This window comes from Lissotriton helveticus, chromosome 8 (assembly GCF_964261635.1).
Source record: "Lissotriton helveticus chromosome 8, aLisHel1.1, whole genome shotgun sequence".
NCBI lineage: Eukaryota > Metazoa > Chordata > Amphibia > Caudata > Salamandridae > Lissotriton > Lissotriton helveticus.
In genome coordinates this window covers 1,729,417,202-1,729,660,994 of record NC_136069.1, presented here as the reverse complement: position 1 = coordinate 1,729,660,994, position 243,793 = coordinate 1,729,417,202, and the positions used below count along the sequence as shown (strand labels likewise).

Genomic DNA, 243,793 nt, shown 5'->3' with positions numbered 1-243,793 from the left:
CTGGTTCCGTCCTGGTTCCACCCTGGTCACTGCTGAGTGACCCAGACTCTGTCCCCTCTGCTTTCAGGTACTTTTCGACTTGAGTCCACCCTTGGACTCCACCGGACACTTCTCTTTCACCCCGCCTGCAGCCCTTTCAGCTTCAAGCACCAAGAGCCTGCGTGACGAAACCCGATTCAACTTCGACCCTGTGCACCCGCTTCCTGTGGGTGAGGTAACTTTGCTCCGCCGGTGTTCCCACACTGGTACACATCTCTAGGGTCTGTGTCTTAAGTTTTGTTCCTCTAGGTTCAGCGGAAGTGTCCTTAAACTTTAACTTTACAACTTTTATGCACCATTGGTTAACATTGGTGCATGCGTGCGCTTTCCGCACTGCACCCGAATCCCGTGGGCCTCTCCCGACTTCAGCATTGCTTGTCCCGACTGCTCCCAGCGATTCCCTAGGCCCTAGGCCTAACCACTGTTCAATTGGTATCTCTTATACCACTTGTTTAGTATATGGTCTGAGTGGCCCCTCGCCCTCAGCCATATTTGTGCAACTTTGTATGTTTAAACTGTGCTTTTGATTTAACGCTTGTGCCCCTTTATTCATAAAGAATACTGGGGATTGTTTTAGTAATAAATACATATATTTTTATAATATATACTTGTGTGGTGTCCTTTCATTTGGTATTACAGGATTGTATGTGGTAAAACAGCTCGCTTAACACGGCCTCTTAAGTTAAGCCTCTAGGCTGCTTAGTCCATGCTACCCCTAGGATAGCTTGTCTAACAAGGTTGACTTACAACCAGACACCATAAGGGATTGTTTGGTCTGATATCAGGTGGTTCCAGAATTGGAAACATCACCTATCAGGCCAACTTCTCACAACCAAATAAGCCAATCATGGAAACCAATCACATATAGCAATATACAGTAGGGAGAGCATATGCACTTTATGTAAATGTAAATGTATTTCGACTTATATAGCGCACGAATCACCCAGAGGTCTCAAGGCGCTTGCTTAGGGGACCCGTCCTGGTATTCCCCTGTGAGATACCCCGGCAGGGTATCCACAAGGTGAAAGCCAGGCATCCCGCCGCGAGGGGCCGTAGTGGAGATTAAGCAAGCTATTGCCCAGAGTCGCAGAGTGTGACCCCGTGAGTCGAGTGGGCACCAGAGCGAGAATTGTCGAGTTCGTGGAATTTTGAGCCCGAGACCCGCCGAGGCGGGGGATCGAACCCTGGTCCACGGCCGATCTCAGCTTCCGGGTCTGCCGCCTCTAACCACTGAGCCACGCTTCTCCACCACTGAGCCACTTTAGAGCTGGTCAGCAGTGGTAAAGTGCCCAGAGTCATTAATCCAACAAAAACAAGTCAGAGAGACTATTGGAGGAAGGCAAAAAGTTCAGGGATGACCCTGCCAAGAGGGCCAAGTCCAACACCCGGCTTTTTTTTTTCATTAAATGGAGGGGGGCCACAAGGCCCCCCTCCTGGGCCAGTTCTGTCCCCGGGGACCACCTCCCCCAGGGCCTTGGATCTTTGATGGGGACCTTGGGGGGTGCCCCAATGCTCCCATGGTCCCTGCCGGCTCCCCGCCTCCTGCGGGAGCCGGCATTGCTTTTGTACAAGGGGAGCTGCTAACATGCAGCTCCCCTTGTACAACAGCAATTCTGCTTTGCTTCCGTGAAGCGAGAGCACATTTCCTGCTCTCGCTTCAACGAAGCAAAGCAGAGTTTGCTATGGCAGGGCGGGAACCGTGCTCCTGCCCTGCCATAGCAAACAGCAATGTCCCGTCGGGGGGCACCTTGGGACATTGCAGGAGCTGGCCCTGGGGGGTGGCGGTAAACAGGCCATCAATGGCTCCAGGAGGTTGGCCACACGGCCCCCCTCGCTACATTTCCAAAGATCCGGAGGTGGTGGTCCCCGGGGCTGGGGCGCCGCTACGGACGCCCACATTTAAATTAGTGTATGAGGGATGTTGCCTTACACTTGCTGGACTCCTTTCTTACCAATAGGTCCCTGATAGTCCGCTGCGGGGATTCTAGCGCTAAACCGTTTCAGCTTCCCCCTTAGTCCTACCTTATTTAACCTGCATGCCGCCTCTTTGGCAAAACCGGTGAATTTCTTCGGTTTCCAGGAGTCGTACCATGCGGATGTCACCCAAATCATCATCTCCAAAGATTGGGAAGAGTTGCCAGACAGATTTAGGTCCTGTATGCCCGAAGTGAGTATTTGGATGAGGGAGAAATGGCTGAAAATGGACATGGAGAGGACAGAAATTATGGCTTTTGGGGCAAAGAACTCAATCTGGACCGATCATTGGTGGCCGGTAACCTGCAGGACGCTCCCTGTCCCGGGGACCACTTCAAAATATCTGGGGGTCGTCTTTGACATTATGTTGACGTCTGACTCCCAGGTCAAAAGAACTGTGAGCTCTTGGTTCTGGATTATTAAGATGTTGAAGGAAATTCTCCCCATCCTTCATGGGGGGCTGAGGGTGTCGGTGGTCATTGCGCTCCTCACATCTCACCTTGACTACTGCAATTCCCTGTATCTAAATGCAACCAGTATTCACTGAACAAACTTCAGCTCATCCAAAATGCAGCAGTTTGTGGATTTTAAACTCGTATTATGTTTTTCGCAGACAGGTGAAAACCGTGCTATTCTTGTGACAAAGTGACGCTGACACATTGATGTCAATATGTAGGAGGTCTTTAACCGCATGCGTGCGGCGGCTTTTCCCGCTGTATGCGGCATTTTTAAAATTACCGCGATACATGACGAGCTCAGCTCGTCATCCGCGTACGGCAGGTAACGCTGATGACGAGCTGAGCTCGTCACCAGCAGGGAATGGGTTAATAAACAACTTTAGCCATCGACCAAGCAGCAGCAACTGCCACAGTACAAGACATGGAACCCAGATACATCACAATTCTCATAATGTCCGAGGGACCTCCTGGTTTACTCCATCAATTTTACTTGAGCTTTTCCCCTTTTTCCTCTGGCGGCTGACCTGGCGACAGCGCTTTCATGCCATTCCGTTTTATGTGCTTTACCAATTAAAACGTTACAAAATTACAATTATGGCTTTGGAATAAAGGGGCTCCTTGTTGCGGTGTTTGGGACCGCCCGTCAGACATGCGGCGGTCCCACCACTGCAATTACGATGCGCCTGCCAAACTGGCGGGCGCATCCAGGGCATTTAACATGGCTGCAGCACCGTACGCAATGTCAAATAGCAATGCTGTGCATTTCCCTGCACTATGTGGCAGGCACCACATGGTGCCTGCCACGCAGTACAGGGACATATAGGGGGTACCATGGCCGTCTCCCCCCCCCCCAGTGCACAGCTACCACACTCCAACACAATTGGGGCCTGCTACAGGCCCCCAAATCCGTTCCCGCTTGTCTTTTTGCGGTGGGATGACCGCTGCGAAAAGACAGGCGGGAAGGGATATCGTAATTCCTACGGCGCTGCCTGCAAGGCACCGCCGCAGTGCTGCCCTGAGTTTTGGTTCCGCAAGGTGGATGGAAAAGGACCGCCTTGCGGATTTGTGGCGGATGGTCTTTGCGTCCGCCACGCTTCCCTCAGGATTCTCCCCGCCATCATAATCTGGAGGGGGTAAACTGCTGTCAGATGGCGGAGGGCCCGCCACCGCATGGCTGGCGGTGGCGGTCCCTCCACCAACGTAATGAACCCAAAAGTCACCAGGGAAAGGGGTCCTCTTCCTTCCACCATGGCTGTTGTGGCATCTGATAGACAGTGGTGTCTGCTTAGTCTGGGGGTCAGGAAATTGCTGTCCTTGTTCAAACACATTGAAAGAAAAAGTTTTAACACAAAGTTAAAATGCCAGTGTCATTAAAGTATTGTGCTTTATCCCTGCAGCAAGGAGCATCTGTACGAGATCAGCCGAGGATCACACACTGCTTCTGTGAACCACGATGAAGAAGATACTCACGGTGGGAGTGATCATTACTACGCTCATTCTTCTTACTTACTACATGCTCCAAACGAGTCCTTTAATCGCACAGGTGTGTACCTTTCCTCATCTTACACTGGGCATTTTTTTTTATCTTTCATTATCTTTTTCAAACTCTGTCAGGTGCAGGCCCTCTTCAGTCTGTTTTCTTGCTTTGTGATTGCTTCAAGCCCCCTGTTTGGGTCTCAGTTGGCCCCCCTTGTGTGTTCCTAGCGTGGCCCCCCTCTCGGATGACCCCCGACTGGATCCGCCTCTGGCCTCCCTTCTGGTCCCTGTGAAGCCCTCTCTTTCTGGGACCCTCCCAGGCTGCTCTCGTATGGTCACCTTCTGCCGGGGCGAATGGGCCACCTACTTGGCCTCCTCCTGGCTCCATTCGAGGTTGTCTCGTTATCGTCCTCCTTCGGAGTCCTCTCCTGTGTCTCCTGAATCAGAGTTTCCTTCTAGATCATCTTCTGGGTTCCCTTCTAGGCCTCCTTGTCAGCCTCTTTCCCAGCTTCTCTCTAGGTGTGTGTGCATGGATGTATCGGTAATCTCTAGCTGTGGGGTATTGGTAAGCCTCCTTTGTGGCCTCTGTTTGGGTTCAATCTCACAGGACGCCTCCTGGACCCCTTTCCCCTCTCTCTCTAAGCCTCCTTCTGGCCTCTGTTTGGGTTTCAATCTCACAGGACTCCTCCTGGACCCCTTTCCCCTCTCTCTCTAAGCCTCCTTCTGGCCTCCTCCAGTGACCTGAATCCCATCCACCGGGCCCAGGGGTATGGAGGCAGCTGTTCCAACCACTGCCCCCTCTGGCCGAGGTCCTTCCTTCTCTGCACACCACAGCCTGATCTGCACCAGACCAGGAAAGGAGGAGAAACTCCTTAAAAAGGAGCACCGGCCATCACCCAGCTGGCTGAGTTCTATCTCTCTCTGTCTGAAGCACATGTTGGTTCCTCCCACTGGTGTCTCCAAAGATGACACTGGAATATACATATTCTTATTTCTAAACATTTCTAGTAGTGGACAGCTCTAAGAAAGTTTCATTTTGTTACCAGAGAGTGAGTGACTCTTGATGAAACCAGTGACATTGAGCCTGCTTGTCTTAGAAGATTGTCTTGGAGTTTGAATCCATCAAATGTTTCAGGACGAGCCTTGACATGTGACCATAATATCCTCCTTTTTTCTCTTCAGATTCCCAGTTTTAGGTATTTGTACGAAAGCTGCAAGGATGCCCCAGAGGAGAAGGTGGAGACCGAAGCCCGCCCGACTGAGACAGACTTGAAAACCATTGAAATCTTCAGCAGAGTCGATGCCGGCATGCCCAAGGCCCTTTTCATTGGGAAGAACCAGACCACCAGTGCCAGCCACAGCCGGGCCACGATACTGAACCCCCAAAACTCATACTGCGTCGGTGACAACCTGACGGTCCAGGTCCAGGTCTACGATTTCTCCGGCAACCAAAAGGAACATGGGGGCGACTATTTAAGAGCCCGGATTTACTCTCCGGAGCTCAAAGCAGGAGCTTCGGGGGCGATTGAGGACTTGAACAACGGCACCTACCATATCCACTTCACGCTCTTTTGGGAAGGCAAAGTGCGGGTCTCCATCCTGCTGATGCACTCCAGCGAGGCGGTCTCTGCCCTCTGGAGAGCCCGAAACAAAGGCTACGAGAAGCTTTACTGGATTGGCAAGTTTGTCAACGGGACGAAAGAGGTCCAAGCCGAATGTGGATTAAAACTGAACTCGACAGAGGAGTTGTGTGAATACAAAAACCACTGCCACGGTGAGGTCTTCTACTGCCTCAGGCCTTCACGTGTACCATGCGAAGAGTTAAAAGCCATGGTCGCCAGATATCGAAAGCATTCCTACCTGAGCGACTCGGAAAAGAGTCTTTTTGACAAGTAAGGAGTCAATGAGTTGGGCTTCTATTTGTGCAGTGGATACAAGTGAAGCGGAAGTGTACCACGTGGCTGGGAGGGTTTCTTTGTAATATTTGATTGTGAACCAAGCTCATTGAAAGAAATATACCCAATTTAGGGTGGAGTGATAACAGTACCACCACACATTATTGTGCACAAATTGATGGAAAATCCCTTGTGCTGAGGATCTTATCGTGTGCTTTCCTGCTCTTTTTGCTTTTGGTGTCCATCTGCTTGTGCCACCCCTGGGGCAGAAGGATATTTTCCAGTCCATGGAAGAGCCCGTGGGAGAGTCCTCCGAGTCTAGGTGTTTGGAAGAATGTAGATGCGGGGAGTATCTGCAATTGACAGGGAGGCAGATTGTAGTTGTCAGGCCGAGTGGTGGAAGCTCAGGGGTGGGTGATGTAAGCAGGTCCCAGATTGTGAAGGGCTTTGTACGCGTCAGTCAGTATTTTGATTTGGCATCTCTACTTTAAAGGGAGCCAATCGAGCTCCTTGATGTAGGGGGGTGGGTCTTGTGGGAGAGGTCGGGGATGAGTCTGGCTGTTGCGTTCTGGATGGTTCGTAGTCTCTTGAGGTGTGTGTATGTCCGGTACTACAGGGCGATGCTGCAGTTGAGTCGTCTCATGGCGAGGGCTTGTGTGATGGTGTGTCTGATGTTGGTGGGGAGCCGATTGAAGATCTTCCGTAGTATGCCCACGTTGAAGAGCAGCTGATTAGACTGCTCATGGTAAGTTTGCGGTCGAGGATGATGCAGAGGTACCTGGTGGTTATGGAGGGTGCTAGTCCTCTTTCATCTGCGTATGAGATGATGCTGAGTCTGTGGAATGTGGTGTTGTTGGCCAGGCGTGTCATGTAGGCGTTAAAGAGGGTGAGGCCGAGGGATGAGCCCTGAGGGACCCCGAGGATGATGTCCTTGGGTCTGGAGTTGAATGGGAGTAGGCGGGCAGTCTGGGTTCTTCCAGTGAGGAACGAGGTGATCCATCTGAGGACAGTCCCTTGGATACTGGTGCTGTGTAGTCTGGTGATCAGCTTGTGGTTGATTATCACGTCAAACGTTTCAGAGAGTTTGAGGAGGATCAGGTCCGCCATTTCTCCTTGACTGAGGAGGGCTCAGATGTTGTCTGTAGCTGTCATGTGAGTGGCCTCAGAGCTTTGGTTACTGCGGAATCCGGACTGGGAGGAGTCGAGGAGGTGGTGTAGCTCGAGGTGGGTGGTGAGTCTTTTGTTGTTAGCCTATTCTAGTACCTTGGCCGGGAAGGATATCAAGGAGCTGGGTCGGTAATTCTAGAGTTCGTTGGGGTCGACTTATGCTTTTTTGAGTAAGGTTTTGACTGTGTACCGTTTCGACTGGTGATGCTAAAGCAGTGCTGCTGTTGTAACCTCAGGTATGGCCGTCTCCGCCTTTCTTCTGCCTAAAGCCATCACATTCAGCCTCTGTGCATCCCCGCCTGCTGCTCTTCCTGACGCCTCCTAAGGCCACGGGCACATGCCACATCCCACTCACTCTTCAGCAGGCTTGCAGCAAGTTTTTTGGGTGTAAGCTACACTATTGATGTAGCACTTTTCCCCGTATGTCAAGTAAGGGCTACTGGTGAACTGGGAGCTGTGTGAATCCATGCAAGGATTTTGTTGCTCCTTTCTGGACCCGATCACCCAAAAACAGAACAATATCAAATATAATTTCAGATTTAAATGCAAAGCTCAATATGCTTCACAATACAAAACAACCATATATTAGAGTCAACGGCATGAACGTTTGTTAATGACTTAAATCATTACAGAATTCAAAATCAACAGTTCGGCTCAAACAGTCATTGAAGTAAATAATGTGGGATCCAGCCCAAGTTAAGCGCAATAGTGACACAGCAGAGCAGAGGGTCATTCAGCTCAGTAAATATGTCATAAATTGAGGATCAGCCAGACAGAGTGTGATCGTCTAAGAATCCAGGGAGACGGAACCCATGGCCACCTGGATGAGGCTAATTTTATTGAGTTAAATATAAGAAGATCCTTGCAATTTAATGTGATCGTACAAAGGCCGAGGTGAATCAAGTATGGTGTACGCTCCCTGTTGTTCCGAAACACCTTATAGTTAGTACAACTCTTATGACAACACTGGACTGGACTGTTCCCATTGGGCGCAGGGTCAAGTCTGATTTGCATACAGCTGGGTCCATACTTGAATAGCATGGTGAGCAAAAAAATTATGGATTTAGGCCCAGATCTCTGTACTGGGGTGAATGTATGACATTGCTGTGCATTCTGTCCATCAATTGTTCTTTTTGCATTTGTCAACCCCAGTGGGCTGGGTATGCTCAGACGTGAGTCTCGTGCTCTCCATGCCACTGGAGTCAAGCTATCCTGGCTGAAGAGGGGTAAAACCCCAAAACTGGTCCTAGGATGCTTGTTTCCAGTCCAGGGAGGCCCTGGCCTGGCAGTTCGGGCTGGACTGTTCCCATGAGGCACAGGCTTGTGCCCCACTACGTTGAATTGTTGAAGGAATTCTCTTCTCTCATTCTTGATTAAGTAAAGATTGAGACCTCTGTCCGGCTGGACATGTCAAATTAATATAGATCGACTGTGACTATATTTATTGTTCTTTGAAAATGTCTTTGTGCATGGGACCACTGTTGTTTTCAATAGGACTGTTCCCATTGGGCAAAGGGTCAAGACTGAAGATGGCTGCTGGCAGTGATGACCATTCTGAAACCGCGGTCTCGGCAGGCGGGCCGATATCAACATTCAGAAATGTCTGTCGGGCCAGCGGGCATTTCAAGCATTGACAGGAACCGCTGTCATATTGATTCCTGCCAGCGTTCTGTAACAAGACAGAGCCATGCAGCAAAATTGTTTTTTTTATTTTTAAAAACAAAACCCCAAAGTGGGACTTTGTTTTTGAGAAAATCAAACTATGCCCCACTCGCCATGGGAGTTCCCCTTTGGCGAGGGAGGCATTTTGTAGTAGAACACACAGTAACATTTGTTAGAGAACTGTACAGAGTGCGGCAGTGTATACCATAACCGTTCTTTCTTTTCTAATGATTAATGATGGATCGAATGCTTGAATTAATCTCAACCGCTTGGGTCGCATCACAATCCTTTGTTTTTCACCCACCACGCCACCTCAGTGTGGACCCAGCCATATGCTATCAGCCATGACCCTGCTCATCATGGGAACAGTCCAGCCGAACTGACGAGCCGGGTCCTGAAGTGGAATACCAGCAGCATCCTGGGACCGGTTTCGCTCTGATAAGGGATCATCAGCCAGGTACAGCTTGATTCACTAAGTGTGCCAGGCACGCCCAGGCATGGATACCGTGCACACTATGCCACTGGAACCAAGCTGTACCTGGCTGAAGAGCCCGAAACCGGTCCTGGGTTGCTTCTGTTCCAGTTCAAGGAAGACCTGGCCTGGCAGTTCGGGCTGGACTCTTCTCTATGGGCGCAGGGTCAAGACTGATTTGCATATGGCTGGGTCCAAACTGAGGTGGCGTGGTGGGCGAAAAACTATGGATTGGAAATGCAGCTCGGGCGCTTGTCAGTGGCTGAGATTCATTCAATCATTCCGTCCATTGCGTTGTTTTTTGCATTTGAGGTCTAACGCCTGGCACGTGTTCAAACCAGCCCAGCAGTGCCGAAAGCCCGTATGGTGGTCTAGGGGTTTTATGGTTAAGTCATGGCAGTCCATGAATCTCTGAAAGCAGCCCCAATCCTGCAGCCTACTGGGAAAATGCGAGAGTTAGAGGATGGACAAACAGGCCCCGACGTTGTGTCCCGTGTGCACCTTCGCCATGCCCACTCCTTGTGTCATGAAGCTGTCCTATGAGGACCACCCTGCCCCTCTGAGATTGACAGATGTTTCGCCCATGCTCGGTTCCTCTATCCAGCCTTCCCCCTCAGGTCCTATCTGCCAGCGGTGATTGTATCTCTGCCTGTCTACAAGTTTCTCCAACCCTTCTTCTCAGGCCTGCCATCCTGCAGCTGGTCATCAGATGCCTGTCGGCCTTCAGATACCCTCTTTTGATAGCACGTAGGGCCCCCTGCCAATGCACCGACCACCTGCTCCAACGTCTGCTCTCAGCGCCACCTCTGCTGACCATGTGTCAATCGTCTCTGGACCCTCCTGCTCGCAGAGCCCCAGACTCCACTTTCACATTTAGTTCCATTTTATTAAGCGGACCTCAGCTCTCAGAGCTTTCTTCAGCCCTTCTGCCAGTCCTCAGCGCTGCAAGACTCTGCCATCTTGACTCTCTCCTTTGCCAGCCTTGAACCCCTACTCCTCCAGGCCCTTTGGCCTGTGCTCACAGATCTCAGATCCCTTCAGGGAGCCCTTGCTGATGTCAGAACAGCTCTGGTGCCCAGAGACGTGTTAAGGCATGGGCAAAGTGGGCTCTGGCCCAGGGCCCCAACCTTTCAGGGTGGCCCCTGATAGAGCCAGCTCTTTTGTTCAGTCTTGCCCTGATTACCCTAAATAATTCATACACGGATAGTTTTGAATACGGTTTTCCTTTATTTTAATGTGGGTGTGGAGTCTATTCCAGAGATTTTGAGGAAATGTTGGGCCCGATTCACAGAACTACCTTAAGACAAAATCCTAAACTTACTACCATTTCAGTATTCACAGAAGGCACCTCCTCATGTTGGTATTGACAGAAGGCCCTAACTCATCAATGTAAGTGCCTTCTGTGAACACCAAAATGGTAGTAAGTTTAGGATTTTGTCTTAAGTTAGTTCTGTGAATTGGGCCCTTTGTGTTTGTGTTTCATGCAATGTCCTTAAAAAAAGTTTCTATTAGATCAAAACAGGACCTCACAAATGAGAAAAGGGGGGGGGGGTCATAGAGATTATTTGCATTAATATTAATGAGCTGCTGCTGTGTTACAATATTGAAAACACAGGCCACTGTCCCTGAATCATTTGATGTAAACACATTTAGAATGGGGATGAGTGTGCCTGTCAGTGGATGAGTGTGCCTGTCAATGACCTGGTCAACTGGGCATGAAAGGGCTGAAATTGGATCATGAATTCAAAGCTGGACTGAAGAGGGGTCCCCAAAGTATCTTTGCCCCAGGACCCCCAAAATCCTTAAGATGTTCCTACTAGTGCCACTCGGCAACCCCACGGCAAACTTAAAAACCCCTTTCGGCCATGACCCCTGTCTCCTGTCCTTGGGCCCCTCTCTCCGCCCTGGCTGTGCCTGTTACTTTCCTGTCAGGAGTACAATCATTGCCCTCCATTCTTCACACATACAACTCCACCCGTCCAAGGATCCCCCTTTAGGGAGGATGAATGAATGAGTTAATGAAGTCATTAATACATGTGTATTGCACACACTGTGCAGTGTCACTGAACTGACTACCAGGCCCAGTGTAGGGCTGCAGTGTCCACCCGACTAATACATGCTCACTGTAATTATAAATTGTATTTATATAGCACTTAATGTCCCTGGCAAGACTGTGAGGCACTTTGTGGCGAGTAGTATGGTGCTCCGGAATCCAAGTTTAGAGTTTAATAGTTAGTAGCTCTGTTGCATGTGCTTTCTTTTTCCTTATGCATCAGTTGTGGTAACTTTGTGCTCTTGAGTTCTTGTGTGTTTAGTAGTGTATTGAGTAGAGATAGCATAATAGGAAATGGATCAGAGTAGGAGGAATTGTAAGTTGTCAGTGTGTGTAGTGGTCGTGTGCGCCTGCTCGTCGGCTGAGAATGAGAGGAAGGTTTGAGAAGGCTGTTTGGGAGTTCACAATAGTCAGAAAACCTTGGGATGAGTCCAATAGAAGGGTTGGGAGCTGTGATTAATTTGTGAAATAAAAAAAGAAGTGCCGGAGCTCTCCTCAGCAGGCAGCGCTAGCAGGAGCTGCCTCCTGACGAGAGCCCCGCCACTTATTTTGGCGATGGATGTGGCCTCATGGACAGAGCTGCTGATTTAGGAGCTGGGGAACCAGGTTCGAGTCTTGGCGTCGGCTCAACATCCTGTGATTCTGGGCAAATCATTTAACCTCCTCGTGCCTAGAAAATGACTATGTACTTAGCAGATGCTATAAGCGCCAGTGCTGAGCATCGGAAACCACTGCTCAAATTAAGCACTGGTTGGGGGCAAACATTGAAGGTAGAATATTTGTTTTCAAACACCTAAATATAATGAACTTATGCACACAGTTAAGTTTTAGTAGCAGGCATAAACTCCACTACTCCGTTCACAATGCGGTAGCTTTGGGGCTGGACTGGCATGAAAAGGATCCTGGGGGTGATATAAGGGTGTGGGGTGGGCTCCTGCTAATTCTGGTTTGTGGGTTCAGTGCATTCTTGTAATTCTCTGCTCTTCTTTATCTTTTGTTTCACACGAACCGGAAGTTCCAATAATGGTGTTGAGATCAAACCCCTGTTTGACGCCATCACGGTTTCAAGTTGCAACCGTAAGTACCAGCCTTGCCTTGTTTACATTATTGTGTGTGTCCATGTCTATCCAGGCTCGTACTTGTCTTTTTTACATTGTGTGTGTGTGTCCTTGTGTATCCAGGCACTTGTCTTGTTTACCCCTCCCATGCTCGTGATGGAACCGCTCCATCACGAGCCTCGGGTGGGCTGTGCTGGTGACGAAGCGGTTCCGTCACGGCCCGCTCAGCGCACCTGCGCGGCGCTTATTACGCGCCTGAACGGAGCGTTCTATTGAGCGGGCGGGGCCGTGACGGAACCGCTCCATCACAAGCACAGCCCACCCGAGGCTCGTGACGTAGCGGTTCCGTCACGAGCATGTGAGCGCCGCACGGCCCCCCCACCCCCTAGCGCTGCGGCGGAATTGTCGCCGCAGCGAAGGGGTTAAATTATTGTGTTTGTCCGTGTGTATCCAGGCTCTTGTCTTGTTTAACCCCTCCCATGCTCGTGACAGAACCGCTCCGTCGCGAGCCTCGGGTGGGCTGTGCTGGTAACAGGGCGCTTCCGTCACGGCCCGCTCGGCGCGCCTGCGCGGCGCGTTCTATTGAGCAGGCGGGGCCATTACGGAACCGCTCCGCCACAAGCACAGCCCACCCGAGGCTCGTGACAGAGCAGTTCCGTCACGAGCATGTGAGCGCCGCTCGGCCCCCCCTCCCACCTAGCGCTGCGGCGGAATTGCCGCCACAGCGAAGGGGTTAAATTATTGTGTTTGTCCGTGTTTATCCAGGCTCTTGTCTTGTTTACATTATTGTGTGTGGTCGTGTGTGTCCAGGCTCTTACTTGTCTTGTTTACATTGTGTGTGTGTGTCCTTGTGTATCCAGGCTCTTATCTTGTTTAAATTATTATGTTTATCAGTGTGCATCCAGGCTCTTGTCTTGTTTACATTATTGTGTGTGTCCGTGTGTGTCCAGGCTCTTTCTTGTCTTGTTTACATTGTATGTGTGTGTCCTTGTGTATTCAGGCTCTTGTCTTGTTTAAATTATTGTGTTTGTCCATGTGTGTCCAGGCTCTTGTCTTGTTTACATTGTGTGTGTGTCCAGGCTCTTACTTGTCTTGTTAACATTGTGTGTGTGTGTCCGTAGGTGTCCAGGCTCTTACTTCTCTTGTTTACATTGTGTGTGTGTCCGTGTGTGTCCAGGCTCTTACTTGTCTTGTTTACATTGTGTGTGTTTGTCCGTGTGTATCCAGGCTCTTGTCTTGTTTAACCCCTCCCATGCTCGTGACGGAACCGCTCCGTCACGTGCCTCGGGTGGGCTGTGCTGGTGACGGAGCAGTTCCGTCACGTCGCGCTCGGCGCGCCTGCGCGGCGCGTTCTATTGAGCAGGCGGGGCCGTGATGGAACCACTCCGTCACAAGCACAGCCCACCCGAGGCTTGTGACGGAGCGGTTCAGTCACGAGCATGTGAGCGCCGCTCGCCCCCCCTCTCCCCCCGAGCGCTGCGGCGGAATTGCCGCCGCAGCAAAGGGGTTAAATTATTGTGTTTGTCCGTGTGTTTCCAGGCTCTTGTCTTGTTTACATTATTGTGTGTGGTCGTGTGTGTTCAGGCTCTTACTTGTCTTGTTTACATTGTGTGTGTGTCCTTGTGTATCCAGGCTCTTGTCTTGTTTCAATTATTGTGTTTGTCCATGTGTATCCAGGCTCTTGTCTTGTTTACATTATTGTGTGTGTCCGTGTGTGTCCAGGCTATTACTTGTCTTGTTTACATTGTGTGTGTGTGTCCTTGTGTATCCAGGCTCTTGTCTTGTTTAAATTATTGTGTTTGTCCGTGTGTATCCCGGCTCTTGTCTTGTTTACATTATTGTGTGTGTCCGTGTGTGTCCAGGCTCTTACTTGTCTTGTTTACAATGTGTGTGTGAGTCCTTGTGTATCCAGGCTCATGTCTTGTTTACATTATTGTGTGTGGCCGTGTGTGTCCAGGCTCTTACTTGTCTTGTTTACATTGTGTGTGTGTGTCCTTTTGTATCCAGGCTCTTATCTTGTTTAAATTATTGTGTTTGTCCGTGTGCATCCAGGCTCTTACTTGTCTTGTTTACATTATTGTGTGTGTCCATGTGTGTCCAGGCTCTTACTTGTCTTGTTTACATTGTGTGTGTGTGTCCTTGTGTATCCAGACTCTTGTCTTGTTTAACCCCTCCCATGCTCATGACGGAACCGCTCCGTCACGAGCCTCGGGTGGGCTGTGCTGGTGACGGAGCGGTTCCGTCACGTCCCGCTCGGCGCGCCTGCGTGGCGCATTCTATTGAGCAGGCGGGGCCGTGATGGAACCGCTCCGTCACAAGCACAGCCCACCCGAGGCTCGTGACGGAGCGGTTCCGTCACGAGCATGTGAGCGCCGCTCGGCCCCCCTCCCCCCGAGCGCTGCGGCAGAATTACCGCCGCAGCGAAGGGGTTAAATTATTGTGTTTGTCCGTGTGTATCCAGGCTCTTGTCTTGTTTACATTATTGTGTGTGGTCGTGTGTGTCCAGGCTCTTACTTGTCTTGTTTACATTGTGTGTCCTTGTGTATCCAGGCTCTTGTCTTGTTCAAATTATTGTGATTGTCCATGTGTATCCCGGCTCTTGTCTTGTTTACATTATTGTGTGTGTCCAGGCTCTTACTTGTCTTGTTTACATTGTGTGTGTGTGTCCTTGTGTATCCAGGCTCTTGTCTTGTTTAAATTATTGTGTTTGCCCGTGTGTATCCAGGCTCTTGTCTTGTTTACATTATTGTGTGTGTCCGTGTGTTTCCAGGCTCTTACTTGTCTTGTTTACATTGTGTGTGTGTGTCCCTGTGTATCCAGGCTCTTATCTTGTTTAAATTATTGTGTTTGTCCATGTGTATCCAGGCTCTTGTCTTGTTTACATTATTGTGTGTGGCCGTGTGTGTCCAGGCTTTTACTTGTCTTGTTTACAATATGTGTGAGTCCTTGTGTATCCAGGCTCTTATCATGTTTAAATTATTGTGTTTGTCCGTGTGTATCCAGGCTCTTACTTGTCTTGTTTACATTATTGTGTGTGTCCGTGTGTGTTCAGGCTCTTATTTGTCTTGTTTACATTGTGTACGTGTACGTGTGTGTCCAGGCTCTTACTTGTCTTGTTTACATTGTGTGTGTGTCCGTGCGTGTCCAGGCTCTTACTTGTCTTGTTTACATTGCGTGTGTGTGTCCGTGTGTGTCCAGGCTCTTACTTGTCTTGTTAATATTGTGCGTGTGTCCGTGTGTATCCAGGTTCTTATTTGTCTTGTTTACTTTATTGTGTGTGTCCATGTGTGTCCAGGCTCCTGTCTTGTTTACATTATTGTATGTGTCAAGGCTCTTGTCTTGTTTACATTCTTGTGTGTGTCCATGTGTCCAGGCTCTTACTTGTCTTGTTTACATTATTGTGTGTGCACGTGTGTGTCCAGGGTCTTACTTGTTTTGTTTACATTGTGTTTGTGTGTCCGTGTGTGTCCAGGCTCTTACTTGTCTTTTTTACATTGTGTGCGTGTCCGTGCGTGTCCAGGCTCTTACTTGTCTTGTTTACATTGCGTGTGTATGTCCATGTGTGTCCAGGCTCTTACTTGTCTTGTTTATATTGTGTGTGTGTGTCCGTGTGTATCCAGGTTCTTACTTGTCTTGTTTACTTTATTGTGTGTGTCCAGGCTCCTGTCTTGTTTACATTATTGTATGTGTCCAGGCTCTTGTCTTGTTTACATTCTTGTGTGTGTCCATGTGTCCAGGCTCTTACTTGTCTTGTTTACTTTATTGTGTGTGTCCATGTGTATCCAGGCTCTTATTTGTCTTGTTTGCAATATTTTTTGTGTGTCCATGTGTGACCATGCTCTTGTCTTGTTTACATTATTGTGTGTGTCCGTGTATGTCCAATCTCTTACTTGTCTTGTTTACTTTATTGTGTGTGTCCATGTGTATCCAGGCTCTTAATTGTCTTGTTTACATTATTTTGTGTATCCGTGTGTGTCCAGACTCTTACTTGTCTTGTTTACATTGTGTGTGTGTCTGTGTGTATCCAGGCTCTTACTTGTCTTGTCTTCTTTATTTTGTGTGTCCGTGTCTGTCCTGGCTCTTATTTGTCTTGTTTACATTATTGTGTGTGTCTGTGTGTGTCCAGACTCTTACTTGTCTTGTTTACATTGTGTGTGTGTGTCCATGTGTGTCCAAGTTCTTACTTGTCTTGTTTACATTATTGTGTGTGTCCGTGTGTGTCCAGGCTCTTATTTGTCTTGTTTACATTGTGTACGTGTACGTGTGTGTCCAGGCTCTTACTTGTCTTGTTTACAGTGTGTGCGTGTCCGTGCGTGTCCAGGCTCTTACTTGTCTTGTTTACATTGCGTGTGTGTGTCCGTGTGTGTCCAGGCTCTTACTTGTCTTGTTAATATTGTGCGTGTGTCCGTGTGTATCCAGGTTCTTACTTGTCTTGTTTACTTTATTGTGTGTGTCCATGTGTGTCCAGGCTCCTGTCTTGTTTACATTATTGTATGTGTCAAGGCTCTTGTCTTGTTTACATTCTTGTGTGTGTCCATGTGTCCAGGCTCTTACTTGTCTTGTTTACATTATTGTGTGTGCACGTGTGTGTCCAGGGTCTTACTTGTTTTGTTTACATTGTGTTTGTGTGTCCATGTGTGTCCAGGCTCTTACTTGTCTTTTTTACATTGTGTGCGTGTCCGTGCGTGTCCAGGCTCTTACTTGTCTTGTTTACATTGCGTGTGTATGTCCATGTGTGTCCAGGCTCTTACATGTCTTGTTTATATTGTGTGTGTGTGTCCGTGTGTATCCAGGTTCTTACTTGTCTTGTTTACTTTATTGAGTGTGTCCATGTGTGTCCAGGCTCCTGTCTTGTTTACATTATTGTATGTGTCCAGGCTCTTGTCTTGTTTACATTCTTGTGTGTGTCCATGTGTCCAGGCTCTTACTTGTCTTGTTTACTTTATTGTGTGTGTCCATGTGTATCCAGGCTCTTATTTGTCTTGTTTGCAATATTTTTTGTGTGTCCATGTGTGACCATGCTCTTGTCTTGTTTACATTATTGTGTGTGTCCGTGTATGTCCAATCTCTTACTTGTCTTGTTTACTTTATTGTGTGTGTCCATGTGTATCCAGGCTCTTAATTGTCTTGTTTACATTATTTTGTGTATCCGTGTGTGTCCAGACTCTTACTTGTCTTGTTTACATTGTGTGTGTGTCTGTGTGTATCCAGGCTCTTACTTGCCTTGTCTTCTTTATTTTGTGTGTCCGTGTCTGTCCTGGCTCTTATTTGTCTTGTTTACATTATTGTGTGTGTCCGTGTGTATCCAGACTCTTACTTGTCTTGTTTACATTGTGTGTGTGTGTCCATGTGTGTCCAAGTTCTTACTTGTCTTGTTTTCTTTATTGTGTGTGTCGTGTGTGTAAAGGCTCTTATTTGTCTTCTTTACATTATTGTGTGTGTCCTTGTGTGTACAGGCTCTTATTTACGTCTTCTTTACATTATTGTGTGTGTCCTTGTGTGTACAGGCTCTTACTTATCTTGTTTACATTGCGTGTTTGTGTCCGTGTGTGTCCAGGCTCTTACTTGTCTTGTTAACATTATTGTGTGGGTCCGTGTGTGTCCAGGCTCTTACTTGTCTTGTTTACATTATTGTGTGGGTCCGTGTGTGTCCAGGCTCTTACTTGTCTTGTTTACATTATTGTGTGGGTCCGAATGTGTCCAGGCTCTTACTTGTCTTGTTTACATTGTGTGTGTGTCCGTGTGTGTCCAGGCTCTTACTTGTCTTGTTTACATTATTGTGTGTGTCTGTGTGTGTCCAGCCTCTTACTTGTCTTGTTTACATTGTGTGTCTGTGTCCAGGCTCTTACTTGTCTTATTTACATTGTGTTTGTGTGTTTGTGTGTGTTCAGGCTCTTACTTGTCTTGTTTACATTGTGTGTGTCCATGCTCTTACTTGTCTTGTTTCCATTGTGCGTGTGTCCATGTGTGTCCAGGCTCTTACTTGTCTTGTTTACATTGTGTGTGTGTGTCCGTGTGTGTCCAGGCTCTTACTTGTCTTGTTTACATTATTGTGTGGGTCCGTGTGTGTCCAGGCTCTTACTTGTCTTTTTACATTATTGTGTGGGTCCGTGTGTGTCCAGGCTCTTACTTGTATTTGTATTTGTATTTTCAACTTGTAGAGCGCCTTATCACCCCGGGGTCTCTAAGCGCTTGACAGGTGAGTGAGTACTGGCAGGGGGAAAGCAGACTAGATATTACCCCATGCCTCTTGGAAAAGCACGGTTTTTAGCTTTTTCCTGAAAGGCAGGAGTCTGGTTTCCTTGCGCAGATTTTCAGGCAGTTCGTTCCAGGCTTTGGGCATTGCGTGGGAGAATATCCGACCACCAATAGTGGATCGTTTGATCCTAGGGCAGATCAATAGGGCGGCGTTAGCTGAGCGTAGGTTCCTGTTAGGGGCATATGGGACAAGTCGTTTTTTAATATATTCCGGGGCTTGCCCATATAAGGCTTTCTGCGTGATGCATAGGCCCTTGAACTTAGCTCGTTGATTCACTGGCAACCAGTGTAGCTCCCGGAGGAGGGGGGTGGCCGGTGTCCTTCTCGGTTTATTAAAAATAAGTCTAGCCGCGTCATTCATGACGATCTGCAGTCTCCTGGAGAGTTTTTTCGTGATGCCGAAGTACATGGCATTACCATAATCCAGTCAGGCTAGAATTAAGGCTGACACTGCTCTTCTGAGAGTATCTGCCTTTAGAATAGAAGCTAGCTTGCGCAGTTGTCTCAGGAGACCTACACAGGTGCCCACCACCGTCGAGACCTGGGCTGACATCGTAAGATTTGTGTCTATGATTATGCCCAGGCTTTTCACTGCTGTTGCCGGTATTGGGGGGGTACCCAGCTCCAAAGGCCAAAGGAGGTCGCACCAGGGGCTGGATGAAGTGGTGATAGAAAGGACCTCCGTCTTGTCAGGGTTAATCTTTAAAAAGTTTGCCGTCATCCAGTTGACGGTAAATTTTAAAATATTCTTCAAGTTTTGATCAGTCAAAGGGGAGTCGCCTATCTGGATGATGATCTGGGTGTCGTCAGCATAATTATATATATTACAGTCCATCTGATTCAGAGATGCAATGAGGGGCTGCAGATAGGCGTTAAACATCACGGGGGACAGTGCGGAGCCCTGCGGGACACCGCATGTGATTTCAGCAGCCTCTGACACCATATCATCCAGTTGTACTTTCTGGACCCGTCCACCTAGGAACGAGGTCAGCCAGGCGTGGGCCGTGCCCTTGATGCCAAACTCCCCCAGCCGCGACAGAAGAAGTTCATGATTGACCGTATCGAATGCCGCGGAGAGGTCGAGAAGCACCAGGGCACAGGGATCTTTATTATCTGATTTAAGACGTAGGTCATCTAGCACTGATAACATGACTAGTTCTGTGCTGTTGTGAGCTATAAACCCAGCTTGGTTGGGTTGTAGTAGTGCGTTGCTCTCGAGATGGTGCGAGAGGGCAGACAGCACATGGTGTTCCAATATTTTTGCTAAAAAAGGCAATTGAGATATGGGCCTGTAATTCTTTAGAATCTTGGTGTCGGCACCGGCCTTTTTTAGCAGGGGTATCAGTCTCGCCTCTTTCAGAATAGAAGGGACTAGTCCCGAGGTTAGGGAGCTATTTAGGAGTGATAAAATATCCTCCTCCAGAACTGGCCAGGCTTGTTTAAATATCTGCGGGGGGCACGGGTCCGCCGGAGAACCTGATTTAATTTGGTTCATCACTTTTGTCAGGGAGTCCTTGGTAAGTAGGGGTAGGGAGGTTAAAGGCTCAGTGATTGTGGGAGGTGGAGTTAGCGGAGTAGTCGGGCAGTCAAGCCTAGGGGTGCTTTTGATTTCTCTCACAAGGTCGGATATCTTGGAGGTGAAGAAGGATTGGAATTTATGACAGTCCTCTTGCGTAAAGGAAGGCGGTTGGTCCTTCTTTTTCCTCAGTTCAGTGAGTACTTGGAAAACTTCCTTCTGGGGGTTAGATGCTGTGGCAATTCTGTTCTCGTAGAACTCACTTTTTCTGGTTATGATGGCTTGTTTATACAAGACAAGCTTTTCCTTATAACAAGTCTGGCAGTTAAGATGTAACATGTTTACATTATTGTGTGGGTTCGAATGTGTCCAGGCTCTTACTTGTCTTGTTTACATTGTGTGTGTGTCCGTGTGTGTCCAGGCTCTTACTTGTCTTGTTTACATTATTGTGTGTGTCTGTGTGTGTCCAGGCTCTTACTTGTCTTGTTTACACTGTGTGTCTGTGCCCAGGCTCTTACTTGTCTTGTTTACATTGTGTTTGTGTGTTTGTGTGTGTTCAGGCTCTTACTTGTCTTGTTTACATTGTGTGTGTCCATGCTCTTACTTGTCTTGTTTCCATTGCATTGTGTGTGTGTCCATGTGTGTCCAGGCTCTTACTTGTCTTGTTTACATTGTGTGTGTGTGTCCGTTTGTGTCCAGGCTCTTACTTGTCTTGTTTACATTATTGTGTGGGTCCGTGTGTGTCCAGGCTCTTACTTGTCTTTTTACATTATTGTGTGGGTCCGTGTGTGTCCAGGCTCTTACTTGTCTTGTTTACATTATTGTGTGGGTTCGAATGTGTCCAGGCTCTTACTTGTCTTGTTTACATTGTGTGTGTGTCCGTGTGTGTCCAGGCTCTTATTTGTCTTGTTTACATTATTGTGTGTGTCTGTGTGTGTCCAGGCTCTTACTTGTCTTGTTTACATTGTGTGTCTGTGTCCAGGCTCTTACTTGTCTTGTTTACATTGTGTGTCTGTGTCCAGGCTCTTACTTGTCTTGTTTACATTGTGTTTGTGTGTTTGTGTGTGTTCAGGCTCTTACTTGTCTTGTTTACATTGTGTGTCTGTGTCCAGGCTCTTACTTGTCTTGTTTACATTGTGTTTGTGTGTTTGTGTGTGTTCAGGCTCTTACTTGTCTTGTTTACATTGTGTGTGTCCATGCTCTTACTTGTCTTGTTTACATTGTGTGTGTGTCCGTGTGTGTCCAGACTCTTACTTGTCTTGTTTACATTGTGTGTGTGTCCATGTGTGTCCAGGCTCTTACTTGTCTTGTTTACATTGTGTGTGTGTGTCCGTGTGTGTCCAGGCTCTTACTTGTATTGTATTGTATTGTATCTATGCTTGTATAGCGCTACTGCCACCATACTGCTATCCTGGCGCTTCAGATATCGAACACTTGGTCAGCTGAATGGTGAAGAGAATGGATGGAACATGGATCAGAGTTTTGGGAATAACCACGTTTTCAGGCCTTTCCTAAATTCAGTTAGTGAGACACTCTGATCATTTGTGGCAGCGTGTTCCATAGCTGTGTCCCTACCACACTGAAAGCCCTCCCCCCATCCGAGAACGTTTACATTTCCCAACTGCCAGCAAACCGGTACCCGAGGACCGGATCTGTCTCTGGGGGAGGTACCAGGAGAATCTTGTTTACGTTGTGTGTGTGTCCGCGTGTGTCTAGGCTCTTACTCGTCTTGTTTACATTGTGTGTGTGTGTCCGTGTGTGTCCAGGCTCTTACTTGTCTTGTTTACATTGTGTGTGTGTGTCCGTGTGTGTCCAGGCTCTTACTTGTCTGGTTTACATTATTGTGCGTGTTCATGTGTATCCAGGCTCTTACTTGTCTTGTTTACATTGTGTGTGTGTGTCAGTGTGTGTCCAGGCTCTTATTTGTCTTTTTTACATTATTGTGGGTGCCTGTGTGGATCCAGGCTCTTACTTGTCTTGTTTACATTGTGTGTGTGTATCCGTGTGTGTCCAAGCCCTTCCTTGTCTTGTTTACATTGTGTGTATGTGTCCGTGTGTGTCCAGGCTCTTACTTGTCTTGTTTACATTGCGTGTGTGTGTCCGTGTGTGTCCAGGCTCTAACTTATTTTTGCTGACATTATTCGGTGTACGTTTTTGATGCTGCCCCAGGTTTGCATGACTTTGAAATTCTGAGCAGCATCCGAATCCATGGGTGCTGTGTGGGAACACCCACGCAACGCCCATGGAGCACTCATGCAACGCCCATGGAGCACCCACGCAACGTCCATGGAGCACCCACGCAACGCCCATGGAGCACCCATGCAACGTCCATGGAGCACCCATGCAAAGCTCATGGAGCACCCACGCAACGCCCATGGAGCACTCACGCAACGCCCATGGAGCACCCACGCAACGTCCATGGAGCACCCACGCAACGTCCATGGAGCACCCACGCAACGTCCATGCAGCACCCACGCAACGCCCATGGAGCACTCACGCAACGCCCATGGAGCACTCACGCAACGCCCATGGAGCACCCACGCAACGTCCATGGAGCACCCATGCAACGTCCATGGAGCACCCATGCAAAGCTCATGGAGCACCCACGCAACGCCCATGGAGCACCCATGCAACGCCCATCGAGGGCCCATGCAATGCCCATGGAGCGCCCATGCAACGCCCATCGAGGGCCCATGCAACGCCCATCGAGGGCCCATGCAACGCTCATGGAGGGCCTCCTTTACAAAGAGTAAGGCAGCGCAGCGATATGCGTTACCTTACTCCTTATCCATGAGGCCATACGAAGTCCCGCAGGGTGGCTTTGCATCGCCTCACAGGTACGATTGAGAGGCCTGCGCCACCGAAGCATCGAAAAAAGTGCCGCTCTGCGGCGCTAGACTCATGTAAATAAACGTGGCTGCAGCGCCGAGATCTTGTGCTGTTTCATGTATCTGCATTCATGTCTTTACGGTTTGCCATTTGTGTGTATATTTTTATATATGGCTTCGCGGCACTGTCTTCTTGCTTTACTCTCTCTGGAGAAACTCACCTCTTTAAATGGATAATTTAAATAGTCAACACCCTGACAGCTCATTAAATGGATATTTTCAGTAGTCAACACCCGAAGGCCACCACTTACCATTAGAAACATTCCTGGAGCTCAGAGCACCAGAGCCAGATTTACTAGTGTGGAGAAGTGTGGCTCAATGGTTAGAGCGGCAGACCCTGATGCAGAGGTCTAGCCCGGGACCAGGGTTCAATACAACGCCTCGGCGGGTCTTGGGCTCAAAAATTCCACGGACCTGATAATTCTCGCCTCGGTGCCTATTCCAATCATGGAGTCCCACTCTGCAACTCTGGGCAATAGCTTGCTTAATCTCCACAACGGCCCCCACAACGCCAAGGATGCCTGGCCTCCACCTTGGGGGTGCCCAGGAGTGGACACCTCACAGGGAAAGCCAGGATGGGTTCCACAGCGGTATTCGTACAAGCGCCTTGAGACCTTTGCGGGTGAGTAGTGCGCTATACAAGTATCAATTTACATTTTTACATTTACTAGTTTGTCACGAAAATAAAATGAAAGCCATTTTCCTTCATAGCTCATATCTGAAATGGACGCTATTTTCCGACGCTAAACCTTGTCTTTACTTTTTTAAATAAATAGGGCTCAGCGTCAGCAACCTTGGGTGGTTGCATGGGAACGCACGCACCACCCATGGTACGCCCCTTGGTGCTCAGTATTGAAAAGCAGCGCTAAGCGCCGCTTTGTGTTAATTCAAGTGGTTTTCCAGCATAAAACAGGTTTTACACTGGAAAGTAAATGGGTGAAAAAATTGTTTGCTTCACTTTTGTGATGCAAACATGGCATAAAATCCTAGAAACAGACCCCCTCGGTGCTGTTAGCATTTGACTAACTCTTAAAGCCCCGGCGCTGGAGAGATTGTCTGGGATCATTTGATGTGCATCACAAGTCCACCCTGAGCATCACCAGGAAAGGGACTCAGCGTGAGGGGGGCGGGGCTATATCAATTATCGAAGAATGTGCCAGAATGTGTGCATCCTCATGTGACGTCACGGCCGGAGCTGCCAACTTTAGAGCTGAATAACCAGATCTGAGCCTGGGCGGGGCCTCCACATCCAGGGATTTCTGGAAATACACCTGGTCTGCCAGCGCTGCACCCACAATGAGTGGAAGGGGTCAGGGAAAGCCCTGCGAGGCCTTCGGTTCCACCCGGCCCGGCTCCAGGAATTTTTGTTTGGGTGGGTCAAGGGTACATTCAGGAGGGCCCGATTTATTGCCTAATATACAGCCAGGCCTGCTCTGGGCCCACCTTTTATCTCTCCTTAGACTTACAAGGCCCAGTAAAACGCACTCTTTTCCAAGTCTCTTTCTAAATGTTATCACTCTCAAAAAGTGCTTTTCTTCCATGTAACGTAATGCACCTTTGATGGGAAGAGGAGGTTTCTGAGGTGGGAGTATCTGGCAAGTGACTCTCCTCGGGCTCCCTCTGTGCGAGCCTTCAGGGAGAATCCCTCTTCATACCTACCTCCACCTGACCCCGGACTCTGCAACGCACGCCCTTACAGGCCTGATTATCACTTTTCTACCCCCCCTCTCCATTACACTTTATCTCACAGCTGACCTTGGGCCCCTGCCCTATATCAGCCACCATTCAGTTCCACTGTTATTATTCCCAGTAAAAAACAATAGTAAAATCACCTTCAAACTTGAAGCATTGAATACAGCAGTAAATGTAATTAGCATGCATGTTATGTTATGTTATGTTAAATTTTATTTATTCAGCGCGCGTACGCCCGTGGGCTTCATGGCGCTATCGAAGTTTTTTGAGGGCACAGCATAACACTTAAGTACATTTAGCAAGGGTACATTTCGCGCTTATTTCAGGATAGGCCTGTCTAAAAAGCCATGTTTTAAAGGCCTGTCCGAAGGTAAGAGGAGTATCGCTCTGTCTTAAAGACAGTGGCAAGGAGTTCCATAAGGAGGCGGCAAGGAAATGAAAGCCACTGCCGCCCTGACGTTTTTTCTTAAATAAGGGGACCATTAACAGTTCTTGGTGGGCCGAGCGAAGGATACGTAAAGGGGTATATTTACATACCAAGTTCCTTATGAATTTGGGTCCCTTGCCCTGCAGGGCTTTAAAAATAATGCAGCCGGCTTTGAATGCAACTCTCTGGGCTACCGGCAGCCAGTGAAGATTTTCTAATCCTGGCCTAATGGATTGCCATTTAGATTGCTTACAGATAAGCCTGGCTGCCTGGTTCTGGACGTACTGTAATCTCTTTAACTGACCTACTGGGAGACCTAGATACAAACTATTTGAGAAGTCAAGCCGGGATAAAACTAAGGCAATAGTTACTTGAATCAATGCAGAATGAGTTAGAAAGTGAGCAATTTTCTTTATCTTTCTCAATTGAAAGAAACTGGATGAAACTACCGTCCCTATATGACCTTTAAGGGATAGATCCTCACTGAGAGTCACCCCTAAGCTCTTAACTGTGTGGGATTTAGTGGGTGGATTTCCCATGTTAGTTGGCCAGAAATGGGGACCCCAGCTAATTTCACTTTCACCGGGCAAGATAAGTTCTGTCTTGCCCGGGTTAAGTTTGAGGTGGTTCAGGTTCATCCATCTCTGGATATGGGACATAGTTTCCTGAAATTCCTCCACAGCGTCAGGGGAGTCCAGTGAAAAGACAAGTTGCAAGTCATCTGCATAGTTAAAAATTGTAACTTTATGATTTTTCAGAGAATACAATAGGGGACGTAAGTACAAATTAAAAAGTAACGGGGACAAAGATGATCCCTGAGGGACTCCACAGGTAGAAACAGTTTTTGGGGCTATAAATGTCCCCAATCTGACAGATTGAATACGTTCAGAGATGAAGGACTTCAGCCAGCCCAAAGCAGGGCCCCTGAGGCCGGCCTGCTCGACACGGTTGACAAGGATAGAATAGTCAACCGTGTCGAACGCAGCCGACAGATCAAGGAGCACCAATGCCTGGTGAATGTCTCTATCTGCGTTAGATCTCAGGGTATTCTGGACCGCAAGTATCACTGTCTCGGTCGAATGGCATGGGCGAAAGCCTGCCTGGTTCGGTTCCAGATATTCAGTTGATTCGATGAATTTTGAGAGACAGTTAGAGACATGGGCTTCCAGAATTTTTGATGGGTAGGGTAAAAGGGAAGTCGTAAGGTCGTATGGATCAATGCCGGATTTTTTAGTTAAAGGGATCAGCAGAGCACGCTTGAACCTACTGGGTACCTTGCCCTGTGCAATTGATTCATTTAATAAAGGGAGAATGCTTTGAGGGATGGCAAGTCCTATTTCTTTAAAAATGTGGGGCGGGCAAATATCATCAGGCGATCCAGATTTGACACGCATAAGGAGTTCAGAAAAGGTTTTAGGTTCAATGGGAGAAAAGGTATCTAGTGTAAGGGGATTGTAAAATATGTCGTCTAATGGGGTCAAAGTAGGAGAGCTGATTATATTCTGTTTTATGGTGATGATTTTTTCCCTAAAAAAACTCATTCAAAGAGTCACATAATTTTTGAGTAGGAATTGTAGGGGGAGCTATCCTGTCATCATTACAGAGGTCGATCACTATATTGAATATCTCCTTTGATTTATTCAAAGAGTTCATGATCTTTGCCGAAAAATAATCAGTTTTATGTTGTAAAAGAATTTTTTGATATGTTTTCCTAGCAGAGCAATAGATCTGTTTATCCTGTGATAAATAGTTAGCTCTCCATTTCCTTTCTTTTTGTCTGATTTTAAGTTTTAATTTCTTCAGTTCTGGAGTGAACCATTTGTGGGCATCCCTCCCCCGTGATCTGGGGAAGCTTACCAGGGGAGCGTGAAGACCTGCTGCTTGACACAGCCATTGCGAAAGTGCTTTTTCACTGGATTCTATATCCTCACATTGAGGGGGAAAGGGTAGTGGCCAGAGTGTTTAGAAATGCAGGTAAGTCCAGGGACTTCCATTTCCGGATTTCTCTGCCCGCCTGTGGCCTAGGTTTGGCAGTCCCATTGATTATAAATGAAAAATGTATAAAAAAGTGGTCTGACCAACTACAAGGACGTATGGAGGGCGGAGGTAGAGACAAATTGTATGACCAGATTTGATCCAGACTATGGCCCTTCTGATGAGTAGGAGAATGTATATGCTGTTTCAGGTTTAAGTCTGATAATAAGTCCCTGAGTTCTGCTGCTTGAGAGTCTAGTGCCACATTGTCAAACCAATAGTTCAAATCCCCGATTATGATAATTTTTGAGTAATTAATAACATATTAAGCCAGTTGTTCTGCTAAAAGTGAAGGAAACATGGCCATAAACTGAGGAGGACGGTATAGTAAAACTAGCAATAACGCCCCACTATCAGTATCTAACTTGATGACAATATTCTCCGTATCCGGGAGGGACAGAGGTGAAAGTTCTCTGAACTGATGGGTTTTAAGAATAATAGCAGCTACTCCTCCCCCTGTTTTCCCGGGTGGGCGGTTGGCTGAAAGAATATAATAATCAGAGGGGAGAGATACGAGTATGCCTGGTAGTGAGTCAGGGGTAAACCAAGTTTCTGTCAGAAGAAGAATGTCTGGTTTTTCATAGGTCAATAAAAGAAAGATGTCTACCTGGTGTTTGATCATCGACCGAGTATTGAGGTAGATGCAACGGAACTCTGGCATAGGTTTATTGGGGATACCATGATCTATGCATGGTAAGTTCATGAGCAGAGAGTCGACAGCTGGGATGACTTTAGAAATGCCAAGCTGAGAAGTGCGTTTTAATGTGTATGGAGATAATGGCTGCCACGAATTTCCAGTAGGTCTAAGTGCAACTAAATCAGAGGCAGAGTAGGTAAAATTTTGTCCAGAGTCTTTGGCCCTGGGTCCCGGACGCTCGCGGACGGGCGCAGACGGGCTTGCCTTAGGCGCGCCTTCGGCACGCTGACTGCGCGTCCGGGAGTTGCACATTTATAGGGAGAGAGGAGGGGCGTGGCCTCCTGTCAGTGGGCGTGGCCTGTGGGCTTGTCGGTGATGGCGGCGACTAATTAGCCGACCCACGGCAGTGCTAACCTCTGCTGCGCGGGAGTTTCCTATGTACTATTCCCAGGGGAAAGTGCCCAGCAAAGAGAGCAGTCAGGTAAGGTTAAAAATTAACACAACATACAATTTGTTAAAAAATACACAAGCAGGGGGAGACGGGGGAGGGGTTGGGAACAGTTGGGCACCAGAGAGTTCCATTCACGCTGTACTAATCGAAGATTGTATTAACATTGGATGTTGGGGGGATAGCGGGGAGGACGGGGGAGTTGGGGAAGTTTTACAGTCATGTGTAGTCAGCACTGTCAGAGTTGATCCGATCGCCAGAATGCAGAGTCTAGTCAGGTCACACAGCAACGGTTATGTCTAGGAAATGGGAAAAAAGCCTCAAGGTTCTGAGCTGGAACGTTAACGGGTTAGGAGACAGGCTCAAGCGCACCATAGTCCTGAGATTTATAAAAAGGTACCAGCCGGACGCAGTCATGTTACAGGAAACACAGCTCATGGGGAACGCATGTCAGGCCCTCAATAGGTGGGGGTACACCCTTGCAATACACTCCGGCTTCACTTCAGGCTCTAGGGGGGTCGGGATCCTGCTGCGTTGCTCACTACCCTTCCACATAGATCATACCGAATCGGACCCAGTGGTGTCCGGCAGATGGGAGGGCTATCACCTTAACCTACTCTCTGTATACATTCCACCTGGTCTACAGACTCAAGCATACACAGATTTGGGCGCACTGCTTCTCTCCCTCCCGGATGGTCAATTGGTAATGGGAGGGGACTACAATGCTGTGGTGTCAGGTACCCTAGACAGGCACCCCCCACGAGACATACCACAGGGGCAGAAGTGGTTGGTGGACTCCCTGGACGCCTTCGGGCTCACGGACGTGTGGCGGCTACTCCACCCCGCAGATACTCACTTCACCTTTTTTTCCGGGCCGCACAGATCGTTCTCTCGTCTTGATTATATCCTCACTGTGTTGCAACACGACACGGCGGTCCTTGAAGCCACACACCTTACTCGTAGCATATCTGACCACTCGCCAGTTAGTACCCACATAACGTTCGGTACTCGGCGTGAGGGCTGCATTGCACCGATCAGCGCCTGGCACTTGAAGAATGAGGAGACTAGTAGGAAGCTAGTATCTAAGTCCATTACCCAATACTTTGAGGATAACGTAGGATCGGTTGACTCCCCCGTAACCTTATGGGAGGCCTTCAAAACTGTGATCAGGGGGGAGGCGTTGTCAGCCATAGCAGGCAGGCGGAAATATAAAGAAAAGCAGGTTGTCGCAGTGGAAGCGGATCTGGCAGTTTTGGAGAGAGAAGCGCGTGAGACTGGGGCAACTGACGTACAACACCGCCTGCGGCTAAAGACGGCGGAATATAGGGACTTGGTTACTCAAGAAGCCAAGACGGCAGCCATGCATAAGATGGGGGGGCTATATGACCAAGGCGACAAAGCTGGGAAACTTGTAGCATGGCTCGATACAAAAACAACAGACCAGTAAAGTGGTGCCGGAAATACTAACGGCCACAGGCACTGTTGTAACTGAACCTCGGGAGATAGCGGCCGAATTCGCCCGGCACTACAAACAGGTATACAGCCGTGAGTCCGACCGCCCGGAGGAGGACTCGATGGCCCTCCTTGCGGATATCCGAATGCCCTGTCTGTCGGAGGAAGACCGGTCTATCCTTGAGAGCCCACTTGAGGCCGCTGAGCTTCAACGCGCTATAGCCGACCTTCGCCCGGGGGAAGCCCTGGGACCCAATGGCCTCCCAATAGAGCTCTACAAGCTGAAACCAGATGCCCTTAGCACCCACCTAAAACACATGTTTGATGTAAGTAGGGAGGCGGGAATGCTGCCTAGAGACCAACACCTAGCAACTATAGTGTCAGTCAAAGCACGCTTTATTCGATTTTCAAAGAAACCATAAAAAGCACATACAATACATATACATTAAAATCACATTTCATAATTAATACAACTGCAGGATAAACCCGAAATTTACTAAACTACATCGTGTCTAATACTAATAAAAGGTACCTTATTTACACTAAAATGTTCAGTGGAGCTCGTTTTTTCCTAAAACGGAAAGCTTCTGCTAGGAAACTGGCCACACTAAAAGTAATGTAAATATTGCCAAACATCTGGAGGTAAATTAAAGCAGGTCTAACTTGAATAAAACCCGCCTCCCTCAACACAGGTAATAGATGTTTTTTCCTAGCAGCAGTATAAAACCCACAAAACATCATAAAATGCATGGTATCCTGCTCAGAGAAATTATCACAGTCACAAGGGGGTGCATCTTTCGAATGATTCCATGAAGGGTAATAACCTAGAGTAAATTGGATCAAATTAAACCTGAATCTTGTTAATAAAAATCTGTGAAGGGGTCTTGTAACAACGTTCAAGTATGGTTCCAGGGTTGGGGTAGTGATTAACATGGCATGAGCTCTTATGGATGGTTTCATCATTTCCCTCCCCTCTCTACTAAGGCGGACCCTGTCTGTAAAATGGACTTTAATCCACTTTACGTCCTCTCTCTTAATGTTGCGAGGAGATAAGAAAAGTTCCACTCTACCCAAAGCTGAAAATGTGTTTTTTAAAAACTTCAACCAGGGTATTTTCATGGCATGGTCCAAAGACATGACGTCCTCCAGAATAAGATGGTTTAAGGTTAATTCTGGATTCAGCCATGTCCTTGCCCAAAGTCAAAGAGGTGCCAGATTCAGCTTGTCTGTAATATAACCCAGACCTACTTCCTCGTGAATAGAGAATGTGGGGGACGATTTTGGCACTGAGAGCAATGTTCTAAGTAGCCTGTTTTCTACCCTTTGGATTTTTTTCTTGATTAACATAACCCCACAGGGCAGCTCCATAGGAGGCAATGGGGATGCACTTGGTGTTATAAACCTTCAAAAGTGCTTCCATTGGCCTGGCCCCCAACCTTTTGGTGAAACCCAACAAGGCAGTTGTTGAGCGAGCCAAGGCTAAACTCTTTGCCTTTAGCTGTGGGGCCCAAGACCCCCTTTCATCAAAAAGGACCCCCAAATAGGGAAAAACCGGGACCCTGGAAACCACCTCCCCCTTACATTTGAAGGTTTTAGATCTTAATTTCCCTCTCTGCTTGCCCACTATCATAGTATGGGATTTTTTCGCGTTTACTTTCAGGTCAAGTTTTTCCATAAAGGAGCCAAAACAATCCAATAGTGTCTGCAGACCGATGCCTGTACGGGCAATCAGTACCGCATCATCTGCGTATAGGAGGGCCGGAATCGGCTGACCTCCCACACGCTGCACATCTGCACCCCCTTCCTCCAGCTGTTTTTCCAACCCATTTATATAAATGGTGAAAAGGAGGGGGGCCAGGATACACCCTTGGCGGACCCCTTTCTCTGACCTGAAAGTCCCCGTACATCTCCCCTCATTTGTGACCCTTACTTTGGCGAATAACTAATGGTGTAAAGAAGCTATAAAAGCAACCAGGGAAGAGTCTATCCCCATCTCAAGAAGGATTGACCATAATTTGGACCTATTTACCAAATCGAAGGCCGAGGAGAGGTCCATAAAGGCCAAATAAAGGGAACCCTCCCCGGCCACCACATATTTGGCAATTAGAAGGTGCAGATTCAAGCATTGGTCCAGGGTGCCTCGTTTCTCCCTAAACCCATATTGTATGTTTGATAGCCCTCCGCAGGCCTCCAAATTTTCCCTTAGTTTAGCCAATAAAACTCTGCCCAGGATCTTGATAGCCGAATCAAGAAGGGAAATGGGTCTATAACACCCCGGGTCATCGCGTTTTCCTTTTTTTAAAAATTGGCACTATGATGGAGATTGCCCAGGTATTTGGAAACACCTTATCATTTGCTGCCCTAAAGACTTTAGTTAATATCTGAGACCAAGTTTTCGGGGAGTATCTGTACAGGTCTGCAGGTACACCATCAGCCCCCGGGGCCTTATTTTTTTAGGTCTCCAAGATAGCCTTTAAAACTTCCTCCTCTGCAAAGACTATCGGGGGGAGGCCTGCGCTATCAATTGGCGGGGCTGGGCTATACCATTCTTATCGCCGTAGACATCTTTAAAATGATCCACCCACTTCTCGTCTGGGATAACACAGTCGGTGGCTACATTTAATTCATCTGCAAAAAAAGGATGATTAATGATTTCCCAGAATTTTTTGCTGTCACGCAAGACATCAACAGAAAGAAGTCTATCCCACGCTTCACTTTTGATTTCATCTTTCCTCCCCTTTAAAGTCTTTTTGTATTCCCTCCTCAAGCTGGCAATTAGCAACCTATCCCTTGGTATAGCTTTTAGTGCATGCATTAAACGGGTATGTATCCGTGAACAATCAACATCAAACCATTTTGACGTACTAAGAATTTTCTTAGTGGGCATAACAGTCAGATCCTTCATAACTTGGGCACATATGGATTCAAAAGCTCGAACAATTGAGCTGTTAGAGACCTCTTGATCCAAGCATAGCTCTATTTCTCCCGCAATTTTAGGCAATAAAAATGACATAAAGTCATCTGGGATCACCTTGCCCCACTTGAGCCTTCTCCCTTGGTCAGAGGGCACAGGTATTGCCTGCTCCTGTTGGCGGCCCGGCCCCACTCGTTTAAGGTCCCCCCAACTCGTCTCCATTACCACAGGGTCATGATCACTATAAGGTGACTGAATTGTTCTATAGGTTAGTACCTTTGATTGTAGCACCGGCGTGGCAAATATATAGTCGATTATAGACCCTTGCGGAGATCCTTTGTATGTAGGGACTCTTTCCGTCCCATCTGTGTTTAGGGGTTCATAAAGATTAAAACTGGCCATTAAAACTTCCAGGGCCTCACCAGTTTTTGTATGTTCAAAATGGGGTATAAATGTTCCAGCTGGTCCCAAATGTTCGCCCAAGTGACAGGGAAGATTGCATAAATGGGTATTAAAATCACCTAACACGATGAGCTCAAATACAGTGTGCTTATTGAGACTGAAATTATGTAAAAATGTCTCTAGGTGTGCAATGTGATCAATATCCATTGCCCTCTCCCAGGAATTATAAAAATTAAGTAATAAAATTGAATGGATCGGAGAAACAATCCATTCTACAATCAAAAGATTAGGGGAACCTGAGTCTAACTGTTTAAAAGACCCCGCAAGATTGAGGGAAAAAAGAAAAATTAAGCCCCCTTTAGCTCTCCCAGCTTGGCTGGGTATTGCTGGAACAAAGAAGGTAACAAAACCATCCAGCCAAATATCGCATGAGGTTTCCCAGGATTCTTGTAAAGCTATGACATCAAACGAGGTGATAAAATTAATCCATAGCGGATCATCCTTTTTGGCTCTTAGGCCAGCTATATTCCAACTAAGGAATTTACATAAGGCCGTGTCATTCTCCTGCATAGGCCCGGAAATAGAGGCAATTGGGGAGATCGGTCCAGTGCTAGACACTCGCCTCGATTCAGACCTATTAACAGGGGGCCCGACCGTCATTCACAATCATCTAGCCCAGAGAACGCTTCGAACCTATTCGAGGTTTCAAAAGGGGTGAAAGGCAACAAATGATTCATTCCACCTGCACTTTGTGATTGGTCCATGCCTCTATAGTTATTCCTATTCTCCCTATGTGGTACAATATTCCATCCAAATGTATTTTTTGGCATTTTGGGGTTTGGATCCTGCCACATATGTTGATTATTAAACATTCCGGGAGGGTTATTAAAAGGACCAAAAGGTACCCCAACGGATGTTATTGCAGACACCTGGGATCTAGGATAGAAGTCGGTTAAATCACAGGGGACAATAAGTGAACCAGTGGTCCTTGGCATCCAGTTAAGGATGTGTGTCACTGCCCCTGGGTCTCTGAAATTTATAATTATTAAATCCCCCTCTATATCCTTTACTCTGCTCCCCAACCAGGGGAGTCGCCTTACATGAACAATCTCATTGTTGATGAAACATGGGAGCGGTCTATGTTGCCCGAGCCAATGTATGGTTTTATTTTTTAATTGGCTAAACCCTTCCCTCTTATTGTCTGCCAACATGGGGACCCCCGTAAGTACCACCACGTAGGGGACTGCCTCTGGTGGTAGTTCAACATGGCGGACCCTCTGGTTCCCTACTTTACCGGGTATACTCTCCCCCCTACCTCCTGATTATTTCTAGCAACCACTGTGCTGACCCCTTTATTGGTGTCCTTCTTACTAATTTGGGTGGGCTGATGAACTGCCTTAGATGGATTTACCCCTTGGTCAGTACTGCTCGCAAGGTTACTTGGAGGATTTGAAGCCTTTTGTGTGATGACTGTGGGTGTAGGAACTACAGTTATAGGCATTAAAACTTGCTTTGCAGGTACTAGCAACTGTCCTGTTTTATTAGTGATCGCCGTTTCTATAACCCCCAATCGATCCTCTAACCTCTTCAACCTCTCTAATATGGGGGATGTGAATACCCTAAGTAGGTGTTCAATATTTTCGAGGGAGAGTGTTGACGAATTATCAGTACGGGGAAAGATGCTGCTAGGTGTTAAGTTTGGACCAATTGCAGTCGATATAGAAGTATTTGAGGAGGATGGTATTTCATGTGTAGCAACCTGGACCAAGTCAGAGGGTAGGATCACATTACTTATGGGTACGGGAGCAGCTGTAACTATTCTACCCTTTCCAAAATCAGTGTGACTGATTTTGGCACTTTGCTGAACCCCTCCCTTCCTCTGTCTCTTATTTGGTGGTGGTCCAACAATTTTGCCAACCCCCTGTTTCCCAGATTTCTTTTTCACAGGTGGTGGTATTCGTGTATTAGTAGGTATGGTTTCAATTGAAGTGATAATATCACTAGTACCCACAGTGTTACTTCCTTCTATACCACCAATGACTAATAATGAAGGGGTCATTTCTCGCAGGAGCATGGGATATCCCTGCGATAGTTGCGAGTCTTCATTTGCTTGTGACGAACCCTCTCCCGCGTGCACTTGACTGTTCTCTGGTGATACGCCACTGGTGGATCTGTTTTGAATGGATTCCATGGAGCGTCGGCGCTCTGCCCTTTGTTCCGCCAGATCACACTCCCTGTCTGTATCACCAGCGGGCTTTCTGAAGTACTTGTCCAAAGTCCCCTTGTTATTTCCCCCAGAGTCAGGTGGCGAACTTTTTCCATGCATAGCAGCCATTAAATGTAACGACCTCAATGTATAGGAATAAAATTTAGATATGAACAAACAACGAACTTACTTATGGATTGGAATGAGAAATGGTTGAACGGAAAAATAGATGTTGGAGGGCTGGCCCAGCCCGGCCTCCTTTGGCCCCCGAACGGCCACAAAACGGTCCCGCCCTTGTCCCGGGCTTCTCCCGGCACGCTCCCGCGCGCTCTCGCGCAGCGGGTTTGATGCTGTCCTTTAATAGGGGAATGATAGGTGGCTGGGGCGTGGCGATCAGGGAGAGCAGCCCAGGTGTTACTGGTTGGGCTCGCAGGGACTCCTGGACAATGGAGTCCCTGCTTTGCTCGCAGCCCCGATCAGAACCACGCTTGCCGATGAAAGGGAGCTGCCCCTCCGCTAGGAAGCCTCCCACAGGGACCGGTGCACTGCGGGACCCGCGCAGCGGGTCCGGGGAGTTGCTGAGGTAAATGAGGGTCGCTGGGTCGGTTCAAAATCAGTGGCTTCACAGAACCCGTCCACACGTTAGGGCTCTATCCAGGTTTTCCAAGAGGCGACTCCAGTCGTCTGCTTTTAGCTCCGTTGGCGGTGGGGCGTGGCGATCAGGGAGAGCAGCCCAGGTGTTACTGGTTGGGCTCGCAGGGACTCCTGGACAATGGAGTCCCTGCTTTGCTCGCAGCCCCGATCAGAACCACGCTTGCCGATGAAAGGGAGCTGCCCCTCCGCTAGGAAGCCTCCCACAGGGACCGGTGCGCTGCGGGACCCGCGCAGCGGGTCCGGCGAGTTGCTGAGGTAAATGAGGGTCACTGGGTCGGTTCAAAATCAGTGGCTTCACAGAACACGTCCACACGTTAGGGCTCTATCCAGGTTTCCCAAGAGGTGACTCCAGTCGTCTGCTTTTAGCTCCGTCGGCGGTGGGGCGTGGCGATCAGGGAGAGCAGCCCAGGTGTTACTGGTTGGGCTCGCAGGGACTCCTGGACAATGGAGTCCCTGCTTTGCTCGCAGCCCCGATCAGAACCACGCTTGCCGATGAAAGGGAGCTGCCCCTCCGCTAGGAAGCCTCCCACAGGGACCGGTGCGCTGCGGGACCCGCGCAGCTGGTCCGGCGAGTTGCTGAGGTAAATGAGGGTCGCTGGATCGATTCAAAATCAGTGGCTTCACAGAACCCGTCCACACGTTAGGGCTCTATCCAGGTTTCCCCTAGTGGCAATACCGAAAGAGGGTAAACCTAGAGACACCTGCAACTCGTACAGGCCAATCTCGCTGCTCAATGCGGAGCCAAAGATTCTGGCTAAAACATTGGCCAATCGACTTCAGCCGGTCCTCTCTGCCCTGGTCCATCCGGACCAATCAGGGTTCATGCCCCATCGCAACACCGCACTAAACATTAGACGCCTAAATGGGGTACTCGGGCAAAGACATAGGCTGCAGGAAGATGCAGTGGTGCTCTCCCTTGATGCCACTATGGCATTTGACACCTTAGAATGGCCATATATGATCGCGGTACTTCGTAAATTGGGCTTTGGGCTGAATTTTATATCCTGGATTCGTCTCCTCTACACTGAACCGCTGGCTCAGGTGGTAGTTAATGGTAAGGCATCCGAAGTCTTTACCCTAGAGAGAGGGACAAGACAGGGCTGCCCTCTCTCTCCCCTTCTATTCGCGCTTTCCCTCGAGCCGCTAGCGGCCTGGATAAGGCAGGACGTCTACCTTAAAGGGATAGCATGGACGGAGGGTTGGGAGGACAAAATCTCCCTGTACGCCGACGATATCCTCCTTTACCTCTCTAGACCACGTAGATCTATCGTGGCAGCACTCGATATTTTTACGAGCTTCGGGCGAAACTCCGGTTTCCGGATCAACTGGAGCAAATCCCACCTTTACGTACTCCGAGGGGACCCCCCGAGGCTCCCCGCTAATTGTCCCATTACAAGGGCGGAGGACGGATTCAGATCTGGGAGTCATTGACTCCACGGACAAGACTCTACTATACGAGAGGAACCTACTGCCACCTGTGAAACGGCTCCAACGTGATGTTAAATCATGGCGGCAACTCCCTCTGTCGTTGCTGGGCAGAGCAGCCCTCTTTAAAATGATGGCGCTGCCCAGATTTCTTTACGCATTACAGAACTATCCGGATCTGGTACCGAACACATACTTTGCAGCGGTTGAAGCGGCGCAGCGTGACCTCCTATGGGCAGGGACGCCTAGGACAGCGTTACACAAACTCACGTTGGGGTGGTATGACGGTGGAATTGCCCTTCCCGACATCCGCGAATATTACTGGGCGGCCCACCTCTCAGCGATTAACCACGGTACATACAGTGTTGGGAATGACCCTGGGTACGGGATGGACAGGTGGCTACTTCCTGGGGGGAACTATGAGATCGCACTCTACTCTAAACCGGGTAAACAACGACTCACGGGGCCGACCAAACACTCAGTACAGATATGGCACACTGCGCAGCGGAAAATGGGATGGTCGGGTGTCCTTACTATGTCAACCTGACTATGGGCGTCCGAAAAACTAGGCAACCTGGGACGCACCAAGGGGTTCCGTAACTGGGACCTGATAGGGATCTCATGAATCGGGGACATTTGGGGCCCTACGGGAATCCACACGTTTGCCCACATGCAGGACACTTATGAACTAGCCCCTACAGAACACTTTAGGTACTTGCAAGTGCGACATTCCTTGCAAGCGAACATTCCACCAGATACCACACTGCCTCAGGCCTCCCCACTCGAAGACAGACTACTTGATGGGCACATACCAGATCACGCCATCTCACTTACTTACAAAAAGCTAATTAATAACCCCCCTGATATGCTCCTTCCCCTAAAAGAGAAATGGGTCGCCGATGGGCTGGAGATAGACGAGGAAGAATGGATATATGCTCTTGCCTCCCCTAGGGAAGTGGCGATTTCGGCCAGACTGCGCTTAATCCAGCTAAAAATCTTGCATTTAGTGTATATTTCCTGCACTAGGATACAAGCTATGGGGAGGGGAGGAGAAGGACTCTGCAGGAGGGGATGTGGAGGGAGAGGCACCTTCTTCCATATACTGTGGGACTGCCCGAAGGTGCAACGATACTGGAGACAAGTGGTGCAGTGTATGCGGGAGGTATGGGAGGTGGAGATCCGTTTAGAGGCCAAGAGATGCCTCCTGAACATTTGGGAGCCCACTGACCTGCCTGCAAAAGGGAAGACATGGGTGACACTTGGGCAAATGGTGGCGCAAAGAAACATTGCTAGACTGTGGGGAGCCCCTAATCCACCGAAACTTGTAGACTGGCAAAGTGACATGAATTGGTGCATGCTGCAAGAAAAGACTGTATTTATAGCGAGAGGATGCCCCCGCAAATGGGGAGAGATCTGGTCCAGCTGGAACGACTTTAGGGGCAACTTGTGTGAGCCTCCTCATGTTCCGCGGCCCGGCTCAGAAGATATTGACTAAAATGTTTTTCCTATTGATACACGTGCAAAAATGTATAACTTTCTAATGTATTTCTGGTGCTGTAACGGACTCAAACTGACTGTAATTGATGACTGTGATTGTTTCTTTACTGAATAAAAAAAGAATAAAAAAAATAAAAATACACAAGCGTTGCTCCCGGCTTCCGCCTCAGGAGTGTCAGTTTCCTCAAAAACTGTTAGAGTATGCTCCACAGTTGTCCTAATCACTTGACTGATAATTAAATAAACAAAAACAGAAAGGCCATGACAGGGGCACTCTAGTGCTGGTGCAAAGGTTTTTTGACCGCTTTTTTGACCTCCTTCTCTGTAGAAAGCTTAACAACCACCCTCCACCAGCGCCCCTCATCTCTCCATAGCCACTCCCCCTCATGGCCTCCTCCTCAGACTCCCTCACTACCACCCTCCACCAGCGCCCCTAATCTCTCTGTAGTTCCCCCTCATGGCCTCCACCTCGGCTTCCCTCACTGCCACCCTCCACCAGCGCCCCTCATCTCTCTGTAGCCACTGCCCCTCAAGGCCTCCTCCTCAGACTCCCTAAAAACCACCCTCCACCAGCGCCCCTCATCTCTCTGTAGTTCCCCCCACCCTGTGACCTCCTCCTCGGACTCCCTCACTGCCACCCTCCACCAGCGCCCCTCATCTCGCCGTTGCATTCGTTGTACAGCGCTACTCATATCAGTGTAGGGTGTCACAGCACTTTACATCACAGCAGACATTATACAGAGACACTAAATCAGTCTACTGGGAATGTCGCATCAGCCAATGAGGATTACAAGGTGTAGAGATCACGTCATCCACACTGGTGGGCGGGATATTTTACGGGGGTTTGGTCTGGAGAAGCACAAACTCAGGATTGAAAGAGCACTCCAGTGGTTGGGGCTGGCTTTACTGGTAAAAATGTATATCTGCCCAAACAAACTCTTTTTAGTAACATTAGAATAATGAAAGAATAGAGAAGTTCTAACTATATCACAACACAAAAAAGCGAAGTTTGTGTGCAGCTCTTTGAAGACAGTTCAGAGGTCACTGTCCTATGTTAGGACAGTAACTTCTGAACTGCAAGTGACACAAGGATCTCTGTGACACAGGCAGTCACCCACTGAGCTATCCACATAACATCCAGTTTATCTGCATTTAAAAACTACCAACAGACAAATGGCTGCTCTGCAGCAGGATCGTAAATCACCAGTATTCAGAACAGTTTTCATTGTTGTACATCGGTGGCAGATTCACTGCGAGGGCTAAGGCTCATGTTTGCGTGGGCCACCCTCTAGAACCGGGCCTGGGTTCCACCCGGCGCTACACACATCCCAAGCCAAAAGGCGCCTCGGACCACGAGCAGCCACTGGAGCCCTGGGGCCAGTGGGGCCGGGGCAGTGCCAGTCTGAGGCTAGGCGGGCCAGGGCAGTGCCAATCTGAGGCCAGTGGGGCCAGGGCAGTGCCAGTCTGAGGTCATTGGGGACGGGTCAGTGCCAGTCTTAGGCCAGTGGGGCCGGGCCGGAGCAGTGCCAGTCTGAGGTCAGTGGGGCTGGGGCAGTGCCAGTCTGAGGTCATTGGGGCTGGGGCAGTGCCAGTCTGAGGCCAGTAGTACCAGGGCAGTGCCAGGCTAAGGCCAGTGTGGCCAGGGCAGTGCTAGTCTCAGGCCAGTGAGGCCAGGGCTGTGCTGTAGTGTAGTTCTTATATCCCCAATAGGCTCTGCGCATTGGAATAATATATCCTATAGATTTGCTGTAGGACTGAGGTCAGTATGTCTCTATTGAATATAGTAAACTTAATGACGAGTGCCAGCTAGCTCAGAGGTCACTAGAAACTTTCTCGAATACACAAGAAGGGATTAGTTTCTGACAACCGCATAAACATGGCAACTTTGTTTCCCAAGAATAAAACGTATCTTCAGAGTCGTGGAAACAATAGATAACTATTTTACTCAGTCAATCGTGCATACTTCGTTTCTACAGAGTTGCAGAGAAATAGAAACGGGCATTTAACTAAAAGGATTTATTGAACAGTCTTCTTTCTCATGCAAGAGAGGTGAACTGCTATAATTGTTAGACAGAATGCAAAGTATAATGCATACAGCGAGCATAGTATTATAAAATAACACTGTAATAGTATTGGTTTCTAAGCCATATATAAATACATACATAAATACACAGGCTAAAATAGTCAACTGGTGCTTCTAAAATACGCCTTCCCCAATGTACCTAACCTAGGTCTAGTACAAGGGAAGAAGTGAGTATTGTTTACGTTTTAGTTTTGCCAAGAATTGCCAAAGGTTTCCCTAGGTTCTAATCAGCTCCATACCTTAGAATGAAGGCGGTCTGCTATCTCTCTCTCGGACTCGATTTCCCAACACCCAGCAAGGGGAGTCAGAAACACTGGAGCTGGATTCTCGGCAGAGGAGGACAGCTTCTTGTCAGTGGGTCAGCTGGAGAGTCGGCTTCCTTCGGCACTTGCTTAGCGAGCTGCGTCGGGCAAGTAGGTCATCAAACTGCACCGAACCACACCGTGCTTTGCTATAGCAAGGAAAGGTATATTTATACCTTGAAGGTGTTTAGGAATGCCAGTTTTGACGTGAAATCGGGCATATGAACGTCATGGATGAACCCCTAAGGAATAGTTGTTCATGCATAATAATGAGTTCTTGGAGAAATCAATATCCATCGACATATGATAATGCTTCATCATCATACATTTATAGTAACTCTGTTACCCTCGCTGAGAGTAACCCAGGACTATTCTTGAATACCTGCGGGAGACAACAGAAGTGACGCTGTGTCCCATAATGGAGAAAGCGGTCAAATACCTACTTTCTGGTGCAATGTTTTGACAGAAGAAACCGTTAGAAATATCTAATGTGGTTTTATATTTTTTACGCACGATGCTATTCATTAGTGCTGCACTGTGTGCATTTTGTTCTGCAAATGTTTTGCAACAGGAGTTTAAGTGTCTGTAATCCAAAACTAGACAATATGCATTGTCTGGTTTGGAGACTGGAAACAAAGGATTGTTCATTTGTGAGGTGCATGTTTCAATCACCCCCTGGTATTCAAGTTGATCTAATATCTCCCTGACCTGTTTTTTAGCTTCTTGCTTAACTGGGTTCTGCCTTTGTGCTGTTGGTCGATTTTTTAACTGAATTTTGTGAGGAGGAGAGTCCTCCTCCCATCCTACATGATTTTTGTATAATGCTGGAGCCTGGGCTACTGCCCATTTCCTGGCATAGGTATATTTGAAATGAATTGGAATGTGGCTGGAGAAGGCTGGCATAATGATGTCTTTGCCATGTGGGCACTCCCTGACAAATTGTGGTGGCCAGTTTTTTTCAGCTAGAAGAATGACATAACCCTTAGAGAGTCACTCCCAAAAGAGTGCTCTCACTTTTCTTGGCATGTCTCCCTCTATCCGGAGTGTTACTTCATATAATTATGTGGACAACTAACCCTGGTATCTGCAGTTTCAACTTGAATAAATTCATTCAAGTCCACTGTCTCCAGATGATCCTTCAAGTTCTGGCGAGCTATGGTTACTTCTGCTGCCCTGTCCAACATTGTCTGGGCCCACTCCCCGTTCTTCAGTTGTGTCCTCAAGATCCTCGGCATGTCTGATTTTTAGACCGGCTACCTTCTTTTTGGTGAATTGAGTTTTCTTGTTTTTCTAAACGTGTTGATCGTCTTTGGACTTCACACGTTCTTCCTTGTGTTCTGACTGTCCTCTTCTTTCAGATTTCTGTGACGAAGTCTGAAAGGTACAAGAGGAACGTGTATCAGTGTCTTGATATCTATCAGGCTTTCTCAAATTATCCCTATTCCTGAGGTTATACCTCCTTTCAGAGGGCTCCTTTTGAGAAGACCTGCCTCAGGATTGAAAACTCTTCTCTATAGAAGTTTGTTTGCTATTTTTCCACTTCTTTTTAGAAGGAGTAGGAGTGTTTTTAGAAAAGAGCTTTTCAGGACTTACAGACAGTTGGGGTTTAACTGGTTTTCCACCCAAACTGTCTCTGCCTAATTCTTAATAGGATTTTTCAATTATTCTGGCCAGTTCATGTGATTGCTCAGTTACATCAAATTCCCTTAATTTTCTGGCGGATTTGCACCGATGGTGCTTCACCTTTAATATCAGCTAATATTATTGCTGAGACCTGTTTGAAATCTTTCAGTAGTTTCATACCCAAATTTAAAGCAAGCTCTGCCCCGTATTCGATTTGAATCTGTTTCAGGACGTCTGGTATTACCGCCATAGACAGAACACCATGTGTTTTGGTGTAGATTGTAGCAAAGACTGTACCCCAAGTGTCGCGGTCCTCCAGATGTGGTGCGATCCCCATTGGTAAACAGATCGTTAAAATTCTGTGTTTCTCATGAGGGGTAGTATTAGGAAATACTGCTTCGATGTGAGTAATTTTTTGAGCTATCCAGAATGAAATGTGTTCCCTTTTTGCAGGTAACTTACCAATGACAGAGTGTAAAGTCTGTGGTGTAGTTTTATTTGTATTCCCCTGGTTGAGGGGAGTGTTGTGGAATCATTATTGCAGGTTTGACTGTGAGAGTCCGCATGACATATCGAACCAATTGTCTATAGATTTTGATTAACTCTTTAAGTTGAGTTAGTAACTTGGGGCCCGATTCACAGAATGAATTTAAGACTCAATCCTAAACTTACTACTAGTTTGGTATTCACAGAATGCACTTACTACTTTTGGCATTCACAGAAAGAACTTACTACTTTTGGTATTCACAGAAGTTAGGATTTTGTCTTAAGTTTGTCTTAAGACAAACTTAAGACAGACTTAAGACAGACTTAAGACAGACTTAAGACAAAATCCTAACTTCTGTGAATACCAAAAGTAGTAAGTTCATTCTGTAAATACCAAAATAGTAGTAAGTTTAGGATTGAGTCTTAAGTTCATTCTGTGAATCGGGCCCACGGCATCTGACATTTCTTCAATGTCAGGGTGTGGTGTATAGCTAGACCAGCCATGTTGCTCCTGGTCTACCTAGTGGACCGTGTCTGGTAATATGATTTAAATGTTTTATGGCGCCTTTAAACCAGAGCGCATGCTCTTGGTATGTTAATGGAATTTCAATATCCTCGAAGGGAATGTATTCCTCTGGTTGTTCATCTTCTTTGTAGAAGTGAAACACATGGCTTTGCTTCAGGGAAGACTATCCATGAATAGAATAACTCTGTCTGGTAATATTCATGCGCCTCTATCACAAAAACTACCCTACCACCTGTGAGAAAGTGGCTCTATATACACTGGACTAGAATGAAGCACAGTGTGTATAGAGTCCACCAATCCCAGAGGTGTAACAGAGGTTAAAGTCAGAACTGACCTTACTCTCCAAAGTGGAAACTTGGTCGAGCAGTAAGGCAGTACCAGAGGACAGGGTAAAGCATTTGATGTACACACTCAGTCAGCAAAAGTTTTCACACACTCAAGGACTGAACTCCAGGCCAATGGTTGTTATATCCTCAGATATAGTTGTTTTACTCTTAGAACCAACAGTTATAAAAATATACTTTTCAAGTTATGAGTACTCTCATGTAAATACTTTGCAAAGGAGCAATAAAGTTTGTGCACACAATGATTACAGGATAGATAGTAAGCAACACAGTTCTGAAACACACTCTAGCATTGAGATCAATGGGTTTTTCACAGATAAGGACAGTTGATTACTTTATGGATTACTTTGGTAGTTCCAGGACCAGATCTCAGATTCAGTCCTGGGCTCTAAGCTGAAACCAGATTAGCAAAAACGTTTTAATTACTGTGATGAATTTTCATAAATATAAAGCTGTTTTAAAAGTTCACACTTAGAAACTTTTCAATGTAAATCTGACAATGTTATTCAATGGGAGAAAATTCAGGTTGCAGGTAAAGTACGATCGCGTTACTTTTGTAACACAGGACTGGTCTCCTAGGGCCAGCACTGGGGGCTTAACTCAAAACAGGTAGGTAGTTGCGTTTCAGTATTTCGTACGATTTTTAAAGAATATTTGCAGTTTTCAAAAGTAGACATAAGAAATTTCATAGAAAAGCACACAATGGGTTCCTATGGAGAAAATACAGATTACTAGTAAACCCGCTAGGGATTACTTTTGCGGTTCAGTACTGGGCTGAAAGGTACAGTACTGGCTTCTCCCCTGATCACAGGTGAGTACTTTGAAATTCAAACTTTGTCTGATTTTATAGGAATATTTTCAGTTTTCAAAACTTCACACTTAGAAAATCTTCGAGTCAAAAATGGGTCAATGTTATCCAATGGCAGGTAAGTGCGGTACCAGTTTCCGGGTGACTACTTGGTTGGTGAAGTTAAGGTTCTGGGTATAGACTCAGGGGTCCCCCAGGGTCAGGTGAGTACAGTTAGTTCAGTCCCAGCAGCACAGGGGCGGTCGGGTGTAGAGGTAGGTAGGCCCAATGATATCCAATGAGGGGCAGGGGGCCTCCGGCTGGTGGCTGCTGGCTAGCAGGCCACGCAGCTCTGGGAGCTGGGCTCCTTGTCACTTGCTCAGGGCAAGGGGGGAAGTAGGATAGGACAAAGGGGTCACAGTCAGAAGCACTCGGGGGGCTGGGTGCAGGGTGCTTTTGAGCCGTCGGGCGCTCAGTGTTATCCAATGAGGATCTTGAAGAGTGAACAAAGGCTGCAGGCTCGGGGACGGAGACTCTCCAGGGGCGACCAGCACTTCGAGAGGCAAGTTGGGATCTTTGAGAACAGGTAGGTACCCCAAAGGGAGGCACAGGGGGCTGTAGGCGCGGGTGCAGGGGTGTCTTTGGGTATCGGAAAAGCTTACCCTCGGCTGGTCGCGGAAGGGGTGGCCCCTGGTTCTGAGTCTGCAGGTGTCGGCTAGTTCGTCGAGGAGGGTCTTTGGGCACTGGACTTCAGGTCCCAGTCGCCGGGGGGGCGTCCTTGTGGTCTTGGATCACTCGGGCCGGCCCGGGCTCGGCTGGTGCAGAGTGGGCTGGTCCGGAGCTTCCTGGTGAGCACCAGGTGGGTTGTTGCAGCAGAGCCTCTGCTGATGGGAGTCCCAATCTTCAAGAGGGTCAAGGCAGGCAGGTCCTCTGTGGGTCCCAAGGTTTCTGTCCGCGGGGGTCGCCGGGTTTAGGCAGGAGCAGATTCCAGGATCAACAGGCCGGTAGGGCTGGGGTCAAGTCAGTTGATCAGTTGTTGGTAGCAGCTGCACGGCAGGTCTTCTTCTTCTTGATCTTCTTTCTTCTTTCGGGATCTGAGGAAGGAAGGTTCAGGGAGCCCCTAAATACTGAATTTAGGAGTGTTACAGGTAGGGCCAGGGCAGGGACCAATGGGTCCCTGCCCTGGGGTGAGTACACCCCCTAGCCTGCTCCTCTCCTGTGGGAGGGGGGCGGGAGCCTAGCTGTGATAGGGCAGGGCTCCCCATCTTCAAGATGGCCGGAGCCCGGGGTCGTGCTTCACCGTGTCTCCCCCACCTGAGAGGTGGGGTTGGCACAGGCTGGCATCCCCCCCTTCCTGACGTAGGTTTTCCCGCCAGTCTTCCCGCCAGAGTGGGGGCAGGACTTGTGGGGGCTGGTTGCTGGGTACAGCAAGTGGCCTGGGGAAGCTCTCAGAGGAGGCATGCCTTTGAAGCTTCCCCCTGCCCCAGTGGCGTCACTAGGGGGGTGCGGGGGGTGCGGCCCGCACCGGGTGACACCAACCCCAGTGACGCCACTGCTCTGCCCATCCTGGGGGAGGAGACCTAGCACCTCGCCCAGGATGTGCTTTGTTGCAGGCCCAGGAGAGCGGGGGCTCTCCACCCAGGGGTCCAGCAACATGTCTGATGTGTGGCAGTCTCTGCAGCCACTCAGCCCAGACGTGGATTGTAGGTTAGGGTTTCAGACGGCATCTCTGAGTTGCCCTCTGGTGCATTTTACATTATATCCCACATTGGTATCAGTGCAGGTTTAATGTGCTGAGAAGTTTGGTACAAACTTGTCAGTCTGCAGTGTAGTAATTATGGTGCGGTGGAGTTTGTAATGACAACCTCCCAGCACCATATACTCTTAATGGCATCACTGCACTTACAGTGCCCAGGAATGGCCCTGGGTGCAGTAGGGGCACAGGGCTCATGCACCTGTGCCCTCACCTCTGGCATAGGGCACCCAGCTAGAGGGGTGGCTGAAGTATGCCAGGGCAGTGGGTTCTGGGGGCATGGCACACAGGGATGTGTGCCATGTCGACTCTTGTTTTTGTTCTGTACTTAGGCACTCAGCCTGCAATGGCAGTGTGTGGGTGCCAGGGCACAGGGCCCCTTAGGGTGGCAGAATAAGTGCTGCAGCCCTCAGGGGTCACCATACCCTGGGTACCTTGGGTACCTTTTACTAGGGGCTGACAGGTGCCCAGAGATGCCAATTGGGTCTTTTGTTTCAGCATAGTTTTAGGGAAGTAACACAGGCCCTGGGTACCTGGTTGGCAGGAGCCCAGGGCACACTCAGTCAAAGCACATCAGCAGTTCAGAAAAAAGTGGGGGCAACCAATGCAAGAAAGATGGCACTTTCTCACACCTCCTCTCGGTGTTAGGCCATTTTTTATAAGATTTCTAGTGACGGGTGTCTAGGCGCATGGCCAAGTGTAGGCAACGTGGGACGCGCAGGTTTCTTGTTTGCACTTCTTATTCTTCCGGAAATGGTCCTGGCAGTGGGTTTGCCTGGAGACCCCAAGACACAGTAAGTTTGTCTACAGGTTGTATGATGGAGGCACCCATGGGTGAGTGTAGTATTCTCCTATTACTATCTATCCCTTATGTTAACCTGCTCCTGGCTGCTCAGCATGTGTGAGTGTTCTGAGTGGAAGGTTTGGTCTGTGGGATGAGTGTGGAAAGCTCGGGTGACTGGAGCAGAAGGACAGTTGATGGATGGGGGTGAGCCGCTAGCAGGCTGCTCCCGGTGGGACTGTTGACGGATTGATAACTCTATTCCCGTTTTGCCAACCACATTTCTGTCAGTTATAATGTTTTTAATAAAGTTAATTGAGGCATTTGCCTGTCAGGAAAGCCGTCGGGGGAGCTATAATTACACACTTTCTTTCTTTCTTTGCCTGTTTGTGGATTTTCATGAGGATTGCCTTCACTTGCACTTTGGACTCATAGGTAATTTACATTCTCGCTTTGAAAGGAATGTCTTCTTGTTTGTTGTTTATTCTTGTGAAACAACGTTCCACACCAGGATTTTTGAAAACTGCAACATGAAGAATTGTTTTTTTGTCTAATGGGCAAAACATACTTATCGGAGCACCTGTGCCTTTGAAAATACATCAGAGACTTGTTTTTTTTAAGGCATACTGGTCTGTCTTATGCTGCCATCTAGTGACAAATGTTCACATTTTTATTCAATGTCTTATGGATTTCACACTTTATTGTGTTCAGCTTCCACATTTCATAGCTTAGGTTTCCCTTACGTTTGGGACGCTTTAGTCTTCTTTACAGTGATTAGCTGCACTTTATTCTCCTTAAATGAGAGATAGTTTTGGGTTTAGGTACATGTTCCTTTTCCCATAAAGAGTTACAGAGAGGTGAACTCTTACACGGGGTTAGTTTTAGTCATGGATATGGTTCCCATTTACACTTGTTTGTTTGGTAACCCCTACGCGGGGTATGTTTTGGGGATTTCTCTAATCAACATTTCATGTTACCCTTACACCGAGTGTGTTTTGGGTTTATGGGTACAGATTGCCTACAAAGGGTGTTTTTACATATTTTATGTTTCATATTCATGTTCGGGGTGAGTGTTCCCTTACATGAGGGTTGACCCTACATCAGGGTAAGTTTTGGGATTTTTATGTCCAATTTTATAATATATTACATTTGTACCCTTACGCATGGATGGTCTTTTTGAGTTGTTACAGGGGTGAGTCCCTGCATGCTTAAGACGCCTTGCACCGCATGAGTTGTTGTTGCAGGGGTGAGTCCCTGCATGCTTAAGACGCCTTGCACCGCATGAGTTGTTGTTGCAGGGGTGGGTCCCTGCGTGCTTAAGACGCATTGCACTGCATGAGTTGTTGTTGCAGGGGTGAGTCCCTGCGTGCTTAAGACGCATTGCACCGCATGAGTTGTTGTTGCAGGGGTGGGTCCCTGCGTGCTTAAGACGCCTTGCACCGCATGAGTTGTTGTTGCAGGGGTGAGTCCCTGCATGCTTAAGACGCATTGCGCCGCATGAGTTGTTGTTGCAGGGGTGGGTCCCTGCGTGCTTAAGACGCCTTGCACCGCATGAGTTGTTGTTGCAGGGGTGGGTCCCTGCGTTCTTAAGATGCATTGCACCCCTTGAGTTGTTGTTGCAGGGGTGAGTCCCTGCGTGCTTAAGACGCATTGCACCCCATGAGTTGTTGTTGCAGGGGTGAGTCCCTGCGTGCTTAAGACGCCTTGCACCGCATGAGTTGTTGTTGCAGGGGTGAGTCCCTGCGTGCTTAAGACGCATTGCATCGCATGAGTTGTTGTTGCAGGGTTGAGTCCCTGCGTGCTTAAGACCCATTGCGCAGCACGAGTTTTGTTGCTGAGTCTTCACATTGCTTGCCTCCTCAGTTTGGAGAGCTTTCACATTTTATTCCACTGGTTGTCTCTTAGTTACTAGTGGGGCAGGACATTGGGTATTAGTCCCTCTTGTCCCCATCTACATACACGTTGTCCCCTGTTTAGGGTGGGAGGCAGGAATTTGGGTCCCATTCCCTCTTTCCACACCTTTACATGGAGTGTTCCCTACATGGGATTGTACACATTTTTGTAATTAATTTATTGCCTTTATTAAGAGGGTGCGATGGGTATTTGGTATTTTATATAATGTACCCTTTTCTCTTCTCTTTTGATCTTGCTTAGTCGCTATCTCTCTCGTGATGTTGTTTCTGTCATCCCTGGGTCACTGACTATTTTACTTATCTTTTGCTGTTTTTATTAGTCATAAGATGTTCGGTATATATGAATTTGTTTTATACATTTATGCCTGTAGTTTTATGAGGTTTTGATTATTTATCTTATCTTGTACTTTTAGGTTCATAGTTTCAAGATGTTTAGTTTCCTCTTTTGCTTATAAGGAAAGAAATATGTAGTATTCTCCTATTACTATCTATCTCTTATGTTAACCTGCTCCTGGCTGCTCAGCATGTGTGAGTGTTCTGTGTGGAAGGTTTGGTGTGTGGGCTGAGTGTGGAAAGCTTGGGTGACTGGAGCAGAGACACAGTTGGATAGATGGGGGGTGAGCCGCTAGCAGGCTGCTCCCGGTGGGACTGTTGACGGATTGTTAACTCTATTCCCGTTTTGCCAACCACATTTCTGTCAGTTATAATGTTTTTAATAAAGTTAATTGAGGCATTTGCCTGTCAGGAACGCCGTCGGGGGAGCTATAATTACACACTTTCTTTCTATCTTTGCCTGTTTGTGGATTTTCATGAGGATTGCCTTCACTTGCACTTTGGACTCATAGGTAATTTACATTCTCGCTTTGAAAGGAATGTCTTCTTGTTTGTTGTTTATTCTTGTGAAACAACGTTCCACACCAGGATTTTTGAAAACTGCAACATGAAGAATTGTTTTTTTGTCTAATGGGCAAAACATACTTATCGGAGCTCCTGTGCCTTTGAAAATACATCAGAGACTTGTTTTTTTAAAGGCATACTGTTCTGTCTTATGCTGCCATCTAGTGACAAATGTTCACATTTTTATTCAGTGTCTTATGGATTTCACACTTTATAGTGTTCAGCTTCCACATTTCATAGTTTAGGTTTCCCTTACGTTGGGGACGCTTTAGTCTTCTTTACAGTGATTAGCTGCACTTTATTCCCCTTAAATCAGAGATAGTTTTGGGTTTAGGTACATGTTCCTTTCCCCACAAAGAGTTAGAGAGAGGTGAACTCTTAAACTGGGTTAGTTTTAGTCATGGATATGGTTCCCATTTACACTTGTTTGTTTGGTAACCCCTACGCGGGGTATGTTTTGGGGATTTCTCTAATCAACATTTCATGTTACCCTTACACCGAGTGGGTTTTGGGTTTATGGGTACGGATTGCCTACAAAGGGTGTTTTTACATATTTTATGTTTCATATTCATGTTCGGGGTGAGTGTTCCCTTACATGAGGGTTGACCCTACATCAGGGTAAGTTTTGGGATTTTTATGTCCAATTTTATAATATATTACATTTGTACCCTTACGCATGGATGGTCTTTTTGAGTTGTTACAGGGGTGAGTCCCTGCATGCTTAAGACGCATTGCGCCGCATGAGTTGTTGTTGCAGGGGTGGGTCCCTGCGTGCTTAAGACGCCTTGCACCGCATGAGTTGTTGTTGCAGGGGTGAGTCCCTGCATGCTTAAGATGCCTTGCACCGCATGAGTTGTTGTTGCAGGGGTGGGTCCCTGCGTGCTTAAGACGCCTTGCACCGCATGAGTTGTTGTTGCAGGGGTGAGTCCCTGCATGCTTAAGATGCCTTGCGCCGCATGAGTTGTTGTTGCAGGGGTGGGTCCCTGCGTTCTTAAGATGCATTGCACCCCTTGAGTTGTTGTTGCAGGGGTGAGTCCCTGCGTGCTTAAGACGCATTGCACCCCATGAGTTGTTGTTGCAGAGGTGAGTCCCTGCGTGCTTAAGACGCCTTGCACCGTATGAGTTGTTGTTGCAGGGGTGAGTCCCTGCGTGCTTAAGACGCCTTGCACCGCATGAGTTGTTGTTGCAGGGGTGAGTCCCTGCGTGCTTAAGACGCATTGCATCGCATGAGTTGTTGTTGCAGGGGTGAGTCCCTGCGTGCTCAAGACCCATTGCGCAGCACGAGTTTTGGTTGCGGAGTCTTCACATTGCTTGCCTCCTCTGATTGGAGAGCTTTCACATTTTACTTCACAGCTTGTCCCTTAGTTACTAGTGGGGGAGGACATTGGGTGCAAGTCCCTATGTTCTCATGAGGCATTATAATTTTTACATAGTGTGATTTTTTTTCTAATCACAGGTTGTCCCTTTTGGTTGACGGGGGAAGGTCATTGGGTATCAGTCCCTCTTGTCCACATCTTCATACACGTTGTCCCCTGTTTAGGGTGGAGGCAGGAATTTGGGTCCCAGTCCCTCTTTCCACACCTTTACATGGAGTGTTCCCTACATGGGATTGTACACATTTTTGTTATTAATTTATTGCCTTTATTAAGAGGGGGCGATGGGTATTTGGTATTTTATATAATGTACCCTTTTCTCTTCTCTTTTGATCTTGCTTAGTCGCTATCCCTCTCGTGATGTTGTTTCTGTCATCCCGAAGTCACTGACTATTTTACTTATCTTTTGCTGTTTTTATTAGTCATAAGATGTTCTGTATATATGTATTTGTTTTATATATTTATTGTTGTAGTTTTATGAGGTTTTGATTATTTATCTTATCTTGTACTTTTAGGTTTATAGTTTCAAGATGTTTAGTTTCGTCTTTTGCTTATAAGGAAAGAAATATGTAGTATTCTCCTATTACTATCTATCTCTTATGTTAACCTGCTCCTGGCTGCACAGCCTGTGTGAGTGTTCTGAGTGGAAGGTTTGGTGTGTGGGCTGACTGTGGAAAGCTCGGGTGACTGGAGCAGAGACACAGTTGGATAGATGGGGGGTGAGCCACTAGCAGGCTGCTCCCGGTGGGACTGTTGACGGATTGTTAACTCTATTCCTTTTTTGCCAACCACATTTTTGTCAGTTATAATGTTTTTAATAAAGTTAATTGAGCCTTTTGCCTGTCAGGAACGCCGTCGTGGGAGCTATAATTACACACTTTCTTTCTTTCTTTGCCTGTTTGTGGATTTTCACGAGGATTGCCTTCACTTGCACTTTGGACTCATAGGTAATTTACATTCTCGCTTTGAAAGGAATGTCAACTGCTTTGTTGTTTATTCTTATGAAACAACGTTCAACACCAGGATTTTTGAAAACTGCAACATGAAGAATTATTTTTTTCTAATGGGCAAAACATACTTATCGGAGCACCTGTGCCTTTGAAAATACATCAGAGACTTGTTTTTTTTAAGGCATACTGTTCTGTCTTATGCTGCCATCTAGTGACAAATGTTCACATTTTTATTCAATATCTTATGGATTTCACACTATAGTGTTCAGCTTCCACATTTCATAGTTTAGGTTTCCCTTACGTTGGGGACGCTTTAGTCTTCTTTACAGTGATTAGCTGCACTTTATTCTCCTTAAATGGGAGGTAGTTTTGGGTTTAGGTACATGTTCCTTTTCCCACAAAGAGTTACAGAGAGGTGAACTCTTACACTGGGTTAGTTTTAGTCATGGATATGGTTCCCATTTACACTTGTTTGTTTGGTAACCCCTACGTAGGGTATGTTTTGGGGATTTCTCTAATCAACATTTCATGTTACCCTTACACCGAGTGGGTTTTGGGTGTATGGGTACCGTTTCCCTACACAGGGTGTTTTTACATATTTTATGTTCCATATTCATGTTCGGGGTGAGTGTTCCCTTACATGAGGGTTGACCCTACATCGGGGTAAGTTTTGGGATTTTTATGTCCAATTTTACAATATATTATGTTTGTACCCTTACGCATGGGTGGTCTTTTTGAGTTGTTGCAGGGGTGAGTCCCTGCATGCTTAAGACGCATTGCACTGCATGAGTTGTTGTTGCAAGGGTGAGTCCCTGCGTTCTTAAGACGCATTGCACCCCATGAGTTGTTGTTGCAGGGGTGAGTCCCTGCGTGCTTAAGATGCATTGCACCGCATGAGTTGTTGTTGCAGGGGTGGGTCCCTGCGTGCTTAAGACGCATTGCACTGCATGAGTTGTTGTTGCAGGGGTGAGTCCCTGCGTGCTTAAGACGCCTTGCACCGCATGAGTTGTTGTTGCAAGGGTGAGTCCTTGCGTGCTTAAGACGCCTTGCCCCCCATGAGTTGTTGTTGCAGGGGTGAGTCCCTGCGTACTTAAGACGCATTGCAGCGCATGAGTTGTTGTTGCAGGGGTGAGTCCCTGCGTTCTTAAGATGCATTGCACCCCATGAGTTGTTGTTGCAGGGGTGAGTCCCTGCGTGCTTAAGACGCATTGCACCGCATGAGTTGTTGTTGCAGGGGTGAGTCCCTGCGTGCTTAAGACGCATTGCACTGCATGAGTTGTTGTTGCAGGGGTGTGTCCCTGCGTGCTTAAGACGCCTTGCACCCCATGAGTTGTTGTTGCAAGGGTGAGTCCTTGCATGCTTAAGACGCCTTGCCCCCCATGAGTTGTTGTTGCAGGGGTGAGTCCCTGCGTGCTTAAGACGAATTGCACCGCATGAGTTGTTGTTGCAGGGGTGAGTCCCTGCGTGCTTAAGACGCATTGCACCGCATGAGTTGTTGTTGCAGGGGTGAGTCCCTGCGTGCTTAAGGCGCATTGCACCGCATGAGTTGTCATTGCAAGGGTGAGTCCCTGCGTGCTTAAGACGCCTTGCCCCCCATGAGTTGTTGTTGCAGGGGTGAGTCCCTGCGTGCTTAAGACGAATTGCACCGCATGAGTTGTTGTTGCAGGGGTGAGTCCCTGCGTGCTTAAGACGCATTGCACCGCATGAGTTGTTGTTGCAGGGGTGAGTCCCTGCGTGCTTAAGGCGCATTGCACCGCATGAGTTGTCATTGCAAGGGTGAGTCCCTGCGTGCTTAAGATGCCTTGCACCCCATGAGTTGTTGTTGCAGGGGTGAGTCCCTGCGTGCTTAAGACGCATTGCACTGCATGAGTTGTTGTTGCAAGGGTGAGTCCCTGCGTTCTTAAGACGCATTGCACCACATGAGTTGTTGTTGCAGGGGTGAGTCCCTGCGTGCTTAAGACGCATTGCGCCGCATGAGTTGTTGTTGCAAGGGTGAGTCCCTGCGTTCTTAAGACGCATTGCGCCGCATGCGTTGTTGTTGCAAGGGTGAGTCCTTGCGTGCTTAAGACGCATTGCACCGCATGAGTTGTTGCTGCAGGGGTGAGTCCCTGCATGCTTAAGACACATTGCACCTCATGAGTTGTTGTTGCAGGGGTGAGTCCCTGCGTGCTTAAGACGCATTGCGCCGCATGAGTTGTTGTTGCAGGGGTGAGTCCCTGCGTGCTTAAGACGCCTTGCACCCCATGAGTTGTTGTTGCAGGGGTGAGTCCCTGCGTGCTTAAGACGCATTGCACCGCATGAGTTGTTGTGGCAGGGTTGAGTCCCTGCGTGCTTAAGACGTCTTGCACAGCACGAGTTTTGTTGCTGAGTCTTCACATTGCTTGCCTCCTCAGTTTGGAGAGCTTTCACATTTTATTTCACTGGTTGTCTCTTAGATACTAGTGGGGCAGGACATTGGGTATTAGTCCCTCTTGTCCCCATCTACATACACGTTGTCCCCTGTTTAGGGTGGGAGGCAGGAATTTGGGTCCCATTCCCTCTTTCCACACCTTTACATGGAGTGTTCCCTACATGGGATTGTACACATTTTTGTAATTAATTTATTGCCTTTATTAAGAGGGGGCGATGGGTATTTGGTATTTTATATAATGTACCCTTTTCTCTTCTCTTTTGATCTTGCTTAGTCGCTATCTCTCTCATGATGTTGTTTCTGTCATCCCTGGGTCACTGACTATTTTACTTATCTTTTGCTGTTTTTATTAGTCATAAGATGTTCGGTATATATGAATTTGTTTTATACATTTATGCCTGTAGTTTTATGAGGTTTTGATTATTTATCTTATCTTGTACTTTTAGGTTTATAGTTTCAAGATGTTTAGTTTCCTCTTTTGCTTATAAGGAAAGAAATATGTAGTATTCTCCTATTACTATCGATCTCTTATGTTAACCTGCTCCTGGCTGCTCAGCCTGTGTGAGTGTTCTGAGTGGAAGGTTTGGTGTGTGGGCTGAGTGTGGAAAGCTCGGGTGACTGGAGCAGAGACACAGTTGGATAGATGGGGGGTGAGCCGCTAGCAGGCTGCTCCCGGTGGGACTGTTGACGGATTGTTAACTCTATTCCTTTTTTGCCAACCACATTTTTGTCAGTTATAATGTTTTTAATAAAGTTAATTGAGCCTTTTGCCTGTCAGGAACGCCGTCGTGGGAGCTATAATTACACACTTTCTTTCTTTCTTTGCCTGTTTGTGGATTTTCACGAGGATTGCCTTCACTTGCACTTTGGACTCATAGGTAATTTACATTCTCGCTTTGAAAGGAATGTAAACTGGTTTGTTGTTTATTCTTATGAAACAACGTTCAACACCAGGATTTTTGAAAGCTGCAACATGAAGAATTAGTTTTTTTCTAATGGGCGAAACATACTTATCGGAGCACCTGTGCCTTTGAAAATACATCAGAGACTTGTTTTTTTTAAGGCATACTGTTCTGTCTTATGCTGCCATCTAGTGACAAAAGTTCACATTTTTATTCAATGTCTTATGGATTTCACACTATAGTGTTCAGCTTCCACATTTCATAGTTTAGGTTTCCCTTACGTTGGGGACGCTTTAGTCTTCTTTACAATGATTATCTGCACTTTATTCTCCTTCAATGAGAGATAGTTTTGGGTTTAGGTACATGTTCCTTTTCCCACAAAGAGTTACAGAGAGGTGAACTCTTACACTGGGTTAGTTTTAGTCATGGATATGGTTCCCATTTACACTTGTTTGTTTGGTAACCCCTACGTAGGGTATGTTTTGGGGATTTCTCTAATCAACATTTCATGTTACCCTTACACCGAGTGGGTTTTGGGTTTATGGGTACAGATTGCCTACACAGGGTGTTTTTACATATTTTATGTTCCATATTCATGTTCGGGGTGAGTGTTCCCTTACATGAGGGTTGACCCTACATCGGGGTAAGTTTGGGGATTTTTAGGTCCAATTTTTCAATATATTATGTTTGTACCCTTACGCATGGGTGGTCTTTTTGAGTTGTTGCAGGGGTGAGTCCCTGCATGCTTAAGACGCATTGCACTGCATGAGTTGTTGTTGCAAGGGTGAGTCCCTGCGTTCTTAAGACGCATTGCACCCCATGAGTTGTTGTTGCAGGGGTGAGTCCCTGCGTGCTTAAGATGCATTGCACCGCATGAGTTGTTGTTGCAGGGGTGAGTCCCTGCGTGCTTAAGACGCATTGCACTGCATGAGTTGTTGTTGCAGGGGTGAGTCCCTGCGTGCTTAAGACGCCTTGCACCCCATGAGTTGTTGTTGCAAGGGTGAGTCCTTGCGTGCTTAAGACACCTTGCCCCCCATGAGTTGTTGTTGCAGGGGTGAGTCCCTGCGTGCTTAAGACGCATTGCAGCGCATGAGTTGTTGTTGCAGGGGTGAGTCCCTGCGTTCTTAAGATGCATTGCACCCCATGAGTTGTTGTTGCAGGGGTGAGTCCCTGCGTGCTTAAGACGCATTGCACCGCATGAGTTGTTGTTGCAGGGGTGAGTCCCTGCGTGCTTAAGACGCATTGCACTGCATGAGTTGTTGTTGCAGGGGTGAGTCCCTGCGTGCTTAAGACGCCTTGCACCCCATGAGTTGTTGTTGCAAGGGTGAGTCCTTGCGTGCCTAAGACGCCTTGCCCCCCATGAGTTGTTGTTGCAGGGGTGAGTCCCTGCGTGCTTAAGACGCATTGCACCGCATGAGTTGTGTTTGTAGGGGTGAGTCCCTGCGTGCTTAAGACGCATTGCACCGCATGAGTTGTTGTTGCAGGGGTGAGTCCCTGCGTGCTTAAGGCGCATTGCACCGCATGAGTTGTCATTGCAAGGGTGAGTCCCTGCGTGCTTAAGATGCCTTGCACCGCATGAGTTGTTGTTGCAGGGGTGAGTCCCTGCGTGCTTAAGACGCATTGCACTGCATGAGTTGTTGTTGCAAGGGTGAGTCCCTGCGTTCTTAAGACGCATTGCACCGCATGAGTTGTTGTTGCAGGGGTGAGTCCCTGCGTGCTTAAGACGCATTGCGCCGCATGAGTTGGTGTTGCAAGGGTGAGTCCCTGCGTTCTTAAGACGCATTGCGCCGCATGAGTTGTTGTTGCAAGGGTGAGTCCTTGCGTGCTTAAGACGCATTGCACCGCATGAGTTGTTGCTGCAGGGGTGAGTCCCTGCATGCTTAAGACACATTTCACCTCATGAGTTGTTGTTGCAGGGGTGAGTCCCTGCGTGCTTAAGACGCATTGCGCCGCATGAGTTGTTGTTGCAGGGGGGAGTCCCTGCGTGCTTAAGACGCCTTCTACCCCATGAGTTGTTGTTGCAGGGGTGAGTCCCTGCGTGCTTAAGACGCATTGCACCGCATGAGTTGTTGTTGCAGGGTTGAGTCCCTGCGTGCTTAAGACGTCTTGCACAGCACGAATTTTGTTGCTGAGTCTTCACATTGCTTGCCTCCTCAGTTTGGAGAGCTTTCACATTTTATTTCACTGGTTGTCTCTTAGTTACTAGTGGGGCAGGACATTGGGTATTAGACCCTCTTGTCCCCATCTACATACACGTTGTCCCCTGTTTAGGGTGGGAGGCAGGAATTTGGGTCCCATTCCCTATTTCCACACCTTTACATGAGTGTTCCCTACATGGGATTGTACACATTTTTGTAATTAATTTATTGCCTTTATTAAGAGGGGGCGATGGGTATTTGGTATTTTATATAATGTACCCTTTTCTCTTCTCTTTTGATCTTGCTTAGTCGCTACCCCTCTCGTGATGTTGTTTCTGTCATCCCCGGGTCACTGACTATTTTACTTATCTTTTGCTGTTTTTATTAGTCATAAGATGTTCGATATATATGAATTTGTTTTATACATTTATGCCTGTAGTTTTATGAGGTTTTGATTATTTATCTTATCTTGTACTTTTAGTTTTATAGTTTCAAGATGTTTAGTTTCGTCTTTTGCTTATAAGGAAAGAAATATGTAGTATTCTCCTATTACTATCTATCTCTTATGTTAACCTGCTCCTGGCTGCTCAGCATGTGTGAGTGTTCTGTGTGGAAGGTTTGGTGTGTGGGCTGAGTGTGGAATGCTTGGGTGACTGGAGCAGAGACACAGTTGGATAGATGGGGGGTGAGCCGCTAGCAGGCTGCTCCCGGTGGGACTGTTGACGGATTGTTAACTCTATTTCCGTTTTGCCAACCACATTTTTGTCAGTTATAATGTTTTTAATAAAGTTAATTGAGGCTTTTGCCAGTCAGGAACGCCGTCGTGGGAGCTAGAATTACACACTTTCTTTCTTTCTTTGCCTGTTTGTGGATTTTCACGAGGATTGCCTTCACTTGCACTTTGGACTCTTAGATAATTTACATTCTCGGTTTGAAAAGGAATGTCAATTGGTTTGTTATTAATTCTTGTGAAACAACGTTCCACACCAGGATTTTTGAAAACTGCAACATGAAGAATTATTTTTTTCTAATGGGCAAAACATACTTATCGGAGCAACTGTGCCTTTGAAAATACATCAGAGACTTGTTTTTTTAAAGGCATACTGTTCTGTCTTATGCTGCCATCTAGTGACAAATGTTCACATTTTTATTCAGTGTCTTATGGATTTCACACTATAGTGTTCAGCTTCCGCATTTCATAGTTTAGGTTTCCCTTACGTTGGGGACGCTTTAGTCTTCTTTACAGTGATTAGCTGCACTTTATTCTCCTTAAATGGGAGGTAGTTTTGGGTTTAGGTACATGTTCCTTTTCCCACAAAGAGTTACAGAGAGGTAAACTCTTACACTGGGTTAGTTTTAGTCATGGATATGGTTCCCATTTACACTTGTTTGTTTGGTAACCCCTACGTAGGGTATGTTTTGGGGATTTCTCTAATCAACATTTCATGTTACCCTTACACCGAGTGGGTTTTGGGTGTATGGGTACTGTTTCCCTACAAAGGGCGTTTTTACATATTTTATGTTCCATATTCATGTTCAGGGTGAGTGTTCCCTTACATGAGGGTTGACCCTATGTCGGGGTAAGTTTTGGGTTTTTAATGTCCAATTTTACGCTATATTACATTTTTACCCTTATGCATGGGTGGTCTTTTTGATGTGTTGCAAGGGTGAGTCCCTGCGTGCTTAAGACTCCTTGCACCTCATAAGTTGTTGTTGCAGGGGTGAGTCCCTGCGTGCTTAAGACGCCTTGCACCGCATGAGTTGTTGTTGTAGGGGTGAGTCCCTGCGTGCTTAAGACGCCTTGCACCGCATGAGTTGTTGTTGCAGGGTTGAGTCCCTGCGTGCTTAAGACGCCTTGCACCGCATGAGTTGTTGTTGCAGGGGTGAGTCCCTGCGTGCTTAAGACCCATTGCGCAGCACAAGTTTTGGTTGCGGAGTCTTCACATTGCTTGCCTCCTCAGATTGGAGAGCTTTCACATTTTACTTCACAGCTTGTCCCTTAGTTACTAGTGGGGCAGGACATTGGGTGCAAGCCCCTAAGTTCTCATGACACATTATAATTTTTACATAGTGTAATTTTTTTTCTAATCACAGGTTGTCCCTTTTGGTTGACGGAGGAAGGACATTGGGTATCAGTCCCTCTTGTCCACATCTTCATACACGTTGTCCCCTGTTTAGGGTGGGAGGCAGGAATTTTGGTCCCAGTCCCTCTTTCCACAACTTTACAGGGAGTGTTCCCTACATGGGAATGTACACTTTTTTTTATCAATTTATTGCCTTTATTAAGAGGGGGATGGGTATTTGATATTTTATATCATGTACCTTTTTCTCTTCTCTTTTGATCTTGCTTCGTCGCTATCCCTCTCGTGATGTTGTTTCTGTCATCCTGGGGTTACTGACTATTTTACTTATCTTTTGCTGTTTTTATTACAGTCATAAGGTGTTCGGTATATGTATTTGTGTTATACATTTATGCTTGTAGTTTTATGAGGTTTTGATTATTTATCTTATCTTGTACTTTTAGGTCTATAGTGTCAAGATGTTTCGTTTTGTATTTTGCTTATAAGGAAGGAGATATGTAGTATTCTCTTATCACTATCTATCTGTTATGTTAACCTCTTGCATGCTCATGACGGGCTCAGCTCGTTATGAGGCACGGTTGCGCTGTGCTGATGATGAGCTGAGCTCGTCATGACACGCTCGGCGTTCACCTGCGGGGCTAATTACCCCGCTCTGCTGAACGTTGCGAAAAACGGGCGTGGTCATGATGAGCTCAGCTCGTCATCAGCACAGCGCCACCGTCCTGCTTGATGAGCTGAGCTCGTCACGAGCACCGCGGCGCTGCGCACGGCCCCCCTCCCCCAGTGTCATGGCGGAATTAGCCCCGCGGCGATGGGGTTAACTTGCTCCTGGCTGCTCAGTCTGTGTGGGTGTTGTGAGTGGAATGTTTGGTGTGTGGGCCATGAGTGGAAAGCTTGGGTGACTGGAGCAGAGACACAGGTGGATGGATGGGGCTGAGCAGCCAGCAGGCTGCTCCCGGTGGGACTGTTGAGGGATACTTAGGACTACTGTTTTATACTTGTTTATCCGCCATTGGAATAAACCTACATTGACTTCATCACACCAGCGTTGTCCTGATTACTACAGTGAGCCACAAAGGCATCTTAACCACGCAAGCCTTTACCACGCATGCCTTTACCACGCAAGCCTTTACCACACATGCCTTTACCACGCATGCCTTTACCACACATGCCTTTACCACGCATGCCTTTACCATGCATGCCTTTACCACGCATGCCTTTAAGATGTATGCATTTACCACACATGCCTTTACCACACATGCCTTTACCACACATGCCTTTACCACGCATGCCTTTACCACACATGCCTTTACCACACATGCCTTTACCATGCATGGGTACGCCACAAATGTGTCTTAACCACGCAGGCCTTTACCACGCATGCCTTAACCGTGCATGCCTTTACCACACATGCCTTTGCCATGTAATTTCGTGGTAAAGGCATGAATGCCAAAGGTGGATGCTTGGCTACGGTCGTGACCCCCTCCCCCCAGCCTACGCTACACACTCCCCCCACCTGCCTCCCTGCTCCTAGGTCCAAATACCCCTCCACCTCCCACCCTCTTGCGCTGTGCCTAGATCTAACCAAACCCTTTCCACTGCCCTCAGGCCTAGTAACTTAACCCCTACTTTAAAAAAAATGACCCCACCCCCCCAGCCCTGATTATTAACCCTAACCCCCAAGCCTTGAATATTACCCCTGACCCCCAGCCCTGAGTATTACGCCTGAAACCCCAGCCCTGAATATTACCCTTGACCCCCAGCCCTGAATATTACCCCTGGCCCACCCAGCCCTGAATATTACCCCTGACACCCCAGTCCTGAATATTACCCCTGACTCCCCAGCCCTGAATACTACCCCTGACGCCCAGCCGTGAATACTACCCCTGACCCACAGCCCTGAATATTACCCCTGACCATAGCCCTAAATATTACTCCTGACCCCCAGCCCTGAATATTACCCCTGGCCCCCAGCCCTGAATATTACCCCTGACCCCCCAGCCTTGAATATGACCCCAGCCCTGAATACTACCCCTTACTCCCCAGTCCTGAATATTACCCCTGACTCCCCCAGCCCTGAATATTACTCCTGAACCCCCTGTTGTGTGCGATTTTAGATTCTGATTGAATTTCCCGATTCATGCCCTTATATAGGTACAATTCGCGTTTCCCTTATATAGGCATAGAAATCCAGTCCTTATTTAGGCATAGCCCAAGCAGCCCAGGCATGGCTACTTCCATCCGTTCATCTACGTCACAACGATTTCTTCAAAAGCCAGACTCTTAAGCCGTTAGAGACTTCCCCTTGCTTGAATATTGATTTCTCCAAGAAACTCATTATTATGCATGAACATCTATTCCTTAGGGGTTCATTCATGACGTTCATATGCCCGACTTTACGTCAAAGCAGGCATTCCTAAACACTTTCAAGGTATAAATATACCTTCACTTGCTATGGCAAAGCACGGTGTGGTTCGGTGCAGTTCGACTACCTACTTGCACGATGCAGCTCGCTACAGCAAGTGCCGAAGGAAGCTGACTCTCCAGCTGACGCCCTGATCAGAAGCTGTCCTCCTCTGCCAAGAAATCCGGCTCCAGTGTTTCTGACTCCCTTTGCGGGGTGTTCTGAAATCGAGTCCGTGAAAGAGATACCAAACCTCTCTCATTCTAAGATATGGAGCTGATTAGAACCTAGAGAAACCTTTGGCAATTCTTGGCAAAACTAAACCTATGCTAAAGACAACACTTACGTCTTCCCTTGTACTAGACCTAAGTTAGGTACATTGGGGTAGGCATATTTTAGAAGCAGCAGTTGAGTATTTTAGCCTGGGTAATTTATGTATGTATTTTTATATGTCATGGCACCAGACAATGATATTACTGTATCATTTTGTATTACTGTTTAAGCTGTACACATTATACTTTGCATTCAGTATAACGATTGTAGCAGTTCACCTCTCTTGCATGAGAAAGAAGACCGTTCAATAAACCCCTTTTATTGAAACGCCCATCTCTCTATTTTCTCTGCAACTCTGTAAAAATGAAGCATGCACGATTGAGTAAAATAGTTATCTATTGTTCCACGACTCTGAAGATACGTTTTATTCTTGGGAAACAAAGTTGTCATGTTTATGCGGTTGTCAGAAACGAATCCCTTCTTGTGTATTCTAGAAAGTTTCTAGTGACCTCTGAGCTAGCTGGCACTCACAATTAAGTTTAGTATACTCGATAGAGACCTACTGACCTCAGTCCTATGTCAAATCTATAGTGTATATTATTCCAATGCGCAGAGCCTATTGGGAATATATGAACTAGACTACATGGCGCCCAACGGTTTGGTAAGGCACCAATTATACGCTAGATACTAAAGTAACTCAGTCGTGCTTTTCTCAGAGAACTCCCTTTTTTCCGTAGTACTCCAATAGACGTCTGGAGTGGGTAAAGAGATAATATCCGCCATAGCTGAGTAGGACGAAAAATCCTATGTATTAGCTTTTTGGTTAGTTAAACGTTGAAGGATATCGTGTTGCAAAATATTGTGCAGCTTATCTTTGTTACCTTGAAACTGGCTCTGCAAACTTTCAGTCAACAAAGTGCCGGATAGTGACAACAGCACCGAGAACGGTGGAGCTGCGACTGATTCAGCAGCTTTTAACATAACGGGTTTCCAAGAAACTGACGAGGATGATATGTCCATTCCTGTAAACTTAAGGAAAGTCATCACTATAAAACTTATAAAACATGGCCTATCATCAAGAGGTGGTAGGGCAGTTTTTGTGATAGAAGCACATGAATATCACCAGACAGAGGTATTCTATTCATGGATCGTCTTCCCTGAAGCAAATCCAGTACACATGTGTTTCACTTCTACAAAGAAGATGAACCACCAGAGGAATACATTCCCTTCGAGGATATTGAAATTCCACTAATTTACCAGGAGCATGAGCTCTGGTTTAAAGGTGCTCTAAAACATTTAAAGCACATTACCAGGCTCGTTCCACTAGGTAGACCAGGAGCAATATGGTTGGCCCAAGCCAGCTACACACCTGACCCTGACATTGAAGCAATGTCGGACGAACAATTACTTAGTAATATACAAAATGTAATAGAAATATACAGTGAAACCCACATCTGTCTGAAAGTCCTGAAAAGGTCTTTACTAAAAACACTCCTACTCCTTCTAAGAAGTTGGAAAATAGCAAACAAACTTCTAAAGAGAAGCGCTCTCATTCCAGAGGTAGGTTTCCTCAAAAGGAGCCCTCTGAAAGGAGGTATAACCTCAGGAATAGGGATAATTTGAGAAAACCTGATAGATATCAAGATACTGATACACATTCCTCTTGAACCTTTCAGACATTGTCACAGAAATCCAAAAGAAGAGGACGGCCACAAAACAAGGAAGAACGTGTGAAGTCAAAGGACGATCAACACGTTTAGAAAAACAAGAAACCTCAATTCACCAAAAATTAGGTAGCAGGTGTAAAAATCAGACATGCCGAGGATCTTGAGGACACAACTCAAGAACTGAGAATGGGCTCAGACAATGTTGGACAGCGCAGCAGAGATCACCACAGCTCAGTGGTTCTCAAACTTTTTTGACCCGTGGCACCCTTGACCTAATTGGCAGTTGGCTGTGGCTCCTCACCATTTTTTTACCGGCGCACACTTTGGGAACCACTGCCACAAAGTGACGCACCGGCGGCGCAAGGGGCTTGTAAACAATGGGCTTGTAAATAAGACACACATGGTGCTTATTAACTGAACATCGACGTTTAGATTCTTAGCTTCGATATGACGCACTCATCTCATTTTTTTTGTGGAAAACGTCACGGTGTGCGTAAAAAGGAGAGACGTGCTCTTGAGTTTATTTGCGGAACATTGTTTTACGCGTATTTAAATTGCCTTCCGCTAGCAGAACCTGCCCTCTCTGCTTACTTTCACTTCTCTCAAATTAATGTGACACTCCCCAACCAACCAACCGCCCTCCCACGCTCCAGAAATGAGACACAAGAGTTGAGGAGTCTGTCTCAGCCACGATTATTTCTCCATTAATTAGAAAACGCCAGTGCTCCATGCAATATAACAACTGTCTAGAAAAGAAACGCCAAATATAATTGTGCAACTCCCCATTTGCCCCACCCCAAAACACATACCTTCCTAACCCGGCCGACACCTTATCTATCTGAAGCAGTATTGGCTGTGAAGGGTAGGTGTGTCGAGACGATAATGGCTTCCCCAAGCGCACTCTAAATATTGGAATTGTGCACTACAGGTCATTCAACAGCAGCTGTCTAAAGCTGTCCTCTAGACTAGATCTAAATATCATCCATGACCAAAAACTGTTCAATGTTGAATTAATGTCAGATCATGTGAAAGCCACACAGCACTGCGCACGAAAGAATAGGGGCTACAGATCAGGAGGTGTAAATTTAGTAGAATAGTGGACCACAGGGCATGCACTGTGAGCAGACCAGAGCCGTGTATCCCTTTAAGTTGTATTCCAGATTGCCAAGGATGCTCCTGTAGCAGTAAACATCCACAAATATTATCTATCTGAACCCACCACTGCATGCAAAAGGCAGAGGCAGCTAGACAATACTGATGAATACCACAGGGAAGCAAAACAAACGTATAACAATATATCACATAAATTGATGGAAAGTCTCGCTAAAGTAAAAACATTTGAAAACAATTAGTGAAAGGCCTAAACGTTGCACAGAGCTAATTTAATTACTAATCACCATTACTAACAAGACAATTATCAGATACAAAAGTCTGCAAGTAAAATTAGAAAGCTGGCATGAGGGATGCTTACCTTGTCTGCTGCAGCAAAGAAAGAGGGCTTACTGCAGAGGAAGCCTTTATTATTATACTCTCCTGCTGTGAATAGAATGGTTACACTTTCTTTGCCAAGGATGTTTTCCCTCTTCCTTTTGGTAAAATGTACTTTGTAAGCAGTAACACTCTGTTACTTCCCACTCCCCCCAGCAGCGCCTTGAGATCCTTACAGGTGAGTAGGTGCGCTATACACGTACCTGATTGATCGACTGAACTGTTTATGAAAGAAAAATAGGTGATGCCGCCAATCCTTACAATCTTACATTCATAAATAGTGAAATACCTATGCATAAAGTAAGGACTAAAATTGCCCTGCAGATTACTAAGGATAGAAAGAAACACATGGTAGACCAGTAAAGTTGTGCAGTTGTTGGTATAGAATTAGAGGACTGAATTTACAGATTGCTGATTGAAAAATACAGTATGTTTTAAATACACTGCGTAATTAAATAAGATGAAGATGAGCAACATACACCAGTTAGTAATGCAGTTTTCTTTTGAAGCGTCAGGAGTGAGTTATAGCATCAGATGCATTTTGATTTTCAGGCTAACATGCCGTTTAAAAATTGCTACATGTATTTTTTCTTATAGCATTTCTGTGTTTATATAAATAGTAATATACTCTCAGGGTTTTCATCCTCATGCCGGTATCCTAATCAGCGTGCTCGTCTTCATCTAATTTCCATTTCGAGCAGAAGCATGACACTGCTCTCCATGCGGTCAGTAAAAACTGATTAGAAACTGGGAACCACCGCCATAGCTCACTCAAGCCTGAAGGATCATCTGGACACAGTGGACTTGAACGAATTCATCCAAGTTGAAACTGCAGATACAAGCGTTAGGGAGACATACCAAGGAAAGTGAGAGCACTCTTTTGGGAGTGGCTTTCTAAGGGTTATGACATTATTCTAGCTGAACAAGACTGGCCACCAGAATTTGTCAGGGAGTGCCCACATGGTGAAGACATCATTATGCCAGCCTTCTCCAACCACATTCCGATTCATTTAAAAATACTTATGCCAGGAAATTGGCAGTTACCCAGGCTCCTGCATTATATAAAAATCATGTAGGATGGGATGAAGATTCTCCTCACCATAAAATCCAGCTAAAAAATCAACCAACTGCACAAAGGCAGTATCCAGTTAAGCAAGAAGCTAAAAAAACAGGGCAGATCAACTTGAATACCAGGGGGTGATTGAAACATGCACCTTGTCAATGAACAATCCTTTGTTTCCTGTCTCCAAACCAGACAATACATATCGTCTAGTTTTGGACTACAGACATTTAAACTCTTGTTACAAATCATTTGCAGTGAAAAATGCACACAGTGCAGCATTAATGAATAACATTGTGCGTAAAAAGTACAAAACCACATTAGATATTTCTAACGTTTTTTTCTGTCAAAACATTGCACCTGAAATTAGGTATTTGACCGCTTTCTCAATTATGGGGACACATCGTCACTTCTGTCGTCTCCCTCAGGGATTCAAGAATAGTCCTGCGTTATTTCCAGCGAGGGTAACAGAGTTACTACAAACGTATGATGACGAAGCGTTGTCATACGTCGATGACATCTATCTGAAAGACGATGACTTGGATAGGCACTTGAACAGGGTGAACACCTCTATATTGGGCTTCGCCTCAGAAGGGTACAAATTCAATTTCAAGAAATCAAGAATTGCCCATCCCATCGTCTTGTTTCTAGTCTATGAATTATCAAGTGAAGGCAAAAGCCTGGCAGCCAACTTTTTAAAAAAGTGTGCGCTGCTCCAACCTCCAAAAAATCAGAAAAACTTACAGTTGATTCTAGGTTTCCTGAACTTCGGCAGAAAATACATTCTAAACTACGCAGAAAGGGTTGAACCTCTTTACAAATTAATCAAACCTGATTTTAAAACAGTTGATTGGACACAAAAACACACAGAGATTTTGCGTTCATTGCAAACAGATATGTTGGCAACTAAACATTTGCAAACCTGCGTAAACGTACGCAACTTAGTGATCAGATCATTCCAGGACGATGTGGTTTCACGTACTTAACTTTTTTACGAAGGTGAAAAAGTACCAATAGCTTACAAATCATATTTGTACACACAAGCTAAAATGAAATTCCTTTCTACAGAAAAAAATCTGACAGCTGTTAAAACTGCTGTAGCAAAAGAGAGAGCCCTCACACAGGGTAAGCGCATTATGGTCATTACACCTTTACCTGCCTTAGAGGCAGTGACAAAAGCGAGCATTCCAAATGCTAAAGCTTTACATCCGAGATGGATACAATGGGTTAATTCTCTTGCTGCAACAAACGTTGAATACGTTTTTGATCCTTATTTGAAAACACAAGCATTTTTACAATACGAACAAGAATGTCCTCTGCCTACTGAAATTCTGCCTCTAGAGCAGTATGAATGCAAAATGTACACTGACGGATATGCTCAACCAGCTACGGAGTTAAACAAGCCTATAGTGCGGCGTGCGCGATCATTAAAGGTCATCGGCGCAATGGCAAATTCCGACCAATGTTCACCAAAACACAATCTCTAGGAGATTGTACAGCTCAGCAAGCTGAACTTCAAGCATTCAAGATGGCACTTGAAAATACGGACCGCGAATTCCCCACACTCATAGCTTGCGATTTGTATTATTGTGTTCAATCTTACAATGAATACTTGCAAAACTGGCTTCCAAACGGTTACAAAGATGCAAAAGGTGGCACAATTAAGCATAAAATGCTTTGGGAACAAGTAGTTCAGTTACGACAAAGACTACAAAACAATCATGTGATACATACGCTGAGTCATCAACGTGATGGCCTTCACGTAGAAGGGAATTCATTGGCTGGGCTATACTACACCCCAGCCCTGAAAATGACCCCAGACCCTCAGCCCTGACTACTACCCCTAACCCCCACCCCTGAATACTACCTCTGACCCCCTAGCCCTGAATATTACCCCTGACCCCCAGCCCTGAATATTACCCAATACCCCCAGCCCTGAATACTACCCCTGACTCTCAGCCCTGAATACTACCCCTGGCTCCCAGCCCTGAATCATACCCCTGAACCCCAGTCCTAAATATTACCCCTGACCTCCCAGCTCTTAATATAATCCCAGACCACCAGCCCTGAATACTACCCCTGACCCCCAGCCCTAAATATTACCCCTGACCCCCAGCCCTGAATATTACCCCTGACCCCCAGTCCTGAATATTACCCCTGATCCCCCAGTCCCAAAAACTACCCTGACACCACCAGCCCCGAAAACTACCCCGACACCACCAGCCCTGAAAACTGCCTCCAACCCCCAGCACTGAAAACTACCCCCAAACCACCAGCCCTGAAAACTACATCCAACCCCCAGCACTGAAAACTACCCCCAAACCCCAGCCCAGAAAACTACCCTGCACCCCACTGCCCAGAAACTACCCCCAAACATCCCATCCCAGAAACTTCTTGACCCCCCAGACAAGGAAACTCTACCACCCCAAACCAGAAAACTACCTCCGACCCCCCGCCCAGAAAAGTGCCCCTGACCCCAGCCCAGATAACTGCCCCTGACCCCCAGCCCAGAAAACTACCCCTGGCCCTCAGCCCAGAAAACTACCTCGCCCCAGCCCATAAAATTACCCCACCCCTGCCCAGAAAACTACCACTGACACCCCCAGCCCATAAAACTTCCACTGACCCCCAGCCTATAAAACTACCACTGACCCCAGCCCAGAAAACTGCCCCTGACCCCCAGCCCAGAAAACTACCCCGCCTCTGCCCAGAAAACTACTACTGACACCCCCCGGGCAGAAAACTACCCTGCCCAGACCCACTTACCTCACCGCAGTTCTCTTCCTGGTGAGGACTTACTGCTTCCGTCCCTGCTGCCTGCAGCTGACAGCAGCTAGACCGCGCACTGCCTTAGCCACGCATATGCATGGTTACGGCGTATTTGTGGTTAAGGCAAGTGTGGTTGAGCTTGTGTAGTCGGAACACGCATGGTTAAGACCGCGGTGTTATGACTGTTTCCCTTGTCTACAAGATAAGAGGGGTCCTGCAGGGCCGGTCTTGCACATGGGCGAGCTAGGCCCAGGCCCGGGGCGCCAGTATCCAGAGGGGCACAGCAGGCAGCTGCCTGACGTGATGCCATGCAAACACCTCACCCATCCCACTTGGTCTCAATTGGATCCATTAAACACTTTGTAATCAGCCTTTAAGGTACCTCAGTGTCATTGTTAGCACCACACCAGCCCCCTGTCCCCCCATCTTCCTCACACCTCCTGCCGTCACACCACAATGACCCTCCACCCCCAAAACAAACACTACATTTTCTTGCGGCCCAGGGAGCGTTCCTGGTCAATCCGCTTTAGGGCGGTCCCTGGAAATATCTGGACATTTGTAAATGATGTCGCTGGATTCGATAATGTCTTTACAGAAACTGGAAAGATACTGAATGTCAATGAAGAGGGTGGCAGAGTACAGAAACCAAGGCTAGCATATAGAAGAAACCATAATCTAAAGACAAGCTAGGACCCACCAGGCGTAGAATAAAAACAACTCCAACTCAAGGGTCCATCCCTGGCCTTTCACTCATGAAAGCCAGCCTCAGAGGTGGCACATGCCATGCACGTGACTCAGCCCTCGTTACACAAAGCTGCGAATACAACGACAGGAAAGTTCAATTGAAAGATATGACCAACTGTAAAAGCAAAAACATATAGCTCTTCATATACCCAGGTGAGCTAGGCTCTGTGGGCGAGACGGGCAGAGAGTTCAGAACCAGGTATAGTGAACACAAATCAGCAATACGAACTGGGAAGCCGACTGCCCCCTTAGATCAGCACGGCCAGGAGAAGAAGCATGTGAGAAGTTAGCCGGGCATATGATGTCCACTATTCTAGTGGGCACCTTGCACCAGTCTAATCGACCCTTAATGATGGTGGTTGTGAAGTCAACCTTATAGAGGGCTATCCTAGTGGTAGCATGGACCAGCAGTCATCAGGCTAAGACTTCGTAGGCGATGTTAAGCCAGTTGTTTTACCAATTATAATCCCCTGAGTACCAAATGAAAGCCCACCACACAAGTTATATATCAAATATATATGTATTTATTATAAACACAACCCCTCTACACTCTTTATGAGGTCAGAGGTAAAAGCACAATACAAGTTACTCAATTAGCAAACAATAATTTGCAGAGTATACGTTTTGCCCTAGGGGCCTCACAAACCATATACTAAAATAGTGGTATAGGAACCAGGTGAGAGTTAGAAAGCAGGCCTAGGGCCTAGTGAATCGCTGGGGCTACTCTAAACAACCAAAGGTTAGGAAGTAGGAGGCCCACGGCAGACGCGTGCAGTGTCTAAACACAGCCGCGAGCTACCATTGACTTTCTATGGGAAATGAAGAAGTTACCATTATACAGTTTAAGGATACTTCCGGATGGACTACGATGAAACCCTTTTAGACTTAGACACTAGGAGGGCCAATACCCTCGAGACTGCCAGAGTACTCGTGTTACCTCACCCACGGAAGCTGGGTGCATAGGTGTCTTTTGATGTCGGGTTTCGTCGTCGATTTCAATGGAGAGCTGCAAAGAAGTGCTGCAGGCAACCAGAGGAAAAGTGTCCAAGTGGATCCAAGGGTGGATCGAAGATGTGAAGAACCCGAAAGAAGAGGGGACAGAGTCTGGGTCACTTGCCAGTGACCAGGAAGGAACCAGGAAGGAACCAGGCGATGTTGGTTTATTTCAGGTGAAGAAGTGATGCTTGTCTCTTCAGCCACGAGGTCCAGGAGGTGTCGACGACAAGCCGGAGCTGGATTCGAGCTGTCCCACAAAGGATCTAGTTGACTGCAGTGTTGGTATCCGGATTGGACCCAACAAGTCTTGGCAAACGCAATCCATACAGGATGTCAAGATTGGCTTTAGTGCAGACCAGCATGGTCTGTGGCACTTCTCCTTTGCAGGGAAGCTGGAGCAAGCCTGGAGCAACCAGGAAAGTAAGTTAGATTCAAAACAGGGTATTCGGTTAATCATTTACCTGGACGATATACTGATAATCGCTCCCTCCGCTTCTCTAGCATCACAGCATTTGCAGATGACAATGACACTGTTAGAGAATCTGGGTTTTGTAATAAACAAGACAAAATCTGTTCTGGCCCCAGCGTAATCACTGGAGTTCTTAGGGTTTGTAATCAACTCTCAGACGGCCCAACTCCAGTTGCCCAAACTTTATTTGAGAGATCTGAAGAAGGAATTGAGGAAGACTCTCGACACACAAGTCATGTCTGGCGATTGCGCGCTTAGTCGGCCTTCTAGCCTCCTCCATACAGGCAATCTTTCTGGGGCCACTTTATTATCGGGCCCTTCAGTGTCTAACGATCCAACACCTTCAAAAGGGTCTTTCTTACTCGAACCAGGTTCCGCTCACAGACAAAGTCCGGGAGGAGGTCAGATGGGGTTTAGCCCACGTGGATGCCTGGAAGGGCCGAGCAATATTCGGCTCTCGCCCGGAGATAATCATAGAATCCGATGCCAGTTGATCGGGTTGGGGGGCGCATCCCATGTCGTTTTGCAAAGTTTTAAAGCTGCTCAGTGATAAGCTTGAGGGTGGCTGCAAGGGCCTTGTTGACTGTCTGTGGAACTGCCACCTCTACCACCTTACTGACGGACTGCTGCACTGATGCATCTAGGGCATCAACCAGGTTGTCTTTCAGGAGGAGACCATGTTCCTCCTCATAGTACGCGTACCCGTACTTCCATCGCTAGCTGCTATACTGCGAATTAGACATGTTTGTCAATGCCAAAATTCCAATGGAATTGGTCAAGGGGGAGCAACCCTTAGTGCAAAAGGAAAACATGTCCTGCTCCTCAGCAAAGCTGTAGTCACAATTATATCAGCCCATCAGATGGCGTCAAAGAGTCAATCTTACCAAAAAACCTGCACTCGGCTTGGGCCTTCCTTATTGTGCAGCCAAGGGCAGTCATCAGGTATGGCAAGGGAAGAAACAACCAGCGCTCCGATCCGCGTTTGAAATACGAGCAGAGAGAGAGGAGGAAACGAGATTGGGCATAGGGTAGCCCAAAAAGAGTCCAAAACCAGCCCAATTGGGCTATGCGATGTCTGGCTCACGAGTAACTTGGGCCCGAATGAGGGAAGGCACAGACGACCACTGTTCGAGCTTGCAGTAATCCTGGGCCGCCAAACAGGGGTCAAGGCACTCAGGTGGCTGCAAGTTGCGTCAATGAAGCACTTGCCTCCATCCGATCACCATGCGACACTCACACTGCCGCCGAGACCCGATTCAGAACGATAACTACATGCTCTTGCAACAAGTAGAGACTGCATCATACACATGGAAAACAATTAGAACATTTTAAAACAGTGATTAATGGGATATAAAATGGGACCACTTGACTCCGCTGTGAGCAGCAAAGAAAGAGGAAGTGTTCATGGGGAGAGAGTCATTTATAGGGCTAGTCTCTATGGTTGTTGTCATTATACTAAGCATTTTGGGAAATTTAGTTTTTCAATCTGTTAAAAGCATTTTGATTGGCTGCTGTTGTTTTGCAGTAAAGAAAGAGAAAGCATAATCCAAAGCCTCCGGTCCTGTAATAGAATTAGTAGCCACTTTGATGCCAGAACCCTGTCAGAAAGGTAAGCACACGTTGGAACTTTTTACGTGATTGCAACGAACGCCGAGGGGATTAGGGACAACTCTGAGTTTAAAGCAGTATTGGCAATAGGAGTCTCCGCTATTACGAGTTTAACCCAACCATACCAGTATATGAATGCAGAGACGCCCATGAGTGCGTCTAGCATGTAACGTATACGTGTGTCTCTCATTAGAGGGGTTAGGATATACCAGAGTGTCAGGTCCCAGATTCTTCGCAGAGGCAGAACTGATGCTGGCTCCCAATGCCCTGTCCCCAGTGACGCCGCTTCACGAGCAACGGCACCAAAGACGGGGAAAGGGGAAGTGGACAGAAAAGAGAGACACTCCAACGACAACTGGCACCCACTTGACCTTCTATGTTCTATTGGTGGTCAGGACTGCTTGTGGGTTCCTAATGCAAGAGGAAAGAGAGAAAGACAATGCAGAACTCCAACTACACTTCCAAGACATATAGTACTCAAATCCAGTTTATCCTACCAGTTGTCTTTAGAGCCTTGCCCCTCTCTGTATGTGGTTGCGAGTGGTTACCATGAAGGAGTGAACAATACTGAAAAAAGAAGGACACCCCGTTAGTAACTGAATTAGAGGAAATGCTCCTTAATCTTCAACCCAGTATTCCCTCGCCTACCTTCTTCTATGGTAACGTTGCCGTCAAATGGGAGTCTGTTCACAAGTATGTGAAGTTGGTCATGCAGTTCATGAAGACAGTCTTGAACTTTTGGAAGATGCGCGCAAAAAGGAACCAGGAAGGAAAAAATGGGGAAGGGAAGATATAGGGCAGCGCAATGGGGGAGCTCTGGGGAAAACTAGAAGATCTTCCTGACAATTGGAAAAGTCTTACTTGGTCCTTCAGGGGATGACGACTTGCCGTCCTCCGACGTTCGTAGACTTGTCCTCGCTGCGGGGTGGAATTGCAAGTTGAGAATAATTTTCCTCAGGAAGAGTTCAGAAGACTTTCTCACAAAAACTCCTCAGCCTCTTGCTAGAATAACTGTCAAAATGCAACCTGCTCTCGACGGACTTCTCTTCACTAACGCGTCGAAAGACGAGAACCGTTCACAGTCTTGGTTCTCTCAGCTAACCCAACTTCGACTCTGGACGAAGATATTTAGGAACAGGACTATGAATTATTCACTCAGAAACACTAAACTCGAAACTCCGGTGAGCGCCTTGGATTACGGCCACTCACGGTAAAGTCTATTTTGAAGTGCGCAGTTCTCAGCGCTCTCGCTCTTCAAGATAGCGGGAGACTAGAACGTCGCCGAAATGTCACCACGGCAATAGCGGCGACCATCTTGAATTCCCTAACTAATTCACATCTACCCAGAAGTTCACCATTCTAGGTTTCACCACAACCCTGAATGACTTCTTGGGGCGGAAATGTCCTGTGTTGTATATAGAGCTGACTGAATGATTCCTGACACAGAGCCACAGCGGGAAGTCCCCCTTAAAGATAACTCTTTGATATGAACGCTAGGAAGCCTATTGGCATGCACTACGCTTTAACGATATGAACTTTTGACCAAATAGACAGTACATTCGTGGAGACAGCTCCGGTGCTGTAAGGAAGGACTCATGACAATAAGGACAGGATAAAGCTGAAAAGCATAACCACATGTCTAAAACATCACTATTAGCAGATGGAGTAAAGCTTCCCCTACATGTAAACAGCAGCCTATAGGCATGAAAGTCTAAGCTGCTATCTACTACTGACATGACAAGACAGCGTTCGTGCAAGAGGTTTACCATCATACTCCGGAATTCCAACACAAGTAAAGAGCCTTCTAGTCAACAAGGAGCAAAAAAAGAAAGATTATGTTCTGCATATCAGTTGAATTGACAATAATCACAAAAGAGAATGGTAGGGTGACAGGGATATTTAGAGACCGGCCCTGGTTCCTATCCCCATTTACTATAATCCTAACAACAAATAGAACCGGGGGGTCTAAAATCGGCAATCTAGCCAGTGGGTAGTTATAGTTAGGACCTAGTTTCCATAGGAAATACGCAACATTCTATTGGGAATAACTTTGGCGTCGGTTGATGAATCTTCGCGAATTTCTCAAAGAAGATGGCCCGCTCCGCTCTGCTCCTTTCCTGAAAGTTTGGGGGGGATTTGTCAAGTGTGGGATGAGAAAAAAGGGGGTCCCAAAACGTGTTTTCCCCATGTTATTTTCCATAGGACGATTAGACACGGCTCCAGCCCGAACTGCTGAACGGAATTACAAGAAATTTGGCAAAATGGTAGAGTCTTATTCACAGATCACGCTTTTTCTCAAATTGGAGTTCTGGACTTTTTGGTTCCGTCCAGAGGTGTCAGGGACAACACCCGAAGACCCCGGAGTTCAACCTGTCTCGGTGAACAAACAAACAGAAACACGGGCTTCTCGATGGTGGCGTCAAAGACCAAAGGTTTATTACTGCAGGGACACAGAAGTCACAGAAACTACACATGGGCAGTATCTAGGAGCCTGTTCAATTTGTACAAAGAGGGTTACTCCTTAAATACTAAATATTCTGCTCGGGGCAAATTCTTTACATGTTACCACAGTTCTAAACATTCGTGTCTTGAACAATAAATATTTGGCGTTGCACAGGAATCGTCAACAGTATCTGATGTCAAAAAATTACGAATGAGGGGTTCCCACTATTCCATCATAATCCCATGTCCATTTCTCATTCAATACCCGGACCGCCTCATCGTAAATTTCGTTACCTCCCCCTAATAAAGGCCCAGAAGGAAAGGAGCAGAGCCAGGTGCAGAAGATAGAAAGACAGGATAAGAGATGTTTGTGGGTCGTAAATGGGCACGGTTACCAGCTTCGGCCGCCTAATCATGATCAGGCCAACGAACACAAGAACCAGTATAGCAGGACTGGCCTCAGGCTGGGGAGGCAGTTCTTGCCGAGTCATGCTGCCACAGCGTTGCTGGCCTAAGGTGCACGTGTCACTAGCAAGGTGAATCGCCGGTTAAAGCCTACGTGTCCTTAAATGAAAAAGAGGTCATTGCGCGTCCATTGACTATGTGAGGGCAAGGAATACAAAATGGCTTCCGTGTTCTAAGATGGATGCCACGGGTAGAACAGAAATGTGTTTGTAACTGGAGTGCTCTTGCTCGTAGCATAGCGAAAACACCAGGATATACTAAATGGATCATTTGCGGTTCACTGATACCAAAATTATGTATTTACGACAATGTTACAAACACGAGTAAAATCGTCACGGAACCTCAGACCCTCCTTTTGCCCTTACATAGGCAATTACTCAGTCTATGTCAGAGTCAGAGTCTAATTCTATGCTCATTAGGTCAGTGACATGTTGTTGCACCATCATCTTGTCTCGTACCTTTTCTCCAAATGCAGGTGGTTTTCTGAAACAGGTTGCAGCACAGAGATTACACAAAGCGGGACCACATTGGATGATAAGGCAGCACGAGAACAGAAATACTAGGATGGCACCAATGACCATCAGAACCTTCCATCCCCACGCTGATACCAGAGTCCAAAACCACTCCATGAAGGACCAGTTTCCCTTGTCTACGTGTATGGAGTCGGAAATCTTGTGTAGCTTAGAGATCGCTTCATAGACTGTTGGAGCATTATTTGAAATAAAGACACAGCAGCTCGATTGGATCATTCTGCATACCCCACCTCGATCTGCAAGTATTACGTCTAGAACCATTCGGTTCTGCAACGTCATGAGACGATCCGCCTGAAGCTCAGCTGTTAAGTTACTAAGGGCACCAGCCGTTTCTGTGATAGTAGATTCAACTACCCGTGTTAGTTGACGTAGATTTCTACTATTGGCCATAGGCCCCCAAAACGGAAGGAAACCTTTGAAGAAGTCTCCAGCTTCCTGACCAGCGGTATCTTCCTTGCTGAAGACACCTCTTGCTACTCTGGTCTTGTGATAATCTGAAGAAGCAGTGTATGTCGGAGGTAACAATCGAGCAATATAACATGAACCTGAGAAGTCAGCAGGCAGCCATGTATATGCTCTGTCCTGACAGATGAAGTAAGTACCCCTAGCAGTAAGGAAGGCAGGGGAGGAGTTAGACGGAAATACGTAAGTCTCAACGCACTCACTCCTCCCTAGCTGAGCTCTCAGATTTCTCCCATTTCCTTGCAAACAGACCTGACCTCGGTGAGGCACGACCCAAACTGAAGTGGAGCTTTTACGCTTGCTTTCTCCCAAACTAAGGCGATACTCTGTAGAGTTCCAACTCAAATACACCCGTAATTCATCTCTAGGGTAAGATGGAGTATTATTGACGTCTTTAATCATGTCAATAATTCCCTGGACTAAAGCTTTGTTGGCTGAGTTGTATTTAGTGGACCGTGGTGGACGCGGAGGATAGGTCTCAAGGGCATATGAAAAAATGGTCTGAAAGGCCTGAAATGATCCATTGTAGCTAAAAGGCAAGACTAGATAGGGAATGCCTTTATCCATAGTGTGAGGTATCAAGCCACACACCCAGCAGTCTGTAGTATTAACTACCAGTTGGTGTTGATGCAAGAGCTGTACAAATGTATTGTTAATAAATTCTGAGCGTCGAGCTTGTTCGTGTTCAGGAAATGAGTGAAAAGAATGCATAGAAGAAACCGTAGAAGTAGTAGGATCAAGGGGAGGTACTGTAGTTACTGGCATAAAAATCAAATGTACACCAAAGACGATTCCACCCACCAACGTTATCAAAACAATTAAAAATGTAACTGCACATTGCATTAGAAAGCATTTGCTGTGAAGTATTCTGTACAGTCTATTTCTGCGAACATAAATTACATTTTCTCGTTGCAGCTCAGGAAGCTCCATCTTCTACGACCGTTCGCGACCACTGATGATGTGTACGTAGATGAAAATGCCTCTATCAGCCCTGGGAGTTCCCAGAACTAACAGAAAGATCGACCTTGTGTCTGACCCCCGCAGATTCAACTAGGCACACAGCCACGACCCTACGGCTACCCAGACGGCAAGGCAATTTTAAAACAAAAAGAAACAATACAAAGTATTAGCAAACTTCCTGGCTGGAGGCAATGTATAGAAAATTCAAATCTGAAAATAGGCAGTTTCCTGCTTTATTTGTCCATATTGCGAGGTCGCAAGTTGTATCTCAGTTTTGCAGGAGCTGTCTGATCTGGAAACAATGTATTTTCAGCCGACGTTGCAATGTTCACGTTTTCAGATGACAAATGTTCTTTTGGTGCAGATGGCAAATGTTCGTTGGGTGTGGATGACAAATGTTCAGGGTTCAAAAGAGCAGTTTCAGGAGGAGAGTCAGAATTTGGTGAATCCGTGATCAGTTCTGCATCGCTGAAAGGTATGAACCTGGGGACTTGTTCCGTTTCAGAGGCACCGATTCCTTTCTTTACCCAGTTGTCGTAAGGAAGTGGCAGAGGCACACGTTTGACATGTGTCGTATGGATCCAGTTCTTCCTTCCGGCCACACGAATAGCAGTTCTCGTTGCTAGTAGGACTTGAAAAGGGCCAATGAATCTGGGCTGAAGATTTTTCGTTCTTGCAAAATTTCTAATGACCACCTGGTCACCCGGTTTCAGCTGATGGCCTGGACTCTCCGGTGGCTTTGGCAATGCATCGAAAACCTGTTGGTGAATAAGACTCAATTTAGCAGTCAAGTCGAAAAGGTAATCAATTAACATTGGGTATTCCAGCTGCTTAAATTCTTTCGGTCTAGGTACCCCCCAAACATTTGCAGGACGACCAAAAACTATTTCATATGGACTAAGCCCTACTCTAGAATGTACAGTTGCTCTTGTTGATAGCAAAGCCAAAGGCAATGCGTCTGGCCAGGACAGACCCGTGGATGCTTGTATCTTAGCAAGTTTCAGTTTAAGGGTGCCATTGTAACCCTCGACTAAACCCGCGGACTGGGGATGATTCGCACTATGAAACTTCTGTCTAATCCCTAGGCCGGCACACACACTCTGCATAACTTTCCCTACGAACTCACTACCGTTATCTGACCATACAATCCGTGGCATTCCGTATCTGGGGAAGTATTCTTTAAGAAGAATTTTGGCAGTGGATAAGGCAGTATTGTCCTTTAGCGGGTATGCTTCGATCCATCTGGAGAAAGCACAAACTACCACTAGGACGTATTTCAGATTATTACAACGATCCATGTGAATGAAGTCTAGCTGGATCACTTCGAAGGGGCAGGAGGGAGGAGCGAAATGACCTGCAGGTGTGGGGATTCCCTTGCCAGGATTATGCATCAAGCATACCATACAATTTCTCACCACTCTCTCTGCACACTTACTAATCCCATCATTCTTCCAGACCGGAGCCAACATCTTACAAATCCCTTTTGAACTGATGTGTGCTGTTCCATGTGCCATCGTTACTACTGCAAGCACATACGCATCAGGCAACATCCAACGCTGTTGTTCCGACAAGTCAATCCAACACCCACTCGAGTCCAATTTACCCGTGCTCTCTCTCCATGCAAGTTTTTCCTCCTCAGTCGCCTCTTTCTGAATTTCTTTCACGCTTTCCACTGTGTCTTCACACATTCCAGACTCAGGAATCCATCTTGCAGACGTTGCAACATACATTCTACTCATCATATTTCTAGCTGTCTGTTTTGCAGTCTCATCGGCAAAAGCATTCCCACGACCAACATCATCCGTGATTGCTTTATGAGCACTGCATTTCACAATCGCAACTTCAGTCGGCAAGGTTAGAGATTCCAACAAGTCATTAACTAGCTGACCATGTTGAATCTTAGTCCCATGGGACGTAATAAAACCTCTCTCTTTCCACAAACGGCCAAAACTATGGGCCACGCCGAACGCGTACTGACTATCTGTGAACACATTCACTCTCTTTCCCTTAGCTAAAACGCACGCTCTTGTCAGCGCGATCAATTCTGCAGCCTGGGCAGAATTCTGACTCACTCTTGCAGTCTCCACAATCGTACTCAAAGTCGTTACTGCATAAGCAGCAGTCACATCACCATTCTCTAATTTGAAGCAAGACCCGTCAACATACAACGTTCCATCTGGATCTGATAACGGAGTGTCTTTTAGATCAATTCGTCCTTTTGTTTCTTCCTCAGTTTTAAAACAACAGTCGTGTGGTTCGGAATCACTCGACTCTTGGCTAGTCGGCAACAATGTTGCTGGATTCAATACATTGCATCTTTTGATCTGAATGTGACTAGCTAACAGTGTCAGTTCATAACCTGATAATCTAGCACTGGTAAGGTGCTGCGTCTTGGTTCGGTTCATGAGTGTATCCACCGCATGAGGAACCATAACCACTAGCATGTTGTTCATTACTAAACCAGCAGATTGTCGAATGGAAGCTGCAGCTGCGGCTGTAGCTCTCAAGCAACTAGGCAATGCTCTGGCTACCGGATCTAACGTTGATGAAAAATACGCACAAGGGCGTTGTTTATCGCCAAATTTCTGTGTCAAAACACTCAATGCACAACCTTCTCTCTCGTGGACATAGAGCGTGAATGGCTTACTGTAGTCGGGTGTACCCAATACAGGTGCTGAACACAGTGCATTTCGTAACTCAGAAAAACTCTGCTGACATTCAGCAGACCATGGTACCGGACTCGGAACATCTTTCCCAGTCAAGGCTACCAATGGTTTTGCTAAAAGAGAAAAATTTGGGATCCATTGCCTACAATATGAGGTAATACCTAAAAAGGCACGTACTTCTCTCTGCGTGCTAGGAACATTCATCTGTGTAATTGCCTTTATTCTCTCTGGGGTCAACTTCCTTCCCTCCTTTGACAAGAGATGACCTAGGTAGGTCACTTCTAGCAGTATTGCATTTTTGAAGGTGACACCTTGTGATTCAAATTTGACAAATGATGCAATAAAGAAATCGTAGCTGTTTTGCAAGTTTCCTTGTCATCAGCAGCCACTAGAAGATCATCAACATATTGTATTAAAGCAGAACCAGGAGGAAGTACGAAGGAATCTAACTGGCTTTTTAATGCTTGACTGTAAATGGATGGGCTTTCACAATAGCCTTGTGGAGCGCGTTTAAACCTGAAGCTTCGTCCTCCTAGAGAGAAACCAAAGATATCTCTGCTTTCTTCGGCTATCGGAATGCTGAAAAAGGCATTTTTCAAGTCGACAACCGAAAACCATGCTGCTGTAGCAGGAATCAACGTTAACAATGCAGTAATGTCTGGAACCACAGGAAACTGTGGAATCACAATTTTATTAACCTCTCTGAGATCAATTACAAACCTATATACTGGAGGTTTTGTAGGGTCAGTTCGTTTCAAAATAGGCAGTACAGGACTATTACAGACATTACCTCTAGTTTCTTCTATAACGTCTTTCTCAATCAGATCATGCACTATCAGTAGGAGCGCACGCTCACCTTCACTAGAGATTCTGTATTGTGGAATTCGTGGAAGTTTGACATTTGCTTTCAAAGTTACTACATAGGGTGGAATTTCCAATAGACCTACATCATTAGGACCAGTCGCCCAAAGAGTATCAGGGAGTGAACGCAGCTCTGGTGGGAGCGCATCCATCGACAAGTACATCGGAGAGATTATTCTTTTACCCAACGTAAGCTGTACTCCTTCTGGAGAACAGTATAATGTCGCATATAGGCGTTTTAACAAGTCTAAACCAAGCAGATTTTCGTTACAACCTGTCGTCAAAATCAGGGGTGCTTTCAATTGACAGGGTCCAACAGAAATAGACAAAGGATTAGAAACAGGGTTATGAACAGGGGCGCCCGAAAAACCTACTGAAACGTTTGTTGAGCCAGACAAAGGTGCGCCAGGGAGTTTCGCATGTATGATAGAACTTTTTGCTGCACCAGTATCCAACAGAAACGGTTCGACTATACCTGATGTTGCTACTGCGACATAAGGCCCACTCTGATCTACTGGAACTGATACTACTCCCTCTCTTTGTCCATGGCTGTCCTAGTACTCACTTTGCTGAACTTCCTCACTAGCTTCATAATAGTCTTCAACATGATACTGTGGAGACCTATTCTGTTGGGCAGATTGTCCATTTCGCTGGTCGAAATAATTAGAAGGGCGATCACTCGTCTGCGGAGGCATAGCACCTCTTCCTCGACCTCTAGAATTTTGCATAGAACTACCACGACCTCTCTGAGCAGCCGCAGTATTATTTTGCGTTCGAACTGGACACTCATTTTTGTAATGACCTTCCATTTTGCAATAAGCACATTGATTCCATTGGTATTGTGGCCTTTGAAAATTATAATCCGTTCTTTGATATGGCCCTTGCTGTATATTAGTCTGATTCGTGCGAGGCGGATAAGCTTGCTGTAAAAGTACTTTAGTTTTTAAATCTTTCGTCTTTTTATCTGATTTTTCTTTCTCCTCTTTGTCCCTATTTTCATAGTACTGGGCAGTAGCAAGTATTTGCGCAGTCGTAGAGACAGCCCACGCACTTTCAGAATTCTTTAATTTACCACTAAGTTCTGGCAACAGATTGTGCACAAATTTATCAACAAATAATCTCTGGCCTCCTTCTGTGCTCATATCCTGACCACTATGATCCACGAAAGTCTCCTCGAATCTTGTGAAAAAGTCGGAGACGCTTTCGTCTTTCTTTTGTTTGCACGCGGACAATTTGTCCCAGTTAACGCGCAATGCTGGCATCAAGGTTTTCATTAAATCGATTATTCTACCAGGCAAATTAGCAATTAGGGGTTCTGGTTTGGAACCACCTATTTGTTGACCATCCGCTGCAATTATAGCTGCCCAGTCACCACCTAGGGCAACTGGATGATTCTCTTTACGAATTTTAGCCCAAATTGGTTGCGGTACTACATTACCAAATAGCAGATCTATGTCAGCAAGATTCAATACACAAGCGTCAACTGTTTGAGCCAACTCTTTGTAGTACCCTGCAGGATTTTTACGCGGATCTGGCAAGGCCTGTTTCACTGCTAATACTTCAGCTCGCTTCCATGGAATATGTATCCATACTCTCTGGAATTGGGCCGGAGCGGCTGCAATACCAAGGTTTACATTAGCTTGCACAGCTTCACGCCAAATTGGTGGAACCTCTCTCATTGGGTATTGACGATTTTGTTTCGTACTACGTTTCTCTAACTCTCTTGGTGAACGAAGGGATGAGTCGGTCCTATAACTTAGAACCAGTTCCATCGCTTCTTTTATATTTTGACCGACTATCATACCTGCAGCAAACTCTTTCTGAACATTAATTAATTCTTCTAGATTTGATTCAGGGTCATCCTCTTCCAATTCCTCACGTAGAAGGAAACACATTTCATCGAACACATATCGTTGTGTCGGTTCATTCCATTGCATAAATGTATCTAATACATCTTGTACATTATATCTTCCAACTTTTGAAACCCATCTAAGAGCAGTGGAATCTAATATTCCTCTTTCTTCAGTACTGGGAAGCTGGCTACGTCTCTGCACAGAGTCAGAGGTAGGAGTCTTAATCAGAGTTTTATAGAAGGGAGATAGAATATTAGAGACAGAATCAGTGATTCTCCGACGAACAGAAAGCGGAGTCATAATATTAGCAGAGGCAGTAAATAGAGTAGCAGTTGGAACAGATAGATTAGGAACAGTAGGAGTAGCAGGCAAAATAGCTTGTGAACTAGCAGGTGTGAGCGACACAGGCATAGGCAAAGAAGCCGGCAACCCTGGAAGAGGGGTTGTCGAAGGAACATGAATATTGACCACAGGAGGTACAGGAACTTGATTCAGGGGAGCGGGAACAGGGACACCAGGTTGTCCAGCAACCGGTAATTGAACATTCGGTATAGGTGGAGCCGTAGCACCCTGTGCATACGGTGGGGGTGATCGTAACAAGTAAGACAACAGGGGATCCTTTTCAGGGTCCTCTACTATCTTAGCCGTACTCGATGGCAAAGCAGGATAGCACTTGTCTATCGCTAAATTACGCTCTCTATTGGCCACCTCCATCGCTTTCTCAGACTCGTTGAGTTGCAGCTGCTTAGCAGACTGTTCTAAAGTCAACTCTTGCTCTTTCTGTTCTTTCTTCAACTTTTTAATTTCTCTCTGTTTAGATTCTTTTCGCCAATAACGGAAAGAATCAAACATTGCCGGCCGGGCTTTCTTCTTGAACAACCTTCTTTCTAGATTATCGAGAACTTCAGGTTCAAAACTACCATGTAGTGGCCAACTAAGGACACCATCTTTCTCTGTATAGTGGATCCATACCTCGTTATAAGAGATAGGGCCCACACCAAACTTGCAATATAGATCATAAAGGGGAGTTCCAATCGGAGGAACCAAACACGAGTCCTCCAACTGGGAATCACTGTTGCAACTGAAACAAGACAACATACAATTTTTCCGACTTACCATTTTATAATCCGGAACACAAAACAAACGAGACACAAACAGAAAAAATGCGCACTCGAACCAAGAACTTAGGCCTACCAGAACTGACAAATGTATCGATACCTGAACTGAACAGAATGATTATCGTAACCAGAATAACCAGTGATAATCTTACAGAACTGAACTGAACTGAGAACTAAAAGGATTATCCAAACAGGAGCAACCCTCACAAAATACTTAACTGAGGCACTGAAGACGTCACCAAGGAGAAACCCGTCACGTCTCGCCGTACTAAGGACTGCACCTCGGGTCCAAGACAGGGCGACGGTCAAGGCAACGGACCACTGCAGCCGTCTGAACGGGAACCCTCGTGGAAGAGAACGTCGGGCCACTTTTGCGATATGCCGGGATCGATGAAGTGGGGCGCCTCCCTCTGAAATCTTCACACGAAGCTCCTCGAACTCTTCAGGCTTTTGGACCGGTACCGAATGACGTCGCCCCACGTTGGGCGCCAATTGGAGTTCTGGACTTTTTGGTTCCGTCCAGAGGTGTCAGGGACAACACCCGAAGACCCCGGAGTTCAACCTGTCTCGGTGCACAAACAAACAGAAACACGGGCTTCTCGATGGTGGCGTCAAAGACCAAAGGTTTATTACTGCAGGGACACAGAAGTCACAGAAACTACACATGGGCAGTATCTAGGAGCCTGTTCAATTTGTACAAAGAGGGTTACTCCTTAAATACTAAATATTCTGCTCGGGGCAAATTCTTTACATGTTACCACAGTTCTAAACATTCGTGTCTTGAACAATAAATATTTGGCGTTGCACAGGAATCGTCAACAGTATCTGATGTCAAAACATTACGAATGAGGGGTTCCCACTATTCCATCATAATCCCATGTCCATTTCTCATTCAAGACCCGGACCGCCTCATCGTAAATTTCGTTACCTCCCCCTAATAAAGGCCCAGAAGGAAAGGAGCAGAGCCAGGTGCAGAAGATAGAAAGACAGGATAAGAGATGTTTGTGGGTCGTAAATGGGCACGGTTACCAGCTTCAGCCGCCTAATCATGATCAGGCCAACGAACACAAGAACCAGTATAGCAGGACTGGCCTCAGGCTGGGGAGGCAGTTCTTGCCGAGTCATGCTGCCACAGCGTTGCTGGCCTAAGGTGCACGTGTCACTAGCAAGGTGAATCGCCGGTTAAAGCCTACGTGTCCTTAAATGAAAAAGAGGTCATTGCGCGTCCATTGACTATGTGAGGGCAAGGAATACAAAATGGCTTCCGTGTTCTAAGATGGATGCCACGGGTAGAACAGAAATGTGTTTGTAACTGGAGTGCTCTTGCTCGTAGCATAGCGAAAACACCAGGATATACTAAATGGATCATTTGCGGTTCACTGATACCAAAATTATGTATTTACGACAATGTTACAAACACGAGTAAAATCGTCACGGAACCTCAAAATGGTGTAAATCCCTCCAGTAGTTCCTGAGAAAATCAAAAGAAAAAAAATAAATATATCTAGGCGCGCGTACGGTACGCGTACCGTACCACGGTACGCGTCCCTTCCCGAGCACGAGCTGTATGCTGATTGGCTGTCAACTGTCTGTCAACACTCCTACACAGAAATTGTTGGCAGCCATCTTGTGCCTCGGTAGACTGAGGCACAAGAAAGCAGAAAAACAAAGGTTTAGAACTCAAAAAGGGGGCAGGGTAGAAGCACCCTGACCCCCTAGGCCTGCTCAGGGGGTCCCACAAGGACCCCCAAGGCCCAACATTTTTTTTTTTTTAAATCGCAGGGTATGTGTACGGTACGCGTACGGTACGCGTACCTTTCCGAGCACAAGCTGCATGCTCATTGGCTTTCAACACTTCAAACCAGGAAGTGTTGGCAGCCATCTTGTGCTCGGTAGACCAAGGCACAAGAAAGCAGAAAAACAAACGTGTAGAACGCAAAAAGGGGGCAGGGTAGAAACACCCTGACCGCTTAGGCCTGCTCAGGTGGTCCCACACGGACCCCCAAGGCCCCCCCAAAAAATTAAAAAAACCCGGTCTGCTTTTTTTCAAATTACCCTCCGGGGGGACCAAATCCCTCGGCCATAGTGAAATAGAAGTGTAGGGGGGGCCCCAAACCCCCCCCACACACTGCCCCGGGGACCGCCACCCCCGAGGCAAAGCAACGCAGCCCCCTGGCGCATACTGGAGGTTCCAAGGGGAATTGGTTTCCCCTCTGCAAACGCGCCAGGGGGTCCGTTGCAGTGAGGTGTAAAAACGGGCATGGCCTCATTACACCTCTCTGCAATGCAGTCCCCTGGCGCATACTGGAGGTTCCTGGTAGGCTAGTTGGCCCCCAGGGACCCCCAGTATGTAAGGGGACTTAATCCCCCAACTTAGAACAATCTACAGGGCGCGTTAGCACAGTGGTGAATGTAGGGGGCGGGGCTTGAGGTGATGTGAGTGCAAACATGCCCTGAGGCGCGTTTTAAGTTGGGGAATTAATTCCTGTTCAATCCAGAGGTCCCCTAGGGGGCAACTAGTCCAACAGGTACCTTCAGTAAGCACCACGGATCTTCATTGCAGAGTGTTGTAAAAAGGGGGTGTGCCCTCTGAACACCTCTCTGTAACACAACTCCTTTGCGCATACTGGAGGTACCTGGTGGGCTAGTTGGCTCACAGGGGACCTAAGGATTGAAGAGGAATTATAATAATAAAATAATAAATGTTATAAAGCGCATGGTTACACTGGGAGCAGTGTGTCCCAGTGTATTAATTCCCCAATCTAGCTCACTACTATTCCTGAAAAGTAAATTTAACTGTACTTACCAGTAACTTGAATTTCCTTCCATAGAATATCATTGCCTGCTATATAAAATATATATAAATCTAAAAAAATATTACATTAAAAAATATATATTACAATTTAAATATTTTTAAAAACATTTTTTCAATATATATTAAAAATATGTAATGTACTTTAAAAAATAAAATATCTAAAAATAAATAGTTTAAAATAATGTAGTAAATCGGTATAAAAAATATAACAATTAATACATTTAATAATTATCATTTACAAAACCTTTGAAATTCACTGAAAAAACCATAGGTTTCACACACGTTATAGTTAGGAATTAGCATTTAAAAAAACCTTGCAAATTCATTGAAAAAACCATAGGTTTCACACATGTTATAGTTAGCTGGACATTTCACTCATACAAAACCTTTGAAATTCCCCAGTTATAGTTAGTTCAGCTAACTATAACTCGCGCGCCCGCAATGCAATGCTGATGACGTCACATATTACATCACTCATGACATGGTCAGTGACATCACTCATGACATCACTGATGACATCTCAAATGACCCCCTGGGCCTGTTCTGGGGGACCTACAGGAACCCTCAAGGCCCAAAAAAGCATTAAAAAAAAAATTCAACGCGAGGCTATGTGGATCATCAGTGATGCCATTTGAGATGTCGTCAGTGATGTCACTGACCATGTCATGAGTGATGTAATATGTGAGGTTATAAGCGGTGCATAGCAGAGGCACAAGTTATAGTTAACTCGGTTAACTGTAACGGCTGAGTTTCACTGGTTTTATTTGAGTGAAATGTCAGTCTAACTATAACCTTTGTTTTTTTGTGAGAATTTCTAAGGTTATTTAAATTCTATTTGGTAACTATAACATCCCTGTAACCTTTCTTTTTTGTGTGAATTTCTAAAGATTTTTTAAAATTCTGTTGCTAATTAGAAATTCCCTGTAACCTTTGTTTTTATTGTGAATTTCTAAGGTTTTTTTAAACTCTATCTGCTAACAATAACGTCTCTGTAACCTTTGTTTTTTTAGTGAAATATGTATATATATATATATATATTCACTGAAAAAACCATAGGTTATAGACCATATATAGTTAGGAATTAGCATTTACAAAACCTTGAAAATTCACTGAAAAAACCATAGGTTATAGACCATATATAGTTAGGAATTAGCATTTAGAAAACCTTATTTCACTCACACAAAACCATTGAAATTCCATATATAGTTAGTTGCACTAACTATATATCGCGCACCCGCAATCCACTGCTGATGATGTCACATATTACATCATTCATGACATGGTCAGTGACATCACTGATGACATCACTGATGACATCTCAAATGACATCACTGATGATATCTCTTTTGACATCAATGGTCACATCAATGATGATATCATTAATGTGACAATACAATGCATCTCCTCAACTTTAATATAACCTCTGTTACACCCAGTGTTAAATACAGAGTATAATTTTTGAAACCATTGACACACCAATACTAGTTACTACATACGCATTCACTGATTCCTACGTCTACACACACATTCACTCATTCACCCATACAATCATTCATACATACAATCACTCATCTTTACAACACTATCATATGCACTCATACACCTATACAGACACTCACACTCTGCCACTCATCCATGGAGTTACTCACACACCTAGTCAGTCCTGTAAAGAATCAATCACACTTCCATTTTCTAATCTACACAGTTAAACATAGAGTACCTTACATTTTCAAACATATACTAACACATACTTACTCTCTTATAGAATCACTGATACAAGTACACATTGATCTGCACAGAGTCACACACCTCCCAGCCAGCCATACACACACTCAGTCTCCCATACAAATACTTGTGCAACCAATCAATAACCCATATAGCTACTTATATAGCTACTGATCAACACATGCAGCAGCTTGCACAACAACAGACATACTGATGCACACTTTCAGACAGTTTAGTCACTAACCCGTGCATTTAGTAAGACGCATTTAATCACTCACTCATACAGTCAATCACGCACCTACTAAAACCTTCATTCAGACACTTATACATCCACTCATTCTTCAATATGTAAAACATATTTAAACTTTACAGAAACACATAATCACTGGATGTTGTCATCAGTGATGTCATCAGTGATGTCACTGACCATGTCATGAATGATGTAATATGTGACATCATCAGCAGTGGATTGCGGGTGCGCGATATATAGTTAGTGCAACTAACTATATATGGAATTTCAATGGTTTTGTGTGAGTGAAATAAGGTTTTCTAAATGCTAATTCCTAACTATATATGGTCTATAACCTATGGTTTTTTCAGTGAATTTTCAAGGTTTTGTAAATGCTAATTCCTAACTATATATGGTCTATAACCTATGGTTTTTTCAGTGAATTTCATTGGTTTTTTAAAAGCTAATATCTGTAGCTGTAAAATGTATTCTTCTTTAAATCCAAAAATATATTTTGTATGTTTATGAATAATTTTTTTTTAAAATATTTTTTTTTCTTCGTTCCCGCTTCGCGAATCGGGAAGCTTCCCGTTAGCTGACCTTGATGCCGCGAAATAGACCGCGAGCCGGTAAACGTTTCTTTACCGCAAGTGCCGCGTTAGAAAACAACATCGTGACGCCTCCCGTCCGCATGACGTTCCACGTTGTCGCGTGATACGTCATATGACGTGCTACGTTAGCGAACTGGTACGCGAAGCGAGTGCCAAAGCGCAGGTTTCTGGAAGCAAACCGGGAGGCCCTGCAAAGCGCTTAACGTAAACACAGCAAGTCATGTGACTTGGTAATAACACTTTTCATTGGTTCATTTCACTTTTGGTTTCCTAATGATGTAAGACTAGGTCATATAATCTAAAATGAACACTTTTGATTGGTTGAGAACTCTTGTTTTTCCCAAATGATGAAAATCCCTCCTTCTTTCCTCACTCTGACTTTCATCATTGTGAGAGAAAGACCCTTTGTGATCACTGAGCAATGGCTTCTTTAGTAGCTTCAGCTGGTGCTTCCCCACCACCTCCACCACATCCAAGGAAGAGTGGACCACCTGCTCAAGTTGTAATTCAACAAGAAGAAGAAGAAGAGGAACAGGAGGACGAGCACGAAGAGAGGCAGTTTTTGCCTGAGCAGCCCAAGACGTCTCACCGGAAAGAAAACTTCATTTGGCAATTTTTTAAAATTCCCAAAGGTCAGAAAAAAGTAAATGCAAGATACGTAACTTGCCTTATATGTCAAGATAGACTGTCCAGAGGGACCGACAAAAAATACAGTTTCGGAAACTACACAATGCATCGCCATATGACTAGGTGGCATCCTAACAACTACAGTGCTGCACAGTTTCGGAACGACCTAGATAATCTCCCTATTATGGCCAGAAGATCTGTTGTACCGGAAGTAACGGGACCAGAGGGCAGGGAGATGGTGCCAAATATACAAATGAGATTTGGTGAAGTAAAACACACCTGCGTATTTTGCGATGGATTCATTTCCTACGGAGAAAGAAGCATCACTCTGATCAACAGAGCTATTGACTATCATATGCAAGTTTGTCCGAAACGCCCAAAATAATAAATACTTCTTTTTTTTGTTTTGTTGCTCCTGTTGAGCCCTTTACAATGAATCGTTTTCATTGCCCCCTCCAAGAAAAACCCAAAAAAATATAAAACTGTTCCGAAAAATTCAAAAACATTAAAAAAATGTTCAGAAAAATAAAAAAAAAAGTTCTTTTCAGAACTACCTCCCCGTTATTAAAAAATTGGTACAATATTTGGAACTGTGCCAACCTCTATTTCTCTTAGTTCGCTTCCTAGTTCGCTCGCTGGTACGCGAACTGGAAGCGAACCAAAAACAGTAAGTATAAGGGAAGGAAACACACACTTATGTTAAAAGAAAGACAGCTATAGGGGAGTAAACTAGAGATACTATTACCCATAATCCACTACTGATGATGTCACATATTACATCATTCATGACATGCTCAGTGACATCATCAGCAGAGGATTGCGGGTTTTTTGGCAACATGCCTTATCCACGGTTTAATAACGCTGCCTTTTGCTTTATATAAGTTTTCAAATTGTATGAAATATATACCAATAGGTCTTTATGAACCTTTAGGTAGTGCTTTTGTTCATGAGGTCTGGTCGCTTCCATACACATACAGATGTTTCAAAGATGATCAAGAAGTTTATCTGAATGGAGAGGAATGCACTGAGACGCCAGATCATTCACTAATGTGTAGGCACATACAGTTACACGATTCATGCAACAAACACCGACCAAATATGGCTTGCGTGTTGCAAGGCACGCCAGTTCCTGCTATCATCCCCACGTTCAAGTTGTTGGAAAATGGTAGTTATTTGATGCTCAATAATGAAGATTGTTCTGAGTTAATTAAAAGTATTCCTTTTATCGTAACAGTAAGTGAACGGGTTATTTGCTGCAGAAATGTTCTATTTCCTCCCACACATGAACATAGGGAGTTTTCAATCTGGCCACAAATACCAACCTTGGGACACGTTTCAACGGCATGACAAGAATAAGAGCTCTTTTGTCTCAGAGAGAGGTGGCCTTGAGTTCGGCCCGTGAAACTTTCGTACTTCACATAGCGAACACCCGTACACAGGTTTGCCTTTCAATTTCAGCAACATGTTTCCGACTATCTTTAACGCATCCTCCACAAAATCCCTGGCACACTTTTTTAAAGTTGTTACCAGTGGTCTCGTGACTTCATTTGAGAAAATCTTTGGAGTCATCCCTGCTCCCTTTCATTCCATTTTCTCCACTCTGGTTCGTGGATTGCATTTTTACTTGCATTACCAGCGGACGCTCTTGTGCTTTTTTACATTTTTAAATATGGATGTCCCTCCTATGCAACCTCCGACCCTGCAGCTGCTGACACTGTTCCGCAATCGCATGCTAGAATATTATGGCACAATGCCGTTGGCGATATTAAGCACGGCATATGGATTATCTTTTCGGTTCTCCTACTTCACCTGTGTCCAGCCTGTATTTCACTGCCTGACCTGTGATTTCGATTGGGCCATTGATTTGTGTCTCTGCGGACCGGTTTCTCCTGACGTCGACTTTAATCAGCTGATGACTCCTATCATTACTCACGAGTTGATTTGTCCTGGCGAAAGGATTATGGCTGTGGCATTGATGCATGGACTACTTGGTCCCTGGAATTTACTGGCGGCAGCACAGTCTTTCTTGGAACACAGCTTTCTTGAAAACCCACCGAGCTGTCCTCTGATGGTGATAGAGGATCCGGTGCTGGGAGAGCACGTATGTTCTTTTCCGCTTTTAAATTGGATGGCTGAACTGTTTTCGGATGAAGACGGTGACTTCCTGTTGGAGGCTGTTGCAGCTTATTTTGCATACACAGTTATGTCATAGACCTTTTTCATGTTTCATATGCTGAGTACTAGCATTTCATTGACAATTCATTGACTTAATTGTCAAGTTTTTATTATTTACCTTGCCTATTGGCTTAAGACTCGATAAAGTACTTGGCTGTTTTATTTTTCTTTAGCATTGAATTTTCCTAGTTTTTAATGCTTTACCTTGCGGACCGTCCACATATAAACTTGCAATCTGCTCTCATGAGATGGCACTTCTATTATCTTATTCAGTTCGTTTCCGGATCATGAGGAGGTGTCATCTAGGTCCTGGATATCTTTACACCGTGTTAAGTTAGCATGGGCTCATTACCGGTTTAAACGCCATTTTTCCTTTTTTGCAACTTCTGCACACGACATTTAGTTGTTGCTTTAGCTTTCCACCTAGTAGTTCATCGTGGTTTACATGAGAATAATATGTTATTGGTCTACTATCTGCTTTACTTGTTAAACTATATCTGTACAGCGAGTGCTAAAGTTTCAAGAACAACACGATACAGAATTGTTATGAGGTCTGATCTCCACGACTTCATACTCATAACATAAGTGCAACTTCTGCCAATTCTGGGCATGAGGCGGGTTTTATATTGCTTTGCCGAACACACATACACAACAGTTGATGCGGTTCACATGAAGAGAGAGCTGGTGTATGCTGATGTGATTCCTTCAAATCTAAGACACTAAAGTATGGGCACGCCCTAAACCAACACAAAGAGACCTTCTTAGCAAATAATATAATATGTGTATTAGGGAGGGTGAGATATAAGCAGCCGCGGGCCGTGGAGGGAGTTACGGTGAGGCAGGGAGGCGGGGAGGGGGAGAAGCAGGGTGGAGCCCTCTCTACCTTGCCCCTCCCCCTCCCCGCCTCCCTGCCCCACCGTAACTCCCTCCACGGCCCGCGGCTGCTTATAAGTGTTGCTAACTCTTATTCATTTACAGCATGTTAACATACTGTCACCATTCGCTTTTTATGTACTAGTAACTATGCTGGTAATTTTGCTACTGATAATATGTGTACTTGTATTCTCCACCCTGCTTCTCCTCCTCCCCGCCTCCCTGCCTCACCGTAACTCCCTCCACGGCCCGCGGCTGCTTATAAGTGTTGCTAACTCTTATTCATTTACAGCATGTTAACATACTATCACCATTCACTTTTTATGTACTAGTAACTATGCTGGTAATTTTGCTACTGATAATATGTGTACTTTTATTATCTAAGGTACTACGCCTGAGAAGACGGCATTAGTAAATAAACATTTCAAATACACATGTGTTCTTCTTAACTCCATGTTCTGGTTTCTAAGAAATATATAACGACCGACTGTTCATGAGTTCCACGTATCCTGAGGTACTATAAGTTCATATTATGGATTGTCTAAACATTGAGAGTTTGTTATATCCAATGTGACACTGTACCTAGCTTGCTAAATAGTTTTTGATTACTAACGTGAGTTTTGGGACACCCTAATTCGCCGAGGTTCCAATCCTCTGTCCACAGTTCTGTGTGAGAACAGAAACCCTGCGACAGGGGCACCCCCGACCCTTGCTGGACCTTCATCACACTTGCGATACAACTCCAGCAATGCGCCACCTTTACGGCACAGATACATCACGCATCTGTGCTGTTTTTGCCCCATGATGCGCCGCATTGTAAATGCAGCACACCATAGGTGACGGAACAGCGGCACAGAATGACTAACACATCCCTGGTGATGCGCCAGTCATCATAAATCTATCCCTATGCTTCTTATCTTGTTAGAGATGAACCGCCATATGTATCATCAAAGTTATTTGCATTTCCTAAATAGCGAACTTTAAGGAATAAATAGCGATTCTTTACCATTCCTAGTTTGCGATGAGCTATTTGCTAATTAGCCGAATGTAGCCCAATGAAGCCCAATGTAGCCCAATGTAGCCCAAAGATGGCCGCCAGACACACAAAAAAACAAATGTAGCCCAAATATCAGCCAGATGTAGCCCAACTATAGCCCAGTGACAGAATGACCAATCAGCTTCGCAAACCTCCGTTACGCGAAGCGGAGCGCTGTTACAGATATATATCTTTTTTTGAACGTTAATTTCTCAAAATCCACTGGAGCACATATATTGAGACCTAGCAAAGGCACATCGGGCTACCAGTCCCTAATATTTTGCCAAGTTTCGTGCAAATCCATTCAGCCGTTCAATTATTATTTTTATTTTTTTTTTTTGCCCCGCGGGGCCCTTTTAAAACCTCCACATCAAACCTAGGGGGTCAGCGAGGATCTACTATGCCCCCTTATAGTTATTTCCCCCTTTGTTTTGACCTCCTCTTGTCTCTCGATCCTACCGAGAGACAAGATGGCGGCCGCTACGGACTGTTTGGAATGTTGACAGACGCCGGAGAACCAATCAGCTTCGCTTCACAAAGCTCCGTTGCGCGAAAAGTCCGCGAACCAGAGCGCTAACCGGTCCGCTGTTACAGATATATATCTTTTTTTAAACGTTAATTTCTCAAAATCCACTGGAGCACATATATTGAGACCTACAAAAGGCACATCGGGCTACCAGTCCCTACAATTTTGCCAAGTTTCGTGCAAATCCATTCAGCCGTTCGGGCTAAAAGTGAGGCCAACCGCCCTATGGAAAACTCAATGTTAAAAACACGTTTTGGGACCCCCCTTTTTTCTCGGCCCCCACTGGACGAACCCCCCCCAAATTTTCAAGGGCTGCTCAGAAACAAAATGTGCCATTTTCCTGAAAATTTCAGCCAATTCCGTCCACAAACGCCAAAGTTATTAGACATAGAATTTTCAAAAAACCCATAGAGAAAAAATCCTAACTATATATACCTACTGGCGACCGCCAGTAGGTAATATATATATATATATATATATAAGCTCTGTGGGGTGACCAAAATGAGCAGCACTCACACACGATACGCTTTTCCCCAGTAAAAGTGATTTACATCCATCACAGAGGTGACCACAGGAAACACTGTGACCTCTGCCATGCATGCCTCCTTCATCCTGTAAGAGGCTGTACACCTCCCAGAGGTGACCAGAGGAACACACTGTGACCTCTGCCATGCTTCCTTCATCCGGTGTGAGGCTGTACAGCTCTCAGAGGTGACCACAGGAACACACTGTGACCTCTGCCATGCTTCCTTCATCCTGTGAGAGGCTGTAGACCTCCCAGAGATGACCACAGAAAACACTGTGACCTCTGGCATGCACGCTTCCTTCATCCTGTGTGAGGCTGTACACCTCCCAGAGGGGACCACAGGAACACACTGTGAACACACTGTGACCTCTGCCATGCTTCCTTCATCCTGTGAGAGTCTGTACACCTCCCGGAGGTGACCACAGGAACACACTGTGACCTCTGCCATGCATGCTTCCTTCATCCTGTGAGAGTCTGTACACCTCCCAGAGGTGACCACAGGAACACACTGTGAACACACTATGACCTCTGCCATGCTTCCTTCATCCTGTGAGAGGCTGTACACCTCCCAGAGGTGACCACAGGAACACACTGATCTCTGCCAGGCTTCCTTCAACCTGTGAGAGGCTGTACACCTCCCAGAGGTGACCACAGAACACACTGTGACCTCTGCCATGCATGCCTCCTTCATCCTGTAAGAGGCTGTACACCTCCCAGAGGGGACCTCAGGAACATACTGTGACCTCTGCCATGCTTCCTTCATCCAGTGTGAGGCTGTACACCTCCCAGAGGTGAGCACAGGAACACACTGTGACCTCTGCCATGCACGCTTCCTTCATCCTGTGAGAGGCTGTACACCTCCCAGAGGTGACCACAGGAACACACTGTGAACACACTGTGACCTCTGCCATGCTTCCTTCATCCTGTGAGAGGCTGTACACCTCCCAGAGGTGACCACAGGAACACACTGTGACCTCTGCCATGCTTCCTTCATCCTGTGAGAGGCTGTACACCTCCCAGAGGTGACCACAGGAACACACTGTGACCTCTGCAATGCATGCTTCCTTCATCCTGTGTGAGGCTGTACACCTCCCAGAGGTGACCACAGGAACACACTGTGACCTCTGCCATGCTTCCTTCATCCTGTGAGAGGCTGTACACCTCCCAGAGGTGACCACAGAAACACACTGTGACCTCTGCCATGCTTCCTTCATCCTGTGGGAGGCTGTACACCTCCCAGAGGGGAACACAGGAACATACTGTGACCTCTGCCATGCTTCCTTCATCCTGTGAGAGGCTGTACACCTCCCAGAGGTGACCACAGGAACACACTGTGACCTCTGCCATGCATGCTTCCTTCACCCTGTGAGAGGATGTACACCTCCCAGAGGTGACCACAGGAACACACTGTGACCTCTGCCATGCTTCCTTCATCCTGTGAGAGGCTGTACACCTCCCAGAGGTGACCACAGGAACACACTGTGACCTCTGCCATGCATGCTTCCTTCATCCTGTAAGAGGCTGTACACCTCACAGAGGTGACCACAGGAACACACTGTGACCTCTGCCATGCTTCCTTCATCCTGTGAGAGGCTGTACACTTCCCAGAGGTGACCACAGGAACACACTGTGACCTCTGCCATGCTTCCTTCATCCGGTGTGAGGCTGAACACCTCCCAGAGGTGACCACAGGAACACACTGTGACCTCTGCCATGCTTCCTTCATCCTGTGAGAGGCTGTACACCTCCCAGAGGTGACCACAGGAACACAATGTGAACACACTGTGACCTCTGCCATGCATGCTTCCTTCATCCTGTGTGAGACTGTACACCTCCCAGAGGTGACCACAGGAACACACTGTGACCTCTGCCATACTTCCTTCATCCAGTGTGAGGCTGTACACCTCCCAGAGGTGACCACAGGAACACACTGTGAACACACTATGACCTCTGCCATGCTTCCTTCATCCTGTGAGAGGCTGTACACCTCCCAGAGGTGACCACAGGAACACACTGATCTCTGCCAGGCTTCCTTCAACCTGTGAGAGGCTGTACACCTCCCAGAGGTGACCACAGAACACACTGTGACCTCTGCCATGCATGCCTCCTTCATCCTGTAAGAGGCTGTACACCTCCCAGAGGGGACCACTGGAACATACTGTGACCTCTGCCATGCTTCCTTCATCCAGTGTGAGGCTGTACACCTCCCAGAGGTGAGCACAGGAACACACTGTGACCTCTGCCATGCACGCTTCCTTCATCCTGTGAGAGGCTGTACACCTCCCAGAGGTGACCACAGGAACACACTGTGAACACACTGTGACCTCTGCCATGCTTCCTTCATCCTGTGAGAGGCTGTACACCTCCCAGAGGTGACCACAGGAACACACTGTGACCTCTGCCATGCTTCCTTCATCCTGTGAGAGGCTGTACACCTCCCAAAGGTGACCACAGGAACACACTGTGACCTCTGCCATGCATGCCTCCTTCATGCTGTGAGAGGCTGTACACCTCCCAGAGGTGACCACAGGAACACACTGTGACCTCTGCCATGCTTCCTCCATCCTGTAAGAGGATGTACACCTCCCAGAGGTGACCACAGGAACACACTGTGACCTCTACCATGCTTCCTTCATCCTGTGTGAGGCTGTATACCTCCCAGAAGTGACCACAGGAACACACTGTGACCTCTGCCATGCTTCCTTCATCCTGTGAGAGGCTGTACACCTCCCAGAGGTGACCACAGGAACACACTGTGACCTCTGCAATGCATGCTTCCTTCATCCTGTGTGAGGCTGTACACCTCCCAGAGGTGACCACAGGAACACACTGTGACCTCTGCCATGCTTCCTTCATCCTGTGAGAGGCTGTACACCTCCCAGAGGTGACCACAGAAACACACTGTGACCTCTGCCATGCTTCCTTCATCCTGTGGGAGGCTGTACACCTCCCAGAGGGGAACACAGGAACATACTGTGACCTCTGCCATGCTTCCTTCATCCTGTGAGAGGCTGTACACCTCCCAGAGGTGACCACAGGAACACACTGTGATCTCTGCCATGCATGCTTCCTTCATCCTGTGTGAGGCTGTACATCTCCCAGAGGTGACCACAGGAACACACTGTGACCTCTGCCATGCTTCCTTCATGCTGTGTGAGGCTGTACACCTCCCAGAGGTGACCACAGGAACACTCTGTGACCTCTGCCAGGCTTCCTTCATCCTGTGTGAGGCTGTACACCTCCCAGAGGTGACCACAGGAACACACTGTGACCTCTGCTATGCTTCCTTCACCCTGTGAGAGGCTGTACACCTCCCAGAGGTGACCACAGGAACACACTGTTACCTCTGCCATGCATGCTTCCTTCATCCTGTGGGAGGCTGTACACCTCCCAGAGGTGACCACAGGAACACACGGTGACCTCTGCCATGCTTCCTTCATCCTGTGAGAGGCTGTACACCTCCCAGAGGTGACCATAGGAACACACTGACCTCTGCCATGCATGCCTCCTTCATCCTGTGAGAGGCTGTACGCCTCCCAGAGGTGACCACAGGAACACACTGTGACCTCTGCCATGCTTCCTTCACCCTGTGAGAGGCTGTACACCTCCCAGAGGTGACCACAGGAACACACTGTGACCACTGCCATGCTTCCTTCATTCATCCTGTGAGAGGCTGTACACCTCCCAGAGGTGACCACAGGAAGACACGGTGACCTCTGCCATGCTTCCTTCATCCGGTGGGAGGCTGTACACCTCCCAGAGGTGACCACAGAAACACACTGTGACCTCTGCCATGCTTCCTTCATCCTGTGGGAGGCTGTACACCTCCCAGAGGGGAACACAGGAACATACTGTGACCTCTGCCATGCTTCCTTCATCCTGTGAGAGGCTGTACACCTCCCAGAGGTGACCACAGGAACACACTGTGATCTCTGCCATGCATGCTTCCTTCATCCTGTGTGAGGCTGTACATCTCCCAGAGGTGACCACAGGAACACACTGTGATCTCTGCCATGCTTCCTTCATGCTGTGTGAGGCTGTACACCTCCCAGAGGGGACCACAGGAACACTCTGTGACCTCTGCCAGGCTTCCTTCATCCTGTGTGAGGCTGTACACCTCCCAGAGGTGACCACAGGAACACACTGTGACCTCTGCTATGCTTCCTTCACCCTGTGAGAGGCTGTACACCTCCCAGAGGTGACCACAGGAACACACTGTTACCTCTGCCATGCATGCTTCCTTCATTCTGGGGGAGGCTGTACACCTCCCAGAGGTGACCACAGGAACACACGGTGACCTCTGCCATGCTTCCTTCATCCTGTGAGAGGCTGTACACCTCCCAGAGGTGACCATAGGAACACACTGACCTCTGCCATGCATGCCTCCTTCATCCTGTGAGAGGCTGTACGCCTCCCAGAGGTGACCACAGGAACACACTGTGACCTCTGCCATGCTTCCTTCACCCTGTGAGAGGCTGTACACCTCCCAGAGGTGACCACAGGAACACACTGTGACCACTGCCATGCTTCCTTCATTCATCCTGTGAGAGGCTGTACACCTCCCAGAGGTGACCACAGGAACACACGGTGACCTCTGCCATGCTTCCTTCATCCTGTGAGAGGCTGTACACCTCCCAGAGGTGACCATAGGAACACACTGACCTCTGCCATGCATGCCTCCTTCATCCTGTGAGAGGCTGTACGCCTCCCAGAGGTGACCACAGGAACACACTGTGACCTCTGCCATGCTTCCTTCACCCTGTGAGAGGCTGTACACCTCCCAGAGGTGACCACAGGAACACACTGTGACCACTGCCATGCTTCCTTCATTCATCCTGTGAGAGGCTGTACACCTCCCAGAGGTGACCACAGGAACACACGGTGACCTCTGCCATGCTTCCTTCATCCTGTGAGAGGCTGTACACCTCCCAGAGGTGACCATAGGAACACACTGACCTCTGCCATGCATGCCTCCTTCATCCTGTGAGAGGCTGTACGCCTCCCAGAGGTGACCACAGGAACACACTGTGACCTCTGCCATGCTTCCTTCACCCTGTGAGAGGCTGTACACCTCCCAGAGGTGACCACAGGAACACACTGTGACCACTGCCATGCTTCCTTCATTCATCCTTTGAGAGGCTGTACACCTCCCAGAGGTGACCACAGGAAGACACGGTGACCTCTGCCATGCTTCCTTCATCCGGTGGGAGGCTGTACACCTCCCAGAGGTGACCACAGGAACACACTGAGAAGAGCAGCAGTGGGCTGGAGCCTGTGAAAGGTTCCTGACACCAGGTGAACTCTGACAACCTTCCTCCATCCTGTGAGATGTACATCTCGTCACACAGTAGCTCCTGCACAGTGGTACTGTAGAGTGGGCTGAATGTAAGAATAAGGTACATATGAATATCATCTCTCCCATATATTATATTCTAGAACACATTTACAAAAATAGATTTAGAGACCCGACAGCCCTGGGGTTGTCTTCCCTTCAACATTTGCCTACTCCTCCACTTTTCCGAGTTACTTTCTGCTGGCTTTGGGACTCTGTGCACTCTACCGCTGCTAGCCAGTGCTTAAGTGCGTGTGCTCTCTCCCCTTGAACATGGCCATATTGGCCCATCCCCCACTGACATATTTAATTGACTGATAAGTCCCTAGTAAAGTGTACTACAGGTGCCCAGGGCCTGTCAGTTAAATGCTACTTGTGGGCCTGCAGGACACATTGTGCCACCCACTTGAGGAACCATTTAACCATGCCTCAGGTCTGCCATTGCAGGGCCTGTGCGCAGTTTTCCACTTCCATGTCCACCTGGCAAAAGAAACCGACACAGCCTCACTGCTGCATGGATCAGACTCAATGCATCGCCTTTGGAACCAACTCCGACACCTCAAACTCTGCATCGCATCTTCCCTGCTCATCGGAGCCAATGCATCACCTCGACTGCATAACGCATCTTATACACCATTCTTCCCAAATTCAAGCCTCGCTGACAGGGTCCTCGACCCTGCACAATCCCATATTGCAGCCTCACCGCATCTCGGAACTGGCGCATCGCCTCTGCTGTATGATGCATCATCAACTAGTGCCCAACAACGGCAATATCAGCAAAAGCCTTACCTTGTGCCCACACAATGCCCGTCAGTACAATATCAAGGTATGCCGTAACGTGTGCCTGCACAGCATCACCGACACCAGCTACAGCGATACAATTGCATGTAATAATCCATGCTCGTACGATAAGACCAATGTCAATGTAAGTTTAGTCCAAACAAAACATAAGCTTGTCAAAACAAGTACGAATTTCATCAATGTACAAGATGACCTGTGTAAATGTAATGTTGATAATGTCGATATAAGTGATAGCAGTGGCTGCCATACTATTTTTAGGAGTTCCGATGAACTCACATCTTTGCTGTCTGATTCACCCAAAGTGACCTCGCCACAACCCCGAGTCAGAGATACATGGTCGGGCAGGTCCTGAGACTCCAGGCCACGCCTATCGAGTGATAGATCACAGGTGGGTCCCCCATAAACCAAAGACACACAAACCCAGAGAAAATACTGATAGTTTCCACAGATAGATAGTTGCACCACAAACCAGTCCAAGATAATTGGCCACAATGAAATCAGTTTTGCGTTTCCCACAAATACCACATAGCTAGATGCCGCAGGTAGATATGTACACTCAGCCAATCAGGACACGACACGCACACTACCTGTAGCGATCACACGCTCCTCACACCGGACATCTGGACACATACACACTTGCCCACATTAGCTCTCCCAGAGGTCGAGCGCCACCTGTGTACATATAAGATGCACACATCTGATTGATTTAATATTTGGGTGCTCTTTTGGAATGTAAACAAGAACATTTAACCCCTCCCATGCTCATGACGAGCTCAGCTCGTCATGAGCCACGGTGGCCGTGTGCTCATGACGAGCTGAGCTCTTCATAACGGCCACAACGCTCGCATGCAGGGCTAATTCCCCCGCTGTGCTGAATGTTCCACAGAAACGGGTGTGGCCGTGACGAGCTCAGCTCGTCATGAGCACAGCGCCACCATGCTGCGTGACGAGCTCAGCTCGTCACGAGCACCGGGCGATGTGCGCGCCCCCCTCCCTCCCCTCCCAGCACAGCGGCAAAATCAGTCCCACAGGCAAGGGGTTAATGTACCTCATGAACTGAATAAATAGACAGCCAAAACTTTGTAGATCAAGAGATTTTTAGCAGACACTCTCTGTCCCCAGGCTCTGTCCAGGCTTCAGCAATAATTAAACCAACTTATTCCTGTTTTGCTAAATGCCTCTTGTGTGTTCATTTATTTAAGGTAGAGTCATATCCAAGCAACACTGTGCAACCTCTGATTAACCCGTTGTGTGCTTATGACGAGCTCAGCTCGTCATGAGGCACAGTTGAGCTGCACTCATGACGAGCTGAGCTCGTGACGGCTGTTGGAACGTTCGCACGCGGGGATAATTTCCACGCTGTGTTGAACGTTTCAAAACGGGTGTGGTCGTGACGAGCTCAGCTCGTCACGAGTGCAGCTCCACTGTGCCTCATGACAAGCTCAGCTCGTCATAAGCACAGCGGCGCAGCGCGCGGCCCCCCTCCCCCTGCAAAGCGGGGGGAAAACACCCCACAGCAAAGGGGTTAAAGTACTTTTTTCAGCAAAACTACCTTGGTCCCTGTTTCTGGCCCGCACTCCATTATGGTTGGCCTGAACTTTTGATCTTGTCCCAGTCTTGCACAACCAGATAATTCCTTTAGCACTTTATGCTTCTTAGCCCTATTTTTACTTAAAATCTTTAACAATCAATATCTCAAGTTCCACTGATAAGATTTTTGTTGTTTTATTTATTAAAGTCAGAACTATTTTTCTAACTTGGTATGGCATCTTTTTGTGGTGTTTTCACTGTTTTACTTTTTGCACAAATATTTTACACAGTGCCTCTAAGTTAAGCCTGACTGCCCTGCACAAAGCTACCCGAGGGTGAGCAAAGGTTAATTTATGGTTTGCCTGACGTTTACCCTGACTAGGATTGAGTTTGCTGTTTGACTTAGGTTCGCGCCCCAGTCAAACAAGAGCCCAATTTCTAACATAGACGCTTTATTCTTATTGCCAATTGGCGATATTTATATAGAATATAATTAGGAAACAATATTTATGTTACACAATATTCAAACAGTTATATGTTGGTTCCATACTATAGAGGGAGAGCTGAATTCTCAAATTTTCAGTTACTTTATTGAATGTGTGTTTGATCTGCTGATATTTGTTGTGATTTTTTCCAGGAACTTTAAAGCTTTCTCAAGAAAAATGTAGGACCGGGATGAGCTCTCCATTCCCTAGCGGCTTCTTCTTACAGAACGTGTGGCAGCCGCTCTTCTGCAAGATGTCTTCTTATGAGCGGGCGGAGGAGCTGGACCCGTGCGTGAAGGGGAAGCAGATGTACCTCATGGGCGACTCCACCATGCGCCAGTGGATCACGCTCTTCCCAAAACTTGTGCCTGGTAGGTCCTGTGTTTATTGCGACTGGTGGTGGTGAGGTGAGTGGTGTGTCCCTGTCTATCACTACTTCTGATGGCGAGGTGAGAGGCATGCCTCTGTCCCTCACAACTTGTGGTGGTGAGGGTGCCTCTGTCTATCGTGACTTGTGATGGTAAGTTGAGTGGCGTGCCTCTGTCTATCATGACTTGTGGTGGCGAGGTGAGTGGCATACCTCTGTCCCTCTTGACTGGTGGTGGCGAGGTGGGTGGTGTGCCTGTGTCTATCGCTACTTGTGGTGGTGAGGGGAGTGGTGTGCCTCTGTCTATCATGATATGTGGTGGCAAAGGAAGTGGGGTGCCTGTGTTCATAGGTACTGGTAGTGGCGAGGTGAGTGGTGTGCCTTTGTCTGTCACGACCGGTGGTGGCAAGTTGAGTGGCGTGCCTATGTCTATCGCTACTCGTGGTGGTGAGGTGAATAGTGTGCCTCTGTCCCTCGCGACTAGTGGTGGTGGAATGAGTGGCCTGCGTCTGTCTATCGCTACTTGTGGTGGCGAGGTGAGTGGTGTGCCTCTGTCTATCGGGACTGGTGGTGGCGAGGTGGGTGGTGTGCCTGTGTCTATCGCTACTTGTGGTGGTGAGGGGAGTGGTGTGCCTCTGTCTATCATGATATGTGGTGGCAAAGGAAGTGGGGTGCCTGTGTCCATAGGTACTGGTAGTGGCGAGGTGAGTGGTGTGCCTTTGTCTGTCATGACCGGTGGTGGCAAGTTGAGTGGCGTGCCTATGTCTATCGCCACTCGTGGTGGTGAGGTGAATAGTGTGCCTCTGTCCCTCGCGACTAGTGGTGGTGGAATGAGTGGCCTGTGTCTGTCTATCGCTACTTGTGGTGGCGAGGTGAGTGGTGTGCCTCTGTCTATCGGGACCGGTGGTGGCGAGGTGAGTGGCGTGCCTGTGTCTATCATGACTTGTGGATGCGAGGTGAGTGGTGTGCCTAGGTCTATGGCACCTTGTGTTAACTAGGTGAGTTGCATGCCTCTATCGCTACTTGTGGTGGCGAAGTGAGTGGTGTGCCTGTGTCTATCGCTACTTGTGGTGGTGAGATGAGTGGTGCGCCTTAGTCTATGGCATCTTGTGTTAACTAGGTGAGTGGCGTTCACCTGTCTATTGTGACTTGTGGTGGCGAGGTGAGTGGCGTGTCTCTGTCTATCGTGACTTGTGATGGTGTACCTCTGTCTATTGCGACTGTGGGTGGCGAGGTGAGTGGCATACCTCTACTGTGACTTGTGGTGACGAGGTGAGTGGCGTGCATCAGAAGGATTTCAGCTTTTCTTCCCAACAATTTTCACATGCCTGTGTGGGTGGAGCAATGCCAGCAACTCGTAAAAATTTGGAGGAAGTAATTACCAGGTAATGGGACCCAGAAGTACTGCTTGTTACAGTAAATACTCCTTTTTAAAGGTACCTTCAGGGTCCAACTTGAGTGGCCCATGTTTCCCCACCCTTTGAGTTACTGACGCCCCCGGTTAGGAAGCTCTGTGCCACCTTCACGTCCACGCATGATGATCGCCTCAGTGTTTCTTTAATATTTACGTGGTGACGTCATTAAGCTTCATATCGTGTTGAACCCTGAAATCCCTTCTCCTTGTTCGTATAATGTTGGCCAGTATGTGATTCCCACTAATAGCGCCACCTTGTGGTAGGAAATATGAAGAATGGTCACCAGCTTGAGACTGAAAGGTTCATCAGAAGCCTCGCCCACTCAGATTGTAAAGAGTTCTGTGCTCAGGAAGCTGCACCTACAAAGGGATAAAGTAAGGGGGCTGAGGAAGAGCAGCAATTGGCCAAAGCTTTAACAGGGAGTTGTTACAGCAGGAAGGGGTGGGGCTAGCTTTAACAGCAGGAAGGGGCTGGCTCTTGCAGCAGGAAGGGGAGGAACTGGCTCTTACAGCGGGAAAGGGAGGAACCGGCTCTTCCAGCAGGAACGTGAAGGGCTGGCTCTTACAGCAGGAATGGAGGGACTGGTTTTTACAGCAGGAAGGGGAGGGCTAGCTCTTCGAGCAGGAATGTGAGGGGCAGTCTCTTATAGCAGGAAGGGAATGGGCAGGCTCTTACAACAGGAGGGGGCAGGCTCTTAAAGCAAGAAGGGGAGGGATTGGCTCTTACAGCAAGATGGGGAGATACTGGCTCTTACAGCAGGACGGGGAGATACTGGCTCTTAAAGCAGGAAGGGGAGGGGCTAGCTCTTACATCAGGAAGGGGAGGGGCTAGCTCTTACAGCAGGAAGGGGAGGGGCTAGCTCTTACAGCAGGAAGGGGTGGGGCTAGCTCTTACAGCAGGAAAGTGAGTGGCTGGCTCTTATACCAGGAAGGGAAGGGGCAGGCTCTTACAACAGGAGGGGGGCTGGCTCTTACAGCAAGAAGGGGAGGGCCAGTTCTCACAGCAGGAAGGGGCGTGGCTGGCTCTTATAGAAGTAAGGGGAGGGGCTGGTTCTTACCGCAGGAACGGGAGGGGCTGGCTCTTACAATAGAAAGATGTGAGGCTGGCTCTTTATAAAATTAGTCTTTGTAACACATAAGTTGAGGTTTTGGAGTTGTATAAGTTGCGGTGGAAGACCCATATGTTCTCATCCCAGTCTAAAATGAATCGCTGTAGTTTTCTGCCTGAAAGGTCATAGTTCATAGCGTGACTCTGGATCCTCCATCTCTCAATACAGTCATCCGTCACTGCAGTCTTGTTTGGAAAGGTCATAGGGTCGCACGGAATCCTCCACCTCCCATCACAGTCATTGTTCTCAATGAGTCATTGCATCTCACTGTCTGAAAGGTCAAGGGTCATAAGGAATCCTCCACCTCTCATCACAGTCATTCTTATTACAAAATGATGATGGACGGAATGCTGACAATGCCAACATTCACCCCCAGCCACAGACAGATCTGGGTTTAATCCGTTGTTATTTTGCTCACCAAGCCACCCCAGTTTGGACCCAGCTATATGCAAATTAGTCTTGACCCTGCTCCCCCTTTGAAATGGCCAGCCATGTCCTCCTTGGACTGGAAAACAAGAATCTTGAGACCGGTTTTGGGGTAACACCCCTAATCAACCAGGATTGATTTTCTTCCGGTGGTGAAACGAGCATGGGACCCACATCTGGGCATCCCCTTCCTACTTAGGGCAGCTATAGCAACACAAAACAACTATAGGTCTTGCATTTGCTTGAGTTAGAGCTATATGTACTGTAAATGACAATGTATTTTACCCATGTGTAATGTAGTGTATGTGTGTAGTGTGAAGTGGTATTATGTGAGTTTGATTGTAATTGTTAGTTGCAGAATTGTGTGGGTTGGAGTAGTGTGGTGTGGAGTGGATTTATGCAGTGAAATTATGTGGCATGGTATTTATTTATTTATTTATATTTATTTATTAAGTTTTGTATCGCGCGAACTTGATCCCAAAGGACATCAGAGCGCTTTACCATTTGAAGGTTTATGTGATATTGAGAATTCATGTCGGCGATAATTTCTCAGCCCTGGGTCATTGGTTTTCATTGATTTCTAGTGACCTAGACGCGTCTCCGCCGTCTGATACTCAGGTTTGTTCTACACAGACAGCATGCTTAATACAGCCCCCCCTACACTGCTGTACCTGTTTGCCTGCACAGTGGGACTTTAATTTGTAAAGCATTTGAAGGATATTGAAGCGCTTTTCAGTAAACTAAGTTACAGAATGCAAAGCTAACAAAAATAACAGGCAGAAAGAAATAACAAGTGGATTGAAAACCAATGTGTAAATTCATATTGTTTTAGTAAATTAACCATTCACTGATGATCTCTATTGTGACCTGCATTTCAAAATGTAAAATGCTGGCTCCGACGACTCAGCCTTATATCTTTTTTAGGACAAAATTGAGCATTATTCGATTGGGTAATAACAACACTTTAAAATTAACACATTACACTTGGCAGAAGTGCTAGCCCTCTATACCAGAGTACTTTCTTGATTCTTATAAGTGCTACTACTCCAATTAAAAGCATTGCCCCTCTGCGGGGAAGGGCTGCTAATCTCGAATTAAAAGCATTGCCCCATTGCGGGGAAGGGCCGCTTCTTTCCAAATAAAAGCATTGCAACTCTCCTGAGAAGTTCTGGTACTCTCCAATTAAAAGCATTGTACCACTGCTGAGAAGTGCCAGTACTCTCCAATTAAATCCATGCACCTCTGCTGAGAAGTGCTGGTACTTTCCTATTAAAAGCATTGCACCTCTGCTAAGAAGGGCCGGTACTCTCCAATTAAAAGCATTGCACCACTGCTGAGAAGTGCCGGTACTTTCCTATTAAAAGCATTGCACCTCTGCTAAGAAGGGCTGGAACTCTCCAAATAAAAGCATGCCCCTCTGCTGAGAAGTGCTGGTACTCTCCAATTAAAAGCATTGCACCTCTGCTGAGAAGGGCCGGTGCTCTCCCATTAATGTATTGCAACAGTGCTGAGAAGTGCAGTTACTCTCAAATTAAATGTATTGCAGCAGTGCTGAGAAGTGCCGGTACTTTCCTATTAAAAGCATTGCACCACTGCTGAGAAGGGCCGGTACTCTCCAATTAAAAGCTTGCACCTCTGCTGAGAGGGGCCGGTACTCTCCAAGTAAAAGAATTGCACCTCTGCTGAGAAGGGCCGGTACTCTCCAATTAAAAGCATTGCACCTCTACTGAAAAGGGCCTGTACTCTCCAATTAAAAGCATGCACCACTGCTGAGAAGGGCCGGTATTCTCCAATTAAAAGCATGCAACTCTGCCGAGAAGTGCCGGTACGCTCCAATTAAAAGCATTGCACCTCTGCTGAGAAGTGTCGGTACTCTCCAATTAAAAGCATGCAACTCTGCTGAGAAGTGCCGGTACTCTCCAATTAAAAGCATTGCACCTCTGCTGAGAAGGGCCGGTACTCTCCAATTAAAAGCATTGCACCTCTGCTGAGAAGGGCCGGTACTCTCCAATTAAAAGCATTGTACCACTGCTGAGAAGTGCCAGTACTCTCCAATTAAAAGCATTGCACCTCTGCCGAGAAGGGCCGGTACTTTCCAATTAAAACCATGCACCTCTGCTGAGAAGTGCTGGTACTTTCCTATTAAAAGCATTGCACCTCTGCTAAGAAGGGCCGGTACTCTCCAATTAAAAGCATTGCACCACTGCTGAGAAGTGCTGGTACTTTCCTATTGAAAGCATTGCACCTCTGCCGAGATGGGCCGGTACTCTCTAATTAAAAGCATTGCACCTCTGCTGAGAAGGGCCGGTGCTCTCCCAATAATGTATTGCATCAGTGCTGAGAAGTGCAGTTACTCTCAAATTAAATGTATTGCAGCAGTGCTGAGAAGTGCTGGTACTTTCCGATTAAAAGCATTGCACCTCTGCTGAGAAGTGCCGGTACTCTCCAATTAAAAGCATGCACCACTGCTGAGAAGGGCTGGTACTCTCCAAGTAAAAGAATTGCACCTCTGCTGAGAAGGGCCAGTACTTTCCTATTAAAAGCATTGCACCACTGCTGAGAAGGGCCGGTACTCTCCAATTGAAAGCATGCACCACTGCTGAGAAGGGCCGGTACTCTCCAATTGAAAGCATTGCACCTCTGCTGAGAAGTGCTGGTACTCTCCAATTAAAAGCATGCACCACTGCTGAGAAGGGCTGGTACTCTCCAATTGAAAGCATGCACCACTGCTGAGAAGGGCTGGAACTCTCCAAATAAAAGCATGCACCTCTTCTGGGAAGTGCTGGTACTCTCCAATTGAAAGCATGCACCTCTGCTGAGAAGTGCCAGTACTCTCCAATTGAAAGCATGCACCTCTGCTGAGAAGGGCCGGTACTCTCCAATTAAAAGCATGCACCTCTGCTGAGAAGCGCCGGTACTCTCCAATTAAAAGCATGCACCTCTGCTGAGAAGTGCCAGTACTCTCCAATTAAAAGCATGCACCTCTGCTGAGAAGTGCCAGTACTCTCCAATTAAAAGCATGCACCTCTGCTGAGAAGTGCCAGTACTCTCCAATTAAAAGCATTGCACCACTGCTGAGAATTCACGATACTCTCCAATTGAAAGCATTGCACCACTGCTGAGAAGTGCTGGTACTCTCCAATTAAAAGCATGCACCTCTGCTGAGAAGTACCGGTACTCTCCAATTAAAAGCATGCACCTCTGCTGAGAAGTACCGGTACTCTCAAATTAAATGTATGCACCTCTGCAGAGAAGGGCCGGTACTCTCCAATCAAAAGCATAAACCTCTGCTGAGAAGTCTCGGTACTCTCCAATTGAAAGCATTGCACCACTGCTGAGAAGTGCCGGTACTCTCCAATTAAAAGCATTGCACCTCTGCTGAGAAGTGCTGGTACTCTCCAAATAAAAGCATTGCACCTCTGCTGAGAAGTGCCGGTACTCTCCAATTAAAAGCATTGCACCTCTACTGAAAAGGGCCGGTAATCTCCAATTAAAAGCATGCACCACTGCTGAGAAGGGCCGGTATTCTCCAATTAAAAGCATGCAACTCTGCCGAGAAGTGCCGGTACTCTCCAATTAAAAGCATGCACCTCTGCCGAGAAGGGCCGGGACTCTCCAATTAAAAGCATGCACCACTGCTGAGAAGGGCTGGTACTCTCCAATTAAAAGCATGCACCTCTCCTGAGAAGTGCCGGTACTCTCCAATTAAAAGCATTGCACCACTGCTGAGAAGTGCTGGTACTTTCCTATTGAAAGCATTGCACCTCTGCCGAGAAGGGCCGGTGCTCTCCCATTAATGTATTGCAACAGTGCTGAGAAGGGCCGGTACTCTCAAATTAAATGTATTGCAGCAGTGCTGAGAAGTGCTGGTACTTTCCGATTAAAAGCATTGCACCTCTGCTGAGAAGTGCCGGTACTCTCCAATTAAAAGCATGCACCACTGCTGAGAAGGGCCGGTACTCTCCAAGTAAAAGAATTGCACCTCTGCTGAGAAGGGCCAGTACTTTCCTATTAAAAGCATTGCACCACTGCTGAGAAGGGCCGGTACTCTCCTATTGAAAGCATGCACCACTGCTGAGAAGGGCCGGTACTCTCCAATTGAAAGCATGCAACTCTGCTGAGAAGGGCCAGTACTTTCCTATTAAAAGCATTGCACCACTGCTGAGAAGGGCCGGTACTCTCCAATTGAAAGCATGCACCACTGCTGAGAAGGGCCGGTACTCTCCAATTGAAAGCATTGCACCTCTGCTGAGAAGTGCTGGTACTCTCCAATTAAAAGCATGCACCACTGCTGAGAAGGGCTGGTACTCTCCAATTGAAAGCATGCACCACTGCTGAGAAGTGCTGGTACTCTCCAATTAAAAGCATTGCACCTCTGCTGAGAAGGGCCGGTGCTCTCCCATTAATGTATTGCAACAGTGCTGAGAAGTGCAGTTACTCTCAAATTAAATGTATTGCAGCAGTGCTGAGAAGTGCCGGTACTTTCCTATTAAAAGCATTGCACCTCTGCTGAGAAGTGCCGGTACTCTCCAATTAAAAGCATGCACCACTGCTGAGAAGGGCCGGTACTCTCCAAGTAAAAGAATTGCACCTCTGCTGAGAAGGGCCAGTACTTTCCTATTAAAAGCATTGCACCACTGCTGAGAAGGGCCGGTACTCTCCAATTGAAAGCATGCACCACTGCTGAGAAGGGCCGGTACTCTCCAATTGAAAGCATGCAACTCTGCTGAGAAGGGCCAGTACTTTCCTATTAAAAGCATTGCACCACTGCTGAGAAGGGCCGGTACTCTCCAATTGAAAGCATGCACCACTGCTGAGAAGGGCCGGTACTCTCCAATTGAAAGCATTGCACCTCTGCTGAGAAGTGCTGGTACTCTCCAATTAAAAGCATGCACCACTGCTGAGAAGGGCTGGTACTCTCCAATTGAAAGCATGCACCACTGCTGAGAAAGGCTGGAACTCTCCAAATAAAAGCATGCACCTCTTCTGGGAAGTGCTGGTACTCTCCAATTGAAAGCATGCACCTCTGCTGAGAAGTGCCAGTACTCTCCAATTAAAAGCATTGCACCACTGCTGAGAATTCACGATACTCTCCAATTGAAAGCATTGCACCACTGCTGAGAATTCACGATACTCTCCAATTGAAAGCATTGCACCACTGCTGAGAAGTGCTGGTACTCTCCAATTAAAAGCATGCACCTCTGCTGAGAAGTACCGGTACTCTCCAATTAAAAGCATGCACCTCTGCTGAGAAGTACCGGTACTCTCAAATTAAATGTATGCACCTCTGCAGAGAAGGGCCGGTACTCTCCAATCAAAAGCATAAACCTCTGCTGAGAAGTCTCGGTACTCTCCAATTGAAAGCATTGCACCACTGCTGAGAAGTGCCGGTACTCTCCAATTAAAAGCATGCACCTCTGCTGAGAAGTACCGGTACTCTCCAATAAAAAGCATTGCACCTCTGCTGAGAAGTGCCGGTACTCTCCAATTAAAAGCATTGCACCTCTGCTGAGAAGTACCGGTACTCTCCAATTAAAAGCATAAACCTCTGCTGAGAAGTGCTGGTACTCTCCAATTAAAAGCATTGCACCTCTGCTGAGAAGTACTGGTACTCTCCAATTAAAAGCATTGCACCTCTGCTGAGAAGTACTGGTACTCTCCAATTAAAAGCATTGCACCTCTGCTGAGAAGGGCCGGTACTCTCCAATTAAAAGCATTGTACCACTGCTGAGAAGTGCCAGTACTCTCCAATTAAAACCATGCACCTCTACTGAGAAGTGCTGGTACTTTCCTATTAAAAGCATTGCACCTCTGCTAAGAAGGGCCGGTACTCTCCAATTAAAAGCATTGCACCACTGCTGAGAAGTGCCGGTACTTTCCTATTAAAAGCATTGCACCTTTGCTAAGAAGGGCTGGAACTCTCCAAATAAAAGCATAACCCTCTGCTGAGAAGTGCTGGTACTCTCCAATTAAAAGCATGCCCCTCTGCTGAGAAGTGCTGGTACTCTCCAATTAAAAGCATTGCACCTCTGCTGAGAAGGGCCGGTGCTCTCCCATTAATGTATTACATCAGTGCTGAGAAGTGCAGTTACTCTCAAATTAAATGTATTGCAGCAGTGCTGAGAAGTGCCGGTACTTTCCTATTAAAAGCATTGCACCTCTGCTGAGAAGGGTCGGTACTCTCCAAGTAAAAGCATTGCACCTCTGCTGAGAAGTCACGGTACTCTCCAATTGAAAGCATTGCACCTCTGCTGAGAAGTGCTGGTACTCTCCAATTAAAAGCATGCACCACTGCTGAGAAGGGCTGGTACTCTCCAATTAAAAGCATGCACCTCTCCTGAGAAGTGCCGGTACTCTCCAATTGAAAGCATGCACCTCTGCTGAGAAGTGCCAGTACTCTCCAATTAAAAGCATGCACCTCTCCTAAGAAGTGCTGGTACTCTCCAAATAAAAGCATTGCACCTCTCCTGAGAAGTGCTGGTACTCTCCAATTAAAAGCATGCACCACTGCTGAGAAGGGCTGGTACTCTCCAATGAAAAGCATGCACCTCTCCTGAGAAGTGCCGGTACTCTCCAATTGAAAGCATTGCACCACTGCCGAGAAGGGCCGGTACTCTCCAATTAAAAGCATGCACCTCTCCTGAGAAATGCCGGTACTCTCCAATTGAAAGCATGCACCTCTGCTGAGAAGTGCCAGTACTCTCCAATTAAAAGCATGCACCTCTCCTGAGAAGTGCCGGTACTCTCCAATTAAAAGCATGCACCTCTCCTGAGAAGTGCCGGTACTCTCCAATTAAAAGCATTGCACCTCTGCTGAGAAGTGCCGGTACTTTCCAATTAAAAGCATTCCACCTCTGCCGAGAAGGGCCGGTACTCTCTAATTAAAAGCATTGCACCTCTGCTGAGAAGGGCCGGTACTCTCCAATTAAAAGCATGCACCTCTGCTGAGAAGTGCCGGTACTCTCCAATTAAAAGCATTGCACCTCTGCTGAGAAGGGCCGGTACTCTCCAATTAAAAGCATTGCACTTCTGCTGAGAAGTGCCGGTACTCTCCAATTAAAAGCATTGCACCTCTACTGAGAAGTGCCGGTACTCTCCAATTAAAAGCATTGCACCTCTGCTGAGAAGTGCCGGTACTTTCCAATTAAAAGCATTACACCTCTGCCGAGAAGGGCCGGTACTCTCCAATTAAAAGCATGCCCCTCTGCTGAGAAGTGCTGGTACTCTCCAATTAAAAGCATTGCACCTCTGCTGAGAAGGGCCGGTGCTCTCCCATTAATGTATTACATCAGTGCTGAGAAGTGCAGTTACTCTCAAATTAAATGTATTGCAGCAGTGCTGAGAAGTGCCGGTACTTTCCTATTAAAAGCATTGCACCTCTGCTGAGAAGGGTCGGTACTCTCCAAGTAAAAGCATTGCACCTCTGCTGAGAAGTCACGGTACTCTCCAATTGAAAGCATTGCACCTCTGCTGAGAAGTGCTGGTACTCTCCAATTAAAAGCATGCACCACTGCTGAGAAGGGCTGGTACTCTCCAATTAAAAGCATGCACCTCTCCTGAGAAGTGCCGGTACTCTCCAATTGAAAGCATGCACCTCTGCTGAGAAGTGCCAGTACTCTCCAATTAAAAGCATGCACCTCTCCTGAGAAGTGCTGGTACTCTCCAAATAAAAGCATTGCACCTCTCCTGAGAAGTGCTGGTACTCTCCAATTAAAAGCATGCACCACTGCTGAGAAGGGCTGGTACTCTCCAATTAAAAGCATGCACCTCTCCTGAGAAGTGCCGGTACTCTCCAATTGAAAGCATTGCACCACTGCCGAGAAGGGCCGGTACTCTCCAATTAAAAGCATGCACCTCTCCTGAGAAGTGCCGGTACTCTCCAATTGAAAGCATGCACCTGTGCTGAGAAGTGCCAGTACTCTCCAATTAAAAGCATGCACCTCTCCTGAGAAGTGCCGGTACTCTCCAATTAAAAGCATGCACCTCTCCTGAGAAGTGCCGGTACTCTCCAATTAAAAGCATTGCACCTCTGCTGAGAAGTGCCGGTACTTTCCAATTAAAAGCATTGCACCTCTGCCGAGAAGGGCCGGTGCTCTCCAATTAAAAGCATGCACCTCTCCTGAGAAGTGCCGGTACTCTCCAATTAAAAGCATTGCACCTCTGCTGAGAAGTGCCGGTACTTTCCAATTAAAAGCATTGCACCTCTGCTGAGAAGTGCCGGTACTTTCCAATTAAAAGCATTGCACCTCTGCCGAGAAGTGCCGGTACTTTCCAATTAAAAGCATTGCACCTCTGCTGAGAAGTGCTGGTACTCTCCAATTAAAAGCATTGCACCACTGCTGAGAAGGGCTGGTACTCTCCAATTAAAAGCATGCACCTCTGCCGAGAAGGGCCGGTACTCTCCAATTAAAAGCATGCACCTCTGCCGAGAAGGGCCGGGACTCTCCAATTAAAAGCATGCACCACTGCTGAGAAGGGCTGGTACTCTCCAATTAAAAGCATGCACCTCTCCTTAGAAGTGCCGGTACTCTCCAATTGAAAGCATGCACCTCTGCTGAGAAGTGCCAGTACTCTCCAATTAAAAGCATGCACCTCTCCTGAGAAGTGCTGGTACTCTCCAAATAAAAGCATTGCACCTCTCCTGAGAAGTGCTGGTACTCTCCAATTAAAAGCATGCACCACTGCTGAGAAGGGCTGGTACTCTCCAATTAAAAGCATGCACCTCTCCTGAGAAGTGCCGGTACTCTCCAATTGAAAGCATTGCACCACTGCCGAGAAGGGCCGGTACTCTCCAATTAAAAGCATGCACCTCTCCTGAGAAGTGCCGGTACTCTCCAATTGAAAGCATGCACCTGTGCTGAGAAGTGCCAGTACTCTCCAATTAAAAGCATGCACCTCTCCTGAGAAGTGCCGGTACTCTCCAATTAAAAGCATGCACCTCTCCTGAGAAGTGCCGGTACTCTCCAATTAAAAGCATTGCACCTCTGCTGAGAAGTGCCGGTACTTTCCAATTAAAAGCATTGCACCTCTGCCGAGAAGGGCCGGTGCTCTCCAATTAAAAGCATGCACCTCTCCTGAGAAGTGCCGGTACTCTCCAATTAAAAGCATTGCACCTCTGCTGAGAAGTGCCGGTACTTTCCAATTAAAAGCATTGCACCTCTGCTGAGAAGTGCCGGTACTTTCCAATTAAAAGCATTGCACCTCTGCCGAGAAGTGCCGGTACTTTCCAATTAAAAGCATTGCACCTCTGCCGAGAAGGGCCGCTACTTTCCAATTAAAAGCATTGCACCTCTGCTGAGAAGTGCTGGTACTCTCCAATTAAAAGCATTGCACCACTGCTGAAAAGGGCTGGTACTCTCCAATTAAAAGCATGCACCCCTGCTGAGAAGGGCCGGTACTCTCCAATTAAAAGCATTGCACCTCTGCTGAGAAGTGCCGGTACTCTCCAATTAAAAGCATTGCACCTCTGCTGAGAAGTGCTGGTACTCTCCGTCACAAAATAAAGCAGTGCAGGTGTTCAGTACATGGCAGTACCTACCTATTTTAAGCATTGATATACTGTGATTGCAGGCAACGCTGATGCAGTCGATACTGAACTTTCACCTATAATCTCAAACGAGTGAATGTAGTGTCCGATGAATTGAGGAGCAGGTTTTATTTTGAGTCGCATTGCAATGCTTCCTTTCAATCTATAGTAGGGACCTCTCTGGATGTGTCCCCTTGTGCCCCAGCTGGGGTTTTAGCCTCCGCAGTTACTACCTTCTGCATGTTTTACCGACAAAGCTTTACAGCGCACAACGGTAATGTGAGGAGATCGGGTCTCAGTGCATATTGCGCTTCACCAACTAAAATGACTGGGTTTGGGGGGCAAGCAGAGACACCAGGCAATCACCGCGCCGCGAAGGCAACGGCACCAGCTCCCTACCGCCAGCGCCGTGAGGGAAACGGCAGGACCCGCCGCCAGGTAGTTCAACCAGGCGAACTACACTCCCCAGAAGCCCCGGGGGAGGCGTCCAATCCTGACGCTCTGCACGCGCCCGGAGGCGCTTTAAGATCTTGGAGCGGCGAACGCTCTTGGGGGCAAGCAGAGACACCAGGCAATCACCGCGCCGCGAGGGCAACGGCACCAGCTCCCTACCGCCAGCGCCGTGAGGGAAACGGCAGGACCCGCCGCCAGGTAGTTCAACCAGGCGAACTACACTCCCCAGAAGCCCCGGGGGAGGCGTCCAATCCTGACGCTCTGCACGCGCCCGGAGGCGCTTTAAGAACTTGGAACGCCTCACGCATCGCGGGACGCGCGCGGGCAGCGCCGGGAGAAGCCCGGGACAAGGGCGGGCCCTCTGTGGCCCTCAGAGGCCTGAGGAGTCTGGTCTGGGCCAGAAACGCTGCTCGGACTGGGTAGGCCCCTTTTGTATGTCGATGCTTAGTAGCAACTGAGACATTCTAAATATTGTGCCTATATTTTGTATGGTTCTGTTTTTGCTCTGTTTATCTCTTTCTATAGTGTGTCTTATCCTTTCCAAGCTCAATGTCAAAGGCTAAAGTAGGCACTATGCCTCTGGGACAGATTGCCATCGAGAACTACATGGTAAAAAAGGTCGCCCAGATAAACTGCGATCGACGTGCTTCACTAGGGAAAGGAGATACCACAGTACGTACACAGGATGATCCTCTGGTTGTTGAACAAGATACAGAGGATACTAATAGGGCTAGTTTGTCCAACTCGGAAATGCCCTCTCTGAGGTCTCCCGACCCGCTATCAGCTAGCCCATCAACATGTATGCTGACACTAACACCAATCTCTGTAAATGTTGAGGCAATGGTACACACAGGAGAGAGGGAGCAACCCGATATAAATAGTGAAGTGAGTGAGGGGGTACCCACTAAGAAGAGGCCAGTAAGGCAGTGTAGAAAGACGGCATTACGTCAAGGGGGACAACCAACTAGCAACTCAGCGGTAGCAATCCCTAGCCACACTACCGATAACATCTGGGCTGCAGCTAACAATCCCTTTGTGTTTACGTGAGCTGATTCAGGCCCCCCCAAGCAGAATGCCAGTAATAATATTACTATTGAGCAGTTCACTGCCTTAATCTCTATTATGGAGACTAGCCTGGGAACGAAGATAGAGGAAGCTCTTAAACCACTTGTGGATAAAATTGATTCCCTTGTAAAAGAAGTAGACAGGCTTGGGGGGCTTGTCTCCTCGCAGCAAAAGGCCGCTGGAGATACTAGTACTATACTAAAAGAAATAAGGTCCACCCAAGCTGAACAGGGGAAAAAAGTGCCAGCAGCAGTTAATTCGGCAGGAGCACAGAGTGCTTCAGGGAATAGACCCCAGCGCCCACTACCTGTCAGTTCCCCCCAATCTAAAGCAGGATCCCTGCAGCCATGTGTTGGCTCACTTCCAACTACAGGTAACAAAATAGACCCTAGACCTGACAGAAGAAATCGTTATCTAAATCTTCCCCCGGATTGTGCGCCTTTTGTGGTGGTCTTAACAAATGTCCCTGCAGTTGGCACCCATCCGGCATCTCCACATGGCGAGTCATATGACTCACTAAAAAACAAGACAGTCTCATGGCTAAATAAGAACTGCGGTTTCCCCGTTGGGTACTCAGATCAGATAACGCTAGTTAGAAGGGTAAACTGGGTGGGGCCCTCTAATAAAGTGGGTAATGGGGATTGTATTGTGGCTAATTTTAGACACCCCCAACATGTGGCAACTGTACTCCTGAAAGCTGCATCGCTGGCTTACAACGAGGGTAGTATCTGTGTTCGCCCACTGGGTTATTTTTATGCTCACCTTTGCACGGCGTCCCCGCAACTGAGTAGGCCAACACCTCGGTTTGATACTCTGACCCCGAACATTGGGAGTAATGGGATGCAATTTACATACAATGTAGTTAATTCTGGCGGGCAAGGCTTTCCAACTAGCCCAGGGAACAGACTTGATCTTGGTGGGCAACGCCAGACGGGCTATAACGTCAACACACATAACAGATACGAACTCTTGTCCGGTCTTGACATGTGTGACTGACATAAAGTACCTGTGGGTAAGGATGGATTAAATGTAGCTGATCTAATATGCATTACTGACTCTACCAACCCACAGGAGCCCAATAAATGTGTGAACATTGTGTCTTGGAATGTTGCGGGTCTAGCAACCAAAATGGCAGATGAAAAATGGGTTACTTTTATTAAACAATTTAAGGTTATTTGCCTCCAAGAGACTTGGGATGTGGAGTGTGAAATGTTCTTAGAAGGTTATAAAGCGTTCTCTGTGCCAGCAACTCCATCTAATAGAGGAAGACCAAAAGGAGGTTTGGTGATTTTTGTCTCTGTTTTGATTACCTCGAGTATCCTCACCACTAATGTACAACGTTCATGTGCCCAGGGTATTGTTATGTCTGCCAAAAGTAATAGTGTTGGATTGGTCAATTTTTACAATGCTACTAATACCATCCTAGCATCTAATGATCTAACTGTACTAGATGAATATATTAATGTCTCCATGAGGAAACACAGCCTTAATTTAATGGTCATGGGAGATTTCAATGTGCACCTCTGTGGCGATCCCCTTAGGAAGTGTATACGGGATTTAAACTGCGATAGAGCAGATGGGCTACATTTTGTACATACAGCAGAGGGTGAATTTTGCAATTCCATGATGAATGATTTAGTCTTAACAATGGGCATGGAAATTAGAGATCCCTGTAAAAGCTTTGACACTCCGACTTTTAAAGGGCATGGCAGAGGCACCTTTATTGACCACATGCTATTTTCTGAAGCTTTGTTGCCTTTCCTAGAATCCTTTGATATTAACAAAAGTGAGTTCAGTGATCACAACCCCCTTGTGGTTTGTCTCAGGGGTTTTGGCCTCTCAGATGTCATGCCCTCACGCCTTGAAGGCAATCTGACAACGACCGATGGGAGGCGGCGCTTAAAGTGGTCAACTATTACCCCTGACCTTCTGTATAAAAATATAGAGGAATCCTGTGCAGATGAAATTGTTAATTGTACAGGGTTAGATCCGGAGGGGGTGCTTAATGCCTTTCAAGCTTTGGCGGGGAAAGTGTCAGGGTTACTTACGAAACCTTCAAAGGGAAATGTAGAGAAATGCGGGCCAAGGTGGTTTAACCAAGAGTGCTCGAAAGCTGCCCGTAACCTGAAGGTGGCATTGGCAGATGTACCGCGGAATCAGGAGAAAATCCGCCTCTGCCGCAAAGTATATAAGTCTTCCCTTAAAACACATAAGGATACTCTGCGTGTGGAGGCCTGGAATGAGCTTTTGGACCCCGAGACCCTAAATAGTAGCACGAAATTCTGGCAGTTAGTAAAAAAACCATTCCTGTCAGAATATCCGGGGGATGGGCTGGAGTGCTGTATAATGAAAGAGGATTGGTTTCGTCACTTTGAATCACTGTACTTTTCAGCCGATCTTGGAAATGGTGTGAGCTATCCTAGTGAATCTAAAGGAGTACTCAGGTTTGAGTGCGGCGAAGTGCTTGAAGCCATAGAAGGTTTAACATCAAATAAAGCCCCCGGCCCAGATGGCATCCCCCCTGATCTATTTAAGTCCAGACCACATTTCTGGGCTCCTATCTTGCAGGCGGTTTTTAACGCTGCCACAGTGGTAGGATGTCCAGTGACCTGGGGGGTGTCAACCATTGTCCCGGTTTTCAAAAAGGGAGATAGGGGTAGCCCACTGTGCTACCGTCCAATCTCCTTAATTGATTCAAAGATTAAAGTTATCGGGAGAGTTCTGTTGAGGAGAATCACTAGTTGGGCAACCGCAAATAATGTCATGTCCATATCTCAATATGGATTTTGCGAGGGCAGATCCACGATAACTCAGTGTCTTAATTTGTTCCTCATACTCAGCAAATACACGGTAGCACAGAAGGGTACGATCCACCTCGCCTTCATGGACCTGTCGTCAGCCTTCGACTGTGTCAACAGGGGGAGGCTGTGGCAGCACATGAGGGCGAGGGGAGTCGACAATGGGATTGTCGACTTCCTGGTGGATATGCACCATCAAACTAGTGCCAATGTAAGATATTCATCCAATGGGGACACCACTGATAAGTTTATGATAAATAAAGGAGTACGTCAGGGATGTATTCTTGCCCCTTTTCTTTTTAATTTTTATATTAACGATTTGGATGCAGCTCTACAATCTATACAGGTGGATTGCCCCAGAGTAGGTAGAAGGGGCATCCCCGTGCTGTTATACGCGGATGACGCGGTTTTAATTTCGCGCACAGAGAAGGGGCTCCAGGCACTTTTAACTGCTTTTAATGTTTTTATGTCTGAAAGGGACCTAAAGTCCTATATAATGCAGGTTGGCCAACGCCCAAGAAAGAACTTTGTATTTAAGCTTGATGATAGTCCCATTCCGGTCACAGAGACTTTTTCCTATCTGGGTGTGCTATTTGACTCGAAGTTAAGTTGGGCCCCTCACCTGGTGAAGAAGAAGAATGATATGTTGAGGGTTAATGGAACCATCCTTAATCTTGCGAAAAAGATAGGAAAGAAACCAATATCAGCAATGATTAAGTTATATAATGCTAAGTCTGTAGCCACGGCGGTGTACGGCAGTGAACTCTGGGGCTATGTGTCTAATACTCAATTACAGGTTATCGAAAACACCTTCTTTAAACGGTTACTATGTGTCCCTGCGAGTACCCCGAACCTTGTGGTGCACGAGGAGTTAGGGACACCGTTTTTATGCGATAACCTAGCACTGAAGCCACTGACCTGCTGGGTCTCACTGTGGCTTAACAAGGAGATACCACTCACTCACCAGATTGTACGGGATGTAACATCTCAGGATAGCTGTATGCGCATCCCCTGGCTCAAATACTTGAAATCTTGCTTTGAAATGCTGGGGTGCCCTAAACTGTTTTCCCACCCGAGTGGCATTGTGAAGGGGGACATAACAGCGGTAAAAAGAGCCTATCTCAAGTTTAAAATGGCGGACAGAGAAAGTGTGGAAGTGCTGAAACCAAGTGTTAGAAAGTTTATTATGCTAAAGTCGTGTGGTGGAATGGAGCCCTACTTGGCTTGTGCCTTCAGCTCACATGAAAAGTTTCTGCTGACTAGGTTCAGATTTAACACTTTTCAGCAGCTCTTAATAAGACCCAAATCAGACATTTTTAGTAAACATGTAGCTCCCTGTGGCTGCGACGGGAAGTCTCCCCAGGATTTGCTACATTTTATATTTTTATGTAGGTTTTATGATTATCCCAGACGCTACTTTCTTGTTGATTTGCTGAGATCATTGGATTTTAAACAAATCAGACCTGCCCTCATCTATTTGCAGCTTTTGCACCAGGACTGTGTACTCCATATTTTGTCGTTTTTAAAACTTGCACTGAGAATAAGAACCTGCTTAGACCTATGATCTTTTTTAAGCGATATTGTACTATGTCAGGACCAGCAGGCCATCTTCTGCTAACTAAACAATCATGATGATTTTAATGATATTTGTGTATAATGTTTTTTAATAATGTATTGATGTGCAATTTGATAAAGTAATCAATGTATGTACTTTTTATGGTTTGAAATATTAACCGAAATAAAGTCTTATTTGATTTGATTTGATTTGACTGGGTTTGTTTTGGTTTACCTGTAATCTTTGTTTCCACCGCACTTCAGAATTACAAACAAATGTGCTTTGTTTATGTTTTCCTAACTGCTGATAACGTTTGACATTTTTATACTGTTCTTTTACAGGTATTTACATTTTGTTATGTTACAAAAAATTAATTAGAACCACCTTTCTTTTCACACTCTCTGCACCCTGCAAGACTGTCACATAATTCACTTTAAAAAATGCTCCAACTTCACAGTCAGAGAAAGAAAAGTAAACACTCATCTACATGTGAAAAGATGCAGCAATTTGTCAGAAGACACAGCCTGGCCTTTGACCTCTGGCTTTGAAATACAGTAAATGTGATAGGATAAAAATAACATTTAAGTGCACCTTAATGACTCATTCAGCTTCTGAACAGCTGCATGGTTATTGTGGGGTGCTGCAGCACCCCCACACCTCCAATTCCAGTGCCCTGCCTGAGTCCCAGGGTCATGGCCTCATTGGGGATAAAACTGATTGCTTTATCGACTGTGTGCAGTAGGTGCATCGATATCCGGTTTATCGACTGTATGTAGCAGGAGCATCGATAACCGGTTTATCGTCTTTGTACAGCAGGAGCATCGATAACTGGTTTATCGTCTTTGTACAGCAGGAGCATCGATAACCAGTTTATCGTCTTTGTACAGCAGGTGCATCGATAACCAGTTTATCGTCTTTGTACAGCAGGTGCATCGATAACTGGTTTATCTGCTGTATGCAGCAAGAGCATCGATAATTAGTTTATCGACCATTTCGCGGAGCTTTGCGGAGCGCCACTACGAAAATTCCGCAAAATGGTAAAAAAATCTCTGCGATCAAGCAAAAGTTCTGCAAACACGTGGAATTGCTTGTTCCACCCATTCGCAGTTCTTTTTTCCTGTTCCCGAACACTGTTTGCGTGCTCGGGAAGAAATATCTTGCGAACACACACTTTGGAAGCGTGAAAAAAGAAAAAAATTCCGTGAAGCTGCGGATCGCGGAATTTTTGCTGATTCAGCTTTCTCCGCGGAACGCCAAATTACCCTAATTCCGCAAATTCCGCGAGCGGAACGGAATTTATCGACCAGGCCTAATATTAATATGCTATGGAATGAGTTTTTAAGTTGTAATGTATGATATCATGAAAGAAAAAAAATATCTTCTTATCATATGACGTTTTTATTCTATGTACTTTTATGGATTGATTAAAAAAATCAGAATAAAGTTATTTTTGATTTGATTTGAGTACATGATTCGTAATGCATGCACATTTCTACATCATCACACTAGGGCTTTGTTTGCCAGCGCAGAACCGCATGCGTCTGAACCATTGGAAAGGCCAATAATCGAGCACCGCTGGCTTTGCCAATAGTTCTTTTGTCTTTTCTGGTTTCAATGTGATCTCATATTTAAGCTGAAGTTGATGGTGGTAATGCAGTCTGTAATGCAAATACCTTACATTTTTATGTTAATGTATAGCATCGCTATCCCACCTTGGGGCGAGGGGGGGGGGCTGAAATACTTTAAACATAAAACACATTGTCTATGGATCTTCAAGTTACCCTAGGCCTTGGGAACGATGGTCGCACGTGCTTTGATTTAACTATTATTGGAATGTCATCCCATATACATACCAGCTACCTAATGCACTAAACATATGATATTCAGCGTCTACATACCTGTCGCTGTGAATTTGAACTTTAAAATTACGCGTTATGTTATGTTAAATCAGAACAGCCATTGAAAGTCGTTAATCCATCCTTTGTTTAATGCTTGAATGTTCTGTTCCCCATTTCAGGTCTAAGGTTTTTCGACCTCCATAATGGCGGTGAATGGCACAGGAACCACCTGGCTGTGGACATGGAGAGAAACCTCAGAATCTTCTGGAAGAAGCACGGACATCCATTTGTCACCATGTCTTTTTTCCCCATCCCCAATGATGCATGTGTCGTTGATCAGATCAACGAGCTGATGGGAAACTCCTACACTGTAGTCGTCATAACCGTGGCCCACCACTTCCGGCCGCTCCCGCTGGAGGTCTTCATCAGGCGAGTGATCAGAGTCCGCTCAGCCGTGGAGCGCTTACTTCGGCGAAGCCCCGAAACGAAAGTCATACTGAAAACGGGGAACACCAGGGAGCTTCATACCGACGCGGAGACCAACAGCGACTTCCACGGCTACGTCCAGTACCTCGTCACGAAGCAAGTGTTCGAGGGCCTCAATGTTGGGATCGTTGACGCCTGGGACATGACTGTGGCTTTGGCTACCCGGAGTCAACACCCACCCGAGCATGTGATCCAGAACCATCTCAAAATGTTGTTAACATACATGTGCTAACGATTATCACCTGTCCTAGCCGTGCCGGATTAAGGTCTCACTTCTTTCCAACATAGGGTCCTGATCCCTAATCCTGTCCCGATGGAGCTAAAACTACAAACTTTGAGGCCTGAGTATGATAAAGTCACCGAGTGCAGGAAGTCACCGTGCTGCACTGCATGACCGTTAAAGGGCAGGAATGCGCAGTATTGAAGGCAACACTGTGCATTCCTGCCTTTCCCCTGCGCTGGCAGCCTTTGGCACTGTAGCGCCAACTTATTCCCCCTTTCACCATGGTGCAAGGGTGTCTGCGTTGCATGCAGGATTGTTTTGGGCAGAAACAAGCAACAGTGGTTTAGCAGTCGCACATCGCTATCCTTAGAGCATTGTGCTGCCGAACAGTAGAGGTGCTCTGAGCACTACTGACACATCTGTTGCCACAGTGTGCATCAGCGCGGCCAATTAAAAAAGTCTTATCAGCCCAACCAAACATGTCAGCAATGACATAGCGTAGCACTCCCAAGGTATGTTTATCATTTGGTGGCAGACCTGGTTTATGAAGCATTATCACTATATAAGGTGATTGTTTAGTGTTGGACTGAAAAAGAAGTCAAAATACCATTCATTACATTGTACGGAGTCCTGAATGATTTTCTGCCTATAAACTGTGAAATGAAAAATGAAAAATAATTAGGCCAGATTGACAAAGGTAAACTAAGAAGGGATTCACAGAGTGAACTTACTACTTTCGGTATTCACAGAATAGATTTAAGACTACTAACTTTACGTCTGCACTCGGGCCGGAAATTCCAGCCTGGAGGCGGAGCTTCCGGCTTGGGGGCGGAGCTTGTGGTCCGGAGGCGTAGCTTCCGGCCCGGAGGCGGAGCTTGCAGCTTAGAGGCGGAGCTTCCGGCTCGGAGGTGGGGATTTAACCATGGCTGAAATGCCCACCTCTGGGCCGGAAGCTCCGCCTCCGGGCCGCAAGCTCCGCCCCCAAGTCGGAAGCTCCGCCTCCGGCCGGAATTTCCGGCCCGAGTGCGGACGTAAAGTTAGTAGTCTTAAATCTATTCTGTGAATACCAAAAGTAGTACGTTCACTCTGTGAATCCCGAAAGTAGTAAGTGCATTCTGTGAATACCAAATAGTAGTAAGTTTAGGATTTAGTCTTAAGTTCATTCTGTGAATCGGGCCCAAAATTTTTCAAAAAGAGTGGACAAATGATGCATTTTTAAGCAAACTTGAGGAAGGAGGAAGGTTAATAAAGCAATACGATTGAATTATTTATCGTTTAAGAAATTGTTGGGTGTTGGATTTTTTTGGGAGGTTATTACAAAGAGATGTTGAGAGTGTGGCAGAAAAAATATATGGTAACAGACAGCAAGATAGAGTGTGGAAGAGAGAGCTCACCTGTGCTAACTTTTAAAGTGTCCACTCTTTCTGCCACCTCACACTATCCACCAATGCCACTGCCACACGCTGCCCATGAAAGCCAGCTCATCTCTGCCCACCAGTGCCAGCTTTACACTGCCCTCAAGCCCCTTACAGCGCTCGCCACTGCTTGTTGGAATTCAGAACTCTGTGAACTGGCCTATGAGGCCTCTTTGTGCCTCGTGTCAGCTATGGCTGTGCTCCTCCGCCAATAGTGTTAACCGGGTATTAAATTGTGAAAGACGGAGGACTCAAGGGGAAGAGTTTAGGTGATCCTGTACTGGTGTAAAAGGTGCAATGCAAAGGAGCTTTCTGACCAAAGAATATTAAAAGTAGAGTTGAGCACCTGAAAATGTGAGGCGTTTGTGTAGTTCACTTCTGTGCTAGCCCCTCTTCTGTGAGGGTTATTGAAGTTTGTGCTACTGCTGCAATGCCTCACTTTTTTTTGTGAAGTTTATGTTAGCTCCTTCACAGTTTTCTCCAATGCTTCCAGACCAGTTTGACTGATAATGCACACTTCCCCAGTCATTTTCTCCAATATGCTGTTATGAGAACCAGGAATTGGGCCACTGGTGAAGTTTTCGATCTTGGCCTCACAAACCCTTTGTGGGAGAGCAGGTCGGATAAACAAACGCGGAGGCTGAATATATGGTCCAAATGTGCGCTTTTTATTACCAGTGATTGAGGTGGTGGATGGTATAACTGGTGTCCCGTCGCTCTCTTCTTCTTGGTCCGTCCTCTCGACACTTGGATGGAGATTGGAGGAGGTTGAACCTGGTTCCTCTGGTTCGGTGTTGTCACCCTGGAGGCTCATAGGAGAAGAGAAAAGAGAGCTGTCAATCACTGTTGTTGGTATGGAAAGTGAGAATAAAGATAGAACCATCACCACACCAGAAGTGCTAAACCTTAAGGGCTTAGAGTGTACCGATTATAACGCACAAATAGGGGGGAGTTCTTTCGGGTGTAGGAGCGAACACAAGTGATCCTTAACCGGGCCAATGCTGACAGGATGTCGATAAATAGTGCTCAGGGATTATGTGGTAAATATACTGTTACCTCATATATCAGAGTTTCTAGAATGCTATCAGTAAGCAAAGAAAGAGGAGTCCGTGGTGCAGTGTTAAGGGCTTTATTCAATAGCTCGAGTTAAGGGAGAGCTCCTTCACCAAGCGGGTTCAGGAGTGGTCTGATGCTTTATTCACACAGCAGAATATTTATACAGGTTCAGTCAGTAGGCAAAAGGAAGTAAAAAAAGGAAGTGACAAGCAGTAATTTCCAACCAGATGTGTCAAGGTGTGGGCGTGTCTTGTGTCTTGAGAGAGTGCATGCGATGTGTCGAAATGTGCTCTTTTCAGTTGAAGGCCCTTCCTCACCCGGGGGGGAGGTTATCTCTGGCTTAGAGTCAAGAACAGGAACTATCTCTTAAAACAGGAACTATCTCGTTGGTTCTCGGAATTGGCCGAACCACAGGAATGTGTGGTCAATGAATGGAGGGGCCAGGTGCAGGGTGTCTTGCTCGTAGGTCTGGAGACAAAATAGATGACACACGCAAAATGGGTGCTGTCTGAATCAAATGGCTACCAGGCAGAAGAGGGAAACGATGGGGCACAATTGTTAATTGTATTTCCTCATTCCCTCCTTGCCCCAGAGTGTACCTGTATTTATATCTCAATTTGCATGAGATTGTCTATGCATTCTTGTAGCATAATTGTTTCATTTTCTTTCTGCTGGATATGTGGTTTAGGAATGCAGCTTGCAGCGCATATTCCGCACAGGACAGGGCCACATTGGATGCAAAGGCAGCATCCAGTTATTACCAGGAATATTATGCCTGCTGCTGACAGCAGTTTCCATCCCCAGGATGATATTATTGTCCAAAACCAGTCAGACCATGTCCAAGTGCCAGGTTCTTGATGTAGGCTGGCGGCTATCTTGTGTAACTTTGTTATAGCCGTATATACAGACAGTGTTATCAGGAATGAAAACACAGCAGCTAGAGCCAATAATTCTACAGGCTCCGCCTCTCTCAGCCAGGATGACGTCAAGGACAAGGCGGTTTTGGAGAGCAACCAATCTTATGGCAGACTGTTCCTGAGTCAAGTTCCCCAGGGCAGACGCCGTCTGATTTACAACAGCCTCCAAGGTCCTTGTTAACTTGCGTATGAGCTTGCTGTTCTGCACAGGTCCGATAAAGAAAAAGAATCCTTTGTTGAAGTCTGTATATTGTTCCCATGTAGTTTCCGTTTGATCAACCTCGGAGGTGTCGATCATTCTTTTATGTCTAACATGGGGCATTAGGAGGTCTCGTGGTAAGTGGATGGGGCCACAAAGACAGGAGGTAGCAGAAATGCTATATAGCACGTTCCCCCCCAGTTCAAGGGCAGCCGCACATAGGCCGTTTTGAAGGACTGGACTTTTAACAGTACCAGCGGTGCCAGGGAACAACACCTATAACCTTCATGGGATACCTGTTTCGGCGCACAAACTACAGAGACACGGGACACTTCCTTCGGCGTCAAAGATCAGCGCTTATTACTGCAGGGAAACAAGAGTCATAAGAAGTACATAGGCATGTAGGTTCTGCGAGTCTGCTTCGAATTGCATATGTAGGTCGCTCTCTTTTATACAAAATGTTGCCATTGCACAACATGTGAACAAAAGGTTACAATTCAGTTCCCACAGTAAAACTTCAAAAGGGTCGCTTTCATGTGTTCAGAATCCCGCAACATAATTACAGTAGCAATGCCGGTTCCCAACTGTAAAAGTACATCTTCCCACCATTAGGCATACCCATTAGAGTTGTAAATGACCAGTAGAAGAGACAAGAGCAGCTGCAAGGAAGACAGACACGTGTAGAGAAACAAAATGGATGCCGTATCTAAAATGGAACCCGAGGGTTCAGGTGAACAACACGTAATATTAGACGAAGCCTGGCAGGTAGCGTAGCGAAAATACACACACTTGCCGAACTCGTCATTTACGGTTCGTAGATACCAAACTCGTCCGTATTCGGCACCCCCCAGAACACCGTAATAATTTTTACGGAACCTCAGACGGTCCTTTTGCCCTCATGTAGGCAAGCACTAGTCAGAATCATAATCGATTTCGATACTCATCAGATCATTTAGATGTTGCTGATACATTATTCTATCCTTCAATGCCTCTTTGGTGACAACGGGCTGTCTTATACACGTCGTAGCACAAAGGCCACATAAGGCAGGACCACATTGCACACAAAGACAACATGAGAACAGAAACGTCACAACAACCCCTATGATCATCAGAATCTTCCAACCCCAAGTTGATATCAGACCCCAAAACCATCCCAGAAGCGTCCAATTTCCTTCGTCCACGTGTATGGACTCCGAAATTTTGTGCAACTTAGAGATGGCTTGAAAAACCGTTGGAGCGTTATCAGGTATGAATACGCAGCAGCTCGAATGGATGACTTTACAAACCCCACCTCTATCTGCTAGAACGATATCTAGAACCATACGGTTCTGCAACGTCATTAGTCTATCCGCCTGGAGTTCGGCTGTCAAATTACCAAGGGCACTTGCAGTTATGTTGGCAGTTGATTCTACTACACGAGTTAACTGCCTCAGGTTCCTGCTATTAACCATCGGTCCCCAGAACGGTAGGAAACCCTTAAAGAAGTCTCCCGCTTCTTGTCCGGCAGTATCTTCTTTGCTAACCACACCTCTCACAATTCTAGTTCTGTGATAATCAGAGGCCACAGTGAAAGTCGGAGGCAAAAGATTCGCAATATAGCAGGTACCCGAGAAATCATGAGGTAACCACGTATAGGCTCGAACATAACATACAAAGTAGGTACCCTTGGCAGGCAGGAAGACAGGGGAGGAGAGCGTTGGTAAGACATATGTCTCAGTACACGCACTTTCCCCAAACTGAGCTCTCGGATTTCGACCAAGACCTTTCAAGCAGAAATTACCAAGGTGAGGTACAACCCATATCGGTGACGAGCTTTTAAGCTGCCTTTCACCCACTGATAAGCTGTACTCAGCCTCACTTAGTTCCTTATATGCTAGCACCTCTTCCTCTGGGATGAGCGATGCGTCAAAAATATCTCTATCTAAGTCTGCAATAGCTCTCGCCAGAGTCTTGTGGTACGGGCCAGGACCAGAGTTTGCTGAGCGTGGTTCTCGACGGGGGTAGGAATCTAGTGCGCTACGGAACATAGTTTGTAATGCTCGAGCTGACCCTTGGGCACTATAAGGCAGAACTAAGTACGGAATACCCTTATCCATGGTATGTGGCATTAACCCACACACCCAACAATTGGTAGTGTTTACCACTAACTGATGCTGATGCAAGAGTTGAATAAAAGAGTTGTTTCTGAATTCCGCACGTCTGACTTGTTCGTGTTGAGGCAGAAGATAAAAAGAATGTGGAGAGACAGTTGAAACGAAATATAGATCATGAGATGGAAGAGTAGGTGTAGCAGAAGACAATAAGAGCTGGGACCCATAATATACTCCCCCTACCAGTAACATAGATATGGTGAGGAACAGTATGATCACCTGTGAGAAAAACCATTTCGTATGAAACATTTTATGCAATGCAGATCTTTGCGCCAACATTTCCTCTCTTTTCGACAGCTCAGACAATGATGATTCCATCCCCTAACGACCGTCCGCGACGTTCTTGACGCACTTCGTTTTGAGTAGCGATTACCAATTCCCAGGAGTTCCCAGAAATCGATAAAAGAAACCGACCTTGTGTCGATAGCTGCTAAACAGAAGGAAGTACCCGCACGGCCTTACGGTCAACCTGGATGGTAGGTTGTAGCTAAATAATGTTCTTGGCTGTACGAAAAAGGAAAAAGATACACAATATACAATGTCCACTGTTTTCAGAGCAACTGTTGGACCTAGAAACAAAAAAAAATCTTTTTATTTGTGGCTCGTTCGTGAACGAAGAAAGTATCGGCTGCTTCCAGGGCGAGTCTGATCTTCAAACAGTGGATTGGATGGCAAATGAGTGTTCAATTGTTCAGGCAATTTTTCAGAGTTCTCCAAAGGCGATGGCAAAGAAATTGTTCGAGGGGTGTCAGCTATGGACTGAGCTTTGCTGAACGGAACAAAGTGTTGTGGAGTGTCTGTTTCACAAGAAGAAAAACCTCTTTTTACCCAGGTATCAGATGGTAAAGGAAGCGGGACTTTTTTGGTATGGGTAGCATGGACCCAATTCCTGCGTCCGTGCAGTCGAACCGCCGTCCTCGTAGCTAGCTGCACCTGAAACGGGCCCACGAATCTCGGTTCAAGATTCCGTTTTCGTCCGTAGTTCCGGACGAGAATCCAGTCCCCGGGTTGGAGCCGATGACCAGGACCCTCTGTTTGTGACGGCAGAGCCTCAAAGACCTGTTGGTGAATCAAACTCAATTTAGAAGTCAGATCATGAAGATAATCAATCAACATTGGGTATTCGATCAAATTCTTTAGGTCTTGGGACTCCCCATACATTAGCAGGACGGCCGAACACAATCTCGTATGGGCTGAGCCCTACTCGAGAGTGTACAGTTGCCCTGGTCGACAGGAGAGCTAGAGGCAGAGCGTCGGGCCATGATAAACCAGTTGTCGCCTGAATTTTAGCCAATTTCAGTTTTAAGGTGCCATTATATCCTTCCACCAAACCTGCTGATTGTGGATGATTTGCACTATGAAATTTTTGCACGATCCCTAAACCACGACACACACTCTTCATCACACTCCCAACAAACTCACTTCCGTTGTCCGACCATACGACCCGAGGCATTCCATAGCGGGGAAAATACTCTTTAAGCAAAATTTTTGCCGTGGATAAAGCCGTATTATCCTTAAGGGGGTAGGCCTCAATCCACCTAGAGAATGCACACACCACAACCAACACATACTTCAAGTTATTACATCGGTCCATGTGGATAAAGTCCAACTGAATGACCTCGAAAGGGTACGTATGAGGGGCAAAATGACCAGGCGGAGTGGGGGTGCCCTTACCAGGATTGTGCATTAAACACACCATACAATTCTTAACCACTCTCTCTGCACACTTAGTAATCCCATCATTCTTCCATACATGAGACAACAACTTGCATATACCCTTCGTGTTGATGTGCGCCGTACCATGAGCCATTGTAACAACAGCGAGCACATACGCATCCGGTAACATCCATCTCTGCTTCTCTGATAAATCAACCCAACATCCATTCTCATCCAATCTTCCCGTGCTCTCTTTCCATTTAGTCCTTTCCGTCTCAGTGGCTTCATTTTGTATTCCCTTCACACTCTCAATCGTGTCTTCACACATACCAGTCTCTGTTGGCCATCGCACTGAGCTCGTTACATACATTCTGTTCGTCAAATCTTTAGCTGTCTCCTTAGCCGTTTCATCCGCAAACGCATTACCACGACCCACATCGTCCGTTACTTTCTGATGCGCACTACATTTGACTATGGCCACCTGTTTAGGCAATGTGAGTGCATCTAAAAGATCATTTACAAGCTGACCATGCTGAATCTTCGTACCATGCGACGTAAGGAATCCTCTCTCTCTCCACAGTCGTCCAAAACTATGTGCCACACCAAACGCATACTGGCTATCTGTAAACACATTCACCCGTTTATCTTTAGACAATACACACGCTCTCGTCAATGCGATCAACTCAGCAGCCTGAGCCGAATTCTGACTTAATCTTGCTCTTTCCACAATCGTTCTCAATGTTACTACAGCATACGCAGTCGTCACATCACCATTTGGCAACTTAAAACAGGAACCATCCACATATAAAGTACCATCGGGATCTGTCAATGGAGTATCTTTTAGGTCAATACGACCCTTGGTCTCTTCTTCAGTTTTAAGATAACAATCATGTACTGTTTCACCACTTGACTCCGTGTCGATCGGCAGCAATGTTGCTGGATTCAACACATTACATCGTTTTATCCGTATATGACTAGCCAGTAACGTCAACTCATATCCAGACAACCTTGCGCTCGTCAGATGTTGAGTTTTCGTTCGATTCAATAGAGTGTCAACTGCATGCGGAACCATCACCGTAAGCATATTATCCATGACTAGACCTGCGGACTGTCGAATGGACGCCGCAGCTGCCGCTGTTGCCCTCAAACAACTCGGCAAGGCTCTAGCTACTGGGTCTAAAGTTGAAGAAAAATAGGCGCATGGGCGTTGCTTGCCGCCAAGAGGTTGTGTCAGAACACTCAACGCGCAACCATCCCTCTCGTGAACGTATAGTGTAAACGGCTTACTGTAGTCAGGAGTGCCCAACACAGGAGCCGAACACAACGCATCACGCAATTCAGAAAAACTTTTCTGACACTCTTCAGACCAAGGCAATGGGGATGGAACATCCTTGCACGTAAGGGCTATCAATGGTTTCGCCAACAATGAAAAATTTGGAATCCATTGTCTGCAATAGGACGTAATACCTAAAAAGGCACGAACATCTCTTTGGCTTTTAGGCACAGTCATTCGGGAAATTGCTGCGATTCTTTCTGGGGTCAACCTTCTCCCTTCTTTTGACAATAAGTGACCTAGATAGGTAACTTCTTGACAACAATACTGTAGCTTTGAAGGTGATACCTTGTGATGTAAGTCATGTAGATAGTGCAATAATGATACCGTAGCCGTTTTGCAAATAGCTTCTGTATCAGCTGCCACTAAAAGATCGTCAACGTATTGAATCAAAGCTGAACCCGTTGGTAAAACAAAGGCATCAAGTTGACCTTTAAGTGCTTGGCTGTAGATTGACGGACTCTCACAGTAGCCCTGTGGAGCGCGTTTTAGCCTAAAACTGCGACCACCTAATGAGAATCCGAATAGGTCTCTGCTTTCCTCTGCAATCGGGATGCTAAAGAAAGCATTCTTTAGATCGATAACCGTGAACCAGGAGGCAGATGCCGGAATCATTGTTAGTAAGGCCGTGATATCGGGAACCACAGGAAATTGTGGAACCACTATTTTATTTACCTCTCTCAAATCTATTACGAAACGATACACAGGAGGTTTAGTTGGGTCAGTTCGTTTCAGAATAGGCAATACAGGGCTATTACACACGTTTCCACGAGTTTCTTCAACAACACCCTTTTCAATTAAATCATGAACGATCGCTAACAGCGCTCGTTCGCCCTCAAGAGAAATACGATATTGAGGTAAACGTGGTAATCGCACATTTGGTTTCAATTGGATCACATAAGGTGGAATATCTAACAGGCCCACATCATTGGGACCTGTGGCCCATAGGGACGCAGGGAGGGAACTCAATTCCGGTGGGAATTTATCGACCGATAAATACATGGGAGAGATCACTCTCCGTCCTAATGTAAGTTCCACTCCTTCGGGGGAACAGTACAAAGTTGCATATAGTCGTTTCAATAAATCCAGACCCAAAAGATTCTCATCACAACCTGTAGATAAAATCAGTGGAGCCGTTAGCTCACGAGGACCAATCATAAGGGGCAAAGGACTAGAGACTGGATTGCTAACAGGGGCGCCAGAGAATCCAACAGAAACGTTCGTTAAGCCAGACAAAGGTGCGCCAGGGAGTTTCGAATGCATGATGGAACTTTTCGTCGCACCAGTGTCTAACAGAAAAGGCTCAACTACACCCGATGTAGCCACTGCAACGTAAGGCCCACTCTGATCGACCGGAACTGACACTACTCCCTCTCTTTGTCGTTGGCTGTCCTAGTAATGGTCGTTTGCAACAGTCTCATGTTCTACATAATAATCATCCACATTATATTGTGCAGATCGAACTGACCCCGCGTTTCGCTGGTCAAAGCAATTATTCGCATCCGATTGATTTTGATGACGATCAATCTGATTGTGGAATGAACCACGACCTCTACCTCGTGATGCCTGTTGAGGACCACCACCACGGTTTCCACGTGTCGACACACCATTCAGGCGGTCTCGTAAGGCAAGACAATCATATTTTAGGTGTCCCTCTTTCTTACAATATGCACACTGATTATACCCAAGTGAAGATCTATAATCAAAGTTGTCAGAGCGCGGCTGCATCCTATCGGGCTGTGCTCGTGGTCGATACTGCTGTTGTGAATCATTTTGGTTTGATCGTGGAGGATATGCTTGCTGCAACAAAACCTTCGTTTTGAGCTCCTTCGTTTTCTTTTCTACACGATCACTTTCTTCCTTTTCCCTATTCTCATAATACTGGGCCGTTGCTAGTATTTGCGCAGGGGTTGAAACCGCCCATGCACTCTCTGAATTCTTCAATTTGTTGCTTAGCTCAGGCAACAAATTCGACACGAACTTGTCAACAAATAACCGCTGGCCTCCCTCAGCGCCGATGTCCTGGCCGCTGTGGTCGACAAACGCGTCCTCAAACCTCGTGAAGAAATCCGAGACACTCTCGTCTTTCTTTTGCTTACAAGCTGATAACTTATCCCAATTCACTTTCATCGCTGGCATGAGAGTTTTCATGAGCGTAATTATTTTCTGAGGCAAATCCAAGATCAGCTGGTCAGGCTTAGCCCCACCAACTTGTAATCCATCAGCCGCTATCAGTGCAGCCCAATCACCCCCTAGTTCAACTGCGTGGTTGGCTTGACGAATTTTCGCCCAAACTGGTTGCGGTACAACATTACCGAACAACATGTCGATGTCGGCAAGGTTCATAATAGAAGCTTCCACCAGTTGTGATAACTCCTTATAATAACCAGTCGGATTCTTACGCGGATCGGGCAAGGATTGCTTCACTTGCAAAACTTCCGATCGTTTCCATGGAAGATGTATCCATACCCTTCGAAAATGCGGTAGAATCGGAGGGACAACATTAGCATCACCAGGTACCCAAAGTGGCGGAACCTCTCTCATAGGATACTGACCAGGAACCGTTTTCCAATTCTCAGTGGTATCATCTAATGACACCCGAGAATGCGCTGTGGATCTGAACGCTAATAAGCGTACCACGGCACGTCGTACATCTTCACCTATAATCATACCGTTCGAAAAGTGACTCTGAAGTTCAATTATGTCGGGCGGTACATTATCTACATCATCATTATACCATTCTTCCCTCAAAAAGTTACTCATCTCTTCAAACACGAATCTCTGCGTAGGCTAATTAAACTGAGAAAACGTGTTGAAGACCACACGTGGAGTGTAATTAGCAGGATGTCTTATCCACCTATGTGCCATGGTTACTAACGTCTCTTTCTCCCTACCACTAGGGATCTGACTCCGTCTCTGAGGAGTTTCAGATAAATCAGACGAAAATAACGGACCAGAAAGTGGTGAATAAAGGGTAGCAACAGAGTTAGGAACACGCTTACGAACAGAAGGAGAAAGAAAAGCAGGGGCAACAACACTGGAGGTGAAGGAAGGCATAGTAGGAACGGACAAGGTAGTCGGAGTAACGGAAACAACAGTCTGCGAAGGTACAGATACAGGAGCAGTAGCAACAAGGACAGGTGGTGGAACAAAGGTAGGGTTAACAGCGGGCTGACCCGCAGCCGCTGGAGCAACAAGAGGAACAACAGGAGGAGCTACAGGAGGAGCTACAGGAGCAGTAGCACCCTGTACATAAGGAGGTGGTGATTTCATTAAATACGATAACAAGGAATCCTCCTTCGAATCTTCTTCTTTCTTCTCTAGACTAGTCCGTAAAACCGGATAACATTTATCTATTTTCATGTGATGCAATCTAGTAGAAATTTCCATTTCCTTTTCTTCTTTGTCCTGTTTACATTCTCGTATAGTTTGCATTATCGGAACGAACCCTTGTTTTTGATCCTTTTTAAGTTGTTTGATTTCTTTCTGCTTGGCCTCTTTACGCCATATCCGAAAGGAATCAAACATAGCTGGCCTAGCTTTCTTTAAAAATAATTTAGCCTCAAGATTGTCTAAAATCGAAAGTTCAAAAGTTCCATGTGGTGGCCATCTAAGGTCACCGTCTTTCTTTGTATAGCGGATCCAGTAATCATTATATATTATAGGACCCACCCCATGTCGACTACAAAGATCATGTATCGGAGTTCCAACTGGAGGTATCGGACACGAGTCCTCCAACCGGGAATCCATTGCGCAATATTTGAAAATACGAAACAAACCACTATGGCTAGGCATCGTGCACACTAACCTAGTATCAAACTTCAAGGATTACCGAAGTAATTAAACCTCGTGTAAGTCAAAACCCTCGGTTTTTGGCAATTGCAACTGTCAAATAATACTAAGAACCAATACTAAGAACCACAAATGCAATGGAACCATGCAATACAACAAAGCCTTAAGGCTACCACAAAGCTCGGAGAGCTAACAGCAAAGCCTGAGGAGGCTATAACAAAGCTCAGGGAGCTATTACAACAAAGCCTTAAAAGGCTACAACAAAGCTTTCGAGAAGCTAGAACAACCACTAAGGACTGGGAGCGACCCACAAATACTTAACTCAGAACTTCAATGGCGTCACCAGGAAGGCCCGTCTATCGTCTCGCTTGTACGTAAGGTCTGCGCCGGGCGTCGAAGACAGGTCGACAGTCAGGGCATCGGTCCGTCGCAGCCGTCAGGAGGCGGGAATCTTCGCAGGGAAAATCTTTGGGCCACTTATTTCGACAACAGGATCGATGAAGCGGGGTGCACCTTCCCTCGGAGATTTCACACGAAGTTCCTCACGATCATCAGGCTTTGGACCGGTACCGCTGAAGTCGCCCCACGTTGGGCGCCAACTGAAGGACTGGACTTTTAACAGTACCAGCGGTGCCAGGGAACAACACCTATAACCTTCATGGGATACCTGTTTCGGCGCACAAACTACAGAGACACGGGACACTTCCTTCGGCGTCAAAGATCAGCGTTTATTACTGCAGGGAAACAAGAGTCATAAGAAGTACATAGGCATGTAGGTTCTGCGAGTCTGCTTCGAATTGCATATGTAGGTCGCTCTCTTTTATACAAAATGTTGCCATTGCACAACATGTGAACAAAAGGTTACAATTCAGTTCCCACAGTAAAACTTCAAAAGGGTCGCTTTCATGTGTTCAGAATCCCGCAACATAATTACAGTAGCAATGCCGGTTCCCAACTGTAAAAGTACATCTTCCCACCATTAGGCATACCCATTAGAGTTGTAAATGACCAGTAGAAGAGACAAGAGCAGCTGCAAGGAAGACAGACACGTGTAGAGAAAAGAGTGTGGGGGTAATATCGGAAGCATGATCGTAGGATCAAAGAGTTGGATCTCATCTCCTGCACGGCTGTCACAATAGGCCGGCACGACCAGATTACCCTCAAGCTAGGCCATCTGCCTTCGCTGTGTCATTCCTCCGGCCATAAAGACGCATGAAAGGAATATGCGTCTTCCGCAAAGCTTGGGAACTAGAGGGTCAAGGAGCGAACAGTTACCTGCTCGCTGACTACGTGAGGGCAAGAAACAAAATGGATGCCGTATCTAAAATGGAACCCGAGGGTTCAGGTGAACAACACGTAATATTAGACGAACCCTGGCAGGTAGCGTAGCGAAAATACACACACTTGCCGAACTCGTCATTTACGGTTCGTAGATACCAAACTCGTCCGTATACGGCACCCCCCAGAACACCGTAATAATTTTTACGGAACCTCAGTTTGCCCGCAGATGAAATAAGTATGGCGAGATGCTAGAAATGATGATTTTCCCTTGTCTTCAAAACTCACAGTGGTATGGCAGTCACTGTGTCCCAATGGGACAGAGCCATTTTTCCAGACGCACAGGTGCCCTTTTACTGTTGAGACCGAGATGGAAGGGGGCCCAGCATTCCTTTTAGGTTTGGTATTTAATTTTAATATCCGGTAGGACATGGTCACGTTCCCCTGCTTGTATTCTTCGCTTTCTAGGACCGTACCTGTCGCCTGAGGATCTCCATCCTCATTCGGGTAGCAGACAGTGTTAAGGACCTTATTTAAGTCCCCCCAAGGCCACCCATTCTTGCATGAATTATTTCCATCAGGGCAGGAGGTGGGGGTAGTGTTGTCGGCTGTTATTAGGGCGAACCAAACCTCACAAGTCCCATTATAAGAAAACGGGAAAGGGAAGAGAGGCATCCCTCCCTTTTTTTGATGAGGTGGGAGGTGGCCACATATCCAGCAATCTGTGCTATTGCTGGCCTGATGAGTATAGTGTAGCATCTGTATAAAGGTATTGTTCCGCAAGGCTAGTCTATGGGCTTGCTCATGAGGGGGTAGATCGTGATGTGTGTGTTCCTGGGTGCCGTTAGGTGCATGGGAGGTATGTGGTGCTGGCGGGAAAACAATGTGGAGGACCCAACCGAGACACGTCATGATTGTTATCAAGAGAAACAGTATTATCAAACATATGATAGAGCCTCTATGCAACTTCTTAACATTCTTGTTTCTGCGCCTCACTTTCTCTTTCTCCCACATAGTCTAGGTTTGCCGAATCTGTCACCGTGCTCTGACCACTTCACCACTGGACCTGTGTCCGTTGACTTAATCAGCCAGAGTCCGGGTGGCGGACCTCAACTTTGATTTATATTCCTGTTGTGGGGTCTGTTCCAAGGGCAATGAGGACTGTTCAGTCACAGTGTCACTAGGTTCGGCAATATCGCTGGCAACGGAGTCTATTTCTCCAAAGTACTTTTTACAATGACTGGCAACCAGCCTTTTCTGCCTTCGGCCTTCACCGCAGTTCGCGTAGTTAGGAGTACCAACTTCGGCTCTTTCCACCTGGGCTGGAGGGGATTTGTCCTGTCGAAGTTGCGGACCAAGACCCAATCCCCGGGTCGGATGGTGTGTTCTTCAGGGTTGGTTTTGTCTGGGAAGGCTGCATCCACCTGTGAACAAGAACGGAGTGCAGACATCAATGAATCTAGGTAATCTGTCAGCACAAGACTGTTAACATCAGTGATGGATTTGGGTCTAGGCGTTCCCCACACATTGGGGGGCCTGCCGAATACTATCTCATAGGGCGCTAGTCCTGTTCTTGAGTGTGGGATCATCCTTATGTAGAACAGTGCCACTGGCAGTGCTGTGACCCAGTCCACCCCTTTTTCGGCCACCACCTTTGCTAATTTGGTCTTCAAGGTCTGATTATATCTTTCTAGCAGGCCTGCAGCCTGGGGGTGTCTGACACAATGGAACTTCCAGGTATACCCCAGGAGTAGTGAGACATGTTTCATCAGTTCTGACGAGAAAGGTTGGCCATTATCTGAGTAAATGACACGGGGCAGCCCATATCGAGGGAAGAATTCTCTCGCCAACTGTTTTGCTGTTGTTGATGCAGTATAGTCTGGGACTGGGTATGCCTCTGTCCACCTGGTCAGAGCACACACGACCACTAAGACATATTTATGTCCCTTGCATCGATCCATTTGGATGTAATCCATCTGGAGGACTTCGAAGGGGTGGTCCGGTGGGTGGAACCCACCTTGCTCAATGGGTGTGCCCTTGCCGGGGTTGTACTGAGAACATATCATGCAGGTCTTAGTTCGTTGTTTAGCTGCTGCTCTAAGGTGTCTGTTGTGCCATATATCTTTGATGCTTTCTAACATACCCTTTTCCCCCAGGTGCGCCGGCCCATGTATCGTGTTGATAATGACCTGGACCATCGCATCTGGTAGGAACCACACAGCTCTCTCCGGAGTCATCCACCCTTGTTCCGTCTGCACCCCTCCTTTCTCTTTCCACTCCTGTAATTCAGCTTTGGTTGCATGTTTCTGGATATTCTGTTCATCTTGGAAAGGGTCTCCGACCACGAGCACCCTATTTCCCTGTAATGCTGTCAGTTCTGTCCGAGCTGTTGTTTTAGCTGTTGAATCAGCGAACTTATTTCCTTTGGAAATGTCATCTGTCCCTTTGGTGTGTGCTTTGCATTTGATCACTGATATCTGTTTGGGTAAGTGTATGGCTTCGAGTAACTGTGTAATGAGTTCGGCGTGCTGGATCTTGGATCCATGGGAGGTGAGGAACCCTTGTTCCTTCCATAGAGTGCCAAAGTTGTGCACTACTCCAAATGCATATTGTGAATCAGTGTACACATTAATGGTCATGTCTTTTCCTAGGTGACAGGCACGGATAAGGGCTACTAACTCAGCAGCCTGGGCTGACAACGTTATGATCTTATGTGACTCGAGGACAGTGGATCCGGTTGTCACTGCATAGCCAGCCGCCAATTCTCCTGTTGTAAGGCGCATGCAAGAGCCGTCCACAAATAATGTTTTGTCAGGGTTGAGTAGGGGCGTGTCTCTAAGGTCTTGTCTTGGTTTCGTTGTTAGTTCAACCTCACTAATGCAGTCATGAATGTTTGTTTGGGTGTCATAAATGGGTAGCAACGTTGCAGGGTTTAGAATGTTACACCTACGTATTGTTATGTGGGGCTGAAATAGTGACATCTCATAACCTGTCAATCTTGCTACAGTAAGGTGTTGTGTTTGAGTTCTGTTGAGAAGTAGTTCCTCCGAATGGGGGACTTGCACTGTTAATGGATGTCCAAGGACTATGTGTCACTCTGGTGTATTGCTTGTGCTGTAGCTGCTACAGATTTCAAGCATGCTGGAAGAGCCTGTGCAACTGGGTCCAAGGTACTTGAGAAATAGGCACAAGGTCTATGTTTGCGTCTCTGATCTTGTGTTAATACCGATAGGGCTGTACCGTCTCTGTCTTTAACGAAGAGTGTGAACATTTCCAAATAATCGGGTGTGGCCAACACTGGAGTCTGGCAGAGGGCTTGTTTAAGTGTCTGAAAAGCTTGTTCATGTTCCTCAAGCCAGGGAAGCTGCGGATGTTGTGCCGCTTCGGACGTTGTTAACTGTACAAGGGGTTTGGCTATGAGGGGGAATTGAGGGATCCACTGTCTGCAGTATGAGGTGAGTCCCACGAAAGCTCTGACTTGTTTTTGGGTTTGGGGTCTTGTCATGGCGGTAATGAGTTTGATGCGTTCAGGGGTTAGTTGCCTACCCTCCTTTGACAGCAAGTGCCCTAGGTATGCCACTTGCTGCAAACAGAATTGTTATATACAGGGGGAAACTTTGTGTCCATTATCAGCAAGGAAATGGAGAACAGTCAGGGATGCATTACAGCACTGTTTCTCTGATCTCGCTGTAATAAGTATGTCATCTACATATTGCAAGAGGGCAGTCTCAGGGGGCATGTGAACTGTGTCCAGTTGTCTTTTCAATGCTTGACTATATATACTGGGACTCTCAGTGAAAAATTGTGGTGCTCTCGTGAATTGGAAGATTCGACCTTGGAGGGAAAAGCCGAAAAGGTATTGGCTATCTGGGTGTATTGGGATGCTGAAGAAGGCATTTTTTAAATCTATCACTGTGAACCAGGAAGCCTCTGAGACAACGGCAGTGAGCAGGGTAGAAATGTCGGGGACTACGGGGTGTTGGGGAATGATGCATTTATTACGTTTTCGCAAGTCAACTACCAATCTGTACACGGGTGGGGAATCAGGGGTTGTTTTCTTGTGAACAGGAAGAACGGGGGAGTTGCAGATGTTGAATTGGGTTTCCTTGACCACCCCCGATCGGATAAGATCCTCTACTATTCTCAATAGGGCTGTCTCTGCCGTGGGGGGTATTCGGTATTGTTTAAGACGTGGCAGGGCAGCTCCTTCCTTCACAGTGACTCTATGTGGTGGAATGGTCATGCATCCTACATCTGTCGAGTCTTGTGCCCATAAATATGATGGTAATGATATTAGTCTATTGTGTAGTTCTCTTGAGGTGTAATGACCCTTAAAGTCTCGCAAGAAAAGTCGTACATCATGGGGAGAACAGACAATTACCGCTCCTAGTTCTTTCAATTGATTTATTCCTAATACATTTTCAGGACATGATTCAGTGAGCACTAAGTCTGTGACAGTGGTGAGTGGACCTAAGGTCAGGGGTATAGGTTCGATGTTTTGTTAACTATTGGTTGACCTGAGAAACCCAGAGATATATTCTGTCTACACGAGAGAGGTACCTCCGGAATTTGTTGATGACTAACTGTTGTCCTACTCGCACCGGTGTCTAATAAGAACATTCGTTCTTCCCCTAGTATCGAGACGTCTACATAGGGACCCTTCTGATCTACTGAATGGGTATTAGGGGTGGAGTTTTTCCTCTCTCTGGGCCTCTTCATGAAAACTCGGGGTATGAGTCTGTGCTGAAGTCAGTTCCAATGTACATTTGTGGTGTTAGTGAAGGTCTACCAGTGGGAGGTCCCTGTTCCGTTCCTGCGTCGCCCTGTTGGGGTGGGTAAGAACGGGTTTTCTCTTTCCTGTGGCTAAGTTGTGTTTCAGGACAGGACATTCACGCACATAGTGACCGGGCCGCTTGCAGTAATTGCAACAGCCCTTGTCTGGACCTCCTTCCTTTTTTGTAGCCACAGATGGCGTGGGCACTGTCTGGGCCATGAGGGCCTTCATTTTTGTGTCCTTCATTCTATGTTTCTCTTGTTTGCTCTCTTCACGTATCCTATTCTGATGGTACTGTAACATTTGTAGCATTTGAGAAGCAGTATTTGCCTGACAAGTGCTTTCTACTTTAAGTACTCTATTTTCCACTTGGGGTAGTGCATTCTCTACTAGCTTAGAGATGAAGAGATGCATGTACGAATCGCTAGCGGGTGTGAGTCCGCTGTTGGCGGTAAAGCATTTCTCTAACCTGGTATACTAGTCCCCCACATCCTCATCTATTTTTTGCTTACAGGCTGAAATAGCACCCCAGTCTTCTCTCTTTGTGGCCAATAATTGAGGGAGAACAGCCATTATTGCATCGGGCAACAATTTAACTTTATTGCCCAGCCGTTGTCCAGGGCTCGGGTGTCGTCCTCTGTTGCAAGTTCGGCCCATTTTATGACATGTGTTCCTACCTCCCAGTCCTTTTCTTTTAGTTTACCAAAGGTACCCCCTGGCAGCAGTATTTTTAGAAGAGAAAGGATGTCCGTATAGGTCAGGCTACCCATTCGTAACACATCCCCCAGTTCCCTAAAGAATCCCACGGGGTCTTTCTCATGGGTGGGTACCAGTTCCTTCATTTTCAACATTTCTAACTTAGTCAAGGGAGTATAAACAAACACTCTTTCCAAGGTATCATTAGTAGTCATTCTAGGGTGTACTTCTCTTAACGGATAATTTCCTCTCATTGACTCTGAACACTGGATATTTAGGCGTCCATGGCATCTGGCGCGAAGTTCTAAGAACTGATTCCGGAACCCTGGAGGGTTGCGCAAATATTTATTATTCACACAATCTTCCAGGAGTTGGGTCAGTTTGGGTTGGCTTCTGGAACACCAAAATTCCATTAATTTGATCAGGTGTTGTACCATATAGATACTAGCTAGTCTTTGTTCATGAGGGATCAGGGCAGGGTATAGTTGTGCGACCAGATCATCATTATACATGGAGGGGCAGGCAGCCCACTGGGCGGCGGCTCTTGCCACTTCCTTCTCGTGAGTGCTGAGAGGGGGTTCCATATCTAGCCAGTCGTCTAAAGCCTGAACAGTATTTTCAAACATTTCCTCGGGTGAGGGTCCTAAGAATGCGAAATGTTGGTCGTGGGGACCCCGGGGGTTTGCCTGAAATTTGGCATCTTTAGTCCCCGGAGGCCCACGTCCTTGAATGATGTTTTTACCTATTGATCGGGTCACCATAAGTTGTTCGGGGTCCAGACCCTCTTCGTCAACATTTTTTCTATGTTTAATTACTGCTTGTGTAAAGTCTGCCACGCCCTGATCAAGGGCGTCAATGGTATTATAATCCGACAGGTTGTTAAACAAGTTCCTTAATATTGACGGTATTTCCTGTTCTTCAGGAGACAAGGAATGTGAAAATGTGTTCCTTTTCTTTCTTTCTTCTGCCCTTCATAAGGGTAGTAATTGCCTCTTCTTTATTCCCTGTACGTAGGAACTCATAGGCGGCATCTAACAATTCTTTAGAATTTACCATTCCTTTAAGGGCACCAGAGCTGTCTCTCAAGGTGCGCGAGACTACAGCGTCTGGTCCCACTCCTGGTGTCTCATCATAGGGACTGAAAGGTAATTCTTCTTTTGTGTGGCTTTCCAGGTGTTTAGATGGAGCTTCGTCTTCAGATGCTCCCCCCTCTGCCCCTCCTTGTGGCTCTATTTGGGGTGGTACGGGGGCATTAATATAGGGAGGTGGTGAGTTATCCAAAAGATATGATGTAACCGGGTCCATCACAGGGGCCGACGGAGCGTGATCACGTATTCAGGGCTTTTCTGGGTCTGTTGGTAGGACTGGATAAAAGCCAGAGGTCTGGGGTTGTGTGTGTCGGTCCCGTTCCTCGGCCAGTTTCTCTCGACCTATTTCCTGTAACTGTTCCTCTTTGGCCTGTTCTGACATTCTCTTTCCCTTCTCTAACTTACTGACTTCCTTCTGTTGTCTCCTGTGTGCTTCCTTTCTCCATAATTCGATTGAATCTAGCTGAGACTGTCTAGCCTTCCTTTACCACAATTGTTCTTCTATCTTCATGATTCATTCCATATCAAAGGTCCCTGTGTCAGGCCATCTGTGCTCATATTCTAATTTTTTAGTGTAATCAACCCATAGATCAAAATATGTTATTGCACCCAAGCCGTGTTTGAGATACATAAAATGACCAGGGGTATCTTTCGTAGGAATGGCCACTTCCCGTTCCAGGAACCCTTTTCTGGTTGTAAGTTTATGTAATTTAGAAAACAACGGCATGGTGGCAAGATCAATTGACAATAGTCAAGAATTACAACTTGAATACTTTACCGGGACCTTTTAACAGGGCCCGTCTTGACCGTGCTTGTCAAGACACGTCTTGAACTTGAAATTTCTTTACGAAGGTACTCACCGGGTGAGGAACATAGGAGTCTTGAAATCTCGAGATAACTTGACGCTGCGCTGGAAGGGCTCTCAGGACCTCAGACTCGTCCTCTTCACTGGGTTTCGGGCCTGGGTGGAGACGCTCCGCAATCTTCGTTACCGCCTCGTGTGGGTACCAGGGCAGAACCACAGTCCCTGTGGCCTCCGAGGGAGTCTGCGAGAATACCTCGTCCTTGTGCACATGGAGTCCGTCGAGGGCGTTAAAAAGGGCACCGGGTCAAGTCCCGTACCTCCGGCGAGTAGAGAAGAGGGAGCGTTCCTGTTCAGGCGCCAGAATGATGTGGTAAATATACTATTACCTCATATATCAGAGTTTCTAGAATGCTATCAGTAAGCAAAGAAAGAGGAGTCTGTGGTGCAGAGTTAAGGGCTTTATTCAATAACTCGAGTTAAGGGAGAGCTCCTTCACCAAGCGGGTTCAGGAGTGGTCTGATGCTTTATTCACACAGCAGAATATTTATACAGGTTCAGTCAGTAGGCAAAAGGAAGAAAAAAAGGAAGTGACAAGCAGTAATTTCCAACCAGATGTGTCAAGGTATGGGCGTGTCTTGTGTCTCGAGAGAGTGCATGCGATGTGTCGAAATGTGCTCTTTTCAGTTGAAGGCCCTTCAACAGCCGGGGGGTGGGTTTATCTCTGGCTTAGAGTCAAGAACAGGAACTATCTCTTAAAACAGGAACTATCTCGTTGGTTCTCGGAATTGGCCGAACCACAGGAATGTGTGGTCAATGAACGGAGGGGCCAGGTGCAGGGTGTCTTGCTCGTAGGTCTGGAGACAAAATGGATGACACACGCAAAATGGGTGCTGTCTGAATCAAATGGCTACCAGGCAGAAGAGGGAAACGATAGGGCACAATTGTTAATTTTATTTCCTCAAAACAACGATTCCAAGAATGTGTGTCAAAGACAGGACAACAAGAAAAACAGAGGTGTGTCACACCCGAGGGTTCTGTGTGGTTTCTTTCCCCATGCCCGTTAACTCGCCCACCTCCCGCCACCCTTGTACCCTCCCCCACTGTCCCCAGAGACGCTGTCACTCTCCAGCTCCCACGCTACTCTCCTGAGTTGCGGCCAATCTCCAGCCTCCTCCTGTGAGAACCGCCACTCCGCACTCCAATGCTCGTCCGCTTCCTCGTCCTCACCAACGCCGTCTTCGTTCCGCGGCTTTTCCTTGTCTTTTCTCCCAAAATCGCAGTCTTTGCTTCTCCACTACTCCTCGTCCAGCTTCTCGCTTGTCTTCGCTCCGTTGTTGGTCAAGGACGCCCCTCCTTCGTGTTGACTCCGTTTCATTATCTCCTGAAAACGACATCAGAGTTCATCTCCTCCCACGTCCGGCCTCGGGTCGTGATCCTGCTGTAGGGAGACAGGACAAGTGGGTGTGTTTCGTCGTTTTGCCTCCTCCATCTGGTATATAGCTCTCAGGGATCGGAGTTCAAGGGTCACCAGGCTTCTACTGGGCGGGACCTTAAAACCAGGTGAGAACGTAACCCCGTAGTCACCTTCTCACATCCTTCCTAAAGGCCTGACTGTGTGTATGTGGGAGGGTGAGGATGGCTGATGACTCTTTTGAAAGCTAAAAGCGGGTTCTTTGAATGCGGTGTGCATAAGGGTGGTTCTCCCTCTTCTGACGGCTAAGAGGGGCTGATAGCAGGTGTGTATAAGGCTCAATCAATCAATCAATCATGAAATTTGTAGAGGGCGGTACTCACCCGCTAGGGTCCCAAGGTGCTGGGGGGGGGGAAGTCGCTACTGCTCGAACAGCCAGGTCTTGAGTTGTTTCCTGAAGGAGAGATGATCCTGGGTCAGCCGAAGGTGGGTGGGGAGGGAGTTCCATGTCTTGGCCGCCAGGTAGGAGAAGGATCTTCCTCCGGCGGTGGATCTGCGAACATGTGGGACGGTGGCGAGGGCGAGGCTGGCAAACGGAGCTGGCGAGTGGGTGTGTGGAATGCAAGGCGGCTGTTGAGTTACTTGGGGCCCATGTCGTGGAGAGCCTTGTGCGCGTGGGTGAGGAGTCTGAACGTGATCCTCTTGTTGACGGGGAGCCAGTGCAGGTTTCTCAGGTGGGCAGAGATGTGGCTGTAGCGAGGGATGTCCAGGATGAATCGTGCAGACACGTTCTGTATACGCTGGAGTCTTTTCTGGAGTTTGGCTGTGGTTCCGGCGTAAAGGGTGTTCCCGTAGTCCAGTCGGCTGGTGACGAGGGACTGGGTGACCGTCTTCCTGGTTTCGGTGGGGATCCACCGGAAGATCTTTCGGAGCATGCGCAGGGTGTTAAAGCAGGAAGACGAGACGGAGTTGACTTGCTTGGACATCGTGAGAGAGGAGTCCAGGACGAGCATGGTCCGTTGGCTTGGGGGTGGTGCCCAGGGCAGGGGGCCACCAGGAGTCGTCCCAGGCAGAGGGAGAAGGTCCCAGGATGAGGATGAGGACTTCCGTCTTGTCTGAGTTCAGTTTCAGACGGCTGAGCCTCATCCATTCTGCGACGTCCTTCATTCCTTCCTGGGGTCGTTGGTGAGGGAGAGGATCAGCTGGGTGTCGTCGGCGTAGGAGATTATGTTATGGTTGTGTTGTCGTGCGATGGCTGCGAGGGGGCTCATGTAGACGTTGAAGAGGGTGGGGCTGAGCGAGGATCCTTGTGGAACGCCGCAGATGACCTCGGTGGCCGCGGAACGGAACGGGGGAGGCGGACTCTCTGGGTTCTTCCGGCGAGGAACGAGATAATCCACTCCAGGGCCTTCCCTTGGATTCCGGTGTTGCTGGGGCGCTGTACTCGTGTGCGGTGGCATACGGTGTCAAAGGCTGCTGAGAGGTCCAGGAGGATGAGTGCCGCTGTTTCCCCATTGTCGAGCAGGGACCCGATGTAGTCTGTAGCTGCGATGAGGGCGGTCTCGGTGCTGTGGTTTGCTCGGAACCCGGACTGTGAGGGGTCCAGGGATCCGCTTGTCTCGAGGAAGGCGGAGAGTTGTTTGTTGACGGTCTTCTCGATGACTTTGGCAGGAAAAGGGAGGAGCGAGATGGGGCGGAAGTTCTTGAGGTCCGTGGGGTCCGCGGTGGGTTTCTTCAGGAGGGCGCTGAGCTCGGCATGTTTCCAGCTCTCCGGGAAGGTGGCAGATGCGAAGGAGCTGTTAATGATGTTCCGGAGTTGGGGTGCGATGATGGAGTCGGCTTTGTTGAAGATGTGGTGTGGCCAGGGGTCGGTGGGGGAGCCGGATTGGATGGTGTTCATCGTGCGGGTGGTGTCTTTGGTGCTGACCGGGGTCCAGTTGCAGAGGGTGGTGGGAGGCGCTGGTTCGGTGGTTGGGTGCGCGGTCTGTGCTCCGAAGCTGTTGTGTATGTCGGCGATCTTGCGGTGAAAGAACGAGGCGAGTGAGTCGCAGAGGTCTTGCGAGGGTGTGATGTGGTTGTTGCAGGCGCTGGAGTTGGAGAGCTCTTTGACGATGTTGAAGATTTCCTTTCTGTTGTGGGTGTTGTTGTCCTGACGTTCTTTGAATGTAGTCCTTTTGGTGGTGCGGATCAGCTGGTGGTGTTTGCGGGTGGCGTTCTTGAGGGCTGTCATGTTCTCCGTTGTCTGGTCGTGGCGCCAAGCTTTCTCGAGGGTGCGGCAGGTTTTCTTGGAGTTTTTGAGGTCGATGGTGAACCATGAGGCTTTCTTGCTGCCGGGTCTGCTGGGAGGGTTCTTCAGAGGTGGGAGGTCATCGGCGCAGTTGGTGAGCCACTGTATGAGGTGTTGTGGGCTGCTTCGTTGGGGTCCCTCGTGTTGGTGGGAGGGTTCTGGCTGAGGGAGGTGGAGAGTTGGTCGGCGGAGATCTTGCTCCAGCTTCTGCGGGAAACCTGTTGCGGGTGGTGGTGGGTCGTGGTTCTCCTGAAGATGAAGTGGACGCAGCTGTGATCTGTCCAGTGGAGTCCGGTGGAGTGGCTGAAGGAGATGTGCTTGCTGGAGGAGAATATGAAGTCAAGCGTGTGGCCAGCGTAGTGGGTGGGGGTGTTCACCAGTTGCTTGAGTCCGAGGTTGGCGAGGTTGTCCAGGAGGGCGATGGTGTTGCTGTCACTGTTGTTCTCCAGGTGGAAGTTGAGGTCTCCTAGGAGGATGTAGTCTGAGGAGGTGAGGGCGTGCTGGCTGATGAGGTCTGCGATGGCTTCGCTGAATTGTGTGCGTGGTCCCGGGGGTCTGTAGACGAGAGTGCCCTTAAGGGTGGTCTTGGGGTCGGTGTGTATCTGAAAGTGGAGGTGCTCGGCGGCGGTGAGGGTGTCGTCGGTGTTGGTCGTGATTCGGATGGTGTTTTTATGTACGATGGCGATGCCTCCTCCGGTTTGGTTGACGCGGTCCCTTCGGGTGATCTTGTAGCCCTCCGGGATGGCTATGGCGATGTCGGGGGCTGAGGAGGCGTTCATCCAGGTTTCTGTGAGGAAGGCGACGTCTGGTGCTGTTGTGTCGAGGAGGTTCCAGAGTTTGACGGCGTGTCTGTGGACGGAGCGGGTGTTTAGCAGGATGCACTTGAGGTGATTGTTGCTGGTGCCTGGCCTGGCGGGTGCGGTGCAGGTCCGGAGGCAGGTGAATTTGCAGGCTTGGCAGGTGAAGAGTCCATGGGTGCGTTTCGGGTTGGCCCGGTAGCAGGCGGGGTTCCGTCCGCCGTTGAGTGCGTTGAGGGTGGCGGCGGCGTAGGTTAGTCACGTGGGCTGGCGTTGTCGGGGGCCAGGGGTCTTGGTGCTGGGTGTTGTCCAGGCGCGGCCGGGCGCAGACGGGCTTGCCTTAGGCGCGCGGCAGCCGTCCGGCCTCCATATGAGGCGAAGTGAGAGGGAGGAGCAGCTGGGAGGTGGGCGCGTGGCGTCCAATGGGCGGGGGTACAGAAAAAAAGGGGGCGGGCCGCGAGGGAGCAGCAGCGGGAACCGGGGGTCGGGGGGCACACCAGAGCGCAGGGGTACAGAAAATAAACGAGGGAAACAGTAAAAACGCTAAAAAATACAAAAAACTAAATCACAAGTCAATTCCCAAGTGGGCAACAGCGGGAAAAAGGACCAGGTGACGGCAGGGGGACACCGAGTCCAGGGGCGAACCTGCGGCGCTGAGGTCAGAGACGCGCTCGCAGCTGTGGAGCCGTGCGGCGTGGAGGGTGTCCTGGGTCAGGACACACTCACCTGCGCTGTGCGGCCTCTATATGAGGCCAAGTGGGAGGGAGGAGCAGCTTGGAGGCGGGAGCGGGGCGTCCAATGGGCGGGGGTACAGAAAAAAAGGGGGCAGGGCCGCGAGGGAGCAGCGGCGGGAAGCGGGGGTCGGGGGTGGCACACCAGAGGGCAGGGGTACAGAAAATAAACGAGGGAAACAATAAGAACACTAAAAAATACAAAAAACAAAATCACAAGTCAATTCCCAAGTGGGCAACAGCAGGAAAAAGGACCAGGTGGCGGCAGGGGGACACCGAGTCCAGGGGCGAACCTGCGGCGCTGAGGTCAGAGACGCGCTCGCAGCTGTGGAGCCGTGTGGCGTGGGGGGTGTCCTGGGTGAGTCTTGAAAAGCCATGGTGAGCACTAATAAATGTGACTAGAACTGTGGCTAGCAAGTGTGGATCTCTGATGGTGGCGGTGAAGCTCTAATTGATCCCCGGCCAATAGACACATTTCACAAATCCAAGATTTTAAACAAAATGCATTTTAAGTGTAGATTTACAGGCATTCTCGACAAAGGTTTTCTTCTTGCTGCCAAACTCAGACACTCAAATAATCATTTCTGAATTACGTATGCCAGCCATACGTGACAGATCAGATTCCAAAATCAGCTGTCACCCACAAAAGTATGTAGTATGTGAGTGAAGCTCGCCTTAAGCCCAATTTCTGGACAGATTGCAATTTCCAGAGTGAGTAGAAAATGTGCACTTGGCCATTGTAACCCGCATTCGGCGTGGTCTTTTCCGGCCTGCTGTCATTTATATTTCTGGTCTGCAAGAAATCTTGACAACCTGCATTCCCATCAGAGGAGGCATGAAGGACACCCCAGGGTGAGGGGCAGAACAGCCCCCAGAGGAGGCTCGACGCGGGCATTACCGTTTCTCAGAGATTTCAATATTTTACCCTATTTGTTTTTTGACTAGGCACAGCAATTAATGCTCAACATGTTACAGCTGTGAAGTCATTATACAGAATAAATGGGAGAAGATTAGAGCCCTTCTCCTGTAGCAGGGCTGAAATCAAGCCGGCTCTCCCAAGACATCCAGGGATGATGAGTTATCTGAGGAGTCTGGTCTGTCTACAGATGGTTCAACATCTGGGTATGACATTGACATTTATTTCAGTGACATCTCACCAATCAGGGACGCTTCAATCAAGTAAAATATCATTACAGCGGAACCTTCAGTGCTGGACTTTCACTATGAATTCTTTACTGGGAGGATTAAAATGATTTTTTATGAACATTATTTGTTGGAATATGTAACAGATACAAATCCAGCCCCGTCCGGCATGCTCGCTGGAGGGAGGGGGGATGCGGGTGGGGAATAACAATAAAAAAATTAAACCTACCTTACCGCCGGCGCCACCTCCTCTCCTGGCCGGTGTGATGGTGCAGCCGGGTCCTGCGCAGGAACAGGAAGCAGCCAGCAGGCAGCCTCCCTCCCTCCCCTCCGCCAATCACAATGCTGCAATGGCAGCGTTGTGATTGGTGAGGCGCAGCGGAGAGCGCCCTAGCCGGGCCATTTTCTCTATGTATGCAGCCTACATAGAGAAAAAAAGGGAAAGTGCGCATGACTGGGTTGGGCCGACCAAACAGTCAGTACCCACAACTAAGCATGGGCGTAAAATCCGTTCCACTCGCAGAATTTGCGGATTTTCGGTAAATTCGCGATCCGCGAACTCTCGTGAATTTGCCGAAAATTCGTAAATTCGCACGCAGCGGATTTTTTTGCTTGGTCGCGCTTGACAAATACAATATTGCGTCGTGCGGCGTTCACTTACCGTCATTCAGCGTTTGAAGAGTTGTTTTTCTCCATGTTTGCGTGTGCTGCGCCATTTTGGATCTTGCTGCGTGATCCCACGGGAGTTTGTCGACCGCGATTACGTCATCGCGCCCGCCACCTTGCACAGCGAGATTTTGTCAACGCGAGTACGTCATAAAGGCTCGCGATCACGCATCGTGGGAGTAAACAATTGCGAACACGTAGATGCGGCGGGCAGCAACAATCTCGCACTCGCGAAATTGCAAAATTTGCAATTCTGCACAAGAAATCCACCAGCAGGCAGCATAAACCTTCTGAAAATGATGATTTTTATCAGAATAACTCCTAAGGTTGACATTTGCCTGCACTTTTTTTTGCAAGGAGTCCATTTTGGGGGGGGGGGAGGAAGTGCCCCACAGTCTCCAACTTCCTGTTCCTGTCCAGCAGGCTCCTCCCAGTGCTTTCTTCATGTGCTGGTCACTTTCATTTGGACCTTGACCTGGAAGGATTACTTTTTGTGGATGATGCTGGATATTTGGATTTGAGGCCTTTTTGACTTTCTTTGGATCACTTTTGGATTAGAAATCAACTTTCACAAGTAAGTTTGTTTGGGGCACTACAGTTCCTGCAACTACAATTTTGGAACTTTTTCCGAACATTAAATAAAATATTTTGTGGGTAGCCACAGTATCCAGTAGGACCAGGGTTAGTTATGGGTGCATGATACAACTGTTTTGTTGAATTTAAACATCATTGAGGGCATGGATAGCATGGGATTGTGCTGAATTTTGTGTTTTTTTCGATTTTTTGGGCTGCTGTTGAGCCTTTTGCCCAGGGGTAGTGAGTGGTGCATGGACTGAGTCTGTCTGTGGGGTCTCTTTAATGTAAACATCATGGATGGCATTGGATTGTGGTGATTTGTGTGTGTTTTTCGTTTTTTTGGGGTGTACTGTTGATGGGGACTGGCCATGTGGGTGGGGGCCATTTTGAGTGGTGGTACAGGCAGGCCCTGGCCATGTGCTTGGGGTGCAAGGGGCCATTTTGAAGACAGGCAGTGTTCTGAGGCCTGCACCCATTTTGCCTAGCTTCCATCCATTATGCCCAGGGGTAGTCAGTGGTGCATGGGCCTAGTCTTTCTGTGGGGTGTCTTCTTGAATTTAAACATCATTGAGGGCATGGATGGCATGGGATTGTGCTGAATTTTGTGTATTTTCCCGATTTTTTGGTGCTGCTGTTTGGGCCTTTTGCCCAGGGGTAGTGAGTGGTGCATGGACTGAGTCTGTCTGTGGGGTCTCTTTAATGTAAACATCATGGATGGCATTGGATTGTGGTGATTTTTGTGTGTTTTTCGTTTTTTTGGGGTGTACTGTTGATGGGGACTGGCCATGTGGGTGGGGGTCATTTTTAGTGGTGGTACAGACAGGCCCTGGCCATGTGCTTGGGGGGCAAGGGGCCATTTTGAAGACAGGCAGTGTTCTGAGGCCTGCACCCATTTTGCCGAGCTTCCATCCTTTATGCCCAGGGGTAGTGAGTGGTGCATGGGCCTAGTCTTTCTGTGGGGTGTCTTCTTGAATTTAAACATCATTGAGGGCATGGATGGCATGGGATTGTGCTGATTTGTATGTGTTTTTCGACTTTTGGGGTGTATAACTGATGTTCCTCTGTCTTCCATTGCTTTTAGGTGCACAAGAGAACCACCAGTGCCAGGAAGAAGTCCTGCAGCGGTGTGTGTGCAGCATAACGTCACGCGACGTCACGTGTGGCCACAGACAAGACAACTCTGCAACTCGTGCAACTGCGGCCTGCTGTTCTGACCTCTGAAGAAGATGGCCCCAAAAAAAGTTCCCCGTAGCTCCTCTAGCAAGAAAGTTGGCAGTAAGGAGCAGAAGAAGCAAGTGGCGCCACTTACCAAGGAGACTGTTGTGCCGACCGCCACATTTTTTGGGAAAAAAATAAGTACGCCTGCAGCAGCAGCGGGGTCTGCTGGGGACCAAGCTGCCGGGAGCAGCACCCCCGCTCCATTGGGCTCAGTGCCACCACCACCACGCCAACTTAGGTCTAAGCCCTTGAGTGCTTTAGAGGCCGCCAGTATAGTTGTTCAATCACCATCGACCAGTGATGTTGGCTCATCGCAAGAAAGTAGCAGCAATGTCCCTCAATCAACACAGGTTGTTGTAACTCATCTGACGAGTGTTGAACAACCACAGCCGCAACAAAAACCACATGTGCAAGTACAAGCCCAAGTACATGTGGAAGGAGAGGCAGCGCAAGGAGATGGGCAAGCAGAGGTGCATGGAGGGTCACAAGTGCCCACAATAGTTGTTCCTCCCAAAGTAGGGGCACATCAGGAAATCGACATTCAAGCCGAGGTATCACATGAGGAATCCACTCCTCCTGATGATTCATTGTCTTCCAGATACCCAACAAGGAAAAGATCAAGGATGGTGTCTACTTCTTCTTCAAGCCCCCTTCTTTCTGATGATATGGATGAAAATTGGGAACCACCAGTGCTGCCTGAGAGTGAGGCACACCATGATCTGACAAAGGTAGCTAAGCGTAAAAGGAAGGTCCCCGAAAGTCTCAGAGTTATGGAGTGTGATGATGACGCTGAAGAAGAAGTGGCGTATACTCCTGCTGATGAAGACTCTCACGACGACGACGCAGTCATCATACACGTCACTCCAGCCTCAGCGGGCATGCAGCAAACAGACATTTTGACCCTAGCCCGAAAAGCTGCTGAGCGTCATGTTGTCGACGAGGAGGCAATGGGAGGAACACCATCATTGGAGTTAACTAGTACACACCACTTACCGCTTCTATATTTTTATCTCGCCAGAAGGGACCTCCATCCACCCCCACCTCAATTAGTGGTGGTGCAAGTGCACAACGTAGTAAAGTTCGGCAACACACATCCTCCACTTCATCTGCCATTAGCAGCATGACCAGCAGTATCGCCTCCTCCGCCCCCCCACAGAAATTTCAAGTCCGCAGTTTGGGACTTCTTTAGTGTTTGCCCAAAAAGGGAAAACATAGCCATTTGTAGCATTTGTAAGTTTGCAGTTAGTCGTGGTAAGCTTGGTACCAACTATGGTACCGGAGGCCAGAGAGGTCATCTTAAGAGACAGCACCTTGTCCAATGGCTTGCGCACCTAAAGAGATCAAGGAAGCCCGAATTGGAAGTCAACAAACTGTATCCGTTGATGTTTCATCTGATGATGACGAGGAGGAAGAAGCATCAAACATTTCTTCACCTACACCCAGTACCCCTGTCAGCAGCACACCCCCTGTGCGCCACACTAAGAATGTGGGAGAGAGTGAGACACCAATGCGAAAAACTTTATCACCGAGCGTAACTGGGTCGAAGCCATCATCATCTGCACGTAAAAAAATGGTCCAGCCCACCATTAGAAGCATGTTGTTTTCAGATGCGCCATTTGAACGCAACCACCCAATGGTGCGTCTGTATAACACTATGCTGGCTAAAATGCTAGCGCTGGACCTTCTCCCTTTTTCTTTTGTAGAAGGGGTTGGTTTTCTTGAATTAGTGGCAACGCTCTGCCCTAAATGGAAGGTTCCTAGCCGGTACTATTTTGCCAGAGTTGCAGTTCCAGCACTACATGCAGATGTGCTGGAGGCGATTGGGGCAGCTTTGAAGAAGAGTGCTGTTCACACTATACATCTGACAACAGACATGTGGACCAGTGGCGCAGGCACTGATTACATGTGCATCACTGGACACTGGGTCTCTTTTTCAGGAGTTACAGCAAAGCTAAGGGCAGGTGTTGACACGGACAACGTTTTTAAAGCTGCTCGGAAACATGCAACACTAGCCATGTATGGCATGGAGACAAGTCATACAGCACAAAACATTTTGCAGGAGTTTAACACAAAGGTGTTTAAATGGCTGTCCCCCAAAAAATGCATGATTGGTTATGTTTCCACGGATAATGGCACCAATGTAGTTAAGGCCATGGATAAGGGTAACTATTTCAGAGTGCCGTGTTTGGCGCACTGTATAAACCTGGTTGCTAAAAAATTCTTGACTGAAGAAAGTCCAGCGTGCGAGTTACTGACCACCTGCCGAAGAATGTGCACACATTTCAGCCATTCTTTTAAGGCCCAGAAGCATCTGAGGGGCCTGCTACATGAACGTCGACTGCCAGTGAAAGCACTCATCCAGGAGGTGGCAACACATTGGAACTCAACCTTTTACATGCTTGAGCGTCTGTATGAGTAGTTTACGCTACTCGGTCAGTATTTCCTTACACTGGGTACAGCTGTGAAGGACCTGAGGTTACATGCGGAGCAATGGGAGCTAGTTAAAAGCCTGACAGACATGCTTCGTCCTTTTGAGGTCTTCACACGTGCAGTCAGCAGGAAGGACTGTAGTTTGGGAAAAGCTATCCCATTGTTGCGCATGCTAGTGCACCAACTGAAGGCGGTGTCTTCTAAGTTTCAACAAGATGAAGAAAAGCAACAAGCTTTTGATTTGGCGGAGAAATTATTACAGCGCCTACTTTGCGATGAACGTCTTCAAAAGATCAACACAGAACAGCATTACATTTGTGCTACTATTCTGTATCCACGCTACAAAAAGGCACTGGCAGGCAGAGCGTTGTTTGCTTTTGGTGATGAAGAAGTTTCAAAGTACAAACGTTGGCTAGCTTTGTCAGCCTTGAGGTTTGAAAGAGAACGGCAGCAAATTGAAGGAAAAGGCAGTACATCAGCATCAGCAGGCCATCCGGAGTCCAAAGAATACACTTCTGCACCTGTGGCTGTGGCCGAAGTGACCTCTCAGCCGTTAAAGACACCAGCAACCGGATCATCTGCACCAGACACAACAGTAACATTGTGTGAAGAAGACAATTGGCTAACTCAGCTTGGGTTTGCTTCTGAAAAGGTCCCAGCAAAAAGTAAGCAAAGTGGAGGAACCGTGGAGAACCTTGAGTCGATGGTGCAGGACTATCTGAATGACTCAACAGAGGTCTCTCTTCATTGGCGTATTGGCATGGGAAAAAAGAATTGTGGCCAGAGATCACCAACCTGGCTATAAATTATTTGTCTTGCCCACTCGCAAGTGTGTCTTCTGAACGTGTTTTCAGTGCTGCTGGTGGCACTGTAACTTGCAAAAGGACCCGTCTCTCGCCCAAAAATGTGGAGAGGTTAACAATGATCAAGATGAATCAGCACCTTATACCACCAGATTACAAAGTACGAGAATACACGCCGGAAGAAGACGAGGAGGACACCAACTTAGATGAGGGAATTTCTTCTCTGTTACGTGACTTACTCCCGCCTGAATTCGCAGAGTACGAGGACGAACTCTGCTTCCCTGACACCGAGCCCTGAAAATGAGCCAATGGATCAATAACTTTCTTTTTCGTCCTTATTCACTTTTATTCCTGTGTGTATGTCTTTCTTTGTTTTGCAAAGTCAATATAAATACAAAATGTAATCACCTAATCACAAAAACAAGCCCATCAGCAGAACTGTCTTCACTTATTTGCTTATTGATTTGAAGGTGCCGCAGTCTGCATTCCTCAGGTTCACAAGTTCACAAGAACATGCTCCTCTATCCTCCTCCTCCAGACTCCTATATCCCTCAAAGCAGAGGGCTGGATTACGCCCAATAAAGAAAGACTCTGCACTTGTGGGGGTGTTCTACTTCTTTGCGGGTGAGTTGACGGCTCTGGGCCCATTGCTGGGAAGGTCTAATACCGGATAAAAGTGGTTTGGACAAAATCGGAGGCAAAATTTTCTTTGCGTTTTGAGGTGCTGTTTGGGGGTGTTCCGGGTGTTGGTGGGTGGGTTTTGTGGTCTGGAGCACTGCTGGCACAGTCTAATTTTGATTGCATTTGTTTTTCCGTAAATCCATGGTGGAAAATGGGAGTTATGACCTAGCTGCACAGCGCGTTTGGACAGAAGGCCGAAAAATATTGTAAGTATGAGATTTTCCATTTTTGTTTTTCGGCTGTTTGGAGGTGTAGTGCTTTTTTGCGGGTGGGTTGGCGGGTCTTGGGCCATTGCTGGGAAGCTCTAATACCGGATAAAACTGGTTTGGACCAAATCCATGAGGAAAAAGTTTTAGCTTTTTCTGACATTTCGGTCAATGTAGCGTTTTCGGGGGCCGGTTTGGGGGGCTTCCTGGTGTTTGTGGGTGGGTTTCAGTGTCTGGGAGCACTGCTGGGTATGGGTAGTTTTGATAGCAAGAGGTTTGAAGAAAATCCATGGAGGCAGAGGGGAGTTAGGGCCTAGCTGCAGAGCGCGCGCGGAGTGATTTTGGAAATTGGCCACAAAATGACAAAGTCCCCATTCTTGTACTTTTGCTTTTTGGCTGTTTGGGGGTCTTCTACTTGTTTTCGCCTGGGTTGACGGCTCTGGGGCCATTGCTGGGAAGCTCTAATACCGGATAAAACTGGTTTGGACCAAATCCATGAGGAAAAAGTTTTTGCTTTCTCTGACATTTCGGTCAATGTAGCGTTTTCGGGGGCCGGTTTGGGGGGCTTCCTGGTGTTTGTGGGTGGGTTTCGGGGTCTGGGAGCACTGCTGGGTATGGTTAGTTTTGATAGCAAGAGGTTTGAAGAGAATCCATGGAGGCAGAGGGGAGTTAGGGCCTAGCTGCAGAGCGAATCAGCGAGAACCTCCACAGTACCCGGTAGCCGGGTCGGAATTGGAAGCGGTTGAGAGCACCTAGCCATTGTGGCAATAGCTTTCGAAACGCTGCCCGCGGGAGCCCTGATGAAGTCGGGGGCTACTAGCCCTGACGAAACACGTGTTGGCTGGGCGTGGTGGATAAAATCTGAATTGAAGAAACACTTCTATCAAGACTACTTCCACATTGTTTGTCTATTGGTTGTGTTGTTTGATTACCTACAGCATTTACTCTGTAAAAGGCGACGTGTGCACAGATACCTGTTGTAACAGTATAACATTTTGGCATGTATCTTTCCGCCGTCTTTGTAAGCCTGTGACATTACTGGGAGTTTCAGGAATTCCACTAGCAACACTATGGGTGGACTCACTACTACATACATAGTCAGAGAGTACTAAAAAAAGGCCTTTTTTTACTTTTTTTATCTTGGGTTGCAAAATAAATCACTGGTACGTGAACTTGTGCTAGCCGCCATAATGGCAGCTCACTCTGCTTTCACCCAAGAAATACAGACACAGGCCATGATGATGCAGACTCGCAGTACTTTAAGCAGTACATGCAAGTGGGGATCTGAATGTCTTACTTTTCTATAGGGGTGGCACTGCCACTGCCCATACTTCTTCCACTCAGCGTCTGCTCTACTACATCATACACCTCTGCTATCGACGAGGAGGATAAAGAAGATAACATCCAGGCTTCGAAAGTACGTCTATGATTCTTCTTGGTGTCTCAAATGTACCAACATTTAATTTTGTCAAAAACCAACTAACAACGTTTACATTATATTTTGGAAAGCGCTGTCTTCTTATGTTGAATTGCATTCAACAAAACCATTCTTTACAGTCATAAATATTAAGACTCGCTCGTCCTTCGTTTCACCCTTCTTTAACTTTTCGTACTTCACATCCCTAAAATACATCTGATATGACTTGGCTTCACAAATCAAAATAAAAATTGGCCAGCTGAGTTGAAGTGAAATAGAGAGGGCCATTGGTTACCAGAGAAGTACTGCAGCTAATTCTATTAAAAGTCAAGGTTGATTGTCTTCTACGTGATAGTCCAAAAAGTAGTTCTAAATTATTAACTGTTCTTGACAGTACAGTGTACTTATACTAGTGTACTGTGTACTACTGTACAGTACATCATACACTCCTTTGCGAGGCTACTCCAAAAAATTTCAATAAGTAAGGAGTATAATAACTTACCACCGTCCGCCGCCGCTGAGTCTTCCCCCCCAGCTCCTCCTGTTGGCGCCGCCCCATCCTGAGTGGACCCCTCCGCACTGCTGGCCCCGGCACTGGTTGTCATCTGTGCCGCGTCAGATGTTGTGACGTCTAGGAAAAACATGTCATATTTTCAGATGCCATACACAACCCCCTATTTTGTCTCGTAATGGAAGAAAATGTTACATAACACTTTTTTTTATTACTGAAATTGAAAAAAAGTAACGGTTTTGGGGAGGGTGTTAACCTTTTATATGCTTATTCCATTAAATGCTACACTTGTTCTTATGACAACTGATGAATGCTTGCTTAACGGGCACCATTTTTCTCATTACAGAAAGAAGATTCCATTGCTCTTCTGCCAGACGATTCACCAACTACTAGTAAGTCATCACCAGCAGTACTGTGTTTTCATTTCTTAATTGAAAATAAAACTTTAAAACTAACAAACACTGTGTGGTTTTTGTTTACGAGTGAGTGAGCGGAAAGGTTTGAACTACTGCACTTGGCAGTCATGTTTCAGTGACTCAGATAGGCCGGGACTCGGAGGTAGTCTTCTTCTGTTCTTCTGGGTCATAAAAATCATTGGTCAGACATTCTAGATAGTCGGTCAGGGGATTGGGGGTTCAACTTCTGTTCGGACTGAGGTATGTCAAAAGACGAGCTGCACCTATCATCTTGTCCATACTTCTTTGTGTGCAGAATAGTCCCTGAAACACTAGCGGTATGGGATGTGCTCCTCTCAAATCAAAAAGGACACTGCTACCTTTTACTTGGTGTAAACAATTACATTTTGTTGTTGCAAATTGTCAAAGCACTTACATTAAGAAGACTGGAATAGACAGCAAGGGCAACCCAGAGGACTACACTCAGTGCCTAGAGCTATTGCTGTATCAGAGTTTTGTTTCACACCGTTTGCCGAATGGGCAAGCTTAGCTACCTACACAGAACGACTCATAATTGTAAATAGTAGTAGCACAGAGAGTGATGGTAGAGGCAGGATAAGAATGTAGAAAGTAGTCTACATTAGAAGAAGATCAAAGACTATTTTGTAAAACATAGAATTATTAGGAACCAGTTTATAATAAATAGGGGCTGTAAAAGTTAGGGAAGTATAAGTATTAAGATAACAATAGAACAACTTACTGGGGCCAGCAGAAGAGCCTGGAAGGAACTGCTCCTGTCCAACTTCTGCCACCGGAGTCTCTGTCGCCGCCGTCGCCTTGCCCCTGGGAGTTGCTTCTGGTGATCATGAAATAAAGAAACACAACATGGATGATTGTTTTTTGGGAAATATTTGATTTCTTTGTACTCAATCTAACATTATTGTTGGGGAAACAAATTAACATCAATTGCATCTGATCTGGTCAACTAAGAGGATAGTAGTACAGTATTGCAGGATTCGCAGACCGTCTAATAGGAAAGTTATGTAATTCACTAACTACATCAACAACAAAAAGGTTCTACTACGACTGCCATCACTCAGCAGCACGAGACGTCGCGTGCCAGACACAGTCCGTCATCATGATTGCAGACCACTAACAAATGTCCTAGAACAAGTAATAAATAGTATACTCAACGTATCAATCCACCACTATCTTTTCAAAGTGGCAGCAGCAGGAGTACAAAGAAGGACTAGACTTGAGTCTACTGTCTCTAGCATTACGCAGTAATGATCTCAAATGACTAAAAAGTTGCAAACAAGTAAGCATAGTAGCAACGCCAATAACCAGGCGAGCACCTGCAATAACAGAAGCTATTTAAACATTAATTTACCTGCAATGTGATCTAATCAGCAGCATTCGTACTCTTCAGGAAAAAAATAGATTAGCAATATAACAGAGCAGAAGGAAAAAAAGTAGTTATTAAATAGCTACTTACCAAGCCCAGGGATCTCCACACCAAGCAGGTCGACCAGGTCATGCTCCCGGTCCAAGATGTCACTCCACCGGTGCGTCACTTGGTGGTAGGTGCGCCGGACCCCAGACTCCTTATGCATGCGCCGGCACACCGTGTCCCACAGCTGGCGACGCTCCCGGAGGCCGTAACCGGAAGCAATCCGCCCACCTGCTGACACGGTCCTAGGGAGGTGGACCTGGACAAAAACCAGCAAGGCGGCCACCTCCACCGCAGAAAAGATCTCCCTGGGCTGCACTTCCTCCCCCCTCCAACGCCCGCAAGGGAGCCGGGTACGTGGGGCTGGGCCCTTCCCCTTGCCCTTGTTGCCTCCTTTAGCCATGGTCCTGGGCACAAGAAGAAGGAAAGAAGAATAGGTGTGAAAAAAATAAGAGAGAGAGCAAAAGAAATAAAGTAGGTAATAAAGTAACAAAAAGTTTTAAAAAAACACAAAATATAGATGTAGGAAATTGAAGAGAGAGATAATAAGCAAAAAAAACAAAAAAAAAGTTCAGAAAAACATAGGATTGCAAAGATGTAAGGTGGATAGAAAGGTAGCATGCCCAAAACCATAGCAGTGAATGAAAAACAAGATGGCCGCGCCCATAGAGGACCGCGTGGGTGAGTTCGCGCGATATTTCCCCCGCGAGCACGCAAAAACGCCCACGAATACCTAATCGCGCGCCGCATACGACGCAAACTTGCAACGAGCGGCCGGAAACGGAAACACGTCAAGCAAACAAGATGGCCGCGCCCGTACATGACCTCATGGGCAACCTCGGAGTCGGTGCGCTGCAAGCGGCCCGCGAAGAAGCAAAAAAACGCCCGAACACGCAAAAAAAAAAGAAAAACCGCCCGAACATGCAAAAAAAAAGAGCAATCAGCAAATTTGCACGAAAGTAATTAAAATAAAATAGTTACTAAGTTAGCTTCAACAGGAAGCACTAATAGATAAGATGCAGGTGCTTGAGCACCTGCTTTATTTTATCTATTAGTGCTTCTTGATGAAGCTAACTTAGTAACTATTTTAGAATGGCGCTGGCAGCTTGCCGGCGCCATTCTAAAATAAAACAGTAGTGGGGCAGAGGGCAGAAGGTCACAGAGTGGGGCAGAGGGCAGAATGGCACAAAAACGAGTGGGGCAAGGGGCACAAGGGCACAACAACGAGTGGGGCAGAGGGCAGAATGGCACAAAAACGAGTGGGGCAAGGGGCACAAGGGCACAACGAGTGGGTCAAAGGGCAGAATGGCACAAAAACGAGTGGGGCAAGAGGCAAAAGGGCACAACAACGAGTGGGGCAAAGGGCAGAATGGCACAAAAACGAGTGGGGCAAGGGGCACAAGGGCACAACAACGAGTGGGGCAGAGGGCGGAATGGCGCAAAAACAAGTGGGGCAAGGGGCAGAATGGCACAAAAACGAGTGGGGCAAGGGGCACAAGGGCACAACAACGAGTGGGGCAAGGGGCACAAGGGCACAACAACGAGTGAGGCAGAGGGCAGAATGGCAGAAAAAACGAGTGGGGCAAGGGGCACAAGGGCACAACAACGAGTGGGGCAAAGGGCAGAATGGCACAAAAACGAGTGGGGCAAGGGGCACAAGGGCACAACAACGAGTGGGGCAGAGGGCAGAATGGCACAAAAACGAGTGGGGCAAGAGGCAGAATGGCACAAAAACGGGTGGGGCAAGGGGCACAAGGGCACAACAACGAGTGGGGCAAGGGGCACAAGGGTACAACAACGAGTGGGGCAAAGGGCAGAATGGCACAAAAACGAGTGGGGCAAGGGGCACAAGGGCACAACAACGAGTGGGGCAGAGGGCAGAATGGCACAAAAACGAGTGGGGCAGAGGGCAGAAGGGCACAAAAATGAGTGGATCAGAGGGCAGAAGGGCACAAAAAAACCGAGAGGGTGGCAGTGATGAACCAGAGGGTGCATCGCGATCTTGCACAAAAAAAACCCCGCGAACACGCAAAGCACCCCGCGAACACGCAAAGCACCCCGCGAACACGCCAAGAGCCCCGCGAAGACGCAAAAATAAAAAAATTTGCACAAATTCGCGAATTTTGCGGATCGCGAATTCGCAAATCCGCAAATTCGCGGATCGCGAATTCGCAAAATTCGCCCATGCTTACCCACAACAGTAGGCAAGCCACTCCCCCCTGGCCTTGAGCTGTACTGCCCACCCTCCCGCCCGTCCACAACCAGGCACTTCAGGCACTTCTGCTTTTCTCGCAGTGCGAGAAGCAGAAACATAAAATGGTAGTTCTACCATTTTATGTTTCTGCTTCTAGAGAAAGGAGTGGGGAGACACCCCATGCCCCATTGGAGGAGCCGCCACTGTTCGTCTCAGTGTATCTTTGTGAATCGGGCTCGTACAGTCTGCATTGGACAGGTGACTACAGAAACAGGCAAGATTGACTTAGATAGTTAATTATACACATAAATTAGGAGTGCACCGATATTACTAACTTGTTATTGAACAGGAAGGGGCACTTTCCTGCACAAATACAATACCAAGTGGCATGTTCCTTCATGCGTATTGCAGAAGGCCGCACACATGCAAAGAGGAAGTAAACGGAAGAAATAAAGATATTCTGTAAGGAAGATCCATACTCCGATATAACTTAAAGCTTCGTTGTAATATCCTGACACTTCATCGCAACAAGGAGCGGAGATATGGACAGGTAACTTCATCTCACTCCGCAATGGATGCCCTTACCACATTCCATATGACCTCACACAGCAGCATGTGCCAGTGTATACCAACACAACGTATTTCTCCTCATTTTGCCGCTCCTGGGAAAGTGTATCTTTTTGGCGCATTCCCAGGTTGACCGGTTCTGGTAAATCAGGAAACGCATCAAACCATGGGGGTTGCGAGGGAACGCCCACGCAACGCCCATGGAATGCCGTCTCAGAGCAGAGGAAGGCAACGCAGGGATTTGCGCTGCATTGCCTTTCGTGGCTTTATAATTCTGACTTAAGGTTTGTGTCGCTCTTGCACCATGTTGCGTAATGGAAGAACGGCGCAAATCAGCTCGTAAATAGGTGTCCTGAGGCGCCACTCACAGGAGCTAAACACTGTTGCTGATCTACTGTTTCTACTTCAGCTGAGCAAGAGAACTCGTTCTACCGTCTGCAGCCTGTGCTGGCTGTCTGAAGCTGACGCTGATTCCTCACTGTGTCGTGGCGCTGCCTCCCCCTGACTCGCTGGTGTGAGCGTGAGCTGCACTCGGCACGCTCTGCCTGTCGCTCCCAGCTGGAGTCAGAGGGGTTGAGGCCAGGGTGCAAACAGCGAGAGCACCTAGCCTGGGGGACTGCGAGGACCAGAATCCTTAGCGGAGACCACCTGGTTCCTCTTCCCCCAGGCGAACCGCCCACGGACACGCCCCCAACGACCTGGTTAAAGATTCGTGACACCCGCTTCGCGGGCGCCACTCACAGGAGCTAAACACTGTTGCTGATCTACTGTTTCTACTTCAGCTGAGCAAGAGAACTCGTTCTACCGTCTGCAGCCTGTGCTGGCTGTCTGAAGCTGACGCTGATTCCTCACTGTGTCGTGGCGCTGCCTCCCCCTGACTCGCTGGTGTGAGCGTGAGCTGCACTCGGCACGCTCTGCCTGTCGCTCCCAGCTGGAGTCAGAGGGGTTGAGGCCAGGGTGCAAACAGCGAGAGCACCTAGCCTGGGGGACTGCGAGGACCAGAATCCTTAGCGGAGACCACCTGGTTCCTCTTCCCCCAGGCGAACCGCCCACGGACACGCCCCCAACGACCTGGTTAAAGATTCGTGACACCCGCTTCGCGGGCGCCACTCACAGGAGCTAAACACTGTTGCTGATCTACTGTTTCTACTTCAGCTGAGCAAGAGAACTCGTTCTACCGTCTGCAGCCTGTGCTGGCTGTCTGAAGCTGACGCTGATTCCTCACTGTGTCGTGGCGCTGCCTCCCCCTGACTCGCTGGTGTGAGCGTGAGCTGCACTCGGCACGCTCTGCCTGTCGCTCCCAGCTGGAGTCAGAGGGGTTGAGGCCAGGGTGCAAACAGCGAGAGCACCTAGCCTGGGGGACTGCGAGGACCAGAATCCTTAGCGGAGACCACCTGGTTCCTCTTCCCCCAGGCGAACCGCCCACGGACACGCCCCCAACGACCTGGTTAAAGATTCGTGACACCCGCTTCGCGGGCGCCACTCACAGGAGCTAAACACTGTTGCTGATCTACTGTTTCTACTTCAGCTGAGCAAGAGAACTCGTTCTACCGTCTGCAGCCTGTGCTGGCTGTCTGAAGCTGACGCTGATTCCTCACTGTGTCGTGGCGCTGCCTCCCCCTGACTCGCTGGTGTGAGCGTGAGCTGCACTCGGCACGCTCTGCCTGTCGCTCCCAGCTGGAGTCAGAGGGGTTGAGGCCAGGGTGCAAACAGCGAGAGCACCTAGCCTGGGGGACTGCGAGGACCAGAATCCTTAGCGGAGACCACCTGGTTCCTCTTCCCCCAGGCGAACCGCCCACGGACACGCCCCCAACGAAACGTATATAGATAACATCTCGCATCCCGCGACGCGGGACGCGCGCGGGACTAAGCGCGGGGATAAGCCCGGGCAAAAGGGCGGGCCGTCTGTGGCCGTCCGGGGACGACCGAGGACGGGACGGGCCACCCCACTAACGCTCACTATAAGAGGAAACTCTTCAACTAAACTTTTGATTCATACGTGTAAAAAACCCTCATTCCTTAACTGATCAACTGAGATAGTGTGATTAAGACAAGCCACAGCATACAATTAATACTATACATTACATCTATAAAATAGATTTCTGTCCCCAAGTATGAGGGCGCTAAAAAAACTACGCTCACGGACAATTTACATGAGGCGAATGGGGACGGACGCAGCTGTAAGAAATTCTGTAGACAAGTCACTAAAACCAGGACAAATATCAAGCACTCCTGCTATAAGTGAATACTTCTCTACCCTCTCCAAGAAAAAGTTTTTTTCCCCAAATTCTAATGATGATCAAAATAAGTTGGTTGAACCTGATCCGTTACATTTTTCTGACCAGAAATCCAACAAACAAGGTCAAATAACAATAGAGAGTAATTTGGCAAATTACTCTCCTTCGGAAGAATGTCAAAAATCTCGTCTGGTTGTGTCTCAAATAACAACTATAACACCTATAAAAAATCAGGACAATGACTTATTTTTCGACGTATCCGCAAATCATAACTCAAAGACTGAAGAAGAAAATAAAGAAATATTGCTAAGTCAAAGACATCCCCAAACCAGTTCGCCAGAAAAATCACCTAACCTTTTTTCTAATCTGACCAATCTATCAGACCCAAATTTTATAAACCCAAATTTTATAAACCTAAACTCTGGAAATACTGTCTCTCCCATATCAAAAGCACTCTTCTCACTGCAAGAAATTCTGGATTCAGTACTAACACATCTTGGACACATTTTAGCTAACTCAGATGATACTTTAGACGTACAAATAGGAATACTTAAATTCCTGGTTGAAGAAAAAAAGAAAAAAGATCTAACTAAAGTCTCATCAAAACAAACTGGAGAAGTCGAATCACAACAAACAGATGAATTTCATAAAAATGGAAGTGCCGCCCCAAAACAACAGGAAGCAAGCACACAAACGAACGACGTACTAATAATCAACAATAAAACTAACGGATCAAAAAACAAAGAAAAATCACCTATCACATATTCACTTAAAAAACTGTTCAAAGAAGAACTGGAAATCAAAGCTGAGAACAATATCAAACACTATCCGATTTTTTCGAATAAAGTATCCGATAACAATCGCGATCAGATTATCGGAAAAAATAAAACTGAGCTAACAGGAGTTACTGCTGAACAGGATTTCAACCAAAGAGAACAGTCTGAAAAAAGTAATACTAGGGAAAAAGTAAGGGGGAAGAAGAAGAGACAACCTATGAGGAGAATACAGAGGAAAAAAGGGAATAGGCTCAAATTCCAAAAATTTAATCCTGTAAATCTGGTGAACACTCCAGTAATTCAAAAAACATCAGTAGAAAAACCCTTAAATCCTGAAGCAGATGAATTTTGTCCTCCGATAGAAAATAGACCTACATCGCAAAATAACATGGTCATAAAAGAATCATATGACAATAATTTCCAATCATGGGAAATAAATCCATCCAAACACATAACTATTGAAGAGCTATTTCCTTCAGATAAGGAGCCGTTTAATCGCGGTAAAATCATTAATCTATTACATGAAATTCCATCCTTGAAATCTCTGACCAGCAATGAAATTGACTTAGTTCTGTTTCCAATAAAAGAAAATAACAAACTAGTACAGGTATCCTTTTATTCACCGGTTTTGCCTGGAATAATAATCAGAGAGAAGGAAATTCTTCACAAAAATGGCTATGATGTAATCTCGGTGGAAGATTTTAAAACCAACAACTCAAATAATGGTATATTAGGACAAACCCACAGAAGAAAAGAAAACAACAGTTCTAATCGGGGAGACCTAGCATCAAGTACTATGAGGAAAGATCTACTTAAAATACAAGTAATTCAAGGAGAGAGGTCAGTCTGGTCTCGGAATTCCACCTTTAGTAACAATGAGAACTTAATAAAATCATGGGCATGGTTATCAGAAACCTTAAACAGCAAAAAAATGGTAAATTCACAACAACGCGAAGTTTAGCAAAGGTCTGACGCTATTGTCCTGGAACCTGGCAGGGAAAACTGATATAAAAATGAAACATGCAATAAAAAATTCCCCTGATATCATCGCCCTCCAGGAAACATGGTTAATCAATACCTTTACTCAAAGAGGATACTATGTATACGAAACATTGGCAAAAAGATCAAGAAGGGGACACGCCAAGGGTGGTCTGGCAATATTATTAAAAGAAGATCACTCTTGGTCACAGGAAATAATTAACACAAACACAGACAATCTACAATGTTTAAAAGTATCCCTTAGAACCCATGCTTCAGCCAAACTAGAAAAAATATTACTCTTCAATATTTACGCACCTCCCAGCAGTAATAATAATGATTTGCTGTTTGACCGCCTAATGGAAATTATCACCCATATAATTGATGATCAATCTCACTTGCCATACCTCATAATGGGGGACTTGAATGCTAAAATTTCTAACTGCGAGATAAAGAAATGGGCTCGTCTCCTCAAAGAGGAATCTCTGGAACCATCACTCCCTGAATTCCCAAAAGGAACTAAATCGGATAAGAGGGGACGCGCACTACTAGCTTTTCTCTCTGGCATTAATGGGATTATATTAAATGGTAACATCAATGGTGATATACCAGCAACATACACACGGCAAGGAAATGGATCTCCTTCAACTATTGATTACTTTATATGCGGAACAGAAGGAAAAGAACAAATGAGTCAACTTTCGATAATATTCACTGCAGAAAGTGATCATGCTTTTTTAAACCTTTCAACCCACTGGATTGCACCGTCCTCTTTTTATAACCTGCCATTATTTCTTACAGAAAAAACGGAAGTAAACACAACTAGGCGTCGCATTTACTGGGGGACAGAAAATCTGGAATATCTGCGCCAACTAATTACTGAAACCAATATATTGACCAACATATATTCAGATGACCCTGTAAAGAACTTTGAACATCTAACGAATAATCTCAAACAAGCTCTGCAAAGTAAGCTAGAATACCACAGACCAGCAAAAAGAAAATGGAAAAACAAGAATAAAAACTGGAATCAACCAGTCGTAAAACAAATCAATAGACTGATACGTGCCCAGTATCTGGAATTCTCGTCAGTAAACAAAAAGGAAATCAATAGATTAAAGAATCAAATACGACGAGAAAAAACTAAAGGAAAAAAACTGAAGCAGGATTTTAATTGGACTGAAATTCAGCTAGCAGTTAAACATAATAACCAGCGTAAATATTGGTCACTGATCGCAACAATGACAGGATCCAAAAAAAAGCTGGAGGCTACACCTGTATCAGAAGAAAACTGGGACATATACCTACACGAGCTATACAAACAGAATCAATATATTAAAAATGAAGAAGTGGGAGGAGAAAACGTGGAAACTAAAGATATTAAGATCAATAAAACGTCGGCAGTGTCAGTCTCTATGAATATTAGGAAGGCAAGGAGCACAGGTGCATCTGGCCCCGATCAGATACCTGTCAAGGTCTACCAAATTGACCATAAAGAGTGGGGAACGGTGCTCTCGCCGCTATTTAACTATGTATTTGACAGTGGTCAAATGCCAAATTCCTGGAAAGGAAGTATCATAATCCCGATCTTCAAAAAAGGAAAAAGAAACACATCGGGAAATTATAGGCAAATTGCCCTCATGGACGCTGCTGGGAAGATTTTTGCAGCAGAAATCCTGGATAGGCTGAAAAATTGGGCTTTCTCATTAGGTCTAATTCCTAAATTTCAGTCCGGATTTCGCCCACACCATTCTGTTACTGACAATGTAGCAATCTTCCAAACTATTTTAGATAAGTACGCAACAGGGAAAAAACAAACTATTTACGCAGCGTTCATTGATTACTCGACAGCCTTCGATCGAGTGGATAGACCGACCCTGTGGTTAAAATTGAGAATAATGGGGATCCCGGAGCAGCTATTACACCTGATAGTGAATCTACACAGTGACACCTGGTGCCGCGTCCAAATGGGAAGTGACAAGGGCCTATCGAAGGTAATACGAACATCAAATGGCCTGAAACAAGGGTGCCTCTTGGCTCCAATTTTATTCTCACTGTATTTAAGTGACCTACCTTCCCAACTGCAGCAAGGGATATGTACTCCTCCTAAGATAGCCACTGAATATATCCATTCCCTGCTGTATGCAGACGACATAGTCATGTTTGACCTAACACCTTTCGGATTACAAAATCTTTTAGATATTTTATATAAGTACTCAAGGAAAAATTACCTAATTCCAAATACGAACAAAACAAAAGTGGTTGCCTTTTCAAAGCAGAAGAAAAGGGTACGGTACGAATGGAAGCTGGGAGGTGAGAAACTAGAACAAGTAAAGGAGTATACATATCTGGGTAGAATTTTCTCACAAAACATGAGTAACATCAATCAAATCAACCACCTGAAAAGAAAAAGTGATCTGCATGCTGGGGCCTTGTCACGCTTATATTCGGCCACTGGACATAGATATTTCTCTGCACTGATTCAAGTCTATCGAGCTAAAATCACACCGGTCCTGTCCTATGCATCGGAATATATTCCTCTAAATCAATGGTCATATATGGATTTAACAGAAGGAAGAATATTGAAAAAACTACTGAAGATTTCAACATCTACCCCAGTACAGGCATTGAGACTGGAATGCACCATCACGAGCGCATATGCTACAGCTATAGCGAGCATCATAAGGTGGGCCCATAATCTTCTTCTTTCAAAAGAAGGTACTTTAAGAAGATTGCTAAAAGTAGAAACATTCGAGAGTAACTCTACTCATACTACCTTTATTAAAAATATGCGAGAGGCTCTACAGCTTGCAAAAGTCAATGTGGAAATTTTGTCTACGTGGTCACCAGCTCAACTCAAACTTTTTCTAAAAAACTTCACTCCCAAATTGAGCTACGAGATTGATCACTTTCATTGTAATAGTCTATCGTCATATAAATTTTATGTAGCCTCGCAGGAATACAAACAACGTCAGCCTTACCTAGAGTATACTCTTCAACATGGCGCAAGGCGTGCAATCATGATGTTGCGCCTTGGAACACTTCCTGTACAAACCTTCACTTCCTCTTGGAGGCCTGACAGCTCTGCCCTTTGTACCCTTTGTCAAGGAGGCAACCAAAATTTGGAACACTTATTTTTTATATGCCCTAATGCAGAAATTGTAAATGCAAGGTCAACATGTCTTATGCCCATCTACCGGTCCTGCAGGATCACTAGCTCACAAGACTTTTTATCACTATGTAAAAGCCCCCCTAATGAATTCGTTTGTTACAGAATTTTTAAGTTTTTGAAAATCTCATTGAAAATGTATTAATACGGAATGTATAAATGTATATTTTATTTGTGGTCCTCGTAAGAGTACCGTAACAAAAATAAAACTTTACTGTGTCCTGAGGTTTCTGGAGGTGTCACAGAGGTCAAAGTTTGGGCAAAATATTTATTGCTACTTGTTAATAAAAATAAAAACTGCATCCCCATGTTACTGGTGACCATCCTCCAAAGCTGTACAAAAGTGATGCTCGAAATCATGCATATATTAAGCACCAAAGTGGGTACCCAGTGCCCTGTCTTCCTCTGTTCTAATTTATCAGCAATGATACTACGCAGGCTTGAGATGTACATCCAGCCCCCAGTGTAGGAAGACGTAACTCGGGGCTTGAGCTCTTTTGGTTTAGGATTCTGTGAGAACGTCTTCCACAGTGTCGTCATTTACGACAATATTGCTCCACTCCCTGCATCTTTTCTATTAATAACTCCAACGGGGCATTACTTTAGTAAATTATGTTAAGGGCACTTTATCTGTGTACCACCTTTAGCCCTCAGCATTCTGGTTTCTATCACCCAGGCTAAAACATCACTGTGCTAACCAGGCTGGGGTGTCCCCTCCCCTCTTTATCATCGCAGAGGACCCCCTAGTCCATTATATGCATGAGTGCCATTCCCACCGAGGCCTTCAGGTTACGAATGCTCCCCTCCTGCTTTCTTTATACACAGACAACATTTATTATTCATCCGCCACCCATCAGACAACCTCCCCCGCTTATACAGGAAATCATCCATTTTGGTAATCTATCTGGCCTTCAGATCATTTGGACAAAATTTGAGATCTTCCCCTTCATGGACGCAGCTCAACCCGTCTCAGTGGACTATCTTGGCCTACGGATAGCGCCAAATATTTGGGCATCCAATTCCACGGAGAGAAAGACTACGTTTTACTGCTCAACTACCTCAATATGCAGGAGCACATCAGAGCAACTACCAGAGCAGCTAATTACCATGTGAACATGCTAAGAAAAATCAAACCCTTACTAACCCCAGAAGACTTTCAGTTAGCCGTCCAATCCAGAGTCATCTCCCGCCTGGACTACGGGAGTGCCATTCTTGCAGGTCGACCCAAAGCCAGGCAGGCTACGTTAAAGGCCACCCTAAACTCCGCTGGTAGGCTGGTCACGAGGTCCAGCAAACTTGACCACATTACACCAGGCCGGACATATCTCAAATGGCTCCCGTTTGAAGCGTGGACTCAGTTTAAGATAACCTGCATGACCCATAAGGCTCGTCATCACAACACACCTGCCTACCAGACTAAAAACTTGAACTATCAGGTGGGAGTCTCTCTCTTTCTAATTATCTATTGTTGAAGCCACAAGAGTTCAACAAAGAGAAAACTTATAATCACTCCTTTTTGGCTCCTGTTTCTAGAATATGGACCCCAATTTCACCTGAAACTAGACCTAATCCTTTGATTAAGTTCTTCAAAAAAGAATTAAAATTGATGTGGCTGAAGAGGTACCTGAATATATTTTGTATCTTACCTGTTTCTTTTTTGTTTTTGCTATTACAATCTATTTGCTATTTTTATAATCTATCGCTAACTGCTTTTCTAACTGTTAATTGCCGATGTTCTCTATGTCATAACTGATTTTCCTATTTGTACAGCATCTGATACTCGTACGGGTCATGTTCGCACTGTATAAAACTGAAAATAAAATAAATAAACTACGGCCCTGTACTTGCTGATCTTACCTCTCAGGTAGAGCACTGGATTAAATTGCCACTCTCCCTCGCTGGACGAGTGGCCGCCATCAAAATGGTTTTATATATTCCTATTTCCCTCACAGACAGTTTTTAGGCAGCACACTGCGCAGCCTTCTTATTTACCTCATCTGGTCTGGGAGCCGTAAATGTTAAATGTAAATGTGTATGTATTTATAGAGCGCACTTCTACCCAGAGGTCTCGTAGCGCTGTATTCATACCGCTGTGGAACCCATCCTGGCTTTCCTGTGAAATGTCCGCTCCTGGGCACCCCCAAGGAGAAGCCAGGCATCCAAGCGCTGCTGGGGCCGTTGTGGAGATTAAGCAAGCTATTGCCCAGAGTCACAGAGTGGGACCCATAATTAGAATAGGCACCGAGGCGAGAATTATCAGGTCCGGGGAGATTGAGTCCAAGAGCCGCCGAGGCGGGAATTGAACCCTGGTCCCGGGCCAGACCTCTGCATCAGGGTCTGCCGCTCTAACCACTGAGCCACACTTCTCCGCCATGATATACTCTCACCATTCACTACGACTGCAGCACATGTGGGATCCCCACTCTCCATCTCTATTTCTTCACAACCAGTGCCAATATGTGTATTGGTGGTATCACCCAGATGCCCTTATTCCATATCTGAAGCTCGAGCGGGACCGTTTGGGAGGCCTCCCCCACTCCTTGACCCTACCCGCAGGCGGTTCCGATTGAGCCAGTGATATTCAAACAGTATCCACGACGTGTTGGGCATGGCGAAGGTTAAGGCAAACATTGGGCGGTGGACCTCTTTACTCCCCCGATCTCCCATTACTAGACAATCCCTGGCAACCACTCACACGTTAAAAGCGAATGCAGCGCACACTTCGTCGCCACAACCTGCTTAGCCTAGGGGACATCTGTCAAAATGGACATGTCTTGCAGTACTCGATGACCCTCGCTTTCATGATGTTTCATTGATGGACTGTTTTGTACCGCAGTAAATGCAAACCCCTTTATATTCCCTCCTCCCCTCTTACCCACTGGCCACAGAAGATTTCCCACCTTTAACGCTTGTTATATCTGACTCCGATGATGAGCAGATGAGTTCCAGACTATACATCGCCATGACACCAGATACTTCTATGCCGAACTGGGGCCCCTCTGAGAAATAAAATATGGTCTGACTGTTGCTAACAGACCCATTGCATTTCAATCCATCAAAGACTCAAGCTGTTACATTTCAAATTCCTACACAGCACCTACCTCTCCCTCTGACATCGCCCGATTGGACCCTGCACGATCCCACGTCTGTCCTCAAAGTCCTACCCCGAAGGCAGATTTCACACATCTGGCATGGACCTGCCCAACCATATCCGTGTATTGGGTATCCACTTTCATCCATATTTCAGCCATGACAGGTGTAGAGATCACTCCAGACCCCCTTTTAGCTCTTTTGGGGTACACCAGAGATACACCGTAGGCCGTGCGTCGACTGGCCTCAATGGCATTCCTCTTGGCCAAGCGTGAGATCCCACCCCTTCCGCCTGACTTAAAAGCATGACACCCTGCGACAGCTTTAGCGAGGACCATGCACTCCTACAAACCGCCCACATCTTGCCCTAGAGACTTTTGGAAACCTCTACGGAACTATTAACGTTCCCTAGAACATGATTCCACAGACTGAACTAGGCACTCCCTCTTCACTCACTCCCAGGTTTCTTCACTCCCTGATATATCACTCACCCTCTCCATGCATTACAATTTTATTTTTTCCTTTTCACTACACACATGGACCCTGTGAATTCATAATACCTTTTTCTACATTACTTTATATTGGTGCCCTCTATATCTTAATGTATCCTCTGGATGTATCTCTCTGATGTGCTTCTTTGCTAACTGTTGTTGTCTTTTTGTTTGCAGTATCTGAAAATCAAACAATACATTAAAAAATTAAATCACTGTAATAGAAATATTTACTGCCGCTGAATCCAATAATATGATTTTCATTTGAGTTGAACTTCAGCTGGCTCAATGGAGCCCAAGTTGTCTCTACAGTAAATTCTTAAAAACCCAGAGTAATCTTAGACCTGCTGGGATTCTATAGCACTGGGGCAACTGGTGAACTTTAAAAGGGGTGGGGGGTAAAGAGGCGCCCTGAATTGTATCAGGCAAGAGAGCGAAGCAAGCAAGCCTAACCAGCGGTTTATTTCTCCATTAAACACATTTTACAAAAAACGGTCATATTATGGATTTCACCACATAACTTTCAAATAATTTGTGCCATAAGCCATGGGCTCAGATAATATAGATTATCCAGTGAGTATGTCTGACTTACTTCTGACTTACTCTCATCCTACTTCTAAAGTCCCAGGAGTGAGTGACCGCTGCTCCTGAAATGATCCTCTGTGAACCGGGACCATGGATTTGAAGCTGGCAGTTCTGAAGAGGCCTTTATGAAATACTCTATTGCTTTCATGGTGGACCGACCATGGCCGACCATTCCCAGCGGCGTTTGGGATGCACCCTTTGGCAGCCACCAGGACGTCATGGCCGACCGTAGCTAGCGGAGGTGGGGAGTGCATCCATGGCTACTGGCTAATAGGGGAGACCAGAATGCCCTGGTTGACCCTAACCGGTGGCATTGGAGACCCACCCATGGCAACCAGTCAATAGGAACCACCAGAAGGCCATGGCCTACCCTACCCAGCGGCGTTGGGGACGCACCCATGGCAACCAATCAAATGAAAACACCAGGGTTCCATTGCTAACCCTACTTAGAGGTGTTGGGGATGCAGCTACGGCAACCAGTCAGTAGGAGACACCAGGACGCCATGGCCAATTTGACCTAGTGGCTTTGGAGATGCACCCATGGCAACGAGTCAATAGGAACCAGAGGGTGCCATGGCCGACCCTACCCAGCGGCGTTGGGCATGCACCCATGGCAACCAGTCAACAGGACACATCAGGACACCATGGCCGACCCTACCCAGCGGCGTTGGGCATGCACCCATGGCAACCAGTCAACAGGACACATCAGGACACCATGGCCGACCCTACCCAGCGGCCTTGGGGTTGCACCCAGGGCAACCAGTCCACAGGAGACACCAGGACGCCATGGTCGACCCTACCCAATGGTATTGGGGATGCACCAATGGCAACCAGTTGATAGGAGACACCAGGACATCATGGCCGACCTGACCCAGCAGGGTTGGGGAAGCCACCTTGGCAGCTGGCCAATAGTAGACACCAGGACACCATGGCCGACTCTACCCAGCAATGTTGGAGATGTACCCATGGCAGTTGGCTAACAGGAGACTGCAAGACCATGGCCAACTCTACTCAGAGGCGTCGGGATGCACCCATGGAAACCAGTCAACAGGATACACCAAGACGGCATGGCCGACCCCACCCAGCAGCATTGGGTATGCACCCAAGGCAACCAGTCAACAGGAGACACCAGGGCGGCATGGCCGACCCTACCCAACGGCATTGGGGATGCACCAATGGCGATCAGTTGATAGGAGACACCAGGACACCATGGCTGCCCAACCCAGTGGGGTTGAGATGTACCCATGGCAGCCGGCCAACAGGAAACACGAGGGCACCTCCTATATAAAACATCGTCCACCTCTTTCTCATATACATGCTCAATTTATTACAGTTTTTACATGAAAACTATGTGGATTATTTACATGTTACAGTTTTAACATTATGTAGCCACGGGGGAGAGCTCCACCAGGTGAAGGCTGTTGTGTTCCCCTCACACTGTATATAGATGACTTGATGAGCTAGCCTCATGCAAGGAAGAGCAGTGCAGTGTTCCCCTTGCAGAGGCACGATACACAGATCACATGCTGCACATGTCTCAAGCATGGATGAGCGGTGTAGAGCTTCTCTCACACAAGCACAATACATACATGTTAGACCTGGCATCATTGGCGTGGGTTTCCCTTTCTCTTTTCACTTCCTATCTTCTCTGTTGGCTGGATTTAGATGCTCTGGGCGCCGTGCCACTGCTAATCAGTGCAACAGCGCGAACGCTCCCTGTGTAAAGATGACTGTATGAATGAGGATAACCTTAATGACTAGATCTGTCTAGCATGTTCTAATAGCGAGTTACCCTCCATTTCACTGTTACTATTGTGAAGAAACCCATTCTCATAGGCCAGAATGGCAGGTTGAGGATTACCTTCTATAATCCTATCTAACCCCAGGAACCTGATAGGAACTTCGAGTTTGATATGGTTATGCTCAGGGCATTGAGATACACCTCTTAGTAAGGACCCTTTATAAATCCGATGTTCGAAAATGCCTCTTCTGGAAACGCGGTATTTTCTTGCCTAATCTCCCTGTAGGCTTGGCGAGTATATGTTTTGGCCGTCTGGTTTTGGAGCAGCAGGGCCAGCTGGGTCAGACCTGTCTGGGGAGAGAGATCGGCATTCAGCGCATGGGTAGGGGTAACTGAGTCATCATTGTCCTTGCCTAGCAAGGAGAATGATGGCTCCACCACCCACTGGGCGTATTATAGCAGACCCCGCATTCCGAAATGGCAGGATGTCGCCTCGCAAACCAAGTGCTCCCTGACCCCACCGAACTGGTTCTGGCTGGATTGAGTGATTTCTGACTTTAGACAACAAAGTCTTTTTAGGTATAAAACGCTGCGCTGGAACCTTGTTCAAGTGTGTTCCTTCTGGATGTCAAGACGAAACTCTGTCGGAGTGAACAGAGGAAAGAACTTTGATACTTTCACCAAGCTTGCCAAAGAAGCTACCCGAGGGCCTGAATCGAGAGCACCTCCTGCAGAAGTCTCAGGGACATTAGACTTCATCCCGACAGGCGTCGGAATCCTTGTGTGAGGAATTCTCCTTGCGGTGAGGCCTCCGTCGAGTAATCCGGAGCCTCTAGTTCTACTGTGAGGAGCGCGCACTGGTAACCCTTGCTAACTCTGTGTGTGGGCCACTGCAGCTAAGACAGAGCTGCTGCCCCAGAGAGCCCGGCTCTTTGCAAGATTTGCATCATCATGATTTGTCCTGTGGCCCGCCGCAGCTAAGAGAGAGCTGCTGTCGCTGAGTGCCCGCACCTGTGCCAACATTGCATCATTGTGAATTATCCTGTGAGCCGCCGCAGCTAAGAGAGAGCTGCTGCCGCTGAGTGCCCGCATCTTGTTCACCATTGTTGCAGAGAGCCACTATCGTCACGTGGGCCGCCGCAGCTAAGACAGAGTTGCTGCCGCTGTGAGCCCTCCACGGAGCTGCACGGCGAGAGTCATCGCCATCACCAGCCCGGGCCACCGCAGCCACGTGCTGCTGCCGCTGAGAGCCCGCCTGTCCCAGAGAGCCAAAATCATTGTGGGTGCACACTGCGGACCAATGCAGCCAAGACTTGTGGTCGCTGGGAGTCCGCCTGTCACAGCCTCTGCTTCTTCAAGAAGCTATGTGCTGAGTCCCCTTCCAACGGCAGGTATCTAGTGTGCAACGGGCCGCGTTGGCCCCAACCTTGAACTCAGTCAGTGCCACGTTCTGGTGAATACGTTATTGCATTTTTAAGTCCCTACTGATTTACGTGCTTGATAGCTTGTTAAAACACTTTGAGAGTCTTGAGTTAAACTTCAGATAAAGATACTATTTTTCTATACCTATTTGAGTTGTGTCCTTTTGTGGTGTTGTTACTGCCTTATTGTGCATGGTCATAAGGGCTTCACACACTGCCTCTGAGATAGGCCTAACTGCTCGTGCAACGTTATCACAGGGTTGAGCACAGGTTATCACAGGGGGTAGCCCACTTGCCCTTACTTAGGAAGAAGGGTCCCTATTTGGACATTGGTGCCAGCCACAGTCAACTAAAGACCCCCATTTCTAACACTGGCGGTCAGCGGTGAGGATCAGGACTTGCATTTATGATCCATGTACAATAACTGGTAGGCGGCACTAGTGAGTGCAGACCAAAGCGCTGGGACAAATTTTGGGGGGTTGGTTGTTCTAGTATTGAATTGTTGATAGCAGCCATGAGTACTGCCAATATGGGAAGGTCAATCCCCAATTCTTCGAAGGATCTCACCTTTGAGGAGGAAAGATTAGATACCTATACTGCTAGACAGCTGAAGTCATTTTGTAAGCAATTCGCAGTCCTCGTGATAGGTCTCTCTAGGAAGGAGGAGTACCAGAAGGCGCTGAAGGCCTGGTGGGAAGCAAGAGAGTCCGCTGGGGATGAGGAAGAGAATGCTGGAGGGCAGCAGGATGATGCAGTAGAGGAGGGTGGAGATAAAACACCCTCCAATCCAGGTACTAGTGTATCGCAAAGGAGCCTGACCCAGAAGAGCTGGAGGACAGGGCGAGAGATAGGAGGCATAGTTTGATGGCTAAATTGGAAGGTCAGAAGGACCTAAAGAGTAAGAAGTTAGACATTGAGAAGAATCGATTGTCAATTGAACTTGAGAAAATGAAAATGGAGCATGAGAGAATGTTGAGGGAGAGAGAGATCAGGGCAAGGAGTGTCCCGGTCTTCTCCTCTGGTTGTCAGTATGCCTTTAGTAACTCCTGAGAGTAGAGTTTGTATTCTTAAAGATGTCTTTAAGGATTTTCACAAGAGTGAGGATATTAGGCAATGGTTTGCCGCATATGAGATAGCCATGGTGTCCCAAAGGGTCCCTGAGAAAGATTGGGGAGCGGGTTTGTGGGGACGCTGTGTGAGTGATGGTAGGAATACCCTGTTGGACTTGCCAGGAGAGCAGGATGGTGTATGCCCATATGAAAGAAGCTTTGATGACCCGTTATGGTTTGACCCCAGAGATGTACAGGCAGAGGTTTAGAACCTGTAAGAGGTTAGAGGGTACCACATGGGTTGAATATGTGTCTTTTTTTTGCAGAGCAATGGATTGCTGGGTAAAGGGTAGCAAAGTGGAAACTTTTGAGCAATTGTATGATTTGTTTGCGTGGGAACATTTTTCTAGTAACGGTTTTCCAGAGCTACGCCAGCATCTGATTGATTGCAAGCTGACCAACCCTAGGAAGCTTGCTGAGGAGGCGGACCGATGGGTGAGCACCCGGGTCCGCAGAGGTTTTGTGGGAGACTTCGCCAGAGGCGGGCTGGGTCACCAGCAGAGAAGTGGGGGGACAAGGGTAAGCCGAGGGAGTTCCAGACAGGGCCCCAAAGTAATTCCCAAGGGAACCAAGCAGTGGTGTCCCAGTCTCCCCTGGAGAAGAAGCCAGTGTCCCCGACAGGTAGACCTGTTCAGAGGGGACCACTTACTTGTTTCAAGTGTGGTCAAGTGGACCACAGGTATTATGATCTCCAGTGTCCCCAGAGGGACCCCAATGCATCCCCTCGTGCACCACCCCGTGAACCATCCCGCCAGATTGACAGTGTAGCCCCGGGGGTGAGGCGGTAGAGGTCAAAGGTGGGTGGGATCCCGTAGAGTTCACCCTTGTCTCGCTAGGAGACTTTGAGAAGGTCCCTAACCACACACTGCCTAATAACACTAAGTAGTACCGGCAGTGGGTGACCATCAATGGCCATAGGGTGGAGGCTCTGATGGACACAGGAGCCAGTGTGACTGCTGTCAGCTCCCGGTTGGTGTCCAAAGAGCACGTTGTCTCCCATGCATTCTGCCCTGTAGTGTCAGCAAACAACTCAGAAACCCAGTGTGAGGTGGCTCAGGTTCCCTTCGAGTGGGGGGTGGTGTCTCAGGAACTCTTCAAGTGGCTGTGAGGCACGCCATGCCGGTAGACTGTCTGTTGGGCAATGATCTAGAGAACTCCCCGTGGGCTACGGTGGAGAGAAAGTCTCATTTGGAAATGTTGGGCCTGCCTGAGTGGGCGTGTGTGCGACCACTCGGTCCATGACAGCTCAGAAGAGTGTTCAGGAGGGCCTGGAGCTTGAAAGTATGGCCCAGGCCCCTGCCTCAAAGAGAAGGGGTAGGGGGCACGGGAAACCATCCCCCGCAGTTCCCACGGTCCCGGAGGGAGCAGACCCTTAGGGGGATGCCCTTGAACCTACAGGTGACCAAGTGGCTGAACTGGGGGACCTACCAGAGCTGACCCATTGGCAAGGGGGGCCCTCCAGAAAGGAATTTTGCGAGCAACAAAGAACCTGCCCTTCTCTTAAGGGGGTGCGGCGAAAGGCCGCCGCCCAGGCAGCAGGTGATCAGACAGGGTCACATTGGATCTATTGGGAGAATGACCTCCTTTACAGCAAGCCTAAGGTTGATGAGTCTGGGTCAGCCCGTGTGCTGGTGATACCCCAGCACTTCAGGACCTCCCTACTAGGGTTGGCTCATGATATGCCATTGGCTGGACATCTGGGGCGGACCAAGACCTTTGAAAGGCTGGTCACCCACTTCTATTGGCCCCAATTGCGCAGGAGCTCGGACGCTCACTGCAGGACGTTTGAGACTTGCCAGGCAAGTGGAAGAGTGGGGGGAAGATTAAGGCCCACTTCAGCCCTCCCCTGTTGTGAGTCTGTGAGAAGTTTGCCTGGTATATGATGTTCACTATTCTAGTGAGCACCTTGCACCAGTCCAAACAACCCTTATGGTGATGGCTGTAAAGTCAACCTTATAGACCAGCTATCCTAGTGGTAGCATGGACAAAGCAGTCTTAGGCTAAACTTAAAAGGGCATGTGAAGCCAGCTGTTTCCCCATATGTAACCCCTTGATTACCAAATGAAAGGACACCACACAGGTTATATATAAAATATATATGTATTTATTTCTAACACAACCCCTTGGAACTCTTTATGAGGTCAGAGGCACAAGCACATAACAAGATACTTAATTCAAATACAATAAGTTGCACAAAATACAGTCAGGCTCTAGGGGCCCATAAAACCATATACTAAAATAGTGGTATAAGAACCACGTCACGAACAGGTAGTAGGCCTAGGGCCTAGGGAATCGCTGGGGCTACACTAGACTAACAGTTGTTAGGAAGTCGGAGGCCCACGGGATGCGTGTGCAGTGTCTAAGCACACACGTGGGTTACCATAGAGAATCAATGGGAACGTAAAGTTAAGAAAGTAGTTGATTTAGGACACTTCCGGATGGACTAGGAGAAAGCTACTAAAAACATGGACACTTGGATAGTCAATAACCACAGGAGCACCGAAGTACTCGCGTTACCTCATCCACAGGAGCCGGGTGCATAGGTGTCAAAGTGTGTCGGGTTTCGTCGCTGAATCCTATGGAGACCTGTGAAAAGATGCTGCAGGCGACCAGGAGGAAGATGTCCAGTTGGATCCAAGGGTGGATCGAGGATGAAGAGGACCTGAAAGCAGAGGGGACAGAGTCTGGGTCACTAGTCAGTGACCAGGAAGGAACCAGGCGATGTCGCGAAGCAATCAGGTGATGTCGTGAAGCTTGTCTCTGCAGCCACGTGCACCAGGAGGTGTCGGCGATGACCAGGAGCTGGACTCCGACTGTGCCACGAAGGTTCTCGCTGTTGGCAGTGTCGGTTTCCGGATTGGAGTCAACTTGGCAAAGGCAACCCATGCAGGAATTAAAGATGGCTTCTTACTCAGACCAGCAAAGTCTGAGGGGCTTCTCCTTTCCAGGGAAGCAGGGGCCAGTCTAGAGCAACCAGACCAGTGGTGAAAATTTAAAGGTTCGTCATCACAGAGGCCTCTAACCAACGGCAATTGACCGGGCAGACGCGTCGAGCAGGAAAATGCAAAAGGGCCCCACGCAGCACTCTGTGAGTGTGGAGGGTTGATCTTCGGTGCAGATGGTGCTCGGGGCTAGTGCTTCTCAATCCCCAATGCACAACTTCAAAGGTGCCTCAGGAGTTGCACGGAAAGCAATGTGCAGGTTTTCCAAGATGGCCGGTCTCACATCTCGCGTCGCCTCCACTGGTCTCAGCTTTGCTGTGGCTGTGGATCGGGCTGAAGGAAGTCTGGAAGTATGGGTCTTGTCAGGCTCTGTGCTCGGGCTCCGGCGGGAGTGTCAACAAAGCAAACCGTTGATCGCTTGATGGTGCCTATTTGCACAGGGTGGTCACTCCTTGGCCACAAGGGAGATTCTTCAGTCTTCTAGTTGCAGTAGAATGTCGAAGGTCCAGAGTTTCGTTTCAAGTTTCAGTCAGGATAAAATCTAAAGTCTCTAGACTCAGCTCCTACCTATATACTAATCTAAGGGGCTGGATTACCTGCTAGGTCCCACCTATGGGTGGGACCAGGGAAGGGGTGGATACACCCCTTTCCCTTTGTCCAGTTTCGTGCCAGAGCTGGGGCTGGGGTGCCCCAGCAACTGGTTTGAACCGTGCTATGCATGGGACACCTTGTGTGCCCCAGGCAGTGTCTAATTTATTTCAGCCCTGCCTGTCCCAATACACTAAGGCCTGTCTGAGGTGGTGCTAGCACCCCCAAGGCAGGAAACCAATTGTCCAAGCCTTCCTCGCTGGAAGGGCTCCCAGCAGCAGGAGGTCAGACTTGTGTCTGTGGTGTAGTGTAGTTCCTATATTCCCAATAGGCTCTGCGCATTGGAATAATATAAACAGCAGTGTAGACGTAGGACTGAGGTCGACTAGGTCTCTACTTACTATATTAGACTTAATTAGTTTTTCCAGCTAGCTCAGAGGTCACTAGAAACTTTCTCGAATGTTCAGGAAGGTGTTAACTCCCCTGATTTAGACAAGAAGGGATTAGCTTCAGACAACCGGATAAACATGTCAAATTTGCTCCCTCAGAATAAAGAGTGTATCTCTAGAGTCGTGTGAAAACAATAGACAGTTATTTCACTCAGTCAATCATGCATACTTAGTTTCACCAGAGTGCAGAGAAATAGAGAGACGGGCATTTTCAATAAAAGGTATTATTTATTGAGCAGTCTTCTTTCTCATGCAAGAGAAATGAATTGCCACAATTGCAATACTTATCATAAAGTAAAGTGCGTACAGTAAAAGGAGTATTATGAAATAATACTGTAAAAGCATTGATATGGTTTCTTAGCCATATGATACTTTAAAACGGATAAAATATATACATACATAAAAACATTGACTAACGTACTCAAGTGGTGCTTCTAAGATACGCCTACCCCGGTGTACCTGACCTAAGCCTAATACGTGGGAAGGGATAAGTAAGTTGCAGTTTAAGTTAAGTTGGTTTTTGCCAAGGAATCTGAATCAAGAATTCTCTTAAGGGTTTAGTCAGCTCCGTACCTTGATAATAGAATGTAGGAGGTCTTGTATCTCTCTCTCAGGACTTGATCTCCCAGCAACCCGCAAGGGTGACTGGAAACACCGGAGCTGGATTTTCTCGGCTGGAGAAAAAGGCAGCGTCACTCTCAGTGCGTCAAGGGAGGGTCGGCTTCCTTCGGCTCTCGCATCAGCTGGGCGTCGGGCAAGTAGATAGCCGCTCTGCTCCAAACCACCGTGTGTTTGCTTAAGGCAACGTTGGTATATTTGTACCTGAAAGGTGCCGGGTTTCACGTAAGGTTGGACATAAGACGTCACTAAGAACTAACAGTTCTTTCTGACTCTAGGAGTTCTTGTGCAAATCAAAAGAAGAGCAGGGGGATTTCCCGGGCTGCTGGAGGCTTGGTTTGTTTAAAGAACGCGTTGTACTTTCTAGGAGTCATGGGGAATAGCCTTGCCGTATTTGGACTGCATGGGCTATTACTAAATATGGATATGATTCTTATGCCTTTATAAGGATATTATTTGTTATAACCATATAAGGGCATAAATCGGGAATATCGAATTAGGGTCCTAGATAGAAACACAACACCCACTCCACGTATTATGTCAATCATTACTAAAAATACTAAGCAATAGTAAACATATAACGATGCATGTGTGTTTTACAACCCACCCCAAAATACATAATTCGCATTTAAAATGGTATGTGGTAAATACACGAAAATGAGTATTGGTACTGTACGCTTTTCAAGCAGTGTTATCATTCAGTTAAAAAATGCATATATGTATCAGCGAATGAATTGCGAAAATTACACATGAAATGGCTCTGAATACAGAAAAGAAGGTCGAGACCATTTCATCACATATTTATACAATACTGTACATGTGCTAGAGGATGAGGTAAAATATTGTCTCTAGTATCTCTAAAAATAGAAGCTCTGTTCTTTAAGAATAGTTCTACTTTAAGCAGATTACTGTGTGTCCAAAAAAGTAAATATTTTGGAAATGGAAAAAAAATAATTTCTCTTTCAGGGGAAAAAATAGTTCCAAATGTTTTCAGTAGTTTTGTTTATCAAAATTGAAGGCCGAATTCAGAGTTCAGGGAACGCTGTGTACTCGTTGTTCAAAAAGTTATTCTTTTTGTTCAGGGGAGAACATCATTTCAGACAGGCTTGCAAAAAATTGGTCTACAACATCAGGTGAAAGTTCGACCAAGTTTGAAAATGCTCAGATTGTGCATATGTGAGAATGATTGCTATCATCGATGTTTGGATCAGCAATGCTCACAGAAGGTTGTACCTGTTTGGTGCTGCTTTCCTCTTGTACTTCACCGCCACCTACTCGTAATGGTGAAGTCTCAACGAATGCCGTCATCAGAATAGGTAACAGCTGGGGACAACACGATGCATGAGTCGTTACCGGACCCAGCAAGGTATCTATATCCATTGGTACTGCTGATGGTAGTGTAAGACAGACGTCCAACACACATTCTTCTCCACATAGCAGACATCAAAGCACAGGTAAGATGCAATTTTGCCAGATAGGTCTGAATGAAAGAAACCAGGTTGCACTTAGATCTCTTAGCCGGGCTAATCCGAGGACTCTAGTGATTTGGTCTCGGTAGCGTATTGCTAGGATCGTTTCTTCCATTGTAGCTGGAGTTCTGTCTGTGGCTTGGCTTGCCATATCGGAGCAGAAGGATCAAAAATAAAATTCCTGCTACGAGTCCCAAAAGTAGAGGCAGGCCGCAAAATAACGAATGGACAAAATTCAGAAAAATGCCCAGAACTGTTTCAAAGGGTGTTAACAGTCCCGAAAAAATTGTCTTAAATACATGAGCAATGCCACTGGTATCAGACATGTTTAAGATTTGACTTAACATTTCTGTTGTCTGTTGAATGGTGTCATTCAAGAAAATTAATTGTTCTGGGATCATGCAGGCTCTAAATAATGCTTCTAAACCTTGGACCTGCCAGTCTTTTGAACCCCAGATGTTTTTTGTTTCAATGGTATTTTTCCAAAATTCAAAACCAAATGTAGTAATTTTTTCATAAAATGTTTCAGAATAAATCAATTTAGTATTTGTCAACATTGTTTTCATTCCTGTCTTATTTAATATTTTAAAATAAAACGTTTCTGCATCACTTGTGTTAAAACCTGAGAAGTATGGGAATTTCTCATAAAATGTTTTCGAGCTGTCTTTAGGCGGTGTTGCACAATGTTCCCATTGGTTATAATTAAAAAAAATTCTAGGTTGAGCAGTTTTATGCAAATAGTGATGACCAAAATGATTATAACAATATAACTCTTCATAATTTGATGAACCCTGCAAATAATCATGTTCTGTAAATTTTGATGACATTACTAAATCTGACATCATATTATTAATATTTTCAAAGTCCCAATCATCAGAGAAAGTACTTGGTGTCACAAAGTCACTTAAGGAAACCTTAAACTGGTGTGGATATTTCAAGAGCTCAATCGGGCCATAGAATTCATAATCCGTTTTGTCCCATGCTACCCCACCGGGTATTGGATTGGCTGTGATGCTCACTGATGACAGTTCTCTTTTCTCGATGTGAGAGGATGTGTGAGGCTTTAGGACCAAGTTGATGTTCTGACTTGCTGTGTCCATTGTATTATATTTTCCATCAATAAATCTGCCCAAACATAAAACCATGATGAGCCAAAGCAGGAGGAAAAGTACACCTAACACAATCCAAAATTCAATCCATGGAGAGATCAGATATGGTTCTTTGAGTTGATGAAAGAGTTCAGTTACTGTGTCTTTGAAAGTTTTTGTTGCTGGCATTTCTTCATGTTCACTTGGATCATCAGAAAAGACATCGAAATTGATGAAGTAGCCAGATGCAGTTCTGGCAATTGTTGGAATTGCTTCCGGATTTTCATTTGCTTTTGGATTTTTTGTTTGTTTCACTAGCATAGTCTGAGGATACATCATTGTAAACTGGTGTTTCTTGACGAACTGTTGCCATTTGGGTTTCAAGAGGCACAAGTTCCATGGCATTGTTGCATAGTCCTTTATTATTCACTGCAGGTTTATCAAATGTAATTAGTCTCTCAGTTTGAACCTCTTGGATTGTAGCAAGATTTGGTCTTCTGCTATTTCTTGGGTGTCCACTGTGCCTACTACTTATTATTGAAATTAACAACAAAAGGTGCCAATACTGAGTCTGATTTTCAAAAAAGACCTAATTATATTCCCAGCTAATAAACACTCAATTATTAGCCAAAGATTGAAAATACTCCATCATTATTTATTTCTTTTTACAAAAAACTTTTTCCAAAAACACAACCACAATAAACAACTTTATGTGTATATATGTATAAACGAATAATCAAAAAAGAAGGAAGAATTTCGTGGGGATAGGACAGATACACTATACAATAGACAATTAGAACATATATTCTAACACCCTCACTCAGACATCATACGTGAACCAGACATACTTACACTCTCTTCTACTCACAATGTACCAAACATATAACACAATAGATAACATGAAAAGCAAAAAAGGTCAATGATTAGATCCATAGACTATTTACAAAAAAACTTGAAAGAAAGACTGTTTTTTTGAAATACTTAATACAAAACAGTTTAGAAATTGCAAGTATATACAATTTTTGACAACAAGCCAGACAGATAAGGTCGACGCGTTTCGAATCGGACCCTTTGTCCGATTCTCATCAGGACCAGACAGAAGATCTGCAAAAGCAAAACAATTGTCCTTTATTATTGCTGGGACTATTTAAGTGGTGGATAAAACAGCGACCAGACCTCACATGCAGAGCTCCCTACCTGAGTGGTGCAGAGATTAAGGATGTTAATTCTCAAAGAAGGGGAAAGGTATCTGTGGACACAAATTGACCAAAGATTAGTTGACACGATTAGCGTTTTTGTCGTTTTGAGAGTGTAAAAAACTCAACCCAATGTACCTGTACACGGTTTGTGTGAGGGTGTGTCTCCTGGTAAAATTATTTTGGGGACTGCTGCAAAACGCCGTGGAAGTGGAGTCGACGTGGCTGAAATACAAACAGAATCGAGCCGCTTATAACGGACATTGTTCTCAACGAGTTTCAGTATGGCTCTACTCGAGCGTGTGTAACCGTACCAACATTTACCTGAGATTAAGCCAGTCGGTGGTTGTGTTCAATCCTCTGCATATTCACAGCAGAGCTGATGGCGGCAAAGCGGTCCGTAGCGATCCGTCACAGGCTGCAACAATAAAGAGCCTGGTTTAGTTTATGACGCGCGGGAGCGGCAAAACGGAATGTAGCATGCCTCCGCGCTGGAAAATACCTTAGTCTGGACTGTAAGGCTGCACAATCCGGGACGCCAAACTGTACGCACCGGGATTCAGGAGTGCACGATCCATGGGACGTCTGGTGGTAATAACAGAGAAGGTCATTGGTTGCTCATGGTCATGTGGTGGCGCAGGGAATTATGGGTGACGTCGTTTTTCATAAACTGGAATGCGCAGATAACGGGGGCAGACATCATGTATTGGGCATGTCTCAGAAAACACGGGAAACCTCTGAAAGCTCGTTTAGACCATTGGTTACTGTGTTAAATTGAAGGATCAGAGTTGCCTCACGTTGACTTAATTTTGTTTCCAAATCACCTCCTCTGGTGTCCATTTCCATTTTAAATAGTACAGTCCATTCTATATCAAACTCGTGTGACCTTCTGCCGTCCAGTGATTAACTAGAGGTGCATTAGCCACGGCTCTTCTGACTCTGGATTTGTGTTGACAAATCCGCTGGCGGATTTCTTGTGATGTTTTTCCCACATACAGCTTCTTGCAGGGACACAAGATCCCATAAACCACATTTTTGGTTTTGCAATTTGTAAAAGCTGAATGTTTCCAGGATATGTTGTTATAAGAGAAAACATCCCCCTCAATTGTTTTGTCACAACAGACGCAGGTGCCACACTTGTGGTGCCCATGAACGGGCTGTAAGCCAAGCATGCTTCTAAGTTTGGGGGATTCCTGTTTGGGTAATGCAGCACGCACTAGAAAATTTGCAATACTCTTTTCTTTTTTGAAAGGAAAAAGAGGTGGTTGTTCTAGACTGCTTTCAAGGTTCTTAACTAAGTTCTAGTTCTGATTCACGATTTTCTTAAGTTGGTTGGCATGCGGGCAGAAGGTGGTCACGCAGACTATCCTTCCGAGATGATGTTTTTCTTTTTTCTCCAGGAGGGCTTCACGAGGGGTCCACCAAGCTCTACGCATTGCATTTTTTAGGAGTTTCCTTGGGTACCCACGTGCCATGAGGCGTTCCATCAGATTTTGGGCATGGTCAAAGTACTCATCTTTGAACGTGCAATTGAGCCATACTGAAACTCGTTGAGAACAATGTCCGTTATAAGCGGCTCGATTCTGTTTGTATTTCAGCCACGTCGACTCCACTACCACGGCGTTTTGCAGCAGTCCCCAAAATAATTTTACCAGGAGACACACCCTCACACAAACCGTGTACAGGTACATTGGGTTGAGTTTTTTACACTCTCAAAACGACAAAAACGCTAATCGTGTCAACTAATCTTTGGTCAATTTGTGTCCACAGATACCTTTCCCCTTCTTTGAGAATTAACATCCTTAATCTCTGCACCACTCAGGTAGGGAGCTCTGCATGTGTGGTCTGGTCGCGGTTTTCTCCACCACTTAAATAGTCCCAGCAATACTAGAGGACAATTGTTTTGCTTTTGCAGATCTTCTGTCTGGTCCTGATGAGAATCGGACAAAGGGTCCGATTCGAAACGCGTCGACCTTATCTGTCTGGCTTGTTGTCAAAAATTGTATATATTTGCAATTTCTAAACTGTTTTGTATTAAGTATTTCAAAAAACAGTCTTTCTTTCAAGTTTTTTTGTAAATAGTCTATGGATCTAATCATTGACCTTTTTTGCTTTTCATGTTGTCTATTGTGTTATATGTTTGGTTCATTGTGAGTAGAAGAGAGTGTAAGTATGTGTGGTTCACGTATGATATCTGAGTGAGGGTGTTAGAATATATGTTCTAATTGTCTATTGTATAGTGTATCTGTCCTATCCCCACTAAATTCTTCCTTCTTTTTTGATTATTCGTTTATACATATATACACATAAAGTTGTTTATTGTGGTTGTGTTTTTGGAAAAAGTTTTTTGTAAAAAGAAATAAATAATGATGGAGTATTTTCAATCTTTGGCTAATAATTGAGTGTTTATTAGCTGGGAATATAATTAGGTCTTTTTTGAAAATCAGACTCAGTATTGGCACCCTTTGTTGTTAATTTGAATATTAGACTCTGCTTTACTGATGGTGAGTCAAAGCCCTTGTTCGTTGTTTTTGAGTACTACTTATTATTGGCGACATGATTGTGGTTTTACCAGGTCGATGGATACAACTCGGTTCTCCTTTTTACCAGCAAGTGGCGGTAGTACTACTGATCTTGTTCCGCTGACAGCTAAGACAGGTACTGCTTTTCTGTAAGAAGGCCCAAATTCCTTCTTCACCGCAATCTTCTTTTCTCTCTGACTAGATCCCAAATCTTTGGAATCCAGACAGGTCTTGCTGGGACAGGTGGTTTTTCTTCAGTGGCTGTTGGCTTTAACTTTATATTACTCAGACTTCTTCTTGTTTCATTTAAGTCCTGTAAAACAGCCAAACGATATTTGATATCAAAGGCTTTTTCTTCTACCACTGAAGTCTGACAATCAAGATCCTGGATTCGCATTCTAGTACCGAACAATAGTTCGTAGGGAGTGAGACCTTTTAGAGAATTTCTTGGCAGATTGTTAAGACTACGTTGGACACTTGTTAAATGTTTGACCCACCCATCACCCGAATCTAATACCCTCGCCGTTATAGATTGCTTTATGTCCCGTTTTTTTCTTTCCACTACCGCATTTCCCTCAGGATGGAATGGAGAAGAGTACCGCAATGCAATGCCCATGCTGGCCATGGCCTCCTTGTAAGCCCTAGAGCTAAACGCAGGACCCTGGTCAGAATGTAGCATGCCAATTGCGTATGTGCCGATAAAGACTCGCAAATCTTTTATAACAGTTCTGGCGTCATCCGTGCGCTGGTGTCTGCATTTTAAGTGAATCTAGTCTTAATATTTATGGGACCGCATTTCTTCTGCTGGATTTAGAGGTGTCCTGGCACTAGTCTGCTCCGGTTCACGACTGCGATCTCGGTTGCAGTTTGGACAATCCTTTGCAAATTTGTAATGTTGCAAGCTCATTCCCGGCCACCAGTATTCTGATTGTAATTCTTTTAGAGATTTCACGATCTCTTTGTGCCATAGACCCTCTCCCATATGTGCGTCTGCTATTAATAAGACTCTCCTGTTCGTGTTTGGAAATACTCTATCCCCCACTCCAGGGATTTGAGCAAAAGGAACGGAGTTTGCATCAATTATGTATGTATTATTGAGTGGATAGCCGAGAGGTAATGCTGCATAGTCGCCTTTTAATGAGGCTTTTACCGCTAGCATGGTTTTTCTGTCTATGTATTTTTTAGAACGCTTTTTTGTGGCTACGGAAGCCGGTTGAACCGCTGCCGCTGTGGCTCTATTAGCCAATGAATTCCCTGCAACGTGAACGCCATCACGTTGATGACTCAGAGTATGTATCCCGTGAGTCTTTTGTAGTTCTTTCTGCAAAAGAACTACCTGTTCCCAAAGCTTTTTTATGCTTTATTGTGGCACATGTGTCATCTTTGTAACCGTTTTTGATCCATGTCTGTATGTCATTATTGTAAGACTTGACGCAGTAATGCGAATCGCACACTATTAGTGTGGGGAATTCGTTATCGGCATTTTCAAGCGCCATCTTTAAAGATCTTATTTCAGCTAGCTGAGCTGTACAGTTTCTGAGTGATTCAGTTTTTGTAATTATCGGTCTGAATTTACCAAAGCGCCAGCAACCTTTAACAATTGCGCACGCTGCGTTGTAGGATTTTTCCTCTACATCGTAGTGTTGTGCAAATCTGTCCATGTAGATTACACATGTGTACTGTTCAAGAGGCAGAATTTGGATTGGCAGAGGATATTCTTCTTCATATTCTAGATCTTCTAGTTTTTTCATTTTCGGGTCAATAAAGTATTTCACGTCTTCTGCAGCAAGAGAATTTTCCCATTATATCCATTTTGGATCTAATGCCACAGCATTTAAATTGCGTGGGCTTGTTAATGCCTCAAGGGCTGATTCTGCTGTTAAAACAGTTATCTTCCTGCCTTGGGCTTGGGCTCTTTCGTTTGCTACAGCAGTTTAAACCGCTATTAGAAGTTTTTCAGTAGAACTGAATTTCATTTCAGCTTGTGTGTACAAATGTGATTTGTAAGCTATTGGTACCGTTTCTCCATCATTAGATGTTAGGTACGTGAATCAGCATCTTCCTGGGATGACTCGGATTACAAGGTTGCGTATGTTTTCGCGAGTTTTCAGTTTTGTTTTAGTTAACATGTCTGTTTGTAATGATCTTAAAATTTCTCTGTGTTTCTGAGTCCAATTAATTGGTTTGAAATCAGGTTTTATTAATTCATAGAGAGGTTTAACCCTCTTTGCATAATTTAGGATGTATGTTCTTCCGAAATTCAGGAAGCCTAGTATTGATTGTAAGTTCTTCAGCGTTTTTGGTGCTTGGAGTACTGCACACTTCTCTAAGAAGTTGTCTGCTAGGCTTTTGCCTTCACTTGATAATTCATATCCTAAAAATATGACAGTTAGATGGGCAATTCTTGACTTTTTAAAGTTGAATTTGTAACCCTCAGCTGCGAACCCAAGTATTATGGTGTTCGCTCTTTTCAAGTGAGTCTCTAGGTCATCATCTGTGAGATAGATATCATCGACATAAGATAATGCTTCATCATCATATATTTGTAGTAACTCTGTTACTCTTGCTAAGAATAATACTGGGCTATTCTTGAACCCCTGTGGGAGTCGACAGAAGTGTTTTTGCGACCCCATTATTGAGAAAGCGGTCAAATACCTGCTTTCAGGTGCAATGTTTTGGCAAAAGAAACCATTTGAGATATCTAATGTTGTTTTATATTTTTTGTGCACGATGTTATTCATTATTGAGTTTTGTACTGCAAATGTTTTGCAGCAGGAGTTTAGGTGTCTGTAGTCCAAAACTAGACGATATGAATCGTCTGGCTTGGAGACAGGAAACAAAGGATTGTTCATTTGTAAGGTGCATGTTTCAATCACCCCCAGATATTCAAGTTGATCTAAGATCTCCCTGACTTGTTTTTTAGCTTCTTGTTTAACTGGGTACTGCCTTTGTGCAGTGGGCTGATTTTTTAACTGGATTTTGTGAGGGGGAGAATCCTCATCCCATCCTACATGATTTTTGTATAATGCAGGAGCTTAGGCAACTGCCCATTTTCTTGCAAATGTATATTTTTTATGAATTGGAATATGATTTGAGAAGGCAGGCATAATCATTTCTTCGCCATGAGGGCACTCCCTGACAAACTCCGGTGGCCAGTCTTTCTCAGCTAACAGGATGTCATAGCATTTCGAAAGGTTATCCCAAAAGAGACCCCTTACTTTCCTAGTCTTGTCCCCCTCTATACGCAATGTTATTTCATATAATTTATGGGGTTTGCTAACTCCGGTGTCTGCAGTTTCCACTTGAATGTACTCATTCGTGTCCACTGTCTCCAGAAGATTCATCAAGATCTTGTGAGCTATGGTTACTTCTGCTGTGCTGTCTAGCATTGTCTGGGCCCACTCTCCGTTTTTCAGTTGTGTCCTCAGAATCCTCAGCATTTTTTATTCTAATACTAGCTACCTTCTTCTTTGGAAATTGTAATTTTTTACTTTGATGAGCAGCTTCCTTGTCTTTGGACTTGACGTGCTCTTCTTTGTGTTCTGACCGTCCTCTTCTTTCCGATTTCTGAGAGGAAGTCTGAAAAGATCGAGAGGGACGTGTATCAATATCTTGATATCTATCAGGTTTTCTCAATTTATCCCTATCTCTAAGGTTGTATCTTTTCTCAGAGATCTCCCTCTGGGGAGACTTGCCAGCTCGTTCTGGAGATCTATCTCTCCACTGAGGAGACCTTCCTCTGGAGTGGAATCGTTTTTCTCTGGGAGTGGATTGTTTATTACCATCCCAACTCTTTTTTGGAGTGTTTAGATTATTTTTAATAAATGTTTTTTCAGGATTTTCAAGTAGTTGGGGTTTTACTGGTTTCCCACCCAAACTATCTCTACCTAGTTCTTCATAGGATTTTTCTATGATTCTGGCAAGTTCAAAAGGTTGTTCTGCTATATCTGTTTCTTTCAATTTCTGGCGGATTGCCACAGATGCTGTTTCTCCTTTTATGTTGGCTAATAATATAGCCGAGACCTGCTTGAAGTCTTTCAGTAATTTCATACCCAGAGTTAAAGCAGGTTCTGGACCGTATTCATTTTGAATCTGTCTTAGCACATCTGGTATAACCGCCATGGACGGAACACCATGTGTTTTTGTGTATATCGAAGCAAAGACTGTGCCCCCAAGTGTCACAGTCCTCCACATGTGGTGTGACCCCCATTGGAAGAAAGATAGTCAGAATTCTGTGTTTCTCAGTAGGCGTAGTATCAGGAAATACTGCCTCTATTTGAGTGATTTTTTTGTGCTAACCAGAATGGAATTTGTTCCCGTTTTGCGGGTATTTTGCCAATGGCTGATTGTATATTCAGTGGTGTGATTTCATTTGTTTTCTCCTGGTGAGGGGTGGTCTGTGGAATTATTATTGCTGGTTGGACTGTTGAAGTCTTACTTAGTTTCACCAGAGTGCAGAGAAATAGAGAGACGGGCGTTTTCAATAAAAGGTGTTATTTATTGAGCAGTCTTCTTTCTCGTGCAAGAGAAATGAATTGCCACAATTGCAATACTTATCATAAAGTAAAGTGCGTACAGTAAAAGAAGTATTATGAAATAATAGTGTAAAAGCATTGATATGGTTTCTTAGCCATATGATACTTTAAAATGGATAAAATATATACATACATCAAAACATTGACTAACATACTCAACTGGTGCTTCTAACTACGCCTACCCCGGTGTACCTGACCTAAACCTAATACGTGGGAAGGAGTAAGTAAGTTGCAGTTTAAGTTAAGTTGGTTTTTGCCAAGGAATCTGAATCAAGAATTCTCTTAAGGGTTTAGTCAGCTCCGTACCTTGATAATAGAATGTAGGAGGTCTTGTAGCTCTCTCTCCGGACTCGATCTCCCAGCAACCCGCAAGGGTGACTGGAAACACCGGAGCTGGATTTTCTCGGCTGGAGAAAAAGGCAGCGTCTCTATCAGTGCGTCAAGGGAGGGTCGGCTTCCTTCGGCTCTCGCATCAGCTGGGCGTCGGGCAAGTAGATAGCCGCTCTGCTCCAAACCACCGTGTGTTTGCTTAAGGCAACGTTGGTATATTTATACCTGAAAGGTGCCGGGTTTCACGTAAGGTTGGACATAAGACGTCACTAAGAACTAACAGTTCTTTCTGACTCTAGGAGTTCTTGTGCAAATCAAAACAAGAGCAGGGGGATTTCCCGGGCTGCTGGAGGCTTGGTTTGTTTAAAGAACGTGTTGTACTTTCTAGGAGTCTAGGGGAGTAGCCTTGCCGTATTTGGACTGCATGGGCTATTACTAAATATGGATATGATTCTTATGCCTTTATAAGGATATTATTTGTTATAACCATATAAGGGCATAAATCGGGAATATCGAATTATGGTCCTCGATAGAAACACAACAGTGGCAGCAGCATCCATTTTGTGATGCTGAGGCTCTGTTTAACTTTAACCGAGGTTCATAGTTATTACATGTCTTCTCCCTCTAGAAGGGTGGAATGCTACCCCCGTTGCCAGAACTGGCGAGGGGGTAGTATTCCAAAGTGTTTGACACCTTACACGACATGTTTCGATAAAGCCAAACCAAATTTAGCAATAACCGCGAGGATTATAATGCACTTAAGAGTATATGGTGAGGCTATATAATAGAACAGCTATAAGGACATCGTTCCGAATGTTGCAGACAGGCTCAGCTCATGCTAGAGCCTCATCTCACATAAAACCAAGCACTCTGCCTTCAGGATTGTTAAGGCCTGCCATAGGAGTGACTTATAGTTGTATATGTGTCTATATATGGTTAGATATAGATATAATGTATCTAAAGCAAAGGGTGATTACACCACCTTGCCCCAGCTGAGTGATCAGCCAGTGGTGTCATTTTGGATGGCAAGTCAGGGGTGGCATAATATATGCTGCAGCCCCTGGTAGGCCTTGGATGCACCTATGCCCTGGGTATCTAAGGTACACTGTACAGGTGCTCACAAAGGTGACCCAATGTCCAATTAGTTATGTACCTAAAGTACACAGAGTCCATTTTACAGAGAGAGCAGATAGCCTGGGGCCCTGATTAGCAGGATCCCAGGCCAACTAAGTCGACAACCAGCTAATCACTAGGTAAAAGTAGGGGGTAACCATAGTCAGATATCCACCTTCCTACAGAGTCCCCCATTTGAGAGGGTGGGCATTGATATTGTGGAGCCTCTGGACCCCAAAACAGCCATGGGCAACAGGTTCATCCTGGTCTTGGTGGACCATGACACCAGGTACCCTGAGGCCATCCCACTCAGGACAGTGACGGCCCCCATGGTGGAACGGGCACTGTTAGATTTGGGGTCTTTAGTTGGCACAGGTAGGTACTTGTGACAGATAGGGACCCTTGCCTCTAGTCAGGGTAAGGGGGTACACTCCTAAAATAACCCCTGCTCACCCCCTTGGTAGCTTGGCACGAGCAGACAGGCTTATCTCAGAGGCAGTGTGTAAAACATTTATGACCACATACAGTAATCCAGTGACAACCCTACAGATGGACACCACACCAGGTTTTATATCAAAAGTAAGTATTCTTTATATAGATTTAAAACAAGACATTAATGACGAAATCCACAATACTATACTTAAAAATGTTAGTTTTAGCTTAGTTCAGTTCTTAAGATGCGACACTTTGCGTCAATGTACCTAACGATGCGTTGCGCTTCCACAACAAGCAATGTTGCAGCGATGGAAATACGGCAAAGTTCCAGTGCAAAGAAATTAAGACGTGAAGATCTTCCAGATGCAGCATGCTTTGGAGCCAGCATTGTGGAAGGAAAGCACAGCCTTGGAGCACTTTGTTGACAGGATTCCTTCTCTCCTTTCACTGTGCAGGGCAGAGACATCAGCCACACCCCAGGAAGTGGAGCCAGCATTGTGGAAGGCAGGCACAGCCCTATTCAGGTCCCAGGTGCTACTCCTCCCTCCCATCAAGATGCAGATCTCTCTATTCATCACTGGGCTGACTCATTCTGTCTCCTGGAATCCCCCAGCCTTGTCACTCAAAAACACCAGACAAGGAATACACAACCTAGCAGAGGCAAGCTTGAAAGGTTAGGCAAGAAAATACCTACTTTCTAAAGTGGTATTTTCAAACACAGAATACTAAAACCAACTTCATTAAAAGATCTGTTTCATCATGCAGGCATACTAAACTCGAATTTCTACCATGTTCTCCGAGTCAGTTAGGATTATAAAAGATGTAATAATCTAACTGCCCTGGGAAATGCAGATAAGGGATAAGATAGACAAGAGGGACTGGGTATACAGTTGCACGCAACTACATCTACTAACGTCGAATTGTAATTTGCGAATTATTCACTTTAAATTACTGCATCAGTTTTACTACACACCAGCCCAGCTCCACAGATACGGCCTGAGACCCCATAGTAGGTGCCACAGATGCGACGCCATGAATGCGGATTTCTTACACTTAGCGTGAGCTTGCCCACAAATATATAAATATTGGCAGGATGTCACAGGAGCGATGACTGCGATGCTAACTGAATTGATACATAACACGCCTCTTGTGTGCTTGCTGGGGATGTTGAGATTGATGCCAACGAGACAACGAAAATTCTCAGCGGTAGCACTGCTATTAGCGAAACATAGAGTTGCCATTAGATGGGGAAACAAACGCCCCCCCAGAATCAAAGACTGACTGTTGTGAGAACATTTTTGTATGCAATGTACTGTAATATGAAGTGACTAAAGATATCCTGTTAGCCTGTGATGCTGGTTTTTCTGACAATTTTTGGAACTGCTAATGTGTTGATCTGCATAAATATGTAAAGTTTATGTGAAATGTGAACGAATGAGCTATACTGTATATGTAAAGTGCACCCTTGACCAGACGAAATAAACAAATTTATATAAATAAAAAAATAAAAATGACTGCCCATTCTGGCCTATGGAGAACAGGTCCCTTGCAATAGTGAAAAACGAAAATGGCTGTAATTCACTATTAGGACATGCCACACACATCAGGGTGTGTCCTACCTTATACTTACAATACACCCTGGCCTTGGGCCTACCATAGGGGTTTCTGATATGAAGAAAAGGGAACGTTAGGGGCCGGGAAGTGGGTGCCCTTGCCCAGTCAGCATGACAGTACTAGACTGCATGCAGGCTCTGCAATGGCAAACCTTAGACACACTTTACAAGGCCACTTCTGTAGGTGGTACAACCAGTGCTGCAGGCCCACCAGCAGCATTTGGTTTACAAGCCCTGGGCACTCCTGGTGCACTGTACTAGGGTCTGACAAGTAAACCAAATAGTCAATAATGGAATCACCAATTAATACATTCATTTACAATAGGGAGCACTTGCATTGTGGCACTGGACAGCAGTGGCACAGTGCCCAAAGCATCTAACACCAGCAAAAACACACGAGGCAACAGCAAAAAATGGAAGGGAGACCCACGCCAATGGTGCCAGGTCTAACAGGCACTGATGGGGATTTTCTCCAGTGTAGGATTCCTCAGAGAGGTTATGTTTGACAGGGGAACTCATTTAATCTCCAAGTACATGAAGTCTCTGTGGGAGGAGTGTGGGGTAACGTATAAGGTCAGCACTCCTTACCACCCCCAGGGTAATGGGCTGGTTGAGAGATTCAACCGGACCCTTAAGAGCAAGATTATGGGCCTAGGTGAGCCCATGAGACGTAAGTGGGATGTTCTCTAGCCATGCCTGTTGTTTGCTTACCGTGACGTACCACAGAAGTCCTCGGGGTTCAGTCCCTTTGAACTGCTATATGGTCACCGGGTAAGAGGGCCTCTGAGTCTGGTCAATGAAGGCTGGGAGCAATCACCCAGGAAATCGCCCCAGGATGTCTTCGGTTACATGCTGGCCTTCAGAAACCAAACTCGGCGCTTCAGGAAACTTGCTGAGGTAAACCTCGAAGCCAGCCAGGAAGAGATGAAGCACTGACACGATCAGAATGCCACTCTGATCGAGTTTGAGCCTGGACAAAAGGTTTGAGTCATGTTTCCTGTGGAGCCCTGTGCACTCTAGGATAGGTGGACCGACCCCTTTGAGGTGGTAGAGCGCAAGAGTTCTGTTACCAACATGGTGGACTTGCAGTCTCCCCAGAACCCCTTGCGGGTCCTGCATGTAATCTGCCTGAAGACCCACTTTGAGAGGTCTGAAGTGGGCATGCTTCTGGCCACAGATGCTGGGATGGAGGAGGAGACCGAGCCCCACCCTGACCTCCTGTGTACCGGGGAGCGAGATGGCTCAGTGGAGGGTGTGGTCATCTCCACCACACTGACTCCTGAGCAGCGAAGCGATTGTCACCAACTATTGGGACAATTCAGTGATCTGTTCTCCCTGGTGCCTAGTGTCACTTATTGGTGTGTCCATGATTGAGTCCTCTAGCAGCCTGTCCAGTGGTCCTGAACCGAAAGCTGCAGCGCCTGATGCCACCCTAGAACTTCAGTTCTGAGTGGACTATCGGGGCCTCAATTCAGTCACGAAGACTGACGCGCACCCCATCCCCAGAGCTGATGAGCTAGTAGATCGGTTGGGTGCTGCAAAATACCTCAGCACATTTGATTTGACAACTGGGTATTGGCAGATCGCCTTGACTGAGGGAACAAAGGAGAGGTCGGCATTCTCCACACCCGATGGGCACTACCAGTGATGCCCTTTGAAATGAAGAATGCTCTGCGACCTTTCAGAGGTTGGTCAACAGGGTGTTGGTTGGGCTGGAAGACCTCAGTGCCGCCTACCTGGATGACATTGCAGTGTTTAGCTCCTCTTGGGAGGACCACCTGCGCCACCTCTGGGAGGTATTGATGGCACTGCGGAAGGCAGGCCTCACAATGAAAGCCAGTAAGTACCAGATTGGGCAAGTTTCTGTAGCGTATTTGGGACACCAGGTGGGGAGCGGCCAGGTGGCACCCCTTCAGCACAAAATTGTAACTATCCTTGCGTGGGAACCCCCCAAGACTCAGACTCAGGTGAGAGCCTTCTTATGACTCATGGGGTACTACAGGAGGTTTGTCAAGGGGTATGGCAACATTGTTGACTGAGCTGACTTCTAATAAGCACCCAAAGAAGGTGAACTGGACTGACACCTGTCAGAAAGCTTTTGACGCCCTGAAGACTGCCATGTGTACCGCACCCGTGATCCTGGCACCCAACTTCTCTAAAGAGTTCATTGTACAGACAGACGCTTCAGATCATGGTGTAGGGGCTGTTCTGTCACAGATCAATGAGGAGGGACTAGACCAACCGGTAGCCTTCCGAAGCAGGATGTTACTTCCCCAGGAACAGAGGTGCAGTGCCATTGAGCGTGAGGCATTTGCTGTGGTCTGGGGACTGAGGAAGCTGAGACTATACTTGTTTGGGACTCACTTCCGGGTTCAGACAGACCACAGGCCCCTCAGACGGTTGATGCAGATGAGGGGTGAGAATCCAAAGCTGTTGAGATGGTCCATTTCCCTACAGGGTATGGACTTCACGGTGGAACACCGCCCTAGCACAGAACACGCCAATGCTGATGGTCTGTCCAGATGTTTCCGCCTTAGTGACGAGAACTCCCAAGGGGATGGTTAGTTCTCCCCACATTTCAGCAGGAGTAGACGCGTGTTAGACCTGGCATCATTGGCGTGGGTCTCCCTTCCTCTGTTCGCTTCCTATCTTGTATGTTGGCTGGATTTAGATGCTCTGGGAGCCGTGCCACTGCTACTCAGTGCCACAGCGCGAATGCTCCCTGTGTAAAGATGACTGTATGAATTGGGATAACCATAATGCCTAGGTCTGTGGTGCATGTTATAATAGCAAGTTACCCTCCATTTTGCTTTTTACTATTATTAAGTTATCCGTTCTCATAGGCCACAATCGGCAGCTGAGGATTACCTTCCCTACCCCTATCTGACTCTAGGAACTTGATAGGAAATTCGAATTTGATATGTTTAAACTCAGGACATTGAGCTACACCTCTTAGTAAGGACCCTTTATATATCCCATGTTCAAACATGCCTCTTCTGGAAACGCGGTATTTTCTTGCCTAAACTCCCTGTAGGCTTTATTTTATTTATTTATTTTTGGCATTTGTACAGCGCTCTGTTACCCGTAGGTGTCCTGGCGCTAAGTGTTACTCCTGAGATAGAGGCAGATTAGAGAATCAGTTGGTAAACAGCCATGTCTTTAATGCTCTTCTAAAGGACATGAGGTCCGTCATTTTTCGGCGTGAGGCAGGGTATTCCAAGCTTTGGCTGCGCCCAGCACAAAGCTTCTGCCTCCCCAGCGCGCTCTCCTGATACGAGGCACCGTGATCAATCCCAGGTCAGCTGATCTGAGATTTCTGGTCGGACGGTACCAATGAAAGTACCGCCAAAAGAATAAGGGTCCCTTGCCTTGTAAGGACTTGAATACTAGGCATAATGCTTTAAAAAGAATTCTCTTTCGCATTGGGAGCCAATGAAGCTTAACCAGCTCCTGGGACACGGGGACAAATTTTGGGATCCCCAAAATGAGCCTAGCAGCCGCATTTTGTAATACCTGCAGTTTATTGAGTACCCCCTTTGCTTGTATGTGTATTGGCCATCTAGTTTTGAAGCAGCAGGGCCAGCTGGGTCAGACTTGGCTGGGGAGAAAGATCGGCATTCAGCGCATGGAGAGGGGTGACTCTTTGATCTGAGCTGGGCCGTGCCTGGCAAGGTGAATGATGGCTCCACCTCCCACTGGGCGTCTGATAGCAGACCCCCTCATTCTGAAAGGGAAGGATGTCGCCTCATAAACCAAGTGCTCCCCGACCCCACCAAACTGGTTCTGGCTGGATTGAGTGATTTTTGACTTTAGAGAAGAAAGACTTTTTAGGTATACAACGCTGCACTGGAACCTTGTTCAAGTGTGTTCCTTCTGGATGTCAAGAAAAAACTCTGTTTGAGTGAACAGAGGAAAGGACTTTGAAACTTTCACCAAGCTTGCTGAAAAAACTACCGGAGGGCATGAATTGAGAGCACCTCCTGCTGAAGTCTCAGGGACATTAGATTTCACCCCGTCAGCTGTCGGAATTCGTGTGCGAGGAATTCTACTTGCAGGTGAGGCCTCCGTCGAGTAATCCGGAGCCTCTAGTTCTACTGTGAGCAGCCCGGACTGGTAACCCTTGCAAACTCTGTGTGTGGGCCGCTGCAGCTAAGAGTGAGCTGCCACCGCTGAGAGCCTGCCCTAATTTGAACCTTCAGAACCTTCGCTGAATCTGTGTGGGCCGCTGCAGCTAAGAGAGAGCTGCCGCCGCTGAGAGCCCACCTGGATTTGAACCTTCGGAACCTTCGCTGAAACTGTGTGGGCTGCTGCAGCTAAGAGAGGGCTGTCGCCGCTGAGTGCCCGCACCTTTGCCAACTGTTCTCATCGTGATCTGTCCTGTGGGCCGCTGCAGCTAAGAGAGAGCTGCTGCCACTGAGTGCCCGCACCTTTGCCAGCTTTGCATCAGTGTGATTTGTCCTGTCGGCTGCCGCAGCTAAGAGAGAGCTGCTGCCACTGAGTGCCCGCACCTTTGCCAGCTTTGCATCATCGTAATTTGTCCTGTGGGCCGCTGCAGCTAAGAGAGAGCTGCTGCTGATGTGAGCCCACCACGGAGCTGCACAACGAGAGTCATCCCCATCACCAGCCCGGGCCTCTGCAGCCACGTGCTGCTGCAGCTGAGAGCCCGCCTGTCCCCGAGTGCCCGAATCATTGTGGGTGCACACTGCGGACCAATGCAGCCAAGACTTGTGGTCGCTGGGAGTCCGCCTGTCACCGCCTCGCTTCTTCGAGAAGCTATGTGCTGAGTCCCCTTCTAACGGCAGGTATCTGGCGCGCAACGGGCCACGTAGGCCCCAGCCTTGAACTCAGTCAGTGACACATTCTGGTGAATACGTTATTGAATTTTTAAGTCCCTACTGATTTACGTGCGTGGTAGCTTGGTAAAACACTTTGAGAGTCTTGAGTTAAACTTTAGATAAAGATACTATTTTTCTATACCTACTTCAGTTGTGTCCTATCGTGGTGTCGTTACTGCCTTATTGTGCATGGTCATAAGTACTTCACACACTGCGTCTGCAATAGGCCTAACTGCTCGTGCTACGTTACCACAGGGCTGAGCAGGAGTTATCAAAGGGGGTAGCCCACTTGCCCTGTCTTAGGAAGAAGGGTCCCTATTTGGACACTGGCGCCAGCCATTGCCAACTAGAGACCCCCATTTCTAATAATGGTCTAAAGGTCAACTGGGCTAAATCTGCAATATACCCGCTCTCAGCCGACCTCCCTCCACAACGGGTACATGCTGGAGGAGTTGACCTGGTATGGAGCAAGCGTGCAACACAATATCTAGGCGTACGCCTGTATCACTCCCCAGAAGATATTTACGAGGGCACCCACCGAAAAATACTAACAGGCTTTCGTTCCTCGGTCAATTTCTGGAAAACCTTTCCCTTAGCCCCCATCGGGAAAATAGCAGTAGCCAAAATAATCCTTGACCCACGACTGCTTTACTACTTTGCTACTCTCCTGATAGTCCCTGCCTGTTTCTACTTCCAGGAACTAGACACTCTTCTCAGCAACCTAATATGGGGTGAGGGTTGTAGACGGGTAGCCCGGGCCGAATAGCAGCTGCCAGTGAATCGAGGTGTACTGGGAGCTCCCTCATTTGAAGCATACTTTCTAGCGGCTCAACTACAGTGGTGTCACAGTGGACGGCGGGACGCACACTCGGGGAGACTCACACAAATAAAGGACTAATATCCACCTCTGTGATCTGATGTATGTTGCTACAAGGGCCCAGCCCACATCAATTAATCCGACACAAGTAACTGTAGCGCTCACCTGCATGAAACGCATACACCGGATGTCACGTACAACCCCACTTTACTCCCCCTTCTGCCGCTGGTGGACCTTCCCAGAAGTCACGATTACTACACAACGCGAGCCCTACAAACCTGAACAGAACATTCACTTACGGAGGCAGGCTCGCTGTTTGCAAATGGACACCGCTTTCATTGGCAGAGCTAACAGCCAACACCGACCTTCCTAGAGTACAGTTTCGTATGTACAGGCGGTTGGTGGCAGATTGCCGCCGAACTTGGCACATGACTGATAGCGAATCGGCTACACGCCCCATCCTCCATGCCATACTACAGATGGTCAAAGAAAAGTGAGCAACCCAGATAAACCCTTGAGGGCTTGGGTAATTGAGTAGAGGGGTAAAGTTGCCTTCAAGGGATATGATTTGATTTAGAAACAATTAATTAATAGGACTTCATTTAGGAGGAGAAATCAATCATCCTCATGTGTAATTAATACATTAACATATAAAAAATAAATCTAATTTGTTGAATCACATTTAACAAATCTTAACACATACAAAACATATAAACAACAAAACACAAAGGTGTATATAAAAAATGAATTTTATCAAAAGTTCTTGGGACAAAGTGGACCTTCACGGGAGATGTACGATTGTAACTGGATGTTAAAAACACATGAATTATGCCCCCACAGGTGGAAACAGTTCTATTCACCTGCTGACGCATATTGAGGGTAGGGTCGATCAACACTCCTAAATTTTTCGCCAAAGCTGCGGGTACCGGACATGCTCCCAGTGAGGCCGGCCACCAATTATCCGACCAGATGTCCTCCTTTCCCCCAAACAACAAGATCTCCGTCTTCTCCCCATTCAATTTTAATGAATTGTATGTCATCCATTGTGCGACTGCCTCTAAACAAGATCTAAAATTGGAGGCAGCCTCGTTAATAGACTGGGAGAGGGAGACCAGGATCTGGGTATCGTCGGCATAGGAGACTACCTCCATCCCAAAAGATCTTATCAGTCTGGCAAGTGGGGTCACATAGATGTTAAAAAGGGTCGGGCTTAATGCCGACCCCTGAGGGACCCCACATTGCACAGACAGGGATGGAGATAGAAACTCCCCCAGCATCACTCTCTGTTCCCTCTGGTCTAGGAAGGAAGTCAACAAATTGAGAGCGGACCCCTCCACCCCAATCTCCCTCAGATGAGATGTTAACACTGAGGGAGAGAGGGTATCAAACGCAGCTGTGAGATCTAGCAGGATGAGGAGGGTGGTCTGGCCCCTATCCACTCGAGTGCGGATATTATCCAGCACTATGGTAAGGGCCGACTCGGTGCTATGCTCCCTCCTAAATCCATGCTGCGAATGATCTAAGAGGCCAGAGTTCTCCAGAAAGGCCGCGAGATGCTTATTAAGATGTGTTTCCAGCATCTTCGCCGCGGCAGGGAGCAGTGAAATGGGGCGAAAGTTTTTAAGTACCCCAGGGTCCAGTGTTGGCTTCTTAAGTAATGGTTTTACCACTGCCCTTTTCCATTGCTGAGGGAAGGTGCCAAACCTCATTGCCCCATTCATGATCTCCAGAAGGGGAGGTAAAAAGGTCTCCTTACACTGCTTAAGAAGCATGAGAGGACAGGGATCTAAAGGGGAGCCTGATCTGGTCTTAATGAGAAGGTCCTCTAGTTCCTGAGATATAAGGGGAGGAAAGGATACCAGGTGTCCCGAAGGAGCAACCTCCACCGTAGTAAGAACAAACTCAGCGGAGCCAGAGGCATCGGCAGTTTCAGCCTTCTGAAGCTCCATGGCCGAATACAGATCAGCAATCTTTGCCTGAGATGGAATCTGATGAAGATGGAATGTGCCCTGTGTTCACTTTCTCACTTTGACACTGGATTCAAGCTAGCCTGGCTGATGAGGGGTGTTACCCAGAAACCGGTCCCAGGATGCTTGATTCCGGTCCAGGGAAGGCATGGCTTGACAGTACTGGCTGGACTGTTCCCATGAGGCACAGGGTCAAGACTGATTTGCATATAGCCATGTCTGAACTGGGGTGGCAAAGTGAGCTAAAGAACGATGATGGATTCAACCCAGATCTGTGACTGGGGGTGAGTGTCTGAAAAGTTACAGTGCCCAATCCATCCTCTCCTTGTTCTTTTACAGAGTCCCTGCAGATGGACACTGCACTGTATCCAGATTTCACATTCAGAGTCCCTGCAGATGGACACGGCGCTGCATGCAGTATTTTACATTCAGAGATGTTGCAGATGGAAACAGCGCTGTAGCCAGAATTTAACATTCAGAGTCACTGCAGGTGCATAAGGCGCTGAACCAGCATTTTATGAGAACATGTTATTGTCGATATAACTTGAATTTGCTTTAAAAGCTTAGCGTCCATTACAGCGGACATTAGTGCTGTACAGTGGGGTAGTCTAGATATACTATATAAAACAACTTTGTATGTACAACCTCTACATAATTCTTATAGGTTTAGGATTACTTCATTAAAAAAAATATATATATTGAACTTTCATCTCAGCAACATTCAGTTTTAAGACAAAAATCAAAGGCCCCCAGTGGTTATCCAATCATGGTCATCCGTAGTTTAGTGACCCCATTATTCTCTTTCAGTTCCATACAGGGAGCATGTCACCACATCTCCAGTGTAGTTCCCAGCACTCATATTCAACACTATGATGCCGGGTCAAATAAGGGTTCATCGTTGTCAAAGTCCAAGAGACCAACCGTGGCTTCAAACCAAACATTATAAGAAAAAACAATCCAGCCCCCATCCCCGCCACCCTCCGAACCCACCCATGTCCACTGGTGTCACCAACTCCGGTAAATCTATGATATACTTTGCAACATTTGACTCATCTTTATACTCCATGCAAATGTTAGTACAGTATATGGCATCATTCACTTATTCATCCCCTTCAACCGTTCGTCCTTTAAGCCCAGTTTGAACCCATTATTCACATTTAACTCAAGGTGATACTGCCTGTGCGTCCAATATTGAGCTTGTAACCAACTCTGCCTCTGGTGCTTGCAGCAACCCCACCAGGGCCCCCCAGGCCCTGGCTGCCTCCATTGCCTTATTCCCTAAGCTCGCCTGGCGACCTGAAACCGGATTGTACTTTCACTTTTTGCCCATTTAATTAATTCTGCTTTCCATCTCTGGACACTGGGGCCACGAGTGTCCTCCCAGCGCGCTGTTATATCCCTCTTGGCCAGTAGCAATCCCAGATCTAAAAGCTCGTCACCTTCATTTTGGTTGTGTACGGGAACCAAGGTAGCAAACAAGTGCTCTATTTGTCGTTCCGTGACCTCACAAAACAGCTTGACCACGTCTTCCCAATACGTTCCTATTTGTGGACAATCCCACATCATATGGTTGAACTCCGTCCCCTCTAAATCACAGCGCGGGCACTTTGCGGTATCTATTTTAAAATATTTGTTAATCCTGGCGGGAGTGAGATACGCTCTGTGTAATATAAAGAAGTGGACCAATTGAAATCTGGCATTTCTGGTACTCTGCCACACCCTTTTTACTATTTGAGCCCATGTTTCTTGGGGATCTCCTTACCCAGATCCAGTTCCCACTTCTGCTGCAGGTCCCTCAATGGTCCCAACCCCTCACAAATAAAGTAAAGTAAAGTCCACATTTGTAAAGTGCACAATCACCAGTAAGGGTCTCTAGGCGCTGGGGGCCGTCGGGAAGATTAAGCGAGCTATTGCCCAGAGTCACATGGTGCTGGGCTAACCTGCCGCCGGAGCCGGGGATCGAACCGTGGTCCCCAGATTCCAGCGTCAGTCGCCCTGGCCGCGTCGCCACACCTCTTCCACAAATCATACGCCTATACAAGCATGTAACTGCTTTGAAGGTCCCGGCTGCCATTACCACGTACTGACACACCATGCACGTCCGCGGCTCCAATAGTCCCTCCCGCCAGTGGCCCTGTATTGCCGAGACTGAGGCCGAATGAAGCAAGAAGTCCCCACGTGGGAGGCCATATCTGTCCTGCACGGCCTGATATGGTAATAGGGCACCGTCTTCATATGAATTTCCCAGTACCTGTATCCCCAAGGTCTCCCAGTCAGACAGCGCATTCCAGTCCCCCCTGTTGGACTTTACCCTGTTTGGCAGGTTCATCCCTAAACTGTTTGCCTTTTCTCTGGCATGATATTATTGGTTTTTGGCCTCTGCGCACTTTAGCACGGTGGTCCAGTGTAAAGTGCGTGCGCTCTCTGTGTTACATTTGTACGGTTGGCCTGCCCTCCCTTAGGAATACATAGGGGATTCCCTGGTCATTGTGTGTCAGTGGTAATTCCTGTTATGAGAGGAGCAGTGTGGTCAAGTCTGGTATGTCTGAAATTGTGTGAATAAATAGCAATAGTGTGCGCAGATTTATTGTGGTTATTTTAGAAATGCCACTTTTAGAAGTTGGCATTTCTGTGTGCTAGGTGTCTGCCTGCCTGATGTGAATTGCATGTCTGGCTAGTGATTGACAGGAGCTGGGAGGTGTGTGTGGCTTCAGGAGGGGCTGGGTGAGTCAGCGCTGAGCTGAATGAGACACCTGAGCTGAGAGTGGTGGGAGGAGAAATCACCTGCCTTTGAATAGGACTGTGCCCAGCCAGCACAATACCTGCTCCACCCCCTGTGGTGTGTCTGATCACTGAGCCCCCACCTGACAAAGGGGAGAAGAGCTAGGCAAAACAAAGTGCTCCAAATCCCCCCTGAACCAGTTGCAACTGGTTCTCCTATGCCTTGCACTTTAACACAAAGGGAAATGTAGTATAAATATAGGGGCTGTGACCCCATGAAAATGTTCACTCCTGAATTCTGCCGGGGCGTGCTGCTGCTGGGGCCCAGGGGGGTGCCATGAGGGCTTGCCTCCCTGGGCCCTGCATTGCCCCTTTTATTCCTAAAAGGCAAGATGGGACGTCCTGCGCCCTGGGAGCGCTTTGCTTTTCATTCCAGGACTTCTGGCTGCATCTAGCGCCTTGAAATCGATTTTATTCGTATTTCCCCTGAAAAAGACAAGCGTGGGCTGTGCAGCGCTGTGCTGCAGCCCCCTTTGGAGATGGAATCCCCATAGTAGGGATTCCCCCATGATGCCTCAACAGCGGGTGTCCACCCCTCATTTTTATGTATCTCATGGGTGCCCACCCCTCTTATGGTTAGCTTCAGATTACGGGTGCCCACCCCGGGTATACTTTAATTATTATGACGGGAGCCCACCCCGCTCTTGATTTTAACTTTGGAGGGAGCCTACCCCTCGTTTCACCGCTGCAGCCCGAGCTGTTGGGAAAGCCTGCTCCGGGCTGCTCTCAGCGCGACCCAGAAGTCAGGAAACCTTGCCTGGTCGAGGGCGGGGCCTCCTACCGGCAGCCGGAAGTCTGTGCGGGGCTCCCGTGAGCTTGGGAGAGCCCTGCACCACCGAGGAGAAGTCCCAAGGCCCGAGCAGCATTTGCAAATGGTGGCCAGTCGGCGCCACGGAGATCCGCGCCCGCCACCAGAGGAGAGCAGAGTTTTCCCGCAGCGAGAGGAGCCGCCAGAGAAGAGTCTCCGAGGAGTGGAGGCTGCCATTGACGGTGCCGAGGTCAGCACCAGAAGGATGGCACAGAGACGAGCCTCCCCCACAGAGCCCAATAAGTGAGTGCTTGGGGTAGCCCCTTTTGTTTTCCTGAGAGGTCCCGCCGTTTCGGGCCGCTCCAACGTGGGACACATTGCTCGTAGGGCTCGGGGTGTCTGTGCCTTTGAGTTTAGGCAATACCAGCTGCCCCGCCTGACAGTGGGCAGCTGCAATGTTATGGCATTTTGTGTGATAAGAGTCCCTAATAGAAGGGGCACATCGGGGCTTTTTGTTGAGGCCCGCTCCAACATTGGGCAAGTTTATTTACCCGTGGGGGCCAGAGGGCACCGTAGTGCTGTGCCCCTATTTTCATTTACAGCTGCCCCGCTTGCTAGAGGGCAGCTGTCATGCTTTGGGGGCATGATGTTTAGAGAGTCTCAGTGGCGCCCGAGGGCACAGTCATGCCAGGGTCCCCTCCCATGACTCACAGCTGCGCCGCACCAGCGTGGGCAGCTACAAATTGGCAAATTGTTCTAAGGGCACCGGGAGTGTTCAGGCCTCATTTATATATTCACAACTGCCCAGAAAGTAGTGGGCATCTGCAACGTTTAGGCCATTTATTCCTAGGGGGCAGTTCTTATTGAGTTAGGAGTGAGATGCACTCACTTGCCCCATACTTGCACAGCTGCGCAGCACTTAGTGCCAGCTACAATGTTTAGGTCTGCGCAATTGCGTACCCTTGACTTCTGCTGCATGGGCAGCGTGCCCTGACTTTTGGACATAGGGCATTTGAGCCCCTTAGAGATGGCCAGTTGGCCAGGGGGACTAGTTAGGTTAATAGGGCGCCAGACCCTAATGTGATTTATGTGGTGCTAGGAAATGTAATTTGTATATTATGATTTACGCACCCTGATTTATACCTCTAGATGTGGTTTTATGATTATGAGGTTTGCATACTCTGTTCATGTTTGAGTTATCCTCCACTGTGGTTTCGGTAGTTTTTTTTTTTTGCAGAGTTTTATATGGCGCGAACTAGACCCGAATCTGAAATGGGTATCAGAGCGCTTTACATAGCACCAGTTACGTTACATGAGGACACACGTTCATTTTTGTGAGGTACGGGGAGATTAAGTGATTTGCCAAGAATCACAGGAGGTTTTATTTAGCGTCATTACCGAGACACGAACCCGGTTCCCCAGGTCCGAGGTCGAGCGCCCTAGCCATTAGGCATACTGTGGTTTATGCATGTGAGATTGTTCTCTACTACGAGTTTGTTTCCTAAGGTGAGTTATACTTAGGAGGTTATGGTCTACTTTGTTTAGGCTTATGAGGTTGGCGCAGAATATATTTCTAGCCTAATGTGGTACTGTGCATAATATGATTTATGTTACAGGATGATGCTGAGTATAGTGTTTGCCAGTATTTACTGGTTGTGTTCTACATTTATTATATGTCTACATTTATTATCTTTACTAAGTGATGATTCTGACAGTGGCCCACGTGGCCCTGTCATGTGTATATAATTCCCTGTAAATATTGCCCAGTGCCAGTTGGCACAGTGTATATGGTGTGATTACTATCCTAATATGTTTATTTTTTATTTTTTTTATTTTATTGAATAATATAGCATAGCAGCATAGTGTACATTAAAGACAGCAAAATGTAATAAATAAGTATATATATAAATATATAAATATATAAATACACATGATACATACAGTGGAAACGACTAGTAGCAAAAAGCAGTATTTACAGTATTTACAGGGAGAGGCAATTAAGAGGGCAAAATAGCATAAACCATAAGGATCGTAAACAAGACCAGACCACAATATAGAACTATAGGGCCCCACACCTGGACTTCCTCCACATAGCCACTGGTGCCCATATCCGTAGCCCCATTTCTCTAGTTTTAATTCCTTTGAGGGCATACAGTTCTGACTCAATATTGTGGATCCCTAACAGCCTACAAATCCACATTTGAAAGGTTGGGGGCTCAACATCCTTCCATGCAGCAGCAATTAGTATCCTAAAAACGGCTGTCGATATAAAAACCAGCGCCTCTATCTCTGTGCTCAAACCCAGCTTTCCATCACAACCAAGTATTAAGAGAGATGGGGATAGGTCTATTTTGACAGCTAGCAACCCCTCTAAAAACTTTTCAATTTCCTTTTTAATGGGTCCCAGATTTTCGCAACTACAGAACATATGCAACACATCTGCTGGCCCATTACCGCACCTGGGACAGTTATGATCTGATCTCTTACCCCATTTAAACAATTTAGCCGGTGTGTAATATAAGTTAAAAAGGGTCTTAAAGTGCTGTGCTCTTAGATTTGATGATCGCAAAATCCTTTTATCCATTGCTATTGCTCTATCGAGATCGATGTCTGGATCATGCAATTTAGAGGCCCAGCTTTCCTCTGTCTTGATCAAGTCATCGGGGAGACTCTCCAAGAATAACCCGTAGAATTCCTTGATTCTGTGATCACCACCTTTCATATAATCTAGTAGTGCACATCCTTTGGATATATTCAAGCGCGGTCTTTTTGATCTAATTATGTTAACCAGCTGCATATACTTGAACTCTTGACCACCTAATAATGAGAACCGTGTCCTCAATAATTCGAGGGGCCTACAGACATCTTTTATCATTACTTGGCCTAGTGTAGTAATCCCCTGTCTTTCCCAGTGTTTCCATGGACCATCATCGCTTAAATGCGGGAATAGATCTGAGTTCCATAGTATGGTATGCTGGTTATATCTTGGGATATTCTGATTTTTATATATAGAGGACCATACCCCCCAGATATCTTCAAGTATCTTGTAGCCAAATGCCTTAAAGAAACGCTTGTCGTGATTCCTCAACAATATCCCGTATACTTCCCTCCCAAGTGCCAGATGATAGATAGAGGGGATGTCTCCCTGGCTGTATCTAATGTCCTCTGGGAAGAAGAGTACAGACATCTCTGTAAGAAGACAAGCCCAGTTGTAAAACCTGAGATTTGGTATTCCCAGCCCACCCTTTTCTTGGGGAAGGGACATACATTTATTAGATCTCCTGACCTTACCGTAATGCCATACAAAGTTCATGAAGATAGACTCCATTTCCTTAATCATTGTGTCTTCTATTCTGAATGGGATAGACCTAAATTTATATAAGATCTTGGGGAAAATAGACATTTTTATGACATTAACCCTTCCTATAATTGATAGGTGGAGCTTGTCTATTCTTCTTAGGTCCTGTTTGATCTTTACCAGTAACGGCTCAAAGTTTTCTTTAATAATATCCCTTGGCTGGGCGTTGATAGAAATAGTAGACTGAGTCCACATATCTATTGTCCATTTTAATTATATTACTGGTACATAATACCTGCGTCTTGGCTACATTCAAGCGATATCCGGATAATCTGCCAAATTCAGAAGTGATTCTAACTATTTCCCTCAAAGCGCTATCGGGATCCGTAGTTATTATAGCAACGTCGTCCGCGTAAGCGAGAACCTTAGTATGGAATCCATTGGTAACAACTGGCTTGATATTACTATTCATTAAAAGAGTTATTAAGGGATCTATATACAATGCGAAGAGAATGGGTGAGCACGGGCATCCTTGTCGCGTGCCTCTTGATATGTGGATCTTCCCCGAGTGCTCACCCATAAGATGAATGCTAGCCGTTGGGTTGAAATACATAGCCCGAATTGCCTGCAAGAATCTAGGACCGAAACCTCTATCTCCTATCACTCTCCACAGAAAGCTCCACCTGACGCCGTCGAAAGCTTTTTCTGCGTCGAGGAGGGTCATCGCGACCCTCCCCCCCTCGGCAGCATGTATATCAAATAGTGTAATGGCTCTCCTTATGTGGTCTGTCGTGCCTCTACCTGGGATGAAGCCATGCTGCCAGGGGGAGACCAGGGTCCCGATAATCCTGCCCAGCCGCGTCGCCATGACTTTCGCATATAATTTATTGTCGCTATTTATTAGCGATATTGGTCTATACGAACCAGGGCTTTCTTTAGGTTTCCCCTTCTTATGGAAGACCACAATATTTGTTTCGGTCCAAGATTCCGGGATAACCCCGGTGTTCATCACCCCGTTAAATAAATCCAGTAGCAGAGGTATTGTTTCCTCCCTTAAGCATTTATAGACCTCCAGGGGTATGGCATCGGGGCCTGCTGCCTTACCAGTTGCTAAATCCTGTAGTGCCTCGGATAGTTCGTCTATAGTTATGCTTCGTTCCAATATTTCTCTCTCACTGGGAATAAGTTTAGTGCCCATTTCCGGCCAATTTATACCTAACTCATCTATATCCAAGTCTTCCTTATATAGATCTTGATAGAATCTCCTAAAAACATCAAGAATTTCATCTGGCTTCTTATAGGTTTGGTCCCCTTCCTTTATTTCAGTTATAATATTCCTTGATGCGGCCTGCCTTATCCGCAGGGCTAGGACCCTGCCCGCACTTTCCCCTGTTTCATACATTCCAGCCCTATGGGTTTGATATACTGCTGCAGCTTTTTTTGCCAATTGTCTCTGGATTTCAGCCTTAATACTATTCAGCCGTTCTAAACTTGTGTTACCCTGAATCCCCTGACATACATCTTTCCTGTGCTGTTCCTCTGCCTCGGCCAGTTTACCCAACAGGCGTTCCCTCTCTATCTTGGTTCTTTTCCACATTCGGCCGGTATAGCTAATTGTCTCCCCTCTCAGACCTGCTTTGAAACTATCCCAAACAGCAATGCGGGAAGCACTATATCTATTAGCGTCAAAGAATGATTGAGACCAATCTTTCAAATGCGATATGTAGTTATTGTCCACTAAGAGCTTCCTATCGAAAGTCCAGGGTCTAACTTTTTTCCCTTGTTTGTTAATGGCAATTGTTAGAACAAGGGGATTATGATCCGATATTAACTTAGGTAACCTTGCTATTTCTACATTAGTAAGATAATTAGCTGTTATCATGAAATAGTCCAATTTGGTATATTTATTGAAAGGGTGTGAAAAATAAGTGAACCCCGGGTCGTCCCTCTTTAAACTTCCGCAGACATCTATCAGCCCATGAGATTGTATGACAGAAGATACTGCTTTGAATACCCGTGGCTTACGACCTGTATATACATTCCCATTTGTAAAATCTGCTGAAATATTTAAATCTCCGCAGATTACTATTGGTGCCGACCAGTTGGTTAATTATATCCTAATGTGTTTTATGATAATACAAAGGCTATTTTTATATATAGCCTTGTGTGGAGTTCCTTTTGTGGTGTGCCTAGTATGTTGTTGCAGTGTGTGTGTTGCGCAAATGCTTTACACATTGCCACCGGGATAAGCCTGACTGCTCGTGCCAAGCTACCAAGGGGGTGAGCAGGGGTTATCTTTGGCGTGCAACTCCCTTGCCCTGACTAGAGTGGTGGTCTCTACCTGGCTTTGGAGCAAGCCTTAGCCAACCATAGATCCCATTCTAACACGCCCTATGCGGAAACACAGTGCACATAGCCAAAGGTATCTCCAGGGCATATGGGCGGGCAATCCCAGCTCTACGTTGGCTCTGGTTCCAGCATGACCTCATCGCCCGCACCTCATCAGTAAGCATCCCGAGGCGCAGCTGCTTTTAGAGGATAATAGAGGACAATACGTATCTTGAGATTTCAGGTCCGTCTCTGTCATCTGGGCCCCAAAACACCAATGCTACTGCTTGTGTAAGCCACTGCAATTGGGCCGCTAAGTAGTATGTTTCAAAATCTGGGACTGCCAGCCCCCATCAACCTTCGGGCGCATCATGGTATCTAGCGCTACCCGCCTTCTGTCACCCAGATAAGCCCCCCCAATCAGAGATCTGATCTGTTTAAAAATTGACCCCGGGATCCGAATTGGCAATGTCCTAAAGTAGTACAACAACCGGGGGAGCGCTACCTTCTTCAATAGTGCCACTCGCCCAGCCACCGATAGCGGCAAGGTGCCCCAAAAAGCGAAACTACTTCAAAGACCTTGCATGGCTCTACCTGCATTACCATCCAACAGATCAGCAGGTGCATGGTAGACGTTGGTGCCAAAATAAGTCAAACTGCCACGTTCCCATTTTATGGCGTTAGTATGGGAGGGGCCATTGGGAAAAGACAAGCGTTCGCCCAGTTAACCCTGAGTCCTGAAAGCCTGCCAAACTCTTGGAGTAGGCTCGTCGCACCATCTAAGGCATCCGTCGTGTTAGCCAAAAACATAAGTAAGCCATCGGCATAGAGTGATATGTACTGCACAACCCCCTGTAAGTCAAGGGCTGTATATCGCCGTCCCAGTCTGGCATGTGCTGCTAATGGCTCTATAGTTGCCAGTGCAAACAACAAGGGGGAAAGTGGGCACCCCTGCCATGTCCCACGCCCTACTGTGCAAGCGGAAGAGAGCAGGCCCCCGTCCGAACCCGGGCTGATGTCGATTTGTATAGGATCTCTGTCCATCATACAAAGGCCTACCCAAGTCCGAATGTGTGCATGGCTTGAAACAAGTATGGCCATTCCAGGCTGTCAAACGCTTTCTCAATATCTACCGATAGGATGGTAGCAGAGACAGTAGAACAAGAGTCCTCCACTAATACGCAAAGTAACCGTCGCACACTGGTGGCAGTATTCCGAGTTGTGATAAATCCCGCTTGGTCTCGATGCACCAGTTCCACCATGTGTGGAAGCAGTTGTGTTGCAAGAATTCTGCTCAGGATTTTTTTAATCAGACGTGAGCATAGACGAGGGGCGATAAGCTGTTTTATCAGATGGATTCTTCCCGGGTTTCAATAAAGGAATAATGACAGCCTCTCAGGTGGAGGTCGGCAATACTCCAGTCTGATTTGCCTTGTTAAAAACAGCCGGCAATCTAGGGGCCAAGAGATCGACATAGGTCGAGTCGAACTCTATTGGTAATCCATCCGCTCCTGGCGTTTTTTTTTAATTTTTTTTTTAATAATCCTCATATTGCGATTTTTATGTTTTTTTGGTAGTATCAAGGTTCAGCCTCTGCAATTACCATGCCAGCCCTGCCCCGATACGAGGGTGTAAGGGGAGTTTCTCAGCCATCAGATTTTGCAAAGGGGTCTCCTTTAAAACCAATACATAAATAACTTTCTGTGTTTTTATCGTTCGTGGAGGAGAGATAGCCACCTTGACTACTCGATGAAAATTATTTTCATCCACAGAAGTTTCTATCGCGTAATCATTGGATCACTGTTCCATCTCGACCATTAATTAACAGGATTAAAGTGATTTTCCCATATTTCCCAAAAGTTATTTCTATTGGATTGCTTTCCCCTTCTGTCTAGTTTGTTTGTTTTTATGACTGAATTCATCCATTCACCAACCGTGGGGGTTGATGAACCTACCCACTTAATGCATATCTCCCTTCTCGCAAGAAGCATCATTACAAAAACCAGGTTTTCGTGTATCTTTGTTAGGCTACCCGCTCCTATATTGTTATTATCAATCCCAAACAAAACAAGGATGGTACTTACAGTTAGTTGCTGATGTAATATCGCGCTCAATATCTTACCCACTTCGGACCAGAACTCAATGAGGGAAGGGCAGTCTTTGAAAATGTGTATATCATCTGCCTTTTCCTCTCCACATTTCGGACATTTCCTTGTTTGTGCACCTTTAAATTTGGACAGTTTTTTGGGGGTCCAATAAGCCCTGTGGATTGTGAAAAGATGATTTATTTTTAACGCTGCAGATTTTAATGTATCCCAGCACTTCTCGATTGACTTTAACCAAACATCTTCTAGATTTGGGATTTGTAGGTCTCTTACCCAGATTGAATCTGCTATCTTGGCATCTTCATCGTCAGAGGTTGTTAGTACCCAATACCATCTGGCTATCTCTTTTTTTATGGGTAGAACTTTCTTCATTTCTCTTTCTAGTTCTTCGGTATCCTTTTCATGTTTTGTCAGGGTTTTTGCCCAGCTGGCTAGCTGGTAATATTTAAATTTGGAGATGGTGAAATTTGTAATTACTTGGAGATCTTCCCAGGGTATCAGTGCTGACCTCTTCAGTATTTGTCCCCAATGATCTATGCTTGCATTTTTCAAAGGATTTGCCAAACTGTCTTTAAAGCATTCTGGGGTACCTGGGGAGTCCCATATAGGAGCTAGAGAGCTATAATATGAAATGTTTAGGGTTCCTCTGATCTGAGCCCATAGCCTGGCCGCGTCCTTTAAGATCTTTAGTTTTATTTTTTTTAAGTACTTTGGGTGCCCACATTTATACAGAAAATGGTCAGCTTTTCTGGTTAATGCTTGGAGATATTCAGGATAGTAGTGATGAGCCCCCATCATTGATCTCATATTTTAAAGGAAAAAGCTCTATAGTATTCCCACAAATCAGGGCTCGCTATCCCTCCTTGTAATTTCCTTCTCCTGATTTTTTTCCACGATATTCTGATTCCTTTGGAGGCCCAAATAAAGCTTGAGATTTCTCCCTGCAGTTTCTTCAATGACTTTTTTTTAAATTTAAGCGGTATTGTATTAAACAAATATGTATATTTCGGGAGGATAGACATTTTAATGATGTTTGATCTGCCTATTAGGCTTAAGGGGAGGGTACTCCAGGTCTTTAAGAGCTTTCTTACTTCGCCTGCCACTCTGTTTAAGTTCATCTGAGGAATTCTTTCCAGGTCATGGACTACTGTGATCCCTAAATATTTGATTTCTTTCTTGATGTTTTGATTGGTGAAGTTAGTGTTCCAAGACATAATCTCTGTTTTTGAGTGGTTTACCAAATAGCCTGAAATGTTCCCAAAATTCTCAAGAATGATTTGGATTTCAGGTATGGAGGATTCGTAATCGTTTGTGGAAAAGTAAATTTTGCCATGTTCTGTGTCCCTACGTGTTCCCCATCTTATGTTATATGTGCATGATTAATACGCATATGTATTCCCCATGATCGATTAAAGACGCAATCACAGTTGTGTCCATCTCTAGTATGCCAGTTTCCAGTTCTCGTGAAAGCTACGAGTATTAGGCCTATGTAAAGTTACGTTGCCACGTTTCACAGTGTGCACGTTATTTCATTGTAAAGTCCCTGTTTCCAGGCCTCAAAAGGGCCCGGACTCAGATTCAGCTCCTGTCTCCTGAACCCTCTCCGAGGAGCGATACAGCCCCCACCTGTATCCCTGACCCTTCACTTACTTCCTGCCTCACAGTGCCCGGCTCGGCCTGGCTCTGCCTGCTAGTCTGCCAAGAGTAAGTTATGATTCTAGTTATCAGTCCAGCCCTCCTTCTCTGCATTCCTAAAGCTACTGAATCGCATCAATAGTTTCCGTCATGGTCTAGCCTTTACGTCTCCATGTAAGAGAAATACTGTATTAATGGTCAGTTAATATTCCTCAACACGCACTACATGTAGAATAATGCATGCACCAGTCTTAGAGTCTGTTAGCCTTTACCCTGATAACTTTTGGATTCTATCAACATGTTCTCTAAACATCAGATACTAGATAGTGTTTAGGTACATGTCGCTCTGACTCTCCAGACTTCAGTCTCTTCTTCTAGCGCAGAAGTCATAGCCCCCAGCTTCTTCCTAGTAACACGTCATTGTCAGTTTGCGCGCACCACTAGGTTAGGGGTCCCGGCTCCTTAGGTAGCCCCCTCCATGTTTCCGCCCCATTTATGACATATTCTGTTACGTTTACATCACATGTCTATGTATACGCCCTGTTCACGCCTCTTGTTACACCTACTTTCTGCCTTATCTTTCGCGACTGCTACAGGCCCTGCCTACTGTTACGCCTATTGTATTGAACATCATGTATTTTGTTTAACTATATATACTTGTGCACTGTTATTAAAAGTTAGCTGTTGCCCCGATCCTGCCCCCGGCAGCGCTGCCATCCTATTCCTGTGCAGGTTGTCCTGTTCCTGTCCTTTATGCTGTATTAAACCTGCATACTCCAGCTACCTCGAATCTTGACTCTTATTTATTGAGCTATCTGTTATTGTATATCTAGTCAAAAATAGAGGTATTATTTATTTATTTACCACATAATGGCGCCCGAATAGGGACTTGCCCTTTCCCCACGCGCCGGTGAAGCCACGCAAGCCCCCTGATCCTCTGCAGCCGTGACGGAACCATACCGTGCACGTGCAGATATTTCTGCTTCAAGTATCCCTCAGGCCCACGGAGGAGACGGAGGTTGCGGTCCAGCATCCAGACGAGGCGGTGGAGGAACGCGGCGAGTCCCGACCAGAGCCCAAGCCGAGAGTCCAAGGTCCGAGGTATCCGGAGGCCCACCCGTAACAGAAGTCCGAAGTTCGTCCGTCCGGCGTCGTAGCAGTCCAGTCCAGTCCGAGGCCTTCCGTTCTTGCTGCCCGGTGAGTACCGTTGCTGGGGTAGTATCTAGACAGGGTCAATTGCATTGTCTCTGGTCCGTGGGTTTGGGGTACACAGATCCAACACGAAGTGTCCACTTAGGTGGATGCGGGTCCTGACGTGTCTCTTTTTGAGACCGGTAAGTTTCGTACTGTTTTAGCAGTGCATCTAGTTTCTGTTCTAGTCTGTTCTGTTCTCGAGAAATTCATGTATTCGGTTTTCAGTATTCCAGGTAGTATTTTGTCAAAACTGTTATTTTAAATGTCATTCATGTATTTCAATGTCGTGGTATGAAAGTGGTGTATCTTCAGTAATTATCGTGTTCATTGTGTATTGTATTGTGTCTAGACTACAGTTCAGTCATGCCGCTGTTTTCAAAATTACGTCAGTTAAAAACTAGAAAAGGTCTGTTAGAAGAAGCAGTTCCTGTCCCGCCTAGGGACAGTCCAGGTCATTTTATGTATCAAAAGCATGGCATAAGTGCCATATTGTATCTAGATTTATGGGTGGAGTACACCAAACAGTTAGAAGAAAAGTACAGATGGCCCGTATCGGGTACATGGGATGCCGAGTAAGCATGGGCGGATTTTGCGGATTGGCAATCCGCGAACTTGCGTATTTACGGATTCGCAATCCGCGAAGATCCGCGAACTCTAGCGGATTTGCGGATTTTTCCGTTTTTTGTGTTGGCGCGTGTTCGCGCCGATTTTGGGACAAGTTCGCAATTGCGAACTTACTTTTCGGCTTGCAACGGCCGCGACTATGTTGTTTCTACGTCTGGTTTATCATCACAGGTTCACAGCACCCTCTGTTTCACCACTGCCACCCTCTGGGACACCCATGCCACCCTCTAGTACATCCTCACAGGCACCTATTAGGTTTATTTATTACTGTAGATTATGGTGGTTGAAAAAAGCTAGCACACCTGCCCTTCTTCAACTGCCATCAATTAATTTGTGTTTCATTAATGTGTCAGTAATTTTGAAAGTTCCAGTCTGGCTGGCACCTGCTTCCTTCCTTATCTGTAATTTGCTTTTTGTTGCAGTGAAATTTTTTTTTTACAGGACCTTTATGGTGCTATTCTATGAGCCTGCTGTTTGGGTCATAGCAGGGTCATAGAATTGTTGCAAACTCTGGAGGGGCCCATCAGGAAGCACTACCTTGAATGTTACTAATGTTAAGTTTGAACTTTTGCACCTGCTCATTGCTTTCATTTTAGCTAAAATCGTTTTTTTTGCAATTTCGCGCGTTATTTGGGGCGCGAATCCGTGCGAGATCGATTTCGGAAGCCGCGAATACGTGCGAATACAAAATTGTTTTTGTTGCGACGTGTATGTTCGCGTGATCTTGCGCGTGTTCGCGAGGCGCTTCTAGCTATTCGTTTGCCAAGTTACCCTATCGGTCGTACACGGGCGCGGCCATCTTGTTGGCGTGACGTAATTCCGTTTCCGCCCGCTATGTGTAATCTCGCAAAGTGTGCTGCTCGCTAGTACAATTTCGCGCGTACTCGCAAGGAAAATCTCGCGCGAACTTACCCACGCGGTCGTGAACGGGCGCGGCCATCTTGTTTCTCATTCATTGCTATGGTTCTGGGCATGCTTTCTGTATCCTCTCTCAATCTCTGCCATCCTTTGCTTGTTTGAAGTTTTTTTGATCTAATTTTACTTATTATCTAACCCTCTATTTTTCTAGCTCTATATTTTTGTGTTTTCTGCAGCTTTTATTTACTTTTAAACTACTTTTTTAAACTCTTTTCTTTTCTTCTTCACTATTCTATTTCTTCTTTATCATTTAAGTTTATTTCTGCCCAGACCATGGTAAAGGGAGCCGGGAAGCACCCTGAGAAGGGGAAGGGTCCCGCACCCCGTGCCCGGCTCCCGTGCGGGCGTTTAAGGGGGGAGCAAGTGGTCCCGAGGGAGATCTTCAGCGCGGAGGAAGTGGCGGCACTGATCTTCCATGTCCAGCGCCGCCTCCCCAAGACGATCCTGGGAGGCGGCAAGATCGCGACCGGCTATGGCATCCGGGAGCGCCGCCAGCGGTGGGAGAAGGTGTGCCGGGCCATGTACAAGATCTCTGGGGTCCGGCGCACATATAACCAGGCCACCCACCGCTGGACCGATGTCATGGACCGGGAGCGGGACTTGCTGGACGCGCTCGGCGTAGAGGTCCCCGGGCTTGGTGAGTAGTAGTAGTAGTACATTTACTACTCTGTTTTATCCTGCTCTGTTATTTGCAAATCTTTGTTCTTTACCAAGAGCAATAATGCTGCCGATTACATTGAGGTAAATTATATTTCAAAATCTTCTATGCATTTCATTTTCAGGTGCACTGCTCTCCTTCTCAGTAGCCTTGCTTGCTACTATGCTTCTTTGTTTTGTATGTTGTGTTCAGAAGCATTTCATTGGCCTGAGAAATTATGTATGAGTGTACTGTAAAGAAAAGAACTGCGTAATGCTAGACAGTAAGGGTCATATTTTCAATTACCGGCGCATCCCTGCAAAGTAGCAGGGATGCGGCAGTAATTGTGTGCCATGCCACCACCACCCATTGGCCCAAAACGTCACAGAAGCCTTACGCATCTGTGCCGTAAAGGCAGCGCATTGCTGGAGTTGCGTGCCAACGATGGCGCAGCTCCAGCAATGCTCTGGGGTACCCTATCTCCCCAATGCTGCATCAAGCCGTACGTCGGCTTCAAGCGCGCAGGGTTTGAGTCATGCATCATTGTCCTAAAAATGACTGATTGACATCTTGTAGATTTCCCTCAGCCACTTTTAGGATTCGTTCCTGCGCAGGTACGCCCTCCCTTGCGCCGGAACGCCCCCTGATGGCGCAGGGCTTTACAACGTGATGCATCGCCCATATGCCCATATGTGGTTTTTTCGTTTATATATACGCCGCACCAACACCATGGCGAGTCTTTTGTTCTGCCGCTGCGTCAGAAAAGGCACGCAACAATGGAGGAAAATCAGCCGCAACTTCCGCAAGGGACTTATAAATCAGCCCCAACAGACTGAAGTCCAGTGTCCTTCCTTTAGACAGTCACATGGCTATCAGAAGAAATAGTGGCGGTGGTGGCGGGTGGATTGATAGTTTGAGTATTCACTGATCTGCAAGCAGGATGGACTTTGTCTGTCACGTGTTGCGCACTACTGCCTGCAGTGCCAGGCCTAGGCAAACCTCTTTAGTAGTCTGTTTATTGAGTTACATAGGAACTTTCTAAGTCAACGTTCCGCAAATCAGGCAATACGAATAACGTAGTATACCACATGAGATAGATCCCGTGGAATAGTTGTCTATCTATTTGCTATTTTTCCAAAATATGTTGTTATTGTTCTTTTGAAATGTTTGATTTGGTTGAAAAATCTCATCCATGTTTTATGGTTTTTCTTTCTTTCATGTTGTACATCAGCTCCCCCCAAGGGCAAGAGGACACAGGAGGAGGGTGCTGAGGATGCAGGCCAGGATCGGGCAGGCGAGGGCTCCTTTGCTGGCCCCAGTAAGTTTACATTTTAATAAACAGTACCTATTTTTTCCTAGCGTTCCTCATTCGATTTTTTCTAAATCGTCTTTGATCTTCTTGTAGACTGGATATAAATTCTTATCCTGCCTCGAATATGACTCCCTGTGGTATTACTAGACTATTCTTATTAGTCTGTCTGTGTAGCTAACTAAGATTGGACATTTGGCAATTCCATTGGACTCCCATTATATTCAGCAATACCTCTATGCACTGTCTCCTTACTGACTAGATAGTGTGGCAGAGTCATTCAGCTCCCGAAGTCACCGATTATAGATCCCCAATGATCTCTAGATTATCGTACGCAGGACAAGAGAGTAGTACGGAGTCACAGCACAGTCAAGCAGTGTCAGAGGCACTCATGCTTGCAAAAATTCCAAAACCTTTAGCTCATCCACTCTAGTCTAGAGGAACAAAAACCACAGAGTCTATTTAAGTGTAAAAGCTTTATTAAAAGTAAACACATTTATTAAAATCTACTTTGTCATAAAACTATTTAACTGTAAACGGAAAAGTGGTTAGTGCTGACGATTAATTGGACACATTTCTTGTGGTCGAGCCGAACTCTCACCTAGTTTGAACTTGATCCTGGTCGTGTTCTTAGGACTCAGGAGTCAAGCTTCTGTCTGTTAGGAGAAAAAGTGGTGCGTGTTAAAAATCAAAAGCAAGCATTCATCAGTTGTGCATAAAAGTGCAGCAAGACAACAGCCTTCCCTGGAAAATGGGACATTTTTACTATGGAGTAGACAGTCACAAATTATTACATTGTATTCTGTTTTTTTAACATTTCTCCTAGACCAAATATTATATAGTAGTGAGTGGTGTATTCTAACTTTCTTAAATGTACTTTGTAGGTGTAACATCTGGTGACGGGGCCAGCGCGGAGGTGGCTGTGTTGGACTTGGACTCGGAGGCCTCTGGGGAGGAGGCGGCGTTAGAAGAGCTGGTGGCCGTTCCTGTGGGGGATCAAACGGTGGTGGCGGAAACAGGTAAGCTATATATTCCTTACTTATTGAGATTGAAGACTGCATAGTGTGCTTTCTGCACGGGTGTATTACAATTACAAATCAACCAGGTAGTAGCCTCCTCGAAATGTACTTCGACTTAGCTGTGAAGTTTTTGGTGAGAAGAATCCCAATAAGTTCTTAGACGAACGTGATGGATGGGATGAACGAAAAGCGAAAGAAGGGTGTAAGTAAGTGGGACGCGAACTTGTATGATGGCTGGCAAAGAAGAACGATATGTGTTTGCTTGGACCCAGAGGTGGCTGGGAAGGAAAGAATATGGTATGGTGCATGGCTGGGTCAATGATGAAGCAAGGATGGGTGGAAGGACAGCAGCCTGGGTGGGTGAAACAGAAACTGTATGTGTGCGTATACTTTGAATGAATGGATGCCTGGAGCATGGTATTCTCTGACTCTTACATAGCAAATGTGTATATAGAGAGAGTAGATGGTCGCCAGGTGAAGTAAGTGTTACCTTGAAGAGCATGTACCACCGCACCCGCACGTCCGTCCCAGTGCAGGGAAGGCAAGGAAAAGAAATTGTAAATGTGTCCAATACTACCATGAATAGTAGCAGTACTTTGTATTGCGTTTGCATTCACAGCATATATCTGGTTATTACGGTGGACACTCCGTACCTCTCTTAATAACTTTAGTTTACTTGTAGTACGTCATTCATGTGTGGGTGTATCACTGTGTTCACTCAATATTAAGCAAAGCACCTAAAGTCATCTCATCTGTCATTAAATACGTCCCATGTGAAGTGATAGATAATCAAATTAGTTAGCTTCTTCAGTTTCCTTTTCTAGTACTCATTTGCACTGTAGGGTGAAAGGTAAATTAATTAAGCAGTAGCCCTTGTAACAGAGTATTCTCAGTGCCACCCGTAATAGAAAAGTAATAGCTTCACCACCTGCATGTACTGGACCGGTACAGTAACGCAAGTCTGTCTCCATCATCATGGTGTGCAACTTTTTTTCTCGGGTGCAACTTCACTGTGCTGTGTCCATGTCATTCTGCCGGCTTGCATAAGATAACGTACCCATTTCCCTAAACAAGAGAGAAGAAGAAGAATAAGACTGGTGTACTGTCATAGTCGACTGTAATGGAAGTCCATAGTGGTCGTAGAATTAGTTCATTAAACTACCACTACTGTTAGAGCAAGGATGCAGAAGTGGGAGGTTACATAGATACTGTCCTCAATAGTTATGTACTGTGCTTTCAATTTGCTACTTGTACTCTGTGACCCAACTTTCGGCTCAATCACTTTGTGTTATTAATAAGGAGCATTGGTTACAGACTATGTCTTTCTTTCTTCATATAGTTGCTCCTTCCAAATCAACAACAAGGAGGGAGCAGGCTAGATTGGCCCGGCAACGGAGGCTGGAGGCCACAGTCGCCGAGTATCGGCGGCTGGTGGCCCTGGAGGAGGAGGAGGACACGCAGTCGAGCGGGGCAACATCTTCGACTGTGACCACTGCATCCTCCTCCGTGACTAAACCAGCGGGACCGAGCCGGGCTAAGAAAGCCGACCGCCACCGCCAAGCACCCGAAATACCAGCTGCCCCCCACAGGAGCTGCAAGGAACGCCAACGCCGCCTACGAGTCCGCATGTCCAACCTGGAGCAGGAGGTCCTGAGGTATAAGACCTTGGTTAAGGGCCTCCGCTCCGAGCTTGCCACCCTCCGCAAGGAGTATGATGCCCATGCCGCATCATGCACCAGCACCAGCACCCTCCAGTAGTGGAGTGTCCCTTGCCCTTTTTTTATAGACTTTTGGGGGGTGGGATTTGGGAGTTGGGATCGTTTTGGGACGTTTCAGAGACAATCGTTGGGGTTAGGGTGGGTGAGGGAGATAATTTTGTTAGGGATAAATAAATATATTTTTCAACTTTATCTGACCATACCTGTTTTTTACTGCTTTTCAGTCTGGTGGGTGGGGGGCGGGGGTGTAACAGTAACTTTGTTTTCCTGAACAGTCGTAGGACTTTAGTAGTACAACCGTCAATCTCTTGTCTACTCCGAAATAATACTCCATTATACTACCTCCCACCAAACGCTTATCTTACCTGTAATTTGTGTTAGAAATTAGGGCTAGGCCCAGGGCTGGCTCCAGGTGAAATGGGGATTAACGTTGTCATTCCTGGGCGGGTGACATTTCCTCATTGCGGTGTTACTAGTGGTGTGACACAGTGGCAGTTGCATGCCTATGGAAAAAAAGAAAACGAAACCTTGTTTGTACTCCTTACTGTAGCATTACAACGGTTACGGTACGATCGAGAAAATAGCAGGTGACAGTACACTAGAACAGTGCCATAATGTAGCCTAACAAATGGTAAAGTATTGCAAGTATAACTAGTACTTGCGTTGAATTTATTTGACATTGGCTACTACTACTAGAAGATATAGTACTGAAGCTGAGTAAGTCTAGAAGATATCCTCGTATTCCTTCACCAGCCTGTTGCTGCTATCACCTTATCCTCCCCAGCAAGTGTGTGGAATTATTGATGTCATTTTAGTCAGACATCAAGCAAAACAACACAGCCCGGGGGAAGAGGGTTAGGGTTTGTAAAATGGATGGGAATGGGGGTTTCTTTTTGGGTAGGTTTTGTTGAGAGAAGAAAAAAAAAGCAGAGCATGGACAAACAATAATTGAAGATACAGAGTTTACAGACAATCTTTGGTTACAAACTAAAGGTAAGCACATGCAGTCACACTCATAGAATAAAAGACAACAATGGATACTGTATCTGTATTGCGTATGTTGTTGGAGTTGTCCTGTTGAAATTGGTAAGTAAGTTGCATGCAGCAAACAATTCCTCTTATTGGCGGCACTCCTCCATTCCAGCTGACGCTTCGTCCATCAATGTGGTGGTGACCACTGACAGAAGAGACACCCTGTCCACTGCCTGCCTGGCGGATGTTGACTGAAACCCGGCCTGTAATTATTGAACGGAAAACAGGAAGTGCTATTACAATACCACTGATAAATAAATAAAAGGTATGTACGCTGTGTGGTTCAAAAAGTGACACTTTGATTTCCCTAATAGACAGTACAATATTTTTGAAATTGCGTGCTCTGTCTGAGTCACCTTTTTAAGGATCAATAAGTATGGCCAAAATATTATAGCGGATCTTTCCCCTCAAGGTGGGTGTACTACTGTGTTTTAGAACAAAATTTGACCTTCCCAGCAATGCTCCCACCAAGACCCTTACTAAAGCCAGTCGCAAAAATGTAGAAGAACCCAATCATATCTCCAAAAACGATGCCTAGCAGAAAAATGGTTACAAAACGTACTTTGAAAGTAACAGTAGACCCAAATACAGACCGTGGATTGTATTCAAACCACTTGCCTGCAAGCAAAAGTATCCATAGCCAGCATCGCTCCAACAGTGCTCTACAACAACAGAACCGCGTTGCAATCGAACCCCCCTAAACACATGCAATCCTGCTGCTAGGGCTAACCCTAACGAACCCTAACTTACAAAAAGTGCCAAAACTGGTGTTTCCTTATGGATTTTGTCCAACTAACTTCTAGCCGGTATTAGACCTTCCCAGGAATGCCCCAGGCAAGACCCGCCAACCCACCCGCAAAAAAACACCCGACACAACACCACCAAACAGCGAAAAAGCTAAATCTCATACTTACAATGTCTCTCGGCCTTCGGTCCAAACGCGGCGCTGTGCAGCTAGGTCGTCATCATCATCAATCATCATAACTCCTGTTTTCCACCACGGATTTCCTGAAAAGCAAATGCAATCAAGATTAGACTGTCGCAGCAGTGCTTCGACAGAGACCCCGGCCGCAACCCACCCACGAACAGCAGGAAGCCCCCCAAAACGCTACATTGAGCAAGATGTCTGAAGAAATGGCAAAAAAAAGGCTGTTCCTTATGGATTTTGTCCAAAACACTTGTATCCGGTATTAGACCTTCCCAGGAATGCCCCAGGCAAGACCCGCCGGCGCCAACCCACCCGGAAAAAAACACCCGACACAACACCACCAAACAGCGAAAAAGCTAAATCTCATACTTACAATGTCTCTCGGCCTTCGGTCCAAACGCGGCGCTGTGCAGCTAGGTCGTCATCATCATCAATCATCATAACTCCTGTTTTCCACCACGGATTTCCTGAAAAGCAAATGCAATCAAGATTAGACTGTCGCAGCAGTGCTTCGACAGAGACCCCGGCCGCAACTCACCCACGAACAGCAGGAAGCCCCCCAAAACGCTACATTGAGCAAGATGTCTGAAGAAATGGCAAAAAAAAGGCTGTTCCTTATGGATTTTGTCCAAAACACTTGTATCCGGTATTAGACCTTCCCAGGAATGCCCCAGGCAAGACCCGCCGGCGCCAACCCACCCGGAAAAAAACACCCGACACAACACCACCAAACAGCGAAAAAGCTAAATCTCATACTTACAATGTCTCTCGGCCTTCGGTCCAAACGCGGCGCTGTGCAGCTAGGTCGTCATCATCATCAATCATCATAACTCCTGTTTTCCACCACGGATTTCCTGAAAAGCAAATGCAATCAAGATTAGACTGTCGCAGCAGTGCTTCGACAGAGACCCTGGCCGCAACCCACCCACGAACAGCAGGAAGCCCCCCAAAACGCTACATTGAGCAAGATGTCTGAAGAAATGGCAAAAAAAAGGCTGTTCCTTATGGATTTTGTCCAAAACACTTGTATCCGGTATTAGACCTTCCCAGGAATGCCCCAGGCAAGACCCGCCGGCGCCAACCCACCCGCAAAAAAACACCCGACAACACCCCCAAACAGCGAAAAAGCTAAATCTCATACTTACAAGTTACAATATCTCTCGGCCTTCGTTCCAAATGCCGCGCTGTTCAGCTAGGTCATCATCATCAATCATCATAACTCCTGTTTTCCACCACGGATTTCCTGAAAAGCAAATGCAATCAAGATTAGACTGTCGCAGCAGTGCTTCGACAGACACCAAAAATTACACACAAACCCCCGGAACCCCGCCAAAGAGCACCTCAAAGGCAAGCAAGTCAGCAAAAACGGCAAGAAATTTCCACCTCATATTTGGTCCAAAACACTTTTGTCCATTATTAGAGCTTCACAGCAATGGGCCCAAAACCGTCAACTCACCCGCAAAGAAGTACAACACCCCCACAAGTGCTGAGTCTTTCTTCATTGTGCGTAATCCAGCACTCTGCTTGGAGGTAAATCGCAGTCTGGAGGAGGAGGATAGAGGAGCATGTTCTTCAGAACTTGTGAACCTGAGGAATGTAGACTGCGGCACCTTCAAATCAATAAGCAAACAAGTGAAGACAGTTCTGATGATGGTCTTGTTTTTGGGATTAGGTGATTAAAGTTTGAATTAAATTAACTGTGCAAAACAAAGAAAGAGAGACACAAAGCACACAGGAATAAAAGTGAATAAGGACGAAAAAGAAAGTTCTTGATTGATTGTCTCATTTTCAGGGCTCGGTGTCAGGGAATAAGAACAAGATTTCGTCATCATACTCTGCGAATTCAGGCTGGATGAGGTCAGTGGCACCGAACAGAGAAAAAATCCCCTCATCTACGTTGCTGTCCTCCTCGTCTTCATGTGGCGTGCTTTCTCGCACTTTGTAATCTGGTGGTATGAGGTGCTGATTCATCTTGATCATTGTCAGCCGCTCCACATTTTTGGGCGATAGGCGGCTCCGTTTGGGAGTTACAATGCCACCAGCAGCACTGAAAACACGTTCAGAAGACACACTTGCGAGTGGGCAAGACAAATAGTTTATAGCCAGGTTGTAGAGCTGTGGCCACAATTGTTTTTTGCCATGCCAATACTGCAATGGCTCCTCATTAAGAAAGACCACTGTTGAGTCATTCAGATAGTCCTGCACCATCGACTCAAGGTCATCAACTGTTCCTCCACTTTGCTTACTTTTTGCTGTGCCTGTGACATTTTTTCGAGAACCATACCCCATCAAACTTAGCCAATCCTCCTCCCCAGCCACTGTTAGTGTTGTCATTGTGTGTGGTGCAGATGATCCAGTTGCCGGTGTCTTTAACGGCTGAGAGGTCACTTGTGCCCCAGCCACAGGTGCAGAAGTGGATTCTTGTGACTGCGGATGGCCTGCTGATGCTGATGTACTGGCTTCTCCTTCAATAACCTGCCGTTCTTTTTCAAACCTCTTGGCTGACCAGGCTAACCAATGTTTGTACTTTTGAACATCTGCATCAGCGAAAGGAAAGAATGCGTTGTCTGCCAGCGCCTTTTTGTAGCGTGGATCCAGAATAGTAGCACAAATGTAATGCTGATCTGAGTTGATGTTTTTAAGACGTTCATCACCACGTAGGCGATGTAATAATTTCTCAGACAAAATGAAATGGTTTTTTTTTTTTTCATCTTTTTCAAACTCAGAAGAAACCGCCATCAGTTGGTGCTCCAGTATGCACAACAATGGGATAGCTTTTCCCAAATTACAGTCCTCCTGGCTGACTGCACGCGTGAAGAACTCAAAAGGACGAAGCATGTCTGTCAGGCTTTTAACTATGGCCCATTGCGCCTTACTCATCCGCAGGTCCTCCTTCTGAGATGTAGCCTCTGTCAAGAAATAGTGATCGAGTACCGTATACTGCTCATGCAGACGCTCAAGCATGTAGAAGGTTGAGTTCCAACGTGTTGCCACCTCCTGGATGAGTGCTTTCACTGGCATTCCACGTTGAAGTAGCAGTCTCCGCAGATGCTTCCGGGCCTTAAAAGAATGGCTGAAATGGTTGCACATTTTGCGGCAGGTGGCCATTACCTCGAACGCTGGACTCTCTTTATCACTCAAGAATTTTTGAACTACCAGGTTGATACAGTGCGCCAAACACGGCACTCTAACATGGTCACCCTGTAACATGGCCTTAACTACATTGGCGCCATTATCCGTGGAAACATAACCAATCTTGCGTTTTAGGGGGGATAGCATTGTCAAGACCTTTTTGTTAAACTCTTGCAAAAGGTTTTCTGCTGTGTGACTTTTCTCCAAGCCAAACATGGCTAGTGTTGCATGTTTCCGAGCAGCTTTGAAAACTTGGTCCGGGTCAACACCTGCGTTTAGCTTTGCTATAACACCTGAAAAAGAGACCCAGTGTGCAGTGATGCACATGTAATCATCGCCTGGGCCACTGGTCCACATGTCTGTTGTCAGATGTATTGTGTGAACAGCACTCTTCTGCAAAGCTGCCCCAATCGCCTGCAGCACATCTTCATGTAGTGCTGGAACCGCAACTCTGGCAAAATAGAACCGGCTCGGAACCTTCCATTTAGGGCAGAGCGTTGCAACTAATTCAAGAAAACCTACCGCTTCTACAAAAGAAAAAGGTAGAAGGTCCACAGCTAGCATTTTAGCCAGCTTAGTGTTATACAGACGCGTCAGTGGGTGGTTGCGTTCATATGGCACCTCTGAAGTAAGCATTGTTCTAATGTTGCCCTGGACCAAGCATTTACGGGCTGATAATGACTTCGTTGACCCAATTTTGCTCGCTGGTGAACTTTTGTGCGTTGGTGTCTCACTCGCTCCAACACTCTTAGTGTGCCTCACATTGGGTGTGCTGCTGAGAGGGGTACTGGGTGTAAGGGAAGTGTTTGACACGTCTTCTTCCTGCTCGTCAACATCAGATGAAACATCAACGTTTCCTTGATTTTGGCCTTTCTTGATCGCAGCTAGGTGCGCAAACCATTTGACAGCGTGCTTTCTCTCAAGATGACCACCATAGTTGCTACCTGGCTTACCACGACTAACTGCAAGCTTACAAAGGGTACAAATGGCAAACTTTGGATTTTTGGGACAAACAGTAAAGAAGTCCCAAACTGGGGACTTGAAGTGTCTGTGGGACCTGGAGGAGGCGGCGATACTGGTGGTGGTGGTCATGAAGCTAATGCCAGATGAAGTGGAGGATCTGGATTGGCCAACTTTTGTACGTTTTCCACTTTCACCGCCACTAATTAAGGTCGAGGTTGACGCAGGTCTCTTCTTGCCAGAAAGAAATATGGAAGCGGGACGAGTTGGTGTACTACTTAACTCCAATGATTGTGGTGTTTCCACTGCCTCCTCATCGACAACATCATCATCATCATCATCACGCGCAGCAGCTCTTCGGGCTAGGGTCAAAATGTCTGTTTGCTGCATGCCCGCTGGGGCTGCAGTGACCTTTATGATGACTGGGTCGTCGTTGGCAGAGTCTTCATCAGCAGCAGTATCCGCCACTTCTTGTTGAGCCTCATCACACTCCATAAGTCTGAGACTTTGGACGAGCTTCCTTTTACGCTTAAGTACCTTTGTTGGATCATGGTGTGCCTCACTCTCAGACGGCTGTGGTGCTGGTTCCCAAGTTTGATCCGTATCATCAGAAGGAGGTGTGCTTGAAGAAGATGTAGACACCACCCTTGATCTCTTCCTTGCTAGGGGTGTGGAAGACAATGAAGGATCATCAGGAGGAGTGGCTTCCTCAAATGATACCTCGCCTTGATTGTCGATTTCCTGATGTGCCCCTACTTCGGGAGGAACAACTATTGTGGGCACTTGTGACCCTCCATGCACCTCTGCTTGCGCATCTCCTTGCGCTGCCTCTCCTTCCACATGTACTTGGGCTTGTACTTGCACATGTGATTGTTGTTGCGGCTGTGGTTGTTCAACACTCGTCAGATGAGCTACAACAACCTGTGTTGATTGAGGGACATTGCTGCTGCTTTCTTGCGATGAGCCAACATCACTGGTCGATGGTGATTGAAGAACTATACTGGCTGCCTCTGCAGCACTCAAGGGCTTGGACTTAAGTTGGCGTGGTGGTGGTGGTGGCACTGAGCCCAATGGAGCGGGGGTGCTGCTGCCAGCTTGGTCCCCAGCAGATCCCGCTGCTGCTGCAGGCATACTTTTTTTTTTACTCCCAAAAAAAGGGGCGGGCGGCACACCAGTGTCCTTGGTAACTTGCTTCTTCTGCTCCTTACTGGCACCTTTCTTGCTAGAGGAGCTACGGGTTACTTTTTTTGGGGCCATCTTCTTCAGAGCAGGTCAGCAGGCAGCAGTTGCACGAGTTGCAGAGGGTTCTGTGTCCAGACGTGACGTCGCGTGACGTTATGCTGCACACACACACCGCTGCAGGACTTCTTCCTGGCACTGGTGGTTCTCTTGAGTCTTCTTGTGCACCTAAAAGCAATGGAAGACAGAGGAACATCAGTTCAGTTATACACCCCAAAAAATCGACAAAACACAGAAAAATGAGCACAATCCCATGCCATCCATGATGTTTACATTGAAGACACCCCACAGAAAGACTACGGACATGCAAGTATGCAACACTCACTACCCCTGGGCATAATGGATGAAAAGTAGGCAAAATAAGTGCAGGCCTCAGACACTGCCTCTCCTCAAAATGGCCCCTTACACCCCAGGCACATGTTGCCTGTACCAGCCAGCACTCAAGATGGCCACCACCACCACCCACATGACCAGTCCACATCAACAGTACACCCCCAAAAAACAGAAAAACAGCCAGAAATCACCACAATCCAACGCCATCCATGATGTTTACATTAAAGAGAGTGAGACCACACCACAGGCACACTCAGTCCATGCACCACCACCCCTGGGCAAAAGGCCACACCAGCAGCCCCCCAAAAACGACAAAAAACAATAAAATAAGCACAATCCCAGCCCATCCATGGCCTCTATTATGTTTAAATTCAAGAAGACACCCCACAGAAAGACTAGGCCCATGCAACACTCACCACCCCTGGGCAAAGGGCCCCACCAGCAGGCCCAAAAAAACGACAAAAAACAATAAAATCAGCACAATCCCAGCCCATCCATGGCCTCAATGGTGTTTAAATTCAAGAAGACACCCCTCAGAAACACTAGGCCCATGCAACACTCACTACCCCTGGGCATAATGGATGAAAAGTAGGCAAAATAAGTGCAGGCCTCAGACACTGCCTCTCCTCAAAATGGCCCCTTACACCCCAGGCACATGTTGCCTGTACCAGCCAGCACTCAAGATGGCCACCACCACCACCCACATGACCAGTCCACATCAACAGTACACCCCCAAAAAACAGAAAAACAGCCAGAAATCACCACAATCCAACGCCATCCATGATGTTTACATTAAAGAGAGTGAGACCACACCACAGGCACACTCAGTCCATGCACCACCACCCCTGGGCAAAAGGCCACACCAGCAGCCCCCCAAAAACGACAAAAAACAATAAAATAAGCACAATCCCAGCCCATCCATGGCCTCTATTATGTTTAAATTCAAGAAGACACCCCACAGAAAGACTAGGCCCATGCAACACTCACCACCCCTGGGCAAAGGGCCCCACCAGCAGGCCCAAAAAAACGACAAAAAACAATAAAATCAGCACAGTCCCAGCCCATCCATGGCCTCAATGGTGTTTAAATTCAAGAAGACACCCCTCAGAAACACTAGGCCCATGCAACACTCACTACCCCTGGGCATAATGGATGAAAAGTAGGCAAAATAAGTGCAGGCCTCAGACACTGCCTCTCCTCAAAATGGCCCCTTACACCCCAGGCACATGTTGCCTGTACCAGCCAGCACTCAAGATGGCCACCACCACCACCCACATGACCAGTCCACATCAACAGTACACCCCCAAAAAACAGAAAAACAGCCAGAAATCACCACAATCCAATGCCATCCATGATGTTTACATTAAAGAGAGTGAGACCACACCACAGGCACACTCAGTCCATGCACCACCACCCCTGGGCAAAAGGCCACACCAGCAGCCCCCCAAAAACGACAAAAAACAATAAAATAAGCACAATCCCAGCCCATCCATGGCCTCTATTATGTTTAAATTCAAGAAGACACCCCACAGAAAGACTAGGCCCATGCAACACTCACCACCCCTGGGCAAAGGGCCCCACCAGCAGGCCCAAAAAACGACAAAAAACAATAAAATCAGCACAATCCCAGCCCATCCATGGCCTCAATGGTGTTTAAATTCAAGAAGACACCCCTCAGAAACACTAGGCCCATGCAACACTCACTACCCCTGGGCATAATGGATGAAAAGTAGGCAAAATAAGTGCAGGCCTCAGACACTGCCTCTCCTCAAAATGGCCCCTTACACCCCAAGCACATATTGCCTGTAGCAGCCAGCACTCAAGATGGCCACCACCACCACCCACATGACCAGTCCACATCAACAGTACACCCCCAAAAAACAGAAAAACAGCCAGAAATCACCACAATCCAACGCCATCCATGATGTTTACATTAAAGAGAGTGAGACCACACCACAGGCACACTCAGTCCATGCACCACCCACCACCCCTGGGCAAAAGGCCACACCAGCAGCCCCCCAAAAACGACAAAAAACAATAAAATAAGCACAATCCCAGCCCATCCATGGCCTCTATTATGTTTAAATTCAAGAAGACACCCCACAGAAAGACTAGGCCCATGCAACACTCACCACCCCTGGGCAAAGGGCCCCACCAGCAGGCCCAAAAAAACGACAAAAAACAATAAAATCAGCACAATCCCAGCCCATCCATGGCCTCAATGGTGTTTAAATTCAAGAAGACACCCCTCAGAAACACTAGGCCCATGCAACACTCACTACCCCTGGGCATAATGGATGAAAAGTAGGCAAAATAAGTGCAGGCCTCAGACACTGCCTCTCCTCAAAATGGCCCCTTACACCCCAGGCACATGTTGCCTGTACCAGCCAGCACTCAAGATGGCCACCACCACCACCCACATGACCAGTCCACATCAACAGTACACCCCCAAAAAACAGAAAAACAGCCAGAAATCACCACAATCCAATGCCATCCATGATGTTTACATTAAAGAGAGTGAGACCACACCACAGGCACACTCAGTCCATGCACCACCCACCACCCCTGGGCAAAAGGCCACACCAGCAGCCCCCCAAAAACGACAAAAAACAATAAAATAAGCACAATCCCAGCCCATCCATGGCCTCAATTATGTTTAAATTTAAGAAGACACCCCACAGAAAGACTAGGCCCATGCAACACTCACCACCCCTGGGCAAAGGGCCCCACCAGTAGTCCCAAAAAAAAGACAAAAATCAGCACAATCCCAGCCCATCCATGGCCTCAATGGTGTTTAAATTCAACAAAACAGTTGTATCATGCACCCCTAACCAACCCTGGTCCTACTGGATACTGTGGCTACCCACAATATAATTTATTTAATGTTCTGAAAAAGTTCCAAAATTTTACTTGCAGCAACTGTAATGCCCCAAACAAACTTACTTGTGAAAGTTGATTTCTAATCCAAAAGTGATCCAAAGACAGTCAAAAAGGCCTCAAATCCAAATATCCAGCAGCACCCACAAAAAGTAATCCTTCCAGCTCCAGATCCAAATGAAAGTGACCAGGAGATGGACAAAGCACTGGGAGGAGCCTGCTGGACAGGAACAGGAAGTTGGAGACTGTGGGGCACTTCCTTCCTCCCCCCCCCCCCCAAAATGGACTCCTTGCAAAAAAAAAAAGCCATGCAAATGTCAACCTGAGGAGTGATTCTGATAAAAATCATAATTTTCTGAAGGTTTATCCTGTTTGCTGGTGATTTTCTTGTGCGAAATTGCAAAATCTCTATTTCGCAAGTGCGAGATTGTTCCTTTCCGCCGCAACTACGTGTTCGCAATTGCGAACTCTCGCGAGGTGTGCTGTGCAAGGTGGCAAGCCGCGAGTACGTATTCGCGGGCGACAAACTCCCGCGGGAACACGCAGCAAGATCTAAAATGGCGCGTCACTCGCAAAGAAAAACAACTCGGCAAACGCTAAAATGACGGAAAGTGAACGCCGTGCACCACGCCGCGCGCCGCAACCAAGCAAAAAATCCGCCGCGAGCGGATTCACGGATTTTCGACAAATTCGCGAGCGTTCGCGGATTGCGGATTTGCCGAAAATCCGAAAAATCCGCGAGCGGAGCGGATTTTACGCCCATGCTTAATGCCGAGTGCATCATGCGAGTAGAAGAAGTATTATGGAAAAAGAAAGCCAGACAGTCACAGAAAGATGCCATCGAGTTATGGCGCAAAGAATCTCATAAAAGAACCGAAAAAGAAATCAGAAAGTCAGAATTAAGTAGAGAATCCTTAGAAAGAGCCCAAGAAAGGGAACTAATCGAAATAGGTGAACGAGTTAAAACCGAACAGTCAGACAGACAGAGGAATGCCCTCATTAAGGGTATGTATCCTCTTCTTGCCGAGGGCTTGCCAAAAGCAACCCCGGAGGCATCCAGTATATTTCCGCCACCTTTAGTTCCGACCAAGCTACGTCACAAACCGACCGCAGCTGATATTTTTCTCTCGTCCTATTTGGACGACACAGTCCCAGAATATGCAAATCCTGTTCCACCAGCTCCTGTAAATAATGTAATTCATGGTCCTCCAGCCACCGGGGCACCTGTTGCAGTACCTGTTACGGTACCCCCGGTCCAGCCCGTAGTACAAATTCCCGCCACATCAGTCACTCTGCCAGCACGAAGAGTATCAGTCGATGATTCCAGTATAGGGGCCGCGGGAGGAGGTCCTCCTGGAACCCCGCCGCCAAATAAACGTTTAGGAGCAGTCGAGTTACATGAACGTGCGTTACAGCGTACGCCCAAATATCAGTCCATTGCAGAAATCAGACGAGTTCTTACTGAATGCTGTTATGATCCAGTCCCAGGCGAGGATAGTATGGTTCTATACTCCGTGCGTATAAGACAGGTGTCCGAGTATTTGGTCACCCTACCGAATATGAAAGAAGATCTAGACAGAATGTATCGTTTCATTCGTACAGGACAAGATCCAGAAAGTATTGCTGAAGTCATGTCTCTCAGGAAATCCGAGATCCAGTTTATGCTATTAAAGTTTCTGATCAATTGTTTAATACGGGAACAAGATTCCCCGACTAAAGATCCGATCGAAATGAAAGTTCTGACAAGGTGGAGTGATAATATAGCCGAGGGTAAGCACAATACACTCAATAGCATAGAGAGTATGTACAAGAAAATACGTAAAGAAATAATAAGGTTACACGAACAACGCAAAGAAGCTCTAGGAAGCGAGAAAGAAAATGACTCTTCTACTGAAGAGGTAGAGGACGAGAATACCACCAGAATAGCGTATGTAGGTAAATCTAGATTTCCAGACCGACATTTACGCCTAGAACACAAGAAAGTGTTTCATCTTCCAGCACCAGAACAAGGCTCTCTAGAACAAGTATTTCAAGCTACCGATCAAATTCTGAAATCACGAATCGGTTATAGTGAGTTAAGTACCATGCATGAACAAGAACTAGCCCGATCAGCAGTCCGATGGATTACTGATTCTACCACTTTTCCAGACGAAATAGTGGCACAAATGTTTCTGAAATTGCCCCCAGCCGAGCAGCGACTGGTGGGTATGTATATGATCCAACACCTCATTACACTGTATGAGGGTCAACATTCTGATCCAGGTCCGTTACATGATATCCTGAACGAGTTACTCCAGTATAGATGGAAAGGTTTAGGTACCGATGTAATTAGTGTCATTCTAGAACAGCGCCATAAATATAGAACGTTTCTGAACCCGCATTTTGTTCATGTCTCACCTCCAGAAAGTAAACCGTTTTACATAGACAGACAGCATCCGTTACGAGAAGTACACCCAGTTAGGACACCAGATGGTGAAATGCAACGAGTATTTGTTTACACCCCAGTTACAAAGATGGAACTCTTAGAGATGAAGAAATTAATTCCCTGTCACGACAAAGATCCAGCAGGGTTCCACCGAGAATTAAAAGACATGCTCCGTATGGGAGAATACACGTATCCAGATATTATTAAAATGTTAAAAGTCCTGTTGCCCGCAGGGGTATACGAAAAACTCAAGGAAAAAGATTGGGAGGTGGGAGAAAAAAAGATCGATTGGACAGCTCTAGAAGCTGAAGATAAGATACGAGTACCAGGTACCGGTCTTGGAGAGAAATGTAAAGAATTACCTGAACTGTTAATACAAGTTTTGCCTAGATTATTAGCCACTAAAAAGGAAGACTGGGATGCAATCTCAGCCTGTAAACAGAAACAAGACGAAGACACTAGTGATTTTTATTCTAGATTTGAGAAATGTTTTATAATAAACAGTGGTTTGAAGACGAGTAGCGAGTCATACCCTCATCTTTTTGTTACTAAACTAGTCGAGAATTCAAGCCCACAAGTTAAAAATCGAGTTTTGAAAGTCGAAAGTACATGGCAAGCTAGTACCCCGTCCCAGATGTTACAGATGCTCCAGTATCACCAGAATAGAATCAGAGAAGAGCAAGAACACGAGAGAAGACGTATGAAAGACACAAAAATGAAAGTACTAGTTGCACAATCAGTTCCCCAAGACAGTCAGAAGAGGGGTCCGAATCAAGCCAGTCATCCTGCAGCTCCCGTTAAAGGGACATGCAATTATTGTAAACAGCCAGGTCATTTTATAAACGAGTGTGCAGTTCTGAAACACAATATAGCCACTGGTAAAACTAAAGAAAGACCACGTCCGCCTAGACAAGAACAAGTTTCACAGACTTCTCAGCCACAGAATGCACAACAGACAGTTACAGCACCGCAGCCTATTGCTGCAACACAGCATGTTACACAGCAGATGTACCAGTATGCACAGACAGAGTATCCAGAGTATCAAGCGTATTCATGAAACAGCCTAGAGAGGGAGGTAGGCTTGCCTCTCATCGAGATTCCTGTAGATCAAGAAGGTCCCTATGTTCACAGTCAAGTATTAGGGAAAGACAGAAAGTTTCTGATTGATACAGGGGCAAGTAGGACGACTATTAGTCATGACGAGGTTCCAGGGGCTCCGCTCTCAGGCTCTAGAAATGTTTCCCTTGGATTTTCAGGAAAGCCTATTGTAAACGAGATATCAAAGCCAGTTACTCTAGAAGTAGGTCCATTGTCCCGAACTACTGATCTATTGCTTACGAAGTCATGTCCAGAAAATTTGTTAGGCATTAAGACACTGAAAGAATTAGGTGCAGTTATTTGCTGTTCCCCGGAAGGAATACGTTTGTTTTTACGTGACTTCAAGGGTCACTATGTTTTACGAGATTTTGATCCGAGATTGTCTAATGTCCCGCAGCATCTATGGGCGCAAGGTCCAACTGATGTTGGTTTTATGCAAATCACACCTCATCGTGTGACTCTCAAGCAAGGTATAGTCCTGCCACGAATCAGACAGTACAGATTGCCACCTGAGGCTGTAGCAGCCTTATCCAAAATTATTGACGACCTTATGGCTCAAGGAGTAGTTGTAGAAACTGACTCCAATGTATGTAATTCTCCTATCATTCCAGTCATGAAACGTACTGATCCAAATGCACCCCCAGTATATCGATTAGTGATTGACCTTCGAGAACTCAATAAATGTATTATCCCGCAGTATCCAGTTGTTCCAGATATCTCATCTCTATTGACAGCCATTGATTCTGAGGCAATATTTTCTACAGTAATCGACCTCAAGAATGCATTTTTCAGTGTCCCCATTCATTCAGACAGCCAGTACCTTTTCGGTTTTTGTTTAAATGGAAGGAGCTATAAATTCACACGAGCTCCTCAAGGTTTCACAGAAAGTCCTAGCATTTACAGTCAAGCACTTAAGAGACAACTAGACAACATTCACATGCCAGCTGACACTGCCCTGCTCCAATATGTCGATGATCTACTGATCACAGCCCGTTCTGAACGTGCTTGCGAGCGAGCGTCTCTTACAGTTCTGTATTTCTTAGCCGAGATGGGGCACAAGGTGTCCCCTTCAAAACTTCAATTCTGTGTCCAGCAAGTGATCTACTTAGGCCACTTACTGTCCAAGTGGGGTAGGCAGTTGACACCTGACCGTATCCAGTTAATAGCGAGTCTTCCACAGCCCAAGACACAGAAGGAGGTACGAGCTTTTATCGGCCTTACTTCTTATTGCAGACAATGGATTCCTCAGTATGCATT

At 46.7% G+C, this 243,793-nt stretch overlaps 1 protein-coding gene across 1 annotated transcript; it reads left to right on the top strand.

The window, feature by feature from the left end:
• The first annotated feature begins 3,924 nt into the window (after positions 1-3,924).
• On the top strand, positions 3,925-126,194 carry LOC144772191 (NXPE family member 1-like). The gene is made up of 5 exons (XM_078656319.1): positions 3,925-4,014; positions 5,130-5,839; positions 12,212-12,273; positions 104,335-104,553; positions 124,913-126,194. The coding sequence occupies exons 1-5, from the start codon at positions 3,925-3,927 to the stop codon at positions 125,449-125,451; spliced, it is 1,620 nt and encodes a 539-aa protein (XP_078512445.1). The 3' UTR covers positions 125,452-126,194.
• Positions 126,195-243,793: the final 117,599 nt, after the last annotated feature.

Bases quoted from the DNA above. Each gene is read 5' to 3' on its own strand.
- LOC144772191 (XM_078656319.1), top strand. From the start codon at position 3,925: ATGAAGAAGATACTCACGGTGGGAGTGATCATTACTACGCTCATTCTT. The intron at 4,015-5,129 runs GTGTGTACCTTT...TTTTCTCTTCAG, and splicing joins CGAGTCCTTTAATCGCACAG to ATTCCCAGTTTTAGGTATTT. The intron at 12,274-104,334 runs GTAAGTACCAGC...GATTTTTTCCAG, and splicing joins CACGGTTTCAAGTTGCAACC to GAACTTTAAAGCTTTCTCAA.